We start from the raw sequence: 238,331 nt of genomic DNA, 5'->3' as shown, positions 1-238,331 counted from the left end.
GTGCTTTAGAAAATAATTTTTCAAAGAGTGGTTCCATTAAGTACTCTTGATGACAGACGGCTGGGACATGAGGCTAAACAAGAGCAACTGTATCCCACAAAGACTTGTGCAGGGTCACAGCATTAGGCCTTGGCAGAACTGGGCCTCCTAGTTTCTTGTTTTCCTTCCTGGAAGTCAGCCTTGCATAACCACTACGTGAGAAATCACAGACACTGAAGTGCACTTTTCCTTTTTGTTGCCTGGACAGCAGGACTGGTGTTGCTTTCACATTCTCTTGTCGACCGAAGAGGCCACAACTGGGTTTCATTTCTGTCCCAGTCAATTAAACATGTTCCCAGTGTTTTTTCTTTAGCATTAATTGTTGAGTTTGCTAAGGCCTTGCTCATTTCTCCTTAGCGACTATTTACTTCTACGTTGCTTGCTCCAAGACCCTAGAGACGAATAACTGTGATTCTTCCTACTAGGTCTTAAAGTTGAATAACCACAATAGTTCCCTAGGGAAATTAAGTCCCTAGGAGCCAAAGGAAGGGCCTGTCATCAGTAACCAAGCAATCTGTGATTGGAAACGTGGCACCAGGGACTCACATTTGTGTTTTCATCCAAGTCAGTTAGGAAATGGTTTCCACCTTTGAAACATTAGCCATCTGCAACAAACTTCGCCATTGACGTCAAGGTCGAAATCTTCAACAGGATTTCCCCTTAATGCTCAGAACTGCATTAGATGATGTGCTCTAGGCACCTAGGAGAGTTTGGTGTCCTGGTCGTTGGAAGAGGATGCAAGCTAATCGAGGCGGTTACCTCAGCCACAGGCCTTCCCCTGCTCCCCGTGCTGCTGCGCGAGCTCTGCCTTCCAGCCTTCACTGAAGACGCTGTTCACTGGGACTTTCTCGGACATGTACAGGCATCATAGATTTGGGGACTCGTTTTTCTCTGTCCTGTTTTAGGGACATGTCTCTCAGTCTGGAACCTGGGAGTCTGAATCCTTTCTTCTTCAGTAGCCCATGGTGATCAAGGCCTAATGTGGAACTTCATGTCAGCCCAGTGTTTCTTGCTTCTCTTGATCCCACAGTCCAGGCCTCCTCATCTCTTGCTTGCATTGCTGCGCAGCCTCTGGTCTGATGGACCTTGACTCAAGTTGGGCTGAAGTCATCCCCTCCTAATTAGCTGTGACCTTGCCAATGCTATCTGTACAGTGACAGCTTCTGGAACAAAAACTGATTTTGTCATTGCATGTGGCTTCAGGGGACCTCCTGACTTCTGCAGATAATTACAAAGGCTTATCAAGTGGTAGGCACTGTTCTGCATTTCAAGTGTATTAATTTGTTTAATCCCTGTAACAAGAAGTAGGCGTGATTATCTCCAATTTGCAGATGGAGAAACTGAGGCATAAAGAAATTAGTGAAATAAGAAGTGAAGTGGTGGAGCTGGGGACGGCTCCAGCCAGCAGGACCGAGCCCGCCAGGCTCTGCGGTCTCCAGTTCAGGAGTCTGTCGGTGTATTTTTGAGTCCACTGACATACTTTGAACTTGAGTCAGTGGTTCTCTACAGTGGAATTAAAAACCCTGGCCTGGAACATCATGTGCTCTACTGGCTAAAAGACTACGAGTGGAAGAACCTCCTTCAGTCCCTGCCTTCTTCTAGGAAGAGTGGAATTCAGTCACATTTACATTTAAGTAACATACATTACATGAAAAGTACATGCACATGTGATTAAAGATGAAAAAAACCACTGCCATCAGGAATGAAGGAAAAAAAAAAAACAAAACAAAAAACAACAAATCAAATTCTCTTTCCTGACCCACAGTGCTTGGAAAGTTAAGAGAGTTATTTAAAGTCAGTTTCTTGATAGTGAGCCTGGAAATAGGACTGATGTTCTGACATTTCAAATTGAACCTGTGCAAAACTTCCAAATCAGAATTTTTGTGATATAACATATAATCCAGTTAGTTTACCAAATAAGCAATGCCAAATTAAGTAGCAAAGATTTAAAAAAGAAAAACACTGTGTAATGTTGTTCCTAATGTAAAACCAATGTGGCCTGTTATAACATCTTACATATGGCTGAGGGTCTTTTTCTTTTTTGTTGTGGTGAGGATTGAACCCAGGGCCTTGTGCACGAGAGGCAAGCACTCTACAACTGAGCTACATCCCCAGCCACTAAGGCTGACCTTTAAGCAGTGCATTTGTAATCATGGTTAATCAGCTGTTGCCTACACTTGTCTGGCTAGTACTTCTAATTTCAGGATTATTACTGATAGAAAACAACTTCACGCCACAGATCTTTTCTCTCCTTTTCCCTCCCACTGTGATTCAGCCTCAAAGGGAGACCCTCCTTTTTCTCACCACTTTTGGCTGTGCTCCAGCTTCTCTGAATTGTTGGGAGTTCACTTGATCGCTCTCTTTTCTAAAATATCAAATGTATATGATGTTATCTTTGCCTCAACTATATCTTTCAAACACCATACTTTAAAATGCCATGCTTATTTTGATAAAAGAAATCATGTAATACAATGTCAACCACTTTACAATTACCCAACACAATGCAACTTTCTTAGGTAGAATAAAATTGATGAAACTCATCACTCAAGTTGGAGACCTTGAAAAGGAGGTAGCTGACCAATGATAACTTCCTTTGCTTAGATGTACATTTTCCATTAGTTACTTGACATGTGTAGGTTACAGCCAGTTTATTTTCTAGGTTTGGAAAAACAATCAAATCCTACTAGACAGGAGGATGCTTTTTCTAGGACATTTTCTATGATACATATACTTGGACAACCAAAAGGGCTTTCTGGGTTAGGATCAGATCAGAGTCAGGGCAAAACAAAACCAAAGAGGCTCACAACTCAGAATTCTGATAAGGTCTGTGTATGATGAAATGGAAGAACTTTTCAAATCCTATTTTGCATCTGTATTTTTCATCAAGAACTGTACAGGACAGAATGTGCGTGGTCAGTCACCTAAGGTCTATGAGAGCACCCAGTTGTTTGTGTGAGGTGAAGTCTCCTGACCCAGGAGTTTACATCCTGGGCCCTCGGAGATTTCTCAGGCTTCGGCTGAATGTGCCACCAAATGGGAGAGGCATCCAAAGTGTGGGCTCTACACTGCACAGAAGGAGAACATGTGGCTTGAAACTCAGCTGGTGCTGTTTTCCAGCTATGACCCAGGGCAAATAACTTGGTACTTTTTATCTTTGGAACAGAAATGACAATACCTACCTGGCACGGGTGTTGGATGATGGGCGATGATAAATGCAAATGCCTTGCACTTCACAGAGTCTCAAAAGACATTATTAAGTCCACAGTGTAGTTGTAGAAATGTGATTATAGCTTCTCAAATTCTCTTTTCTCTAGAGTAGTTTACATGAAAGGAGATGCTAGTCTCATATTTTTAATCTTCACAAATCTGAGTGCTAACAGATTTCCTTATACATCACATCATGCTCTGGTGGCTTTTTTTATTCTGTGAAAAAAGGACTCTGCTGACACTGGATGAGAATTTCCATGATGCCTTCTCCAGGGAACTCCAGGGCTTTAACAAGCATGAGAGGGGCAGGCGGTGATCTCAAGGCTGCTGCATGGAGTCACTGGGAAGACCAACCGCTTTCCTCTCGGACACCATTACTGGACTAGATGTGGGAAAGAGGACAAGGATGGCATATTTCATGTTTGTGAGGCAGACAAGGGGTCTTTCCTGATGTTCTCAGGACAGTCAAAGCAACAGTATATAATACTGAAAACAGGTTGAAGACCATCACTGATGGGTGCCGACTCTTCATTGTAAGGGAGCTGGTGGTTGGTGCAGTTTGTCGACTGTACTCATCTGACTGGTCTTTCTCATCTTTTCAATGATTTGCATGAAAATATGGGTAGCATGTTTATCAAATCTGTGGATGACTTTTATTATAAGTAAAAAACTGTCTGGGGTGCAAGAAATACAGCAGTAAAACAAAACTAAAACATAGTCATGGTCCCTGTGCTCAGTGCTAACAAACTAGCCGACAGAACCAGGAGCTAAAACGACCTTGGATGTATGGCCGATCCTGCTTCTGGGACAAAGACTTGGCATAGCAACAAAACCTTGGAAAAGGACTTAGGGTTTTAGTTGACAATATGCTCAATATCTGTCAAATAGCAACTTCCAAAAAAAGAAAAGAAAAGCTAAATGATTTTAAGCTACATTAATGGAAGTGTAGGCCCCAGAACGGTAACACTCTGCTCATCTGAACACTAAGAAACATTACATATGAACATTTCCATGAATCGCTACCGTGACTCTGGAAGCATGCTTTCTTAAGAATATGTCATCATTTTCTTGTGGTGGGGAAAGGCAAGGGCACAGAATTCAAGACCATGTTCATCCCCTGGAATTTCTGGTAATTGACACCCCCTACCCTCACTCTCCTGCAGACCTCTGTCAGAATCTAGAACAAGGGACTGACAGTTTACTCCCTTGCTTTGCGGGGCATGAGATGATGTATTCTAAGCACACCTGGTGTGAAGCTGAGGTTCAGTAAGGACTTATAGACTGAATGAGTGAAGAAGATTTGCAATTTATATATCCAATTGCTGGTCGGTAACTGGTCAGCACAGGGACTCAAAACCAAGTCCTACGAGAAAATAGAAATATTCACTGAGAGGAAAAAGAATTTGTTGTTAAAAGCTTGAGAACTGCGCGTGTGGAACAAGGTCTAGACTTTTTCCTGTTATATAAGGTGGAACGAAGGCAGGAGACACACTGCAGTCCACTGTAGGGAAGAACTTTCCAGAGGTCAAAGCCCTGGAGAAAGGACTGGGCCACCTGGGGGGGAGGTGAGCTGCCCCTCTGTGAACTTCAACAGCTGTGCACGCCATCAAAAGGTACTGCACTTCATCTGCGTCTCAAAATAAATGAGCCAGCAGATTCCAAGTTGCCTTCCCTCACTTGCTTACCTTCAGTTCTGAGTGGAAGACACAGAGGTGGCCTCAGTGCACACATCAGGAGTTTCAGAGGGAATGTGTGGCACATGGGGATTTTTTTGGTGAATTTTTGGGCTAGAGGCACTAGTTTTGTAAAAAAAAAAGAATTACTTTTGATGCCTTTTCATCCTGTGACTGTTATCTGAGTATACACATATTTATTTTTCTTCTCAATATAATCTAAGAGAACTAATATCATTGCAAAAGCTATACAATTTAAGGGCTGGTAAAAGGCAGATTTTATACGTAACCTCAGGGTATTGCAGTCAGTGTCTCTCTCTATTTCTACCTACTGATACATACATTTTTCGGTAAACTAAAGACATTTAATAATTTTTGATAAAATTTTTGCAAAAAAGCTCATTACAGACTTATTTTGGAACAAATGATAAAACACATTATGGTTAAAGAACAGATTTCTAGTAAAATGTTTAAAATGTTTTTTTTCTCTCTGATTTGTTTGAGAATTGCTTTGGCAAGATGGTGCGGCTATGAAATATTCAATATCTGCTGAATAAATGCATGGCTGAATTGTTGCTAATGTTCTCCCCACTCGGGCAGCTATGGTGCTCACACCAGAGGAGAAACCAGAAGATTACTGGCTGCCCCAATTTGCATACTTGTGTACAAAGGAAAGAAGAAGTAATCATATCTCCTTTCTTCCTTAGGGAGACACAATAAAGAAACATGAATAAATAAAATGAACTAGCTGTGCTGTCCTCGATTTCAGATTTATGTAATTTTCCCACTCTCAGTCTCTGTCTCCTAAAACACAGTTTACAGGATAAGTGATACTGTCTCTATAAATGAAGTTAAGACTTACTGATATGAGAAATGTTAAAATCACAACATTTTTACATCAGTAATTACTAACTAACAAACTTCTTTTTTCTGTCTTTTTTGTGGTACCAAGCATTAAACCCAAGGCTACCCTGCCAATCCTTTAAAAAAAATTTTCTTTTTTTTTTTTTTTTCCAATTTTTGAGACAGGGTCTCTAGTTGCCCAGGTTGGCCTTGAACTTGGTATCCTCCTGCCTGAGCCTCCCGAGTAGCTGAGGTTACAGGTGTATACCACCGTACGCACCCAGCACTAACAAACTTTTCTCAAAACAACAACACAAGACCCCATCATGCTCAGTATACCTTAAGTCTGTTCAAATTCACAGAGGTCAGAGTGGCATGCTGTTATAGCCCCTCCTCCCCGTCTTGGAGAATATCCAAGTACTGAAGAGGGGCACCAAATGGAAAGAAAACTGTTAATATCAGAATGCAGAGAGGAGTCGCCCTGAGCTCATTTAACATGCAGTCATTCCGTAAGGTCTTGTCCTTGAACACTCAGTATATGAACAGTTAGTGACACCCTCTGCATGCCAGGAGCTGTGCTGAGTGGGAGGATACTGTAATGACCCACAGCAGACATCATACTGCTCCCAGGGAGCTTGCAGTCTGCTAGGGAGGAAAGAAGTCCAATGAGTTAATTGCAGATTTTGATCTATACTAAGAAGGAAAACTACAGCACACTAGTAGGAGTGTCCTCACAAAAAGACTCAGGCTAACGTGGTGGCCAGTGAAGGCTCCTCTGAGGAAGGAATGTCTGAGTAGAGATCCAAAGGTTATGTAAATGGAGAAAGATATGCTAGGAGGGAGGGCCATATGTTGATGGAAGTAAAGGAAGGCCATCAAGTCTAGAGCACAAGAAATGGAAGGGAGGCCAGGCATGGTGGTGCATGCCTGTAATCCCTGTGGCTCGGGAGGCTGAGGCAGGAGGATCATGAGTTCAAAGACAGCCTCAACAATTAGCAAGGCCCTAAGCAACTTAGTGAAAACCCCTGTCTTGGTGTTCAACTGCTGGTACAAAAACAAAGAAATGGAGGGGAAGGGTGACGTGGGAAGAGAAGAGGTGGCTAGCTGCATCAGGTAAAGTCCGAGGCAAGCTCTGATGTTTCCATGGCTTTAATTTTCATCTCCAAGCCAGATTCCTGTGATTACCCATTTTTTTTTTTTTTAAGCACCATACCACTTTGGCTAAATATCTACACATGGATATTTTCATGTTACCCCCAACTCAAACTCTTTGTCTTTAACTGGACAACTGCAACAGTCTCCTAACTGCTTCTCCAGACGCACACCTATCCACCCTTGTCACCAGAAACCATCGTGCATCAAGCTCAGGCCAGAAGCAGAGAATGGATCAAAGAAGATCCACAGGACTGTAACAGCCCAAAGCTGTGCATTCTTAGAATCAAGGATTTCCATTTGATTAGTTCTGTTTTCAGTAATATTAAAAAAAACCCACCTTGAATCTTAAATATCTAATTGTGTAAATACTGGAAACCATGTAAGTTAAAAATGAATTACTATGATTATACATTAAAATACATGACAAGCATGATTTTGGAAAGTGCATAATTTATTCCACTGAAGAGTTCATAATAAAATTAATTCTTAGGAACTTTAAAAATGAATTAGAAGTAACAATTAGATATAAAATTCCCAAATTTTGGAACCTGAAATATTAAGCTCTGAAATTTTCTTAAAACCTCTTTCTCATAATTAGCATAGTTTAAAAAAATATCATGCTCTTCCAAGGGAAAAAGGGGCATTAAAAAATAGACACACTGATGAAGGCCATAAATTCTTCTTGGCTGGCTTTATTCTCCACTGAAGCTCAAATATAGGATCATATTTTCTTTACTTTCAGGACGCTGTCACTGTTCTGTTTTCCAAAACCCTTAAGACAGAATGGAAAATGCTTATGCAAAATGACACAAGCCTTAACCATTCTCTGCAGGATTCATCATTTCAAATATCTCTAGTCCAACAGCTTTCCCAACACTACAGTTCTGTGAGTGAACTATGAATATTTTTAAATATTTTCCAGATTCATCATGGAGGCTGCTTTTCTTCTCTGTACTGTAATCACACTGAGCTGCAATTAAAATAAACAATCAGTAAGTAGTTACTTTCTCTATGGAAAATCTTAGATTAATACAAAGCACAATGCATCACAACCTACAGTTCTTGAAAATAATATCATTGGAAGGGGTCTTGAAAGGTCATTTTTTTTGTTGTTATTCATTTCTGTTTTAGTCTTGTGTGTTCACAGTGTCTGTATTACATGAGAGAAACGCATGTCAAGTATGACATTCCCCGGCTCAGAGTGATGTACTCAGAACTCCCAAACATGTTCCAGATGGATGAAAATCACCTAAACCAAAGTTAATCAGAAAAATGTCTAAACCACACAGTGAATGTGAGCGAACACAACGCAGCTGGTAGTAAAAAGATGAGAGGATGTAGTAAGAAAAGTCTAATAGTAAAATAATCTTTAGCTACTAATTTGAATTGTAGAAAAGATCTATGAATACAAGAGAATACACAGCACCGGGGACATGACCTTCCCATCAAGGTCTTTCATTCCACAGACACAACCACTCCACTTACAACCACTCCTTCCAGCTTTTAGGTGTATTTTTAGAAATACTCTAAAAGAGAATATGCATATATACACATATGTATTTCTTCATTCCTATTTATTTAAAAATGATAAAGTCAATGTACTTTTCATTATGCCTTTTTTCTTCTAAATGATCTGAATTAGAAATAATTTCATATTAGATCTACGTTCTTCTTCTTCTTCTTTTTTTTTTTTTTTTGTTTGTTACTAGGGATTGAACTCAGGGCACTTGACCATTGAGCCACATCCCCTGCCTTATTTTTGTATTTTTTTTAGAGACAGGGTCTTGCTGAGTTGCTTAGTGCCTCGCCATGGCTGAGGCTGGCTTTGAACTCCTGTTTCAGCCTCCCAAGCTGCTGGAATTACATAGGTGTATCACGGCCCCTGGCTCTACTTTATTCTTTCAACATTTGCAGACTATTCCCTGTGTGGACATCCATGACTTAACCTGTCTCCTGTTGTTGGGTATGCACATGGCTGTTAGTCTGTTACAATTGGAGACATGCTTTCTTCCTTGCAAAGACTTTTCCAGGTATAAAAATGGGTCAAAGATTATGCACATTCAAAATTTTGGGGAGATACTGCTAACCAGTCTCCAAAGAGGCTGTGTCGGTACACACCTACATCAGTAATGCACACAAGTGCCAGCACAATGCATTATCAAGTTTCAGGATCTGACAGGTGAAAATAATATGTGATTAATATTTAAATTTATATTTGTCTTGTGGGTGAGGATGAGCATTGTTTTAAAAGATTAAAAGACATCTGTCTTTCCTTCTCTGTAAAAACTTTTTATCCACTGTCTATTGGACAATAACATTTCTTTCTCTTTTTAAATTATTTTTTTAGTCATACTTGGACACAATACCTGTATCTTATTTTATTTATTTTTATGTGGTGCTGAGAACGGAACCCAGTGCCTCACATGTGTCAGGCAAGTGCTCTACCGCTGAGCCCCACCCCGGCCCCAGTACTTCTTCCTTTTAAACTTAGGCACTTTTTCTGTGTACTCAGGAAACTAGCCTTTTGCTGGATGTGTTGCATATGTCTCTCTCAGTTTGTCACTCGCTCTATGAAGTTTTTTTTCCCAACAGGTCCTTGTGCATGGAAGGCAAGTTTTCTACCATTGAGCTACACTCCTAGCTTTATGACTTGACTTAGATGCAGACATCTGAAATTTTATATGGTTACATTTATTCAACCTTTTTTTTTTTTTTTTGTAGTTTCTAGCTTTTGTGTTCCTGCACAGAAAGGCTTTACCACACTGATTTTAAAAATGGTTCTGTTAAAAGAATGCAGTGTGGCATTCAACAGTTTAGAGTACTACACAGGACTGGACGAAGAACACACAGACAGAGGTGGTCAGAAGAGCACTCAGGGCTGCTCAGTACACTGCTCCTGCTGACCCCACACAGGAACCCGCAGCCCTTAACTCCTTTGTTTCAGTTAGTTTCTTGCCAATGTGGGACATTCTTTCTAAGAGCAATGTCCAGTTTTTAGAAGAAAAAAAATTAGAAAAAAAATGGGAAAATTGGAAAGCAGTCAGAGAAGGCAAAGATAAAGATGAAAAAATGAACATATGTCCTATAAGAGAAAATTTATCATTTGGTCTCATTTAAAATAAAAATAAAATCAACTCTAGAGCAGAAATTCTTTTTGTGTATGGGGAGAATGCTAAGTGGTTACTTCTTACCTTCCAATAAAACAGAATGGAAGGAGAAAAACTTTAAGTTTGTTACCAAAAAAATGTGAAGCGGTAATTGTCAAAACATAAAAGAGCTCTCAAAAAGAATGGTGGAAACTTTGCTACTAGTGAGTTTAAATGTCAGCAGGAACAAGTTTTGGACTGTTTAGGTTTAATTCTATCAGGAGGGAAACTTCATGAGATATCACATGGATTATATAATTAAGATTCTATAATTATACCCTTTTCACTGTTCAATGCAGGGTGGTTGGTTTTAAGTAGGCATTTTCTTTACCATATTTCTTTAAAAGGTAAATGTGTTAGCCAGGAATGGTGTTGTACACGTAGAGGCCCAGCTACCTGGGAGGCTGAGTAGGAGGATCACTTGAGCCCAGGAATTGGAGGCCAGACCGTGTAACATAGCAAAGCCCCATTTAAAAAAGGAACATAAGCTTTAAGTATTAATGATACAGAAATTAATTTAACATATAGCTGTCTAATTATTAAGCTCTATTTCATCTTTCAATAACTGTATGACGGAGGTGTTACTATCCCATATCAAACAGGAAACTGATTAGGAAGCTGAAATTGCCCAGTCACATGGCTTCTTAATGGCACTAGGCCACAGTCTTCCTATGTAAGAAAAATACTTATTTTGATAGAAACAGTATATTCATACTTAAATATAATTAATACTATGGAAGCTGCATTCTTTTTTGTTGCCTATTGCTCCATCCACCTGTCCATCAACTGCTTCTAGTCTCTTCGTTACCACTGAAGAGGTCTCACTTCATTCCAAATAGGAGGGAATATTGCTCCTACAAATGGCCCATTTTATGTATTTATTTATTTAGTGCGGGGTGAAACCCAGGGTCAGGTGCACATGACGAAGGTGCTCTACCACTGAGCTACCTCCCCGACCTCTGACCTCTGGCCCATTTCATTTATATGATGTTATAAGATGTATTATGAGAAATTATTTGATTCATGTTCCTATTCTATTTCCCATTTGACAATTTTCATATTGTATTTTAGATTTATTTGGTTATCCATAAATGTGCATTAAATACAGTTCACTTGTAAGTGAAATAATTTTTCCACTTAAAGCCAGTGCAATATGAAATATTTGGAGCAATCTTATCTATCTGGGGGCGAGCATCTGCCTAGGTTTAGACAGACTGTGAGTCTAGTGCAGTGCTGACTAGAAGGCCCTTTTGTGGTGGCAGGAATGTTCTGTATTCATACTGTCCACTACGGCTTCCCATAGTGATCCAGGCTACTGAGCTCTTGAAATCTGGCGACTGTGACTGAGAATCTCAATTCTTAATTTTAATTGATTTAAATTTAAACAGTTGCCTATGGCCAGCAGCTCTCATTGGATAGTGTAATTCGAGATACAGATGACAACTGGATGATATTAAGATTTATTTTTGTTTTTAAAGTTCACTTTTCAATCACGAGTATTAAAGGGACTAATTTTAAATACATTAATCAAGTGAAAATAAAACTACTAGCTCTAGGGAGGTCTGAGCATGTCCACTATGTCTTAATAGTGATCTACTCAAACTGTTTACTATTTGGGGATAATGAGCATGCTCCCTACCTGCTGGGAAGCTGAAGCCGCTCTCTCTTCTGCCTGAGTCAGACGCCTTTGAAGTCTGTTGGCTTTTTCTTGATGCTCTAGAATTAGCTTTTCATTCTATTAAGAGAAAATATAAAACAAATTAGAAAGCCATATGTGACATGGAAATGTTTTGTGTAGAAAAATCTGTGTTGAGAGCCACAGCCAAGTCGGGGCGGCACCTGGCATTTTGCCAGAGGGAGTGGTTGAGAGGTGATGCCAGCGAGCCATTGAGATGATGATGGTTAAGTTAAGCTGTGTATTCAGTTGTATATAGACCTTTGCTGTCTGGCAATAGGGCGGCTCCTGCTGCCTGGGCCGCTACTTTGGAGTTCTGGTTGAGTTCTCAAGGGGTTCCGAGAGAGTGGAGGGTGAGGGTGTTCCCGGGGAGCATGTGTGGAGAGTGCCGGTGAGAGTTTGGGAATAAAGAGTTGCTGTTTGAACCTACAAGTGCTTCTTGGCGGCTCGGTTATTTGTGCCCAGCCAGACTGCGACAATCTGGACATCATATTCCCACTTAAAAATAAAAGATAGTATTATCTCCAAATTTACATTTTCCAAGATATGTGCTTCAAAGTATAAAGCTGGTTTTACATTCTTTATAAATTGTTTTCTCCCCTTCTATACCACCAGAAAAAGCAAATTAAGAAATTCAAAAGCAAAGTGAATTAGAAGTTAAGAGCAAGACTTTCAGTTTTTGATTGGTTAACTTGAGATGCTAGATCACTGCTTCAGAACCACCTGGAGAGCCTGTGACCTAAGGACCCTTGGGCCTTAGCACCACAGCCATGGAACAGGGGTGCATCCCTAGAACACCTGGATTCTGCAGGGGCTCCTAGAGTCAACATGCTGAAGTCTGAACCCCCAGTCCCTGTGAATGTGACCTTATTTGGAAAGAGTCTTTGCAGATGATTAAGATCTGATCATTATGACAGGCCATAATCCATATAACTGATGTCACATTATAATGGGAAATGACACAAAGGCAGACATGCATGCACAAAGGGAAAACCATGGCAAGACACAGAGAACACGGCCCCCAAGCCAAGTAATGCCTGATGCTACAGGAGCTGGGGGAGAGGCATGTCCAGATCCTCCTTCAGAGCCCTCAGACGGGCGACATGCCGACACTGCCATTCTGGACTCCTGGCCTCCAGACCTGTGAGAAAATAACTTTCTGTTGTTTACACTCCCAGTTTGTAATACTTTGCTATGGCAGAACTACAAAGACAGCATCAATACCAAGCTGTCACTGATTTTAATGTCATGCAGACAAGTTCAACTAACCTATAATTAAAAATATGTTTGCTCTCAGGGCAGGGGCTGTAGCACAGCGGTAGAGCGCTTGCCTGGCATGTGTAAGGCACTGGGCTCAATCCTCAGCACCACCTAAAAATAAAGATATTTTGTGCCCATCTACAACTAAAACAATATTTTAAAAAATGTGTTTGCTCTCTTCATACTTACCTGCCTGGTCACAGTACATCTAAAAAATTGTTTTTTGTGCAACTAGAAATGCTAGACAGTTTTTCTGGCATTTATCTAAATTGAGAGAAAAATATAAGCCCAATCAGGAGTGGTTAGAAAATGCCTAACAAGTCCTAGCATACAAATGATCAGAGTGAATGCCATGCCTAGTAATAGAAAACACTGAAATAATGGATTATCCTGCTCAAATAAACTTACTTTATTTCTCATTATGCCCAAAAGCAAAATTAAATTTTATGGAGAACTTGGTTGAACCAATTTACCAAGATGTTGTGCCCAGCCAGACTGCGGCAAAATAGGTACTCTAAAATTTTAAGAGGTACATCATACATTAGAGAAAACTTGAGGAATAAAATCACATCATTTATAATAATCATTTTCATATTTCTAATTAGACTATATATCATGTACATTCATCTTTGCTGCTGTCATAATGGCTAAGAAACAGTTCAGACTGTAAATCACAATAAAAACAACTGTTCCCCCCCCCCCCCAATGGATACTTTTGGTTTCTTTTGATCTTTGAATATTATCAATATCACTATGTTGAAAATCTTCATTTTTTCCTTACTTCATTAAACAGATTTCTGGAAGCAGGAATTAAATTAAGGACATTTACTAACTCTTCCTAGTTTTCTAAGTTGCCGATAGCAGCTTATATTGCCACGATGCTTAAGAGCCATGATGTCACTGTGGCTCCTATAGTAAACTACAGAGGTGAACCACATCAACCATTAATGAAATTCTAACAAACACACTCAAAATTTGAACATCCAGTGAAGAACCAGAGCTCTGGAAAGTTTCAGTTATCATACAGAAATTGTTTAAGTTTTTAAAGCCTCAAGGAAAAAATAATGAACTTTTGTTATATTTAGTTTTAAGATATCAATCTAAATGTATATTAACACACTCCAGTAAACAAAAATATTTTCTGTGGGTCTTTTGTGATGGATTAAAACAAAATGAGGGAAATGGATTAAATAAAATAATCTTAGAAATGCATAGGAATAATGAGAATCCCAATAATCCTCTGAAACAATGAACAAATGACACTATGAAATGAGACTTCTACCTTTTATCATCTACAGGTGATGAATCACAGACTTTCAAAGCTTTTATCCACATTACATTATGGGTGGACTTTTAAGATTATGGATGATTTCTATGTGGCTATTTCCAGGTAGAGAATTAATTTGGATTTGGTGTAGATAAAATTCTTTAACACATGTATCAAGCTGCAGTAGAAAGTACTTCCCAAGGGAGTCATTATCTTACCTCAGCTACCTTTTCATTTGCCATTTCTAGCTGAGAAAGCAGCTCTTGGGTATGAAGTTTCTGTCGACTCAGCTCACTCCTATCAGAGAGAGAGAGAGAGAGAGAGAGAGAGAGAGAGAGAGAGAGAGAAACCCATTAAGTAATTTTTCCAAATCTAAAATTGAATCTTTATCAGTGAGACATATATTCATGTTTCGAACAAAAATATCATCTTGATGTGCAAAATAAAGTCACTAATAGACCACATCTGAAATTTTTAATTTCTTTATTATATATTCTAGAGATTAAATGCATGACAATGTAATATACTTAATACTACTAAATTGTACACTTAAAATAGTTAAGATGGCAAAGTTTTAGTGATACATATTTTGTCATAATTAAAAGTTTTATAATTAAAAACACAACTTATCACATGGACAATTTTGTTATATATATATTTTAGCATAATAAAAAAAGAGCAAAACAAAAATTATTTTAAAGGCATAGAAGCATTAAGCATTAAAATATTTATAAGACCTTAAGATAAATAAAAGCATACTCATTTAAACAGACATGATATTTGTTATTAGAAAATTTCATGAGTAATTGTGTTTCTTAGCTACGGTGTGCATTTTTTATGTTGGCGGAGGGAGGGCCTGGGGATTGAGCCCAGGGCCTCAAAAATACCAGGCAAGCACTCTAACACTGATCCACACTCCCAGGCCCAGTAAGCATGTTTGAGATTGCACATTCAGTGCTTGACAGGGGAGTTCAACTCTAGAAATTTAAAGTAACATGAACTTCTCCAATGTCACTTTGGTATAGTATATTCAAGACTGGTCTTGGTGGTGTATAGACTGTATTTTATTCATTCATATCCTTTATGCTTCATTAGCTGAAATCATCTGTGCACAGAACTGCTGTGGCCATCTTTTTTGTTTGTTTGTTTAAAGTATAAGAATTATATTGCTTTTGGTTAAAGATCATTTCAAGAGTCCCAGGTGAAGAGCAGATACAATGTATTCTTAAAAAGTAGTCAGAACAGGGCTGTGGCTCAGCAGTAGCACACTTGCCTGTCATGTGTGAGGCACTGGGTTTGATTCTCAGTACCAAATATAAATAAATAAAATAAAGGTCCAACAACAACTAAAAAAACATTTTTTAAAAAAGTAATCAGAACCAAGATCAAATCAACTTCTTAGTATTAAAAATGGTTAATTCAGAATTGGCTTCTGTCCCTTGACCTCATTTGTACTTCTCAAATCATCAAAAAATTTAACAATTCCAAAATAACTTGAGCTTTGATTTTTTTCAAATAAGCCACACAAGCAGCTTAAAACTTCAGTCTCTTAAGTGTCCGATATTTGAGTGAAAAGTTAAAATTAGAAAGCTATTTATGATAAATATGTAGGCTCGAGAGAAAGGTTATGTTGCTTACTAACCAATTATAGTAAGTTGCTGAACACCCCTTGCGGCTGGTGCAAGCAGGTGGCGGTAAACATGCATGTCGCCGTTACAGAACCAATGTATTAAAAAGGTGACTACTTATTCCAACTCAGTGGCACTGACTGAGGAGTGAGCGCCTATCACTGCCTCCATGCCAGCAAACTCAAATTTTATTTTAGCTTTATTTTGTGGTGATGACAAGACAGAATAAATTGTTGTGCTTTATTTATTTATTTATTTATTTATTTATTTATTTATTTATTTTTTGGGGGGAGGTTCCCGGGATTGAACTCAGGGGCACTAGACCACTGAGCACATCCCCATCCTTGTTTTGTATTTTATTTAGAGACAGGGTCTCACTGACTTGCTTAGCACCTCACTGTTGCTGAGGCTGGCTTTGAACTTGTGATCCTCCTGCCTCCGTCTCCCGAGCTGCTGGGATTATAGATGTGCACCACCGTGCCTGGCTATTGTGTTAAAAATTACTGCCTCCCAATGAAAGAAAAAAATAAAACAGAAAAACCAAAATGACTAAAGTGGCAGTCATCCATGCCAACTGTAACTAAAGGCAAAAACTAAACGCATTAGTCCCGATGGAAAACCACCTGTCAGCACAGCTGAGATCAGAGTGAAAAGTATGGCCCCTATAGAGCGTCAACCAACGTGCAGTTCACAGAAAACCGGAAAATGTCTCCTGCAAAATCTGATGCTTAAGCTATTTACTTATTACTCAAGACAACTGTCTCAACGATCCATAGCAATAAATTCCCACAAATCTTATAATCAAAAAGATCAAAATCATTAAATAAATATACACTTGACTTTTTGCCTTTATAAATATTCATCTCTTTGAATAATAAGCTGCTACCACTGGATGGTGAACCACCTTATTATTCATCTTCATATGTTTATAATTTAGTATTTAGCAGCAGAGCTTGGTGATGGGGATGGTAACATCCAACACATTCACAGAGCTTCCTATCTGCCAGGTACTGCTTCCGGTACATTCAAAGATTGAATTTTAGTGAGATCCCATTTTTACATATGAGAAAATGAATTAACAGAGAAATTTAAAAGTTAAGAAACAAGCAAAGGTCATAAAGCTTGTTAGTTGTGAGGATTCAAAAACTTGATACTTTGAATCTAAAGTCTGTGCTTTGAATAGTTTTTTTTTTTTTTTTGGTGCTGGAAATTGAAACTGGGCCTAGCACATTAAGCCTGCGCTTTACCGATGAGCTATAGACCCTACCCTGCAAAGCCTGTGCTTTCAACCACTGCCTGAATGGCAACATGGCAGGCAAGGACTAAGGGTTTGCTAAATGGGTAAGTAAGTGTGTGTGAGTGTGTGTGTGTGTGTGTGTGTGATTCTAGGAATATAATTATTTATATACTTACTTGGAAACCGAGTAAGTTAGATCCTTACTTCTAACTTCTTCCCTAAATTCTAGTCATATTCAAACTTACTGTGTCTAATAGTCAACTTTTCATTTTGTCTTGCAAACCTATTTCTCATCATGCTACTTAATTTTTATATTGTCATCTTTGCCCCAATGTCTACATTAAAAATTTTAAAAGTCAACTTGTATTTCTAATTTTGTCTTAAATGCAACATATCATTTGCCCTGAAGAAGATTCTCTCTTTGAAAAGTCTTTCACATCTACTTTCCATTGCTATTCAGTGCTCACATAACAATGCAAATTCTTAGAACTTAATTTTTAGATTTAATGCAATGGCTTGGATATAAAATGTTCCCTGAAAAGCTCATGTGTTAGTTTGGGAATGTTCAGAGATGAAATTACTAGATTATATAACTTAATCACTGAATTAATCCATACATGGATTAATAATTTGAATAGATTAGGCAGGGGGCATGGTTAGAGGAGGCAGGTAGTGGGGGCAGGCCACTGTGTCCCTGGCTCCTCACTTTCTCTGCTTTCCAGCTGCCATGAGTGGAGAAGATTTCCTTCTCTAGGCCCTTCTGCCACAATGACGATGTTCTGCCTCATCTTGGCCCTAGAGCAGGAGTTGGGCTGACTATGGACTGAGACTGCTGAAAGAGTGAGCCCAAAATAAATTTCCTCCTCTCGGTGATTACTGTCAGGCATTTTTGTTTTGACAATAAAAAGCAAACACACTTGGGATTTTCAATTTCAAGTGAAAAAATATATGCTAAGCAGGGTTGGGGATGTGGCTCAGTGGTTGAGTGTCCCTGAGTTCAATCTGCGGTACCAAAAACAAAAAAAAAGAAAGAAATTTTATTCTTTATTGCTCAACAAACATTTACTGAGGAGCTACCAGAAAAATATTTTAGATAAGATTATTTTTATTTATTTATATTCTACTTCTTTCTACAAAGAACTTGAAGTATTTAACCATTTCCATCAGTCTTAGGGCTGTCTTCTGACTGAAATCTTAGAAGGTATTAAAAGATGAAGAGAGGGGCTGGGACTGGGGCTCTGGTAGAGCACTTGCTTAGCATGTGTGAGGCACTGGGTTCGATTCTCAGCACTGCATATAAATAAATAAAATAAATGTCCATCAACAACTAATAAAAATATATATATAAAAAAAGATGAAGAGATAAGCAACTTCCCTAAGTCTGTCCCAGGACTTTCCTGGAGCCTGTCTGTAGGTACTAGTGACTCCCTCATTTCTGTCAGGAGATTTCATTGAAAGGATAAAGGAAAACCCCAGAGGGTGAATCAACTCTGTATGGAAGTTTCCTCTTCACTAGAGAACATAATTGAGAGTTCTTTGTATCATATGTGATGGAGGATAAACATTAAATACAACTTTCCAGAAATTTTCATAGTGGCATTATAGTTGAAATACTTGGCAAGTAAAGCTTTATATAACCTCTTCCGTGGAAATCTTTGAAAACAGAAACAGTCTTACCTATCAGGGATGATTTACGTGTAGCTTGCCAGAAGGAACAGAGATAGATGACATTTCCAATTTCTACGTGACATTATGGTACTTAAAGAATTTAATATGAATGTAAATGAAACTGTGCCCAATTTCTCTACATTTTCTGGCATAGTAAAATCTTCTACTAATTTAAAAGTACACTGGGAAGAATGAGGAGTCCCTTATGGTAATCACTAGAAATTGTCTAGCTCATTAGTGTCCCAAACATTTTTAGTTCACTTATAATGATTCATGTTTATGTGATACAAAATCCTAATCAGGTCTATAGAATATAATTTAGAAAAATAGTTGCAAAACACAATTTCTGGGTAAGTAAATGTTGGGGTTGAGTAAATAATTTGAAAACTATTATGCACTCACATTTATTAAAACAATAAATGCTTTCTAAAACACTAAAATCGACATTGATAAATGATCCCATCAGGCCATTTGTGGGTTGTCAGGATTGCAGAATGCACTCCAGAGAGGACCCCACTGTCCTGTTTGCAGTTTACTTCTTCAGTTTCACTGTGGCAATGCTCCACGCAGGTGCGGTAGGCAGAAGGCCAGAGTCCTAATCTGAGACCTGTGGATGGGCGTCAGGTACATTCACAAATACCCTGAAATCATGCAAGATTTCGTGTGCTTACTTACCTTTTCTGGGAAGAGGTCCACAGATTTAGTCAGATTTTCGAAGAATTCTGAGGCCTAAAGAAGGATAATGTCCAAGACTTTCCCCTGGATTTAGTATTTTTTTTTTAAGGTATAGATACACTGTTTCTTTGTTCCATGTCTTTCTTATACAAACTACATCCATTACTTACATTCTACAATTATTTCCACTTTTGGTTTCTTTAATGTGGTACAAGAATTTAAAAAGCACTTGGAAAATCACCTCAGTGCAAAAGTCTTCTAGATTTTTATAGTCTTCCTTTTATTCTGTTGGAGTTGGCTTGCCTATACCTAATTCAATTGCAAATCCTTCAAAATTTTCTACTTATTTGATCATTTTTTTCATTTTATATTCATATATATCACTGGTTCATTTAAAGTTTAAATTATGTGTTTCCAAAACAAGTACAACTAGCATAACCCGGTTTAGAAACAAACCCACTGATGCTTGTTGAATGAGAGGAAGACTAGAACACTACAGTGCAATGGATGAGGGAGGGGGTGTGGCAGGAGCTGGGGTGCAGGGGAGGCGGGAGGGGTGTGAGTTCTCTGAATAGGTAGAGGATGAGGCAGGGGCTTGGAGTGCAGGGGAGGAGAGAGGAGGTGGGTGCCCTGACCTAGGTAGAGGATAGGTAGGGGTGAGGATGGAGCAGGGAGAGAGCCGTGGGCACTGGTCAGCGTGCTACACGGAAACTAAGTTCACTGTTTAATGTTATCAGATGATTAAGTGGATACCAGCTCACAGTAACCCTTTTCTACTGGACTCAATCTTTACTTCAAGGCTGCAAACTATTATTAATCTCATGTCATAAGTAAAGGAACTGAGATCAAGTTATTGAATGTCCCTAAGGCCCAGGCAGTGATTAAAAGAAAAAAACAAAAACAAACAACAAACAAACAAACAAAAATGGGGTTCATACACTTTAAATCACAATGTTTTCCCAACTAAACCATACTGCTTTTCATCTTAAGTCCAATCAATGACAAGAGGTGTCAGTGAAGCATCACTCTGATGTGATATCAAGACCTAACAGGCAAAATGATTTTCTGAACAACAACAAATGTAACCCTAAAAAGTGACAAAAAGGGTAACCTTTAAAACTGATCTCAACTTTCTGTATGGCTTTAAAGGACCTGATGAGGAGAAAAGGAAATTCTCTGCAAGGTTTCCATTCTTTTTTCACTCCACTAGTAAACAATACCACAGGCTCAAGCAGGCGGGCCATCTTTAGGCATGTCAGAGTGCTTTAGGACACAGTCCCAGGCTCCTCTCTGTGCTTTCCCCCTATAGCAGCTTATCTAGCACATGCCTATAGAGAACCCCACAAATCTGCACCTGTAACCTGACCACTGAGCATCTCACTTGTATATCTGACAACCTACCTGACATGTCTGCTAGGAACACTGGTAAGTATCTGTCCCAAATGGAAACTACTGAACTGTTCTTTTACCAGTTCCTTCCATCCTAGTAAACAGCACTCACCCAGCTGCTCAAGCCACAAGCCCAGCGCCATCTTTAATTCTTCTTTTTTCCTCATCAGCTATATCTGTTTTATCAGCAAGTGCTGACCTACCCTCTCTAACATATTTCAAAACTCCCCACTTCTCTCCATCTTCATTGAAACAAGATTCCCCACCACTCTCACCTGCCGCCTGGGCTTCTGTGGTGCTCTGTGTACATTCTTCCTGGCTCCACTTCTGCCTCCTCTAGCCTACTGGTTAAAAGTGGTCTTTCAAAAACCTGAGGCTGTTCAAATGCTCCAGTGATTCCCCATTATAGCACTTTGGGTTAAAATAGTCTTAACTGAATATTTTATTCAAAGTAAATAGAAATATCTTACTAAAAATAGCCTACTCATGCTCTGACCTCTGCTTCTTAGCTCTCCCCCTTTACAGACTCTTTCTCCACTCACCGTCCTCTCCACACAGGTCTGCTGTGCCTTAACACTGGGCCTTTGTACCAACCCTTCTTCCACCTGCACAGATACTTTCTTGACTTTTTTTTTGTCTATTTGATTTCTTCTCATCTTTCAGGTCTTACTTTAAATGGTACTTTTTCAGACTACTTTTTCTAAAATCGTCCAGATTTTAGTCTCTCCCAGTCTTTCCCAGTTCCTCTAGATCACCCATTTACTTTCCTCACAGTACCTAAAACATAAAATTATTTTTTTTTACTCATTGATTTATCTTCTTACTCTTTACCTCTCCCTACTAGAATGAAAGCTCTGAGTCAGGCATGGTGGCGCGCGCCTATAATCCCAGAAGCTCAGGAGGCTGAGGCAGGAGGATCGTGAGTTCAAAGCTGGCCTCAGCAACTTAGCAAAGCTCCAGCAATTCATAAGACCCTGTCTCGTAATGTCTGGCAAATATAAGGGGGTTTTCAACCTGGGAAAATTTTTGTTTATTCTACAGAATCAGCTGACTTGTTCCTTCAACATTTCCAATTTCCCATGTCATGCTTTTCCAAAGTTTTTGTTAACTACATGTTCCCATGGCAGAACGAATGAGCTAATTCAGCGACTATAATTTTCAGAATAGCCATCAAATGGTGTAATAAATTTGGGAGACCACTGCTAGAAAAACCAATGCATTCTAAAGCTTTTTGGGTACAGATTATTCCTAAGAAGCTTATTTTTAAAAAGCTATTTGAAGAATAAACTCAAGGTTACAAAGTAACAGGTGACACAACACCACCAGTTTAAGTGCTTCTCTTAGACTGGGAGAACTACAAAGTTCCTTATGGAACACACTGAAACAAGTGCCTGTCACATGCCACATCCTGAGATGAGGGGGAACAAGATCTACCAGGAACACTGGACGATTACCAGGCCTGAAACACAGGCAGTGAACACTAGAGTCCATGGTGCACACATGGGACATACACGCAGGATTAGGGGATTAGAGCTGTCCATCAGGGGAAGGAGGTGTTTACACTAGGTATGGAAGATAAATAGATGTTAGGTGGACAAAGGCAGGGAAGGAAAAGAACAGTGCTGCAGACAATTGGATCCATGTGTGAAGCCCAGGAAATACGAAAGAATGATAAATGTAAGAGACGGAAAGAAATTCAGTGTGACTGGGACACAGTGTTACGGGGGAGGGGCAGAGGAAGAGCTGGAAATGAGGGATCACAAAGGATTTTGTATGTCAGGATAGGAAATAAGATTTATCCTAAATACAGCAGAGAGGCAGTGACTTGCTTTAAGAAGAATTGACGTGATTAGATTTGAACATCTGAACATCTTGCTGATTGCAGCAGGAAAAACAGGATGTAAGACAGTAGTCAAATCATGAAATTTTAGCAGTAATTCAGGTAAGTATTGTTGATAGCTCGAACTATAGTAATTGGAGAGAAATGGACAGATTCAGAGATATTTAGGAGGTGGAATTAGTAGCATGGGATTAGTAGCATGAGATGTGAGAGAAGGAGCTCAGGATGACACTCAGAATTCTGCTTGAGCAATGGGTAGATACTACCATGGAAGTGGGAAATAAGAGATGAAGGTCAAACTTGGGCTGGGTTGAACATATTGAGTTTAATGTACAGAGATGCCCAGTAGAGAGCTGTAAATATAGATTCCTTCAAAAAGGTTGGCATTAGAATGTTTTATGGCATAGTTAGGAGGGTAAGAGCAAGGCCTTCCCTACAATGTGGCAGTCTCTGGAAACACTGTGAATAGTTTAAGTAAAACAAGTCAGAGATGCTCCTTAACGCATGAGAGGAGAAGTTTCCATTTGGGCCAATGTCTGAGGCATTATAATTAATTACTATAATAGTTCAGATCATCCTGTTATAATTAAAGCACAGTTTTCAATAAAGGTGAGCCATGTAGATTTTGGTTGCTATAACATAAAGGAAAACTCCTTCAATACATGCAATCCTGTAGTGATGGCTAAAGATTAACTCACACAATGCATTATCCTATAGTATATGAGAGAATTTAAAACAAAAGGTGCACTATTCACTTCAGGGGGATGACAGATCTGCCAGCTGCAGCAAGCACTTCCTTCAAAACTCTCTTATGACAAATTAACATAGCATGTGCCAGATGTTTTTTTTTTCCTGCTGAATTATAGTATAATATGCTTCAGTTACTTTTAGTAATTATGCATTTTGTAATCTGCCAGTACCTGCAGCTGCCTCTCATCCTGTTAATTAAAAAAAAAAAGCCTTAAAAAAAGCAGTTATGGCAGCCAAACATTACAGATGTACAGCCGAGAAATTATGTTTTAGAGAGTGAAAGGAACTTCCTAGGCTCAAATGCTGTGTAAATAATTCAGTATGCATATACACGCATGCACGCACACAAACATCCACTGAGCATCACTAATCCAAAAAGTGGAAACTCAAAATGCTCCAAAACCCAAAACTTTGTAATGACACATACATGCATGTGCACACACATGCAAAGTTGGTTTTGAATAAAAGAAGCAAATGTTACATGTTGCAAAATCATTTGTTCAACTCTTTTATTCAATATAATCTTATTAAATAGCTTGTTTCAATTTTATGGAATATGTCACGTAAGATGTTAGCTCATAGTTTTGTAAAGACATAAATGATAGTTTCTATCATAATTCAGTTAGTGCTATAAAAAGGAATGAGCAGAATGGTATGGGTGTGTAAGAACATAAAAGACATAAATCTTTCAAGGGAAAGAAGAAAACCTCATAGAAAAAATGGCTTTTGAGGTGGGGGTCTGGAGAGAAGAAAACCTTTCCAGGTGGGAGCTGGGGAAGGACATCCACACAGAAGGCACAAACTAGCCCAGGTCGTCCCTCTCTCCTGTCTCAGCTCTCACTCCGTCTACATCTGATCCTTTTAGTCAGCACCTTTCATTAATACTAAAAATAAAAAAGGAAAACCCAATCAATCTACCTTTTTTAAAAAGTCATTTTATATGTGAAAAAAGTTTGAGAAATTCTAACCTTAAAAGAGTTTATTATTCCAATTCATTCTCTTTTAAATTGACACATAATAATTGTACACACTGATGGAATACAATGTGATACTTCAATTGTGTATGCAATGTGGAGTGATAAAAATCAGGGCAATTAGCAGTTTTCCTTAAACACATATTGATTTATTTGTTGTTATGGGGAAGCTTTGAACTTCTGTGTTCTAGTTCTTAATAAAGGATATAATAAATTGGAAACTACAGTGACCTTACTGTGCTTTAGGGCATTACAGCTTATTCCCCCTATGCAAATGTACTTTGGTCACCATAATCCAACCTCCCTCTATCCCCCACCCTCTGCTCTCCCTAGTTTCTAGTGACCACTATTCTAATATCTACTTAGATTGATCATCCCCCCTCCCCTACCCCCGTGCTGAGGATCCAGTGCGGGGCCTCGTGCATGCTAGGTAAGATGTACAGTCAAGAAATTACAGGGCTGGGCTGTAGCTTAGGGGTGGAGTGCCTGCCTCTCAGGTGTGAGGCCCTGGGTTCAATCCTCAGCCCCTCATAAAAATAAATAAATAAAACTATTGTGTCCATCTACAACTAAAACAATATTTTAGAAAAAGAAAAATTATAATGTTTTAGAGAGTGAAGGAAACTTCCTAGGCTCAGGTGCTGTGTAAATAATTCAACACACACACACACACACAGACACACACACACAAACACACACATTGAGCATCACTAATTCAGAAAGTGAAAATCCAAAATGCTCCAAAATCAGGAGTTGTCAAGTGGGCAGGGCTAACATCATATTTAATTTTTAGTAAGATAATTCTGAAAGCAGTACAAAACATGGAATAGAATGGGGAAAAACTGATGACAGAGAAATCAGAGTGAAGCACGTCCTTTAAGAGCCATAGTTAAAGATGTGGGAGACCTGACCAGCACAGGGACGGGAGTGTTACTGCTCTTAACGCGTATGGAGTACCTCTGGAGGTCCATCCTGGGAGCTATAAAAGGACCACACCATGGAGATTTCTGCCAGTTACTTTCCTGCCAGAACCCTCTGACGACTCCTGTTTACCAAGTACTTGCAGGCAATGGATGTTAACCACCTTTGACATTTTTGCTAACTTGATGAATAAAACTATTGCTTAAAATTGCTTCTAATACAAGTGAGGCTGAACTTGCTCTGACATGTTTAAAGGAGTTTTGCCTTTCTGCCTTTGTGAGCTGCCAGTTCATGCATTTTGTCCATCTTTCTATTGGTTGTTAACGTTTTTCTTAATTTGTGGAACTTGGTGAATTTTGCATATTCATCTTTTGTTTTATTTTTCTAGTATGCTATTTAAAATACAAATAGTATTTATGTTTAGTATCTTCCTTCATATAGAATATTCATTTTTTACTTTTACAGTTAGATCAATTAGTTACTCTTCCTCTTTTGGATTATGTTTTGATTAGAAACACTTCTCCATTCTGGGAGAATAAAAAAGTCTGACTTCTTCTGATGTCTCCTTTTTATATTTAGCTATTTAATATATGTGGAATTTAGTTTATGTACAGAGTAAGAAATATTCTTTTTTAAAAATTTTTTTAGTTATATATGGACACAATATTTTGTTTATTTATTTTTATGTGGTGCTGAGAATTGAACCCAGGGCCTCACATGCGCGAGGCAAGTACTCTGCCACTGAGCCACAACCTCAGCCCCCAGAGTAAGGAATATTCTAGATGATTTTCTAAAGGCATCTCTTTACCACTGGCTGTGTGTGTGTGTGTGTGTGGTGCTGGGGACGGAACCCAGGCCTTGTGCATGGGAAGAAAGCACTCCACCAATTGAGCTGAATCTCCAGCCTCTGGTCTCTGCTTTTCTGCATTCTGTTCCCACATCTGTGCTAATAACACCACACAGATTTATACTTTAATATTTGGTAGGGAAGATCACATATAATTTTTTCTGTAAAGTTTTAAAATTTAATATATAATATAGCAAAGATTTCATATTTCTGTAAATTTGTAGAGATATTAGTTATAGAAGTTACATATTAATAAGTTAATGATTAAAATCACTTCCTTTTGGAAGCTCAATATTCTGTTACATACACTTCAAGATAAAAGAGTAAGAGGGAATTATTAAAATTAAAATTTTACAAATTAAACTTCAAAGTGAAAGAAGATACCATAGAGCAGTTTGAATTTTTTATTTGTTCTTTTTAGCTATACACGACAGTAGAGTGTATTTTGATATATTATACATACATGGAGTATAAATTATTCTAATTGAGATCCCATTCTTGAAGTTGTACATGATGTAAAATTTCACTGGTCATGTATTCACACATGAACACAGGAAAGTTATGTCTGATTCATCCTACTGTCTTTCCTATTCCTATCTCTCACTCTTCTTTTCATTCCTTTTGGTCTAATCCAATGAACTTCTATTCTTTCCTCCTATCCCCCTTATTTTGTGTTAGTATCTGCATATCAGAGAGAGCATTCAGCTTTTGTTTTTTGGGGAATGGCTTATTTCATTTAGTCTGATAAAGTTCCAGTTCCATCCATTTACTGGTAAATGCCATAATTTCATTCTTCTTTATGATTAATATTCCATTGTGTATATATGCCATATTTTCTTTATTCATTCATGTTGAAGGGATGGTTGGTTCCATAGCTTAGCTATTGTGAACTGAGCTGCTATAAATATTAATGTGGCTGCATCACTGCAGTATGCTAATTTTAAATCTTTAGGTATATACTAAGGGGTGGGATAATTGGGCCAAATGGTGGCTCCATTACAAATTTTCTGAAGAATCTCCAAACTGATTTCCACAGTGGTTATACCAATTTTCAGTCCCACCATCAATGTATGAGTGAATGTTTTCCCCACATCCTCATCAACATTTATTGTTACCTGTATTCCTGATAATTGCCATTCTGATTGGAGTAAGATGGAATCTCAGTGTAGTTTTAATTTGCATTTTTCTAATTGCTAGAGATGTTGAACATTTTTTCATGTATTTATTGATTGAATCATCAACAAATTTGGAATGGAGCCACCATTTGACCCAGTTATCCCACCCCTCAGTATATACCTAAAGATTTAAAATCAGCATACTTCTGTGAAGTGCTTGTTCAGTTTCTTTGCCCATTTATTGATTGGGTTATTTATTTTATTTCTATTAAGTTTTTTGAGTTCTTTATATATCCCGGAGATTAATGCTCTAGCTGAGGTACATGTGGCAAAGATTTTCTCCCATTCTGTAGGCTCTCTCTTCACATCTTGATTGTTTCCTTTGCTTGATTTTACTTCTTGTGCTTTAGGAGTCTTGTTGAGGAAGTCAGTTCCTAAGCTCATATGATGGAGTGTTGTGCCTATGTTTTCTTCTTGTAGGCGCAAGGTCTCTGGTCTAATGCTTAGGTCCTTGATCCACTTTGAGAGATAGGGGATAAATTTCATTTTTCTACATAAGGATTTCCAGTTTTCCCAGAACCATCTGTTGAAGAGTCTAGTGGACTTCAAGCCAAAGGTAATCAGAAGGGACAAAGGAGGACATTTCATACTGCTCAAGGAAATTATACATCAACAAGACACAACAATCATAAATATTTGTGCCCCAAAGGAGCATCTACATACAACAAACAATCAAACAAACCCTTCTCAATTTCAGAAGTTAAATAGACCACAACATAATAATACTGGGTGATTTTAACACGCTTCTCTCATCACTGTTAGGATAGATCCTCCAAACAAAAACTAAATAAAGAAGATATAGAACTAAAAAATACAATCAATAATTTAGACTTAACAGATATAGAATATTTCATCCATCAATGACTGAATATACTTTCTTCTCAGTAGCACACAGATCCTTCTCTAAAATAGACCATGTCGTAGGCCACAAAGCAACTCTTAGCAAATACAAAAAAATAGAGGTAATACCTTGCATTCTAGCAGATTGTAATGAAATGAAATTAGAAATCAACGACAGAAGTAAAAATAGAAGCTACTCTTAACAGCTGGAGACTAAAGAATATACTATTGAATGACCACTGGGTTGCAGAAGAAATCAGGGCTGAAATGAAAAAATACTTAGAGGTAAATGAGAACAGTGACACAACCTATTGAGATCCTTGGGACACTACGAAGGTGGTTCTAAGATACATTGAGCTCATTCATTAAAAGGATAGAAAGTCATCAAATAAATAACCTAACATTACGTCTCAAAGCCCTAGGGGGAAAAAAAAAAAGAACAACTTCCTTTTCAAAACCAAAAGCAGAAGTTAGGAAATAATTAAAATCACAGCCAAAATCAATAAAATTAAATTTTTTAAAAAGCTTCTGATCCTAAGCTTTTTTATGTTGTCAGGAAAATTATTTCCCAGGTGAAAATTATTTTATTTTTATTGTATTTAATTATGGCTATAGTTACTTACAATAAGAAATTGCAGGTACCTTGTGATCATAATTGTCCATTGCCAGAAGTAACAGAGGTTTTCAAAGGAAGCTAAGAGGACTCCAGCATCTTAAGTATTTTTTTTTGGCTGTATTTATATTTGATTTTGTCTCAAATATTTTCCTAGCTATTGCAAATAAGTAGGCAAGCAGCAAGCCAGAAAATAGCAAACTTACAAGAATTTAATTGTTATAAAAGGGCAAAGGCAGATTGTCAAGTATTTTCAAGATTTGCTGAGTACAGCCTAACTGGGAAACCAAGAAGCACTAGCATTTGTTCAGGGGAAGCCTTTGATGCTGAAGATGGTACCACTAAGGTGTATCAGGAAGAAGCATGCTAGGGTCTATCTGAAGAGGCTCATTTCTGAAAGCTGCTAAAAACATATTTTATATGAATGACATGATATATGGGGAAAACACTATAAGGAGAGTCAAATGCATCAAATGAAACTTTGTTTTTTTAAATATATTGTTCTGTTGCCTATTTTTCAATTTATTATTAATGAAAGACCTAACTGGTTGAAGACTTGGGCTGTACTACTTAATCACTCTAAAAATAACACTACCTCTAAGGAGAGCAAAAGAATCCTTCCCCAGTGAGATGGAAGTACTGTGCAGCACTTGGAACCACCACTGGTACAAGGCAAGCACACATCAACTGCTAGTGCTCAGGAGGGCTGCTACCATGCGTATGTCCAGGATAGACCGTCACCTTTATAACATAGGTTTTCATTGGAATAAGTATAAAATTTTCTACATCAAAAATGATAAACTTATGATGACTGTCATGTGAATTTGCATTATGACTAGTAGGTGAGACAGGCCAGTTGAAAACACTTTGATAAATACACCTTATTGATTCGGTGTATGTTTGTTGGTATTATTTATGTTTCCTGTGGGCAGGAATATTATTCATGCATATAAATCTTACCTAAAATCCAGTGCTTTCTAGAACAAGTAATTTTTCACATATTTTTTTTTTATTGGTTGTTCAAAACATTACAAAGCTCTTGACATAATTAAAGGTGAAATATGTACAAAAGCTTCTCATACACATCTCATACACTGTATCATGGTTTAGTTTGAATGCAATAATCTCTTAGCACTTAATAAAAACTACTCCCTAAACCCAGAGTTCCCCGTTTCTAAATATTTAACACGCTGTGCGTGGAGTCAAAACCTCATATTTGTTATCATAAAAATGAAGTCTTATAATAGCATTTGGGGTTTACAGATAAGTATAAGGGATTGAAGCTATATGGGTTTCAAATTCAGGTCTGACTGACTCCTGAGTCAGTATTCTTATCTACAATGCTGTGCTGCCTCCTCATATGGTAAAATATTATACTGTTTTGTATTATTATCAAATACATAATCCTTTTACAAAGGGGAAGAGTCAATGCAACAATCTTGTGAAATGCTTTCTACTTTTAAAGTAAATGCTTTAGTAGCACTATGTCAGGGCACACCAACACAGTGGAGAACTGCTGGAAGGCATTCTTAGCATATTAGGAAGTGTTTCCATTTCTAATCCAGTGGTTTTAATAGCCAGCACAGGTACATTAGGCCAAGGCTAAATGTCCACAAAAAACGAGGTCTTCCTTTATGAAATCCTGAATATAAACAATGAAACCTTGTTCACAGTGCTTTGTCACATTTTCATAATCATATAAATCATGTAATGAAATATTTAAACACAATTATTCCTTGTTTAAAAAGATGTCTAAAGAAAATGATAATGTCCAGAAATTTCAAAGCATATAAAAAATGCAACCTATCTATTTTTGCTCACTACTTTCTCATTAGTTTCTGTGGAACTTGGGATTGAACCCTGGGCCTGTGCATGCTTAGCAAGTGCTCTCTCTATTCCTCAGCTACATCCCCAGTCTTTTTAAAATTTTATTTCATGACAGGCTCTTGCTAAGTTGTCCTGCTTGGTCTTCCAAGTAGCTGGGATTAGAGACTTGTGCAACCATTCCCGGCCCTTGTTATATTGCAGTGTGATTGAGCATCCTTAATTCAAACCTGAGATCTGAAGTGCTTAGGGAATGAGCATGATGCCGCGAGTGGGCAATTCCACACACAGCCTCGTGTGATGGGTCACAGTCAGCCTGCAGGTGCAATAAAAATGCTGTAAAAAGTCACCTTTAGGCTATATGTAGAAACTGCATGAAAAACAAAAATGAATTTCAGGAGGCTGGGGATGTGGCTTAGTGGTAGAGTGCTTGACTGACATGTAAGAGGCCCTGGGTTTAATCCTAGCGTGTGCACGCACATACACACACACACACACACACATACACAGTAAAGAATTGCATGTTTTGACTAGGGTCTCCTCCCCAAGATATGTGGAATATTTCCAAAAATTGAAAAAGCTCCAAATCCAAAACGCTTCTGTTCTCCAGCATTTCTGATAAGGAATACTCAACCTATAGTCCTCCTTAACCTACTTTACCCACCCCAAATGTCACATAATATGGTATTTTTCAAATACAATAAAAACAGGGGGCTGGAGGTGCAGCTCAGTGGTATAGTGTCAGCCTAGCATGCATAGACCCTGGGTTCAATGCCCCCCACCCCCAACAACAACAAAACCCGCAGCTGGCCTCTGATCCAAGAAACAGGAGAGGCAATGGCTGGAAAATTCTGGTTCACTATCCTCTGTCTTTAAAAAGAGAGTTCAAAGGAGGGAGGACTGTGATTTATTAAAAACTGTGTTACACTGAACTGACATAAGGAAAAGCAATGACAACAATTAATATCCCTTTGTTCTTAAAAGGATAGATGATAAAATAAAAAAGTTGAAAATATTTCAAGGATATTCAAGGACTAGCAATTAAGGGACAGTAATTTAATTCAAAAACCAAAAAAAAAAAAATCTGGATAAAGACTATTTCTAACTCATTAATATGTCATATTTGCATGATGCTTTACAGTCTAGATGCTTTGATATTTTGATATTTATACTATTTCATAAATAAGCCTGCCGTCTACTGTAGCTTTTAATCTTATCGAATATAAAACTGAAGTTTTGAAAAATCAAGTGATTTATATATAATCAGACATTTGTGGGGCAGAGCTTGGGTTTGAGTCTAATGTTCTGACTTTTTATAAACCACAAATGACTCCTTTACTAAGAGTTTAAGTCAGTCACTCACCTTTAAAAGAGGAAACTTCTATGTCTGTAAAACTAATATTTCAATGTTTAAGGCTGTTGTTAAACATGATTCTAAGTCTCATGATTTTCAATATCTAAATGGCTGTCAAAGTCAGTTAAGCATCCAGATGAGACACTTTGGAAAGAAAGGCTGTCCTAGAGGACTCTGCCTAGACTGGAGATGAAAGGAACAGGATGCTTTCAGTCGCTGGTGCAGAATAGTGTGAGACGTTCCCATTCATTTTTGAGCCATTACTTAATAAGCTTTGAGAGCAATGGCTGTCCTTAGCAATGACACACAAGTTGAGTTTGACATAAATTTAAATTTGTAGAAATAAGGAACTATTTTTCATTGCACACTTGTGCTTCTCACATCATAGAGGATATCTGTTTTCTGGAGGTATTTGGGCAGGGCTTAATTCATATCAATGTCTGAGTGAGAGAGACACAGATTCAAATCCTGCCTCTGTGAGGATGTAGAGAAAAAGGCACATTCATACATTGCTAGTGGGACTACAAATTGGTAGAACTACTCTGGAAAGCAGTATGGAGATTCTTTAGAAAACTTGCAATGGAACCCCCATTTGATCCAGTTATCCCACTCCTTGGTATATATCCAAAAGACTTAAAATCAGCATAATATAATGATGCAGCTACATCAATGTTTATAGCAACTCAATTCATAATAGCTAAACTATGGAACCAATCTAGATGTCTTTCAACAGATGAATGGATAAAAATAATGTGGCATATACACATAATGAAATATTACTTAGCCACAAAGAAGAATGAAATTATGGCATTTGCCAGTAAATGCATGAACTGCAGACTATCATGCTATGTGAAATAAGCCAGTCCCAAAAAACCAAAGGCCAAATGTTCTCTCTGATATTCGGATGCTAACACACAATAAGGGCGGGGAGAGGGGAAAAATAGAAGTTCATTGGATTAGACAAAAGGGGAATGAAGGGAGGGGAGGAGAAATGGGAATAGGAAAGACAGTAGAATGCATCCGACATAACTTTTCTATGTTCATATACGAATACACAACTGGTGTAACTCCACATCATGTACAACCATAAGAATGGGAAGTTTTACTCTGTGTAGGTACAATATGTCTGAATACACTTTACTGTCATTTATATCTCAAAAGAACAAATTAAAAAAATAGATTTTAATTTTTTTTTTAAATGAAGATCAAACTTGCCAAAAACTTGGTGTCAAAGTAAACCTGCAATACATTATTCTATTATAGCCTGACTCCCCAACTCAGAATGTAGTGTTTCTGGCCACAGGGACATGACTGCTTTCATGCTGATGTTAATACCTTTACTGTTTCTCTCTTTAAATTACGTAATAAAAGAAAAACAATAATCTTACCCAGTTTGATGTCATATGATGGTATTATTCTCTGGATTTTGAAGGAAATATTCCATTTCCTTTTTTCCTTTTATCTAAGAGGTAAAAAAAAATCACTAAATTACTAAAAATTTGATGGTTTTGACTTATTTAGTGCTTGGGAAGTCATTTAACCAAGACTTGGTTTTTAAGGCTGGGCAGTAAAAAGGGTAAGCTTTGAAATAGGGGGAAAAAAGATAGCAAACACCTAGTAATACTGAATTTAAGCACACAGCTGGATCGAGACACAGACTGCTATCTGGACTCTAGGCCAGGCCTGGCTGTCGCCGACTGGGGCCTGCTCGGCAGACCTGATTGTGGGGGCGAATATCCAGATGAATTTCCAAGCCAAGATTTCATTTGAGCAGGAATGCTCCTTAGAAAGTCAGCTGGTTGGCTTTAAATTGCTTATTCCATGGATTATTCCTGTTTGTTTCTGTCTGAGTGCAGTTACCCATGTCATGATGTGATGTTAGGCTTTCTATTTTTATGGGACGTTGCTGTCAAGAAAGATTCTTTATATTTAAATGAGAATCCAACAAGGAGGCAGTATAGCCAAGTAGAAATGGAAGCTAGGGACAAATGAAGAGTTTGGCCTTATACCCAAGAAAGGACAGATGATTGCTATACAGAGTAGATGGGGACAGATGTGCAGAAGAAGACCAACAGAGGGTCACAAACTGTGGAATTCTCTATGCTTTCTCTTTTCTCAGTGAAACAGGAACTGAGGTCCTGAGGTTATCATTTGAAAGTGATGATGAAAGAGTAGATGCCAAAGACTGAGGAGAATTAAAAGGGTATTGAATATCACCAAAGAGAACAGAATATACAGAATGACTGCCTGGCAGCATTTGGGGGAATGTGAATTTTTTTAATTTTAATTTTTTATTTTGGGGCTGGGGATGGAGCGCAGGCTGCTGCACATGCAAAGCAGTTGCTCTTCCACCCCGGCACCGGGTCATGGATTTAGAGACTACCCAGCAGGCTGTGCGGTTTTTTTCCAGCTACCTTCAGTTGTATATGGAGGACAATGAGCGGGATCTAATCAACTTTGTCCTGTTTTTGGACAATGAGAAAGAGAAGGAGGGGCAGAAGGGCAGAGAAAAGGGAAGATAAAGAAGAACAAAGATTCCTGTTGACCCTTTCTAAACTGTTTATGTCAAAAATAGACACACTGCCCATTTCCTTTTTCTGCTTTATTCTCCTCTTTAGTGCTGACCATTATCTACACAGAGTACATCTACTTTCTTTTGTTTACTGTCTGTCTCTCCTATTAGAATGAAAGCTTCTTGGGGACAGAGATTTTTGCCTGCCACGCCCCCCTCCCCGGACTTTTAAAAGGAATGATTCTTGGGCTGGGGTTTAGCTCAGGGGAAGAGCGCTTGCCCAGAATGTGTGAGGCACTGAGTTCATTTCTCAGCACCACATACAAATAAACAAAATAAAGGTCCATCATCAACAAAAAAAATATTTTAAAAAAAGTAGTCCCTTCTTTATAGAATTGTTGGAGGGTTAAAGTTTAAGAAAAAAAAAATGGAAGAATGATTCTTTCCTGGGTAATTGTCATTTAACAAAGAGAAGTATCTGGCTGGCTTATACCTAACAACTATTTTTAAAGCACTGGGCACTTAGGGTATTATTTTGATGTTTAAAACTGGTAATATTAATCTCTCATTATCATAAAGAGACCTCAAGGTGATGAAGGTCTCTCTAAAATCTTCTTATGGAGAGAAGAGTAATAAGTGAGAAGTTCTGATCAATGAGATTGGAAACACATAAGGGCCAGATGAGAAAATCCCCACAGCCAGCCTCTTCCCGAGGAAGGACAGAAGACAGGGAGTGAAATGGATCACCAGGATCCTACTGTAGAGGTCGTTTCCTGCAGAGGGAGAAGGGCTTGGAGGGGAGACAGCCTGGAGTCTCAGAGACCAGCCAGAAAGCTGCCGCAGCCACCTAGGTAAGAGACACCTTGAATCAAGGCAGCAGTAGTGGGGATGGAGGCAAATGAACTTGAAAATATTAATGAGGCAGAACCAGCCAGACTTGGTGACTGATGGTGGAGGTTCAGGGAAGGAGGCAGAGAGAGGAGCCCTTGGCAGTAGACTCTCCTAGTCATTCCACGGGCCACATCCAGGTGACTTTGAAGATCACAGCTACTGGAACTACAGGGCTTCTTGCAGAGTATCTGAATTTCAGCTAAAAACAACCCCAAACTCCCTGAAAAACAATTAATTTCCAGTGCTCAGATGGAATAACAAGAAGCAGACGGCCAAGGGTTTCTGACACGGGATGCACTCCCATGCACACCTCCAGGGCAGATGTCTGCCAGCTCTGCTGGCTCAAGATGCTGGTATTGCACCAAGAATTTGGCCTTGCACTGCTGGATAGCAAACTCCCCTTATCACACTCTAATAATTCCCCAATAAATCACCTTTAAACTTTTAAAGGACATTTACTAAGTACCTAGCACTATGCTATGGATGGCTATGTTTACACAAATATTCATGTTCATTATGTGCAAATCCATCAACAAGTACTCTGTCAGTAACCACCAGGGACAAGTGTCTGTGTTCTGTGATCAATGTGTACTTATATGTTAACACAGGAGTTCAAACATGATTGGAGAAATAATCTGAGCCACGTTTTTGTTTTATGTAATGTTTTCTCTGGAAGTAGGATCTTGACTATGAGCAGGACTGATTTTTTAAAACATTATTTCATCCAATTAATTCCAGTGCCTATATCCCAGACTATGTATTCCTTTATTAACAGTTTCCATAACAATTCTAGATCAGCGGTACTTTCAAAAGTTTATGAGAAACCAATTGCAGTATAAAGCAATGGCATCATTATGGGAATTCAAGTTTCTTAGTGATGTCTCTTAAATACTGGGGAACATTATACTTGATCATTTTTTCACAAAGTTCAGGTAGATTTTGGAAGCTAAAATTCTGCAAAAAAGAAACAATGATTGAAACAATCCCTTAGCTTTCATTCATTCCCTCAGCAATGGAGATTTTTAGACTGGAACTTGGTGGAGAACAAGAAGCAAGTGAGTTTATAGAGCTGACAGTCACACGCAGAAGGCAGAGAAGAAAACTGTAGAGAGACAAGTTTGAAATATGACCATTGATAATGTTGGGTGTTACAAGGAGAAACACGTGGGAAACTTCTTAAGGGCAAGCTTTACATTTCCCTCTTGTTTCTGGAATCTAGAAGAAGGCTTAGACTAAGAAGAACTGTCACTCACCTGTTTGTTATATAAATGAAAGAGATTTCAGGGATCTGTTTTTGTTTCTGGATGTATTTGTGTAAGTGTGCAAACTGAAGAATTAAGACATTTTAATTTGCAAGGTGTAATTCTGAGCTTAGTAGAGTGAAGAGAGGGCGAACCAATATGCCAGTAATCTCAATGAGGACTTGTAGAGGGTACTGGGACTCTGAATCAGAGCAGATTCAGGTATGTCCAGACAGGTTACTAATTCAATAAAGCAAGCAAGTAAAATATTAATCAGCTTCTATTCTTTCAGTTAATATGTATCATTTTAATAATTTACATGTTATTTTCAATACAAAGATAATGTCATATCATACTAGTTTCTTTTTCTTTTTTTTTTGAGAACTATGGAAAAATTAAATATAGTGGGACCCATCAAGGGGTGTCTCTTTTACTTAAACTTTACACAAAAAATATCTGCTGAGTGTCAAAAGCTTTCCTTGAGTTGGTCTGCAGTTTCTAATCATCAAAACATACTGACAGAGGGAAACCATTATGCTAGGGAGTGGGGTGCTAAGCCTTTCCAGGATACCCTTGCTCATCAAGAAGTAGATTAGTAGTAGTAATTAGTGTACACTCTCCCAGAATGTTTTTAAGATCTCAGCCAATGCCTCGGGCATTTTTCTTCTACCATTCCAACTCTGATAAGGTCACATACTTCCAGCTCATTAGATCCCTGTGTCCTTGTGTCCTAGGCTCAGGATTCTATATCAGAAGTTGCTTCAAGGAATAATCCAGCTGTTTTTAAATGCTGTCTTGATTTAGTTTGAGCTGTTGGCTAGCGGCTGTTCAGGTTCCCTTCCTGAGCAGCCTCTTCCCTAATTGGGTTCTCACACACTGGGCCACTCTGCACCTGTTCTAATGACCCAGGGCCAGGTACTAGATGACCAGGAACAGTCCCTGTGCCCCAGAGCACACAGAAATTATTCAAATCAGCCAATCCTATCAGTTCCCTCCCAAGAAGACCACACTAAAAGCACTTGCTCCATGTTCCTCCCTCTCCCTGAGCCTTGTGACCAACCTGGGTGCTCCCCTGCGTGCCCTGTGTGGTATACTGTGTTCATTTAGGGAACTGTGAGGATGACAAACCATAAAACTCTTTCCATTTTCTCTCTCTTGATTCTCATCTGGTCTTACCATATGTCACACAAGGTAACAGTTAAAATACAAGAGTATATAACATAGTCTTTTAGTTGAGAAATAATACTAAGATCAACTGTTAATGTTCCTTAATTAAAAAGTAATAAGTGCAACATTGGCTTTAATAACCCTAATGCTAATGCTCTGCAATAGTTCTTACTTATTTTGTAGCCACAGTTTATTTAAACTTCCTGGATACTGCAAATCACACAGTACATGTAAACTCTGTGTGAGTTTTTAGAGCCTGGCTTTTGCCAGGGTATATTGCACTATGCCAAGTGAGATAGAACACATGTACACACACACACACACACACACACCTGTTGCTGTTGCTATTTATCTATTTTTTTTTTGTGGTGCTAGGGATGGAACCCAGGATCTTATAAGTGTTCTACCATGGAATTCCAGCTAAAGGTAGAATATTTTTAAAGATCATCTATATGGATCCAATAAAGGCACACTAAATTACCCAGATTAATCAATCCATTGAAAACTCTACCACGACACTTTAAAAGCATTAAAGAGATGAAAATATACTAAAAAATTCCAAGACCATTTTTGAATGAAAGCTAATAACTATAAAAGCAAACAGAACACTGGAGCAAAAGCACTTCCTCCAACTCAAATGGTATTTTCAATATCTCACTCTTGGGATCTGGCCGTGTTACCACACACAGAAAGCAGTATGGCAGAGAGAACTTCTCTATCACTGATCTGGGATCCCAAAGGTAAGTTCCCTTAGGGTAAAGGTGAGGCTCATCCGAGTTCATGCTTATCTCTCAAAGTCATAAGACTACAGAGAAGTTACTTTGTTTGTGAGCAAAGCAGGAGGAGAAAAGAAAAAAAATAGACATAATGAGTGTGGCCACAAACCACAGATTTACCTCCAAGAACAAACATAGGGTATGGAAGAAATCCTACCCATGGCTGAAGAACTCACACCTCGTACTGTTCTCAGGCACCCAGAAGATGTGACATAACAAAAACCCTCAAGGGCATCACTAACAAGCAGATAGAGAAACCAGACCACATGCATGGAAATGAAAAACAAACAAAACAACAACCAGACATGTCCAATGGTAGACAGTGAAATTATCATACAAGACTTTGAAATGATGTTTGCAATAAATTGCATTTAAAGAAAAGTACATAGAAAAACCTGAAAATATCAGCCAAGGATCCAGAAGCAACAAGAATATAAAATAACAGTCTTAAAAAATAGATAAAACAAACTTCTAGACATTTAAAGATAAAAACTCAACATGCTGATATAGTAGCAGATTGAACACAGAAAAAAGATTTTTTTCTATTCATTTATTTTGCAGTGCAGGGAGTGGAACCCTGGGCCTCACGCATGCTAGGCAACCTGCCACTTAGCTGTATCCCCTGTCCACTGTACTGTTTTTTAAAACCCATCTTGGTGGGATATAACTGTGGAAAATGAAGTGTAGTCACTGGGAGCAGTTTGGTGAGGTTTGACAAATACACATATTCACAATTAAAACATGGAATATGTCTGTCACTTTAAAAATTTCCCTTGTATCCCTTTGTGGTCATTTCTGCTACCTCCCAATACTAGTCCTAAATATCCACCAAACTGCTTTGCCATTATCAATTTGAACTGCCTTTTCCAGAATTTCCTATGAATGGATCATACAAGATGCACTCTTTTATGTCTGGCTTTCTTTCCCATCTCTTTTTTGAAATTCATCTGTGATGTTCCACATTTCAAGTCATTTGCTCCATCATACGCTGAGCGTTCCTCCTTTCATTTGTAACTGGACGTTTGGGTTTCTCATTTTTGACATTATAAAGTACCTACAAATATTTGTGCACCTTTTTTGTGTGTGTGTGTGTGTGTGGATGTTTTCATTTTTCTTGGGTACATACATATCTATGAGTAAATTACATGGTTTATGCTAAGTATATGTTTAACTTTGCAGTAAACAGCCAAACAGTTATTAAACTGTAAAAGTTTAAAAATAATCTGAATATAGTCCTTTGCTGGATACACTAATTGCAAATCTTTTTGTTTTGTTTTCATTGTCTTTATGGTGGTTTCTGTAGAGTAGAAATATTTAAGTTAATGTAATCCAATTTATTAATCTTTCTTTCTGTCACTCTAGTATCCCACGTAAGAATTTTTTGCTTATCACAAATCTTCAATTTTCTTCCAGAGGTTTGATTATTTTCCCTTTCATGTCTGGGCCTATGAATCATTCCTAGCTACTTCTGTATATGGTGTGATGTAATGGTGTGGTAGCTGCTCCTACCAGAGACCCCAGTGATCTGCACCTTCTAACTGATGGAATACAGTCAAAGTGATGGTCAAGATTGGGTTAAAAAGAGACCTTGGCTTTTGTTCTCTCAACCCCTGTCCCTCCTGTCTCACTTCTTCCCCGTCTCTCCTCCCTATGAAGGAGGCAAGCTACCATGCTGTAGACTAGGAAGAGCCACAAGGCAAGCAGCTCCTGTCTCCTGCGGGCATCGGTGGAGGCAGGGCATCCCTCAGCTCCCCACTGGCTGGGCTCTGAGATGCCTGCAGCCTCACCGGAAGCTACCTCACAAGGATTCTGATCCAGGCAGGCCTGCACTTAAGATCCTGAGAAACACGAGATCAATGTTCTCACCAGTGGGATATGGAAAACAGGAATTAAGATCATAATAAGACATAGAGTAGTATCTTACAGTCAGTTATGAAATTAAATAAATATCAAGTAAGATATCAAGAAAGAAAAACAAATTTTTATTGTGCTTTTTCTTTTTTTAGTACTGGGGATTGAGCTTCAGGTACTCAGCCACTGAGCCACCTCCCTAGCTCTATTTTTGTATTTTATTTAGAGCAGGGTCTTCACTGAGTTGCTTAGCACCTTGCTTTTGCTGAGGCTGGCTTTGAACTTGAGATCTTCCTGTCTCAGCCCCCTGAACCACTAGGATTACAGGCGTGGCCACCGTGCCTGGCTATTGGTTCATTTTAGTTACACATAACATTAGGCTTCATTCTGACATAAATATTAAAGCATGGAGTATAACTTGCTATAATTCAGTCTCTAGCACATCCCCTTTCCCTTTCTCCTCCCTTCCCCTGTTTCTTTTCCTCCACTGATCTTTCTACTATTTACTTCTAGTTTTATTTTTTAATTAGTGTCTTGTGAATATTCATAAAGATGAGATTCACTGTGGTATATTCATATTTGTGCATAGGAAAGCTAGATAAGAGCTACCCCACTGTTCTTCCCTTATCCCATCCCTCCTCCCACCCCCTCACTCTCCTTCATCTACTCCACATCTTTCTTTTATTTTGATGGGATTCTACCCACCTTAGGAAAGCAATTTTTCTTTTTCTTTTTTTCCCCCAAAGCTTTACTGAGGTAAAATTGGAGTAAAATGCACATATTTGAAGTATGCAATTTGATCAGTTTTCACATGTATGTAACCAATACAACCAATTTTAAAAAAGCATTTCCATTACTTTTTTTAAAAATTTGAAATCATGCAGACTGTGCTCCCTGCATGATTTATTACATTAAAAGTCAATCACCTTAAGATATATAGAACCCCACCCCCACATGTCAACTATTTCAAAATTAAATGGCACACTTATAAATATCAAGGAAGAAGGCATAAGGAAAGTAAATTAAAAGTGCTTTTTTTTTTTTTTTTTTCTTTTTGTGGTGCTGGGGATTGAACCCAGGGCCTTGTCATGCAAGGCAAGAACTCCACCAACGGAGCTATATCCCCAGCCCAATTAAAAGTGCTTTGAATTGAGTGATAATAAAAGCTTAAAATATCAGGATCTCTGGGATGAAATAGTGTTCAGATGAACATTATAACTTAAGTATCAGAAAGAAGCTAGAGTAACAAATTATTTTCAAATTATGGAGTAGGAAGGAAAAAATATGAGTAGGAGCAGAAATATATGAAATAGGGAAGAAATAATACAGCTAAAATTTGATAAAAATCAAACAAGTCTAATAAAAAAATGAAAGAACATAAAAATTAATAGCAACGAAAAGGGAGCTATCAAAATAACCCTACTGATGCTAAAAATATATTAAGGCAATATTACAATTGTATGGCAACATATGTGATAGCTTTATTATTTCTAATATTGGCAGAGATACCTAAAATCCTATAAAGGAAGGAAGAAGGGTGAGAAAGAGGGTTAGAGGAGATGAAGGGAAAAACTAGTCAGTTTTTTTGGTGGGCAGAAATCATAAAATTTTCTCCCCAAATGGGGCAAAGTAAGAGTTTTAGGAGAAAAAGAATTGTACTTTCAGCAATAAAGCTGATAATGAAAGTCCTGTACAGTAAAGATCAAATCAAAAGAGTCTTTGTGGGAATAATTCCATAATATGACTAAAAAGGAATTCCCTATTGTAATATTTCTTTCTTAGATTTCAGCATTAACTATCTTTTATTTCAAGATTTGTTGCATATTAAAAATTGACAAATAGAGATATATTTCATTATGTAAACATTTGTTATTGCAGAAATTTAAGCCAAAAACCATCAGGGATGTCATTTACTATTAAATTTTGGTCACCAATGTCTTAATGTTCCAGTGAATATGTCCCTCCAAAACTTATTAACTAATGAGCTTTTTCCTATGGTAAACCTTCAAGGTGATCACTGTGTTTATTTCTAAAAATCTATAATGTTTATCAGTATTGAAAACTGAGTTTGCATAAGCAAGAAAGTCTATTTTGGGTCTCGATTTAGTTCTTTTAGAAGAATTTTACCAAAAGATAGAAGCCTTTCCAATCTAGGATCAACTTGTTCATATTATCAGTTGGCACTATAATTATTGGGTGAGTATACAAAGTAACTTCAGCTACCAGAGTTCCATGTTTTGCAATTTATTCTGCATATTTTCACTAATAGAATATTTTACCTGGTTTTGTAAAATGATCATAGCCTCTGTGGGTTGATATCATGGGTGGGCTCTCTGCCTTCCCTAAGTTGAGTCAAGGCCTCTCCGTTCTCAGAGTCACCACTGGTTTTGATTTTCTGCACGTGTCGAATGTGGCAACGCGAATCTGTTGAGCCACATACCCTAGACCTCTCCCTCAGCTTATGTTTTCATGAGTTCCACAGATTTATCTACTGTGGAAAACAAAGTGAAAACATTTTCCTTTCTAGTGAACCTAACTTTAGAGATTATTTTAAAAGTATAAACTATTTTAGAGCATTTTAAATAAGATTTCAGTTGTAAAGATTTAATTTACTGAATAAATTAAGGTGTTTATTAGTCAAATAATCTCATATATTAAAAATACACGTATAAATCTAAGATCTCAACTTAAATATCTCTATATGATTTATCAAAAATTTATAAAATCTCTGTAATTTTTGAAGTTATTCTTTGATTTCTCTAGATAAATTATTTCCACTGAAAATACGGCTGTACCTCAACATGATAAAAGGCACATATCTCAAACCCACAGCAAACATCATATTCAATTATGAAAAGCTAAAAGCTTTTCCCCTAAGATGGAGAACCCGGCAAAGATGCCCCTTTTTGCCACGTATATTCTACATAATACTAGAAATCCTAGTCTGAGCAAACAGGTATGAGACAGAAATAAAAGATATCCAAGCTGGAAAGGAAGAAGCTAGATTGTCCCTGTTTGTAGATGAAATGATCTTATGTTTAGAAAGCACTAAAGACACCACCAACACAGAATGAGTCAAAATAGAAACAACCTTAAAATTCACATGGAACCACAAGAGACCCCCAAATAGCCAAAGCAACTGTTATGGATTAGGTATGAGGTGTCCCCCAAAAGCTCACACGTGTGAGACAAACAAGAACACTCAGAGGTGAAATGACTGAGTTATGAGAGCCTTAACGTACTCAGTGAATCATCCCCTCTTGGGGATTAACAGAGCAGTAACTGAAGGCAGATCAGGTATGGCTGGAGAAGGTGCCTTTGGGTTCCACATGTTGTGAGCTGAGCTTAGTCTCTCTCTGATTCCTGATCACCATGTAAGCTGCTTTCCTTGGCCACACTCTTCTGCCATGATTTTCTGCTTCACCTTGAGCCCCAAGGAATGGAGCTGGCTGTCTATGGACTGAGACCTCTGGAACTGTGAGCCCCCAAATAAACTCCCTCCTTAAAATTGTTCTTGTCAGGTCTTTTAGTCAGAGCAACAAAAAAGCTGACTAAAACAGCAATCTTGAGCAAAAAGAACAAAGCTGGAATCATCAAACTATCTGACTTCAAAATATACTACAAAGCTACAGTAACCTGTTTTTGTACTAATACAAAAACAGACCACATGTTCCAATGAAACAGAGAGTCCATAAATACATTCATGCATTTGTGGTTCAGTGCTTTCAACAAGGGACCAATGGGGAAAGGGAAGAATTTCTTCAGTAAATGGTGCTAGGAAAACTGCATATACACATGCAGAAGAATAAAACTGACCTTTATCTCTACATACAGAAATAAACTAAAAATAGGTTAAAGACTTAAATTTCAAAACTACTAAAAGAAAACACAGGAGAAAAGTTGTACACCATTCAATGGCCTAGACTAAGTGTTTGGCTATGACCATTTTATGGTTTGGACCTAGAGTGCCCACCAAAGTCTCGTGTGTTGGAAGGTTTGGTCTTCAGCTTACGGCACTATTGGGAGGTAGTGGAAACGTTTAGGAGTTGAGGCACAGTTGTTGGAAGTTACGTTATTGAAGGTGTGCCCTTGAGGGGGACATTGGGCATTGGGATCCCAGCCCCTGCCCCTACTTTGGTTCCCAGCTACCATGAGATGAACAGTCTCCTATGTCACATGCTTCTGCCATGATATACTGTGCTGTCACAAGCCCACAGAAAGGTGGCCAAGTGACCACAGACTGAAACCTCTGAAACCAGAGCCCAAATATTCCTTTGCTCATTTTAAGTTGATTTTCTCAGGTATTTTGTTACAGAGACAGAAAGCTAAACAAAGAACCAAAGCAGAGGCAACAAAAAGTAGAAAGACAAATGTGGTATTCAACCTGCCCCCAAAAGGACTCAATCGACAGGGTCAAGAGACAACGCATGGAATGGGGGAAAATATTGTAAACCATGTATCTTGACATGGAGTTCACATTCAAAATAAACAAGGAACTCAATTCAATGGCAAGAAAATAAATAACCTGGTTAAAAAATGGACAAATGACCTGAATAGACATTTCTCAAAAGAACACATATAAATGGCTAACAGGTACATGAAAAAACACTCAACATCACTAATTGTGAGGAAAATGCAAATCAGTGAGATATTATCTTAAAATGACATATTACCTCACACCTGGCAGCACGGCTATTTTCAAGGGGATGAAAGATAATGAGAGCTGGCCAGGATGTGGAAGAAAAGCACCTGTGTACTGCTGTTGGTAAGAAGGCAAATTAGCACAGTCATTATGGAAAACAGTATGGAGGTTCCCCAAAATATAAAAAATAGAACTACTAGACGATCCAGCAATTGGGTATAAAACCAATGGAAATGAAATCAGTATATCAAAGAGACATCTGCACCCCCATGTTCATTGCAACATTATTCACAATACTCAAGACATGGAATTAACCCAGTGTCGATCACTGGATGAGTAGATAAAGAAATAGTGGGATATATACACACTGAACACTGTTAGCCTTAAAATAGAAGGAATCTTATCTTGTGACAAAATGAATGAACCTGGAAGACATTATGCTAAGTGAAATAAGCCAGGCACAGAAAGACAAATAACACATGAGCTCACTTATATGTGGAATATAAAAAAATTGAACTCACAGAAGTAGGGAAGAGAGTGTTGGTTATCAGGAAATGTGTGGGGGTGATGAGTTGGAGAGATTGTTCATAGGACACAGGTTTCAGTTAAATAGGAGAAATAAGTTCAAGAGATCTATATTGCAACAGTGTGATGACAGTTTGCATCAATGCACTGTACTTTCTTTGAAACTCCCTAAGAGAGTAAATTTTAAGTGTTCTCACCATAAAAAAATCATAAACATGTGAAATAATGCATACATAAATCAGCTAGCCTGAGCAATTCCATAATGTATACAAACTTCAACACATGTTGTATACAATGAATATGTACATATTTTTCAATTAAAATTAATTTTAAAAAGACAAGTAGGGAAGAAAGAAAATAGATTCCTCTTTAACCCATAAAGAGTATGTTCCAAAACCCCCAGTAGTTGCCTAAAACCTCAGATTAATACTGATCCCTAAATATACAGGTGGAACATGAAACCGATATGATGCAGTTTCAGAGTTTGGAGAGTTTTGAATTTTTTAGATTAGGGATGCTTGACTGGTAAAATCTGGGTAAACATTCCAAAATCCAAAAAAATTAAAAATTAGAAACACATTTCTGGACCCAAGCATTTTGATAAAGGATAGTAAGTCTATATATACTAAGTAAGTTTAATTTATAATTTATAAATTAGGCACAGTAAGAGATTAACAATGATAATTAATAATAAACATACATTTTATAAGAATTTTGGATTTTGGAATTGTAGAAAATAAACTGGACTTTATTAAACTATTATTTAAATTATCACTATAATCATATGCCTACAGAGGATAATGTTCTGGGTAAACTAGTAGTTGCTCACACATATAGAACACCTAAGTGAATAAGGGGTAGGATGAGGCTAAGTGCATTGCAGAACTTTGAGAATGAAAAGAAAGAGCTCAGTTTTAACTTCTAAGCTCAATTAATTACCCTAAAAGAAATCTTCATCTCTGCCTACAAAGCTGAGATTTTCAATAATAAGACCCAAAGTCTAATCATGTGGGTAGCTGAATTATATACAATACAAAATCAAATTCCCAAGCTTGCAAGGTATCCCTTCCATTGAAAATGGGATGGGGCTCGTATAGAGCTCCTGTGAAGCTCGGACCTTGGATCTCTGCATTCTGTCATGCCTCCTTTGCCAGGGGCAGCAGCACTTCCACCCTGTTTGGGAAGGTAAGTCTGCTTTTTGTGAAGTTTGTAAAGTCAGGGAATTGTTTTGCACACAAAAGGTGACTCTCATTGTTTCTATACTTGTAACCAGACAGGAGTCCACTTTGATATAAGAGAATGAGGGATAAGACATGACCTGTTAGGAGACAGAATTTAACAGAATAATTACTTGATTCTTTCAATTTTGTGTAGACAGAAATCTGGAGAATGGGTATGAGAATGGATTCTCAGGGCTGGATTACAGTGCAAGAAATAAAATTTTGATTAGTCCATAACAATTTGGGCTCACACTGAATATCAATTTTCTAGATTTAATGTGTTAGCTTCAGTGTACTGGTTAGTCTAGTTGGTTGAATAAAATCTGAACTCAAAGGTAGATGATGCTAAAACATTAGAATTTCCTTTATTATATCGTAGAACAGAATCCCTCCTCTTGGCATGTCTGATATTTGGGGTGGCAAAAGTCTTTGTTGCAGGAGGCTGTCCTATAGCACTGTAGGATGTTTAGCACCATCTCTGCCTTGAATATGTAGCAATCCTAGAATGTGTTCAGATAGTGTTGAGAGAAATATTCAGGGGAAGGGGAAGGGGAAGGCAACATTGTCTCTATTTGGAATAAAAGAAGTTAGCAAAGACTTGGGGGAAACCGTAAGATTAAGTGGGTTCTTAAATGTAAAACCAGCTCATCCATCCTTCAATTCTGTCCCTTAGGAGAATCCAGAGGACATTCCCTTCACCAAGTCTGTGACTCAGTATCCCTGCAGAGCTCTGTGGCAGTTATTCTTTGTGGCACAGAAATGACAGTGGGAACTGCTGTCATGGAATTGGGCTTCCAGAATTCAATGGAAATGCTAAGATTCTTAATGGCAAGAGCTACCCAGAGTCGTCACTGAAAATGATGGGGGCATGATAACTAGAAGGAACAGTAGAGCTGGAGCAGTAATCAGAAGAGTCTGATCTACAGAGATCTTTGGGGTTTGTATATTTACCTAATAATTTGTCTACCAATTATTTTGTAATTTCTATATATACAACTCTATTATATGCTAAGGATGCCTGATTTCTTTTTGCCCTTGTCAACCTTTCATTTCTTTGTCTTTTTTTAAAATATTTTTTTAGTTGTGGATGAACACAATAACTTTTATTTTTATGTGGTACTGGGGATTGAACCTAGTGCCCCATACGTGCCAGGCAAGTGCTGTATCACTGAGCTCCAACCCCAGCCCCTTCATTTCTTTTTCTTACTGCCATGTACTGATTTGGTTTCTAAGACAAAGATGAACAGAAGTGCTATTAGTGAACTTGTCTTTTTCTTAATCTTAAAAGAAATGTTATTAATGTTTTTTTGTCATTAAGAATAACTTTGCTATAGAACATGTACCTTTGTAAAATTCTATTCCTAGTTTCTAGGATTTTGAAAACAATATTTGATAAATACCAACCCATTATTGCTTATTCCATTTCTGAAAAGACTTTGCAGAGTTAGTTTCTTTCTTTTCTTTTCTATTTTGTTTTGACTCTTATTTTTCTGGATACTTTTTTTTTTTCAGTCTCTTTCAGTGGAACATTCAGCTCCCTAAAGTTTAAGTTTTGGAAACTAGTCCTCAACAATTTCATTTCTCTACTTATTACTTTTTTCCAACATGTTCTTATTCCATGACTTTAGAAATCATGTATATATACATGATTCCCACACATTTAGAGCTCCTGTTGCAATCTCTTTTCTGAATACTAAAGTTAAATACAACTGACTAGTCTTCTCAGCAGCTCTTACTTATCATGGCCCAGAGTAAACTTTTTATTTTTTTTTATTTTTTATTATTTTTTTTTAATCTCCAGCTCTTTAAAGCCTAGTACTAATTGCCATCATTTTATACTTGGACTATTATAGTGTGGGTCTCATTCTCCCTTCTTCTACCCTGGTCCCTTTACATTCTTTGTTTTCTTAAAATGTACTTTCTTTTCAGAGCAATTTCAGGTTAACTGAAGTTGATTCTTCATACAGCAAATTCAGCTGTTGAACATAATTGTGCCAGATTACATCACTTCAATCAAAGCCTTCCAATTGCATTCCTACTCAAAGTTCTTGAGCTTCCCATTTCTTTCAGCACAGAAATCTCAAGTTCTTTCTGAAAAAGGGCTGGAAAATTTTTCTTGAAGCGCCAGAGAGCAAGCATTTTAGGCTTTGTAGGTCAAATGGATTCTGTTGCAACTACTGAATATCATAAATGCTACACCTATATGCAAATAGCAGTAAGATCCTAAACTACCATGACCAACCAAAATCATTGTATTTTGTAAAATATACATGAAATTTACAAAAATATAACTATTTTAATTTATAATGCTTAATATTTTTAGTAGTTCAATAAGTAATTTGCTGATTAAGAAATGAGTATAAGGTCCAGAATTATACATTTTTACAAAAAGATTGTCAAGAACATTAAACTATAGTTTTAAATAATTTCTTCTGTAAAATGTGTCAAACAATTATTAATAGAGAACTTACTTTAGATTGCTGATTCTAATTTCTGCACTTTCAGTAAGTTTTTTTGTTTCTTCTTTCCACCGATCAGCTGCCTTCTGTTGAGTAGCTAAGAGATGCCTCAGTTCAATAGTGGAATTTCGATTACTGTCTTCCATTTCTCTCAACTGAACTTCAAAACCATGTTCCTTTATTAACAACTCATGTTCCATTGTACTGATCTAAGGAATAAAGTGAGCACAGTAACTTTTCTTCAAATCCTAAAAATGTCAGTAGGAAAAAAGTATATTATGTATCCTAAAACCATTTTCTTTAACTTACTCTTACTTTTGATGCCAGAATTCATAGAAAATGTTCATGCTTTTAGTAACTGAGAGCTAGGTTTTTAATGAAACAATTCTGGATTTATATATTGATTTTAAGATTATCTTTCAAAGAGCTTTGTAAAGTAGAAGAAAAGTATATACTGGAATTCCTTTACCATTTCAGTTGTAGTATAAATAATGTATTTTTAAAAGAAAACATAAATAATGGTCTTCAGAATCTCATGTGAAAATGTCATATATATATATATATATATATATATATATATATATTTAATTTTTTAATAAATTGTTGGATCTTTATTTGATTCATTTATTTATATGCAGTGCTGAGAATCGAACCCATTGCTTCACATATGGTAGGCAAGTGCTTGACCACTGAACCACAACCCAGCCCCTTAATTATATTCTGTGAATTTATGTTATTATAGTAAAAACATCCTAACACAGAATGAAAATACAAGTAAGTGCCCTTTGGATACCCTGGAAGCTTCTTCAAGAGGTTCAGAGAGAGGTAAGTTCTAATGGCTTCAAGGCATCCTATACGATGAACTGCCTTTTCTCATCTGCACCTACAATGCAACTAAGTGTCCTGTCCTCGAGGCAGCTGAGAAAGTGGTTACTGGGATAGTTCTTATATTCTGTGGTTCAAAAGAAAGACCAAGGTGGGGAAAAGCTGGGAGGTGACCCGACTCCTTTGGTGGAGTCTCAGGCCATTTTTACCTTGAAGAAATAGGGCAAGAAACCTGTCTTGTGATATTTTAAGGTAATGTATTTAAAAGTGGCCACAGATGGCTTGGCTTCTAGTAGTTCATTTAATAGAACTATTTTCAAACTGAAGATACAATGAACAACTCAACTTTACCGATTCAAAAACAACAAAGAAAAACCAAACAACAAAAATACCCAAGGCTCATGTGGGAAAGCTTCAAACTTCCTATCCTTAGCACCTCTGATAAATGTAACATACTTTCTGTAACTCTTAAATATGTTTTCTCAAGTAGTATACAAGTAGAATTTAAGATCATATCAGTTTGGACACTGGAAAACCACCTTGCACTTATCAATTGGCGTCCTGTTCCTGCCACGCAGTATTCCTGAGGCTCCTCGACACCTACTGCTGTCTTAATAACTTCTAAATGACTGGATTCTGCAAATTTAGATTTGAACACACTTTTCTTTCCTTCTCTGCCTTAATCTCCACTTCTTTTGGTTCCTTATGATTCTAACATCTTACTTGGAAAAAAAAACCTCCCAGTTTCTGTCAGTGTCTCCCTACCACACGTATTAAAAACTGATTTATGCATCTACATGCAGCAATAGGACTTCGCCTGCATAGCCGACTTCCTCTTGTCCCTTAGAAGTTCTATAGTGCAACAAGCCTTGCTCTAAGGTCCGTCTGATAACCTGGCCTCTGCCTATGTTTCCAAGCTTGTGTGTAGCCACTATTCCCTTCCCCCACCTCTACCACAATGTGTTCTCACTCTGGGTCTTTCTCACATCTTGTTCCCTTTGCCTGGAATAATCATTCCCTTCCACCTACTTTTGTTATAAGGAAAACACAGGGCCCTACGCTGGGAAAGAAAGAAGGGCTGGTAATTTGTAATTTTATGTTTAAAGTGTGCCCATCTCCATGCAGATTATAAGCTTAAGGATGGGTACAATATTTGCTTTGTTTACCATTGTATCTTTAGCACCTGGAACATAAGTTGTCAAAAAACATTTGCAAATTAAATGAAAGATGACTCTTTGGTGTCAAACTTCAGTCTTAAAACAAACCCCAGAGCCTTTAATCAGAGCAATTCCAACTGCTCAAGTGGGAGGTCTGCGTGATGTTGAAAGGCCAATGGCCACAACTGAATCTCTTTATGCAAAAATTTTATTTTTTACTAAGTTCAGAATGTTGGGTTGGAAAAAGGGATTTAATGGTCTTCTACCTTTACTACACTTACTTCTGCAGACAAATACCATGCAAACCGATAATAGGTTTGCTAAAAACTATTCCATTTCTTAATTTTAGATACTTATGAGGGATATTCAGACCACAAAGAAACTAAGAACCTTTACAGAAAAAAGGGAAGAACTGGAAAAGGGGAGAGTGGAGCTGAAAGGAATGCAGTGGCTCTAAAATCAAATGAAAATGTCATAATAAATTGTTAAGGTTTTCATCTAACTGACCTCCCAATATCTCCCTGTCTTTACCCCGTCAGCTCCTTTCAGTGTATCCACTAAATACCATACTCTCTTCCAAAGGGAAACAAAGAAGCAAAGAGTAGCACTAGATTTCTATGTTGTCAAAGAAATAATCAGCTGCAAAGGAGCTGAGGGCCCTCCTCCTCCATAAATAGAATTATCTCTACCTATTTTGGTTTCATCAAAGTATGGTGACCTTTTTTTTTTTTAATTATGGAAAATGTTTAGTATGGGAACTTTCAGCACATGTAAAGTGGATTACAGCGAATTCCTGTACGTCCATCATCCAGCTTCTATAACCACATGTATTAAGCTCATAGTCACCTTTGTGTTTTCTATATTCCTACTCACTTTCCTCTGCTAATATTTATCTTTCTTTCCCTTACAATGAAGCAATGTAAGTTATTTGTATGTTTTGTATGCATTTGAAGGACTATTTTCCACTTTCACTCTCTTAATGGTATCTTTGATGATTAAAAATCTTAATTATGAAATACAATTAATTTGTCATTTCATCAATTAGTGCTATTTGTGTTCTATTTCAGAAATATCTTCCTACGCAAGGAATGAAGATTTTCTCCTAGAATTCCATGGTTTTATGTTTTAAACCTCGTGATTCTTAAATCTGAGTTTGATTTTGTACCCTATTTTATGCCATTGATCAGTTTGATTTTTTTCAAACTTTATTCTGATGTCAATAACACTATCTTAATTTCTGTAGTTTTATCTCAAGTATGGTTCCTCTCCTTGATTTTCAAAGACTTCCCACAGCCTAAAGCATAAAGTACAAACTTCTTTGTATGATATATAAGACCGTCTTTTCATAGTCCATGTTGTTATAAATATATAGTGTTCTTAATATTTACAATAGGAGGCATTAAATATATGTTGATACTAATTAGGCTGGAACATGACTTCTTATGGGTTCTTTCAGCAACAACAAAGAAAAACACTAATTTATCACGTTATATCCTTACTATAAAACTGTAAGAGGTAGAGCTTTAAAATAAAGAGTCAGTGCCACTTTTTGCAAGAGTTTGTGGAATGGAGAAAGGTCAGTGAGATTCCAACGGGGATTCTGACTTTGTTTCTGGAAACTCCCTTTAACCAGGTTATCATGCTCCTGTTACCAAAGTGTGTCAGCAGAAAGTAAAGGGGAGAGAAAACAAAAGAAAGGCTTTTTGTTGTTGTTTTTATTTTATTTTTTCAAGATGAGACGTTTGCTCCTTGCCTTCTTCCTGTTGTGGAGTTTTGGGACTCACTGAGTGGTTTTCTCAGAGCACACTGATATAACATCCTCTTACAGTTAGTTTTAGAAAAGTTCAGTTCTTGAGAGGCTATAAGAGAGGGAGAAGGAAGGAGGGCATTCTGTAAAGTTATCTAATCTATAGTTTTGCTAGTGTTGCTTAAATTGCTTTGGCAAGAATATCAGTGTATTTCACGGTTGGAAAAGAATTGTGTGTGTGTGTGTGTAGATAGCGGAGGCAATCATTCTCAAGTGTGCTTGCCAAGTTCTATAATACTGCAATGACTGGTTGACACTCTGAATTATGATTTAGTGCTATCTGATCAGAAGTAAAAAAAAGGGGGGGGGGCTTAAAAATGATGTTTTACTTGGTTTTTCTCAATATTCTCTATACTTTGATTTTCCCAAGAACACATTTAATTCTAAGTAGTCTTTAAAATACCTTTAATTTGGCTTTTTTTTCAGCCTCTAGAGCAATCTTTCTTAAATTCTCAGTCTCCTTCAGTAACTCTTCATTTTCTTGCTGAAGTTTCAGCCTTTGTTCACTGACGAAGCCGCAATTCTCCCTCTCAGACTCCAATATATTTTGAAGTTTCTGAATCATTTCATGGGAACGTGATATCTCTTCTGAGGAGCTGATTTTTAAAAAAGGCAAAAAGAACTCTTAACTCTTAATGACCAATAGCAGAAATCAAAATGTCTACCCACCTTTTCTAGTACAGACTTCTGTTTCCTTTATTCAGAGCCATTTTTTTACTTTATATTTATGTGGTTTTAAAAATGCTATGTAATACATTTAACAATGAAGGCAAATATATTTAACAATCTTAACTAAGAACAGACAAACGACTGTTACCACTCATCTGGAAAATCGATGTGAAACTTATTTCAACTTTTTACTAACACTGAGAATCATTGTATAAGGACTTTTCAAGGAACAAACTGAAGACAATAAATAACATAATCATAATCAAAACTTTGCTTCATCAGTAAACTCCACGGGAAAACATAACAGTTGACTACACTATGAGATTATGATAAAATCTATTTTCATATTTTCTTGTTTCATGTTTTAGAAATGGTTTTACAAATTCTAGTTGTGTAAACTTGTTTTACCATAGGTATCAGGTTATATTTCTTGAACTTTCTCAGTCATGGATTATTAGGTGAGATAAACTCTCAACATGTATGGTTCAACATGTACTTCAATAAATACACTTCTAATTTTTATTCCTATTTTCTAAAATTTTCATCTTTTCCATCCCAGATAATCACCACTCCGAACATTCCTGGTCAATAGGTATCAGAGTAAACACCTATCAATATCAAACAATATCACTTCTATATTTATATTGTAATGGCTTAAGTTGAGGCAGACACGGTTACTTATTTTCTGACCTTTACTGCCTCCCTGCTGTATCTTTGCTTCCCCAGTTCCTCCCACATTCTTGTATGCTCTGATTTCTATATTAAATCTTTGATTCCACTAAACATGCTGCTCTTCTTCTTCTGTTTAAAGGTTGGTTGACAGAGTTGCTAATGAAAGGAGGTATCCAAGCAATGATAATAAAAGAATACTAATATCAGAAAAATGCTAAGATCAGAAACAACCACACGTTTCTGTGCCCTCTGTCAAAAGTCAAAAAGTCCACAATGGAACAGAAAAACCAAGTGAATGACAGCACATATATGTCTTGAGTAGAGGAAACTTTACAGTACAAAGAACTGTTTTTTAATCAAATTATTTGGTGAAAAAAATTGAAGAAGAAGGGAAACCTAGAGACAAATGAAGACTAAGAAAAAGCAGTCCTAGCATTCCTGAAACCAGAAATGGACAGGAAAATTCACAATTAAGAGAAAACCTTTGAACGAAGTGACTGTACGAAAACCTTTATCTCGTGCACCTCCAAGCGCATGTAAAAATTTACATTAGAGAAAAGTCCTTTGTGTGTAGGGAATGTGGGGTAGTCTTTGCTACTTTCTCATGTCCTAACAAACATGGAACAATTAATCCCAGAAAGAAGTATACTACTTGTACAGGGTGTTTGGAAGTCTTTAGCAACTCCCATTTCCTTAATGAAGCAAAAGAACTCAAGAAGCCTATAAATGGAGAGAAGCTTTTTGCATGTAAGGAACATGGGAAAGCATTTCATCTAATCTTCACACCTTATTCAATATATTCAAATGCATACTGGGAGAGACTTCTACAATTGAGGGTTGTGGGAAAGACTTCAAACATCTTATACCTTATGTAACCTATAAGACTTTATAGTGGAGAGAACTCATATGGAAGTAAGGAAAATAGGAAAGCCTTTAGATAGTACTAATCTTTCACTGAATATGTAAGAACTCACATGGGGGAAAAAGCATATGATGTAATAAATGTGGGTAAGTCTTTAAAATTTTCCATTGTGTTATGTTTACATTAGAAAAAATTCCCATGCAAGTCAAGAACATAGGAAAGACTATATATCTTACACACCTTAACAAACATGAATGAACTCACGGTAGAGGGAAGCAATATATGTCGATATATACATACAAACAAGGATATGTACGTGTGTACACACACATATATACACAAACAATACACACACACACACACACACATACAGATATCCTTGTGAGTAGGAAATATGGACCACCCTTAGTTGTTACTCAACCTTTAGGAAAGAAGTGGGAACCCATGCTGGAGTAAAACTCTGTTAAGAAGTGAAATAACCTTAAATTGTTAATCTTCTTTGAAGTAAATAAAAGCCCCAAGAGAAACTACATTAATGTGTGAACAATGTGGAAAAGTCTTAGATTTTTCCTTATATCTCAAAATTCATGAGGAATTTACAGTGGAATAAAATCTTACAAATGTATGAAATGTGGAAAAATATTTACTTTCTTTTCATTCCTGAAGAAAAATGTGAACATACAACTAAAAAGAAACCTCACAAATGTAAGGAAAGTAGGATAGCCTTCAGTTTTCCCTGGATAGTTGAGGAACATATGAAAATTCACACAAACATTATGAATGAAAGAAATGAGGAAGTAGTTTTTTGTGACTGTGTCCTGTAGAAAACACATGTGAATTCACCCTGAAGAAAAAATGTGAATATAAGGAACATGAAGAAGACTTCAGTGACTTCTCTTTTTACTCAGAAAAACACATAAATAGAGAGACACTGTGAATTAAAACAAATGCAGGATGTGAAGGGATGTGCAGTGGAGGGACTCCTATGAAAGAACACATGGTATTGAGAGAAACCTTTCTTAGTACATACAAGAATTTCTAGGAATATACTGGCTCCTTCTGCATGCTTCCTTTGGAAGTAATCACACAAGCAATTATCTAGATTACTGAAAATCACAATATGTTTATGAAACAAATATGCAGAATCTCCTTTTGAAAAAACACTTCAGGTATTAGTGTATGTATTTTAAGAAATAAAATTGTCTTCATTTAAAAAATATCTTTTGAATATATATAGAGATTAGAGTTTCAGGTAATTTAAATAAATCTTTACTATACTTAAGTAACATTCTGGTGAAAAAAAGTAAATTCAGAAGGGATATGGCATTTTATAGGTTTATCACTTTTATAGATAATGTAATAAACATGATGGTTCATTAAATAATATGCAATATCGCAAGAAACATACTAAAGATAATTACAAACTATTACAATAATTACATAGTATGAAAAAAATAAAATGGTATGCCACTGTTAAATCTTTTCCTTCTGAAGAAACTGGTTTTTTGAAATAGTCTTGAAAAAAACTGTATTTGGTCCTTTCAACACAAGATGTACGAGTCCTCTCTCTCTCTCTCTCTCACACACACACACACACACACACACCCAGGAATCTCAAAAATCATGGGAATTCTGAAGATGTCATCACAGAAAACCCAAAAGAAAACTTACTTAATTTCAAGTTGTTTTATTCTACTTTCTGCTTTCTTAAGTCTTAGCTGAAGATCGTCTTTTGAGCTCTCTGCAATCAGATATCTTTGGTGCATTTCTTCCAGTTTTCTGTAGTCACTTTCATTCCCTCTGCCTTCACGGTAAATCTGCAGAAGAGGCTTATATGTGTACTTCCTTATAGAAGGAAACCCTCTTAATAAATTATACAGTTTAGATACTGAAATCAATGATGACAAAAAGTCACAATCATGTATTCATCTGTTTCCACTATAATGTATTAAAACACATCAAAGATTAATTCTAATTGCTTCACATTTACAAAATAAATTGCTGAAAACTGAGATATAATCACTTATTTTTAAAAAATTACTCATGCTAATAATATGAAATGTAAAGCAGCCAAAGCTAAAAACAAAACCAAACATACTATAAATGTCAACTTAGAGATAACCACTGGCAATTCTTTGATAAACAACCTTTGAGACAATTTACCAAAATTGAAATACTGCAATGAGTAGAACTATCTGGCTCCAGAATCTCCCTCTGGCTTATCTGGACAGTGATGTAGCTATGGGAGTTCCCCTTCCCTAGCAGTGGCTGAACCCCAGCTTAGCTTCTCATGAGACTCTGGACTTGCACTTACAGCACAGGGGCTGACACACCCCAAGGGAAGCAAGGTCTTCAGATGGTAGTATTCTCCATTTTGATAAGTCCCACCCAGCTACCCCCCAGATCCAGACCACCTGGCCACACAACCTGTGTCTTCTCCACTGACTAGACTGCTGTCACACCTGCACTATGAAAAGGCAGAGCACCAGCATATCTGCATGGTGTTGCTAGCACAACTGCACTTCAGTCTCAGCAGGACTGTGACCAGGCAGGCTGGCCTGTGGGACAGGGAGAGAGCAGGGAGTGTGCCTTTGCTCTGCCTGCTGTCTTCAGCCTTGAAGGTGCTCCATTTCCCCAGTGGAGCCTATTCCTTGATCCAACCCAAGTAGTGATCAAGAATTCCTCAAACCCCAATGTACAGCAGCAGGTGGCAAGCTAAAGAGGACCCAACCTGACAGATGGAGACTCACAAGGATCTACCTTCCAGGAGCGTGGTAACCAGGAAGGTCTCACTTTGAACACACATATACATTTCTTTTCTTGAAAATCAGGCTGTATACCAAGTTCTGTTTTATAAATTATTATTTTACTATCTGGTGTCATGATTTTTGAGAACATGGATATATCACATGATTTTTTGTCTATGTAGCTCATCTTTGAAAGTCAAATGCTTACTATCATTTACTATTTCTTAATATTGGACAAGTTATTTACTACTCTAGGACAGTTCCTAATACAGCATCTAAAATATTGTATGTTCAAATTTGGTCTTTTCTTTTCCCAAGGCACTTTAAAAAAATGTGATATTTGTTGCTAATAAAAAAGTGTAAAGAGGTAAGCTATATGGCACATGCCTGTAATCCTAGCAACTCGGGAGGCTGAGGCAGAAGGATTGCGAGCTCAAAGTCAGCCTTTGCAACTTGGCGAGAAACTTTGCAACTCAGTGAGACCCTGTCTCTAAGCAAAATATAAAAAAAAGGGCTGGGGATGTGGCTCAGTGGTTGAGCACCCCTGGGTTCAATCCTCAGTACAAAAAAAAAAAAAAAAAGTGTAAGAAAGAAAGAAATTTTAAAGTTTTTCTCAAATTTAATTGAGGTCAATATTTTTCCTAATTATTATAATTTTAAAGGCAAAAATCATAGCAATGTTATAATTTTCTAGTTAATTATTTTGTTACTTTTGTAGATGGTCTAACCCCAGAGAGAGTTGACATAAAATTAAAAAATGAAACTTCCTATTGGGATACAGTTAAGCAAGGAGTTTTATGGTCAAAGAATATGATTGTTCTTGGAAAGAAATGTATGCAGGCAATACCAGAATTTAAATGAAGACTCTGAGTATATTCCAAGAAAATAAAAACACTCACCAGGAGAATACTTATAAATACAAGGGTTGCTAGTAGATAATGTGATGAAAGCAGACAAAATTGTTGGATATTTGTAGTTGTGTTTTAGGTAGGTATATTTCCTTTTTCTTTTTACCTTTTCTAGTTCTTCTTCCACAGCTTTTTTTTCCCTAATGGCTCGTTCAATTTGGCTTTGTTTTTCATCACACTCCTATAAATTCAAGTTATAGTGTAAATAAATATGTTTGGTGAAACCTTAAGGAAAATAGGAGGGAATGAAAAAGTAAAATGACTTGCTCATAACAGAAATATCATACTTAAACAACAAAGTAAGGTCATAGTGACTAGAAACAAACCAAAACTTAATTTTCAAGAGCTACTTATCCTAGGATTTCAGAAGTGACCTCTAGTTATAGACCGCCAAAGAATTGTACTTCAACCGACTAGGTGGGACATAGGTTGGGTGATGGGGAGGAAAAAATAATCAGGGTCCCTTTCTCACGGTACAGATTCTTTTATGTACTCTTATTAAACATTTTGGAAAGGGAACATTGAGCTAGATAGTAGTATAATGTCCTGGGGGATATCCTCAGGCTCAAAAGGTGGCAGGTGAGCAAATTCTAAAACAGTTAATTTCTCTTTGCAAAACTTACAAACAACCATGGGAATACTAAATACGTTTTATTAGCAGGAACATAAAACATTTTTGCTCAAAAATTTTATGCTCAAAAGATTTTAATCAGCAAACTTAGAAAGCATATCAATTAATCAATAAACTTTCATATTTTGCTAATAAAACAATAATCATTCTAATTACTGGTTTTCTTCACAATTATTTATTTTATACGTTAATGTGTTTTGGAGGATGAATATAGCTTTTTATTATTGTGAATCATGCTTCAGAGGAGTCTGCTTTGCTGACAGTATTCTGCTAAAGATATTTAATTATTTTTAATTATTTTAAATGTGACCCCAAATTAATCACTTTGGTTATAATGAAGACCTTTACCTGATGTTACAAATCAGATGAAAAATTTAAGTTTAGTATCTTTTATTAAGATAGTATATTCAGTGTAGACCAACTGCACCTTTAATATTTCATTTATGCTCCTGTATACTGGAAGTTGTTCGTCTATTAAAAGGTAATTTTGGGGGCTGGGGCTGTCGCTCAGCGGTAGACTGTTTGCCTAGCACATGCAAAGCCCTGGGTTCGATCCTTAGTATCACATAAAAATAAATAAAGTAATGGTATTGTGTCCAACTACAACTAAAAAAAATAAATATTAAAAAAAGGTAGGGGCTGGGGTTGTGGCTCCGTAGTAGAGTGCTCGCCTAGCATGCACAAGGCGCTGGGTTCGATCCTCAGCACCACATAAAAATAAAATAAAGACGTTGTGTCCACCAAAAACTGAAAAATAAATATTAAAAAATTCTCTCTCTCTCTCTTTTTTTTTAAAAAGATACTGTGTCCACCTAAAACTTAAGAATAAATATTTTTAAAAAAGGTAGTTTTGTGGTGCTGAATATGGTATTTCTTCTATTTTATAACTTTTCCCATGTGACTTTCAATATGTATGTTAATAACAAAGTCAGATTAAACTTTTGGGCCTGGCATGTGGGTAGAAAGACCAGCATGTTATAGGTATGTTACATATACATGGCCATAAAATTCACCATATCATATTGACAGGTTATATTAACTAAAAGAATATTTGATTAACCCAGTGTAACAAAGGTAAAATGAGACAAAATAGTTGAAGCCTTTATAGAAAATTTTCATATTAATTCTATTAAAAACACACTACAATACTAACACAAACATTAAAAATTAATTATTAAAAGGTTTTTAGAGTTATTAGCTAATCACCCCTGATAAACCTATGTTTGGGGAAAACAAGACAAAATGAAAACAGCTATTTTTCAAGCACTCATGGAGTATTTCTGAAATCATATCCCAGCATAAAGGAAGCCTCAGCAAATTTTAAGATGAATATCATATACACTGTGATCTGTGTCCCTTGTGTAACCAAATTAGAAATCAACAATAAAAAGACAGTCTAAATTTCTGTGTATTTAGAAACTAAAAAATAGGTTTTCAAAAAAAAATTCAAGATCTAAGAAAAGATCATAATGAATGCTTCATTTCACTCCTATATATGTATGCATTTATAACTGATCCTCTTCCTCATTTGCAAGAGATTCATAGCAGAATTAAAATCTTGAGTGTTCTTAAAAGAAACTCTGTCTTGCAGTAGAAGCTAAAAGCTGGGGGGTGGGTGTTGGTCTCTAAAGAGAACAGTAGCTTGGAGTGCACTACCTTTAGCTTTTTCTTAACCTATTTTAAAAAGGTGCATGCTAACCTAAATATATAAGTTTTTTTCTTCCTGCAAGCATAACTTAATTTTGGGCTAGTCAAAATATGTTAAACTTACTCTCAGACTTAACTGTTTTGGTAAAGATGGTTACATACAATTGCTTTTTTAAAAAAAATAATTTATTTTTTAGTTATAGATGGACACAATATCTTTATTTTATTTTTATGTGGTGCTTAAGATCAAACCCAGTGCCTCATGCTTGGTAGGCGAGCACTCTATCACTGAGCCACAACCCCAGCCCCATACAACTGCTTTTTAATAACAGAAAACAGGGTTGTTATGCCTGAGACTACAGCCTAGATTTTTCTGGGAATATATACTTTTTAAAAGTAAATGAAAATGTCTTGATTTGAACACATTTTATAACATATTTAATGTTCAAAAACTTTAAACAGTACAGTTTTTTTATACACAGAATCAACATGACATCAGATTATGTTTGATGTTTAGAAAAATAACTTAGCTAAGAGGAAGAATTGTAGTACCATAAGCATTAGAAACATGTTTAGTAATAAACTGAAGTTATCAATTTTTTAAACTTTAGAGTGAGTTTAATATAACTTTTGTTGTTACACAGATAATAATTATTTTAAAAATCCTTACTAGTCCTCATTCCTTTGGGAAAACAGAACTAATTTTCTTGCTCTTGCAGAGTGGACAGTCCACTGAATAATTCTAGACCGGGGTAAAGGCACTGTTATTCCTCCTCTTCTATAGAGAAGAGAGTCTTCTAACAGCTAATCAGCCCATGGAATAGAATAAGCAAGATAACAGGGTGAGGTAAAACTGTATAACAGTGAATGGCACATGACTAATTAGCCATATTGCATCCCATTAATTTTATACAATGTTCCTATATCACCAAAACAAGTGATATTTAAAAAATAAATAAAAAGTAACACTGTTTCTGATTCTATACATTCAGGACCTGTACATAATATACACTACAGTGTTTGTAGAAAGTGGGAAAGACCTGATTCCTCTTTCAGATGTATTTAAAGTCATTCAGTTAATAAATATTTATTTCAAAATATACTGTGTAAAAACACCATAGGAGGCAACAGGGGAAATGAAGGAAGACAAAAGACTTTCTACACCAAGGTGCTTCCAATCTAATTAAAGGAATAAGATTTCATGGAGAGAGCACCAGTTTGTGTGTGGGTGTGTGCTGACACACAAAAGTGCAGCATATTTATTAAAAGATAGCTCATTGCTCTGTCTTGTAACAGATGAAAAGTGATAACAGGGATTCAGAAAAGTTAAAAGAGTTTGTGAAGATGTAAATTCTTTCCATTTCCTGGAATTGCCTTTATTTTTATTCTCCTACAAGCAAAACTTTAAAATTTCATCTCCTTGAGGCTGGGGTTGTGGCTCAGTGGTATAGCACTCACCTAGCATGGGTGAGGCACTGGGTTCGATCCTCAGCATCACATAAAGATAAATAAATGAAGGTATTGTGTCCATCTACAACTGAAAAATGTTTAACAACAAAAAATTCATCTCCTCAAATTTTCAAGTTAAATTAATATCTCTAATGCAATCTCCACCACACAAGCTCTCTCTTCCTCTTCCCCTTTGCCTACTTGCTCTTCAGTACTCCTTTCTTCGGGAGCTTCCCGGGGTCTTTCTTCCCTCTCCCTTTCTGCCTGGCCTCCCAGATGAAGCTAACACGTGGGAGCAGCTGCAGCTGGGTGCTCAATGGCACTGTGTGTTCTGTCAAAGGCAAGTGATTACCAAGTACATGTGCTGAATGCCATCTATCTTTCCTGCTAGACCAAGGCACAAGACTGCAGAAAACATGTCTTTCTGGATTTTCACTTTGTCCTTAACACCTAGCATAGGTCATGGCTCAGTAAATATATTTTGAATGAATGAATGTCCAATACCATCTATAGTGGCTTTTAAGCAATTTTTCAAAGAAATTATCAATATAGTCTTCTCACATACCATTTGAAGGGCTGAAAGTTCTTCCGTTAATCGAGAAATCTGTACATGATATTGCTTTTTTGTATTTTCAACCTGTAAATTAAGACACTACAAATTATTTAGGTAAAGAGTAAAAATGATTAATATCTGATACAAATTTAGGATAATAAATGTTTTTTAGTACTGGAGATGGGAAATGATCTACAACTGAGCTATATCCCACTCCTTGGGATAACACTTTGTATAAAAAGTAAAATTATGACTTTTAGGGCATAAAAGATGAATAAACACACAATGTATTTAAGAGCCAAGAATCTGTCATAAGAATAAAAGGAACAGGATGATCCATCTAAAAGGAGAGTGGCTCTTGTTTATATGGTTTCTTTATCAATATTTTACTATTATTAGAAATAAAAGCTGGAAACATTTTATGAAACTTAATTATTAATTCCTTTAAAACAATAATTTAAATCATATCAATTAGTATAAATAATATATTTTTGTGAAAAATAAGTATATTCACTAAAACTAAACATTTTTGAGAAGAGTGGCGTTATTTTACATCTTTGTGAATCTCCTTAATGTCTTGCGGAATAGAAGTCAGCTAGATTCTCTGATCTGTTTCTGTATTCAGCCTGTTGTGTTGTTGCAGATCAGACAGCCTTTGGAAAACCATGCTACTGGCTTGTGATAAAATGGGTGTGAAAAGAGTAACAGTGTGGCAATGTCACTCTGAAAGTAGGTGTGGTTGCAGGATCTCTGAGCAACACTTTGGGAGCTGGTGCCCAGAGCAGGGTAAGAGAAAAACAGCATCACACACTGCAAATGCAACAAATAAACTTTAAGGAACTTGTATTTCACAAATGGAAGAACATTTTAGCTGCACATAAGATCACATCTTAGAGCAAGCAAATTACTTTTTAAGGAAATATGCATTTAAATTAACACAGAAATATCTTCAGAAACAGTACAATTTATGTGCTCGGAGTATTCTGAGGAATTAGTCACACCTTGTCAGGATGGTTCCTATGACAATAATTTTTTCTAATAGATATTCATGCTTTTTAAAAGGAGTGTGAAGAACACTGATGCCAATCGTATACTGTCAAGAAAACTTCCATGATCCAAAAGTCTTTGGGAATTTTCTAGAATTGTACTAAATGAACTATTTTTAAAACATAATGAAAACTTTCTTTGGAACATTTAGAAAAATGCCATGTACTTTATCTGGTTTATTAATATGAACTATATTTTTGAAGATCTGTCAACATTATATGTGGCCGTATTTTAGGTCATAATTAATGTTGACTTCCCTTATAAAATTAAGGGTTAGGACATTAAAGATCAATCTGTGTTGTTCATGGGTCAGTAATAAGAGTTGAGCCTTTTAAGGATTATATACGTTAGGCATATGAAATTGTTATTATCTCCAATCAGGTTAGGAAGACTGAGCACTTGGTTTGGATCTAGAATGTCTCCCAGGCCACAGGCAGAGGTCTGGTCCCAGTAAGGCACTGCTGGGAGATGTCGGAACCTTTAAGAGGTGGGGCCTGGTGGAGCCCTTCAGGTCACTGGAGACAGGCCCTAAAAGGGGAAACCAGGACCCTGACCCTTCTCATTCCTCCCATTCACTTCCCAACCATGCAGTGTGTGGGTTTTTTTCCCTTTGGTGCACTACTGTTGTACATAGTGATGAGATTCACGGTACATATTCATACATGCACACAATATAACAATAGGATTTGGTCAATATCATTCCCCAGAAGTCCCCTTGCCCCCTTTCTTCCTCCCTCCCCTGACCCCTTTCCTCTACTCTACTGATCTCCCTTGGATTTTCATGAAGGTGAGTGCTTTTGCTATTCCAATACACTCCTGCAGTGATTTGCAGACTCCCTATAGTCCTAAAAGTGATGGGGCCCAATGATCATGGACTGGAATTTCTGAAACCATCAGCCAAACCGAAACTTTTCCTCCTTATAAATTAGAACTGGCAAGCTGATTAATACATTGAGGCAAAAAGAAATTAAGTCATGGATGTTCCCATAACTTCATTAACTTCATTTCCCAGTTCTTTCCCTTTTCCCTCCCCTCCTCCCTCTTCCTTGGTTCCCTACTTCTACTCTCTCTAAGATGTCCCTTTTATTTTGATGTATATATTTTTGTTCCACATATGCCATAATTTTAATTAAATGAAAATTCAAAGGAAAAATTCTACGTATAGTGATTATTATTTTCTGAATACTGGGTTTGCAATCTTAATTTTCTTTTACACAATGTTATATATCTTCCATTTGTTTTAACCATGAACCTGTATTATTTTCAATAATAATTTTTAAGTTTATATATATTAAAAAAAAAAAAAACAAACACCAACAACCCAAATTGGCAGTAGTGTGAAATGCAAAGGAGTCAAGAGACGCAGAAAATGCTTGGCACATAGGAAGTGCTCAATAAAGACTTCCTGAGTGAATGACCAGAGCAGTAGTGAGGGGCTGGGTATTAAGGAAATCAACAAGAGCACAGGAGAAAGGAAAGATCTGAGAGGAAGAGAGCGAGTCCAGTTTTGACAATGAGCTTCTGCTGCCTGTAGGGTTCCTTATGGGGGAGTAACAGGAGGCATGGGAGGCAGAGTTAGTATTCATATTTGTGAAGGTATTTGGAATTAACACCATCACATCACCTTAGAAAAAATTCCCTGAGATTATCTAATGGTTAATGCAAAACACAACCTCCACCAACCTTAAAATCAAAGTGAATTCATTTTAGGATTAGAAAATACAAGTCGAGTGTTAATACCATGATAGAATACTTTGATAAAATGCTTTTGCTATAAAATACATACAACTTGTTAATTATCTATTTTAAAAATAAGTCTTCAAGAAAATGTTAGGCTCTGGCCTAAAGTTATAGTATCTCAATCTCATAAAGACAGCATGGTTCTAGTAGGAATGACACAGAAGATCAGAAATAAAAAGCCCAGGAATTAGTTTGGATTCTGCCTCAAACTGGAATTTTCATATTGGGATACTATCTAGTTTTAGTCAGTGACAAAGGACAGTCATGAATTGCTTAACAACAGGGTTTGTTCTGGAGAAGTATATTATTAGGTGATTTTGTTTTTGTGACAATATTTAACACAAACCTAGAAGGTACAGCTGACATACACATCTATGCTATTGCTCTTAGACCTGTAACGGCATGTTGCTGTATTGGACACTGTAGGCACAATGGTAGATATTTGTATATCTAAACATATTTCAACAAGAATAAAAACTTACTAGAATAAGAAATTACTAGGTGACAAGAATTTTTCATCATAACCTTATGGAACCACTGTCATATATACAGTCTGTTGTTGACCAAAATGTTGTTACGTGGCCCAGGACTGTAATAGATTCCTAAGAAATACTTTCGTGGCAAGAAACATTATAGAGTGGCTTTGTAAGAATGCAAACTTTACCACTTATTTGTCTGTGAGAAAGCAAATCAGTTAACTTTATTTTTATTTATTTATTTATTTGTGGTGCTGGGATTGGACCCACAGCCTTGCGCATGCAAGGCAAGCACTCTGTTAACTGAGCTATATCCCCAGCCCTAACTTTATTTTTTTTTAAACTGACAAGGCTATTAAAAACCAGTCTAAAATGGCTGTCCCTCTAGGAGTAATATTAAAGAAAAGGAACAGTTGTTTTTAACCATTTATACGAATAATTTCATAGGCAGTCTTCCTGAATGTTACTTTTCAATTTTGAAGTCTCTAAGTAACACTTAGTTTTATAGTTGGGACTTAGATTTGGAATTTTAAATATAATTAAAAACTCCTTACTTCTTTCTTGGTTCTTATAGAGGTATTTTGTATAAGCTGAGAAACTGCTTCACTCATTTTCTTTTTATCTTCTTCATTTTGCTTCTTTTCAAGCAGAGCCTACAAAAATAATCATTTCATGTTATAGATCACATAATTATTAGCAAAGAGAATTTATTGAAAACCTACTAATCACTCTCTTTATAATAACATCACCTCCTAAATTTCTGGGACATTTCCATTTGAAGATGTTGCCAGAGTCATGAATGATATCTGTTTTTCCAAACCTCATACATCCTTGTCCTAATTAAAAACTTACTCTGACATTTATTTCAGCCAGTGTTTCCATCCAATCTCTACAGATAGAAATCTTAAAGATTTTTAAATTTTTCTTCTCTTTCAAGTGCCTATACAAATTAAGTCATCATCCATTAGTATCATATTCTTGAAAAAAATCTCTGGATTTCTCCTTCTTTACATTATTTGATATTACTCAAATCATGTCCTTCATACCTAGATCACACTGTACCACCTCTGATGTGTTTTTATCCCTATCAATCATCGCCATCACCCACTAAAAATACTGTTAAAATTCTAGTTCTGTTTGTCAGTCACACTCCATTTCTTTCCTATGGGGTAAAACTCCTCTACTCATCTCCTTCCATTCTTTTTACACTCCCTCCAATCAAGTTTTTGTCACCATGGTCTTACCTTTTGATGGTACTGAGATAACTTATCGTTTCCCTTTTCTTTTGCTTTCTGGACTGCCTTCAGTTCACCCCACTGTGGGTGTTCCTTCCACCTCACTAATGTGTCTTCTCAGTCTCAAATGCTGCCTAGCCTTCTTCTTCTGCATCTTGTAATACTGAACCACCCAAAGCGCAGTTCTTGCTCCTTTTCTCTATGTCCTTTCCTTGGTGATCTAATAAAATCTTCTGATTTTTAAATACTTATATTTTGACAAAGTCTGAATTTACATCTCTAACCCAAACATCTTTCTGAGCTGGGAATTCCTCCAATTAGGTCAGATTGAATCAATCAATATCTCTTTTTAAAGTTTTCTTTTTCTTCTATTTCTTTCTTTTTTCTTTTTTTGGTGCTAGGGATGGAATCCAGGACCTTGCTCTAGGCAAGTGCTGGCCCTGTATTCTAACTTGACCATCTTCAAAATACACCATCAACATTTTCAAACAGGTTTCCTCCAGCGTAATGAGCTAAGCTAGTGAGACATAATAGCTGTCATGAACTAACAGTCTCCAGAAGGAGAGGGGATGATGAAGAAGGGGAACGATGCCAGGCTCTGCGGCCTACTTGTTTGTACGATTGGTTAACCCATCTTGTCCCAGTGTCTCAGATGCAGAACACCCACAACAACATAAATTGAGCAGTAAATACAGCACCTATGGTAACTTTGAAATAATTATCGTAGGTTTTTAGACATCTATTGAGAAAAGTAATAGGTGATTGACAAGGGTATTTGAAAATATTTTAAATTCAATGTGAGAATGGTATAAATTTTACTATAAAAATTACCCTACTTCATATGGAATTCCAGTTTTCCATATGTAGTAGAGTAACTTTTATAGTAACCCCTATCTCTCACCCTGTACAAAATTCAGCTCAAAGTGGATCAAGGACCTAGGTCATAGAACAGAAACCCTGCAAATACTTAAAGAAAAGGTAGGCCCAACACTCTAACATACCAGCACAGAAACTGACTTCCTTAATAAGAACACTACAGAGCAAGAAGTAAAATCAATAATCAATAAGCAGGATGGCATCAAACTAAAAATCTTCTTCACAGCAAAGGAAATAATCAAGAGCATGAAGAGAAAGCCTACAGAATGATAGAAAAATCTTTACCTGCACTTCAGATAGAGCTTAATCTCCGGCATATATAAAGAACTCAAAAAACACCAAAAGAAAACCAAATAACCTAATCAATAAATGAGCAAAGGAACTGAACAGAAACTTCACAGAAGAAATACCAATGGTCAATAAATATATGAAAAAAATGTTCAACATGTCTAGCAATTAGAGAAATGCAAATTAAAACTACACTGAGATTTCCATCTCACTCCAGTCAGAATGGTAATAATCAAGAATACAAGTAACAATAAGTGGTGGTGAGGATTCGAGGAAAAAGGTATACTCATACATTGCTGGTGGGACTGCAAATTGGTTTAACCACTCTGGAAAGCAGTATGGAGATTCCTCAGAAAACCTGGAATGGAATCACCATTTGACCCAGTTATCCCACTCCTTGGTATATATCCAAAGGAGTTAAAATCAGCATACTACAATGATGCAGCCACATTAATGTTTATAGCAACTCAATTAGCTAAGCTATGGAACTAACCCAAGTCCCCTTCAATAGATGAATGGATAAAGAAAATGTGGTAAATATACAAAGTGGAGTATTAGTAAGCCACAAAGAAGAATGACTTTATAACATTTGCCAGCAAATGGTTGAATGTGAAGACTATCATGCTAAGTGAAATAAGCCAATCCCCAAAAAAACTAAAGGTCAAATGTTTTCTCTGATAGGTGGAAGATAACCCACAAGAAGGGGTGGTGGTAAGAGAAAGAATAGAAGTGTAGTAGATTAGACTTTGGGGAGTGGAGGGAAAGGGGCAGTAAGCAAAAGAAGGACAGTGGACTGAGTCTGACATAGTTTTCCCATGTACATACATGAAAACAACACAGAGAATCCCACCACCACGGACAGCTGTAAGAATGGGACTCTAACTAGAATAAGATATAACTATACCAAAATGGATTCTGCTGTCATGTAAAACTAAAAAGAAACAATAAAAAACTGTAAAAAAGTTACTCTAGCTAAATGACCAACTGAAGAAAATATTTACATAATTGATAAGTAGTATAAAATATATTCACAAAAGTATTCTCTAGAAAGGGGATGCCATTCTATTTTGAGGAACATGCTGCATTTCAAATCATCGGTGTCCTAGGAGGAGGACGCTGGGACATGTGTGTGGTGCAGTGATGTGCAGGGCACCGCACTGCTGCCTGGCATGATGATGTGCTGCTTCTAGGGACACTTGCTGATGAGCTGTGACCCACGCTTTCATACTCCAGAGAATAGATGAGAGAAGACATTTATTCTGAAAGCTGTAGGAAAGTGGACATTGTGCTATCTTTGGAGAACATTTGGCAGTGGATGACATAATTATCAGATATTATGGACACAATTCACTAAAACAATTCATAAGAGGTAAGGTCATAAGATTTGGTTATAAATTCTGGGCACTGTGGGGAATAGTAAGATATTGCTATAACTTTTACTCATATTGTGGAAAAAGTACTTCAGAAGCACCTGACGGTGACCTTTTGCTTTGGGATCAAGTAGTTCTATAAATGCCTAAAGTGGTAGAGAATCCACAATCACTCTGCTTTTTTCTTTTTTTTTTTTCTCCAGTGATCTATTCACTGGCTATGATTTCTTGGTACACTTTGGCACTATGAGGAAAAACAGACTAAACAAGTGTCCTATGAGTCCAACAACACTGATGAAAAAATAATCAAGAGGTTTGTGTGATACAAATGATGAAATTCTCATTGTATAAAATGGTTACATAACAAATGTGTCATTACTGGAATGAACTGTAATATAGTAGAACCACTTGCCAAAGTTTGATGATTGAAAAAATTAAGAGCAGAGCCAATGTGCCTCAAGGAAAGGCAAAGAGACCAAACACATGATTAGTTGGTTGCCAAGTATTTCACTTCTATTAGAGGTACAAAATTATTTTGGCCTTTATTCATTCAGATAATTGATAAATGCATGGTTTACTCACAAATCTGGGAACAAAGACAAGAAAGCTCTCATAAATTTGCTCGATTTTTATAGACACTTGCTTAGTTACGTAAAATGATGCAATGAGAAACCTTCACAAAGAAGAAAGTGTGATATTCTCAGACCTACTACTCTCCAAAATGATATTAAGATTTGATGTGAGAAGCCATATCATTCTCTTTTTGGGGGGCAGGGTGTGTGTGTGCCAGGGATTTAACTCAGGGACACTCAACCACTGAGCCACATCTCCAGCCCTATTTTGTATTTTATTTAGAGACAGGGCCTCACTGAGTAGCTTAGTGCTTCACTTTTGCTGATCCTAGCTTTGAAGTCGCGATCGGATCGCCTTGCCTCAGCCTTAAGAATATTGACAACAAGTCATCTTATGTGAAACTGACAACATACTGTCAAATATGTAATGTAAGCCTTTGAAGAGTTTTGTCCTTTCCACCAAAACTAATTGATAAATAGGTCATGAGAGTCACTTCATTGTATGTAGTGTAATATATGAAAGGATATCACATTTGCCCAATGCCCTAATTACAGGACAGTTTATATGTATGTAAAAGATATTACATTGTCCAGTGTCCTATTTAGAGGGCAATCTTTGTTTTTATTCTTAATGATAATAAAGGATATATAAGCTCTAGATTATGATACCCAATCTGTTTCAATGAACCTGTGTCAATTTTGTCAAAATATTCACAGAATTAAACACTTCGGATTTAGTGGGTTTAGAGAGCTAGTGACTCTGAACATCAAACAAGTAACTGAAGATGGGATCCTCCAGCAGTTAAGCAAGGAGTCACATGGGTGGTGGACACTCTACCAACAGGAAGCCTCTGTGATCCTGGGGGAAAGGCAATGAGTGTCTACACACCTCCTCTGTCCATAGTATCCTACACAAGATCTTCATTTTTGTGACCTAATGGTAATTCAAAGTGCTCATACAATTAGGTTTCAGAAGATGGAGGTAAACAAATTTGTCCTGTCCTCAATATTTCTAGATAACTTGGATGCTTAAAACAATACTCAAACATATTATGTCTATTGTGTGCTTTCTTTGTATGTGGTGCTGGGAACTGAACCTGGGTCCCTGACACTCGAGGCAAGTACTGTACCACACTGAGCTACAACCCCAGCCTAATTGTGTTTATTTTAAGTAGTCTAAGAGACAGAACTCAGATCACACAGGGGAATACTACCTGAAAGGCAAGATAAGCACTTTAGTATTTAGCTTGTTCTGTTTTTAGTAGCTTTCTTGGAAAATTCTCCATCTTGTAAAAAATGAACCAATGCATTTCCTTTACATGCCTCACATTTCCTAGTAGAACATTCTGCATACAGTAGCTATTCAATAAATGTTGATAAATAAACTAGTGATAATATGAGCTCTACATAAAAAGACAGTGCCATTAAAGTATCTTTACCATTCATACAGAAACGGTACAAGGAAAAAAAAACATGGTATAAGATGGCACAGAAATCACAATGTTTAGAAGGTTAAAAAAGGAAAAGTGACAAAAAGAATCTAGTTAATAATCTTTAAAGTTAAAATTAACTCTGCCAATTAAACTTTTGCTCTATTAGAATAACTGTGTAGGAGCTGAAGAGGAAAGAGGGTGAATAAGACTCATCTGATCCAACTGAATAAAATATAGGGTATACAGTGGCAAAGCATTATAAGAGTTTTTAAGAAGTGTGACTATAGGAGAGGAAAATCAGTTACACGGGGAAGTCTGATATTTAAATATTAGCTTTGGAAAAGAAGTGACATTTTACCATATTTCATGATATTAAGTCTTACCATTCAAAAATATAGTATGTCTGAGAACAGAATAGTGTCATTCTCCTGCACTTATGCTGCAGCTGATGATTCATTTACTATTAGGCCACAGAGGAATTTTTGGCATTTTATTATTTATAAACATGTTTGTGAGTTTTTTCTCTCTCTCTTTTTCTTTTTTTTTTTGAGATTTCTTACCTGACTTTTTTGAAGATTAGCTTCTTCTAGGAGTTGCATGCTATCTCTGGCTCTTAGAATAGCCTCATATTTCTCATTTTCTAATTTGTTACACATTGCTTGAAGGTCTCTGGTTTGTTTTTCCTGATGTGTTTTTTCTGTTCTTAACTGGTTGGCTTCTTGGATTGCAACACATAATCTAGAAATTAATAATCACATTATGAAAGTTAAATATTTTTAAAGGCAGGGAGGGAAACAAAATTTAATGAGGCCATAGTACAGGGCAGGTATTATGCCAATAACTTTCTTATGTATTTTCTCATTTGATACATACTACAATTCTGTAGTGGGTTTTATTATCTCCATTTTAAAGAACAACAAACATACCCAGAGAGATTCAGCTTTTGACTAAGGTCATATGGCTAAAGAGCAGAGGGGCTGAGACTGAGCCTACATATTCTCTAATTAGGTTACATTTGCTGTGATACCACACTGTATAATATGACAATATTATGACAAAAACATTTAAAGATGGCTTTGTTCTTTATATTTATATGATCTTCCTTTTCTCTTTTTTTCCTCTTGGCCCCCTTCTCCTGCCTTCTGCTCAGGTAAGCCTGTTAACTTATTAATGAATACTTTGAATATTTTTCTCCTAGTTCATATAATCATATACATATATACACACACTTAGCATATACACATCCATAGGCTTCTGTACATATTTTTGTTAAAAGAATTAAAATCATCATATTATGCTCTTTTCTCATTCAATATATGAGAAAATTCCACTAAACAATACATCCAAAGCTTTCTTTTCCTAGTCTGATGGACATAACCTATTCATTTGAATTTTCCTGGGGAGTTTAAACACTTTTGTTTTCTAAGCCATGCGGAATTTGTTTTTTGAATTTCTTTTTCATCTTCTCCATCTGTTTTTTTTCTGATGAGCTGTTTACTTATTGCTTTATAAGAACCCTGAATAATATAGCTATTAATCCTCAGTATGTACTTTATGCTACAAATGTTTTGCACATCTACTTGGTTGTTGTCATCATTGTCTGTTGACTGTACTTAAGGAATCTTTAACTGAAAAATTTTTTATTTTATATATATATATATATATATATATATATATATATATCTGACAGTAGAATCTATTTTGATATATTTATAGAAACCTGGAATACAGTTTATTCTAATTAGGATCCCAGTCTTGTGGATGTACACAATGTTAAGATTCACTCATTTGTTAAGATTCACTCAATGCATTGAAAAAAATTTTTTAATTGCTTTTATTTTTTAAATGCACCACAGCGGAATGCATCCCAGTTCTTATTACACATATAGAACACAATTTTTCATATATCTGTTTGTATATAGAGTATGTTCACACAAATTCATGTCTTCATATATGTACTTTGGATAATGATGTCCACTGCTAACCTCCTGCCCCCTCCCTTTACATTGAAAATTTAATACAACTAAATTTGATGATTTTTTTCCCTTTTGAGATTTCAGCTTTTATAAAGATAGTCTTCCTCTGCCATACATATTTATTACCAAGAAACTTATTTTTCATTATAATCTTTGAGGTGCTATATGGCTTTTAAAAACTATCTCAATGTATTTTCCCTTGATTAAAAATAAAGTTAAAAAATGAATATAGCCAGTTCACAACTAGAACACATTAACACATATACGTACAAAAACTGCCCTATAGAGAAATGATATAAAAACTAACATAATATCATCTAGTCAATAGAAATATTTTTAAAACCTCAGGTTAATTTACAAACATTTAATAATAATATATTTAACAGAGTATACATAAATAAGACAAGTCTTTCTTAGAGAGACCTGCCATTCTCTAGATTCCTTAGTCATCTAGAGGGACTTGGAGGTTTTCAGGGAGAGATCTTTAGAAGAGGAAAGGAAATAACATGCTTTTAAAACATTTATGGCATTTGAAAAGAGCATAAACAATAATTTAAAACCCCAAATAATAAATACTTATTGATGCCAAAATGTCTTTGACTTTATGAAATAGCAACAATTTGATAACACTAAAAGATCAGTATAAAAATATCCTTTTCAGAAAAGGGTTCCTGAACATGTAAACTGGACTTTCAATAAAGTACCCTAAGATTTAATTTTCTTTTCTTTCTTTTAATACGCAGTGATCTCTTCTTAGGGTACACTTAGGTTATAATATTATAGTTTTACACCAAAAACAACATCACAAAACCCCCAAAGATAACTTAAAGCATTGTTGAATAAATAAACATGATTATAATTCAATACTAACAGAACCAAAAGCAAGTGAAATTCACTCATTCAGAGTGAACAGTCTGCCTGGTCACTATTTCACTGTTTCTAGTCATTAGCATAAACTAGCACAGAATGCTTCTAAAATAAAAGAAATAAAAATCTTCAAACAGTGGTTTTCTAAGTTTAACTCATAGAAGTTCAGGAAAGCAATAAAATAATCAAGTGTCGCTGGTGGGACTGCAAATTGGTGCAGTCAACATGGAAAGCAGTACGGAGATTTCCTGGAAAACTGGGAATGGAACCACCATTTGACTCAGCTGTCCCTCTCCTCGGTCTATATCCAAAGGACTTAAAAACAGCATACTATAGGGACACAGCCACATCAATGTAGTAGAACAATTCACAATAGCTAAACTGTGAAACCAACTTAGATGCCCTTCAATAGATGAATGGATAAAAAAAAATGTAGCATATATACACAATGGAATATTACTCAGCAATAAAAGAGAATAAAATCATGGCATTTGCAGGTAAATGGATGGAGTTAGAGAAGATAATAAATACTAAATGAAGTTTAGCCAATCCCAAAAAACCAAATACCAAATGTTTTCTTTGATATAAGGAGGCTGATTCATAGTGGGATAGGGAGAGGGAGCATGGGAGGAAAAGAGGAACTTTAGATACGGAAGAGGGGTTGGAGGGGAAGGGAGGGGGCATGGGGTAATTAATGATGGTGGAATGTGATAATCATTATTATCCAAAGTACGGGTATGAAGACACAAATTGGTGTGAATATACTATGTATACAACAAGAGATATGAAAAATTGTGCCCTATATATATGTAATAAAAACTATAATGCATTCTGCTGTCATATATAAATAAAAAAATCAATTTGTTCTCAATCTGCTGTGAGCAAAGTAATTACTTTTATTAACATTTTGGAGAAGAGAGATTCAAATACACATTTTTTTTCTGGACATAGAATAAATTAGTTATGCATCTGTGACTAGAACTAAGATATGAGTTCTTGATATGCTCAGGTCAGTAGACTATTTCTCTGTGTAACAGAGTCCAAAGGTACAGGATAAGTTTTTCAGATATAAACCATAATGTGAATCCACAGGCTGTGATCATTTTATCGTAATTGGATTACAAATGACAATTTTCAAGTTTCTTAAAAGAACAACCAATAAGCCTTAGGAAACAACAAAGACAAAAGATGCTAGAGTGATTTTTGTAATAAGATAGCAATTTATGACAAAACTGTAGAATATACTTAAAAAGCAATTCAAACCTTCAATGATAAATAAATATAATGCTCCAGAAAACTCCAGGGAAAGCATAATGATTTCTCATCTTGTATAACTATTTAGTAAAAAACAATTTTTTTTCTTTACAATTTTTACCCTTCATTATTATTATTTTTTTCCTGTCTTGAAATGGAAAGAACATTTTCATTTTGTGATGGATTAAACTGACTATGACTGCTTTGGGGAAAAGGTAAAGGTAGAAAATAATAACTTCCTTGCACATGAAAAAAATTCTCATTGCTTCCTTAATTATTCAACATGTGCTATATATTCTATATTCTATTACTTTATTACTTGAAGCTTTTTGGGGGTGAAGTGGGAGCTGCTTCTAAATCCTACCTTGTTTTCCTCCTGCCAGTCAAGTGGCTTAGTTTTTCTTGCATTTGGTAATTTTTGATAAACTCATTTTTGCCTGAATTTAATCTATGGGAATCTTTAGGAGCCTAAATTTAAAATGTTTCCCCTCAAAGAGATTTACTTTTGCATTTCCCATGCACCATGATTTGCTACCAACTTAACGCCACTTAAGTTTTTTGGCCTGAGTTTCCAATGAACACCCCAGGCTCCTCTGTTGCCAGGGCTGTCTACACATGTTTAGAGAAGACTATAATGGTTATCTTGTTTTGCTTTTTCTACCTGACAATATGGTAAACAGTCTCATGTCATCTGTCTTTGTTAAGAGGCAAATACTTTTCCTATCTACCTTTCAATGAGGCCGTAGTTCTTGAAGGGGTCCATTTAAAGCAGGCTCCCCTAGGTTGAGGCCCCTGCCACTTTATACAGCTCCAGGCCTGGCTTCCTTCTTTATTTACTACTCTGATTTAGCTCCCTGTCTTTGCTTGTTTATACTCTGGGGGATTTATTTCTCTTACATTCAAATGCTATAGATATAGATATATATACACACACACACATTAAAAAATGTGTGTGTGTATATATATCTATCTCTCTCTATATATATCTATATTTACTTTATCATCACAATGTTCACATGAAGAGCTTTTCCTATGTGAATGAGAATAGTCTGCCTATTGGTTGAGTCACTTTTGTTATCTTTGCTTTCTAACCTGTAGCAGTGGTCCACCCAAATATCTGCTTCAGACCTTGAGAGCAGATGCTGTGGCATGCTACACCCAATGTACCCGGCTTTTGTTCTTCCTTTGTACTGACAACATTGGACTACACTTGAGCCCTATGCTCCCCTGTTCTCTAAAATCTTCTATCCTTTGGTGTTCCAGCAAAGGGATGAATAAAAAGGATAACCTTGTACTTAGTATTCCAAGAACAGACCCACTTCTCCCTTCTCTTGACTCCCCAAAGACTCAAGCACCTCATCCTTGTTTACCTGCCTGTATGAAACTTCCAGCCCCTCCCTTTTTTTTGAAACAATCCTCATGAATGAATGTTCTCCCTTCTGCAACAATCTGAATAAAATCATCTCCTATGCTTGTCTGGTACATTTAGTCTTTTACAGTACTGAAGAGTCCCTATACTACCCAAACAAACCTCAAAAGGAAAGAAAATTTTAACTAAATTATATTTTTCAATCATTTCACATTACTTACTCTCAATCTCTTAAACATAAACCACACGTGTGCACGCACATACACACACACACACACACACACACACACACCTAGTTGGTAACCTAGTTTCTGAAATGTCTTCAATCTGGGTAATGAGGATTTGCTGAAGAAAGAAGGAAAAAAAAAGTAATTTGCATTCTGATTATGTAAAAATGTGTAAATTTGGATGTATTCTTTAGTAAATAAAAGTGAAATCTCAAACATCAATTTAGGTTGATAGTGGTAGCATGACCGTCTCAAAACAAAACAAAAGGACTGGGATGTAGCTCAGCTGTAGAGTGCCCCTCAGTTCAAATCCCAGTATCTCAAAAAATACAATAGAGTAAATAATTTTAAAAAATCCACAATATTCAACTCCTTGAGCTAATCATTCTTGCAGTGTTTATGGCCCTGATTACTAAAATATAGTTTAAAAATAACATTCTCCTTTTTTTTTTTTTTGGCAACACTGGTAACTGAAGGCAAGCCTCACACATCGCCAGGCCTTCTGCTTGCATGTCTTCTATTTCCATGGCTTACTTTGACTATGTAAGATGGAACTATGGGGGTGTCGAGGTAATATCAAGTTTCCTCTGATACTGTGATTTAGAAATTTTAATCAGTCATGAGAAGAAAGAAGGAATTTAGGTTTTTAAAGATCAACTAGGTTCACTTCAAATTCTGCAGAGTGACCTCAAGATAGAAGAAAATGAAGGCGTACTTTGTCATGCCGTACTAAAACAAAGGCCACAGCACTCAAAGAATTTCAGTTCTTCTTTAAAAAGTATTGAACTAAAATTGGTACGATTGTTCTCTTTAAAAATAATGATGGGCTGGGGTTGTAGCTCAGTGGCAGAGCGCTTGCCTCACACATGTGAGGCACTGGGTTCGACCCTCAGCCCCACATAAAAATAAATAAACAAAATATTGTGTCTATATATAACTAAAAAATTTTTTTTAAAAAAGTTATGATTACTATAGCACACTGTGTGAAAGGTATAGTCTCATTAAACAAAAGATTTTTGAACATATGTTCAAAGTGTAATAATTTTCTGAATGTGAATTTTAAAATAATGTCCAAAATATTGAATGACAATTATAGTTTTGATTTAGCACTTTATAATACATATTCTAACACCATAAATATAAATTCTACTTTAGCACATCTGTGGAAGTATACAGACAAAGCCACACATATTTAACAACTCACCGCACTTCTAATTGTTTTATACTTGTTTGTAACTGATGTAGGCGTTTATCTGATGCGTCTTCTCTTCCCTGGGCAGACAGCATATCCTCCTCCTAGAAAATAGAGAGACTGGAAGCTTATTTCAAGTACATGAAAACTTAATACACCACTTTAGAGCCTGAAGAAAACAGCTCACAGCACGAAGTTATGCTGCTATAATTCTAACTAAGTTTAAAGAAGCCATGTGACTTTGGAAAGGAATGACATATATAACACAGATAGGAGAGAACTTCACCATCAATACTATATTAGACAATCAATCAAAACAGTCATTGCATATAGATTTGTACAAACATAGATTTCTACAAAGGTTTCAAACTGATTCTATAGTGGGAATCTAACAGCAAGACAGGTATTTTCATTCAGACAGCTGGCCTTTAGGATATGGTCTTTTAAATATATGGTCTTTTAAATCATTATCTACCACAGTAACCTCAGGGTGTTTCTCCTCTGATATAATGATGCTCTGAAATATATTCATAGATTTTATTTTATCATCTTCCTAAAAAATTTTGTCTATTCTTCCCTGCCTTCTTTTATGTTAAATATTTGTATGATGCTATTTAAATTCCTCTTGCTTTTAACTGTGTTTCTGAATTACTTTTTGTTGTGGGGGGGTGCTGCTGTAGAGGTCATAATATGCTTCTTTAATTTATCCCTATGTAAAGTTAATATTAAATTAATTCAGAAATGACACTGGAACCTTGCAACAATATACCTCCATGTACTAGGTTAGTCCTTAGTGTCATCGTTGTCATTTATTATAACTGCATACTTGAATATGTTGAGAAAAGAGAAAATAGACATATCCTATTTCACATCTTCCTCTTGTTTTTAATTCTTCCTACATATGAGTTGCCATCAGTGCAAATTTCCTTTCAGCCTAAAAAACTTCCTTCAGAATTTTTTGAAATGTAGTTCTGTGTGTGTGTGGGGGGATTTTGTATTAGTTTACTTAAAAGTATTTTTATTTTGTCTTCATTTTAAAAATATAGCTGCTCTGGATACAGAACTCTGAGCGAGCATTTTTTTCTCTTCAGCACTTTGTGTCTATTATTCCAATACTTTCTGCATCCACGGCTTCTTCCCGAGAACTCGGCCATTGATCTTGTTGTGGTTTCCCCATGCAGGTCAGTGTTCTGTTGCTATTTTCAATTTTTTTTTTTCTTTTAAAATTAACTGTCAGTGCCATCATGGTGTGTCCAGGAGGGATTTGCTTTGTGTTTGGCTCAGGGAAATTCTTGGATCTGTTAGTTTCCCACCAAACTGAGGAAGTTTTGGTCATTATTTCTCTGTTTTTCTGTTCCTCTTCTCCTTTGTGCAGTTTCAATTATACTTACCGGCTCATATTGTTCCATTGATTACTTCAGTATTTTAAACATTTTTTTTTATTAGAAAAATTCTATTGTTCTGATTTTGACTTCATAAATCATTCTCCTTTCCAGTCTGTTTTTGGGTCCATCAAATGAATTATTTTTCATTTGCTATACTTTAAGCTCTAGAATTGCTGTACTAAAAATTATTTTCTAGTTCTCAATCAAATTTCTCTCTCTCTCCTTTCTCTGAGAACTTAATTTACTCTAATTTAAAAACAGATGTTTCAAAAAATTCCCTGAACATATTTATAATTCTTGATTTGAAGTTTGCCTACAAAACTCAACAGCAGCATCCACTGAGAGACTCTACTGATAGTCCCACTTCCATTCTCCAAACTCCTGTCCCTCGAGTATACATCCCACAATTCTGTCTGGTAATTTTTGGTTGAAAACTGGACATGGTAGATGATATACTTGAGCTACTCTGTATTCTGCGTTGTTCTTTTGAGGATTGCAGCTTTGCTATTGTTGTCCAGGGAGACAATCACCTTACTTGGACTTGAGTGCTGAAGTCTTTTTCCTAGTATGGAGCATCTGATGTCTCTCTGTGGTTAGTCCTTGCTGTTGCCTACGGTTATCTCTAGAGCTGAGTTTGTGGGAGTACCCTGTGCATGAGCTGAGCATCTGGCCAGATGTGGGCAGAGAGGGTTCACTCTCTGTGTGATTTCCTCGCTGCAGAGATTCCCCTGTGACTTCTAGCTTTGGGGTCTTCCCTTTGATATTTCAAAGAATAAAGCTTCAGCTTTCTGTTGCTCAGGTGTACACATAATTAGAATGTACTCAATTATAAAAAGTAGCAAACTCAAATACCTATTTTCATGTATTTCTGTCTTTCCAGAGCAGGTTTCTCTAGGACCTCTGCCTGCTTCTTCACTGGAATTGCTTCCTGGGGTCCCTCCCCTCTACCCATATGCATGATTTGGAATGTTACGTATAAATCTGGAAAGAATATAAACTCGGAAGCAGGGTCCTATTTTTTTTTATGACTCTTACTACCAATATTTTCTAAATTTCCAATAGCTTTTCTAGTTCTAAACTTTGGTCTTGAATACATGAAAGCAATTTAAAGGCCTTCAGAAGACCTTAAAATGATTTAACAATTCTTACTTCTTTTACTCTTTTTTGTATTGGGATAGTTTCTAGTGTTTTTAAAAAATTATCCATTCCTTCCCCTCCCCTACCCAGTACTAGGCAAGTGCTCTAGCACTGAGCTACATCCCCAGCCCTTTGTACCTTATCTAAGACAGGGTCTCAAAGTTGCCAAGGCTGGCCTCAAATTTGCAATCCTCTTGCCTTACTCTCACAAGTAGTTGGGACTCCAGATGTGTGCCATTTTGCCTGACTCAGTTTTTATTATGGATATTCATGGGAAAGTTCTTGTAACCCCTTCATAAATCTAACATTATTGGAGATTTGAAATTAGTTTTTTAGAGACCAGGGACTAAGGCTTAGAAAGTTATATAGCTAAAAAGTGTTAGAGGTAGAATTTTTAATAATTAAGTCTATCTAAATCTAACCCAATTGTTTTAGTCAGCTTTTTCACTGTTATGAACAAAAGACTTGACAACAGCAATTTTAGAGGAGTAACAGTTTATTTAGGGCTCACGGTTTCAGAAGTCTCGGTTCATAGACAGTCAGCTCCATTGCTCCAGGCCCAAGGTGCAGCAGAGCATCCTGGCAGAAGAGTGAGCAGGAGGAAAGCAGCCCAGGACATGGCCACCAGAAAGCAGAATGAGCTTTCTCTCACCAGGAGACAGGCCCCAGCGACCTACCTCCTCCTGCCACACCCTACCAGTCTACAGTTATCACCCATTTACTTGATTCAACTGGATTAATGCACTGATTGAGTTAAGGTGCTTATAATCCAATAATTTTACCTCTAAATGTTCTTGCATTGTCTCACATATTAGCTTCTGGGGGGACACCTCATGTCTAAACCACAACACCTATCTTTCCTTGATAAGCTGAAATTTCTCTAAAACATAACAAGAGTCAGTCTATTATACCAAAAAATATTTTAAGAAATAGAAAACACCTTCTTTTGCATTTGTTCCTGAAGATCTTCAGTCACTTTAGTTAACTCTTCTACTTTTGCTACTGCAACCCTCAGATCTAACTTCGTTTGCCTAAAAAAACAAAGTAAACAAATGAACTCTGTTATCATAGACAATAAAGAATAAAAAAATCAGGCAAGAAATCTAAGTTTGGGGAAACCATTACAAACTCATGTGCCTAAAAAAATGGATCTGAGGGGTAAATTTTGTTAGTGATAAAGATTCCTTTATCACTAACAAAATGCATGTGAAAATGTAAAGAAGAAAAAGTACAGTTGATTAGGGAGAGGTACAAAGTGTGAGTCATTAACATTTTATTTGGATAAAATATATTTAATGTACAAATAATTCAATGTATTTCATGAGAAAGAACTTGATCATTTTTATAAATTAAGGAGTTTCAGTACACAAAGTAGACTATGGTTATGTCTATAATTTCTTGAATCTATAATTAAAAAAACACTGCTGACTGGCCTTTCTATGAAAATGAACTCAATGAACTGGTGTCCCTTCTATTTTCATGAAATCTTTATCATTCCTTGAACATCACAATAAAAATTAAAACATTTGCCCTTGATAATATTTACTTTCTTCAGAGATAATAGTTGCAAAGGAAAAAACAGAGTATTCTAACAGAATCAAGTAAGTTTCAATATTTTCTTGATTCCCAATAGAAACAATTTTAGAACAATAATATGACTTTTTAAAACAGAAACATTTTAAATATTATACTAATTAAGTACTAAATGTACATACAAAACTCTTTGATTATTAAAAGAACATAAACTTTTAGGAAGAAAACTAGAGTATAAACTGTCATTTGTTTCCTTATTACATTTCACGAATATATTTAAATATAAATCATTACTGCTATTGAACTTATAGAAAGTATTAAATGCAAAATTCATAAATATATTCTAATTTATTAACCTTTGAATCTTAAACAGTATTTATAACTACTTTCTATATTAGCATAATATAATAGAAAATACAAATTTATAAATAGGTAATAATAACCCAGCTAGTTAGTAGGTACCAGGAATTGTTGTAAATACTTTATAATCATCTCACTTAAGACACAAGAATTGCAAATTGTGTATTATTGAAGTTGAGGAGAGTGAGGTTTATAGACGTTTGGGCTGCTTTTCCAATATGCCTAAGAATTCATAATAAATAATGAAATTGGTATTTAAACAGAGTCCTCTACGACATGCTGTCCACCAAAGAATGACCCTAATAATATCTAATAAGGTTAATCATTTTAGGAAAATGCTTTGCTGTTCAACATTCTTTGCCTTTAAATAAAAGCCCAAGGTGCTTTAAATAAAAGCCCATGTTGACAAAATAACAGATATTAACCATCTCAATGTCATAAGTAACCAAGCATTTTATTTTTGCTCCAAATGTTTTATTTTTCATTCTATATTGGTGAATTATAATTACATATAACAGTACGCTTCGTTGTGACACATTCATACCTACACATAGCATAATATGATCCCTTTCCCTCTTTTACTCTCTTGCCCTAATTCCCTTCTTCCACTCTACTGGTATCCCTTCTATTTTCATGAGATCTTTCTCCTGCTTTTTCTCCCTAGATTCCACATACGAGAGAAAACATATAACTATGATTTTCTGAGATTGGCTAATTTCATTTTGGATGATGTTCTTCAATTTTCCTGCAAATTTCATAATTTCATTCTTCTTTTTGGCTTAGTAAAACTGCACTATGTATACACACCACAATTTTTTTAATCTATTCATCTGATGGACACAAGGCTGGTTCCAAGTTTGGCTATTATGAATCATGCTGATCTAAACATGGGTATGCATGTATTACTATAGTATGCCGACTTTAATTCTTTAGGATAAATACAAAGGAGTGGGATAGCTGGGTCACCTAGTGGCTCCATTCCTACTCTTCAGAGAAACCTCTATACTGATTTCCATAGCAATTATAGTAGTTTACAATCACACCAACGGTGTATAAAGCTCCTTTTCCACATATCCTTGTCAGGATTTACTAATATTTGTGTTCTAAATGACTGCCATTCAAATAAATGTATATTTTTAAAATATTTTTTTTTAGTTATAGGTGACACAATATATTTTATTTTTATGTGGTGCTGAGAACAGAACCCAGTGCCTCATGCATGCTAAGCAAGTGCTCTACCTCTGAGCCATAACCTCCAGTCCTCAAATAAATATTTTTAGAAGTACATTATTTCATTTGGGGGTATGCTTCCTTATTAATCCATTTTAAATTACTGGGATTTTCATTAATGTAATTTTTTAATACTTAAAATAGTAAAGAGAATTGAATTAAATCTTTAAAAAACAAAATTTTGCTCTGCTAAGCAAAGTATAATCAAGTATAGCATAAAGGAAAGATTAATTATAGATTTAATTACAGCATCCACTTGGACAGAAATCAAAATACTTTAATTATCAATATATTTTTGAGACAACATCAAACACAATGAGCCTATTTTAAGATAAATTTACCGTTTTTTTTTTCTGTGTTCCTAAATTCTATCAAGGAAATCCTATAAATGTTTATAATATATTTTCACATAATTAAAAATGGTAAGATTCTAAGAGAAATAAAACCCAATTTTCATTGCCCCGTGGCAAGATAGGCCCGCCCCGTGCCTATACCACACGCTGGGGTTCCTTATTCACCAAAGCGTGACTCCACAGCCCAACATAAGGGTACATATAGGCTTGAGGCTGCTGCCGCCATGAAACTGGGATATCACTGCTTCTAACAAGGGACAATAAAGACCTGGTAAGACATCACCAAGGTCCTTGTGGGCCTGCCTGCACCAGAAGTTATCTCTACTACTGGTGTTAACAATTATCCTGTTGATGAGGTAACAGGGAGTCTTGCATGGGGATGCCTCTCTCTTGTTTCTCCTACTAACAGCCAACTTCTTATGATTACCTTCTCACTAGTCACATTATCTAATACTTCCATATTCTCACATCTTACCTCATAAACATCTCAGCCAACCCCCTAGATCCCCTTCTACCATTAGAAACTGTAAACCATTACGCAAACCTATAGACTATAAGGTAGTAGATAACCAAACTCATCATTTCTGATTATAGTGACAAACCTGTAAATGTAAAAATAGAAGCTAACTGATTTATGGCTGCACGTTTGGTACACTGAGTGCTGTAATACTGATCTCCCTCTTAAAGGTGAGATATTGGTAACCTGTAGACACACTGTAAGACAATAGGGCAGAGGCTGAAATACCTCGGATCTACACTGCAAGAGAGGAAGACACACAGACATCATGACAAAACAAGGGAGGAAAGTGCCCCAAACAATCTAAGATACTGTAACAATAGAATCCATTGATAGTGCCGTAGGTAAAATGTCAGAGAAAGAGTTCAGAATATACATAACTAAAATGATCTGGGAAATAAAGAATGACCTAAGTAAGCAGATACAGGCAAAAATCAACCACTCCAACAAAGAGATAAGAGAACAAATCAGGCAACCATCAATCACACCAACAAAGAGTTAAGAAAGTAAATACAGCTTGCAAGTGATTACTTCAGGAAAGAGAGATTCTGAAAAAAACAAACAAACAGAAACACTTGAAATGAAAGAAACAATAAGCCAAATTAAAAAAAAAAACTCAATAGAAAGCATCATCAACAGAGTAGATCACTTGGAAGATTGGACATCAGATAATGAAGACAAAATATACAATTTTGAAAATAAAGTTGACCTCACAGTGAAGATAGTAAGAAACCATGAAGAGAATATCCAAGAATTATGGGATACCATCAAAAGACCAAATTTAAGATTTATTGGGATAGAGGAAGGTTCAAAGATTCGAACCAAAGGAATGCACAATCTCTTCAATGAAATAATATCAGAAAATTTCCCAAGCCTGAAGAATGAATTGGAAAATCAAATACAAGTGGCCTATAGGACACCAAATGTACAAAATTACAACAGATCTACGCCAAGGCACATTATAATGAAAATGCCTAGCATACAGAATGAGGATAGAATTTTAAAGCCCATAAGAGAGAAAAATCAGATTATGTATAAGGGAAGACCAATTCCTATCTCAGCAGATTTTTCAACCCAGACCCTCAAAGCCAGGAGATCATGGAACAACATATACCAAGCTCTAAAAGATAATGGATGCCAACCAAGAATCTTATATCCAGCAAAATTAAGCTTCAGATTTGATGATGAAATAAAAACCTTACGTGATAAACAAAAGCTAAAACAACTTTATAGCAAGAAAGCCTATACTACAGAACATTCTAACAAAATATTCAAGGAAGAAATGAAAAACAACAATGAAAATCCGCAAAGGGAAGAACAACAATAAAGGAAAAGCTAACCAAAGAAGAAAACAAGTCAAGTTAAATATCAAAAATAAACAAAAATGACCAGAAATACAAATCATGTCTCAATAATAACCCTGAATGTTAATGGCCTAAACTCACCAATCAAAAGACGTAGGCTGGTAGATTGGATTTAAAAAAAAAAAAAAACCAACAATATGCTGCTTTCAAGAGACTCATAGGAAAAGACATCCACAGACTGAAGGTGAAAGGCTTGGATAAAATATACCATTCACATATTCTGCGTAAATAAGCAGGGGTTTCCATCCTCATATCAAATAAAGTAGACTTCAAGCCAAAGTTAATCAAAAGGGATAAAGATGGATATTTCGAACTGCTTAAGGGAACCATATACCAACAAGACATAACAGTTATAAATATATATTCCCCAAACAATGGAGCATCTATGTTCATCAATCAAACTCTTCTAAGTTTAAGAGTCAAATAGACCAAAACACAATAATTTTGGGTGACTTTAACACACCTCTTTCACCGCTGGATAGATCTTCCAAACAAAAGCTAAACAAAAAAACTACAGAACAATAATACAATTAATAACTTAGACTTAACTGACATATGTAGAATATTTCATCCTTCAATGAGTGAATACACTTTCTTCTCAGCAGCACATGGATCCTTCTCTAAAATAGACCATATATTATGCTACTAAGCAACTTTTAGCAAATACAAAAAAGTATAGATACTACCCTGCATTCTATCAGATCACAATGGAATGAAATTAGAAATCAATGATAAAAAACAGAAGCTACTACAACATCTGGAGACTAAATAATATGCTATTGAATGAACAATGGGCTGCAAAAGATATCAAGGACATTAAAAATTTCTTAAAGGTAAATGAGAACACTGACACAACATATAGAAATCTCTGGAACACTATAAGGCAATACTAAGAGGAATGTTCACGGCATGGAGTTCATTCCTTCAAAGAAGAAAAAGTCAACAAATAAATGACCTAACATTACATCTCAAAGTCCTAGAAAAAGAAGAACAAATCAACCCCCCAAACAGTAGAAGATAGGAAATAATTAAAATTAGAGCTGAAATAAATAAAATTGAAACAAAAGAAACAATTGAAAAAATTGACAAAACAAAAAGTTGGTATTTGAAAAATAAAATAAAATTGACAAACCATTAGCCATGCTAATGAAGAGAAGAAGAGAGAAAACTCAAATTACTAACATTTGTGATGAAAAAGGAAACATCACGATGGACACTACAGAAATACAAAAGATAATTAGGAATTATGTTGAAAACTTGTACTTCAATAAAATAGAAAATATAGAAGGCATCGAAAAATTTCTAAAGTCATGCCCAAAATAAATCAGGATGATATACACAATTTATACAGATCAATTTCAAGCAAGGAAATAGAGGACGCCATCAGAAGCCTACAATCCAAGAAAAGCCCAGGACCAGATAAATGCCCAGATAAGCTCACAGACCTTTAAAGAAGAACTAACACCAATATTCCTCAAATTATGTCATAAAATAGAAAAAGAGGGAACGCTTCCAAACACATATGGGGCCAATATCACCCTGAGTACAAAACCAAAGACACAGCAAAGAAAGAAGACTTCAGACCAATGTCTTTTATGAACATAGATATAAAAATTCTCAATAGAATTCTGGCAAATTGAATACAAAAACATATCAAAAAGATAGTGCGCCAAGATCAAGTGGGGTTCATCCCAGGGACGCAAGGTTGGTTCAATATACGGAAATCAATAAATGTAATTAATCACATCAATAGACTCAAAGATAAAAATCATATGATCATCTCAACAGATGCAGAGAAAACGTCTGACAAAATACAGCACCCAGTCATGTTCAAAACACTAGAAAAACTAGGGATATCAGGAACATATCTCAACATCATAAAAGCTATCTATGCTAAGCCCCAGGCCAACATCATTTTAAATGGAGAAAAAGTGAAAGCATTCCCTCCAAAACCTGGAATGAGACAGGGATGCCCTCTTTTACCACTTCTATTTAACATAGTTCTTAAAACTTTAGCCAGTGCAATTAGACAGAAAAAAGAAATTAAAGGGATACAGATAGGAAAAGAAGAACTCAAATTATCACTATTTGCTGACAATATGATTCTACACCTAGAAGACCCAAAAAATACCACCAGAAATCTTGTAGAACTAATAAGAAAATTCAGCAAAGTAGCAGGATACAAAATCAACACCCATAAATCAAAGGCATTTTTGAAGATAAGTGACAAATCCTCAGAAAGAGAAACTAGGAAAACCACCCCATTTACAATAGCCTAAAAACAAAAAACAAACAAACAAATAAAATACTTGGAAATCAACTTAACAAAAGAAGCGAAAGACCTCTACAATAAAAATTACGGAATGCTAAAGAAAGAAATTAAAGAAGACTTTAGAAGATGAAAAGATCTACCTTGTTCTTGGGTAGGCAGAATATTACTATATTATATATTACTAATTAATATTAATTAATATATATTATATTACTAATTAATATTACTAAATTACTATATTACCCAAAACACTATACAGATTCAATGCAATCCCATTCAAAATCCCAATAACATTCCTCATAGAAATGGAAAAAGCAATCATGAAATTCGTCTGGAAAAATAAGAGATCCAAAATAGCCAAAGATGTCCTTAGAAAGAAGAGTGAAGCTGGTGGCATCACTATTCCAGACCTTAAACTATACTACAGAGCAACAGTAACAAAACCAGCATGGTATTGACACCAAAATAGACCTGTAGACCAATGGTACAGAATAGAGGACACAGAGACAAACCCACATAATTACAGTTCTCTCATATTAGACAAAGGCACCAAAAACATACATTAAAGAAAAGAAGCCTCTTCAACAAATGGTGCTGGGAAAACTGGAAATCCATATGTAACAAAATGAAATTAAACCTCTTTCATCATGCACAAAACTCAAAGTGGATCAAGGACCTACAATTAAACCAGAGACCTTGTGCCTAATGGAAGAAAAAGTAGGCCCAAATCTCCATCGTGTCAGAGTAGGCCCCAACTTCCTTAATAAGAGTCCTTTGGTGCAAGAATTAAAACCAAGAATCAATAAATGAGATGGATTCAAACTAAAAAGCTCCTTTTCAGCAGAAGAAACAATCAGTGAGGTGAATAGAGGGCCTATAGAATGGGAGCAAATCTTTCCCACAAGCACGTCAGATAGAGCACGGATTTCTAGGGTATATAAAGCACTCAAAAACCTTGACACCAAAAACAAACAAACAAACAAACAAAAAACCAAAACAACCAAATAACCTAATCAATAAATGGGTCTAGGAACTGAACAGATACTTCTCAGAATAGGATATACAATCAATCAACAAATATATGAAAAAATGTTCAACATCTCTAGCAATTAGAGAAATTTCTCTAAGATTTCGTCTTGCTCCAGTCAGAATGGCAACTATTAAGAACACAAACAATAAAAAGTGTTGACAAGAATGCGTGGAAAAAGGCACACTCACACATTGTTGGTGGGACTGCAAGTTGGTGCAGCCAATATGGAAAGCAGTATGGAAATTCCTTGGAAAACTGGGAATGGAACCACCATTTGACCCAGCTATCCCTCTCCTCGGTCTATACCCAAAGGACTTAAAAACAGCATACTACAGGGACAGAGTCACATCAATGTTTATAGCAGCACAATTCACAATAGCTAAACTGTGTAACCAACCGAGATGCCCTTTAGTAGATGAATGGATAAAGAAAATGTGGTGTGTGTATGTATGTGTATACACACACACACATACACACACACAATGGAATATTACTCAGCAATAAAAGAGAATAAAATCATAGCATTTGCAGGAATGGATGAAGTTAGAAAATATAATGCTAAGTGAAATTAGCCAATCCCAAAAAACCAGATGTTTTCTCTGATATAAGGAGGCTGATTCGTAGTGGAATTGGGAGGGGGAGCATGGGAAGGTTAGATGAACTCTAGATAGGGCAAAGCGGTGGAAGGAGAAGGGAGAGGGATGGAGGTAGAAAAGATGGTGGTAATGAGATGGACATGATTATCCTAATACATGTATAAAGACACAAATGGTGTGAACATACTTTGTATACAACCAGGGATACTAAATATTGTGCTTTATATGTGTAATATGAATTAGAATACATTCTTCTGTCATATATAACAGATTAGAATAAAAAATAAATAAGTTAATTTGAAAAAAAACAGTTTTTATTGATTTGCTATATATTCTCAAAGATTTCCTCCTGAAATTACAGAGTGTAATGAAGTCAATCATTTATATTTAAAGACTTTAGAAAATTCTTAAACATATTTTTAGACAAAGTTCTAAAACTTTTAAAATCAGTAGGTCTTTAGGTAACTGACTTATTAGTCAAACTGAAAAATTTTATTTTCATTTTTTCCCTTTACCAATCTTCACTGGTAGTCTAATGGTTAAACCTATTTGATAGAGACTTATGAAGAAACTAAGCAATGGTTGGCTTGGTGGCACATGCCTGTAATTCCAGCAGCTCCGGAGGCTAAGGAAGGAGGATTGTGAGTTCAAAGCCAGGCTCAGCAATGGAGAGGTGCTAAGCAACTCAGTGAGACTCTGTCTCTAAATAAAATACAAAAAAGGGCTAAAGATGTTGCTCAGTGGTCGAGTGACCCTGAGTTCAATCCCTGGTACAAAACAAAAACAAAAACAAAAACCCTAAACAATGGATATGAATGATCTATATACTGAACTATTAAAAACTTTTAAAAACAGGAACTCTTCAGTCTTTAAGCAGTTTATCTGCACACAAGGTATACACAATTTAATTAATTAAAATCATACACTTAAAGGTAATTCACAATTAGACTTGTCTAATATGACTAGTGGTAGTTTCTCTCTACTCTCTGTGACTGGAAATGTACCTTTGACACTACATGTGCACAGGCATTTTGTAACTATCTCTGCACAGGCTCTCCTTGAAACTTGTTCATCCAGAAAGTCTGGTCATCTCTGTTATCCAGAACAGGTGGTTCTTTCATATAGGCATTATCTTGGAATTTACAAAATAATTACATAATTGACATGTTACTCTTTGTGTAAATAATGATTACAATATTTTAGTGTCATGTGGCAAAGTGGACAAAATATTAATTTGTATTCACTAACAAGCAGACAATTCAAATCTTTTATGTGATGAACATGCTTAAAACATGTTAACCGTGTGTCTGCGACATTTGAGACACTGTGGCAAAACACACAAAGGTTCAAATCACACAAAGATGGGTGAGATTCAGTAACCTTTAGGAGGCCCATAAAGCATGCTTCAAGCAACTCGAGAGATTAAAATAAAGTGTGGGCTTAAAGTAGGTAGTACATCTGCATTTAGCTGAGAGAATACTGAAGTAGGAGGTATTTAAAATTAAAAACTGGCAGAGGAATTATGTATCTCCCAAGGAGAGACCAAAAGAAATCTTTGGAAAGGAGGGAGATGAGTGCAAGAAGAAGGCAGAAAAGCGGGTAGGGGTGGGGCATACCTAGGGAAGATAGGGCCACCTCTGTGAAGGTCAAGGGGACAACAAGGCCAATGGCCTTCATGGATAAGTTACCTATTTTAATTTAAAGGCAAATGGGAAACTGCTCAAATAATGGAATCAGTGATGCACGTTACAAACTTAAAACTGACATTATGAAAAAAAAGGGGGGTTAGAATGATAGTTTTGTCTGTCTAACCAATATAGTTACCAAGCAAGAGTCAGGGAAGGTCCAAACTGTAATGATGTCACCAATACTTGGAGAGAGAACATAGATTTTACAAAAATGGAATTTTAGGAATTTTCTACATTCATTCTTTGAACATATTTTTATTGAATGATTATAATATACCAGGTACTGTGAATAGAGTCTGGACATGTTATTTCAAAGTGGTGGTCATTCATTCAGTCTATCAGTATTTTGTTTGTTTGAACTGTATTTCAGGCACTCCAGAGTTAATGATCAGTATGTGACCTTTACTAAGTGTTGTCCATTGAGCCCCTATCTGAACTATATCCTGACCACTGTCATCAATCTAATGATAGCAGTGGTAAATGTGATGGTAGGAGGAGGTGAGGCCTTTTGGGAGGTAATTAGGGTTAGGGTTAGGGTCCTGCAGAGTCCTCAAATATGAGACTAATGACCTTATAAAGGAGGCCCTAGGGGGTTTGTATGCCTCCCTTCCATTATGTAAAGACACAGCAAAAAGGTACTCCTGTGTATCAAGAAACAGACCCTCACTAACACTGCGTCTGTCAGGGTCTTCATCCTGGACTCCTCAGAACTGTAAAGAAACAAGTTTCTGTCCTTTATGGCCTACCAGTCTATGGCATTTTGTCACAGCAGCCAAAATGGACTAAGACAATGGCAGCCTAAGGAAACAAACAAACAAACAAACAAACAGAGCTAAAGTCAAAGCTCACACACTTTATACTTTCTATCACATAATAGCACAGTTTTAGGAAGGCATACAGATGCACAGTATTTGCAAAAGAAGTTACAAATATTAGTTAAAAATAGTTTTTGAAATAAAATGGTAATCTACTATTAGAGACACGCATTCTGAACAATGGTGTCATGAATTTGTTTTATTTTTGCCAAACCTCTGAACAAGAACAGATGGACAAAATACCTTTATTTTATTTATTTATTTTTATGTGGTGCTGAGAATTGAAGCCAGTGCCTCACACATGCCAGGAGAGTGCTCTAGAGCTGAGCTACAACAGCAGCCCCCAAACAAGAAATCTTAATATTAATTAGTTATAGTTGAATGGAGCTAAGACCCCGTGCTTGACCAATCTGTTCAAGAAGTAAAAATAAAAAAATTCTTTTCTGCCCTTTAAAGATTAAGAAAGACACAATTTTTGAATAAGAGGTGATACAAGTATCTCACATAACATAAAAGTAAAACAGTGTGAAGAGATAGGAAAATGACAGCAAAGCCCCATTTCTCTCATCTTAAAACCTGTTTTCTATGCTCAGAAAACTAGCTGCCAACACATAAGGAACTGTCTGGCAATTCTATGACTAAGCACATCTGCTCAGGGCCATTGCTCAGATGGGACAGTTTCCAAAGACACTATGAATCAAAACTAGTGATCCATGAATTCCAGATTTCCATGGCATTTTTATAATAGAAGACACAATATTATTCAAGTTGAAACATGAAACATCTGAGAAAAATCTGTTGTCTCAATAAACTATTACCTGGTATAAATACCTTAAGATGTATATAAAAATTATTGGCATATGAAACATTTTAGTGAAAAACAAAGAGCTAAATCTTTGTAAAAAAGATTTTAAAATGAATACCATGAGTATATATAAACTTGGATGTATACAATTTACCTCTTGCATTCAGTATAACAGAGTGATACCAAGAACTGTAATCCTATCATATCAGCATGTCTGCTCTTCAATACAATAGCTTACTTGTAAGTCATTTCACTCTCAATTTAAAATACTTCTTGGATTTTACTTTGAATTTACATACAGAGAACACTAAACATAAAGAAAATTAAATGCCTCTATCACTCATTGAAACTTTGAGATGACTGATAACAGAAACAAATCTAAAAGTACATAGCTTAAATGCTGGATCCACAATGAGAATTTTTTAATTTATTGTGAGAAGCTTCTATTAATTAAAAGTGATTTTTTTCAAGTGCACAATTTTAGAAATCAAATTAAGTGGTCACACATTCTTGTATAGTTGAAGGGCGTCAATTTGGAAGGTACTGTAGCAGCTCTGATGGGATGGACTGAGCAAAGGCAGAAACAATACAGTGATGGAAAAATGAAGGGTCTGAGAGACAGTTATATGGTAGAATTGGAAAATAGAAGTTATGATCCTTCCTAGTTTTTTGAATCAGGAATTTGATGGTGTCATTCACAAATACAAAGAAAAGATTCAGAAAATATGATAATAAGCTCCATTTAGAATCTGTGTATTTCAAGTGCCTCAGAGCCACCTGGGTGAATGAGATCTCATTAACCTAAAGAACTCTAAGCTAAAAAAATTTAATGAGATCTCACCCTCACAGAGACTTTCTAAGTCACAAAAGTGTGCATGAAATGAAATGGGGCAAGTTAATTTGGCTATCATGTCACACCCATACAGAAACTTATTAAAGACTCTTTTCTATCCTCAGAGGGCACAAATATATTTTTAAGTTCTCAGAAATTATAAATTGATTGACAAGTTACATATTCTTTAAATGAAGACAGTATCTATGTCCATTACTAAGAAGACCACTCCTCAGTGGCAAAGTTATTTTTAACCAACATTTGAATAAGAAATTAATATGCACCCCTATGCAAATACTTTAGTCTACCTTTAAGACACATTCTTTACAAGTTAGTGTTAAAAGATATACACAAATGACGATCCTTTCCTTTAAAGAATTTACAAGGCAAAGTAAAATTTTGAGTACGTATGACTTGGAAAATAATCATTTCACAACTCTGCTGGATATATGTTGTAAACAAATATACAGACCGAAAAGGGATCTAAAGAGAACCAGCAGTTCAATCTCAATTTAAATGACTAAGCACTGAGTAGATCCAAAAGAAGAGAAGAGTGAGTATCTGCTAAAAATGAATGAGATACGTCTTCATGAAGAAGGCAAGCTTTGGCCAGATTTAAAAAGACTAAGGATAAAAGGCAAAAAGGAAGGAAGCAAAAGATCTTCCCAGAGAAATAGCAAAGTGAGCAGTTTATACATAAATGGAAGCCGGGGAGGATCAGGTTAATGAAGGTTCTTAAGAAAATAGGCTGAAGAGTTTTATCTACTGACAGGTTATCACTAAATACTCTCAAAAGGAAAATCACAAAAGCTTCAATTAGAGATTCATAGGATTTTAATTTTTTACACATTATCAGGCAACAAATGAAACTAATATGTTTCAGTAAGTAAAAACTTGTGTTTAAAGAGTTCTAATTTAGTTATTCTTGGCATGGTGATATAGAGCATCTCAAAACCTAAATTCTGGTAATGTCAATATGCCCATCATTCAGAATCTGTCAAACTTGAAAGCAACACCCTTTTCCCTAAAAGAAGCATCTGCTTATCCTTCTGTTCCTTCAAATCTGTGGCAGGAAAAGCAAGCATAGTTTTATGTATACAACTATGAACTGCTTAATGTTAAGCTATGGAACGCTGCCAGTAAATATTATGGCAAAGTTGCTCATGGACAACTCAACACTGAGACCTTCTAGGTTTTAGAAAACCCCAAATAGCTTTATCAATCTCAGTTTATTTTATTTCAATTTGTAATCTTTAGTCTAAGGATCTACAAGCCAAAGGAATCTTCCACACAGATGTCAAAAATCAACATATCCGTTCTCTCTTCCCCAGTCCACTCTCATTCTTGACTTACTTATTGCTGTGAATACTGTCAGAGAGCCAGGCTTAGAAGCTCTCTAGATTAGCAGTTAAAAGATGTGGGTTCTAATCTGACTCTTCCATGAGCCCTGGACAAGAGAGCTTCTCAGCTTTTGGTTCAGTTTCACTTATTTTATAATTATTTTAAATATTATTTTATAATTTAACAGTGGAGTTAAATTAGATGATCATTAAGTTTCTGTCTTGCAACAAAATTCCAGGATATTTTCCCTTGACCTTAAGCCTAATAGCACCAAAGTTCCACCCATTTTCCTGTACAGAACCTTTCATATGCATTTTTATTTTCTATTTCCATTATCATTACATGATTACAAGTTTTTATGAGCCACTTTTCTTACTATCTTACTTTTAGGATCTCTACATTCTGATTTAGCCTAGATGTGCCACAAGTCTTGTGTCTTTGTTTTTCCTTCCATTCTTTTCTGTGCCTCAAATGTGGAATTGAGTTGATTACACAATTCCATGACCCATTATCATTATTAGCTATAAAAGACTATTATCGTTTATTCTTATTTTATAATCCTCTCAAATTTCTCTCCATTTGTTAAATTCCCATTAAATATATGGTAATATCCTTGCCTATATTACATGCCTGGGTAAAACACATGTTACATACGTGTTTTTATGAGACATATATCTCCACATATAAAATTACTTTTTATGTTGACATAACTATATTTTTACACATGAACACTTGTTTCTAAATAATTTTTTTCCAAAGAGATATTATTACACTTTCTTAACCATTCCTTTAGTGATGAATACCTAGGCTGCCTTCAATTTCCCGCTTCTACAGATAGCGTCATTCTGCAGAGACAATGACTAGCTTGAAGTTGTGGTACATAATTTCTGGAAATGTTTTTATTTTTTTCTTTTATAGATACAAGTATACACAAAATACACATTGCATTCTTTTACTATATATATATTGAAAATAAATCTCTCTATATATATTGTTAAAATATATATCCATAATCAATACACATAATTGTTTAAGCCATTTGAAATCTATATAAATCATATCATACTATATAGTCTTTTGCACTGTGTTTTTACACTCTATTTTATATTTTTGATACTGATTGTTGAATATGAAGAGTTACATGTTAAATATCCCTAATCCAAAAGTCTGACATTTGAAATGCTCCAAAATCTGAACCTGAGCACTAACATGATACCACAAATGGGAGATTTCACACCTGGCTTCATGTGACAGGCCACAGTAAAAATGCAAGTGAACTAAAAGTACTATATGAATTACCTTCAGGCTATGGGGATTAAAGTCTATATGAAACAAGTGAGTTTTTTGTTTAGACCTGGGGTCCAACCCCAAAATATCTCATAATACATATGCAAATTTTACAAAATTTGAAAAGAAATCCCAAATCTGTAATACTTCTAGTGCCATGCAGTATGGATGAGGGACACTCAACCTGTATCACATTGTTTCAACTTGCATTTTCCTGACTGCTGTGATTTTTGAAATGTTTGCTCACTTTCTCTGCTCAATGTTCTATGTGTTTTTATTTATTTTTACTGCTGCTTAATATGTCCACAATACTATTCTGTTGTCAGTTATGTGCATTATGAATGTCTTCTATCAGACTGTGGTTTGCCTTTTCATTTGATTGATACTATTCTTTGTAACAACTTTTACATTTTAACATAGTCAAATACATCAATCTTTTCCTCTTTGACTTGTATTTAAATTGTATTAAGACATACTTTCCTGGGCTGGGGTTGTAGCTCAGTGGTAGAGTGCTTGCCCTGCATGTGTGAGGCACTGGGTTTGATCCTCAGCACCACATAAAAATAAATAAGTAAAAATAAAAGTACTGTGTCCACCTACAACTAAAAAAAATTAAAAAAAAGAGAAATATTTTCCTATATGCAATGTATACCTACATTGAAACAAAAAACACCATGTTACTTCATTAATATGTATAAACTTTATGTTTATATGGACTGGTTCAAAAATAAACATAATTAAAAAGTTTTTTGTTTTGTCTTTAAAATAAATACTTCTCTAGCAAAATGTTAAAGAAAGATTCTTGGATATTTAAAAATAAAATCTGTGAAGTTTTGCTTCTCACATTTAGGTATTTATTCCACAAAATCAAATAAATACAAAATGTGAAAGGCAAGATTTTATCAATTTTTCTCATCAATAACAACCATTCCTAACATTATTCTTTCCCTACTGATTTACAATGCCAATGCTGTTATATACCAACCTTCTACATGTACTTTATATTTCATTATATTTGCAAAACTCACACTTAGAAATAACTTGCATTTTATTCCTCTACACAAGGATCCTGGTTAGGATTACATTATCAAACCTGCCTCTCTACACATACATAACTGACATAACTGCACATTTGAAAACACTAGATGATTACACTGATTTCAATCATAAGGATTTGAAAATACATTCTCATTAAAGAATTAAATTTTCTTACCCACGTACGGGAGTTCTACATTTTCTATTTAGTTCTTTGGCATATCTTCTATTTCTTTGTCAATATTTTTCATTTCTTCGTTGGGAATTTCTATTTTTTCCATTTGTTTTAACTTGTTTATAACTGCTCACTGATACATTTTCATTATGGCTGTTAAAAAATCTTTGTCAAATAGTTCTAGTATCTGTCATCTAGGAGTTGGTTCTAATAGATTATCTTTTTCATTCAAGTTGAGTTATTCTTGAATCGTTAAGAGATGAATAATTTTTAGTAGAAACTTAAGTATTTTTAGTGTTATGAGACTGAATATTACTTAAGCCTGTTTTGACTGACTTCCTGTGACTCTGTTCTTTTAGAGGGAAAGGAGGTGGCCTTGTTTCGGCCTCCCAACTACGCCTCCGCTGACATGGGTATATAGGTGGGTCCACAGTTTGCTCCTGTATCATCTGGCTGCTGTGGACAGTTATTTTCTAAAACTTGTCATGCTAGGTTGCCCCTCTCCAGCCTTTGGCTTGAGAGAGCAGGTCTCTGGGGGAGCTTTTATTTGGTCTGCACTTGGTATTGCCAGAGTTCTAGTTTCTTCAGTTCCAAGTCTTATGTATAGGAGGCAAAAAAGAAAAACAAAATAGGCATCATGCCTTGGCTCCTGAGGTACTTTCCTGACCTTTTTGTGTTGTTGTTCTTTCTCCATCTTTTAGTCTTGATTCCAAGGTTTTTAGTTGTACTTCCCAGAAGGAATAGGAAAAAGTACTGCTCCACCTTCCTTCCCACTGTTGTTTTGTTTTGGTTTGTTACTGGGGACTGAATCCAGGTGCACTCTGCCAGGAAGCTACATCCCAAGCCCTTACTATATATATATATATTTTTAGTTGTTGATAGTCCTTTATTTTATGTGGTGCTGAGAATCGAACCCAGTGCCTCACACATGCCAGGCAAGTGTGCTACCGCTGAGCCATAGCCACAGCCCCCCTATTTTTAATTTTTTTTTTTTAATTTTGATACTACTAACCTGCTGAGACTGACCTCAAACTTGTGATCCTCCTGCCTCAGTCTGCCAAGCTCCTGGGATTACAGGCATGTATCACCATGCCCAGCATACCCCAGCATATCTGGTATGCCCACAGTTTCTTAAATAAAATTCTGTACTATAATTAAAATTCTACTTAAATTGTATCTTCCTTCTTTAGTTGATGGGTATTGTTGCTCGTTCTACTCAGACCATGTATAAGCAAAATGTTATTCACATATTCCTTAGGTTGGTATCTTGCCTAAACATCCTGTCAGAAAATTAAGTACTTCTCCTAACCATGATACCTCTTAATGCCATAAAAGTCATCTTGCAAAGGTTGTAGATAGAGGTAGACAGGAGGACCGAAGCCACGTTTGGGAACTGCTACAGTTCCTATCAGTGTGGTTCTGCTTCTGGCCTCTCCAAGTCTGTCCAGTTTGTCCATCCTTACGCCAACAAAACTGTATTCCTTTTGCTTTATATTAAGTCTTGATATTTGGCTTTGGAAGTCCCCCTAACTTATTATTCCTCTTGAAAAGTATCTTGTCTATTTTTAACCTTTTACATAACTATATAAATTTTAAAATCAGCTTTCCAAATTCTACAGAAATCCTACTGTTTTTGACTGGAAATTCATTGAACACAGGAATAATATTAAGCTTGTGCACAAATGTGCTTTTGATTTCCAAACATATGGTAATTATCTACATTTTTTTTCTGTTATTGATTTATAACTTACTAGTATTGTCATAAGAAACTGTGGTTTATGTTAATTCCGTCCTTCAAAAATTGTTAAGAATTATGTTTACAGTCCAGAATGAGATCATTTTTTAAAAAAATGTTTTGTAGGGATATAAAAGGGAAGTGGGTTCTAAAGTGTCCTTGTCAAAATTACAGTGACCTCTGTACTGAGTTGAATAGTACCCTCTCCATGTGGCCCAAATACATGTTGACCTAAAAACTTATTTGGAAATACAGAGAAAGTTTATTTGGAGATATGATTAAAAGGGAAGCGGGTTCTAAAGTGTCCTTGTCAAAATCACAGTGACCTCTGTATTGAGTTGAATAGTGCCTTCTACAACTAGCCCAAATACATGTTGACCTAAAGCTTATTTGGAAATACAGAAAAAGCTTATTTGGGGATATGATTAAGTTAAGGATCATTTTGGATGTAAGTGGGTTCTAAAACAATGACTAGTGTCCTCACAAGAAGAGAAGACACACAAAGAGACACAGAAAATAAGCTCGCGTGAAGGAAAACTGGCAGAGATAGGTGCTGTGCTGCCATGAGCCAAGGAAGGCCGGGGCCTCAGAAAGCTGGCGAGGCACGGAAAGTTTCCCCCCGGGAGCACCTGGCTGCAGTGTCAAGGAAATGCTGCAAGCTCCAGCCAGGTGCTCCTCAGGAAGAACCTTCCCATGACTCGATGCTGCTGCCTCGATTTCACATTTGTAGTCTTCAGAATTAGAAGGTAGTCTGGGTGCATACTTTTCTATTATTTTTCGTCACTGTGTTTGTAGTAGTTTGCCTGGAATGCTGCTATAACCTCCATGTTGCTAACCTCCGTGGTCAGTGCGTAGACCTCATCCCTCTATCACCGGCTTGATTTAATTGATGGCCACTCCTTCCTCCTTCCCTTGGCTGTTAGGACACTGTACTTCCTACTTTTCCTCCTAACTCACTGTTTTTTCCTCAGCTTCTTTTGCTGATTCCTACTCTTTTCCCTTCTCAATATTAAGTATTTTTAAGTCAGAGTTCTCTTTATCATATTTATACCCTAGATGATCCATTCTAGATTTATGGCTTTAAACACTATTCTTATGTTCATCGTCAAAAATCCATATCTCCAGTCTGAAATGTTTACTTGAACGACTTACTTGCTCACTGGATATATTCACTGGAATCTCCAACAGTCACTGAAAACTCACTCTTGCCCAAACACCACCCCCACCTCACCAATTTGGCCCCTGCAGACTTCCCAGTCCATGGCATTATCATTTTTCCAGTTGCTCAAGAGAAAATCTTGGAGTCCTCTTTATCTGTCCCTGATGCCTCCAGACAAATTATCAAAGAAACTTCTTGAATCTTTAATACAAAACACTAAAAAACATAAAAACCAATCACATTTCCCACTAACCTCCCTCAGGGTCCTCCTGGTCAATAGGATCTTTTGCCTGGGTTACTGCAACAGCCTTCTCATTGCTCCTCTTGTTATCAATTTTACCTTTCTACAGTCTACTTTCAAAACGGCAGCCAGAGTGATATCTTACCAAAATAGAAGATCTGTCAACCCTCCTATTAAAAACCACTCTTATTTTTCCACAGCAAAACCCAAAGTCCTTATAATGGCCTACAGGGCTCCATATCATCTTGTGCCCTCTCTTCACAACCTGTGTGACTTCATCTTTTGTTATTCTCCTTGCTCACTCTGTTCCAGGTATACCAGGAAAGACTGTACAAGTGGCCACAAATTTTACTTCTCCACATTCCCAACTTTTCAATACGACACTGAAAATCCTCCTATCGAGAGGGGGATCTACTTGCCCATCCTTTAAATTGGTTAGTCAGGTGACCTTCTTTGCTATGTGGTATTAACAAACATAATTCAAGAGAGCCTTGAGAAGTATTTACATATTGTGATTTGTTCTCCTGCTTTTCTTGAGAACCTTGTCATGCCAAGAAAAGAAGGACTTTTCTCACGACCTCGGGGAAATCTGCCAATTGCAGACAGACTGACCATCACTATTGACTATCTGACCATCCTGCTAGAAGATAGCTGGAGACACACAGACAAATTCAGTAGATCTCGGCTGAGTAGGCTCAGACAAGAAAATCTGCTCTGATGGTCCCCAAAATAATATTCTAAATAAATCAATGTGTTGAGTCATAACAGTTTAAAATGGTTTGTTAATCAGCAACAGATAGCGGAGAGAGCTCACTTCCTTCCTGTTCTTCCTTGCTGTTCAATCCTGCCTTTGCAACGGCTTTGTCTTTACTTGGAACCCTGTCCCTATGTTATAAATCTGGTTTATCAACATCGTCACATCTTTGTTCAAATCAATCACAACCTCTCAGTAAGGACTACTCCAAATCTTTAAAATGCCACCCCACCATTATCCTAGCACTCCAGTAACCCCACCCTGATCTTTTATTTGTTTTCCGTATTCCTTTGGCCTTTTAGCTTATTTTACTTGAACACTGTATTTGTTCATTGTTTGCCTGCTCCTGCTAAAAGTAAGTTTCAAAAAGAGAAAGGTATTTATTATAAATTGATGTACCCAGGTATCAAGATCAAACCCTGTACATAGTCAATGCTTGCTAAATAATTATTGAGTAAATGAATGAATTCAATGTTCTAGAGATGCCTATTAGATCAATTTGTTGATCACATTCTATTCTTAATTGTTTTCTGTTTATTTTATTTATCAATGACATGGAGTTGAAATCTTTACAAGGATTATGTCCACTGCCTTGTATTTGTCAGTTTTTGCTTTAACATTAGTATTTTTACTATACAGCCATTTTGAAAGGAAGTTTAAAAAAATTATAACAAAACATTCAACCAAGATGACCTTTATTTTAAATGTCCTAAATAGGTTTCACTTTATAAATATTAGTAATCAAAATATTATTTAACAGTAGCATTAAAATAATAACCAAGACTAATTTTGGGTTGTTTATCATTTACTTAATATTCTAGTGCTGTACTAATCCTAAATATTAATAGAATAGAATAGAACAGACAGCTTCAAAAGTTATTCTAAGAATGATACAGAAATATCAGTGGATAGAAAATAAGAATTCAAGAAATAAATATAGCACATTCATTTAATATTATACTATATAACATTAAGAATGATAACATTATATCCAGCACTAAAAAAAGAATGATAATACTAATATGATCCTCATATATCAATAAGTGAAAAAGGCTATTCAACAGTGTTTATATTACCCTTTTACTAAATATTTAAGTACACACACAAACCTAAACTTAAAAAGTTAACAAGTTATTTTAAATAATAAAATCATGAGATTTTTATTTCTTTTTGTGTTATATCATAGTTGTATAACAGTGTATCTTGTTTTTGTCCCAGATTCTAGATCCCTGGTATTTCCTGAGCATCAGAATTATTTTTGTTATTTGTGCTGACCATATCTATGTTCATGCTAATGGGATAACTTGTGGCAGGCCCCCAGAACCAGACTGGTTGTGGTGGCAAAACTGACCACAGGAACAGAGGGTTAGGGCTTTGAGATCCAACCTCCTGATCTCCAGGGAGGGGAGTGGGGCTACAGAACTGATTCAATAATGCGATTAATGATCTAATCAGTGATATGCATGTAATAAACTTTAGTGAAAATTCTGAACACAGAGGCGTGGGTGAACTTCCTGTTTGGTGAACACACTGTCACATCGTGGTGCTAGTAGGATGACACATCTTGCTTCCATAAGCATAGGACATGGAAGTTCTACATTGGGGACCTTCTCAAATCTTACCCTATAGTTGTCTTCTTTGGGTGGGCCCAGTTTATATCCTTTATAATTAAAATGTAATCATAAGTATAATGCTGTTCTAAGTCCTGTGAGTCATTCCAGAGAGTTACTGAGCCAGAGCAGATGAGGGAAATGTCCACATTTGCAGCCTGTTGGTTTGAAGTGAGATGACCTGGGAGGTCCCCAAACTGGTGGTATCTGAATGAGGGTAACCCTAATGGGGACTACTGTGCCCTAAATCTGTGGAATCCATACTAACTCTGGGTAGTTAATGTGAGAATCACATTGTAATTTGACATAATCTACTATCTAGAGTATTTTATAATAATAGAGTTTATACTGGTTTCATAATTTTTAAAAAAAATTTTTTAGATATTGATAAACCTTTATTTTATTCATTTATTTATATGCAGTGCTGAGAATCAAACCCTGTGCCTCACACATGCTAGGCAAGTGCTCTGAGCCACAACTGAGCCACAACTCCAATCCATGGTTTCATAATTTAAAAAACAATTTCCATCTTGAAGACAGTAAGATCTTGTAATTAAATAAACCATTGTTATTTTAAGCTACAAAATCAGTAACAGCTAGAGAAATAAAGTGAATCATGTAAAAGCCACAAGTAAAATGTCTAGGGAAATAGAAAGTAAATATCTTATTTTGTGGGGTAAAACACATGCTTGTATTTTGAAAGCCATAATGAAATAGTTTATTTAACAAACCATAATTTATATTACATTATTAAAACATTAAAGATATTTTCAAATGAATATTCAAGAACAAATCTTACATGATTGTACTTCTGAATTTTAAGTATTAGGACTAGGAGAAATGAAAGTGAAATTATTTTTTTAGTTATTTGGAGATTTGCCCGTGAAAACTATTAAATGCAATGATTATTAAACAAATGAATACTAAATATACAAACAGTATTAAATTGTATAATTGGGGGGGATCCTGGGGATTGAACTCAGGGACCCCCAACCACTGAGCCACATCCCTAGCCCTGTTTTGTATTTTATTTAGAGGCAGGATCTCACTGAGTTGGTTAGCACCTTGCTATTGTTGAGGTTGGCTTTAAACCCACGATGCTCCTGCCTCAGCCTTTCATACCACTGGGATTACAGGCATATGCCATCATGCCTGGCTCTAAATTGTGCAATTTTAAAAAATCCCATACAGATGGCCCCTATTTATGATGGCTTGACATTATAAAGGTCTGAAACAGAGACATATTCATTAGAAACCGTACTTTGAATTTTCATCTTTTGGGGACTATTGACAGGTGTCTGGTACTCTTACGAGGCTGGGTGGCAGCACAGAGCTACAGCCCCAAGTCAGCCAAGTAATCACGGAAGATTAACAGTGGGCTCTCTATAATGTAGTGTGCTATGGTGTTGGTAGGCTGGTACGTTAAATGCATTACTGACTTACAGCATTTTCAACTTAAGGTGGTTTTATTGGGACACGACCCACCATAAGTCAAGGAGCATCTGTGCTGCCTGCCTTCTACTTCCCTTCCCTGGCGCACTCCCCACTCCTCTACTGGTGGTGCTCCTTGGTACTACCTACTAGAGAAACAGCAGATGTGGGAACTGCACAGGAGTCCACAGAAAGACAGGAAGTAGTGTTCTGTGTGTAAAAATATTTTCTTTTTATTTTTTTAAATTTTTTATTGTGGGTTGTTCAAAACATTACAAATTTCTTTACATATCATATTCCACACTTTGATTCAAGTGGGTTATGAACTCCCACCTTCACCCCGTATACAGATTGCAGAATCACATCAGTTACACATCCATTGATTTACAAATTGCCATACTAGTGTCTGTTGTGCTCCGCTGCCTTTCCCATCCTCCACCCTCCCCCCTCCCACCTCTCCCCTCCCCTCCCCTCCTCTCTCTCTACCCCCTCCACTGTATAACCCTGAGGGTCTCCTTCCATTACCGTGCAATTTCCCTTCTCTCTCCCTTTCCCTCCCACCTCTCATCCCTGTTAAATGTTAATCTTCTTCTCCTGCTCTTTGTCCCTACTCTGTTCTTAGTTACTCTCCTTATATCAAAGAAGACATTTGGCATTTGTTTTTTAGGGATTGGCTAGCTTCACTTAGCATAATCTGCTCTAATGCCATCCATTTCCCTGTAAATTTCTTAAAGGAACTAGTTTTCTTCTGTTATCACACCCCTTCACGTGTATGCTATAATTATTTCCTGACTAACCATCTTGATTTTAGTCTCTTCCTGTCCCACATGATCAGATATATAAGAAGCTACTGACAGATACTTAATAAAAGGAAAAAAAAGAACCCATAAGCAAATTATGGTATCACGAGCTCCTGTAAAAAAAAGTAATACTAATAAAATAACAAAATTCAGTTTGGAAGATACCTAAGTTGTGTTCGGAGTTGCTCAGTTTCCACACTTTGTTCGGATAATGCTTTCAGATAGTGTTGGTTACTCTGTCACAGGAAAAGAAGAAAGACAATCAGTATTAGAACATTTAAGAACTATTTTTAAAGATTAACCACAAGGCATATAAGTAGAAAAAAATGAAATGAGAATGATTATGTATTTTGAGGGTGAATCAGTTGTCTTTCCTCATCTTTACTTCAATGGACACCTGATTCGGTTCAGACAGCCTGATCTGCGTTTCTGTCTTCACTTGATCTGGAAACCTGGTCCTCTTTTGCTCATCTACCTGTGAAGCCTACACATGTAGAACCAGCGTTCCGCCTGACATGACTAAAGGTATTGGTGTATCAGTAACCCAAGTCCCCTTGGCCCACGGGTGGGAAACCTGAGCCTGTGTTCTTCACTGGCTTTCAGATTTCATTAGTGGTATTAAGTTTCAGCCACCGAGTTAACTCGCTCAATTTCCAAAGTCCTTTATTAGCTTCCTTCTCTTCCCCACTACGTTGCTGGTGTTATTTGGTATTATCTCCTAAATAAACAACATGATTTAGAACAAAAATGATCAAGTAAAAACTATAGCAAAATAAAAAGCTTCTGTATAGCAAAGGAAATACTAAGTAGGTTGAAAAGGCAACCCGTGGGCTGGGAAAAAATATCTGCAAATGGCACCTCAAACAAAGAAGTAATCTCTAAAATACTCTAGGAACTTTTATAATTCAATAGTAAAAAACAAACAACTTGATTTTAAAATGGGCTAAGTATTCTTTTTTCAGCCTATGTGTGTGTCCTTAAATATAATGTGAATTTCTTGTACATAGCATATAATTTTTTTTTTTAATCCATTGGGTCACTTTTCACTGAGGAGTTTAACCTATTTACATTTAAACTAGTTATTGATAGGAAAGGATTTAATACTGCCATTTTGTTGGCTGTTTTCAGTTAATCTTACAGTTCTTTTGTCTTTTTTATTATTATCTTCCTTTTTGATACTTTCTGTTAATATCCTGATTATTTTCTCTTTCTTATGAAACTACACAGGCCACCTGGCAGCGCTGAATACAACACTGCTGTATTCAGCTGGGACTACTGGTTGTATGTGTGGGGAGGTTGGAGGTGAGGGGGTACCTCATATTAATGCATTTTAAACTGATAACTAATTTCAATTGCATATAAAGACCATTAAATTTAGCTTCTCTTTCCCACATTTGTTATTTTTGTTACAATTCACATCTATTCGTATTATGTATCTTCTAACATATTTGTACTACTTTTGCCTTTTAACATTTATATCAGAATTAAAAATGATTTACTCACTACCACTAGAGTAAAACAGTTTTCTTTTTTTTTTTTTTGTATGTGGCCATATGCTTATTTTTTTTTTATTTTTAATTTTTTATTGTGGGTTGTTCAAAACATTACAAATTTCTTGACATATCATATTCCACACTTTGATTCAAGTGGGTTATGAACTCCCACCTTCACCCCATACACAGATTGCAGAATCACATCAGTTACACATCCATTGATTTACATATTGCCATACTAGTGTCTGTTGTGCTCCGCTGCCTTTCCCATCCTCCACACTCCCCCCTCCCCACCTCTCCCCTCCCCTCCCCACCTCTCCCCTCCCCTCCCCTCCTCTCTCTCTACCCCCTCCACTGTATAACCCTGAGGGTCTCCTTCCATTACCATGTAATTTCCCTTCTCTCTCCCTTTCCCTCCCACCTCTCATCCCTGTTAAATGTTAATCTTCTTCTCCTGCTCTTCGTCCCTACTCTGATCTTAGTTACTCTCCTTATATCAAAGAAGATATTTGGCATTTGTTTTTTAGGGATTGGCTAGCTTCACTTAGCATAATCTGCTCTAATGCCATCCATTTCCCTGTAAATTCTATGATTTTGTCATTTTTTAATGCAGAGTAATACTCCATTGTGTATAAATGCCACATTTTTTTTATCCATTCGTCTATTGAAGGGCATCTAGGTTGGTTCCACAGTCTTGCTATTGTGAACTGTGCTGCTATGAACATCGATGTAGCAGTGTCCCTGTAGCATGCTCTTTTTAGGTCTTTAGGGAATAGACCAAGAAGGGGAATAGCTGGGTCAAATGGTGGCTCCATTCCCAGCTTTCCAAGAAATCTCCATACTGCTTTCCAAATTGGCTGCACCAATCTGCAGTCCCACCAGCAATGTACAAGTGTACCCTTTTCCCCACATCCTCGCCAGCACTTGTTGTTGTTTGACTTCATAATGGCTGCCAATCTTACTGGAGTGAGATGGTATCTTAGGGTGGTTTTGATTTGCATTTCTCTGACAGCTAGAGATGTTGAGCATTTTTTCATGTACTTGTTGATTGACTGTATGTCCTCCTCTGAGAAGTGTCTGTTCAGGTCCTTGGCCCATTTGTTGATTGGGTTGTTTGTTCTCTTATTGTCTAATTTTTGGAGTTCTTTGTATACTCTGGATATTAGGGCTCTATCTGAAGTGTGAGGAGTAAAGATTTGTTCCCAGGGTGTAGGCTCCCTATTTACCTCTCTTATTGTTTCTTTTGCTGAGAAAAAACTTTTTAGTTTGAGTAAGTCCCATTTGTTGATTCTAGTTATTAACTTTTGTGCTATGGGTGTCCTATTGAGGAATTTGGAGCCCGACCCCACCGAATGTAGATCGTAGCCAACTTTTTCTTCTATCAGACGGCGTGTCTCTGATTTGATATCAAGCTCCTTGATCCAATTTGAATTCACTGTTGTGCATGGCGAGAGAAAGGGATTCAGTTTCATTTTGTTGCATATGGATTTCCAGTTTTCCCAGCACCATTTGTTGAAGATGCTATCCTTCCTCCATTGCATGCTTTTAGCCCCTTTATCAAATATAAGATAGTTGTAGTTTTGTGGATTGGTTTCTGTGTCCTCTATTCTGTACCATTGGTCCACCCGCCTGTTTTGGTACCAGTACCATGCTGTTTTTGTTACTATTGCTCTGTAGTATAGTTTGAAGTCTGGTATCGCTATACCGCCTGATTCACACTTCCTGCTTAGCATTGTTTTTGCTATTCTGGGTCTTTTATTTTTCCATATGAATTTCATGATTGCTTTCTCTATTTCTACAAGAAATGCCGTTGGGATTTTGATTGGCATTGCATTAAACCTATAGAGAACTTTTGGTAATATCGCCATTTTGATGATGTTAGTTCTGCCTATCCATGAACAGGGTATATTTTTCCATCTTCTAAGATCTTCTTCTATTTCTCTCTTTAGGGTTCTGTAGTTTTCATTGTATAAGTCTTTCACCTCTTTTGTTAGGTTGATTCCCAAGTATTTTATTTTTTTTGAAGATATTTTGAATGGAGTGGTTGTCCTCATTTCCATTTCAGAGGATTTGTCGCTGATATACAGGAATGCCTTTGATTTATGCGTGTTGATTTTATATCCTGCCACTTTGCTGAATTCATTTATTAGCTCTAATAGTTTCTTTGTAGAGCCTTTTGGGTCTGCTAGGTATAGAATCATATCATCTGCAAATAGTGATAATTTAAGTTCTTCTTTTCCTATTTTTATGCCTTTAATTTCTTTCGTCTGTCTAATTGCTCTGGCCAGTGTTTCGAGAACTATGTTGAACAGAAGTGGAGAGAGAGGGCATCCCTGTCTTGTTCCAGATTTTAGAGGGAATGCCTTCAGTTTTTCTCCATTCAGAATGATGCTAGCCTGAGGCTTAGCATAGATTGCTTTTACAATATTGAGGTATGTTCCTGTTATCCCTAGTTTTTCTAGAGTTTTGAACATAAAGGGATGCTGTACTTTGTCGAATGCTTTTTCCGCATCTATCGAGATGATCATATGGTTCTTATTTTTAAGTCTATTGATGTGGTGAATAACATTTATTGATTTCCGTATATTGAACCAGCCTTGCATCCCAGGGATGAATCCTACTTGATCATGGTGTACAATTTGTTTGATATGTTTTTGTATCCGATTTGCCAGTATTTTATTGAGGATTTCTGCATCTAGGTTCATTAGAGATATTGGTCTGTAGTTTTCTTTCTTTGAAGTGTCTTTGTCTGGTTTAGGTATCAGGGTGATGTTGGCCTCATAGAATGAATTTGGAAGTTCTCCCTCCTTTTCTATTTCCTGAAGTAGCTTGAAGAGTATTGGTATTAGTTCTTTAAAGGTTTTGTAAAATTCTGCTGTATACCCATCCGGTCCTGGGCTTTTCTTAGTTGGTAGTCTTTTGATGGTTTCTTCTATTTCCTCAATTGATATTGGTCTGTTTAGGTTTTCTATATCCTCCTGACTCAACCTGGGCAGATCATATGACTTAAGAAATTTAACTATGCCTTCACTATCTTCTAATTTATTGGAGTATAAGGATTCAAAATAGTTTTTGATTATCTTCTGTATTTCTGAAGTGTCTGTTGTGATATTGCCTTTTTCATCCCGTATGCTAGTAATTTGAGTTCTCTCTCTTCTTCTCTTCGCTAGCATCGCTAAGGGTCTGTCGATTTTGTTTATTTTTTCAAAGAACCAACTTTTAGTTTTGTCAATTTTTTCAATTGTTTCTTTTGTTTCGATTTCATTAATTTCAGCTCTGATTTTAATTATTTCTTGCCTTCTACTTCTTTTGCTGTTGTTTTGCTCTTCTTTTTCAAGGATTTTGAGATGAAGTATGAGATCATTTATTTGTTGGTTTTTTCTTTTTTTAAGGAATGAACTCCAAGCAATGAATTTTCCTCTTAGAACTGCTTTCAATGTGTCCCATTGATTCCGATATGTTGTGTCTGTGTTTTCATTTATCTCTAAGAATTTTTTAATTTCCTCCTTGATGTCTTCTATAATCCATTGATCATTCAGTAACCTATTTTTCATTCTCCAAGTGATGTATGCTTTTTCCTTCCTTCTTTTATCGTTGATTTTCAGTTTCATTCCATTATGATCAGATAAGATGCATGGTATTATCTCTACTCCTTTATATTGTCTAAGAGTTGCCCTGTGACATAATATATGATCTATTTTTGAGAAGGATCCATGTGCTGCTGAGAAAAAAGTGTAACTGCTTGATGTTGGGTAGTATATTCTATATATGTCAATTAAGTCTAGGTTATTAACAGTGTTATTGAGTTCTATAGTTTCCTTATTCAACTTTTGTTTGGAAGATCTGTCCAGTGGCGAGAGAGGTGTGTTGAAGTCTCCCATGATTATGGTATGGTGGTCTATTAGACTCTTGAACTTGAGAAGAGTTTGTTTGACGAACATAGCTGCACCATTGTTTGGGGCATAAATATTTATGATTGTTATGTCTTGTTGGTGTATGGTTCCCTTAAGCAGTATGTAGTGTCCCTCTTTATCCCTTTTGATTAACTTTGGCTTGAAATCTATTTTATTTGATATGAGTATGGACACTCCTGCTTGTTTCCGAAGTCCATATGAGTGATATGATTTTTCCCAACCTTTCACCTTCAGCCTATGTATGTCTTTTCCTATCAAATGCGTCTCCTGTAGGCAGCATATTGTTGGGTCTTGTTTTGTGATCCATTCTACTAGCCTGTGTCTCTTAATTGGTGAGTTTAAGCCATTAACATTTAGGGTTATTATTGAGATATGGGTTGTTCTTCCAGCCATATTTGTTTATTTCTGTTACTAAACATGGTTTGTTTTCCTCTTTGATTATTCCCCCCCACGTTAACTGTCCTACCTCCCACTGTTGGTTTTCATTGTTATTTTCCATTTCCTCTTCCTGTAATGCTTTGGCGAGGATGTTTTGAAGAGATGGTTTTCTAGCTGCGAATTCTTTAAACTTTTGTTTATCGTGGAAGGTTTTAATTTCATCCTCCATCCTGAAGCTTAATTTCGCTGGATACACAATTCTTGGTTGGAACCCATTTTCTTTCAGTGTTTGAAATATGTTATTCCAGGATCTTCTAGCTTTCAGAGTCTGTGTTGAAAGATCAGCTGTTATCCTGATTGGCTTACCCCTAAATGTAATCTGCTTCCTTTCTCTTGTAGCTTTTAAAATTCTCTCCTTATTCTGTATGTTGGGCATCTTCATTATAATGTGTCTAGGTGTGGATCTCTTATGATTTTGCACATTCAGCGTCCTGTAGGCTTCTAGGATTTGGGATTCTGTATCATTCTTCAAGTCTGGGAAGTTTTCTCGTATTATTTCATTGAATAGATTGCTCATTCCTTTGGTTTGGAGCTCTGTACCTTCCTGTATCCCAATGACTCTTAAGTTTGGTCTCTTAATGTTATCCCATATTTCTTGGATGTTCTGCTCATGGTTTCTTAATAGTCTTGCTGAGCTGTCTATGTTCTTTTCCAGTTGAAATACTTTGTCTTCATTGTCTGATGTTCTAAGTGTTCTACTCTGCTGGTAGTATTCTCCATTGAGTTTTTAAGTTGGTTTATTGCTTCCTGCATTTCTAGGATTTCTGTTTGTTTGTTTTTTATAACCTCTATCTCCCTGTATAGTTGATCCTTTGCTTCCTGGATTTGTTTGCGTAATTCATTGTCGAAGTGATCTTTCATTGTCTGATTTTGCTGTTTAATGTCTTCCTTGATACTCCAGATCATTTGAAGCATGTATATCCTGAATTCTTTATCTGACATTCCATCTGCTGCAGCTGTTACCTCTTCTAAAGTTGCGTTGACCTGCATTGCTTGTGGTCCTTTCTTTCCTTGTCTTTTCATACTGCTTGCGTATCTTTCCTGCAGGCGCGGGCGGCGGCTCTGCTCTCTCCTTATTCCAATTGGGGTGTCGTGGTTACCACGCCAGCAGGTCACTGGGCCTGTTCTGGGCGCTGGAGGCGGCTCTGTTCTGCCCCTACTCCAATTGGGGTGACGAGTGTACCACGCCGGCAGGCCACCGGGCCTGATCCGCCGGTCGGTTGCAGGTTTGCCTACCCTGCAGGCGCGGGCGGCGGCTCTACTCTGCCCCTACTCCAAATGGGGTGACGTGTCTGTCGTACCGGCAGGCCACTGGGCCTGTCCCGCTGGTCAGTCGCAGATCTGCCCACCTTTCGGGCATGGGTAGAGGCTCTGCTCTGCCCCTACTCCAATTGGGGTGTCGTGACTACCCCGCCTGCAGGACGCTGGGCCTGTTCCTGGCACGGGCGGCGACTCTGCTCTGCCCCTACTCCAATTAGGGTGGTGTCTGTACCACGCCGGCAGGCTCCTGGGCCTGATCCGCAGGTCTGTTGCAGGTCTGCCTACCTTGGAGGCGTGAGCGGCGGATCTCCCCTGCCCCTCCTACCATGCCTGCGGACCCCTGGGCCTGATCTGCAGGTTGGTCACAGGTCTGCTCACCCTGCGGGCACGGGTGGCAGTTCCGCTCCGCCCCCACTCCAATTGGGGTCACGTGACCACCACACCGGCAGGGCCTGATCCGGGCGTGGGAGAAGGATCTGCTCTGCCCCTACTCCAGTTGGGGTGATGTGTGTACCACACTGGCAGGCCACTGGGCCTGACCCGCCAGGCTGTCACAGGTCTGTTTACCTTGCAAGCGCGAACGGCGGCTCTGCCCTGCCCCTCCTACCACGCCCATGTACCACAGGGTCGCGGGTCTGCCCACCTTGCGGGTGCGGGTGGCGGCTCCGCTCCGCCCCCTCTCCAATTGGGGTCACGCGGTCACCACGCTGGCGAGCAGCTGGGCCTGCTCCGGGCGCTGGCGGCGACCCGGCTCCTCCCCTCTGGCTCGACGACAAATTGAGGAGACTCGGGTGTCTGTGCCTCACCCCCCCCTACCAGGAGACCAACTGTTTATGTCGCCGCTGGTATTGATGAAGTTCTCTTCTCCGCTGCTTTCTGATGACATCAGATCTCTGCCATGTTGGTATCCTATGCGAATGGCAGCATTTCGTTCCCCTTGCCGGGCAACCAAAGCAACGGGTGAGTCCTGACAAGCCCTCAGCAGGATCCGGACCGAGAAGCAGTTTCCGCGGGCTCCTAGCCCCAGGCCAGGGAAGTTCCGGGAGCCGGAACTTGGCCGCTCCGTGCTCGGTGTAAGCTCCTATAAGAGTAGGCTCCAAGAAGCAGTCCCCGCGGGCTCAGTTCCGGGAGCCGGAATTCGGCCGCTTAGTGCTTGGTGTATGCTCTGATAGGAGCAGGGTCCAAGAAGCAGCCTCCGCAGGCTCCGCAGCCCTGGGCCAGGGCGGTTCCGGGACGGTTCCGGGAGCCGGAACTCGGCCGCCCCGCGCTCGGTGTTCGCTCCGATAAGATCAGGTTCTAAGAAGCACCCAGGCACTGAACCCTAGCAATCTGTCTGCAAGCCGCAGGCGAATGGCAGCCTGAAATTACCTGTTCTATGGCTGAATGAGCTGCGGTCAGTCGAAAACAGGGATGGTGACGTCAGCTTTCCAACATGGTGGCTGCTGGCCTCCTCTGTGGTCTGACCGGTGTGGAGAACCGAGATGGACCGCTTCCTTCCCCCGTCTCGAACCCAGAATTCAGCCCTGAGTACGGTGCTTGCACGGCTGGCAGAAACTGCAGCGCTGTATCCCTGCGTCGCTATCTCCTCGTTTCCCAGCGCGCGCTGCAGACTCTAGCCGCGGGGCGGTTTGCTGAATAAGCAGTGTTACCCTCCGTGCGACAAACCTCTCGCGTTTGAGTCCCCGTAGCTGATCCTCGTGCGATGGAAATCCTTCCTCCAGGTTCCGGAGCACCCCACTATTGCTGGAAATTCCTAGCAAGATATCCTTTAGCCGTCCTGACTTGTCATACTCCCACACAGTGAAGCAGCACACGGGGGCAATGCACTCCCCTCGCCGCCATCTTCCTTCCCCGACTAAACAGTATTCTTTATATCCCTTTGCTAACACGTTTCACACTTTCTTATGTTATTGTGTAGCTGTTTAACATCCTTTCTTTTCAACTTAAAAGAATTCCCTTTGCCATTTCTTAATAAGATGGATCTAGTGGTGATAAACTCCCTGATTTTTTTTTTGTTTCTCTTTCATTTTGAAGAAGAGTTTAGCTGACTATAGAATTATTGTTTGGCAGTGATCTTCTTTCAGTACTCTGAAAATATCATCCCACTCCCTTCTGGTCTGCAAGGTTTCTGCTAAAAAATCTTCTATTTGTTATTTTGTGGGTTCCCTTATATGGCTAAGTTGCTTTTCTCTTGCAACTTTCAAAATATGCTGGCTTTCAAAATTTGACTATAATGTGTCTGGATGTAAATTTCTTTGGATTTGTCTTATGTAGTGTCCCCTGGATTTGTTGGACATAAATATCTGTTTCCTTATTATGACTTGGGATGTTTCCAGCCACTGTATCTTTGAATCACTTTCTGGTCCTTTTTTTTTTTCTTGTTTTTGAACTTCCATAACGTATATATTGGTCTACTTAATGGGATTCCTTAAATTTTTCTTCACTTTTTGTTGTTGTTGTTGCTGTTCTTGATTTCATTAATTTGTTTTTCAGTTCTCGCATTCCTTCTTCCTCTTGACTTAGCCTTCTATGGAAACTTAAGTGAAGTTTTCAAGTTCAGTGTACTGTGTTCTTTAGCTCTTTGATTTCTATTTAGTATTTTTATATATTTTCTCTTTGTTGAAATTCCCATATTGCTCATACTTTGTTCTCTTTAAGAGTTACTTTTAATCCTCTATCAGGTAAACCACAACCTTTTTTCAGCAAGACTGATTTCTGGAGATTTATCTGTTCCTTTATTTGAAACATCTTTGGTTGGTTATTTTTCTGACTCTATTTTGGTGTTTGTGTCTTAGAGAAAGCAGATAATCCTCATAGTATTTACAGAATTGCCTTTTATAATAGAAGACCACACCAATCAGTCAACCAGAGATTTGGGAGGCCTTTACCAATTCTTTTCCTTCCCAGGGAGATGGTGGGTGGCAGCTGTGATTTTGTTGTCCTTCTCTACGCTAAACTGGGAGTGTGCAGAGAGCTATGACCTATAAAATCCCAAGCCCCCTTCTCCACTCTTCCTTGCTTGGCTAGACTGTGGTGGACTGAACAGAGCCTAAGACTGGCAAGACAGACTAGCTCTCTGGAAAACCTTTGAGAAGCTGGGGAGTTAGACACACAAATCTCTTTCTTGCTTCAGGGGGAAGCTGAAAGCTGGTTTTCCATTCACTTGCTCTATAGTGAGCAAGGAATAGGATCATGGAAACTTGTCAGTCCCAGTCAGTGCCTGCATTCTCCTGTGGGAAGCTAGACTGCTGGATCTGTTAGAGCTCCAAAGGTGGGAGGATGAAAGGCTGTCTGGAGCCCCTTCAGAAAAGTTGGGGCTCTTAATGTGCATACCAAACTCTTACTTCCTCTGGATGCTGGTAGGAGTTAGGGGGTCCTTTTTAGATAAAGTGGTGCTTCATTTGAAGCAGAGTCTCCAGTAAGAGTCCAAATCCCCCTCCTGTGGTCCAGGAGTTTGGTTTCACATTTTCCTGGGATGCAAGAGCCTTTGAATTAATTTCTGTTTTCTCACAAAAGAAATTTGTCCATGAATAATTATTCAATCAGTGTTTGTGGGGAGAAAGAAGGGTCCAGTTTTCCCTCCTCTGCCATGCTGCCCCAGTTTTATTCACTACACACACATTAATTCATTATACATCTCTAGGAACCTACTCATTTTTAATGAGTTTATTCATGTAATCAGAAAACAATTTTTAATGGAAACGGCTTGATATTTATTTATTTATTGGCAGTGCTGGGGATTAAACTCAGGGCCTCACACATAGTAGGCAAGTACTTCACCACTGAGCCATATCCCCAACCCCTAAACTGCTTGATTTTTTAGAGGAAATTTTCTTCAAATTTGATCTTGACTCAAACTGGCTCCTCTGACTATGCTCTGAGTGCTCTCTGGGATATGCACCATCTTTACGGGCAATTAAGGCTGTTCCTTTTATACTTAGTAGTCTTGTTTGACATTTATATATATATATTAAAAAAAACTCATTTGAAAATTTCCCAACCATTTTCCTTTATTTTAACCAACTACAAAAGTTTTTCTTTCCTTTTTTTTCTGGTTTTAGTCCTGAGGATTGGACCCATGGAGTTGCATATGCTAAGCAGATTCTTTACCACTGAGGTTACAACCAGCCCCTACTTTGGTTTTTATAACACTTTCCTTTATCCATCTTGCCACTCCTTTATCATTATCACTTTATTTACTCAGAGCTTTGGCCTGACACCATGAATTCTTCTGCCTTAGATTTTAGGTATTCCTTATCTGTAATCAAACACCCATTCTCCATGGCTTCCTTTCATCAAAATCATTTTGGGCTATTTCTAATAAAGTAGGGTCTGTATGGTATATAAGGTACCAAAGGATTATATAATTCCCATGAGTCTAGGAGATACACCAAAAGAAATTACAAATAATTGTGAGTAGGTTAGAGTATTAATTTCCTACAGAAATATATTTTTAAAAATACTCTTTTTAGTTTCAAGAATCACTAATCATTTTGTTTAGAGTACATCATGAGCATTTTAAAACTCTAGACATATATTGTTAAAAGTTCTAAGTGACTAGAATTCTAATGTTAGTATAAGTAGAACAGGGAGATGTTTGTTGAATAAATTTTATATGTTTCAAGGAGAAAAAATTTTAAAGTAGAATAAAACTGGATAACTTACTTTTGATGATGCAACTCTACTCTTAAACAAGGACATTTTTATTGAATACTAACAAGAATCAGCAAAGTAAATAAGCAAGAGTGAAGAAAGGAAGGAGCGAGATGACCTGGCATGTCATTATTCTATTACTCAACAATAGAGACAAGTAAAATTCTGAGAAGAAAAGAAAACAAAAGGCAAGTAGGACAACAAAAAGGTAAAGAATGCAACTGGAAGAACTATTTATATTTGTTGTAGGAGACTGCAGGGAAACTTAGGTATATCCAAGTTAGTACTGATAATTAATTGACACATGGTTCTTGGTTTCCTATTTTTTTGAAGAAAATGAGCAATTCATTCATTCAACAAAGAAGTGTACTCTCCTTGTCATATACCTGGTGTTAGATGCACTACAATGCATAAAGTATACAGTCTACTCATGAAAGTTCAGGTCTAGATTACTAATCTTAGGAGATCTTACCAAGGACACTAAGAGGGTCTTCAGATTAGGAATATTTCAGATACTGTGAACTATGTCATATGATTGAAAGTATAAGAGAAAGATAAAAAAAATACTGTCTACCTATTTAATGTCATGAATGTTTTGTGGTTTTTTATTTAAATCAGCATAAATAAATATGAATATTTACATGACAATTTCTAGTTTATATCAACAAGTACAGTAAAATGGATCTTTCACTTACCATTTCTGCACTCTCTTTACCAACATTGAGTTGCGTAGTTAGCTGTTGAAATCTGGTCAGCTGATCCTAGTGGGAAGGTAGGAAGAGAATATGAATAACATTTTCTTTGCAACCCATATTTGAAATAAAACTAAAATTAAATCTAAAGTCATTATGCATAAATTTAGTGTTTCTTCTATTATTGTGTGAATATTCAAAGAAATAAAAAATTTAAATGACTAAATAATAAGGAAACAATGTTGATACTAATGTAGCTATTTATGTTTCATATAAAAATCATTATTTCTAGAAATCAATCCATTAGTAAATACTATTTTAAAACTTAAAGACATAAATTCCAAATGCTAGAGAAACCCTGTCAAGTATTGAAAAACCACATTCAAAACTATTTAAAAAATCTACAAAAGAAACCACAGCAGAGGAATTACTGCCCAATGCTTTTTTAAAAATTCTCATGTTCTACACGTATAAAGTTGTTTGATTAGCTGTTATGATCCTATTAAACACTATTTGTGTAGGTAACACAAAGTTGGGAGAGGCTGTTAATAAGTGGGAAGACAGAACCAAATCAATAGGCAAGCAGGGAAATAAAGATTAAGTGTTATTTAAAAAGTCACATATTTTAAAAAAATCTTAGTGCATAGGTATAGTATAAGAATGATCTTATTCAGGTGAAAAACCAAAAAAACCCCAAAAACTTCATGGGTTTCCCTGACCTAAATGAGGCAACAATCCTCAAGAATTTACTTTTATTAAAAAATGGTTTCTAGCCAGGCACAGTGGCACACTTCTGTAATCTCAGCAGCTCGGGAGGCTGAGGTAGGAGGATCATGAGTCCTAAGCCAGCCTCAGGAACAGCAAGGTGCTAAGTAACTCAGGGAGACCCTGTCTCTAAATAAAATACAACACAGTCTGGGGAGTGGTACCAAAAAAAAAAAAAAAATGGTTTCTAGACCTGAAAGGTAAAAGTTATGGCTCAAATTACATGTGGGTTTTTTAAAACCAGGGCATGTATAGAAAAAGTCATTTTTTAAACTGTAAAGCATCATGTGAGCATTGTTATATGACTTCTTCAGGTAGGAATTAACTATAATTATTATTATTGAAATATCCATAAATTAAAATTAAGAAAGTCTATAATGTGAGTTTAAAAAAGTATGAGAACCAACCTAAATAACTGCTTTTCAAGATACACAGAAAAGAGGTTAGAATTAGAATTTGTCCATAGTGTTCAATGTACTTGGCAGTCAAAAAACCAACAAAGGATTAAAGAAGGCAGATTTTCCAGTGGAATGGTCTCCTGAGGCAGCAAGTTCTTGTGATAGAGGTAAAGCAAAATCTAGCTGTACTCTTTGAAAGAATGTAAAATGACTTCGCTTTTGATAGGAAAAGTTAAAACAGTTATCTTAATAACTATTAAGATCTCTTTGTATTATATGATTTTGATTAATTTATGGTAGATAAACTTGACATCTACTTTTAATAGGCCACATTTAATGATAGAAACATTTTTATTCTACATAGCACTGTCACCATAACCTAAGGCATGGTTCTGTTTTGTTTCAAATTAGGTAGGAAATCAAGCAAAGAAAGCTTCAGAGTTCTATTTATATAAAATAATCTAATAGCTGCTTCTTAGAACTAAATACAGCTTTTATTGCTAATCCCATTATAAAAGCAAATGTGCACTGGGGCAGTGCTTTAATTATCTTATCTGTTTAAGGGATTTCTGAGCAGCAGAGATCCATTTATTGTTAACATAAAATCACAGTAAAGACTTTGGTACTCCTCTCTAATGCAGTTTCTTCAGAATGCAATTTCTTATAGATACACAAGGAAATCATGAAATCTAAGACTACCTTTTGCTTTTGGCTTTCAAATACTTGAATCTGGGCCTTGGTCATGTGCTCCTGGTAAATTTTCTGCAGTCTGTCCAATTCCTGGGCAACAGTCTGCCAGAGTTCTATAGCCTGAATTTTTTCCTATGGGGAAAAATTCATTAAATTATTAGCAGATTATTTACTGTATAGTGCAAATAGATCATTTCACAAATGAGTTCTTATCAAGTTAGAGACTGAAAATAGAACTTGCATGAAGAGGTAAAGACACGCATGGCTTAATGACAGGAATAGGTTCTGAGAAACTCAATTTTGCCATTGGTGAACATCATATATTTACACAAATGGCTACTTGGTGAGGAGGTGATGAAATCTTGTGGGACCATGATTGGACATGCAGTCCATCATAGACTGAATGTCATTCTGTAGTACATGACTATATCACAGTTGTATTATATACATATTTTCCTTTATAGTCTGAGGGATCAAACCCAGGCCCTCTCACAAAGTAGCAAGTACTCTACCTCTCAGCAACATCATCTCCAATCCAAGTTATAATTTTTGATGTTTTAAAATTGTATTAACGGAGACGACCGTTCCTCCCGGTGTCCCCGGGACTACCGACAACGACGGAACCCAGAGGAAACGGATGGAGACGGAGATGCGGACTTGAAAGAAGCCGCAGCCGAAGAAGGCGAGCTGAAGAGTCAGGACATTTCAGATTTAACAGCAGTTGAAAGGGAAGACTCATCATTACTTACTCCTACAGCCAAAAAATTGAAAATAGATACCAAAGAAAAGAAAGAGAAGAAGCAGAAAGTGGATGAAGATGAAATTCAAAAGATGCAGAGCAATGGCACAGACCTGTAATCTCAGCGATTTGGGAAGCTGAGACAGGAGGATCAAGAGTTCAAAGCCAGGGGGAAGGAAGATGGCGGCGAGGGGAGTGCATTACCCCCGTGTGCTGCTTCACTGTGTGGGAGTATGACAAGTCAGGACGGCTAAAGGATATCTTGTTAGGAATTTCCAGCAATAGTGGGGTGCGCCGGAACCTGGAGGAAGGATTTCCATCGCACGCGGATCGGCTACGGGGACTCAAACGCGAGAGGTTTGTCGCACGGAGGGTAAAACTGCTTATTCAGCAAATCGCCCCGCGGCTAGAGTCTGCAACGCGAGCTGGGATAGAGACGCAGGGTTACAGTGCTGCAGTTTCTGCCAGCCGCGCAAGCACCGCACTCAGGGCTGAATTCTGGGTTCGAGACGGGGGAAGGAAGCGGTCCATCTCGGATCTCCACACGGGTCAGACCACAGAGGAGGCCAGCAGCCACCATGTTGGTAAACTGACGTCACCACACCTGTTTTCGACTGACCGCAGCTCATTCAGCCATAGAACAGGTAATTTCAGGCTGCAATTCGCCTGCGGCTTGCAGACAGATTGCTAGGGTTCAGCGCCTGGGGGCTTCTTAAAATCTGATCTTATCGGAGTGAACACCGAGCGCGGGGCGGCCGAGTTCCGGCTCCCGGAACCGTCCCGGAACCGCCCTGGCTCAGGGCTGCGGAGCCTGCGGAGGCTGCTTCTTGGACCCTGCTACTATCAGAGCAAACACCAAGCACTAAGCGGCCGAATTCCGGCTCCCGGAACTGAGCCCGCGGGGGCTGCTTCTTAGAGCTTACACTTATAGGAGCTTACACCGAGCACGGAGCGGCCGAGTTCCGGCTCCCGGAACTTCCCTGGACCGGGGCTAGGAGCCCGCGGAAACTGTGTCTCGGTCCGGGTCCTGCTGAGGGCCGGTCAGGACTCACCCGTTGCTTGGGTTGCCCGGCAGGGGGAACGAAGTGCTGCCATTCGCATGGGATACCAACATGGCAGAGATCTGATGTCAGCAGAAAGCGGTGGAGGAGAGATCTTCATCAATACCAGCGGTGACATAAACAGTTGGTCTCCTGGTAAGGAGGGTGAGGCTCAGTCACCCGAGTCTCCTCAATTTGTCCTTGAGCCAGAGGGAAGGAGCCGGGCCGCCGCAAGAACCCGGAGCAGGCCCAGCGGCTCGCCAGCGTGGTGACTGCGTGACCCCAATTGGAGAGGGGGCGGAGCGGAGCCGCCACCCACACCCGCCAGGTGGGCAGACCCACGACCCAGTAGTACATGGGCAGGGTAGGAGGGGCAAGGCAGAGCCGCCGTTCGCGCTTGCAAGGTAAACAGACCTGTGACAGCCTGGCGGGTCAGGCCCAGTGGCCTGCCAGTGTGGTACACACGTCACCCCAACTCGAGTAGGGGCAGAGCAGATCCTTCTCCCATGCCCGGATCAGGCCCTGCCGGTGTGGTGGTCACGTGACCCCAATTGGAGTGGGGGCGGAGCGGAACCGCCACCCGTGCCCGCAGGGTGAGCAGACCAGTGATCAACCTGCAGATCAGGCCCAGGGGTCCGCAGGCGTGGTAGGAGGGGCAGGGCATATCCGCCGCCTGCGCCTTCAAGGTAGGCAGACCTACAACAGACCGGCGGATCAGGCCCAGGAGCCTGCCGGCGTGGTACAAACACCACCCTAATTGGAGTAGTGACAGAGCAGAGTCGCCTCCCTTGCCAGGAACAGGCCCAGCGTCCTGCAGGCGGGGTAGTCACGACACCCCAATTGGAGTAGGGGCAGAGCAGAGCCTCCACCCGTGCCCGAAAGGTGGGCAGATCTGCGACCGACCAGCGGGACAGGCCCAGTGGCCTGCCGGTACGACAGACACGTCACCCCATTTGGAGTAGGGGCAGAGTAGAGCTGCCGCCCGCGCCTGCAGGGTAGGCAAACCTGCAACCGACCGGCGGATCAGGCCCGGTGGCCTGCCGGCGTGGTACACTCGTCACCCCAACTGGAGTAGGGGCAGAACAGAGCCGCCACCAGCTCCCAGAACAGGCCCAGTGACCTGCTGGCGTGGTAGCCACGACACCCCAATTGGAATAAGGAGAGAGCAGAGCCGCCGCCCGCACCTGCAGGAAAGATACGCAAGCAGTATGAAAAGACAAGGAAAGAAAGGACCACAAGCAATGCAGGTCAACGCAACTTTAGAAGAGGTAACAGCTGTAGCAGATGGAATGTCAGATAAAGAATTCAGGATATACATGCTTCAGATTATCTGGAGTATCAAGGAAGACATTAAACAGCAAAATCAGACAATGAAAGATCACTTCGAGAACGAATTACGCAAACAAATCCAGGAAGCAAAGGATCAACTATACAGGGAGATAGAGGTTATAAAAAACAAGCAATCAGAAATCCTAGAAATGCAGGAAGCAATAAACCAACTTAAAAACTCAATGCAGAATACTATCAGCAGAGTAGAACACTTAGAAATAGAACATCAGACAATGAAGACAAAGTATTTCAACTGGAAAAGAACATAGACAGCTCAGGAAGACTGTTAAGAAACCATGAGCAGAACATCCAAGAAATATGGGATAACATTAAGAGACCAAACTTAAGAGTCATTGGGATACAGGAAGGTACAGAGCTCCAAACCAAAGGAATGAGCAGTCTATTCAATGAAATAATACAAGAAAACTTCCCAGACTTGAAGAATGAGACAGAATCCCAAATCCTAGAAGCCTACAGGACGCCGAATGTGCAAAATCATAAGAGATCCACACCTAGACACATTATAATGAAGATGCCCAACATACAGAATAAGGAGAGAATTTTAAAAGCTACAAGAGAAAGGAAGCAGATTACATTTAGGGGTAAGCCAATCAGGATAACAGCTGATCTTTCAACACAGACTCTGAAAGCTAGAAGATCCTGGAATAACATATTTCAAACACTGAAAGAAAATGGGTTCCAACCAAGAATTGTGTATCCAGCGAAATTAAGCTTCAGGATGGAGGATGAAATTAAAACCTTCCACGATAAACAAAAGTTTAAAGAATTCGCAGCTAGAAAACCATCTCTTCAAAACATCCTCGCCAAAGCATTACAGGAAGAGGAAATGGAAAATAACAATGAAAACCAACAGTGGGAGGTAGGACAGTTAACGTGGGGGGGAATAATCAAAGAGGAAAACAAACCATGTTTAGTAACAGAAATAAACAAATATGGCTGGAAGAACAACCCATATCTCAATAATAACCCTAAATGTTAATGGCTTAAACTCACCAATTAAGAGACACAGGCTAGTAGAATGGATCACAAAACAAGACCCAACAATATGCTGCCTACAGGAGACGCATTTGATAGGAAAAGACATACATAGGCTGAAGGTGAAAGGTTGGGAAAAATCATATCACTCATATGGACTTCGGAAACAAGCAGGAGTGTCCATACTCATATCAAATAAAATAGATTTCAAGCCAAAGTTAATCAAAAGGGATAAAGAGGGACACTACATACTGCTCAAGGGAACCATACACCAACAAGACATAACAATCATAAATATTTATGCCCCAAACAATGGTGCAGCTATGTTCGTCAAACAAACTCTTCTCAAGTTCAAGAGTCTAATAGACCACCACACCATAATCATGGGAGACTTCAACACACCTCTCTTGCCACTGGACAGATCTTCCAAACAAAAGTTGAATAAGGAAACTATAGAACTCAATAACACTATTAATAACCTAGACCTAATTGACATATATAGAGTATACCACCCAACATCAAGCAGTTACACTTTTTTCTCAGCACATGGATCCTTCTCAAAAATAGATCATATATTATGTCACAGGGCAACTCTTAGACAATATAAAGGAGTAGAGATAATACCATGCATCTTATCTGATCATAATGGAATGAAACTGAAAATCAACGATAAAAGAAGGAAGGAAAAAGCATACATCAATTGGAGAATGAACAATAGGTTACTGAATGATCAATGGGTTATAGAAGACATCAAGGAGGAAATTAAAAAATTCTTAGAGATAAATGAAAACACAGACACAACATATCGGAATCTATGGGACACATTGAAAGCAGTTCTAAGAGGAAAATTCATTGCTTGGAGTTCATTCCTTAAAAAAAGAAAAAACCAACAAATAAATGATCTCATACTTCATCTCAAAATCCTAGAAAAAGAAGAGCAAAACAACAGCAAAAGAAGTAGAAGGCAAGAAATAATTAAAATCAGAGCTGAAATTAATGAAATCGAAACAAAAGAAACAATTGAAAAAATTGACAAAACTAAAAGTTGGTTCTTTGAAAAAATAAACAAAATCGACAGACCCTTAGTGATGCTAGCGAAGAGAAGAAGAGAGAGAACTCAAATTACTAGCATACGGGATGAAAAAGGCAATATCACAACAGACACTTCAGAAATACAGAAGATAATCAAAAACTATTTTGAATCCTTATACTCCAATAAATTAGAAGATAGTGAAGGCATAGATAAATTTCTTAAGTCATATGATCTGCCCAGATTGAGTCAGGAGGATATAGAAAACCTAAACAGACCAATATCAATTGAGGAAATAGAAGAAACCATCAAAAGACTACCAACTAAGAAAAGCCCAGGACCGGATGGGTATACAGCAGAATTTTACAAAACCTTTAAAGAAGAACTAATACCAATACTTTTCAAGCTACTTCAGGAAATAGAAAAGGAGGGAGAACTTCCAAATTCATTCTATGAGGCCAACATCACCCTGATACCTAAACCAGACAAAGACACTTCAAAGAAAGAAAACTACAGACCAATATCTCTAATGAACCTAGATGCAAAAATCCTCAATAAAATTCTGGCGAATCGGATACAAAAACATATCAAAAAAATTGTACACCATGATCAAGTAGGATTCATCCCTGGGATGCAAGGCTGGTTCAATATACGGAAATCAATAAATGTTATTCACCACATCAATAGACTTAAAAATAAGAACCATATGATCATCTCGATAGATGCGGAAAAAGCATTCGACAAAGTACAGCATCCCTTTATGTTCAAAACTCTAGAAAAACTAGGGATAACAGGAACATACCTCAATATTGTAAAAGCAATCTATGCTAAGCCTCAGGCTAGCATCATTCTGAATGGAGAAAAACTGAAGGCATTCCCTCTAAAATCTGGAACAAGACAGGGATGCCCTCTCTCTCCACTTCTGTTCAACATAGTTCTCGAAACACTGGCCAGAGCAATTAGACAGACGAAAGAAATTAAAGGCATAAAAATAGGAAAAGAAGAACTTAAATTATCACTATTTGCAGATGATATGATTCTATACCTAGCAGACCCAAAAGGCTCTACAAAGAAACTATTAGAGCTAATAAATGAATTCAGCAAAGTGGCAGGATATAAAATCAACACGCATAAATCAAAGGCATTCCTGTATATCAGCGACAAATCCTCTGAAATGGAAATGAGGACAACCACTCCATTCAAAATATCTTCAAAAAAAATAAAATACTTGGGAATCAACCTAACAAAAGAGGTGAAAGACTTATACAATGAAAACTACAGAACCCTAAAGAGAGAAATAGAAGAAGATCTTAGAAGATGGAAAAATATACCCTGTTCATGGATAGGCAGAACTAACATCATCAAAATGGCGATATTACCAAAAGTTCTCTATAGGTTTAATGCAATGCCAATCAAAATCCCAACGGCATTTCTTGTAGAAATAGAGAAAGCAATCATGAAATTCATATGGAAAAATAAAAGACCCAGAATAGCAAAAACAATGCTAAGCAGGAAGTGTGAATCAGGCGGTATAGCGATACCAGACTTCAAACTATACTACAGAGCAATAGTAACAAAAACAGCATGGTACTGGTACCAAAACAGGCGGGTGGACCAATGGTACAGAATAGAGGACACAGAAACCAATCCACAAAACTACAACTATCTTATATTTGATAAAGGGGCTAAAAGCATGCAATGGAGGAAGGATAGCATCTTCAACAAATGGTGCTGGGAAAACTGGAAATCCATATGCAACAAAATGAAACTGAATCCCTTTCTCTCGCCATGCACAACAGTGAATTCAAATTGGATCAAGGAGCTTGATATCAAATCAGAGACACGCCGTCTGATAGAAGAAAAAGTTGGCTACGATCTACATTCGGTGGGGTCGGGCTCCAAATTCCTCAATAGGACACCCATAGCACAAAAGTTAATAACTAGAATCAACAAATGGGACTTACTCAAACTAAAAAGTTTTTTCTCAGCAAAAGAAACAATAAGAGAGGTAAATAGGGAGCCTACACCCTGGGAACAAATCTTTACTCCTCACACTTCAGATAGAGCCCTAATATCCAGAGTATACAAAGAACTCCAAAAATTAGACAATAAGAGAACAAACAACCCAATCAACAAATGGGCCAAGGACCTGAACAGACACTTCTCAGAGGAGGACATACAGTCAATCAACAAGTACATGAAAAAATGCTCAACATCTCTAGCTGTCAGAGAAATGCAAATCAAAACCACCCTAAGATACCATCTCACTCCAGTAAGATTGGCAGCCATTAGGAAGTCAAACAACAACAAGTGCTGGCGAGGATGTGGGGAAAAGGGTACACTTGTACATTGCTGGTGGGACTGCAGATTGGTGCAGCCAATTTGGAAAGCAGTATGGAGATTTCTTGGAAAGCTGGGAATGGAGCCACCATTTGACCCAGCTATTCCCCTTCTTGGTCTATTCCCTAAAGACCTAAAAAGAGCATGCTACAGGGACACTGCTACATCGATGTTCATAGCAGCACAGTTCACAATAGCAAGACTGTGGAACCAACCTAGATGCCCTTCAATAGACGAATGGATAAAAAAAATGTGGCATTTATACACAATGGAGTATTACTCTGCATTAAAAAATGACAAAATCATAGAATTTACAGGGAAATGGATGGCATTAGAGCAGATTATGCTAAGTGAAGCTAGCCAATCCCTAAAAAACAAATGCCAAATGTCTTCTTTGATATAAGGAGAGTAACTAAGAACAGAGTAGGGACGAAGAGCAGGAGAAGAAGATTAACATTTAACAGGGATGAGAGATGGGAGGGAAAGGGAGAGAGAAGGGAAATTGCACGGTAATGGAAGGAGACCCTCAGGGTTATACAGTGGAGGGGGTAGAGAGAGAGGAGGGGAGGGGAGGGGAGAGGTGGGGAGGGGGGAGGGTGGAGGATGGGAAAGGCAGCGGAGCACAACAGACACTAGTATGGCAATTTGTAAATCAATGGATGTGTAACTGATGTGAATCTGCAATCTGTGTATGGGGTGAAGGTGGGAGTTCATAACCCACTTGAATCAAAGTGTGGAATATGATATGTCAAGAAATTTGTAATGTTTTGAACAACCCACAATAAAAAATTAAAAAAAAAAATTGTATTAACAATAATTTAGGTAATAACCCCAAAGATAAAAATTTTCTTTCTCTGAAATTATCTTTGTACTCACATTTCACAGCCTTATCAGAGAGAAAGACTAAAACTATTCTACAGGAGGCTTACTTAAACTCATGAGTTTGAGACCAGCTTGGGCAACACAGCAAGACCCCTCTTAAAACAACAACAACAACAAGAACAACACAATAGTAATGAGAAGAAAATAAAGAAAAAGAAGGAAAAAAGTTAACAAAGAAAAAAATTAACTTATAAAAAGAAAACTGTTAGTTGTTTCACAGAAAGAATAAACCTTAGAAATTCTAAAGTAGGTTTTAATTTGTAATACAATTGATATTGATCGATATATAAAACACAAAACAAAAACAAAAGGGTCTTTAAGGTTCTAAATAATTTTTAAGTGTTCTGAAGAAGGATCCTGGAACCTAAAAGGTTGAGGAATGCTACTCTATTAGGTAGAGGCCATTACTGTCTACATAGAAGTAGAAACCAAGGTTCAGGTAACTTTCCTAAGGTCCCTCAGCAAGTTGTTGACTGAGTTTCTGGAAGAAATCTTCATCGCTTTGTCCATAAGTCCAACCTTTCAAATACCAGGTCAGAGCAAATCCACCCTCTTAGCTTCAGTAAGAAGGTGAAAGGGAACAGTATGCATTTTTAAAAAGAACACAGTGAGTAAATATAGGTTTCTGAGTTTCTACAAAACAATTAGTGAAGTATAACGTGCATTCAGAAAAGTTGGAAATCATGAACTTTCATAGTGAACACAGTCATAGAATCAGCATTCAGTTTGAGAGAGTGAGCATTATTACCATCACCTGAAAGTCAGGAATCCCACCAAAAAACCGTGGTCTGTCTTCTAATGCCATAGATTGGTTTTGCCTAAATATTACCATAGTTTTAAAAAGTGTAGACCTACACAGAATCTGAAGCCCGAAGACTTGGGTTGAAATCTTTAAATTATCTGCAGTTCACCTATGATACCTTAAAAATTTCGGCTGAATAATCCCAGACAATTCTCTTCATTTCCGTAAGACTTAGTTTTCATTTCATTTTCTTAATGACTCAAGTCATAGAAATGTCTCATATTTCAAAAGGTTCTATTTTTTTCCCCAATCTGCCTGATGACAAGCATCACTTGCATTAGTAGTTACAAAACCCATACTCTCCTAGAATTAGTGGGTTCTCAAAAGACTAACATGGAGGCAGGCTGGGGTTGTGGCTCAGTGGTAGAGTGCTCACCTAGCATGCATGAGGCACTGGGTTCGATCCTCAGCACCACATAAGTGTAAAAAAAAAAATAAAGATATCATGTCCACCTAAAATTTAAGAATAAATATTTTGTAAAAAAAAGACTACATCACCAGCCTCATCTCAGAACTGTTAGAAATGCAAACTATTGATATCTCAGATATTGTGGGTCACAAACTTGAGTGTGGCTAGGAGAGTAGTAATCTGTTTCAGCAACCTCTCAGATGATCATGGTGGATACTAAACTAAATCTTGAGTACCACATTATATACTAATATGTTATTTTTTAAGAGGGTGTGGTGGCACATGCCTGTAATCCCAGTAGCTCAGGAGAGTGAGGCAGGAGGATTGTAAGTTCAAAACCAGCCTCAGCAACTCAATGAGACTCTCTCAAAATAAAATACAACAAAGGACTGGTAATATGACTCAGTGGTTAAGTGCCCCTGGGTTCAATCCCTGGTACGAAACAAAAACAAAACAAAACCCTAAAACTAATATATTATTTTTTTTAAATAGTATGAATTTATCATTTGGACCAACCACAATTTAACTAATTTCACATCTTAGATTTTTAAACTATTTCCAAATTTTCACTGTTAGAAATATTATATAAACACATTTATTTATATGTTTTCACATGTAACTCTTCAGGAGAGATTCCTAGAATCTACTTGATATCATTATTTAATTAATTACTTGGTCAAAGGATACAAACATTTCTGAAGTTCTTAGTGTCAAGTTGCCTTCCACAAAGATTTTTTAAAATCACACTACTGTAACAAAACAACATACTCGAAACTAAAAATATTAAGTAAGTTACTTAATACTGTATTTTTGCTATCAGCTTCTAAGGCAATATATTTGCTCTACACTATATCTTTTGCACATAATTTTAATTCTTATTTGTCTATCTTGATGCTCAGTAATAATAAAAATACAGTAAATTAATTAACTACATATATGCTCAGCATTATAAAGTGCTTTATGGGAATTTTTAAAAACCTAATTGCCATAAGAACCCCATAAGATAAAAATTATTATAATCTCCATATATAAATGAGGAAGGTGAGACACACACAGTTTCCCAAGATCACAGTGTGTGAAAGTAAAATGGAACCAATGTGACTAGAATCAGCACCCACCATCTTGCCATAACTTAGCTTCTAAGTCTGTGTGCACCCAGAGCAGGAACCAGCACTCCCTATTGCATTGCCAGTACCTGGCTCAGCAGGTCTGTCTGCCATGGGACAGGGAGCTATAAATATGCATGGAATGAATGAAGATGTTTAGACTGGCAGTCCACCATGGCGTGCTTGTTACAGTCCTCCCTTTGTATCCACAGGGTGCCTGTTCCAGGGCCTCACCCCACTGCTGCCTCCCCAGATACCAAAACCTGTGTATGACAGTCCCTTACGTAAAATGTCTTAGTAATTGTATATAACCTAAGTGTATCACCTTGTATACTTTAAATTATCTTTTGTATATAACCTAAGTGTATATATAATTGTATATAACTTAAGTGTATCACCTTGTATACTTTAAATTATCTGCAGTTCACCTAATACAATATAAATGTTACATACTTTGATGACATATTGCTTAGGCAATAAATAACACAAAAGTCTGTATATGTTCAGTACAGAAAAAAAAAATTTCCCAGCTATTTTTTGGGGGGCAGGGGGAGGAGTACCAAGGATTGAACTTGGCCACACTCGACCACTGAGTCACATCCCCAGCCCTATTTTGTATTTTATTTAGAGACAGGGTCTCACTCAGTTGCTTAGCGCCTCAGCAGTGCTGAGGCTGGCTTAGAACTCTCAGGATCCTCTTGTCTCAGCCTCCCCCAAGCTGCTGGGATTAAAGGTGTGCACCACTGCACCCAGCTTTTCCAGCTATTTTTGATCCATAGTTGCTTCACTGATATATAATACAAAGATACAAAGGGCTGGCTGTACTTTGATGAAGTATAATGTTACTAAGAATTCTTTTTTTCTCCCAATATTTGACTTTAAATTATATTTAATTTTTATCTGATTAGTTTGGGTTCATGTAATTTTGATACATGACACAAGTTCTTTCAATTAGTAATGGATAAAAATGCAATTGTTTGTGTTTTATAAGACTTTCATAAATAAGTGCAAAAATAGGTCCTCTATAAGTAATAAGCATAAGTGACACTTTGACAATTCTGTTTAATGGGTTTCTTAATACTTCTGAAGTAGTAAGAAGTACACACTGTGCCACAGCTTTTGAAGGATAGATTTAATATTTGGTAAGAAGTCATTTAAGTATAAACTAATTTCCACTTACTTACTTACTTCGTAAAAACAACTGTAAATCCCTCCTAGTCTGGAACAAAGACTATGCTTTCCTCATCATTTTTTCCTAATTGATTTTTAAACTCCCTCAATTTACCTTTTTTTTTAAAAAAAAAAAATTCAATGTTAAATTCATGTTTCTTTTCAAGACTATAGCCTTTCTGACTTAACTAAAATATCACTTTCATAAGTAAAGAATTTCAAAACCAAACTCCCAAAGAATGTGACTTTTCACTGATAATTATAAAGTCAAATTGTGATCTATGATTCTAACCCCATTTATAAGTGAGGAAACTGAGGTCCAAAGAAGTTTTTCTATAATTACACAGCTAGAAAATAGCAGAATAGCAATTGAAAGATATGAGACACTTAGAATATGAAGGTGTAAAATAAATTCTCCTATGTATAAACTGACAAAAATTTATAGTGTTGAAAAACAGGATATGTAGAACACAGCTACAGCTTCCCATAGATTTTAATCACTATGAGGGAAGAAAAAAAGAGAAAAAGTATAATTCTAGGAGAACTATGACTTTAGAAAAATGTAATAGTATAATCTTTGAAAATTGAATAAAAGAATATCAGAAGAAAACACAGAAAAATGAAAAATGTAAACTTAGGGAGGTGGGATAAAATTATTTTCTGTTTTTTATTTATTTTATTTTATTATTTTTTTGTGTGTGGTACTAAGCACTAAATCCAGGGACACTCTGCCACTGATCTACACCCTGATCTACACTCTCAACCTTCTTTTTTTTTTTTTTTTATTTTTATTTTGAGACATGGTTTTGCTAAATTGTAGAGGCTGGCCTTGAACTTTTAATCCTCCTGCTTCAGTCTCCCAATTCATTGAGATTGCAGGTATGTAATACTATACCCAGCTAATGTGGTTTTCTTTTAAAAATTTCCTTTCACATTAAAATATTCTTATAGGGCAAAAAAAATTAATCATATCAAAAGCTTTATGATTCAGCTAAAAAGGATACTGGGGGGGATTGGGGTTGTGGCTCAGTGGTAGAGTGCTTGTCTGGCATGTGTGAGGCCCTGGGTTCGATCCTCAGCACCACATATAAACAAATAAAGTAAAAAAATCCATTGGCAACTAAAAAATATATATATTTCTTTAAAAAGTATACTGGACAAATACCAAATGGTATTTATACAAGTTTTTTTTTAAAGCAATTCTGACAAATTAAAGAAAATCATTAAGTGCTAACAATTTTGTTACTTTCTATCATTCATAAATAATAATAAACACAAACTTTTAAAAATCTCTGTAAAATCAGTCTAAAGCTTTAAAAAATACCATCACTTACTTGATTGGCTAGTTGCAATTGTTCTTGAAGGTTCTTGACTGTTTCTTCATCTGTATATATGTCATTTCCTATCTCTGAGCTAAAGGGAAGGGCCTCCAATTGCTTTTCAACAGCTTCTTTTAATTCACTGTGCAACCTTTGGGAAAAACAATTAATGTAGCAATAATTTCAATTTATTTTAATGCAGTAATTACTATTTGGGGATCAATTAAATAAACACATGGCTCCAAAATAATTCTTTGTATAATTTTTAAGTAGACTTCAAATAAAAAATTTAAAGTGCTTAATCACCATTAAATGCTGTGTTTTGTGAATAAAAAGATGAACAATTTCAAATGCATTAAATTGTAATAATTAACTGAAGCAGAACTCAGTTTGTCCTTGATTTTATTTTTTTCAAGAAAAAAAGGCAAAATTCAGATGTTATACCTTAGTAAATGATAAAAACAAGCCATTTTAGAAAGTAATATCAAGTGTTAGTATCATGTAGTCACATAAATGGCACCTTATATCTTGAAGAATTATTTGTTACTTTCTTCAATGTATTTTGAAAAACTCATTTGAATTAACTAGTTCAGTTAAAAAACAGAGCAGTGGAGCTGGGATTGTGGCTCAGCGGTAGAGTGCCCGCCTTGCATGGGCGGAACCAAGGTTCGATTCTCAGCACCACATAAAAAAAATAAAGGCATTGTGTTGTGTCCATCTAAAAAAAAAAAAAAAAAACCAGAGCAGAATAAAATGGTTGCTGGTTAGAAACGAAGCCTATTAGAAACTCTTCTTTCTAGCACATCTTTACATAAGCTTGATCATACTTCTGAGAGCCTTTAATCTTAATATTAAATTACAGATATTTCAAGCTTTAAAACAATTACCAGAAAAAAAAAAAAAAAGGATAGGGATAGGAAAGTACAACTTGAGACTTTAATTTTATGTAAAAGTATAACTTGAGAGACTTTTATATATATAGTTTTATATAATTTTTAATCATATAAAACTAAAAGGAATCAAATTTTATAATATTAAAAAATTTTGAAAATACATATTTAATATAATTGCTAGCATAAAATATTATTTATAGCAAATACATCTCAAGGTGAAAATGCAAGTCACATCCCATCCACTTAAAACTTTAAGAGAAGTATCTCATACTACAAATCTCCTCTGAAACTAGAAAAATTCAACCTTAATTTTCAGATCATACTTACCAAAAACAAACTTCTCAAATATAATAAAAAGAAGGAAATAATTACTTTAAAAATAATGAAAATTACTCTCTAAGGAAGGACAAGACTTGCTAATTATTTTATAATCAAAAAGTACTTAGAAGTATCAATAACAGGAATGTTTTTATTTTAAAATATCTAACAGTATTTTTAAAAGATTTGTCATATAGATATAAAATTATGTTTAATAGAGAAAAATGAACAGAAATATGGTAAGATTTCAGGAAAGACATGCTCAATTCCAGAGGAAAAACAATAATGCTGTATTTTCTAGCAGAATGTATTTTCTAGGAAAATTTTTACTGTTAAAAATAAACAAATAGATTTTTGTCATGCCGCTGATATAGTCTGCTTTGAAACTATTATTAAAATATTTACATTCTATTATGAAAGCCTTTCTATAAACATTTTAATGACATATATTTCTTCATCAAAAATTTACTGCATCATAATCTATCATAATCCTAATGATTTTAAATCAATAGCAAATGAAATGGACAAAATAATAAAACAAAGATCTAATTATGTATCATTACATGTGTTTTTATTTCTCTCAACTATAAATGGTGCCATGTATGGTCTCTGTAAGTTTTAATAAAATTTTACCGTTTATTTGCGTGGATTTTATGATAGTAAATGGTAAAATATACTCTTATCTACATATAGTTTATGCATCCATGACATACTTTTAAAAAATATTTCTAGGCCACATAGTTTGTTAATCTGCCAACTTTTTCAAATTGTTGGAAATCTACTCCATTTTTTAAAAAAAGTCTCTAAGTGGACCCACAGAGTTTGAACCCATGTTGTTTAAGGGTTAAATACTCATGAATTTTAGCTCTTTTCACTATTTTCCCTGCATCTCTTACCTTACTCTCATATTCTCTCCGCTTGTCTCTCTGATCTTGTAGCATTCCACTGATTCTCTCTTCAATTACATTTCATCTCTAATAATGTATGTTTTTTCAGTTTAGAATTTGTATTTGGTCCTTTTTTTAAAACTGGTTTTAGTTCTCCTATCAAAGTTCTCAATTTTGTATCTCATTTCATTGAAACTATTAAGCATATTTTGGAGACCAGCTTGTGGATCTGTTTCTATTTCCCATTATTATGATTTAGAACCTTGTTTTACCATGCTAACTCTAATCTTCCAGTCACTTGTTCTTTTTATGCCACATATAAGCTATATTATTACACATAAATAAGTTCAGTGATATTTTGTGGCCTAACAATTATGGTCATCTTCCTTTAAAATGATCTTCTTTCTTTTTCTCAAATCCTGATCATTTTATGCCAATATCAAAGAGTCAAGACACTTCAGAGCCATGTTTTTACATTAGTCCATTTGGAGTCACTCCTTTTTTTTTTTTTAAAGAGAGAGAGAGAGAATTTTTTAATATTTATTTTTTAGTTTTCGGCGGACACAACATCTTTGTTTGTATGTGGTGCTGAGGATCGAACCCGGGCCGCACGCATGCCAGGCAAGCATGCTACTGCTTGAGCCACATCCCCAGCCCCTGGAGTCACTCCTATTCCTAGGCTATCCCAACCCAACACCCAGAGGCTGTGAGACACTTAATTACAATTCCATGGACAGTGAAAGTCAATATTCACCTTTCTAGCCATGTAAATTTGTCTCAAGTTCATCCTAGTTTTTAAACCTCTTTCCACCTCTTTAGGGACAGTGTACCACCAGAGAAAAGAGTCCCAAATGCAGGTTTACATTTCTGTATTTCTTTCTTTTCCTGGTCTTAGTTCTATAATACCTCACTAATTCTCATTCCTTTAAACAGATTTGATTTATATTATTTTTTGTCCAGATTTGTAGTTTTTCTCAGAAGAAGACTAATTACCTATTCTGCCATTAATGGAAACAATACTATCTATTTTCAATTTATTAAAAATGACAAATTGTTATGAGAACTATTTTGGCTATATCTCATTAGTTTGATATTCTGTTCTTTTTTGGAGGCAAGATCTGGCTATATCACCCAGTTGGCCAGAACCCCTGGGCTTAAGGGATCTTCCTAACTCTGCCTCCCAAGTAGCTGGCATTATAGATGTGCACTGACATGCCTAGTCTGTCCATTTTCAGTAGTTTTTAATTTTAGTGTTTGATTCTTTTTATCTGAAGTTATTTGAAAATGTTGTAAAGAGAAATTCTTTGTGTTCATCTTTTGCTATTTTATTATAGGCGTGATTTATTTATTAATTTTTAATTTGTATGCGTGCATGTGGTGGGGAGGGCTTGCAATTTATAACTATGTTTGTAAATGTTTCAAGCATCTTTGAAAAATAAAGTATATTGTTGTTGGCTAATACATGAGTTTTTGCAAAAGATATATACATGCACATGTACTTGGAACTCGCTCCTTATATTCTCTATGTCCTTGCTTATTTTTGGCCTTGTTTTCTTTGAAACATACAAATACATATTTGTAAATACTGATTAGATAAATTTTATCTGATTCTACAAAGATATTAGCAATATAATTGAGAAAAACCACTAAAGTACCATAAAGGTTTAGGGAGTTAATCTATTTTAAGGTATTATTTATTTTTATGTATGTGTTATAGTTTGAATATGAGATGTACTCCTAAAGCTCCTATGTTAAAACAGGGATATTTAGAGGTGGAATGATTAGAATATGAGAGCTGTAACCTAGTTAGAATGGTCTAAATGGATTGTAACTGTAGACCAGCGGGGCATGGCTGGATGAGGTGGGTCATGGTGGGTGTGCCCTGGAGGGACTCTTCTTCCCTGGGGCACCTTCCCCTCCCTCTTTGCTTTTTGGCCACCATGAATGGAGCAGTTCTCCTCTATCATGCCTTTCTGCCATGCTGTTCTGCCTCACCTTGGCCCCAGAACCATGCACTCAGCTGACCATGGGCTAACCTCTGACACTGAGCCAAAATAGACTTTTGCTCCTCTATGTTGTTTTTGTCAGGTATTTTGGCCACAGCAATGAAAAAATGGCAATGCAGTATGGTTTAAAAAAATCCATAAAAGTCCATGATTTTAGTTCAACAAATATCTGAACAGATTATATACAGGTTAATAAGACAGTTATGGTTCTATTTATATTCATTCAAATACATGAGCAAATCAAAATGGAAGAGCCATAGGAAAATAGAAAGGAGAAAATTCTATCATACTTACTTGGCTTGATAGTAAGAAGAGAAATCATGTAAAGATTCCAGGAGGCAAATAGTGTTATCCTTGTTATTAATAACTCTAATAGTACCACACATCCAATAGTAACATGCATAGTTGCTTTTTTGGCTGTTACCATTAGTTAGTTGGTTTCTATAGTGCACTACAAATTCTGGGGGAAAAAGTCAATCTTACTGGTTTAGCTAACTGCAGAACTAGTTTGTTGAGGGAACTGCTACATTGGCCACTGTGAGAAAGCTGGACTATAGGGAAATAGTTATACCAATTAGTGGTTACAGGATCACACGTGTTTGGCTGAGATCCTGAGATCAGGAAGTTGCTGGCAGAGCTGTCATTCACAGGAACACCCTGTCACAGCTGTGAGAGCTGTGACTGCTAAAGCAGTGGGCTCAAGAGCCATACTACACTTGTTAGATCCTCACCCTCAAATACATGCCAGAGGCTCAGCCTCTCTTCCTATTTGAGTCTCAAAGTAGGTCTCTTCAAGTGCTTATCATCGGCAGCACCCAATTCATATCCTGGACTAGTTAACAGTTTTATAGCCTCTGAAGTATAGGAAAACATATTAAAAGGAGGTCGCAGCAGATCTTAAGTCAAGCTAAAATATCTGCCAAAATTTGTTATTATAACTGCATAATTGAATTAAATATGACACAAACTAATAAAAGTATAGAAGTTATTTTTTTCTGTAAAACCTAAGCCAAATGTGAAAATCTCAATAAATATAAATTGAATAATTGCTGTTAAAATGGAAGTAGTGAAAATAATTAATTATAAGAAGTCAGAAAAATTACAGTTACATAGGATTAAAAGGAAATAAAGAGGATCTCTGAGTTCTCATTCTTCTTCAAAGAAATTGAAAAGGAAATTATAAATGAAATACACTTATATGGTTTACACATGACAGACAACAAAAAAGTACAATTAATAGACTTAAAGTTAAGACCCTGGCATATCAAAAAATTAAGGAATGCACATTCCTTTATATTAACTCAAAGTCAAAATTTTTAAATTTTCTATTTTTTTTATTATCCACCATTTTTTTTGACTCTCAAACAAAAAAACCAACTAGTCTGTCAGAAGATAAAAGGGTGTCTACTATATCTGATGCCAGCTATAATGTGAATAATAAAGACAAAGAAGAATCAAACACAATTCCAGCCTATATGTCTTTGAACTGGATTTGTTCTTGATATTAAGATGTACTGTTCTTTTATGTACTAAGAAAAAGAAAAACTGCTGCCTACAACCTTTGACATGCCATGGACTCTGGCTACATCTCACTTTGGAGGTGTTACAATGGACAAAGGGGAGAAAGCACATCTTAGAATCAATTAAATGAGACGGAAGAGAGAGTTAGACAAATAAACGTAAATACAAAACATTCTAGACAACTGCTTTGTGTGACCTCTCCTTTCACTGGACAAACTTTCTTCATCCTCTAAATCCAAGCCTGCTCAGTGACAATGTCCACACCATGACTATGGGGCAGGCTTTATTTTGGGGGTTAATGCAGAATAGCCTGATAAGGCAAATTATTGATTCTCTTCTTAGGCCACTCCAAGGAAGGGTATTCTCCAGCTCTGAAGTATAACTGGAAACAATCCTTCTAAAGTGCACCCTCACCCTCTTCTATGTTTAAAATCCTTCAAGGGCTCACTGTACTGCTGCTATCTGTAGGAAAAGTTCAAACTCCTTAGCAAAATATGTAAAATCTTGTGTAATCTGGTCCCCACTCCTCATCCAAGTCTCATCATGAATAATTTCCCTAAATATGCTGAGATATAGCCATATTAATAGACCTGTAATTTATGGAACGTATATTTTATTTTCAGCTAATGAAATACCAGTCATTCTGAAAGAGTCATCTTGAATTTCACCCAGCAGTTTGAGCCTTATCTGATATCTCCAGTCAGAGAAAGGTCTTTCACAACTGCATCCTGATCTACAAGGATATGTTGTAGTTACTGTGTCTGCCATGCTGAGACTTAAGTCACCCCATCCATAGCCCATGACTCTAGGAAACTGCATGAGCTATACTGTGTACAGGGAAGTCAATGATTAAGTCAAGGGCAGCCCTATCAATCAAGGTCTACCATAAGCTGGCTGGTATGAAGAGCTCTGATGAATATAAGTGTTGGTAGTTGGTTAAACCAACAGGATTGGGTGTCTTGAATTTGAACTATAGAAGAGACAGAATTCTCCTTTTGGTTAGAAGAGTGGAAGGAGCTGCTACACAGAAGGCAGGGTGAGATCCTGTGAATTGGAAAGAGGATCATATCCTCAGAGATGATCCTGACGTTTTCCCAGTTCTAGTTACAGTACATATATTTCCTCATTATATATTCCAACTGCTTTAAAATAACATGAGCCTCTCTTTCTTGAAGCATCTAGATCTAAACAGGAATATATATGTAAATATGAATATATATAAATGTTTTATGTTAATACAACAAATATTAATTGAACATTTCTGACTAACATTGGCACTAAAGATATGATAATCAGGAAAAGTGAAGTCAAATTTTAAAACTTTATATATCAGAAAACAAAAACCAACAAACTTATTAAACAATAATGCAAAATAAGTCACTTTAATTTAATTTATTAAGTACTAACTTTATATTCTTTCTGTTTTCTGATTCTAAAAACAGAAAGCTTTTTAGAATTTCCTTATATTCCCAAATAAAGATCTTAAGGTAGTTTTTTCCACTATCTTAAGATTGAAAGAAAAAGAAAGTTCTGTTCCTCAAATCCTGTAACCTGGGAATAGATATTTTAAACATCTATGGTCTACTATGTTGTATGAATAATTGCCACTTATTATTCATTTCTGTTCATTTCCATATTTCTGCCTCTTATAAGAGTGGCCAAAAGCCTGAAACTATATTTCTCAGATATCTCTGAAGCTGGAGTTACAGATAAGATTAAAATTTTACCACTAGGAGGCATGTAAGGGAAATACAGACAACTTAATAAGAAAAAGATAAATAGAAAATTATGGGAAAGATGAATAAATATTTCATGAGAAAAGATAACCAAATGGGTAAACAAACATAAAAAGTGATTAGCCATATTAAGTATTTAGAAAACGTAAATTAAAACCACAATGAACAAAGTAACAAAATTTAAGAAGGTTGATAAGAGCTAGTGCTAGTAAAATGTATTGGTCAATATAAAGTTAGAAATATCACTGGTGAGAATGTAACTTTGAAAATTAAGTTGGTATTATATTGTAAGGTTAAACCGCTGTACAATCTGTGACATAGCAATTTCATCCCTGGAAACTCTCGTACTTGTGAATGATATTCAGTGAAAAAAGTAAGTACCAGACTACTAGATGACATGATGTTTATATAGTTTTTAAACATGAAAAACTAAACAACATATTGTTTGTGGATAGACACACCTATAAAATTTTTAAACAGAATGATAAACACAAAATTCATGGTAGTGTTTACTTCTGGCAAAGGGAAGAAGAATGGAAACAGGGATGAAAATATGGGTAGACATATCAGTACTGGCAACATTTTTAGTCCCTTTGAAGCAGGATGGGGGTTGACAAATTTCTGCTTTATCAGTATGTTTCCTAAAATATATAATACATGACACTCAATTGATTATATTTATAAGATACTTATTGTGTGCCCTATTTCAAGTCCTTGAAAAATGACTTTACCCTTACAGACAACCCTATGAAAAAGGTTCCGTTAATATTTCCAATTCATTGATGAGAAAACTAAGCAAAAAGAAGTTCGACAATTTACTTAAGGTCACAAGTATTGGAGCCAGGAGTAGAACAACAACAACAACTAAAAAAAATCAGATGCCAGAGCATAGTCCTTTAACCAGCAGATTTTATGTATCAAATAACAAAAACAGCAAAAAAAGAACCAAAAGCTAAATGATCTACCTTTCATTTTCCTTGATGACATTTTCAAGTTGTAGTTTCATCTCACCCATCTGTTGCTGAAAGAATAAGATATGGTGTAACGATACATTTTTCCAGATGATTAAATCTCCATCAACTAGTCTATTCACATGGAAGCAATCTGACTTAACGTTAGTCTACAGATAAACTTACTCATTACTTTCAATAATCAACTTTAAATGTGAATAGTTTGATAATTCACAGAACATAAGAAAACATTCATTTTGAATAGGCTATAAATAAGATAAAAATACTTTATGTAACACATTGAAAAATATTTGTACATATAATTCCTAGCATTTGTAGCCATGAAAAAAGGATGAAAGTTACCTCTCAGTATCACATTATAACAAACACCAGATGATTCCTGTATCTTGGATATATCTTAATTCAGCTTAGGTGAAGCCCCCTTAAGTGTGAGCATTTTGGTTTTCTTCAGCAGCCATTCAATTAGTCTCTGACTCAGCAGCTTCATTAACTATCTAAACCTTTGCCCTATGCAAGGCTGCTGTGGAAATTAGGCATGGTTACTGACTTATACTTAGCAGGAAAGAGAGTTTAAAAATAAAACACATTCTGGGGCTAGGGATGTGGCTCAAGCGGTAGCGTGCTCGCCTGGCATGCGTGCGGCCTGGGTTCGATCCTCAGCACCACATACAAAGATGTTGTGTCCGCCGAAAACTAAAAAAATAAATATTAAAAAATTCTCTCTCTCTCTCTAAAAAAAATAAATAAATAAAATAAAACACATTCTGAAGAATAAAACACATCCTGCACAGGGAACAAGTTGAAGTTTTGATGAACTTTCTCTGAGGGAATAAAGGGACTCCTAGGATTTCAAAACAAAAAGGAAGGAGAACTATAAGTGAAAGCATAAAGGCAAAGAATAACTAGTTGGCTCTCAATAAGAATAAATGGGTGAGTGGAAGAAGGAGGCCAGGTAAAAATCACACTTGAAAGTGCCATCAACTTGGACACGCCCACTGACCTTGATTGTGCACCCTGGTGAAGGACAGGAACCAGGCCTGGAGTGAGCCCTGGCAAAAGACACATAGGACAGACAATTCTCCAAGTCCTCCTCTCTCCCTTCCAATCAGAGAAGCTCAAGGTAGCTTGCTCTCAGAAAGCAGCAATACTCAATTCTAACTATAAAGCTGGCGTGAAAGGTGAATTTTTCCCAGAACCCTGCTCTGCCTGAATCACACTTAAACCAAAATGAATTAACTTACTACCAGATAACTGAGCACTGACCAGACATGGAGTAAGAAATAAAACTGGAAAAAGAAGATGTGGATCTTCAATGTGCTGCCGAAAAATCTGGGTTTTACTATAGCAATTATCCTTATTTAAATTTTTTTTTTAAAAATTGATCTTTAAAAAATTTTTAAATATAAGTGTATCTTGAAAAGTATTTCTTATTTGCAAAAACTTACAAAGGATACATATGCATCAGTTACATTTATATATGGATAATAATGGTTACATTAAAATTCTTTACTGTAAAATATTTCAAAACATTTAATATTTGAAAGGGAAGGAAATTGACACAGTAGTCTCACATCATCTAATTTCCCCCTACTATTTACATTTTTCTGGCAGAAAATCTTTCTATAGAGAATTACAACAATTCTTTTCCTGCTTTGAAGATAGAGTATTTTTGGATCAAGTCAGTAAGTCATAAGAATTAGTTCTACTAATTAATGATATCAATTTGAGCAGTGATTCTAGAAGAAGCTGTCAATATCTTTTTTTCCTCTCTAAAAGAAGTAACAACTATTTATCATCACAGATTCTGGACTTTCTTTTTTTTTTTTTTTTAATTTTTTATTGTTGGTTGTTCAAAACATTACAAATTTCTTAACATACCATATACAGATTCTGGACTTTCTAGTAATTAATTTAGTAATCACCCTTAGATGGTGAGAATGCTAAATGAAAATGAAACTAAACACTGTAGTAAAATAGCTGACTAAAGGGATGCATGAAACTTATAATAAAAAGTTTAAAAGACTAATTTCAAGATAATAAGTTATTCTATGCTATAACTATTAGAGCACATAATATGCCATTTCAGCAATTTATAGACAGCAGATTCAGAAAAACTTTAGATTCACTAAAGATAAAAGCAAAACATCATTTGTGCAAAAAAAAGAGCTTTCTGTTGTTCTTTAATTGTCAATTAGAAAGATGAAAAGGCATTATTGTGGTTAGCTTAAATTTAAATGACCACAGGCTAAAAAGTACATAATAAAGACTAGAAAATGAATTAAGAATTGGCTTATGATAAAATAGAAAATGCAATTTAAAGAAAAGCCTGTTTTTGAAACTTAGGTTCATTTTTTACCTTTATATATTAGAGGAATAATCTTTTGTAGATGGAAGTCTACGTATTTCCAAATGCAATAGAATAACCTAACTTTATGCTTAGGAATTGTAGGCATGTATTCTCTCGGTAAAGCTACATATCAATCCATTAATTGAAAAATAAGAGACTGTTAAACTAGCTCTAACCATCATGTTTCCATAAGCCTTGTCATTTAATCATTTATCAGATATTTAAAGACCTACTATGGGCTATACTTTAAAGCATAACACAGGATCTTATCCTACCAATGCATAAAGAGAAAAGTAATGAAGACAGCAAGTGCTTAGTGTCTGCCATGTCTAAAGTGCCATTCTGAGAAAAATCAGTCTCAAGGGTTGTTTTTATGTCAATTCATTATACTTTCTTCCATCTGCACTAAATTAAGTCAACCCTACTTGCCTTTCCACAACAAAACTGATCCAGGGATTGGTATCTTAGCCAAATACAATCATGAGTATATTCAAGCTCTAACAAAGAGAAGTCATTGCCAGCTGGTGGGCCTAGCTTCAGACGTGTAAATTCTAATTAAGAAATTCTTCTATTGTATTATTATCCCAGTATCAAAAAATTGGGGGAGAAAATGTAAAAGACATTCTCAGTTCAAAGAAACACATTATAAATATTAGTTATATTCTAAAAATGTAATGCACTGAAACTCAGATTGTACCCTGAACAATTCTGTGCTATTACTCTAATTTTCCATGATTCTAGTTTCAGAAGCCCTGGAACCCAGAATAATAATCTGTCTGAAGAGACAGCTTTCTCTGTTTCTTTTTTCTTCATTCCTAAAATAAGCGCTCATTGCTAAGAGGATTTCAGGAAAAAAACAAAAAACTGTTGCAGTTCAAGTCTATATTAGAAGTGGATTAATAAAAATATGTAAAAAATATAAACAAAAGCATCTGACTGAGACACTATTTCAAATTGAGGGGAAAGTCCATTATGCAAACAGTAAGAAAGACAGATAGAATGAAAATAAGAAGGGTCTTAAAGGATGAGTTAGTTTGAGAGAGAGAAAAGCATATAAGCAAGCAATAATGTGACCAAAAGATTCTACTAAGCATCTAAGATGTTCCTGCCAGACAAGAGCAAGGAAATACTGAATTAAAAAACAAAACTGAAGAGAAACTTTAAACACACATGCATGCTTACAGAGAGCCAAGAATTGAATGAATATAGCAAAATATTTTATTTCTGACAATTTTTTAAAGGAATGTGAATCTTTAATATTTTCAAAATAAAATATTACAAAAAGATTCATAATTAAGATTTCATACCTGATAATATTTCAGCTGGCCATTTAGCTCTTCTAGTTGTTTATCATACTCAGTAATAAGAGGAGCCAAAAAACTAAAGAAAAAAATGAATATGCTATATTTTAAATGCTACTTAGCTTAATAAGTATCTAACAAGTGAAATAAATTACACATTAACATTTAATAGGAATCAATACCTGGCCTTTTTTCCTAAATTAAGGGTTTTAAATCTTAGCACAATCAATATTTTGGACTGAAAGTTCTTTGTCATGTGTGGGATAGGGCATTAGGCATTTAGGCTATTTAATAGTGTCCCTGATCTTTATGTAGTAGATGCCAGTCGCATTGTCCCTGTCCTTGGGTTTTGCTTGTGGTAAGAAATAAAAGTGTTACCAGACATTGCTAAGCATCTCCTGGGGGACAGGGGCCAAATCACCCTCTGCTGTGAACCACTCTTACAGACTCTGTAACACTTGCATTTTTTATCAGTTCAATACAAGTCACTTAAAACGAACTTAGCAGACCATGACAAAACTTCCCTAATACTAAAAGAAACCTTTAAATGATAATTGATATAATTAAGAAAATCACATTTTTGTGGTAATACTTTACCTTTGGTTTACTGATACGTCATCTCCATCTCCTTTGACGAAAGTTTTCTATAATAAAAAATACGAATCTTTAAATATTTTCTCACATCATTCTAGCCCAAACTGACAGTTTAAATGAAATATAATTTAAAAATTTAAAATTTATAAAATCTATTGATGTAATTCAAAAAGAGAGAAAAAGGGGAAAAATCAATTTAACTGATATTGAAACTCATTTGGTAAATTTACCAGTCATATATGCCAAAACAAAATAAATCAGAACAGAACACTCTTGACAAATTAGAAATATAAGTAATTTTTCTTGATTTTAGAAACCGACATTAATGACCATTCTTCACGATGACCGAGCAGAGGCACCACATTACATTCAGCAGGGATACAAGGCTGCCCACTCTCACTGCTGACATTCGACATCATTGTTATGATTTGGATGTGAGGTGTCCCCAGAAGCACACGTGTAGGACAAGGCAAGAAGGTTCAAAGGAGAAATGACTGGGTTGTGAGAATCCTAAACAGATCAGTGAATTAATCCCCTGATAGGGATTAACTGAGTGGTAACTAAAGTGGTGGGTGTGGCTAGAGGAGGTGGGAAATGGGAGCGTGGCTTTGGGTATATATTTGTATCTGGCAGGTATATATTTGTAACCTCTCTCTCTGCTTCTGGATCACGTGAGCTGGTTCCCTCTGCCACACTCTTCCTCCATGATGTTCAGTCTCACTTTGAGCCCTGAGGAATGGAGCCTGCTGTTTATGGATTGAGAACTCTGAAACCATGAGCCCCTAAATAAACTTTTCCTCCTCTACAATTGTTCTGGTTGGTCTTCAAGTAGCAGCAGTGAAAAGCTGACTGAAACAATCATACTAAAAGTTTTCGTCAATACAACATGATGTGGGGGAGAATTAAAGGAAGAAAAGCAAAATAACAGTATTCTTATTTACAGACAAATTACCATTTACCTAGAAAATGCCATATAGACTGCTAATTATTAGGACTAATAAGAGAATACACCAAGTCCCAGATACAATATCAACATAAAAACACATCAGTAGATTCTTCAAAAATTAGTATTTTTCTTTTCCTGGATCTACCTTGAAAGAGATCCATAAATTTTATGATTCTATCAACCTTTTAAAACAATGAACATTTTTAGCTTTGTAGTTTTTCCCAGTCTTATGTTCCCCACCCCCTTGATTTCTACCTCTTTCTCCTTTTTTGAGGGGGGGGGGAGGTGTGCTAATTTGCTCTACTTTTTCTATCTTTTCTCCTTAAATACTCGTAAGGGAGGCTATGAACTTCCCTCTGAGCATGACTTTAGTTACATCTTATAAGTTTAAAAAAATGTTTAGATTTTAAATTTTGAGATGATTATAAAAGATTCACAAGAAACTGTAAGAAATAATAGAAAAAATGTCATATAGCTTTTGATCAGTTTTCTCCAATGGTCACACCTTATAAAACTACAGTGTAATATATTCCTCAACTTATGATAGGTTTATGTCCTGATACATACGTCGTAAGATGAAAGCATAATGTGAAAACATAATAAGTTGAAATATACAGTTAACTTACCAAACATCATAGCTCAGCAACACAGTATACAGAAAAGCACAGGTTTTGCACCCTTCTGATCATGTGGCTGACTGGGATTTGTGACTCACTGCTGCTACCCACCATGACAAAAGAGTGTTACATCACATACTGCTACCCCGCCCCAAAAGATGAAAATTCAAAGAATAGTTTTTCTATTGAATATGCATTGCTTTTCACCATCCCATAGTAAAAAAATATCTAAAAGCAAACCATGGTAGGTTGGGGACTACCTGTAGTACAATGTCACCACCAGGATACTGATGCTCTCAAGATACAGAAGAGTTCCATAACCCAAGGGTCCCTCATGCAGCCAATTTAGCCATACCTACTTACCTCTCACCCTCACTGCCCCTGAACATTGGCAACCACCGGTCTGGACTCCATTTATATTTGTCAGTTTTACAGTGTACATAAATGGAATCAAACAATATCTAATCTCCTGGGATTGGCTTCCCCCCACCACTCAGTACACTATCCTAGACACTTGTTGCCTGTGTCAATAATTATTCATTTTTATTGCTGAACAATATTATATTGTAAGCATGTACTACACTTCATTTAACCCTTCCCCCAGAAGGGTATCTTGGTTGTTCTTTGTTTGGGGATATATGAACAAAGCTATTATAAACATTTGTATACAGATTTTTTTGTGAATATAAAATGATCAAGAATACAAATGCTGGTTCTAATATTAGTTCCATGTTTCCGGTTTTAAAAAAACTACCAAACTGTTTCCCAGAGTAGCCATAACATTTTATATTCCCACCAACAATACATGATTATTATTATTCCATTTTATGTTGCTATAACAAAATAGCTGAGGCTGTGTAATATAGTAAAGAGGTTTACTTAGCTCACTCTTCTGGACCAAGAGCATGCTCTATTCTGGAAAGGACCTTTCCTGGCTCTACCACAAGGCACATGGCATCATGGTGAAAAGTATGGAAATGGGAGGGATCACCCAGCAAGACCAAAGGCCAGAAAGGGATTCTTAACAACTTGCTCTCATGAGAACAACTCACTCACTTTGAGATTGGCATTAACCCTTCTGAGAGCAGCTCCCCTAATGGCCTATAGGCCTCCCACTAGTTCCAACCTCTGAACACCACCACCCTGAACACCATGCCTCCAACAATGATCCCTGGGGAACAACCACATCCAAATCACAGCAATGATTGATCCATTTTTTTCACATACTCCTCAACATATGGTGTTGTCACTATATTTTATTGTAACCATCCTGGAAGGTACACAGTGACATTTCACCATGTTTTGTTTTAAATCTAGTGATTTAATTTAATTGTGGTAGGCTGAACAATGACCACCAAAAATGTTTACATCCTAAACTCTGAACCTGTGAATTTGCTATGGCATATGGCAAAAGGAATTTGGCAGATGTGATTAAGAATTCAAACATGGAAGAAAATTCTAGATTATCCAGATGGATAATCAATGTCATCATAAGGTCTTTATAAAGAAGGAGGTAGTTGGAATTAGAATCAAAATCTTGTTTTCCACACACTCTGCTACATGAAGAAGAAACCCACAGAGATGTGAAGATACGAGACTTCAGACAGAGCACAGCCTTGTGTACACTTTCAGTTTAGTGAACCCATTTCAGAATTCTGACCTCCAGAACTGTAAGATAAGAATTTGTGTTGTTTTAATTGTCTGTGTTTATGGCGATTTGTTCAGCAACACAAAAATGATGATGATGAACATCTTTTCCTGTGCTTATGAGACATTGTATCTCTTTTTCAGTGAAAACATTATCCATTTTCATGTCTTTAGCCATTAGGCTGTGCTGAGGTATAACTGACAAAAGAAAACTGTGTCTCTAAGGTGTACATGTGCTATCTGATACACACATATACATGGTGAGGTGACTGCCACAATCAAGGTAGTTAACACATCCATTTCTTCATAGTTACCCTTGTGTTTTGTTTTGTGGTGAGAAGCCATGAGATTTACTTTGTTAGCAAACTTCAAGTATATGACACATTTTTTTTTCGTTTTTTGTACCAGGGATTTAACCTAGAGGGGCTTTACCACTGAGCACATCCCAAGCCCTTTTTATTTTTATTTTTTGAGTTAGGATTTCACCAAATTGTTGAGGGCCTTGCTAAGTTGCTGAGATTGGCCTCAAACTTGCAATCCTCCTGCCTCAGCTTCTCTAGTTGCTGGGATTACAGGTGTGTGCTACCACAGCCAGCTATACTACATTATTCTTAACTTCATTCACCATGCTGTATATCAGATCTCTGGAACTTACTTTTGTTATAACTGATAGTTTACACCACCTGAACAAAATCTTGTTTTCTGCCACAATTTTACTCTTTGTTTTTATGAGTTTGATGTTTAAAAATTCTACATCTAAGTAATATCATAAAGTATTTGTCTGGTTTATTTCATGTACCATAATGTCTCCAAGTTACATCCATGTTGTCACAGATGGTAAAATTTCCTTCTTTCTTAAGACTGAGTAATGAAGAACTCACTCTCTCCATACATATGACAAAAAATCATTGCCAAGACCAATGTCAAGGAGTTCTCCTGTTTTCATGTAGTAATCTTATGGTTTCGGGTCCTGGATTTTTTTTTTTGAAGGAGGGTATGGCACAAAAATCTACTTTCGTTCTTTTGCATTTGGATATCTAGATTTCCCAGCACCATTTATTAAAGATAATTCTTTCCTCGTTGTACATTCTTGACACCTTTGTTGAAGATTAGTTGCCAACGTGTGAGTTGACTTCTGTGTTCTCTATCCTGCTCAACTGGTTTATGTGTCTTTTTTCATACTGTCTGATAAATACAGTAATATAGTTCTGAATGTAGCTTGAAATTAGGAAGTGAAATGCCTCCAGCCTTGTTCTTCCTCAAGATTTGGTTAGCAGTTTAGGGTCTTTGGTGGTCCCATACAATTTTTAGGATTCTTTTTCTACTTCTGTAAAAAATGCCCATGAGATTTTGATATAGATTGCACGGACTCTATACTGCTTTGGGTAGTATGGACACTTCCACATATTAAATCTTCCAATCCATGAACACAGGGTGTTTCACCATTTATTTTGGTCTTCTTTGCTTTCATCACTGCCTTAGTTTTCAATTTCTCAGTGTTTTTTTACTTCCTTGGCTAATTTTTCTGAAGTAGTTTATTCTTTTTGATTCTATTGTAAATAAGATTGTTTTAATTTCTTTTTCAGATAGTTTATTGTTAGTGCATAGAAATGCAAATGACTTTAATGTTACTTTTCCATCTTGTAACTTTACCAGTTTTTTAAAATTAAATTTAACACTTTTTGGTGGAATTTTTAACTTTTTCTGTATATAATATAATGTCACAGAAACAAATAAGTTTTCTTTCTTCCTTTCTGATATGGATCCAATTAATTTCTTTTTCTTGCCCGACTGCTACAACTTTCTTGCCGACTTTTGCTAGGACTTCCACTACTATGTTGACTAAAAGTGGCAAAAATGATCTATCCTTAAGAATATTCCAAGTATGCTTGAGAAAAATGTGCTGTTCCTGTTGGAATGTTCCATGTTAGGCCCTTTGCACAGTTCATGTGCAATGTTCCTGTAGACTTTCTGTCTGAATGATCTATCCACTGTTGAAAGTGAAGTCCCCTATTATTATTGTATTGTTGTTTACTTCTCCCTTCAGATATAATAATACTGCCTTATATATGTAGGTGCTTCAATTTTGAGTATATGTGTATTTACAATTGCTGTATTCTCTTAATGACTTGACTTCTCTCTTGTCTCTGACAATTTTTACTTAGTCTGTGTGCCTCACTGTAGCTCCCCCTGTGAGTGCGCACATCTTGCTCTCTGCCTGCCTTGTTTGCACCTTCATGGAGTATCTCTTCCTAATCCTTCATTTCCATCCTATGTGTGTTCTTTAAAGTTAAAAATCAATCTCTTATATGCAGCACATAGTTGCAGTTTATTTTAAATTCAGTCACTTTGTGTCTTTTAATTGGAAATTTAGTTCTTCTATATTTTAATTAATTACTGCCAATATTTACTAATGCCATTTTATTGTTTTATCGGTGTTTTGTAGTTCTCATGTTCTTCTCATCTTCTCTTGCTTTCTTCCACGGTGGTTTAATAATTTTACTATAACAGTTTGCTTTAATTTTCTTCTCTTCTTCTGTGTATCTACTACAGGATTTTGCTTTGTAGTTAGTTACCATGGCCTTACATAAAATATCCCATAATTACAATAGTCCACTTTAAGCCTATAATAAATTATCTTCAATTGCGTAAAAAATTTGTGCTTTTATTCCTTGATTTCTCACAATTTAAGTTTTTAAATCTCACAATTTACTTTTTTCATGAGTATCCTTTAGCAAATAGTTATAGCTACTTTAAAAATTTGTCATTTAACCTTTATACAACCACGGAAAGTGATTTATACACTATCATTACAGCATTAGAGTATTCTTAATTTGACCCAAACTTAACTTTTAGTTGATATTTTCATATTTCAACACACAACTTAAAGAATTCTCTATAATGAACCCCCTCACTTTTGTTTATCTAGAAAAGTATTTATCTCTTGTTTATGATGGATAGTTTTGTCAGGCAAAGTATTCATGATTGACAATCCATCCCCACCACCATACTTTAAATACATCATCCCATTCTTTCATGGCCTGTAAATTTTCTGCTAAGAAGTCCACTAACAGTTTTCTGGAAATTACCTTGTATGTGACGAGTCTTTCTATTGTTTCTTTCAACATTCTATCTTTGATTTTTTTTTGTGTGTGTGTGCCGAGGATTGAACCCAGGGCCTTGTGCACCAGGCAAGCACTCTACCAACTGAGCTATATCCCCAGTCCTACCTCTTGATTTTTTGACAATTTGATTATAACATCTTGGTAAAGTCATCTTTGGGTTGAATATGTAGTGAGATCATTGATTGTTATATACTTCAATGTCTAAATCTCTCTCTTAAGATCTCTCTTAAGATTTCAGACATTATTTTTAAAGTCTTGTGCCTTATTCCATTTTTCCCCCTAAGAGTGGTACACTGAAATGCTCAAGTTTGTGGTGTTTTCTCTCCTGAAGAATTCAGCCAGATGATCTTATGTGCTTAGAAGCCATCTACAAATGCTCATGCCCACCCTGAATGGGGGAGGGCAGTGCAAATATGGGGAGCCAGTCACAGGGCAGGGGAAGAATGAGGCACATGAAGCACTCACTGGAGTGACCTGTGGTCCAGCCAGTGGTGGTGGGATGTGTAGATGAGGGGTCCTAAGAGTTTTGTGAGCAGTCACACTGGTAGAGTCTGCAGAGCACTAAGTAGAATACACAGCACTTTGTTAAGTTGCTATGAGTCCTGGCCTATCCTCTGTGTTTCTAACCTCTCCTAGACATTCAGCTATGCTGATACCCTCAATATTCTGAGTGGTTCAAGAAAAAAGTGGGCCTCTTGGAAATACCTTGCACAGCTGGGAAGCCACAGCTCTCTTACTATGCCCACATGAAGACCTTCAGGCCAAGGGGGTCTCTCTTGTTACTAAGAAGTGCTACTTGGGGGAGAGGTAATATGGATAAAGTGACATTGTTTAGTCTCTTCAATGCATTGATTCTCTAAATTGTTTCGTTTTGTTTTTTGCCCCTCCAACAGAATGCTAGAACTTATCTGCTAGACCCTTGGATTCCTAAAAAGGTACTCTTATCTGTGGATGGTTGTCAAAATGTATGGACCGAAGGGATATGATGGTAGAAAACTCCTACCTTCTTGCTCTCTATTGCTCATTTTCTACTGGTTATTTTTTTAAAACTGTTAAGTTTTAAGACTATATTTTTCCCCCAAAAAAACTCTCTTAGATGTACATTTGGAGACATGTCCAATAATGTATTTAAACAATATGGCAAAAATTAAAGAATTGGACAAAATCTAAATTTTCTCAAAAAGACAACAGATAATAGATTTAGTCAAAATAGTTTAATTGAATGTAGTAGATAGCAGCAATAGTGTACAAATTGGTAATATATGTACCAAATAGCAAAAGCAGTTTTGCAGAAGGATATGTGTAATACAATACTGTCACTTATGTTAGGGTTTAAAAATGTGACAAATGGTAACATAAAGCTATCCAGACTTGATCATACATATTAAAAGTATTAAAGTATGTGGAGTATTGAAAAGCAGTAATTTCAGGACAGTGACTATCACTGGCAGAGGACAGAAAGAAATAAGCAAGGAAAAGGGTACACAGAGTGATTCAATCATTTATATAATACTTTTTTTCTTAACAAAAACAATACAATACAATAATTATGGCAAAAAGTTAAGAAATGACACAATCAGGTAGTGGGTACACAGGTGTTTATTTCTGTACTTGAAAGTATGCTTAAAAATGTATAAATTTAAAAAAATAAATAATAGTTATATAGAAAGTATTTAATGTAATTCCTAACACATGGCAGGCTCTTAACAAACCTTAGCTCTTTAATTTTTAATTTCTTTTCTGAATATGAAAAAAACAAAACCCCAAATGTAATGGCTAACCCAAAATACATAATTATAAGTATTCAATCCACATGGGAAGAATTAGCTCACAAAATGAAAAAATCTTCAAAATGACATGTTCACATGGTTCCAGGAGAAACATAATAAGAACTGGATAAAATAAAAAGGTAAGCTTAAAGAGTTAAAGAATGCCATCACTTGCTACATAACATTTAGTCAACAACAGACTGCATATATAATGGGGGTTCTATAAGTTAATACCACCTATTATTGACATCATAGTGTGTAGGTCTGCGTAATACTTTGTATGACGTCTGTATAATAAGAATGCATTTCTGAAAATGTGCCCCCTTTGTTAAGCGACACCACATGACTATAAATGCATCCAGTAGTTTATGTAATCTCAGAAGGTGATTTATCCTAGGTTATCAAGACTTACCATGAGACCAGGAAACATGGGGTCTGTAGGTAAGGTAGTGGACTAAGAATTGGCTCCTCCACCACACAAGTGGAACCCAAGGGAGATCCTGTGGGGCAGTCTTCCAGCATGGACTGGCAATTGCTGGGTCCTGGAGGTGCACTGATTTAGATTCTCCAGATCAAGTGGCATCCAGCGAAGAGCCTGGAGCATGCCTAAGCCTAAACCACCTCCCCTCCAGAAGTTCTGCCTAGGGTATTACCTTTCCCACACTAGCAAGATGACCCTGATGGTAGAGCAAGCATCACACTCCAAACATCCCCACCAACTACTGAGAAGAAAAGCTGAGCATCCTTTGAACTCCAAGGGAAACAACTCTTTAACTTTTCTTCGAGATCTTTTTTTTTTCTTTCCTGTTTCCTTTTCTCTGTGACCTTATTGTTCACGGACATTTACACATATTTATATTTATTTCATTTTTTCTTTTCTTCATTTCTAGCATTTTTGAAACTAGTTAGTTTTCATGGATCAGTTTTTTTGAGTATTAGGAAGTTTGACTAGTATATTTCATTTTATTTTGTATTCTTTTATTTTTAATTTTTAAAATTTTTAATTTACATATATATATTTTTTTGCTCTCACTTACCTTTTTCCCTTGAATCTTTTTTTCTCTTTTCTTCTTCTAATAGGCAATCTCTATTGTTCTTCCACTCTTCCTTTCATATTTTACTCTATGCTCTCTCCTCCCTCATAATCATCACATCCTGCATCACTTCTGTTCTCTCCCTGTCCACCATTCAAAAAAGTAAACCCTTTTGCAAACTCACTATTTTTATTGTAGGGAATAACTAATCAAATCATTTGTTTATTGTGACAATATTGTCACAAAAAAATCACAGCAGGAATTATTTAGTTTAATGCAGCATATTGCTTGTATTGGTTGTTGTTATTATTTGTTTCCCCCTAAACAGTGAGGTATTGGAAACCTTCAGGGACACTGTAAGTCTCTTGGGGAGAAACTCTTCTGCCTCACATCCATACTGTCAAATGAGAAATACACATGAAAAAACAAGGAAACAAATCACCCCAAACAAACTAAGATTCTTCAATAATAGAATCTATCACTACCACAGTGGAAGAAATGTCAGAGAAAGAGTTTAGAATGTTCATAGTTAGACTACTCTGCAAAGTAAAAGACAACGTAAGGAATATAGCAGAGAGAAAACACAGGAAGTGAGAGATCACTTCAATAGAGATAGAAATTTTGAAAAACTCAAGTAGAAATCCTCAAAATGAGGGAATCAACAAAAAGAATTAAAAACTGTATAGAAAGCATCACTAACAGATTAGACCACTTGGAACACAAAGTTTCAGGCAATGAAGACAAAATATCTAATCTTGAAAATCAAGTTGACCATGGAGAAAAGTTGTTAAGAGATCATGAACAGAACTTCCAAGAAATACAGAATAACCTGAAAAGATCAAATCTAAGATTTATTAGAATAGATGAAGGCTCAGAGACATAAACAAAAAGAATGCTTTTCAATGAAATAATATAAAAAAATTTCCTAAACCTAAAGACTGAAATGGAAAATCAGATACAGTAGACTTACAGGACCCCAAATATACAAAATTACAACAGTTCCACATCAAGACACGTTATTATGAAAATGCTTAACATACTGAATAAGGATAAAATATTAAAGTTGCAGAGAAGAATGTCAAGTTGCATTTAGAGGGAAACCAATCCAGATCTCAGCTGATTTTTCAACCCAGATCCTCAAAACTAGGAGGTCTGAGCTAGGCACAGTGGCGCATACCTGTAATCCCAGTGGCTCAGGAAGCTGAGGCAGGAGGATTCCTAGTTCAAAGCCAGCCTCAGCAAAAGTGACATGCTAAGCAACTCAGTGAGACCCCGTCTCTAAATAAAATACAAAATAGGGGCTGGAGATGTGGCTCAGTGGTTGAGTGCCCCAAGTTCAATCCCTGGTATCACTTGCCAAAAAAAAAAAAAAAAAAAAAAAAACCTAAACTAAGAGGTCTTAGAATAATATATACAAGCTCTGAAAGAAAATGGATGCCAGCCAAGAATACTATACCAGGAAAATTAAACTTCATAATTGATGATAAAATAAATACCTTCCATTATCAACAAAAGTTAAAGAATTCACTAGAAAGCCTGGTCTACCAAACATACTCAATAAAATATCTCATGAAGAAGAAATGAAAAATAAAAGAGAAAAGGAGGAAACTACATTAGACTACATTAGAAGAACAGTCAGAGGAGAAAATAATTTAAATTATAAACCAAAATGACAGGGAATATAAATCATATCTCAATAATAACACTGAATGTAAATGGACTAAATTCAACAATCAAAAGGAAAGACCAGCAGATTGGATTGAAAAAAAAAAAAAAACAAGACCCAACAATCTGCTGTCTCTAAGACACTTACCTCCTAGGCAAAGACATCCACAGACTGACAGTAAAAGGATGGGAAAAAGCATATCATTCACATGCATCTTGTAAACAGGCAGAGGTTTCCATCCTCATATCAGATAAAGTGGACTTCAAGCCCAAGTTAATCAGAAGTGACAAAGAAGGACATTTTAAAATTGCTTAAGGGAATCATATCTTAACAAGACATAACAATAATAAAATATTTATGCCCCACACAATAGAGCATCAAACAAACCCTTCTCAACTCCAAAAATCAAATATATCACAACACAATAATACTGGGTGATTTCAATACACTTCTGTCACCACTGGACAGACCCTCCAAACAAAAACTAAATAAAGAAGCTACAGAACTAAAAAAAATGCAATGAAGAATTTAGACTAAACAGACATATATAGAATATTTCACCCATCAATGACTGAATAACTGTCTTCTCAGCAACACACACATAACTTCTCTAAAACAGACCATATCATAGGCCACTAAGCAACTCTTAGCAAATACAAAAACAAAAACCTGAGATAATACCTTACATTCTAGCAGATCATAATGGAATAAAATTAGAAATCAATGATAAAATTAAAAATAGAAGCTACTCTAACACCTGGACACTTAATAATAAGCTATTGCATGACCACTGGATAGCAGAAGAAATCAGTGATGAAATTAAAAACACACGGAGGTAAATGAGAACAGTGATAGAACATATCAAGTCTCTTGGACACGATGAAGGCAGTACATGAGCTCATTCATTCAAAGAATATAAAGTCACCAAATAAATAACCTAACATTACATTTCAAAGCCCTTGAAAAAGAACGACAAATCGACACCAAGAGCAGAAGACAGGAAATAATTAAAATCAGAGCTGAAACCAATGAAATTGAAACAAAAAAATTCAAAAACCTGATAAAAAGTTGATTCTTTGAAAAAAAAAAAAACACAAAATTGATAAACCCTTAGCCAAGCTAATGATGAGAAGAAGAGACAAAACTCAAATTACTAAAATTCACAATGAAAAAGTGTATATCACAATGGACACTAATGAAATACAGATAATAATCAGAAACTATTTTGAAAATTTATACTCTAATAGAAAATCTTAAAGAAATCAATCAACAAATTTCTAGAACCATGTGACCTATCCAAATTTTAATCAGGAGGACATAGAAAATTTAAACGGATCAATTTTAAGCAATGAAATTGAAGATGCCATCAAAAGCCTACCAATAAAGAAAAGCCCAGGCCCAAATTCTCAGCCGAGTTCTACCAGATCTTCAAAGAAAAACATACACCAATTCTCCTCAAATTATTCCATGATATAGGAAAGAAAGGCACCCTTGCAAATTCATTCTATGAGGCTAGTATCATCCAGATACTAAAACCATACAAAGACACATCAAGGAAAGAAAATTTTAGACCATTATCCCTGATGAACATAGAAGCAAAAATTCTTAATAAAATTCTGGCTAATTCCATACAAAAACATATTTTAAAAGATATTTCACCATGATCAAGTGAGGTTCATTCCAAGGATGCAAGGCTGATTCAACATATGGAAATCAATAATGTAATTTATCATATTAATAGACTTAAAGAAAAAGCACTTGACAAAATACAGTACCCATTCATGTGCAAAACACTAGGAAAACATACCTCAATATTATAAAAGGTATATATGCTAAAAAGGCCAACATCATTATACATGGAAAAAAGTTGAAAGCATTCCCACTAAAAACTGAAACAAGACAGGGATGTTCTTTTTCACCACTTCTATTCTACATACTTCTGGGAACTCTAGCCAGAGCAATTAGACAGAAGAAAGAAATTAAAGGGATACAAATAGGAAAAGAAGAGCTCAAACTATCACTATTTGCTGAGGACATGACTATATATTTGGAAGGCTCAGAAAACTTCTAGAACTCATAAATTCAGCAAAGTAGATGGATATAAAATCAACACCCATAACTCAATTGTGTTCCTATGCATTGGTGATGAATCAACTGTAAGAGAAATTAGGAAAACTATCCTATTCACAATAGCCTCAAAAAGGGGTGGGAGGAATCAATCTAACAAAAGAGGTGAAAGACCTCTACGATGAAAACTACAGAATTCTTAAGAATAAAACTGAAGAAGACCTTAGAAGATGGAAAGATCTTCCATGTTCTTAAATAGACAGAATTAATAATGTTAAAATGACCATACTACCAAAAGTACTGTACAGATTTAATGCAATTCCTATTAAGATTCTGATGACATTCTTCATAGAAATAGAAAAGGCAGTCATTAAATTCATTTGGAAAAATAAGAGACCCAGAATAGTCAAAGCAAACCTCAGTGAGAAAAGTGAAGCAGGAGGCATCACAATACCAGACCTTAAATTACACTAAAGAGCTGTAGTAACAAAAACAGCATGGTATTGGCACCAAAATAGACATGAAGATCAATGGTACAAAATAGAGGACAGAGAGACAGTTATTTCATACTACACAAAGGCACCATAAGCATACACTGAAGAAAATTTAGCCTCTTCAACAAAGAGTTCTGGGAAAACTGGATATCCATATGTAACCTCATGAAACAGAGCCCTGTCTCTCACTCTGCACACAACTCAACTCAAAATGGATCAAGGACCTAAGCATTAGACCAGAGACCCTGTACCTACCAGAAGAAAAAGTAAGTTCAACTCTCCATCATGTCTGCTTAGGAACTGAAATCCTCAACAAGATTCCTAAAGCACAAGAAGGAAAATCAAGAATCAATAAATGGGATGGTATCAAATTAAAAAGCTTCTTCACAGCAAAGAAAACAATTAAGATGTGAAGAGAGAGCTTATAGAATGGGAGAAAATCTTTACCACCCACAACTCAGATAGAGCATTAATCTCCAGGATATATAAAGAACTCAAAAAACTTAACACCCAAAATAAAAATAATCCAATCAATAAATGGGTTAAGGAATTGAACAGACACGTCAGAGAATAAATATGTTCATTTAACAAATATATGAAAAAATGTTCAACATCTTTAGCAAGAGAAATGCAAATTAAAACTACACTGAGAATTCATCTCACTCTAATCAGAATGGCAATTATTACGAATGCAATAACGGAGAAGGAAGATGGCGGCGAGGGGAGTGCATTGCCCCCGTGTGCTGCTTCACTGTGTGGGAGTATGACAAGTCAGGACGGCTAAAGGATATCTTGTTAGGAATTTCCAGCAATAGTGGGGTGCTCCGGAACCTGGAGGAAGGATTTCCATCGCACGAGGATCGGCTACGGGGACTCAAACGCGAGAGGTTTGTCGCACGGAGGGTAACACTGCTTATTCAGCAAACCGCCCCGCGGCTAGAGGAGATAGCGAGGAGATAGGACGAGGAGATAGCGACGCAGGGATACAGCGCTGCAGTTTCTGCCAGCCGTGCAAGCACCGTACTCAGGGCTGAATTCTGGGTTCGAGACGGGGGAAGGAAGCGGTCCATCTCGGTTCTCCACACCTGTCAGACCAAAGAGGAGGCCAGCAGCCACCATGTTGGAAAGCTGACGTCACCATCCCTGTTTTCGACTGACCGCAGCGCATTCAGCCATAGAACAGGTAATTTCAGGCTGCCATTCGCCTGCGGCTTGCAGACAGATTGCTAGGGTTCAGTGCCTGGGTGCTTCTTAGAACCTGATCTTATCGGAGCGAACACCGAGCGCGGGGCGGCCGAGTTCCGGCTCCCGGAACCGTCCCGGAACCGTCCCGGAACCGTCCCGGAACCGCCCTGGCCCAGGGCTGCGGAGCCTGCGGAGGCTGCTTCTTGGACCCTGCTCCTATCAGAGCATACACCAAGCACTAAGCGGCCGAATTCCGGCTCCCGGAACTGAGCCCGCGGGGACTGCTTCTTGGAGCCTACACTTATAGGAGCTTACACCGAGCACAGAGCGGCCGAGTTCCGGCTCCCGGAACTTCCCTGGCCCGGGGCTAGGAGCCCGCGGAAACTGCTTCTCGGTCCGGATCCTGCTGAGGGCCGGTCAGGACTCACCCGTTGCTTTGGTTGCCCGGCAAGGGGAACGAAATGCTGCCATTCGCATAGGATACCAACATGGCAGAGATCTGATGTCATCAGAAAGCGGCGGAGGAGAGAACTTCATAAATACCAGCGGCGACATAAACAGTTGGTCTCCTGGTAGGGGGGGTGAGGCACAGACACCCGAGTCTCCTCAATTTGTCGTCGAGCCAGAGGGGAAGAGCCGGGCCGCCGCCAGCGCCCGGAGCAGGCCCAGCGGCTCGCCAGCGTGGTGACCGCGTGACCCCAATTGGAGAGGGGGCGGAGCGGAGCCGCCACCCGCACCCGCAAGGTGGGCAGACCCGCGACCCAGTGGTACATGGGCGTAGTAGGAGGGGCAGGGCAGAGCCGCCGTTCGCGCTTGCAAGGTAAACAGACCTGTGACAGCCTGGCGGTTCAGGCCCAGTGGCCTGCCAGTGTGGTACACACGTCACCCCAACTGGAGTAGGGGCAGAGCAGATCCTTCTCCCACGCCTGGATCAGGCCCTGCCGGTGTGGTGGTCACGTCACCCCAATTGGAGTCGGGGGCGGAGCGGAACCGCCACCCATGCCCGCAGGGTGAGCAGACCTGTGACCAACTTGCAGATAAGGCCCAGGGGTCCGCAGGCGTGGTAGGAGGGGCAGGGCAGATCCGCCGCTCGCGCCTCCAAGGTAGGCAGACCTGCAACAGACTGGTGGATCAGGCCCAGGAGCCTGCCGGCGTGGTACACACACCACCCTAATTGGAGTAGGGGCAGAGCAGAGTCGCCGCCCGTGCCAGGAACAGGCCCAGCGTCCTGCAGGCGGGGTAGTCACGACATCCCATTTGGAGTAGAGAAAGAGCAGAACCTCCACCCGTGCCCGAAAGGTGGGCAGATCTGCGACCGACCAGCGGGACAGGCCCAGTGGCCTCCCGGTACGACAGACACGTCACCCCATTTGGAGTAGGGGCAGAGTAGAGCCGCCGCCCGCGCCTGCAGGGTAGGCAAACCTGCAACCGACCGGCGGATCAGGCCCGGTGGCCTGCCGGCGTGGTACACTCGTCACCCCAATTGGAGTAGGGGCAGAACAGAGCCGCCGCCAGCGCCCAGAACAGGCCCAGTGACCTACCGGCGTGGTAGCCACGACACCCCAATTGGAATAAGGAGAGAGCAGAGCCGCCGCCCGCGCCTGCAGGAAAGATACGCAAGCAGTATGAAAAGACAAGGAAAGAAAGGACCACAAGCAATGCAGGTCAACGCAACTTTAGAAGAGGTAACAGCTGCAGCAGATGGAATGTCAGATAAAGAATTCAGGATATACATGCTTCAGATGATCTGGAGTATCAAGGAAGACATTAAACAGCAAAATCAGACAATGAAAGATCACTTCGACAAGGAATTACGCAAACAAATCCAGGAAGCAAAGGATCAACTATACAGGGAGATAGAGGTTATAAAAAACAAACAAACAGAAATCCTAGAAATGCAGGAAGCAATAAACCAACTTAAAAACTCAATGGAGAATACTACCAGCAGAGTAGAACACTTAGAAGATAGAACATCAGACAATGAAGACAAAGTATTTCAACTGGAAAAGAACATAGACAGCTCAGCAAGACTGTTAAGAAACCATGAGCAGAACATACAAGAAATATGGGATAACATTAAGAGACCAAACTTAAGAGTCATTGGGATACAGGAAGGTATAGAACTCCAAACCAAAGGAATGAGCAGTCTATTCAATGAAATAATACGAGAAAACTTCCCAGACTTGAAGAATGAGACAGAATCCCAAATCCTAGAAGCCTACAGGACGCCGAATGTGCAAAATCATAAGAGATCCACACCTAGACACATTATAATGAAGATGCCCAACATACAGAATAAGGAGAGAATTTTAAAAGCTACAAGAGAAAGGAAGCAGATTACATTTAGGGGTAAGCCAATCAGGATAACAGCTGATCTTTCAACACAGACTCTGAAAGCTAGAAGATCCTGGAATAACATATTTCAAACACTGAAAGAAAATGGGTTCCAACCAAGAATTGTGTATCCAGTGAAATTAAGCTTCAGGATGGAAGATGAAATTAATACCTTCCACGATAAACAAAAGTTTAAAGAATTCGCAGCTAGAAAACCATCTCTTCAAAACATCCTCGCCAAAGCATTACAGGAAGAGGAAATGGAAAATAACAATGAAAACCAACAGTGGGAGGTAGGACAGTAAAGGGGGGGGAAAATAATCAAAGAGGAAAACAAACCATGTTTAGTAACAGAAATAAACAAATATGGCTGGAAGAACAACCCATATCTCAATAATAACCCTAAATGTTAATGGCTTAAACTCACCAATTAAGAGACACAGGCTAGTAGAATGGATCACAAAACAAGACCCAACAATATGCTGCCTACAGGAGACGCATTTGATAGGAAAAGACATACATAGGCTGAAGGTGAAAGGTTGGGAAAAATCATATCACTCATATGGACTTCGGAAACAAGCAGGAGTGTCCATACTCATATCAAATATTTCAAGCCAGAGTTAATCAAAAGGGATAAAGAGGGACACTACATACTGCTTAAGGGAACCATACACCAACAAGACATAACAATCATAAATATTTATGCCCCAAACAATGGTGCAGCTATGTTCGTCAAACAAACTCTTCTCAAGTTCAAGAGTCTAATACACCACCATACCATAATCATGGGAGACTTCAACACACCTCTCTCGCCACTGGACAGATCTTCCAAACAAAAGTTGAATAAGGAAACTATAGAACTCAATAACACTATTAATAACCTAGACCTAATTGACATATATAGAGTATACCACCCAACATCAAGCAGTTACACTTTTTTCTCAGCAGCACATGGATCCTTCTCAAAAATAGATCATATATTATGTCACAGGGCAACTCTTAGACAATATAAAGGAGTAGAGATAATACCATGCATCTTATCTGATCATAATGGAAGGAAACTGAAAATCAACGATAAAAGAAGGAAGGAAAAAGCATACATCACTTGGAGAATGAACAATAGGTTACTGAATGATCAATGGGTATAGAAGACATCAAGGAGGAAATTAAAAAATTCTTAGAGATAAATGAAAACACAGACACAACATATCGGAATCAATGGGACACATTGAAAGCAGTTCTAAGAGGAAAATTCATTGCATGGAATTCATTCCTTAAAAAAAGAAAAAACCAACAAATAAATGATCTCATACTTCATCTCAAAATCCTAGAAAAAGAAGAGCAAAACAACAGCAAAAGAAGTAGAAGGCAAGAAATAATTAAAATCAGAGCTGAAATTAATGAAATCGAAACAAAAGAAACAATTGAAAAAATTGACAAAACTAAAAGTTGGTTCTTTGAAAAAATAAACAAAATCGACAGACCCTTAGCCATGCTAGCAAAGAGAAGAAGAGAGAGAACTCAAATTACTAGCATACGGGATGAAAAAGGCAATATCACAACAGACACTTCAGAAATACAGACGATAATCAAAAATTATTTTGAATCCTTATACTCCAATAAATTAGAAGATAGTGAAGGCATAGATAAATTTCTTAAGTCATATGATCTGCCCAGATTGAGTCAGGAAGATATAGACAACCTAAACAGACCAATATCAATTGAGGAAATAGAAGAAACCATCAAAAGACTACCAACTAAGAAAAGCCCAGGACCGGATGGGTATACAGCAGAGTTTTACAAAACCTTTAAAGAGGAACTAATACCAATACTTTTCAAGCTACTTCAGGAAATAGAAAAAGAGGGAGAACTTCCAAATTCATTCTACGAGGCCAACATCACCCTGATTCCTAAACCAGACAAAGACACTTCAAAGAAAGAAAACTACAGACCCATATCTCTAATGAACCTAGATGCAAAAATCCTCAATAAAATTCTGGCCACTCGGATACAAAAACATATCAAAAAAATTGTGCACCATGATCAAGTAGGATTCATCCCTGGGATGCAAGGCTGGTTCAATATACGGAAATCAATAAATGTTATTCACCACATCAATAGACTTAAAAATAAGAACCATATGATCATCTCGATAGATGCGGAAAAAGCATTCGACAAAGTACAGCATCCCTTTATGTTCAAAACTCTAGAAAAACTAGGGATAACAGGAACATACCTCAATATTGTAAAAGCAATCTATGCTAAGCCTCAGGCTAGCATCATTCTGAATGGAGAAAAACTGAAGGCATTCCCTCTAAAATCTGGAACAAGACAGGGATGCCCTCTCTCTCCACTTCTGTTCAACATAGTTCTCGAAACACTGGCCAGAGCAATTAGACGAAAGAAATTAAAGGCATAAAAATAGGAAAAGAAGAACTTAAATTATCACTATTTGCAGATGATATGATTCTATACCTAGCAGACCCAAAAGGCTCTACAAAGAAACTATTAGAGCTAATAAATGAATTCAGCAAAGTGGCAGGATATAAAATCAACACGCATAAATCAAAGGCATTCCTGTATATCAGCGACAAATCCTCTGAAATGGAAATGAGGACAACCACTCCATTCAAAATATCTTCAAAAAAAATAAAATACTTGGGAATCAACCTAACAAAAGAGGTGAAAGACTTATACAATGAAAACTACAGAACCCTAAAGAGAGAAATAGAAGAAGATCTTAGAAGATGGAAAAATGTACCCTGTTCATGGATAGGCAGAACTAACATCATCAAAATGGCGATATTACCAAAAGTTCTCTATAGGTTTAATGCAATGCCAATCAAAATCCCAACGGCGTTTCTTGTGGAAATAGAGAAAGCAATCATGAAATTCATATGGAAAAATAAAAGACCCAGAATAGCAAAAACAATGCTAAGCAGGAAGTGTGAATCAGGCGGTATAGCGATACCAGACTTCAAACTATACTACAGAGCAATAGTAACAAAAACAGCATGGTACTGGTACCAAAACAGGCGGGTGGACCAATGGTACAGAATAGAGGACACAGAAACCAATCCACAAAACTACAACTATCTTATATTTGATAAAGGGGCTAAAAGCATGCAATGGAGGAAGGATAGCATCTTCAACAAATGGTGCTGGGAAAACTGGAAATCCATATGCAACAAAATGAAACTGAATCCCTTTCTCTCGCCATGCACAAAAGTGAATTCAAAATGGATCAAGGAGCTTGATATCAAATCAGAGACGCGCCGTCTGATAGAAGAAAAAGTTGGCTCCGATCTACATTCGGTGGGGTCGGGCTCCAAATTCCTCAATAGGACACCCATAGCACAAAAGTTAATAACTAGAATCAACAAATGGGACTTACTCAAACTGAAAAGTTTTTTCTCAGCAAAAGAAACAATAAGAGAGGTAAATAGGGAGCCTACACCCTGGGAACAAATCTTTACTCCTCACACTTCAGATAGAGCCCTAATATCCAGAGTATACAAAGAACTCAAAAAATTAGACAATAAGAGAACAAACAACCCAATCAACAAATGGGCCAAGGACCTGAACAGACACTTCACAGAGGAGGACATACAGTCAATCAACAAGTACATGAAAAGAATGCTCACCATCTCTAGCTGTCAGAGAAATGCAAATCAAAACCACCCTAAGATACCATCTCACTCCAGTAAGATTGGCAGCCATTATGAAGTCAAACAACAACAAGTGCTGGCGAGGATGTGGGGAAAAGGGTACACTTGTACATTGCTGGTGGGACTGCAGATTGGTGCAGCCAATTTGGAAAGCAGTATGGAGATTTCTTGGAAAGCTGGGAATGGAGCCACCATTTGACCCAGCTATTCCCCTTCTTGGTCTATTCCCTAAAGACCTAAAAAGAGCATGCTACAGGGACACTGCTACATCGATGTTCATAGCAGCACAGTTCACAATAGCAAGACTGTGGAACCAACCTAGATGCCCTTCAATAGACGAATGGATAAAAAAAATGTGGCATTTATACACAATGGAGTATTACTCTGCATTAAAAAATGAGAAAATCATAGAATTTACAGGGAAATGGATGGCATTAGAGCAGATTATGCTAAGTGAAGCTAGCCAATCCCTAAAAAAACAAATGCCAAATGTCTTCTTTGATATAAGGAGAGTAACTAAGATCAGAGTAGGGACGAAGAGCAGGAGAAGAAGATTAACATTTAACAGGGATGAGAGGTGGGAGGGAAAGGGAGAGAGAAGGGAAATTGCATGGTAATGGAAGGAGACCCTCAGGGTTATACAGTGGAGGGGGTAGAGAGAGAGGAGGGGAGGGGAGGGGAGAGGTGGGGAGGGGGGAGGGTGGAGGATGGGAAAGGCAGCGGAGCACAACAGACACTAGTATGGCAATATGTAAATCAATGGATGTGTAACTGATGTGATTCTGCAATCTGTGTATGGGGTGAAGGTGGGAGTTCATAACCCACTTGAATCAAAGTGTGGAATATGATATGTCAAGAAATTTGTAATGTTTTGAACAACCCACAATAAAAAAAAAAAGAATGCAATAACAATAAATGTCGGCGAAGATGTGAAGAAAAAAGTACACTTTATACATTGCTGGAGGGACTGCAAATTGGTGCAACCACTATGGGAAGCAGAATGGAGATTCCTCAAAAAAAAAAAAAAATTGGAAATGGAACCACCATTTGACCCAGTTATCCCACTCCTTGGTATATACACAAATGACTTAAAATCAGCATACTCCAGTGATGCAGCCACATCAATGTTTTTAGCAGCTCAATTTAAAATAACTAAGCTATAGAACCAACCTAGGTACCCTCAACAGATGAATGGATAAAGAAATTGTGGTATACACATACAATGGAATATTACTCAGCCATAAAGAGGAATGAAATTATGGCATTTGCCAGTAATGGATGGAACTGGAGATTATCATGCGAAGTGAAATAAGCCAATTCCCAAAAACCAAAGGCCAAATGTTCTCTCTGATATGAGGATGCTGACTCACAATAGGTGGGAGTGAGGAGGTGTGCCAGATTGGACAGGGCAGAGTTGGGGGGACAGGAGGGAGGATGGAAATGGGAAAGACTGTAGACATAACTAGTTATATCATGAATCAGACATAACTTTCCTATGTTCATATATGAATACACCAGATTAGTGATAGCTAAATGAATAATGAGTAAATTCCTCTCAGATTATTCAGAAAGTAGTTGTTATTCTAAAAAATGTAGTAGTCTACTAATGCTTAACACATTAAGTCCAAACCCCTCGACTCAACCATTCACGACTCTCTACGACATACTGTTTTTAATGTTACTTTCCTTTACTTCTCTCGTGTATCCAAACACCACGTAAACTGAAGTCTATTTTATTCACTAAATACAGCTCTCAATTTCTTGCCTCCTTTGGCCTCTCAGTGGGTGCATCTAAAATGCTTCCATCACCCCCTCTTTTGGCCTCCAGTCAAGTTCTTTTGCAATGTTACCTACTCTTTATTGCCTAACAAATATGCTATATCCTTCAAACTGTTTCTTCAACTATATTTCTTTTGTGACATATTTGGTTTTAATGCTTTTAAGATATGATAACATACCCTTTTACCTAGTTATTTAATATTTGTAACCCCACATCTTATTCTTACGCTCCTTTGATATGGTCATTTTATTTTATTCACATCACTAAAGAACTTGGCATGGTTCCTTGCATAAATGTAGTACTCAATAAGTATTAATAAATTGAATTCTGTGAAAACAATGTTTAAAAATATTTTGTAGTAACAGTTGCTGAGGAATAAAAATGAATGACCCGATAATCCAAAGCAATTATAAAAGTTATAAGATTCCTAGAATAAACATGATACATTTACTTATATTTTTAAAAAGTCTTTGGAAGAATAAAAAATGTAGATTTAGCAATCCCTTCCCATTTGTTAGTGAAATTTTTAGAAAAAAAAGGTTCCATTACTTAATAATACAAGATGTAGTTGAAAAAAATCATGCTGGGCAGAATAAGACTAAAACTGACTATATAAACATTTGTAAATGACCTGTCTACACTCTCTAAAAAGAATTGAACAAACTATGCTAAATAAACAAAATATTTATAGAACTTTATATGTACTGAATCTTTAAAAAAACTGATCCTCATTAATTTCTATTAATCTTTGATTTCATGATGACTTTGTAACATGATGGTGATCGTGAAACACAGAAAAACAAAGTCAATAGATTGCAGTTAGGTAAGCACATTCTCTGGATATTTTTCTTCCTCTAACAAAATTATGCACTCATCAAACATTCTAATTACAATTCTGAGTTTTTAATTTTGCCTTTGATTCTAATCAGTATTGTCTATCAAATAAGTAAATGGCATACTCCCCATCCATTTATTCCCCAAATAAAGTACAGCCTAACTAGCATTTTGTGATGATGTTCTTGTACATTTTAGAGGATTTCAGCAAATCCTTTAAGCTTTTTATTCAGATCATAGGGAGAGTGATCTTCATCTTTTATCAGTACAGCATAAGATAAACAGCATAAGAAATTGCTAAACTCAGTTGGATCTTTGTTTAAAAAATGTGTTAAAATAATATCTTACTGTCACAGGATGATGAAAAATCAGTGCTTCCAGGGTTTACATGGATGATTCATCAGATTGGGAGTTTAAGCATACAAGACTAGCTAAACCTAATTTCATTAATTTAAAAGCCAAATTAAATTTAAAAATTCACTTTCTCATGTGTATTAGCCTAATTTCAAATGCTCAAAGTTTCATGAGACTAGTAGCTACCAAAATGGACAGTGCACAATTGTATATTTCTATCAGAGAAAGTTCTATCAGACAACAATGTCCTGAAAGCTCGGTATGTGACTCAAGTCAAAGAGTACAGATAGAGTGCTGTATTTAACCTGCCGAGTCTTATATCTGTTAACCCACAACGCCTCAGTGTCTGCTTCCATGCGATTTTCATACATCCACTATTTGATCTGAGTTGGGAACGACTCCTGCATACTGCATAAAACATGCCAAATCCTTTCCTTTCTCAGGGCCTCTTCTTGGTACAGTCTTTGGTTAGTTCTTTATTTTCTGTTCTATCTTGAGTTAGAAAGGCCTTCTCTGACCTTCCAAAAACCGGTCTCTGTTACCTGATGACCTACAAAGACTGTATCACAGTTCCCTATTTATTTTCTTTGTAGAATTTTGTGATTTTAATTATTTAATTAATTCATATCTCTTCCATGGGAGGAGGATCCTTCATCTATCTTTTTCATAGCTCTGGCTCCAGAGTTTACCTAGCACAGTGTTTGCTGAATAAGCCAATGTCCTTCCCCACCAGAACACACTCACACAGCTCTGGCACTGTGCTTTTAGGTTATTCCTTACATCCTTTTAATTGCAGCTTAATATGTCTTTTTTTTTCCTAGCAGACTATTCTTTTTAAATTTAAATTTTGTTTACAAGTGATAATGAGGAAAAAAGAGAATTCCCAAGATAGAGGAGGAAAATATTTTTAGGTTAGCTTTCAGAACAAGTAACTTATTTTTAATATTTCACCCTGTCTCCTCAGCATATCCAAAGAGAGCCAAAATATTAGCCTCGCCTCTCAGTACACACATACTGCCATGGCATAGGTTACAAAGAGGATTCAATTAGCCTGGGTGCAAGAAAAGGCAAGTATGCAGTAGAAACAAACAAACAAACAAAAACAAAAAACAAAAAACCCAGGAAGAAAGAATTAGGAAAAGACAGAAATTAATTTCCCACTCACTTCCTTAAATGAAATATTTTCTAATCTTTGCATATTTTTCATCTAGTGCCCATTATGACACTCTCAGAGTGCAATGCCACTGGAAATATTTTCTACTTATATAGAGAAATACAAAATAATTTAAAAAGAAACTAAATTTCATAAGAATCCTGAAGGGATCATTTAATAAACAGTTGCTATTTAAAATATCTTTTAAAAGTTACAAATAATTATAAATGCAGAAATAAGATTCTTTAAAAAGCTGATTATATTATGAATATATAATGAGCCAGATACTTAATATATTAAATATATAAGTTTTTCAACCTATTGAAAGACTCCAATATTCAGAGATGTTCAGAGAATTTAAGTATAGCTTGTTCTAAAGATAACATGTATTCCTCTAAGAACAATACTCTTCAAATGGTCATTTTAAAAAGCAATTCACAAAACTTACTTTGCTCCAATATAAGCTCACATGAACATTTTATACTAATACCACTAAAGGATTTTTCACCATTACACATCTAATTTTCACACATAAAAAAATATTTTTGAAGTTCAAACTAAAAATACAAGAAATATCAAATTCCTGCAACTTTATTTTTCCAATATTGGAAAACCATAAAATATGTTCATCTAACACAAGTCCTGGTAATTCTAGGGTACCTCATGTACCATCTTGAAAAATAAAATGACAAAATATGCACTTGTATTTCCTAAGCTGATCATAACATTTCACATCTCCCTGACTTTCACTACATGTGACAATTCAAATCATGTTGAAAGATCATCAGGTAGGGATGGAGGGGAAAGATCAAGAAATATTGATCAAGCACCTCCTGATAAGAACTGTTCTAGACATCTGGGACACATAGCTGTACAAAGGAGGCAAAAAATTCATGAAGGATTTCTACTGCTTGCAGTAGCAACCAGATGACAGTGATAAGAGATTTGAGCCCGCGCTTCTGGGTCCCCTGTGCTCCTTGATAATGATTTCCTGTGTACTTTTCCCCTTACTATAAAATGAACAGAAAACAAACAAACAAAATTCTCCTGAGGATTTTTTTCCAGAAATTCAATTAATGTTTCTGGAGTAAAGAACCTCAAAAGGAACACTCACTGCATAGGCCGAGACTATGGACATTATGGAGAAAGCAGACTAATCTCCCTCTCTGCTTTTGTATCACCTCCCTTCTCACGATCACAAACTATGTAGTAAACAGCAAGACCCATGGGGATGGGAGTTTTGAAACAGCAACATGTGCTAAAGATATGGGGGACTATAGAGGAATCTTAGGAAGGAACAAAATGCTACCACTAAAAATAAGAGACAGGAATCAGGATTTGACTGATGTATGTATAAGAGAACCTGCACCCTCAGAGAATTAAAAGAGGTATAATTGCTCTGAAAGGGTATACTTTTGGGTGAGTGCAGATTTGTCCCTCTTGGTCTGCTACCCTCAGGCTTCAACTAATTATAATCACAATGCATAATGCAGGTACATCTGAAGAGCTATCTGGATCACTGCTACACTATCTGGTAACACCATCTTTAATAATCAAGTCAGTCATAGCTTCAAGCAGATGCATTGCAATAACTTGCCCAGAGATCTTTTCAGGTCTATGCTACAAAATATTCAGCAGAGACACAACAAAACAGAACAAACAAAAACCCTAAGAAACTAATGAAATTAAAGGTTGTTGGATTATGAAAGATTTTCTATCATTTAAATGATTACAGTTCTTTGTTAAGAATCCATAAAAAAGTAATATATATAAAAAATAACATGATAATCACAGTGAATAGAGGATGGATAGCTTTAGGATTCTATGGACTCTTGAGTTCAATTTTTGGAAATAAAAACACAGAGCAGCAACCGAACATTGAGGATACATTAAAAAAATTATAACTATATTCAAGCCAACAATAAACTGGCCCTTTCTAATACCTCAAAAATGATTTCTTCATTTTTTATACATTAAAAACATTTCTGTTCCAATTATAAGATACACTTAGGCAAAACAAAACATTCATTGTTTCAGAAGAGAACCATTGCTAATCTAGGAGCCACCACTGTTCTTTTAATACTCTGTACATGGAGTTCAATAAGAAATCTTAATGGTTAAAAAATTTCTTTACACCCAACATTTTTATTAAAACATGATATTCAAGGAAATAAGTATTTTAAAAATTCTATATATTACTATTTGAGTTAATTTATACTTCTGTCACAATTTATGAGAATTGAGAGTTATAGCACACAACTAGATACATTTTTAGAAACAAATTTAGGATGTTTGAAAACCTGAATGAATTTTATTTTTGGAACTCACAAGACATTTTAACACCACGAATTCCTCCAACATTGAGGGAGAATAAACAATTCTTGTGGACAAAAAGTGTAATTTCATCAAGCAAAAACAAACTTTCCTCTTACAAAAATCGAAGTTGTAAGCAAAATTTGAAAGTGTTGTAGACAACTTCACATGAGAATAATTTTAAGTAGAACTTATACTATATGTATATTGATTTATGTAGATATATTTACAACTAAATATGAATCTGGCTCATTAGACCTTAATTAATTTACATACCTGTATAGATGAATGTTTGGAAAATTTTTCCATTTGATGTGTCCCAAAATCTTCACTTAGTCTTTGATCTGAAACAAAGGGAAAAACCAATTTAAGCTCATTGGGTAATGTTCAGCTTTTTAAAACTAGACAAATAGTAGTAGTTATTTGATATAACCTATGAAAAATGGCTAGAGTCCACTTCTACTGCTCCTCAACATAAGATGAACAATTAATTTCAACATACTATTTAAGAACTTAAAATGAGTCCCTTTTGTATACCTATACAACCTAACCACTGTAAATGGGGAAACAAAAGCTTTGGATTTGGGATTTTCAGATTAGAAATGCTCAATCTGTAATTGGGGGTGTGTGTGGGGGGAGCCTGAAGCTACAAATCCATTCCAAAAAAGCTAAAAAAAAAAAAAAAACAGCACATTAAACCTAAAGAAAGTTAAATGAGGGAAATAATAAAGATAAACCCAGAGGACAAATACAAAATAAACTTCAAAAAGAAGATCAAAACTACTAATCTCGGCCAGGCATGGTAGTGCACACCTACAATCCCAGAGTCTCAGGAAACTGACGCAGGAGGATCACAAGTTCAAAGCCAGCTTCAAAAACTTATGAGGACCTACGCAACTTAGAAAGACCTTGTTTCAAAATAAAAAGGGCTGGGGATGTGCAGTGGTTAAGCACCCCTGGGTTCAATCCCAGTATTAAAAAAAAAAAAAAAAGCAAGAATGTCAAAGAAGAATTGATGAAATTCAAGATAATTTTATGACAAAGTATTTCATAATATGATAATGAAAACTTACAAAAGCACAGAATAAATACCATAGTAAGGTAAAAAATGTTGAAAACTTTCTCTTGGAAATCAGGCTGACACAAGGATAAATTCTCATGATATTTACTCAACACTCTAGTGGAAGTGTAAGTTAATGCAATAAGGCAATAACTAAAAGAAACAAAAAGTATAAAGGCCATAAATAAAGAAAACCCTGTTATTTTTTATAATTAAAAGTGTGTATGCAGTTAATGCAAAAGAATACAAAGGGAAAAATCTTAAAATCAATAATCGAGTTTAATAAGGTTGTTAGACAAGAAATAAAAAAAATAATTATACAAAAAAATGACAGGTTATATAATACTAGAAAACAATAAAAGATGTCATTTGCAGTATCATCAAATAACATCAATGCCTAGGAATAAATATAACCACAGAAGTGTAAGACCCTTACACACACGTGCACACACACGTGCACACACACAAAAAACAAAACAAAACCCTGAAACACCCAGGAGAGAGAAATTACAGACCTAAATAAATGACTTAAGAGATATTCATGGTTTACCGTAAAACTGTCAATTCTCCCAACACTGATCTATAGATTCAGTGCAATTCCGATCATACTCAAAAAAATTATAGAAATTGAAAATCTGATTCTAAAATATAGATGGAAATGCAAAGAAAATAGCCAAGACTAATGAATATGAACAAATTATGTCTATGTACAATGATATGAATAAATCTGAAATCTCAGGTTGGAGAAAACAAGTCACACATAAAAGAACACACAGTTTATGATCTTGTATTTTAAACTTCAATCCAAGTAAAACTAAATTATAGTGTAAAATTAAAGACCCTGGTTACCTGTGACGATATTTGAAGAGAAGGAGTGGTTGTTCTGAGGTTCTAGCAATGTTCTATTTCTTGACCTTAGTTGTGGTTTCATAAGTATTGTACTTTGTAATACTTCACTAGGCTTTATATTCATATTTTCTGTTGTGTTATGTTACAGATAACCAAATACATACATATTAACCAGTTGCTTCTGTAACTGGTGTAGTCATTTATTGATGATGTCTTTTGTGATAACCAAGTTTTTATTTCTAATGTAGTCTATTCATATATTTTGTCCTTTCACTTAAAAAAAAAAAAACTCTATTGAGGAAATCTTCCCCATCCTGAAGACATAAAGATACCCTCTTATACTTTTTTCTGAAAGTTTAAAGAAAATTTATTCCTTCAATCAATCTGGAGATGATTTTTTTACATACTGTAGGAAAGATACTTTTATTTTTCTTTCCTGTTTGGATGGCCAATTATCCTAGTATCATTCACTTAGCAATTTGAACTCTTCCCACTGGTTTGTATATTGCTTTATCTTATAATAAGTATTTGTGAACATGTGAATCCATTTCTGAATTTTTATTTCACTGACCTATGATCTATCAATTTGCAAAGATTATATTGAGTGAATAATTGGATGCTTATAGTAAGTTTTAATACCTAGTAAAACGAAATTTCCCACCTGGCTTCTCTTTAAACTCTTGATTACTTGTTCACAAAGCTTTTAGAACTAGATTGTCAAAATGGATTGCATTGAATCTATCCATTAATTTGTGGGAGAACTGACATATTTACCATACTGAGTTCTCTAAGACATAATTTGATATTTCTTCGTGAATCTAAATATTCTTTTGTAAACTATATAATTTTATAATTGCAAGCTATCTTTTCATTGCTTGAATCAGCCCAGTAATTAAATGAATGTATGTATATGTACATAAACACACACACACACACACACACACACACAAATTCACTGCTGGATTTGTTAAAACTTTATTTTGGATTTTAGTTCCAATACACATAAGTAACATGAGTTTATAATTTTCCTTTCTTGCAAGTCTGTTTTTTAGGGAATAGTTAAAAACATGGACAACAAAACCAGACTACCTGGGTTCAATTCCCAGGTCAGCCACATACTGGTTATTAGTTAACCTTGAGTTTGAGGTGGTACTTATCCAGTTGAGATCTGTGGGTATGGGACAACAGGCTCTGAGCATAACAGTAAGGCAAAGTAAGCAGCTGATCCCTGGATAAGGTGTTACTGGGCATATACTATAGAGAAGTAGGGGAATAATCATACTAATAACTTACAAAAGAGTAGATGGACTAATGCACAGCAGTTATAGACTGTGCAAGAAAGTAATAAAAATGAATTGGGGAAAGCATTAGGAGAATGGAAGACAATAAAGAGTTCATAGAATAGAAATCTCGATGAGGTCAAAGAACAGTTGTAGCTGGAGTAAGATACTTGAGTTGAAAACATCAAAAGTGGGGCAACTTAAGAGTACTTTTGCTTATGCCCATAACGATACAAACAAAACCCAAATAAGTCGAGTGTGTAGGCCATCAGACATCAGATAATGGTGACTAGAGATATGACACAAATGAGATAATCTCTAGGACTGCCTCCGCTGAATGACTGGAGAGACTTTTCAGCTCATGGTACAGGGAGAGGACAGGAGGCAAACACCATCAGGCTGCAACAAAAAGATGGAGCAGAGATTTGGTGGAGACCAACTGAACTAGAACTGGCAGGAAACAATATAGGTAATCCAAAGTGCTTGGTACAGAAGTGTTTCAGATTTGGGAGTTCTTTGGATTTTGGAATATTTGCATAGACTTTAATAGTTAAGCATCCTAATCAAAAATCAGAAAAGCTCCAGAATCCATAAGTTTTCATGTCGATGCTCAAAAGTTTTGGATTTCCAAGCATTGCAAACTTCACATCTTTGAAATAGCAATGCTCAATCTATATAAGAGAGAAGGTTGCACAGAGGAAGAACTCTGGGAGTTTAAGATCTAAAGAGATTACTCTTTAAGTACACAACAAAGTAATGAATAGCTTTCTATTTAAGAAGTTGAATTTGTAGTTTAAGATCCTTCCACAAAGAAAACTCCAGGTCCACTTGGCTTCACTGGTGAATTCTACCAAACAATTAAAGGACAAAATATACCAATCCTACACAAACACTCACAAAAAATTCAAGAGGACAAAATGTTTCCTACGTAATTCTAAGAGGTCAGCATTACCTGATATCAAAAATAAGACAGACATTAGAAGAAAGCAAGTAAAAAAGAAAGGGGATGGTTGGTTTCATGAACATAGATATTAAAATTTTAAGCAAACTTGGATAAAATCAAATTCAACAATGTAGAAAAAGGTTTATATTACACAGTAGAGTTTATCTCAGAAAGGCTGGTGGATTTAACATCTGAAAATTAATCAGCATAATCAGCATAACTTTCCCTATTGAAGTAAAAATTGAAAAAAATATGATATCAGTGGATTCAGAAAAAGCATTTGAAAAAATACCTAGTATCTATTCCAATAAAATCTCTTGGCAAACTAGAAATGGAAATGAACATTCTCAACATCCTGATAAAGATACCTATAAAAAAAATAGGGGGACAAGCTTGTAGCCCAGTAGTAGAGCACTTGCCTAGCTTGTATGAGCACTGGGTTTGATCCTCAGCATCACATAAAAAATAAATAAATAGATGGTATTGTGCCCATCTACACCTATAAAAAAATCTTAAAAAGTCTTACACATATAAAAGATGTTTTCTCCCCAAGAACAGGAACAAGATAAGATAGGATGTCAATTCCCATCTTATCACTTCTGCTCAATTCTCTAGGAAATTCTAGTGAGAGCACTAAAGCAAGAAAAGGAAATGAAAGGCATCCAGATTAGAAAGAAGAGGCAAAATTGCATTTCATTCAGATAATAAGATTGTCTAAGTTAAAAATCCTACCTAAAATTTACTGTAATTAATGAGTTTAACAAGGTGGCATGCAAAAAAAATTTTCTATATATTAGCAATGAAAGAAGTAAAAAAAAAAAAAAAGAAGTGTGTCACATTAGATTGGGTAGAGAGAAGTGATGGGAGGGGAGGGGAGGAGAGGGGTGGGAGGAAAGGAAGGGCAGCAGAATAAAATAGACTTTATTATTGCTGTATGTATATACGTGACTGCATGACCAATGTGATTCTGCAACCTGTACACTCAGAAAAATGAGAAATTATACCCCATCTGATTCATATGTATGATATGTCAAGATCATTGTACTGTCATGTGTAACTAATTAAAACAAATTTAAAAAAAAGAAAAAAGTCAAACTGAAAGTAAAAGAATACCATTGATAACAGCATCAAAAACTTCAGTACATAGGGATAAATTTGACAAAAGATGACAAAACCTATATATTAAAACTATAAAATATTGCAGAGAAGTATGCATTTTCACTGGTCAGAGGACTGAATATCATTAAGTCATGAATTTACATAAATTGAACAATGAATTCAATACAATGCCTCTCAAAATTCCAGCACCTTTACTGAAAAAGAACAAACTTTTTTAAAAATTAAATTATTTATTTATTCTAATTTGTTATATATGATGGCAGAATGCAATTCATTTCATATTACACATATAGAGCACAATTTTTCAAGTAACTGGTTGTACACAAAGTATTCTGTACACAAAGACACCATTCGTGTCTTCATACATGTACTTAGGGTAATCATGTCTAACTCATTCCATCATCTTTCCTACTCCCATGCTCTCTTCCTTTTCTTCCTCCCCTTTGTCCTACCTGAAGTTCCTTCCTCCCCACCCCCTCCCTCGCCATTATGAGTCAGCATCCTCATATCAAAGAAAACATTGAGCCTTTGCTTTTGGGGGATTGGCTTACTTCACTTAGCAGTATATTCTCTAACTCCACCCATTTACCTGCCATGATTTTACTCTCTTTTAATGCTGAGTAATATTCCACTGTATATGTATACCAAAGTTTCCCTATCCATTCATCTACTGAAAAGCATCTGGGTTGGTTCTACAATTTAGCTATTGTGAATTGTGCTGCTATAAACATTGATGTGGCTGTGTCTCTTCAGTATGCTGTTTTTAAGTCCTCTGGGTATAGCTGGGTCAAATGGTGGTTCCATTCCCAGTTTTCCAAGGATCTCCACACTGCTTTCCAGATTGGCTGCACCAATTTGCAGTCCCACCAGCAACGTATGAGTGTGCCTTTTCCCCCACATCCTTGCCAACACTTATCATTGTTTGTGTTCTTAATAGTTGCCATTCTGACTGGAGTGAGAATGAAATCTTAGAGTAGTTTTGATTTGCATTTCTCTAATTGCTAAAGATGTTGAACATTTTTGCATATATTTGTTGATTGATTGTATATCCTCTTCTGAGAAGTATCTGTTCAGTTCCTTGGCCCATTTATTGATTGGGTTATTTGGTTTTTTTGGTGTCAAGGTTTTTGAGTGCTTTATATATCCTAGAGATTAGTGCTCTACCTGATGTGTTGTGGTACAGATTTGCTCCCATTCTGTAGGCTCTCTCACTGATTGAAGAAGCTTTTTAGTTTAAATCCATCCCATTTATTGATTCTTGATTTTAATTCTTGCGCCAAACGAGTCTTATTAAGGAAGTTGGGACCTAATCTGACGTGATGGAGATTTGGGCCTACTTTTTCTTCCATTAGGTGCAAGGTCTCTGGTTTAATTCTAGGTCCTTGATCCACTCTGAGTTGAGTTTTGTGCATGGTAAGTGATAGAGGTTTAATTTCATTTTGTTGCAGATGGATTTCCAGTTTTCCCAGCACTATTTGTTAAAGAGGCTATCTTTTCTCTAATATATGTTTTTGGCATATTTGTCTAATATGAGATAACTGTAATTATGTGGGTTTGTCTCTGTGTCCTCTAATCTGTGCCACTGGTCTACACAGGTCTATTTTGGTGCCAATACCATGATGTTTTTGTTACTATTGCTTGGTAGTATAGTTTAAGGTCTGGAATAGTGATGCCACCTGCTTCATTCTTCTTGCTAAGAACTGCTTTGGCTATTTTGGGTCTCTTATTTTTACAGATGAATTTCATGATTGCTTTTTCCATTTCTATGAGGAATGTCATTGGGATTTTGAATGGGATTGCATTGAATCTGTATAGTGCTTTTGGTAGTATGGTCATTTTTTTTTTGATGATATTAATTCTGCCTATCCAAGAACAAGGTAGATGAACAAGAACAAACTTAAACTTTGATTTCAAGAGTTATAGTAAAGCTGCAATAATCAAGATAGTGGGGTACTAGTATCCAGGTATACAAATAGATCAGTGGAACAGAGTTCAGAAATAAATCAACACACATTAGACAACTGATTTTTAGCAAAGGTACAAAAGTAATCTGGTAGAGAAATAATTGTCTTTTTGATTGAGCAATCACATACACAAAAAAAAGTGAACCTGGACTCTTACCTTATACCTTGGACAAAATTTTACTATTTAACAGTGGATTTAAACATAAAACCTAAAACTACAAAACTTCTTAAAGAAAATCTTGCAGCCCTGGACTAGGCAATGATTTCTTAGATATGACACCAAAAGCACAACTCATAAAAGAAACAAATTAAAAACTTCTGCTCTAATAAAGGCACAGTTAAGAGAATGAAAAGAAAAAAATGAGTACATCACTGACCATACCTACAGGAATGAAAACATTGTTCCTCAAACTGATTTTTAAAAAGTCCCTCTTTGAACAGGTCCCTTAAGGACTATCAGACCCCCCTTTCCAGATGGAGGTGGAAAATGGTACACTGCCAATATGCTAGAAGTTTACTCTACTAGAAGAATGACTGGATATAGAGTAGTCTGTGCTTATCACATGTAAAGATGAAAAAGTAATTCTTAGAGGTAATGTAATGTAGAGCTACCACATCAAAAATACCAAACCAAACCAAACCAAACCGTCTTGAATGAGACTACCAAATTCAAATGGAAAAAATGAAAAGAAGAAATCAAGATCCACAGACGTCAATGTAGAGAAGGTGAGAGGCAGGTGGGAAGACAGAACCCATCTACTCTATCTGAGCTTGTATATAGGTTGGTTTTCTTAGTGGGGTAACCTATCACCTTTAACTGGCATGTAAGGTATATTTAAAGGAAAAAGAAGAAGGGTCATAGACCCTCATTCTCATGTCTTCATGCAAACCCTACCATTCTATGCTCCACTTTCATGCATAAATAGTTATTTCAAGACTGTGAATCTTTTCTTCTTCTATTTGAGATTTCCTTCCTCACTCCACCTGTCTTCTGAACTAGCTCTCATTTTTCAAGAAGTAAATTACTATGCTTTGACTGTCTTATTTGGTTATTGGTCTAGTATTTAGATCTCAGTTTTATCTAAGAATAATGACTGGCTCATTCTTCTATAACTCATTCTTTCTAAAACTCAGGTATTCTCTCCACCCTAGCCAATCTCCTCACCATGCAATTCCTGTCCCACATCACTCAGATGGTGGCCCGTTAGTCATACTACAGAGCAGGGTTATTTCTAATGCTAATGTTACAGTATTGCAGTGATGTCAATTATGTTAGACACTGTGTGTGTACTGTATGTAATATAAACCAGAAATCAGGCTAAGGGCTTTATTTGCATCATCTAAGTCTCAGAACTCCATAAGGGTTGTTGTGTTTATATACTAATTTTACAAATGAGAAAACTCAGACTCAAAGAAGCTAAGAAACTTGCCCAAGGCCAAAGACTTGAAAAGAGGCAGAGTGAGGAATACTATGGACCCACACAGACTAAACTCAGAGGCTAAATTCTTAACCACTGGCTTATGATTCCAAAATGGAACTTACAGCCTTTTTTCTACCATCCCCATTGCTCAAGCCAAAAACTTAAGTTGCCCCCTTCCTCCTTCCAAATTCCTTGATCTTCAATCTATCTGCATCTGCCTTAATTCAGTTCTTACCTGAGTAATGACAACAGTTACTTGATGGCATTCTTCTAACAAGCAAGTCCTTCAAAACCGCCAGACTGGCCTTTCCAAATCACAACTCGATCATGTCAATTTCAACTGAATTCCTTGCAGTGTTATTATATATAACCTATGCAATGATCCAAATTCCTCAGCACATGGAAGACAAGGCCTTTGACCATCCAGTTCCATTCCTGCACTTCAATACCATTTACTATTTCTCTATACAAACCTCCATATTCCATTCATGCCAACCTTGTTGCAAATCTTTAAACAAACTGTATTCTTAATCCTTCAATACTGCAAATAGTGTACTATTTGGGATATCTATGTAGTTCTCACACAAAAAAATTATGCTGATACTTCGAGTTTCGGCCCAAGTAGCATTTCCTTGACAATAGTTTAATAATATTTTTTTAGCACAATGTATCTGACACTACTCTAAACCCTTTACGTATTTTGATGCCTATTTAATAATTCCAATTATCCTATGAGGAAACTGATAATTGGAGAGCCAGCAGTTGCTGCCACTTTGATGTATCTGTGGGATTCATATATTTCCCTCCAAGAATTTAACACTGTTCTCTACATCTCTGCTTGTATAGTGCCTGGCACATAATAGAAACAGTAGTTCAATGAACATCTTCTAAACAAATGGCGAGTGCTGTGCCTCTGGGTTCTCAGTTCTCAGCAGACTTGGAAACCCTTCCTGGCCATTAGCCCTCTCATTTCTTCAGAGCACAAGAGGCGCATAACAAACACGTTCAGCGTCCCAGTAAGCTTAAGTAAACCTTCAAGCACTGACCGAACGCTCTGCCCATCCTCGGGCACACGTCACCACGCTTTTTATGCAGCTAACTTCTTTTAACTTCTTACAAATGTCCACGCTGGGACCCAGCAGGCATTCAAAACACCCTGGTTCACGATGACGACATTCGGCATCATTTATGAATTCCCAATAAAGGAATGTGGAGCTTACTTTGGTCTCCCAGAGGGTCGACTTCTGTGGCCATTTCGACACAGTTTCAGCTGGGAGCTTCCAGCACCTTCCCCTTGCTCCGAGCTCGCGATGCGGGAAAACACAACTCCGGCCGCGCTCGCGAGGCTGTCAGGCGCCGGAGCTGGGCATTGGCATCCCACTCACGCAGCGCCCGCCGCCGGCCGCCGGCCGCGCGCCCGGCCCCGAGGCGCAGCAAGCCCCGCGCCCGGGCGGACACTTCAGATTTCAGAGCCGCTGCGGGCTCACCAAGTGGACTCGCTGCACGTTCGGCCGAATCCCACCGGGAGCGAGGGGGACCCGGGTGCGGAGGTGTCCCGCGGGTCTCTCGGGGTCCGGCGGGCCGCCTGCGCGTTCGCCGAAGGGGCGGGCGGGCGGTTCGGCGGCGGCGACCTTCGCGAAGCTAGGGGCAACTCTGGGACCTCCACGAAGCCCCGGGCCAGCAGCGGAAGTCCACTCGGCCCGCCCTGCGACTTTGAAACCGGTGCCCCGGACCGCTCCTTGGAGACGGCGACGCCTCCTCCGTCATCACGCGGGCGTCAGCGCTCACGTCACCGCGCTTCCTGCGGACCCGGCACACTATTGGCTGGCTGTCAAGAGGTGGGCGGGTCCGTGGGAACCTGGCTGACAGCAGGCTGAGCCACCCTAGTATCGCGGCCCGCGAGCGCGCGGGCGGGTGGCGCCAAGTGGTCAGCGTATTAGGCCCCTATTTTAAATTCCAAAAGGTAGGTGCCACCAAAGCTCTCAGATTCTTCATCTACAGTTGCGGATATTCTGAGCATTTCTGGACTGGGAAAGCCCGCTTTTCACCCACCTGCCAAAGGAGTTGAAAGCATGTAGGTTCCCACCGCTGCGGGGGAACCCGGACTGTCAGACTCCCTCATCAGGCTGCTCCTCTCGAGTATTTCGGGGCACGGACTTGCTCGTCTCCGGAAGACAGTACGGTCTGCTCCTCGTGGGTCTTTAGAGAAAGAACACAGCTGTTGTCTGAATATTTAACTCTGTGGTGATAAGGTATGCACTCAGAAGTACCCAGAAGATCCTGCACAGTTAGCAGTTATTTCTTCCAACATGTTTGTTTCCTCAGATAGAAGGAAAGAGAAAATTTACATTTTGTGCAAGAAAAAAAATAAGTAAAATTTACACTTGTGGATAGATTAGTGTCCAGTTTTAAAAAGTAATTCTGTCTGAGCTTGAACCATTTTTTTTTAACAAAACACATAACATTGGAAGAAATTATAACACTAGTAATAAAAACTTAACTTGAAATAGCCTCTAGTTTTAGTGCTTTTTAATAGATAGTATTTTTGTGGATTGAAATAAAGTTCCACTGAACCAACGTGTCATAAATGCACCTTGATTTGGTTTTCCGTTTAACAATTTAAGAAGTCTTTTTTCCCCTGCATTCACACTGTCATATAAACAAAATAATGTTAGCAAAATTTATCAAGACATTTTAAAAATATGTTCAAGTATGTCCAATTAGGTATTTGAGGATTGTTACAGGTTTTACTCCATCTGACTATTAAGAAAATGAGATTGTTTTTTCTTCCAAAGACTGTTAAATATGTGTGTGTAGGCAATAACCACAGAAAGATTTAATTGGTTTTGAGTCAGTTAAGATTGAAAGTGTTCTGGTTTTTAGTGGCCATGAAGTTAACACAAAAACTTATTAAAAGGGAAAATTGAATGTGCAAGCTCCAACTCTTTCTTAAAGTTCACTGACTCTTCATGAACTTCTCACTGACTGACCAAAGACTTGCTTATAACTTCTCCTACATTTGAACCTTGTATGTTGTCATATTGTGATTTAAGTTGATATTAAGCCAGTCCTTGCAGATTTAACTATATTTACACTCAAAGCTGGCAGATTAAAAAAAGTGTGAGTAAAAGCAGAGTTCCTTCTGGGTGTAAATGATGTGTTGTTTTCAAATAAACTGAATAATGAAATGGGAAATATTTTTGTCTACATTTTTAATTGTTTGGCTCATGTGATTGTGATGAAAGTGAACACAAACCATAGTTTTTGGTTTTTATTTATATTTTATGTTACAAGACTTAAGTGCTTGGATTCTAAGAGTATTTTCAAAATAACTTTCATCATTAGTAAACAAAATTGTAAAGATTCTATTTATCCTTAAAGTATCCTATGTAGTCTTTCTCCTTATTAAATCTTCTCCTGAGCGCCCTATACACTTTTCCCCAAGGTAGGTGCCATCAAAAGGTAGTTGCCACCAAAGCTCTCAAATTCTTCTTGCAATCTTCATCAAACGAATCCATGATTTGTTTCCAGGCTTTATCATAAGGTTTTTTTGTTTGTTTTTTTGTTCTTTTGTTTGTTTTTTTTTTTAATCTCATGAGTTAAAGAATTCAGTGAATGTGCATGGAAAGTAACTGTGAATGTAAAACTCTCTATGAATGAGAAGAGGAAAAGAAAATGACTTACTATATTTATTCTCAAACCACCATGTCATGGTTTTATATTACTTTTCTTCATTTAAAAAAAACCCTTGAAAATTATACAGATTGAAAATCAGTGACAGATTTCACTCTTATGAATTCATTCAATCAACTGACATCTAGTACTGTATGCAGGCCATTATGAAAAATATGACTATAAAGTGGCAAAGAACGCAAAGCTTGACGTTTAAGCAAGGTTCCAAGCTGATCACACAGTTAAAAAGCCTCCGGGCTGGGATCTGCGCCCAGGAGGTACAGTTCCATTGCGCAGTGTGCACCACTCCGTGGTCTCCCACGGTGCAGTACGAGTGCAGAAGCCTAACGTAACCAGCAGCTGGAGGTACGGGTCGGGGCCTTTAGCTGCAGGCCGTGAACGATTGCCTGGACGGCTGACAGCCGATTTTCGAATCGTTGCATAGTATTTATGCAGCCGAATTACCCTTCCTTCCCTTAGAAAACCGCTCGAACTTCAGCGGCATGACGAACAGTGCGCACGCGCTCCTCCACGGCCCCGGCACGCGTTTCTTCCCTAGCACCGCCTGGCGTCCGCGCCGGCCCTGCGAGCCCCGCCCCGGGACGTGCGCGCGGCGGGCGGGCAAGGCCACGCCCCCCGGGGGGCCGCCGCGCCGCGGGAGCCCGTCGGCCCGGGCGCTGCACGGCTTCCGGTCCGGGTGCTTGCGAGCCGCCGCTCCGCTGCTCCGAGTTCGCCCGTCGGGCCTCGGTCTTCTCCCTGGGAAATCCTGCGAGGTGCTTTACTCCGCTGCCGCCTCCCGCTGGCGTAGTCCACCCCTTCCTGGCTGCCTCCCTCCTTTCTCCGTTTCTCGTATGAGTGAGCGGGGCGGGAGGGTGCAAACTGAAAAGAAATAAGTATTGTTGAATGACCAGCGGACCGCTGCGAAGACAGGAATTTGGAAATCTCCTTGCAAAAAGTTTATTAAGGAAGCACCTTTCCCCTAACTTCTTTCTTTTAAACCTTCTGAAATATATATATATATATATATATATATATATATATATATATATATATATATTTTTTTTTTTTTTTTTTTTTGTTTGTTTGTTTCTTCCGCGCTCTTAACGGCCCAGAGTTTTGTCTGTTCGTCTTTTCCTGCTTTTCCTTTCAAGGGTCTTTCCTTATTAAGTGTAAAACAATGAAAATAATTGACAAGAGTATCTTTTTTACTTCTTTTGATGAATGAATAATATGAATAACGAAGTTTAAAAGCACAAAAGTTCAAATTAACAACACTATTTTAAGAAATTAAAATTACAGAGTAGGACCTGAATCACCTTGATAATATTAATTCTGGCTGTTTGGAAATGTTCGATCATCATACTTTTTAAGACACTTGACATTAAATTAGACTTTAAAAGTATTTTTAAATTATTTATTTTAAAATAGCAATGCATACTTACAGTATAAAATTCAAACAGGTTAAAGAAGAAAAAAGTGATAAAGTTGAAAGTAAGCCTTCCTTCATGTCTCCAGCAGATAATTCTTTCGAGAAAATCAATCAGCTCTACCACTGGTTTCTTAATATGCTTCCTGAAAACCACCACTAGCGTATATGCAGAAAAGCTTGCTTTTTTATTAAATAACTGCACAATTGTACACCTGCTTTTTTCACCTCACAATATTCTTTAGATGGACATATAGAACTGCCTCATTGATTCTGAAAACTATGTAGTATTTCATTTTATGATAGCATACTTTCTTTGCCTGTCCTCTACAGAAAGGTAAAGATGCTTCTAATATTTTGTTATTCTAAACACTGTTACCACAAAATACTTACACTGTTGTCATTTTGATTATGCCCAGGTATTACAACTCTTAGAACTAGAACTGCTGAGTCAAAAGGATATTTGCATTTTTATTTTGATAGATATTGATTTTTCTCTTCACAAGAGGCTGTACCAATTTTACTCCAACTGCAGTTATGTGGGGTTTTTTCCTGTCTTCATTAACACAGCATATTATCAAAGTTTCTGATCCTTGCCAATCTAAGTGAAAATTTACTGTTGTTTTGGTTTGCATTTCTTTCATTGTTAGTGATACTGAATATTTTGTGTTTTCTTTCTGTGAAATGGCTGTTCATATCTTTAATCCACTTTTCTGTTGGGATTTTGTTGGTTTTATTCTAGAAGCTCTTTATTCGTAAACAAATAGCTATTTGTTTGAAATATAAAACACATATACTTTTTCTAAGACTTCTTTTGGTTTTGTTAATGAGAGGTTCATTTTTGGTGGCGGGGGGAGGGAGGCTGCTGCTTTTATTTTTAAGGAGTCAAGTGTTTCGGTTTGGGAATATATTTTAAAAGGCTTCTCTACTAAAACAATCTTCTTTTAAACTCTTTTTGTTGTATTAGTAGGGATTAAGTTTTTCTGTGTTTATATAGGTTGATATTTTATGTTTAAATCTTCAATTCATCTAAGACTTAGTTTGATGAAGGGATCCTACTGTATTTCACTGGATTGCAGAGAGAAGCCGTTGATAGTGGAAGTGGTGACCTGGCTGATTGCTCTGAGAATCATCCCAAACTCCCCATAGAGTTCTTCCACATATTTCCCCAGCACCTGGCATGTATCCAAACAAAATGAGTGTTTGATAAGAGCTTAGTGAACTAAGGAAAGGGAATTTCTGGGTATGAGAAATCATCATTTTAGCTCTTGTACTGATGTGTACTGTTAAAGGGATGAGGTGCCACTAACAGGTTTCTCCTGGACGTAGCCTGACAGTCATAGAATTCCAGATGCAGAACCCAAAACAATATTCACTTAATGGATAAACGGTTAGCTCCTATTACTGACAGGTTTCCTAGATGTGGCCAGGGAGACAATAAACTAGCCAGTCAATCAGAGAAGTTCTCTGATTCAAAATGGAGCAGTGTACCCCTAATAGCAAATGACGTAAGGAGAATCCAGTAGAGAATGACCCAAGGGGAATGCGAGGCCAGGGGTGAAGGACAGTGGCTATCAAATCCTCTTGAATTAATGAGCATGTGGGCAGAGAAACTGAAGGGAGGGGTTAAGTAAGACTCAGGAATTGAGGGAGTTGTCAGTCATACCTAGATTGACATGAGTGTTCTTAAGCAATAATAAAGTTTTAAAAATTCATTTGTCATCCTAAAATTAAGTTATTTTTTACCATTAAAGTCAAACTTATTTTCTGCCCTTGGACTTACATTCTGCCATGGCATTACTCTGAACTGTTGAAAATCTAGTCACTATTTCTTGCAATAGTTTTCAAAAAAAAAAAAATGCAGAAAGAAACCTTAGGGGAAAAGGGAAACAAACAAAACAACACCCCAGTAGAAAGGTTTGGAGCTATCACTACCTCATTCACAGAAAGAAAATCTCTGCTTTTTTTCGTTCTTATCTTCCAGATTAAGATTAGGTTTTAAAGTAATTTGAAACCTACAAAGTATGTTTGCTCACTCTGTGTACATGGAAGTGACAGGCCACTTTTAGGAGCATATAAGTGAATTGGGTTTTATTCCATTTTGACATATAGACAATTGCCTGAGTATTGGGATTTGGATAGGGAATCCCTTTAATTTATGCAGCACTTTGGGGGATATGGTGGTTGTATGAAGAATGAGTGAGTCCATAAGAACTTCCCAGTTACTGAGCTATATTATAGTTTGTCAGAATTGTCAGGATGGTCATGCTCCAAATTAGGAAAAGAGCATACTCTGTCACCATTCTTGGTGCCAGAATCAAAGTTAATCCACACTTCTAACATCTTGATTAGTTGTATTTCTTTTTCTTCCTATGGCCTCAAGAGGATACTTATTCCAACCAAAATTTGGATGGGGAGTTATAGATTTATTTTTGTAGAATAGTCCCTGATGTTTCAACTAAAGAAGATAAATTTATCTTTGAGCTATTTTATTCCCTACAAACCAAGACTGCATTCCATATAAATCAGAGTCAGTTTATAGTCTTAGTGCTCTTTGAGCCTATTTCAGTAGTGAAGAATATGAATTACTGAACATTTCTTCTGAAGTGCTATCAGTTTTTTATGAATTGTAATAAAAGAACTATTAATTTTAGAGCTTATTAAAATTTGTTAGCAGAGATGAAAGTTAGCAGAACTACATACTTTAGAGAAAGGATTACAGAGATTTTGGATCCTTATGTGACACAGAGCTTAGCTATTTGGCCTCCCACTGCTTGGCACATAGTAGAACATGTATTGATTGAATTAAATTCATTCACATTTAATAACTTCATTCCTTGATGTAAAAATAACATGAATCAAGGGGATTCATTAAGAGATTGCAGATAAGGGAAGTTACAGTTTGGAAATATCATCAGATACTAAATCAGGATTATCTTCTGGGTAAGATATAGAAACCAGTAATAACTTGGAGAATCCACCACTTCTAAAATAAAGTTTTTGTCCTGCAGTATCTTTGGGAAAACATGGCTGACATTGGTCTGGTTGCTAATCATGCTAGTTATGTGATCTTGGACTAGTCTGTTTCTTCATTTGTAATGAGGATAATAATAGCTCCTCTGCAAGTTTGTAGTGACATTAAATGGCATAATGTTTACAAAGTGATGGACTCATGATGTTCAGCAAATGTAATTGTTCTGATATAATACTATGTCCTTACATTGGAAACTTGCAAAAATAATTAAAAATGCAAAGTCTGTTTGTTTCAGTCTATTTCAAAGTTTAAAAGACAGTATATTCTGTTCCCATTTTTCAGTTGTAGAGAAGTGATTAACCAAACAAGAGGTTATTTAGTAATTGAAGTGTCAGAAATTGAAAAGGCATAAAAATATGTGTGTGCGTATATATGTGTATGTATATATATATGTATATATATATATATATATACATATATATATATATATATATATGAAAAAAGGAAGACAAAATTCAGCTCTACCAATCTTCAAATTGTTGGAGTCCTCCCTGACCTCAAAGAAAAAGTTTTTAGCCAAAAGAATTGTCCAGCATCTACTGATTTATAATGATTTTTATCAAGTTGAATTTTTTATAATGATCTTGATTTCCAGAGGATATAGTAACTCAGAATTCTATGTACGTTACAGTGAAAAAAAAGACAGGAGAAAATATAAATTCATAGTGTTTATTGTTAAGTATATTAACAAGTTCTGCCATGGACTGAATTAGAACTTTTGAAAATGATTTTATCACATTCTTCATGAATAGACCATGATCTAGATCAAACAAGTCTCAAAGCTTTTAGGACCCTCCCTATAAGCTGTTTTAGAATAGAACTTGGATTTCATGACTTGCCAAAACACAGATGGCCTTTGGACTCCCAGGACCCTGTTCTTGTACTAAGTTGCCCTCCTATTATTTGGTAATAAAATTTTCATTTCATTTCTAACTAAAGGAAGCTTTTCTATTTTGTGAAAGAGTTTATTTTAATATGTTTCTTCCTTCACGGTCTCTAGATGGATTTTAAAATCGAACATACTTGGGATGGTTTTCCAGTGAAGCATGAGCCGGCATTTGTCAGGCTGAATCCAGGTGAGGGAGGGGTGATGGTGGAAGTCAGTGCCCCATTTTTCAACGATCCTCCAGCCCCACTTGGAGAACCAGGAAAGCCTTTCAATGGACTGTGGGATTATGAAGGTAAGTGGAAGTACTGTATTTTATTACAAACATAAATCTCTTTATAATAGCCTCTCACAGAAGTATTATTTTATCTTGCTGCTAGCAAGGGAGTGCAGTGCTCTGAGTGGCTGACTGTGCAGTGTCTGCTGTTTCCTACGCATCTCTCATTCTGACTCTTTCTCTATTACCTGTGTGACTTCAGCTATATAACTAGAACAGTGAAAAATGGCAATTACAAATTCATATTTTTAGATTGCTGCCATATTTCCTATTCTGAGAGGAGTTGAGAAATTGCTATTTTGCCTTTATCTTCAAATTATCACTGAAGCTTTATAAACCTTTATGGAAGTTTTGGGGTGTTTTACTTATTGTAGAAACAATGTCAACCCCAACATGAAATTTAATTTTTACTTCATACTGGCAAGTAATCTCACATATCAAATTAAGGCTAAAAAACATGTCACAAAAATACATGATTTTAGGTTTATTCTGTGATATCCTGTGCTTCATTGGTTTTAGTCAGCTTTTTTGGCACTGTAACTAAAAGACCTGACAGGAACATTATAGAGAAGGAAAAGTTGATTTGGTCCCCGGTTTCAAGGTATCAGTTCATAGACAGCCAGCTCCATTGCTCTGGACCTGAACATCATGGTGGAATGGTGTGGAGGAGGAAAACAGCTCAGGACATGACAATTAGGAAGCAGAGAGAGCTCTGCTCAGCAGGGAAAAATATAAATCGAAAAGGCATGCCCCCAGTGACCCATCTCTTCCAGCCACATCTGCCTACAGTTACCACCCAGTTAATCCATAAAGTGGATTAATCCACTGATTAAGGCTGTAATAACCCAGTCATTTCACCTCTGAAAATTCTTGTATTGTCTAACACACAAGGGGATACCTTATATCTAAACCATAATATCTTCCTAATCAAGTTACTGGATTAATCTTTCTGAAATGCTTAATGATGCCATTCTGCAGATCGTAAGTCATTATAAATATTTCTAGGATAAATTTCAAACCATTCCTGTAAGCTTTCTGTACACTCATGAATTGGGCCTTCATGTTCAACCAAAAGCTCTTAACTTCTGAAAGGTTAATGGTCTTATCGTCCAAACATATTCTCACCCACATATGGTCTCATTCTGCGCTCTCTGCCTCTAGTGCACGTAGTTCCAGGTGTAATTTAGATTCCATTTCTTCAGAGATGTTTTAATGAATCTTCTAGTTAATGCTAACATCTTTCTCTCACCTTTTGTATAGCATGCCTTTGTCAGTGTTAGTTTGTCATATTTTAAGCATTTACCTTCTTTTATTGATACAAAATTTGTATACTAGGTTTCTCATAGTAAACACACCAATATGACTTCTCTTTAGATACTTATAGGCACCAAACTCAACAGATCCTCATCTTAGCTTATCTACTTTTCTCATAAACCTATTTCTTTCCCTAATTGCCCAATCTCAATCAATGAAACTAACAATAACTCAAATCATCAAATATGAAAATTGTAAGATCTTTCCAAGATATTCCTCTCTCACGTATCCATACTTGGATTTATTCACTAAGGCCTGTCAGTTTCTCTAATTCAGAGCCTCCTTTTCATCCCTATCATCCTTGCTGTGGATTAGGCCTTTCTCATCTTCTATCTTTGGTTAGGGTATAGCTCTCTAGTCCTTTTCCCCTTCACTCAGAAGCAGAGTGATCTGTCTAAAGTGAAAATTTAAACTCATCCATCAGCTAAAACCTTTTTGTGCTCCCTATCCTCTCAAGATAAATTTTATCCTTCTTAATATGATCTCTGTGCAAGGTTTTCCTTGACCCAGCCCTTATTCTTTCTGTAGCATTACCAGTTTTTACTACATTTTGCCAAGTAAGACTGAATTGTTTGTAGTTCTTTAAATCCCAATTTTTCCTAATTGTGTGCCTTTGAGTCTATGGCCCTGTCCCACAGAATGCTGTTTTCACCATTCTTCACCCATTTCCAACTCAGTTTACAAGATGGAGTTTAGCTAGCATCATCTCTAGGAATTCTTTGCTAAATCAATCTTCCCCACCTCAGCTAATAGTCTATTTTCCTCTTTCCTATAACAACATATATGCTCCTCTATTTTTAAATTTTTTAAAATTTTCCAACTCAGTGTCAGACTGTATTGTGAACTAATCAAGGTACTTGTAGAATCTGATATTGTGTTTAGTACAGAGAAGCCACAAAAGTGTTTGAAAGGTGATGATGGATAATAGAAACAAGAAAGCGTCTGTTGGCAAGGGGAAGGCAATGGTTTGCTTTAAGGAATCGTCTCACACAGGTGTAGACATTGGCAAGTCCAATATCTGCAGGGCAGGGGCTTAGCGACCCAGGGAAGAGGTGATTTTGCAGTTCAAATTTGAAGGCTCTCTCAGAGAGAGCAGTTGGTCTTTTTTCTTCTATTAAGACTTTCAGCTGGTTGAATGAGGCCTACCCACACTGTAAGGATGATCTGTTTTATTAAAAGTCTGATGATCTAAATGCTAATCTTACAGAATACTATCAAGGAACATCTGGAATAATGTGTGACCTAATACCTGGGTACTGTGGATTAGTTGATAAATAAAAGTAACCACCATAGTAAACATTTTCTTTTCTTTTCTTTCTTTCTTTTTTTTTTTTTTTTTTTTTTTTTGTGCTTGGGATTGAACCCAGGGCAGGGCTTGTAGCGTGGTAAGGCAATCACCATACCACTGAACTATATCCCCAGTCCTCACGGTAGACATTTTAATTTGTTTAAGTAAAAGATTTAGAGAGGGATAATTCAATTCTCAGAATTATTAATGGAACTGTATCTTAGCTATTGTATTGTAAAAATAACATGAACCATTAGAAACAATTTAAATGTCTACTGATGAAGGATTAGATAAATTAATTATAATATTCTGTAGAAAAATAATGTGGTCATTAAAAGAATATATTCATATGCTGGAAAGATTTTTATGAAAACAAGTTCTAGGCAAATATGATTTTATTTTTATTTTTTAAAAATCTAAAAAGGTAAAATAGTTTGTAGAAAGACTAAAAAAGCCTGGTAGGTTTAAGATTAAAGGGGTAAAAAACACTTTGGCTTTTTACTTCATATGTGTTTGTATTGTCTTAATTATTTACAGGAAATATGTAGTATTTTCATAAGTAAATAATTTAAAAAAATATGCCAGGTGCGGTGACATATGCCTGTGATCCCAGTGGCTTTGGAGGCTGAGCAAGTCAAAGCCACCCTCAGCAAAAGTGAGGGGCTAAGCAACTCAGTGAGACCCTGTCTCTAAATAAAATACAAAAAATAGGGCTGGGTATGTGGCTCCATGGTTGAATGCCCCTGAGTTCAATCCTGTTATCCCCCCCCCCAAAAAAAAACCAAAAAACAAAAAACACATACCTAGGAAATTCCAGAAGATTATAATAATAATTTTTTAAAATCACTGACCCATATTCCACAATCACAGATAAAGAGTCTTTACATTTTTGTGCACATTTTGCAGACCTCTAGCCATAGGCACTCGTGCACATTTTAACTGCATGTACGTGCGACAGATGCTCTGCAGCTTACCTGTCAAATATCATGGATAGATTCCCATGCTGTTTTAGTCAGCTTTTTCACTGCTGGGTTTAAAAGACCTGACCAGGACAATTGTAGAGGAGGAAAAATTTATTTGAAAGATCATGGTTTTAGAGGTCTCAGTCCTTAGAAACTGGCTCCATTCCTTGGGGCTTGAAGTGAAGGAGGACATCTTGGAGGAAGAGTGTGGTGGAGGGAAGCAGCTCACATGAGGATCAGAAAGCAGAGAGACTCCCCTAACTAGATACAAAATATATACCCCAAAGGCATGCCCCCAGGGACACACCTCCTCCAGCCACACACTACCTACCTATAGTCATCACTAAATTAATCCCACCAGGAAATTAATCTATTTATTGGATTAAGACTCTCATAACTCAATCATTTCTCCTCTGAACCTCTTGTATCGTCTCACACTTGAGCTTTTAAGGGGTACCTAATGTCTAACCTATAACACATGCCAACAAATATTTAACTGTATCTTTGATTGTAATGGTTCCATTGTATTCCATTGCATAGCATACATAAATTTCATGATTCATTTATCAGCTCTTCTGTATGATAAGAGATTTATTTAGAAAAATAGGAGCTAATCCTACGTAAGAGGAGATAATAATTGTCATCATTTTTATTTTTCAAGTAATACTTTGATGTATAAAGCTGTACTTAACATCTTTTGCTAGTTGTCTGATTATTTCCTTAGGATAAATTCCTAAAAAGAGATAACTGCAACAAAGTCTGTGTGACAATGTTGACTTCTCTATGACCTCACCAACAGTAGGTTTAATAAATCTTTTTAATTTATGGCAATATGATATGGAAAAGAATTGATGATGATTTATTTCCTATGTATTTCTTCTTGCAGGCAGTGTCTATTTAACCCCTCTTCTTATTGAGGATAGTATAATAATTTTTAAAAATGTAATTAATTTTGTTCTAAAGGTATACAAAAGTATTGTTGAAGCAAAATTAATTTCTTCAATATGTCTTATCTCTGTTTTCAAAAGTCATGGAAGTATTTTTCTTGAATGATGTAACTGAACAGTATTTAGAAGTTGAGCTTTGTCCGTAAGTATAAAATATTTTTTCTTAATCATTACTACATAATTTGAACACATTATTTTAAAATTATAAATCATATGGTTATAGTAGAGCTCACTGATTCTAGCTATTAGAGACAATGCTAACTTGCATTTCTTTTATTGTCAAATACAAAGCTTATATTCAGAATATATATTTAAAATACATATTTCAAAGTGTTTGAATATATCATATCAATGTAACTTTTAATTCACTAATATTGTTAATTTTTGTGATCAATTTAAAGAAAATTTTTTTTTGCAAAATAAAAAATTATAAAACAAAAACTCATTCCCTCATAGTTTACTCTATACATTTGTTTTATTATATATCAAACACTCTAAATAAAGGGAGGCATGTAGATATAATGAATGTAACTCACGAAAATGTTTCTTTTAGGGGACTTTAAAATAAATATATTAAATTTTAATTTCATATATTGTATAATTGTATATTTATGTATTCCTTTCTTTATTCATCATTCTTTTTTCTAGTATGTACTATGACAATTTTTTATTCAGTGACATAGATTTTCCTAGACTCACAGAAAATATTAACATTGGAGTGTCTTTGTTGAAGTTTATTTCCCTGGGAAATTTCTTTACCTTGTTTACAAACTATATTTTTTTTTTATTCTTATATAGATGTGAAAAAGTAAAGTATGTTCACTTGCCATCTAAATTATAGCAAATTTTAAATTAGTAAAGTATTTAATGAACAAAATAGTCCTACGTATTGCTATTATTAATTTCAAATGCCATTTAGACGCCTCCCAGTATCAGTATCCAGTAGTTTTTATTCCTTAGTGGACTGTTCAGAGAGCTGCAAACAATTCTTCTAAATGAGGCTTTAGATATCTTTTTAAATTTTCTCTCCTCTTGATTTTTTACTAACTCTAGTGTGGAAAATTTTTTTAAAAAGAAGTACAATTATATGTCTCTGTGTGTCATCTCTTTATTAACACGACAAAATCTTTATTGGAAAATATGTTGAAGTCTTGTAAACTGTCATGGAAGGTAAGGTAATTTCAACTACTGTGTGATTGTTCTCACTCTGTACACGGAAAAGCTAAGGCACTTATCATTTGTCTATAAAGTAAAGAAATTGGAGCTGCCAGAACTCTCAAGTTCAATCCTTAGTTTTAATTTTATTAGATGATAATATTAGTTTATTTTGATAAAGTGATGACATAACACTGTAGTCTAATCAGATTTTTTTTTTTGTTAAGAAACAACACAGTGGACATTGCCTATAAAATTAATAAATTTTAAAAATTAAAATCCTTAGAATAGTTTGGTTTTATATACAACAGGAAAGCTAATCAAGAGTCATGGTTTTGGGGCTGGGGATGTGGCTCAAGTGGTAGCGCGCTCGCCTGGCGTGCGTGCGGCCCGGGTTCGATCCTCAGCACCACATACAAACAAGGATGTGTCCGCCAAGAACTAAAAAATAAATATTAAAAAAAAATTCTCTCTCTCTCTCTTTCTTTGAAAAAAAAAAAAAAAAAAAAAAGAGTCATGGTTTTGCCTCAGGCAACCAATTCCTATAATGGTTCATTAACTTCTAAGAAAATAACATGAAGAGTATCATTGTTTTCATTTGTAAGAAATTTTACACCTCATAGGATATTCCTTAGGCTGCATAAAAACAATAAAAATAATCAGAGAATTTTAAATACTTAAATTTAAGTATTCTGGTAGAATACTTAACTGAAGACAGGCATTGTGGTGCACAACAGTAATCCCAGTGACTGCAGAGACTGAGGCAGGAGGATCCTGAGTTCAAAGCCAGCCTCAGCAAATTAGCAAGGCCCTAAGCAATTTAGTGAGACCCTGACTCAAACAATAAAAAGGGCTAGGGACGTGGCTCAGTGGTAAAGTGCCCCTGAGTTTAATCCTTAATACCAAAAAAAGCGGGGGGATACTTAACTGAAGAAGCTCTTCCCTCACAGTATCACAAAAGACAATTCGTGTGGAAACGTTCGATAGTCTTCCAGAAACAATAAATTTGCTCCATGTAAATATGTGAAATCTTTTGATTCTTACTGACCTGCTAATCCCCATTATGCATTCTCATTAGAGTTTCCTTTTGAGGATATATTGGGTTATTTTTGAAAGTGACGTTGCTGTCTGAACTACAGGTAGATGCTGGAAGAAGCACAGGGCACATAGGTCAAGTGTAGTTGTATGAGAAAAATGAGACAGATTAAAATCTTTAGTGGGTTGGCTAGTGATTTAAATTAGTAAATTTAGTCGGTCTGTGATTTGCATTTTCTATCTTCCTAATGAGCATCAAAGTAGTTTTTTTGCAGAAATAACCTTTAGTAAAGTTGTTACATTTAGACTTAGAAATTGGTCCCAGTTCCCCTTAGGGCACTTCAGTTTTTGAAACTTATCTTATTATAAACCCCACAAAATGTGATATCCTTTACTCCTTTTTCATACTTTGTGTCATCAAACCAAATGAAATATTTTATATTATTTCTTATTAAAATATATAAAAAGCCATCTTAGAATGTGAAACTGCATTTCACAGAAGTTGTCTGGAAATGGAAACTCAAAGATATCATTTCTAAGTAGCTGAACAAACTGGCTCTCCCTGTAATGATGTAATATTTGTATTGCTTCTTTTATTTATTTACAAATTTATTTATAAGCACACATATTCCAGAAATGAAAGATGATTAGGAAAAGAATATTCATTTCATGTGATGTAAAGGCTTTCTTTTTCTGCATATTCTGTGTTTGGTCCCCTCATCTTGGATATCATTACCAATAAAACTTTTTCGTTAAAAGAATTAAAAAATAAAATTTGTTTCTTTCAAACACTTATGAGGAACCTTAATTTTGACAGCCATGGGCAGCATTTAGTGCTTCTACTCTCTGGAAGAAGAAATGTGTGGAAAGTAAGTTAATAAAATTATGAAACACAATCTTTAAGTGTGCAAGCAGTATGTGTGTGTTTAAGGTACAAGTCTGAATTTAACTTTTGTGTATCACATATTATTTCCATAGCAAGAACTTACTTTATCTTTCAAAGTGTCCAGAGGTGAGACAAAATGGGAAGGCAGAGCTTATCTTCCTTGGAGCTATTTTCCACCAAATGTGACAAAATTTAACGCATTTGCAATTCATGGATCAAAGGAAAAAAGAAGTTATGAAGCCCTTTATCCCGTACCTCAGCATGAACTGCAGCAAGGACAGAAACCTGACTTGTAAGTAGACCATCAATGTAGACATGTTACAACTATAGAGATTTTGGAGAATTAATTCTTGGTAGAGCATTAGTAACACTTTTTGGTCAACAAAGATGATGTGTACCAGCTCCTAGTGGGTCATGAATTCCGTGATGGTCTCAGTAGGTGCATTACAGGTTGCCTTTGGGCTGATAGTCTCTCTGCTGTAAGTGCAGCCCTTAGTTTTCTCTAACACTATGAGAAAAATTTTGTTTAGCAAGTGTTGCATCAACTGCTATAGAAATATGGCTTCAAATTCATTTATGAGCCCTTTTAGAGCTACAGGGCCAGAGGAATTAGGGTTCCTCGTGTGAACAAAGGACTAGTGAATCCTTTTTGTTCTGCAAAAGAATCTGTACTTCAGTTATCTCTGTAGTTCATCCTGGATGGCTGCAAGGACTACCCGCTTTGGGGAGGATGGCCAGATACTGTCCTTGGGGCAAACTGATTTCTGCTCTCTGTTGCCTCTGAGGGTGTACAGTGTGGTCAAGAGAGTCTGCGGGGAAGAGCTGATCAGAGACATCCCAGTGAGCATGATACCAGGGTAGACTGATATGCCCTTGGGATGTACAACACTGTCCTTCCTCTCCCTATTCATCACCTTCCTGCTGGCATGCTCCTGATTCACTCTACCTTGCCTTCATCTTTTTTTTTTTAATTTAACAATCCTAATTGGCTTCATTTTTAATTTTAAAATCAGGTAACACTTCATTCCATAAAACAGAATCAGTTTTCCTATGAGCCAAGCACTCATCAAAAATAATTTGATGAGGTAACATCAGATTATTTATTTTTCTTACACAAAATAAGGACAAGGGAACTTCACTGTTTCACCAGTTGAGAATGGCTGTTCTCCCTCCAATCCAGATTTCTCTTGGAGGACCAGATGTGTCAGCTTGGTTTGATTCACTCCATGTTGTTGTCTGCCGCACACCACCCCCCCACCCCCCGAATATTGTCTCTGTTCAAAAAACTGGCTTCACAAATAATGTGGCAGCAGGAAAATTTCAGAATCCAAAGCTTAAAAATAAGTCTTGGCAGTGTGGGGTTATTTTCTGTCTCTGGGGGGGGATCATCCGGTGTCCGAGGCCTGGGGACAGAGGCAAAGTACCCAGCCACCCATCTAGGAGATGTCACTCTCAGTAGCGTCTGGTGTCCTGACCTGTGCTCACCCAGGATGATGGTGGGTAAGGAACAGCAGGTCACAGGGGCCCCCTGACCCTCTAGGAGACAGAGCTCTCCCTGGGCAGACCCCAGGGCTGAGGGTCAGCAGCCAGGGGAGAATCAACGACTGTCCCCGCCTGTGGTCCCTGAGGTCCTGGGGCAGGGATGCAGGAGGCAGCCAGTGTCACAAGACGTCCCTGTCCCCAGCCAGGCCGGGCGCCTGGCTAAGCAAGGAGAAAGACCGTGTCCCTCCTCAGGGCCTGGCCCCTACGCCTGGTCTCACTTCCTCCCCGGCACTGCCTGGAAGGGGAGGAAGTGACACCCAGGGGAAGGCCGGGAAGTGAGGCCACCATCATCAAGTTCAGGGTACAACAGCTCAGTCTGCCGCCAACAGGCTCCATACTCTGCTTCTCTTCATGGACCACGTCCCTTCTGAGAGTCACGCCGTGCCCTTTATAGGCAAAAAGGCCCCAGAAGTTCCAGAGACACGTCCATGTTTAGGCCCCCGGATCTGGAAGTGCCTTAGGCGCACATCCATGTTTAGGCCCCCGAATCCAGAAGTTCCAAAGGTGCACGTCCATGTTTAGGCACCCGGATCCGGATGTGCCTCAGGCGCGCGTCCATGTTTAGGCCCCTAGATCCGGAAGTGCCACAGACATCCATTTTTAGGCCCCCGGATCCGGAAGTGCCTCATGTGCACGTCCATGTTTAGGCTCTAGGACCGGAAGTTCCTCGGGCGTCCATGTTTAGGCACCCGGATCCGGAAGTTCCTCAGGTACACGTCCATGTTTAGGCTCTAGGACCGGAAGTTCCTCAGTCCTCCATGTTTAGGCCGTAGCATCCGGAAGTTCCTCAGGTGCTCCTCCATGTTTAGGCCCCCGGATCTGGAAGTGCCACAGACATCCATGTTTAGGCCCCCGGATCCGGAAGTGCCTCATGTGCATGTCCATGTTTAGGCTCTAGGACCGGAAGTTCCTTGGGCATCCATGTTTAGGCCCCCGGATCCGGAAGTTCCTCAGGTGCACGTCCATGTTTAGGCTCTAGGACCGGAAGTTCCTCAGTCCTCCATGTTTAGGCCATAGCATCCGGAAGTTCCTCAGGTGCATGTCCATGTTTAGGCCCCCGGATCTGGAAGTTCCAAAGGTGTCCATATTTAGGCCCCCGGATCCGGAAGTTTCTCAGACACCATGTTTAGGCCTTAGCATCCGGAAGTTCCTCAGGTGCTCGTCCATGTTTAAGCTCTAGGATTGCCTTCTTCTTATATAGATTATTCTACCTGGCTCACTTTTGCCACTTACCTTTGCTTTTTTTCCAGTCCTGATCATTCCTACCTAGCCTCTTTCTCTTTTTCTCTCATCCTTCACTATTGTTTCTTTAACTACTTACTCTGGGATCATTGATTTTATTCTAAAACTGGTCCATCCTGGCCAGGTGGGCATAAAGGGATGGAAATCCAGGTGCAGCTGACTCTGGGCCTACATACCAAGGTGGCACATCACTCTGGCTCTTCACTAGCAAATACCTCCCTATGTTTGGTTCTTCTGGAAAGAAAAGAGAAAGATGAGCACTCTCACACGTTGGCCTCATTAGCTTCGGCAAAGAAGGGAATTAATCTGTCCTTCAACATGGAGTTGAAACTTTTTATTGCTTATATGACTGATATAAATTATATCCAAGTTTGCATTTCAGAACATATACAAGAGTATTTTATGTTTCGTTTAAAGCTAGATGAAATGAGTTAGATTTTTGAGGGCTGATTTTTATTTCTCCCTTTGACTCTGAGGGAGATATTTGTAGAATTGAAAGGAGAGTGCTTTGAAAAATAGGTGAATGCATTGAGAGCTGAATGTTTGATAGCTAGAATGAGAAAATTGTACATATAGAACATATATTACCTTGCATATTTCTTAAAATAGAATGTTGTCCTATCACAGATGTGACAAAATAAATAGCTTTTCAGGACTAATTTTTCACAAATGCATAATTCATTTCAACTCCCACCTTTTCTTTGCTTTTAGCCATCGTCTAGAATATTTCAAGCCTTTCACTTTTAACACACTGTTTGGAAAAGAATGGAGACAACCAGAATCAGACCTGTGGCTAATAGAGAAACCTGACGTACAGGCGTACAATCAATAATTATATCAGTCATTGTTCCTCTATACCTTTTAAGGTAAACCAATAAGTACAGTCTCTTTCAGACACCATGGACGCTTTTCAACAAAAAATATTTTCATAGTCGTCACCATAAATGTAGTATCTCTGTGGAAGATTGTGTATGATTAACAAAATAGAGAGTTTATAGATGATTTTATCTTTAGTTAAAATGTTTCTCAGAGTCATTTAGTCCAGTCATTCTACCTTCTGCCCTGTATCACCGTCACCCCAAAATCCCTATTCTGTCAACCAAAATCATTATTTGTCTCCCCATTTCTTTATATTTTAGCCAGCCTAAGACTAAGAAATCTTAACTGCAAATTTTTAAGCTCCAAGTAATATAGAGTATTTTTTTCCATGAATCTACTATCCATTCTTGAAGTTAGTAGAAAACATTGTCCTGGTTCAGTTGAACAAGAAGTCTACATCTGTTAAGATGTCACTAAGATACACGAGTTATGTAAACAGCTTTTTTTTTTCTGACTTGAGACTGTTTATGACTGTTCAGAAAGAAATGAAGTGGTCTTATATTCAGGCAGTGGACTCTACTTTCATTTACAAATAAATGACTTTTTTGCATATAAAGGGTTTATTTAAAATTTTTTAAGGATAAGATAGAGTTATATCATAATTATAAAAATTACAGAATTAACAGATTCATATTGACATTTTTTAGTACCATTAAACAAGATGTTAAAATGTATTTATTTTATTTTCAAAGTGGCAAATAATTCTATTACAGAATCTTAAAATTTTGTGTTGTAATGTTTCACAGTTCAAGGCTTCTAGTAACTTATCTGTGAGCATCTTCACCAAACTTAGTCCTTCTCAGCATTCTTAACTCAAAGACCAGCAGCTTTCCAAAAATGAAGCTTTGTTACTCGTGGAGACCCCTGGTTACCTACCCAACAGTGCACTGTCTCCTCTTCTTTACCAACAGAAATAGAGTATACTCTACTTAGAGACTACTTTTTTTACAAAACTGAGACAAGAAGCATGTTTGCCCCTGGCATCCAGGAAGCAAAGAGAAAAGAAGGAGCCAGGGTCCCAGTATCCTCTTTAAGGGCATGTCCACAATGATGTAACTTCCTTCCACTAGGCTCCACCTCCTAAAAGTTCTGTCACCTCCCAATGGTGTCACAGTTGGGGACCAAGCCTTCAATGAGTCATTAAAAATAAAAAAAGAATTTTCTTTATCCATTCATCTGTTGAAGGGCACCTAGGTTAATTCCATAGTTTAGTTATTGTGAGTTGAGCTGCTATAAACATTGATGTGGCTGCATCACTGTAGTTTGCTGATTTTAAAAGTCCTTTAGGTATTTATATAGAGGAGTGGGATCACTGGGTCAAATGGTGACTCCATTCCAAGTTTTCTGAGGAATCTTCATACTGGTTGTATGGAGATTCCATAATGGTTGTGCCAGTTTGCATTCCTACAGGCAATGTATGAGTGTACCTTTCCCCCCACATCCTTGCCAAGATTTACTATTTATTTTTTTTTTAGTTTTCGGTGGACACAACATCTTTGTTTGTATGTGGTGCTGAGGATCGAACCCGGGCCGCACGCACACCAGGCGAGCGCGCTACCGCTTGAGCCACATCCCCAGCCTTGCCAACATTTACTATTGTGTTCTTGATAATTGCCATTCTGACTAGGGTGAGATGAAATCATGGAGTAGTTTTAATTTGCATTTCTCTAATTGCTAAAGATGTTGAACATTTTTTCATGTACTTGTTGATCAATTGTGTTTCTTCTTCTTTGAAGTGTCTGTTCAGTTCCTTAGCCCATTTATTGATTGGGTTATTGGGTTTTTTTTTTTTTTAGTGTTACATTTTTTTAGTTCATTATATATCCTGGAGATTACTGCCCTGTCTGAGGTGCATGTGGCAAAGATTTCCTCCCATTCTGTAGGCTTTCTCTTCATATCTCAATTGTTTCCTTTGCAGAGAAGCAGCTTTTTAGTTTGAGGCCATTCCATTTATTGACTCTTGATTTTACTTCTTGCACTTTCGGAGTCTTGTGAAGGAAGTCAGCTCCTAAGCTGACATGGTGAAGAATTGGGCCTGTTTTTTCTTCTGTAAGGCACAGGATCTCTGTTCTAGTGCCTAAGTCTTTGATCCACTTAGAGTTGAGTTTTCTGCAGGGTGAAAATAGGGGTTTAATTTCATTCTGTCACGTGTGGCTTTCCAATTTTTCCAGCACCATTTGTTGAATAGGCTATCTTTTCTCCAGTAAATGTTTTGTACCATTGGCCTATGTGTCAGTTTTGGTGGCAATACTATGCCGTTTTTGTTACTATAGCTCTGTAGTATAGTTTAAGGTCTATTGTTGTGATTCCTCCTGCTTCACTCTTCTTGCTAAGGATTACTTTGGCTATTCTGGGTCTCTTATTTTTGAAAATGAATTTCATGATTGCTTTTATTCTGATTCTATGAAGAATGTCATTAGGATTTTAATAGGAATTGCGTTGAATCTGTATAATGCTTTTGGTAGTATGGCCATTTTGACAATATTAATTCTGCCTATCCAGGGGCATGGTAGGTATTACCATCTTCTCAGGTCTTATTTAATTTCTTTCTTTAGTGTTCTATAGTTTTCATTGTAGAGGTCTTTGCAGGTAAATGGATGGAGCTGGAGGATATCATGCTAAGCAAAATAAGCCAATTCCCAAAAACCAAAGGCCAAATGTTTTCTCTGATATGCAGATGCTAATTTACAATAGGTGGGGATGAAGAATAGAGGTACTTTGAACTAGGCAGAGGGAAGTGAAGGGAGGGGAGTGGATGTGGGGATAGGAAGAACAGTAAAATGAACTAGACATTATTATTCTATGTACATATATAAACATATGACTGGTGGGATTCTACATCATGTACAGTCAGAAGCATGAGAAATTATACTCCATCTCTGTATGATTTATCAAAGTACATTCTACTGTCATGTATAACTAATCAGAACAAATAAAAATAAATAAAGAAGTCCTGATACATGTAACAACCTAAATGAAGCTCAAAAGTTTTATAGAACAAAATAACCCAGAATAACATACTATATAATTTTTATTGTTAAGATCAATTATAGTAAAACTAGCATATGGTGATTGATATTAGAATGATGATTCCTGTGGGTGAGAGCAGGAATTCAGTTTGCCTGGAAGAGGAGTACAAGGGAATGATCTGGTATGATTGTGGTGTTTTACATAATTTTGTCAGCATATGGCTGCATAAATTTGTCAGCATTTCTTAGATGTATATTTAAATTTGTGATGTTTATTTAAAATATGCCTTAATAAAATAAAATAAGCTGGAAATTAAATAGTTAACGTTAGGTTTATTTGAGTTTATATTCATCCATTGAACAGTTACTGGTGCTAGTTAAATATGGTTCAGCAATTCCTTCTTTTCATTTATTAAATATGTTCTCTATCTGCAAAGAGAACTGGTGTGACATAAATGCTGACTTTTCCAAAAGGAATCTTTAAGTGTCTTTGTGACCACCTATCCTGGTGGCAGTGTTAGGCATCTTAGATGAATTCAGAAAATGATTTTAAAATCGATAATAGCAACTAAGGTGTTTGATATAGTAACTGTCTGCCAGTTTCGGATAGAAAAGGTCTATTTAAAATAATGTCAGTTGATTAATTTATAAATCACTGGAAATCATTTTATAAAGAATATAAAGCTATTGAAATGAAAAAAATAAGACAGTATCCTGATTTTAGAAGTGAATCCATCACTTTGAATCATAGCTTCAGATATTAAGCATAACTACTTATATATTTGGAAAAATAAAGCACAAATACAGATAGTCATACCCATACAAAGTATTGAATTTGAATATTATGGTTTGTGAGGTTTCTGAAGCTATTCACCTATTTCTTTTATCTAAGATGTTTTTAAAACATATGGATAAGAAATATTTTTCTTTTTCCAATACCAAGCAAGCAAAAAATATATATAAATATTTTCTTTTGTAAGGAACACTACATTCAACCACAGAATTTTGGAAAGTTTGTCCATTAGTCAGAAACAAATAATGTACTGTATAGAAACTCGATATTTGAAAATGGGTATTAGTAATAGCTGTTTCAAATTTGTTTTTCAATTTCAGGACCATGAAAGAATAATCATTCCTTTGTTTAAAATATGCACAAACGCATTTCCTTGCACTATTCTGAATTGTTCTCTGCAGCAGAAGCAGTCTCTCTTGTCACCACCTGAATAGATTACACAGTGTGTATTTATTCAGGTGCTTTCTTGTGCTTTTCCCCAACTCCAATAAAGTATAAGTCACAGTCCAGAGAGAAATATGCCTTTTTATTTTTAGTTTCAAACTACTTTTTTTTAACATTGTAATATTTTTGCCACAGAAAACCATTTGATCATTCCTCCTCCTCTTCTGCCCCTTCTCCTCTTTCTCTCCCCCTCCTCCTACTAGTACTCCAACTCCCCATCCCCCCTCCTCCTCCTTTGAATGTTAGGCTTTGTGGGAACAGAGGATAATGAATAAACTTAATCTGATATTCAAAAAGGAAAAGTAGCAGTAACTGGGTGGAGCAGTTGCAGTGAGCCCCCAGGACTTTGACTCACACCTTGAAGCCCAAGGATTGTCCCTTCTTTCCCATCTGAGTTCCCACAGTGTTTTACACGTTGCTCTACAGCACTTACCTGCCACGCATTGGAAGGCTCTTCCCGTCTTCTCAGCCTTTTCCTCCAGAAACCAATTGCACACTGTGAACGGACAGGCAGCTGCCTGGGCTGCCCAGTGCATCCCCTGCTTCCTGCCCCCAGGGCCTCTCTACTACATGGACCTCCTGCTGGAGTCCACTTGGCTATTCTCACACATGAGCTGCTCATGGCATACAAAAGAGCTTGCACCACAGGGCAACTCCTGACCAAGGATGAGAACGGACACATTCTTCTCTTTTTCCTTCCTCTGATTGACAACACTGAGGTCCCTTCCCACATCTAAAAGCACACCTTGCATTGTCTTTCCCTCATTTTTATCATTTCCCATTTTCTCTTCCCAGCCTCCCTCCTGTTTGGAATTACTTAGCCAAAATCAACATCTGTGCAAGCCATTGTCCCTGGTTTGTTTTATGGAGAATCCAGGCTAAGTTGATTGATACCTAAACTGACTCTCGAAAGCAGCCCATCAAGGTGGGAATCTGGGATGGTAGTACCCAGTGTACTTGGTGGGAAGGTCTCCATTTCTGGTGGTAATGAGCCTGGTGGGGTCACATGGCAGTTACTGAGACTCCCGTTGGGTAGAAGACTGGCTCGAGGTGCAGGCGAGGTGCCCATTGAGGTGAAACATGAGCGTCTGTGACAGGTAGCACTTGGCATAGAGGCAGTAGGAAGAGTAAGGACTGTGGAGTTGCCTGACTTCTGAAAAAGGCTTTAGAAGCCTTGAAAAAAAAGGCGCCAACGACAAGCTGCTGGCCCACTGTGAGAGCTGCATGGCGGCATTCAAAGGAACCCTGGTTTCTAGCAGCTGCAGGGCAGGCTAAGGGACACTGCTCTCCAGGTTTAATGGTAAAAGTAGCTACGATCGCTTAACCTTGGCAGGTTTCCTGCGTTGAAGTGGGGGCTTTATAAGCCTGAGACCTGGGATGGGATGTTTGTGTGAATGAGCCTGTTATAACGTATCTTGAATCCCAGACACTTGTGTGCTCTCTGCAGTAGCAGAGAAGCTCCATTAACTCTTTTTATTATTATTGTTATTATTTTTTGGAGGTGATTACCCTCAAACTTGATGGCGAGGGCCCTATTGATAGGTCATATATTGTTGTGAATTATCAAGTTATACTAAGATGTACCTAGAAGCACCACAAAAGTAACCTGAGGCGGGTTTTGCATAAATAATGCTCTTCTCTTCAAATATGGCTTCAACTCTCTCATTTCCTCAATTTGAATTCCCTGAATTATGGAAGAGCCTTTGTTAGCAGATCTGGGAGCCTACTTAATCCTTCACTTATACTCTAGAGAATTATCCTTAAGGACAAATATTTAAGAATTCCTGACGGATGGTTTCACTGGTTAGTTATGGGCAAAATCTGAAGTTGGGAGGCAAGGAAGTCTGGAAAAGAGACCTGTGGATGAACTTAAGGCAATGAGCAGAAATCACAGGTATTAATGTAATGTCTTACATTAATTCCCACTAAAGAAAATCCACTATAGAGGAGGCCCTCAACCAGGTAGACAAAGTGACTTAACCTCTGTCCTTGGCTACCATAAGTTTGCACAGTTAACTATGGTGACTGGGCTAGAATCTGTGAACAGGCCCAATAGTATATATTCCTGATTGCTGTGCTAGTTAGTGCTAGATGCTCGAATTCATGATAGCCCAGACTAATGCTGAGACATTGATATGATACTGACCCTTGAGGACACTTGCGAGGTACTTGGTTGCACATTGATTTTATCAGGCTTTTATTTGAGGAAGACATCAATTCATCTGCTCTGTGTCAACACCTACACCACACTTGGATTTTCTTTCCATGCCTACAATGCCTTTGCCAACACCACCAAGTCAAAGCTTAGAGACTGCTGATCTACTGGTGTGGGATCCTATTATAGCTTCGCCTCAGACCAATTGGCCTGTTGATGGCAGGTAAGAAAATAGGTGTATAAGAAGATCTACACATCTTACTATATTTGTGTCACCTGGAAACAGCTAACCCGATAGAGTGATGAAATGGCTTATTAAAGGCTAAGTACACACTTAAGGAAGTTCCCTGTAAAGGGGGCCACTGAGCCAAATATCCGGGAACCAGGAAATTGGTACTCCTCTACCTCACTCACAGTGACGCAGCCATTGGTTCTTCTGGATTAAAAGTAGGGTGGGAAGTAGCCCACTACAGGACCCAGGAAATGTTCCGCTGGATCAGAAACTATGAAAACCGCCTAGTCACAGTGACTCTTTGTGTCAACAACTCAGTAGGCAAATAGAGCCATGATATTGGGGGAGATTGCTGATGCTGTCTAGCATGAAGAACTAGAGTTATAGCTATTAATGTTGGCAGGATAGAATGTGCCCTTCGTAGGGGCTTTATTAGGGCATATCTGTGCCTCAGGATCAAGTCATAACATTAAATAGACAACTATAGCGACCAAAGCCAGACAAGGTAAAGCAACCAATGACTCTGACCCTGACCATGACGGTCTAGGTTTTACCTCTCCAAAAACTGGGACCCACTGAAGAGCTTGCAGTAGAACTTGTGGTAGGAAAGAGAGATGGTAAGTATCAGTGATAACCCTAAGAGCTACTTCCACTGCATTCATTGCATTGAGTCTTGAATGCAAGCTAGCCACCACCTTGAAGATTGTGACAGACTGGACTCAGTATGGAAGCTGTGTGACTCTGAATGCTGCACAGAGTGGATTATACTGGATACACCTCCTGTGTTCCACCTCATGTCCATCAGGCCATTTTTAAGTCCAGCAATTTCACATTCCCTCTCTTGTACCAAGTATCTCTTGTTTTCTCTCTCAGTGTTTTTCTGACACCCCCTGCCATATGGAACACCTGCAGAAATATTATAATTTATTTTGACAGGTTAAACCTGGAAGTTTGAGGAATTAATATTCTTGGGCAACGGGAACAGGGATCAGTGAATAAATACCTCCCTCTTCTACCCTTTGGGCAGATCATTCTGAGGTATGTTCCATACATTTCCCCATTAGTGCCTGGTGAACGGAGCTTTAGTTGTCTGCAGCAGTGACTTGCTTTAATTGTACAACCTTAGATGCCATATTTAATTTCTTTGAGGTTCAAATTCATATCTCTTAGAATCTCATTTCAAAATTAGTGAATTGCACATAGATTGGGGTATTTTTTTTTTTTTTTTGCTTAGAAAAAAACAACCCTGAAAGAATCCAACTTAAGTTTCTTTCAAGTCTAAGAGGTAGCATTTGCATTTGATAGGAATATGTTTGCCTTATGAATCTTTTAATTAAGATCAATCTCATATATAATGAATTATACATATATGCACACATGTGTATATATATATATATATATATATATATATATATATATATATACACACACACACACACATAATTTTGTTAACTCATCTTTTTTGTGCTCTACCCATTTTCTGATCACTTCTTGTCCTAATTCTACTTGGAAAGAGCAGAACTTATAAAATCGACTATCAAAACCATTTATTTTCACCAACTATCATTTATCATATAAGGAATAGTAAAAGGAGTTCCCCCAGGCTAGGATAAGAGATGCATGAGGCATATAGGAAACCAGAAGTCATGAATCTATGAGAAGTGAGGAAGCCAGGCACAGTGGTGCATGCTGTAATCCCAGCGACTCGGGAGCCTGAGGCAGGAGGATGGCAAGTTCAAACCCAGCCTCATCAACTTAGCGAGGCCCTAAACAATTCAGTGAGACTCTGTCTCTGATGAAATATAAACAAGGGCTGGAGATGTGGAAGTGGCTTGGTGGTAAGCTCCCCTGAGTTTAATCCCTGGTATCAAAATAAATAAATAAATAAATAAAAAACATGAAGAGTGTCTGTACAAATTTTATTTTATGATCTTGTGATAAACATCCAGTAATAAAAATTCTCTATGTAATGAGATCCAATCTAATAATAAAATGGAGAAAGGAAATATTGTGAAATGACGTTTCACTTAACCATTTGTTTGAATAATAATAAAGTAATATATAGTTATATCCTTGGCTCTTAAGAGAATTTTATTTCTGTTCACTTTTACTTTGTCTTCTTGGGAAGAGCTACAGGAGGTGGAAGATTTAGCGCAGGCTAATTTCCGCTGGCGCCCCGTCCCCAGGAGGTCTGTTAAGGAGTGGTGCACTGGGAAGCCATGTCGGTGGCAGTGCCCAGAAACATCAAATGACCAGAGTAGGTCTCTGAAGAGAAAGCTTTGATGAGATAGAAAACCAAGCTATGAATCAGTTTGAGCACTCCAAGAAGTAACGGTTGGTAGATATGAATGTATATTTTTGAATGAGATTTGAAAAAATTTCTAAAAAAAAGAATATTCCAGATAGTATGCTTTGGTATATACTGCAGAAACATCAAGTACCCTGCATTCCCAGGACAGTTCTGAGTTTTCTTCTAACTACCTAATGTTGTGCAAGTTGCCTCATGAAAATATGAAATACTTAAATATTTTAATATTATTTATACATATTATACATGTTGTTTATGTTAATAACCTTACATTTAATTTTGACTGCCACCTCAAAGAGAGACAGATAGCCTTGGAATGCTTATTTTTAGTTTAAGAAACTAAGACCTATAGAGATTGTGTCTTGCCTAAAATCACACAACTGAGGAGCAGCAGATTTGAACCCAGAGCCTTTGATTCTCAAGAGGAGGCCCTAGACTACTGGAAGCCCTGGACTATGGCTCTCTGAATCATAATGACTCTTCTACAAGATAACACCACTGGACCAGGAAGCCTTCCCCACCCCAACCCCAGTTCTCTAAACAGAAAACTACATGGGAGAAGAGAGAGGTTCATGATCCCTTCACTTGCTCGTGGGACACGGGGTGAGTGAGTATTCAAGGCACCCTTGTTATAATGCATGGGCTGAGGCAGACCTGTTTGTTCCAGGCCTCCTGGAGGGTCTCTGTTGCAGCCACATGTACGTGGAAATGATGCCCGCGGAAGCGATGCCCGCAGCAGATGTACTTTGGTGTCTGATCTGAATGTGGCTCTCTTAGGATTCTCCCTGCTAGGACAGGAATCCTTTTGTGGTCCTGTGTTAGAGAGGAGGGAATCCAGGCTTCATCCATACTAAATGCTTTTACTTGATTTTTGTTTTTTTCAAAGATCAAAAGACAAGCATCAGATGACTTGGAAATTGAGCAACCAAAAATGTCACCTGAGGGGCCTAGCAGGAACATCTTTAGGTCTTTGGGAGGCCTGCCCTAAGAAGGGAATGCTGTTCTTCTGGGAGAGTTCGTGGAAGAGCGAGTTGTTATAAAAGCCTGAACCTGCCCCCTGAATTGTTCTCCGCTTCCTACCTTGTGGTAGGCGCTCTCACTCCCATGTGCTGCCACTGTGCCGGCATCCACCCTTGAGCCCTTACCAGAGGCTGAACCAAGGGGCCATCTGGTCATGAACCTTCAGCCTCCAAAACAAAGCTACATAAGTCTTTTTTCTTTATAAATTTATACAGCTTTGGGTATTTTGTTATAGTAAAGAAAAATATTCTACTTTTTGCATGAAGACAATGAAACTTTTTTTTCTCTTGAAAGGAATGTCTTTCAAAACTAATGAAGTAGAGGGATTTATATTAGTGATATTTTAAAACTACACATTACAAACATTAGTGAATAGATTACAGAGCCTATAAAGTGGGTTGTAACAAGTAAATATAACAAAATATCAATGTATTATATGTTTGCATATGTCTGTAATTTGAAGACTTTTGTTCTTATTTTGAATTTAATCATAAAAATTAAAAATGCATTCATTTAGAATGTTTGTAAAAAATGTTTTAAATGCTCTGTTTGCTATAGTATCTCTTGGGTAACTAGTTAATATCCAAAAGAATCTCCAGGATCAGTCACTGGAAAAGATTTAAAGGTGTAGTTCACACCCAAATTTGTCTTTGATGCATCTTAAAAAGTGAAAGCAATTTTCAATTTAAATTTTATTTGAAAATTGAGAATATAAATAGATGGTTAATGATTTGCCTATATAGAGACCCTAAAGTTAAATCTACTCATTAAAAGTGGTTCCTTTTCACAATATGCAGCTCCTTCCCTATATGGTAGGATGATTCAGTTTACAAATAAAAATAAAGCTGACTTAAGCCAGCGTGAGCCATAACCAGAGGCAGGTGGACTTGCAGCAGTGTTGGGTCCAGAGATTGACAATCCTGTGGGTCCCTAGCTCCATGACTTTCTTGCTCTGCGTCCTTGAGGTCAAATACAGCTTTTCTTCATGAGGATAAAATATCTGTGGCTATTGCAGGTCTCACAGATTGTAAAATCTGGTGTAAGAGAAACTATTCAGTGATTTAGGATACTTTCCACACATTTTAGAAAACTGTAGAGTTTTCTACTGTCTGGGTTTGGGTAAATGTTATTTCCTGCTTTCAGATGTTCATATGCCTCCTATATTTTTTGTGAATTAAATCTAGAAGCTTGGCCATGTTCAAGTTTGATTTTTAGGAAGCTTATGTCTTGGGTGGTAGTGTGTTTTTCTATCAGGAGACCCGCATCTGGTTGGCTCCTGTTTTGTGGTGGCTGAAAGCATCGGTGAGCATCACCTGGATCCATGGTGTTCCATTGGTCTCCCACTTTTTCATTGCCTCCATATTTCTTAGTTGGAATGATTCTGAACGTAAATGCTTTCTTGATTCATCTATTGGGATAACATAAAGCACTGTTTTTAGAGGATAAATGTGGAATTCTTTCCCTTCATTTAGCAGTTTTCAGAATATCTATTTTTCTAGTGTCCTACAAAGACAACTAATGAAATTTTAAAACAGAATTTTGAGCTCATGGGTTAAAAATGCTCAGTGTGCACCAATCCATCACAGTTTCCTTACTGATGCTTCCATCTGTGGCCAGTGGAAGTCTAAATTGGTCCCTGAATCTTCTCACATGACTCTATTTTTTTCTATTTCTGCATTGCATCCTCTCTCTGACCTAGAGTAATAGATGGAATCTTTATATGATGTTTGTGGGTGACCTCACATGGCAAGGGGGGTTAAGTCATGAGCTGCTTTCACTTTGCATTCAGAGTGGCAAAGGACTTAGACGACATTTTCCTGGGAAACACACCCTGTGAATCCCAAGTCTAGGCAAAACCTGACTAAGAGCATTCCACAGATAAGGACAGTCCTGCTGGAAAATATCTGTAGCCCAAGGAAGTCAGTCAGCACCATGAAAGGTTAGAGTGGAACACCTGACTGTTTTCCTTTCCTGAACAGCGTCCCCTGGGAACCAGAGAGGAACAAGAGACAGGGGAGCAGCTTTCCTTGCTCTCTCCTTCTGACCTTTGCCATGGATTTCTCAGGTATTTTTTCATTATTTGTCTTTCACCATGTCTGTGGTGCTTTACACAAAGGATATACCAATTAACTAGGTCAACTGCCAAGATTTTAGTTTACTTATCGAGGAGTAAGAATTCCCTCTAAAAAAGCAACTTAATGATCACATTGCTTCATAGATCTTTGGTATTCTATTAGCTCAGTTACCCTCTTGTGTTCTTTATCCACATTTATTTGAAACATTTTATAATATGTTGATGGAGGCATTTGAACTTGAATATACATTTTCTCTAAAATTAAATTCACTTCCTTCTCTGACCAACAAAATTCCATACATAGTAATATCTATCAGGAGATTAATTCATTTTCCAAATATTTTCTCATCCTGGGGAATCAGTGTTTATAGAAATCTTGCTTTTTATTTTATGATATAAATAAATGTACCCATCACTTTTTATACCGTATAGATTGAACAGGGGTTAAAGTGATGTTCAATATAACATGTATCAGTTAATATTTCAGGATCATATTTCAGGATCCTTTCCATTAGAAACAGCTTCACCATATTCCCTATTATAGAGGTAGTATCTGGAGTCTATTGTCAATCAATCCTAGATCCCATCTGATGGGTTTCAGATATAGTAGAACAGGTTTTTACAGGTATCATTAGATAACATCTGCCCCCAGTAGGGATAATACAGTGTTGCTTCTATATCTGAAGCTGCTTACTGCTGATTTCAAGAATCCAGGAAGCTATCTCAGGAATCTGTTAGGGCATCTGCGTTAGCATTTTATCCTTCTTTCTGAGCATCTGCATGATCCACTTTAATTCCTAATTCCCACAGAGATCTCCTTGATTGGATATTCTCTATCATCCAGTCATCTAGAACCCATTTACCATTAGCAGTAGCCCGAAGTCTGTAAATATCCAAATGTTCCTCCAAGTCTGTAATTCCTCTCCCATCGTTAAACCAGCAGCTCTCAACTCTGCCAAATTCGCACAGTCGCCCATTCCTTCTCTCCTCAGCACTTTTTCTATCAGTAAAACACACGGATGCCAATTTCTAAACATAAGCCAGGAACTCCCATCAGGGAACCAAGCAGGGGCTGTCTCAACTGGGAAAGGATCCGAGAGCTTGGACCACGGACCAGCTCCTTGGGGGACTCCATCACTGGCTGTATGGGCAACTTGTTCAGCTGTGCCATGCACCCCCCTGAATTTCCTGCCTTACTCCACTTGTCCCTGTAGCATTTCCTCCTTGTCAGTGAGCTTTGCTGTGCTTCCCCCTCTCTATTCAATGTCTCTGAAACCATTCAAGGCAAACTTGGCATCTGTCTCAGAATTATTTGATGCCCTTCTGTGACGGACACAGTTTTGACCAAGTCCCAGTAATAAGCTGGCAGTTATCTTCCAAATGGGCATTAGTGAGCAACTGCTTCAGTTAGTTTTCAAGTTCAAAATCCATGAGGTCTTTGGTGGGCATCCCTAATGATTTCTTCCACAAGCTTCAAGTCTGCCTGTGTCCTAGCGGCAGATGGTCCAGTATAGTCGGAATGGCTGGGTCATATAATCTGAATTACTGGGACTCCCTGGGCCACCACCCCCTGTAAATCTCTTAATGCCTGTTTCTTCTCAGGACTCCACTTAAAATAACATTGATTTTTTATGACTTTGTGATAGGGTATAACAGTATTCTTTTAAGAGTAATGAGATTTTGCCAAAACTCAAATAGCCCTGTTAGCTCTGAGCTTCCTGCTCATTAGAAGTGTCTGTGGGAAGGAGTGACTTAGTTCTCACAGTTTGAGGAATATCTCTAGTTGCTTTAGGCATCTCAGATTCTGCTACACTTGACTTTTAGTCAGTGATTATGGTCTTTAACTCTTCTTGACTTTCTTCCTCTGAGGAGGCAATTAGTATGATAGCTTCAATGCAGTCCACCAACGTGTTCTCAATGGTTATTAAGTCCACTAGACTGACACACTGGTTTATGATAATATGCCAGGAAATTCACATATTGTGGTAATGTAGTAAATTTGCAAGATTTCCATTCCATGGAAATGCAAACTGTTCCTGGCAGGACTCTGAACTTGGAATTGAAAAGAGGCATACCAGATGTGCTTACTGCACGTCCTATGTATTCTTTGCATAGCTGAAGCAGCCAGAGGAACCCACCTTGTTTGGTCCTTGACAGTCTACTGTTTATTTCCAGGAGCCAGCTGTCTTAGGTAGTAGGTAGAAGGATGGTTACGAGTGGGAATCAGAACTCCTACTCTAGCCATTTCATTAATTAGAATGTTGCTAAGAGTCAGCCAAGTATATGATGCATGGCATTTTTGGTTGAAAGGTGACGCCAGCTAGCCATTGAGATGATATGATTATGTTAAGATTTGCATTCATATGGATATTGGGCTCCTGCTGTTCACCTCAGCCTGCTACGGGACTCCTGGAGAGTTCCCATTGGTTGGGGAAGTACAGTAGGAGGGAGTTCTGGGGGAGGAACTTCCTCTGGGGGTTCCGGGAGAACGCCGCGTGGGTGGATCGGTGATCTTCCCGGGGGCGTACCGAACATTGGGGGCAGTTTCAAAAAATAAAGTTTGTTCCTGCTTGAGTGGCTCGTGATTTTGTGCCTAGCCAGACTGCGGCAGAATGTGATCTGCTGATGCCCTTCTGGAATTCCATATTACTTAGTGTTTACTATGGAGAAGGATTCAGTCAATGCCAAGATTTATCATTTAGCATGGCAAATTAATACTGAAGAATGAGTAATGTAGGAAAGGTGAAGACAGTGTGATCCCTGTTTTCAGCTACTGGACTGAACATACAAAGTGCTATACCTTAGTCAGTAAACATGTCCATTCTATATCCACTTAATTATATTGCTTATGTAATAGTTTCTAAGAACTCATGCCCCTTAAGAAAACATTCAGTCTTTTTCATCATAAGCCATCTTAAACCAACCAAATATATCCTGCTAAAAAAGCAAACCATAGATAAGGACTTTTCTGGTAGCACACATCATTAGTTTGTTTGCCAAGAGTTTTGTCATTATCTGATTTCCAAGCAGATTTAACTGGTTTCTTTCTTTCCCAGTACATCCCATATAAAAGAGGAAAAACAAGTTGCTGTTCTGCTGTGTGCTAGTTAGCTTTCCATTACTATGACAAGGTACCTGAGATAATCAGTTTAAGAGGAGGAAAGGTTTACTTTTGGCGTGTAGTTTTGGAAGATTCAGTCTATAATCATTTGGCCCTGTTGTTTTGGGCTTGTGGCTGCTCCACAGTATTTCATGGGAGGAGTGTGTGACAGAAGAGGCCTGTTCATGGTGGCCAGGAAGGAAAGAGTGAGACATTTTGGAGGTATCAAAATCCACTTCAAGGGCATGCCCCCACTGACCTAGTGTCCTTCCTCTAGATCCCACCTCCTGAAGGTTCCACCACCTCTCAGTAGTGACTCACACTGAGGACCAAGCCGTCAACATGTGCACCATTGGGGACATTCACCATCCAAACTATAGCCTTCTGCCTAATTATTTATTTCACAAAGATTGTTGTACTTTTGCTGGTATATTGCTGGAATCTCTTCCTAAGAGTGATATATTTTAGGTAAAGGGCAAATGTATATACAATTTTGTAGGAGAGTACAAAATTACTCTCCAAAAGAAAATCTGTATTCCACCCATCAAAGTAGTTCCTCTTATATCAAAACTTCTTCAATGAGATTTTTGCTATTCTGATGGGTGAGAAATGTTATCTCAGAAAATTTGCATTTATTTATTATAAGCTACTCAGACACCATCTTGCTTAAATATTGGAAGAATTTGATAATGCTGATTATTCCTTCCTATCCACATTTCCTTAACTTTTCTCTGGGATATCACTTTTTCAGTTCTCATTCTTCTAATTCTTCTTCTTTTTTAAAAAAAATTTTGGGGGTTGTCAATGGACTCTTATTTTCATTTATTTATATGTGGTGCTGAGAATCTAACCAAGTGCCTCACACTTGCTAGGCAAGCGCTCTACCACTGAGCCATAACCCCAGCCCTTCTAATTCTTCTTGGCTAGTTCCTCTCTCCTCAAACTTTAAAAAATGCAATTCTTCAAAACTCAGTCCTTAGATTTCTACTTTCTATATATTCATTCATTTGGTCATTTTAGCTAATATTGTCATTTTAAATACAATGTGCATATTAATGATCCCAAATATGTACCTTCATCTTCTTAATGGGTGCCTGAACATTGAACCTCTTGATATTGCCTCTGACACCAAATGAACACCACAAATTCAGATGTCCCATACTGAACTCTTGGAAACTCCCAAACAAGTCTCTCCTATTTTGGTAAGTGACGAGTCTTCCTGTAGCTCAGGACAAAAATTTCCTTCTCATTCCATCACATCTGATTCCTTTGCAAATCTGGTAACTACCCTTTTGAATATGTCTGGAATCCCGCCACTTCTTAACCCCTTCACGGTAATTCCAGTCTAGCACAGGCCACTGTCGCTTCCCTGCATGAATGCAACCCTGAATAATCTTTGAATTGGTCTCTGCATCTGCCCTTTCCTTACTCAATCTTCTACCAAGTCTAGTCTACACAGAACCTGGAATCTAGCTTTTAAAAACAACATCATTGAAGTAAAATTTACGTAGAATACAATGTCCTATTTAAATGTATGTTTTAATCATTCTAAAATATCATTGTGTTTGTGTACAGCTAATTCCTGATATTATCCCTCAGCCCCACGCAATGCTAATCTATGTTTTGTTCTTAGTTTTGCCTTTTCTAGAAATGTTACACAAATATGGTCATATTCTCTGATTCCAGACTTTTGTGTCTGGAAACTGTCACTGGCATGATACATTTGAAGTTTCTCTACCTTGTTGCTTCTACCAGTAGATTAATCCTTTTTATTTCTCAGTAGTAATCTGTTGTATGGATGTACTACTCTTGACTGAGTGATTGATTCACTTGTTGATGGACTTTTGGGTTGCTTTCAGTTTCTGACTATTTTGCATATAACTATCAAAAACATTTGTATAAATTAATATTCTGTGAATGTAAGTTTTTGTTTTGTTTTGGTAAATATCTAAGGATCTAAGATCAAAATTACTTGATCATAAGCTAACTGTATGTTTAGCTTTAAAGAAAATGACAAACTACTTACAAAGTGTTTCTAACCATATTGTAATACCACCAAGGCATGAGAGTTAGAAATGTTCCACATTCCATCAACCCTGGCACTGTTGGTCCTTTAAATTCCTGGTCTTTGGATGACGGCATGCGGGTTTTCTTTCTTTCTTTCCTTCTTTCTTTCTTTTCTTTTTTTTTTTAGTTGTCAATGGACATTTATTTTACTTATTTATTTTTATGTGGTGCTGAGAATTGAACCCAGTGCCTCACACATGCTAGGCGAATGCTTTGCCACTGAGCCAGGATCCCAGCCCACATACTGGCTTCTTAATGAGGTTTTTGTTTGTATTTCTTGGTTGACCAATGATTTTGATTATTTATCTGTGTCCTTATTGGGCATTCATATTTTCCTTTTGAAGTTCTGTTCAGGTATTTTGCCATTTTTTGGTTTGTTTATAATTGACTGTGGATTTTTCCTTACATATTTAGAATACAAGTCCTTGTACAAATATATATGTCTGTGTGTGTGTGTGTATGTATGTGTGTGTGTGTTTCCTTTACAGCAAAGGAAACCAAGGATTTGTGTATGTGTGATGTGTATGTATCAAATTTTTTCTCCTGGTTTTCAGTTTGGTCTTTTCATTTTCTTAAATATCTCTTTCAAAGGCTAGATGTTTTGTGACTTTTTTCTACTCTTTGAATCCACAATACATCCTACTATTAGAATATATGTTTTCTTTTTAGTCCTAAAACATTATTATAATTTTTTTCCTTGAAATAATCAATTATATTTTTTTTAATTAATTAATTTATTTTTTATTGTTGGTTGTTCAAAACATTACATAGTTCTTGATATATCATATTTCACACTTTGATTCAAGTGGGTTATGAGCTCCCATTTTTACCCCATATACAGATTACAGAATCACATCAGTTACACATCCATTGATTTACATATTGCCATACTAGTGTCTGTTGTGTTCTGCTGCCTTTCCTATCCTCTACTATCCCCCCTCCCCTCCCCTCCCCTCTTCTCTCTCTACCCCCTCTACTGTCATTCATTTGTCCCCCTTGTATTATTTTTCCCTTTCCCCTCACTACCTCTTGTATGTACTTTTGTATAACCCTGAGGGTCTCCTTCCATTTCCATGCAATTTCCCTTCTCTCTCCCTTTCCCTCCCACCTCTCATCCCTGTTTAATGTTAATCTTCTTCTCATGCTCTTCGACCCTACTCTGTTCTTAGTTACTCTCCTTATATCAAAGAAGACATTTGGCATTTGTTTTTTAGGGATTGGCTAGCTTCACTTAGCATAATCTGCTCTAATGCCATCCATTTCCCTGCAAATTCTATGATTTTCTCATTTTTTAATGAAGAGTAATACTCCATTGTGTATAAATGCCACATTTTTTTTATCCATTCGTCTATTGAAGGGCATCTAGGTTGGTTCCACAGTCTTGCTATTGTGAACTGTGCTGCTATGAACATCGATGTAGCAGTGTCCCTGTAGCATGCTCTTTTTAGGTCTTTAGGGAATAGACCGAGAAGGGGAATAGCTGGGTCAAATGGTGGCTCCATTCCCAGCTTTCCAAGAAATCTCCATACTGCTTTCCAAATTGGCTGCACCAATCTGCAATCCCACCAGCAATGTACAAGTGTACCCTTTTCCCCACATCCTCGCCAGCACTTGTTGTTGTTTGACTTCCTAATGGCTGCCAATCTTACTGGAGTGAGATGGTATCTTAGGGTGGTTTTGATTTGCATTTCTCTGACTGCTAGAGATGGTGAGCATTTTTTCATGTACTTGTTGATTGATTGTATGTCCTCCTCTGAGAAGTGTGTGTTCAGGTCCTTGGCCCATTTGTTGATTGGGTTGTTTGTTCTCTTATTGTCTAATTTTTTGAGTTCTTTGTATACTCTGGATATTAGGGCTCTATCTGAAGTGTGAGGAGTAAAGATTTGTTCCCAGGATGTAGGCTCCCTATTTACCTCTCTTATTGTTTCTTTTGCTGAGAAAAAACTTTTTAGTTTGAGTAAGTCCCATTTGTTGATTCTAGTTATTAACTTTTGTGCTATGGGTGTCCTATTGAGGAATTTGGAGCCCGACCCCACCGACTGTAGATCGTAGCCAACTTTTTCTTCTATCAGACGGCGCGTCTCTGATTTGATATCAAGCTCCTTGATCCATTTTGAATTCACTTTTGTGCATGGCGAGAGAAAGGGATTCAGTTTCATTTTGTTGCATATGGATTTCCAGTTTTCCCAGCACCATTTGTTGAAGATGCTATCCTTCCTCCATTGCATGCTTTTAGCCCCTTTATCAAATATAAGATAGTTGTAGTTTTGTGGATTGGTTTCTGTGTCCTCTATTCTGTACCATTGGTCCACCCGCCTGTTTTGGTACCAGTACCATGCTGTTTTTGTTACTATTGCTCTGTAGTATAGTTTGAAGTCTGGTATCGCTATACCGCCTGATTCACACTTCCTGCTTAGCATTGTTTTTGCTATTCTGGGTCTTTTATTTTTCCATATGAATTTCATGATTGCTTTCTCTATTTCTACAAGAAACGCCGTTGGGATTTTGATTGGCATTGCATTAAACCTATAGAGAACTTTTGGTAATATCGCCATTTTGATGATGTTAGTTCTGCCTATCCATGAACAGGGTATATTTTTCCATCTTCTAAGATCTTCTTCTATTTCTCTCTTTAGGGTTCTGTAGTTTTCATTGTGTAAGTCTTTCACCTCTTTTGTTAGATTGATTCCCAAGTATTTTATTTTTTTTGAAGATATTTTGAATGGAGTGGTTGTCCTCATTTCCATTTCAGAGGATTTGTCGCTGATATACAGGAATGCCTTTGATTTATGCGTGTTGATTTTATATCCTGCCACTTTGCTGAATTCATTTATTAGCTCTAATAGTTTCTTTGTAGAGCCTTTTGGGTCTGCTAGGTATAGAATCATATCATCTGCAAATAGTGATAATTAAGCAGTATGTAGTGTCCCTCTTTATCCCTTTTGATTAACTTTGGCTTGAAATCTATTTTATTTGATATGAGTATGGACACTCCTGCTTGTTTCCAAAGTCCATATGAGTGATATGATTTTTCCCAACCTTTCACCTTCAGCCTATGTATGTCTTTTCCTATCAAATGCATCTCCTGTAGGCAGCATATTGTTGGGTCTTGTTTTGTGATCCATTCTACTAGCCTGTGTCTCTTAATTGGTGAGTTTAAGCCATTAACATTTAGGGTTATTATTGAGATATGGGTTGTTCTTCCAGCCATATTTGTTTATTTCTGTTACTAAACATGGTTTGTTTTCCTCTTTGATTATTTTCCCCCCTTTAGTGTCCTACCTCCCACTGTTGGTTTTCATTGTTATTTTCCATTTCCTCTTCCTGTAATGCTTTGACGAGGATGTTTTGAAGAGATGGTTTTCTAGCTGCGAATTCTTTAAACTTTTGTTTATCGTGGAAGGTTTTAATTTCATCTTCCATCCTGAAGCTTAATTTCGCTGGATACACAATTCTTGGTTGGAACCCATTTTCTTTCAGTGTTTGAAATATGTTATTCCAGGATCTTCTAGCTTTCAGAGTCTGTGTTGAAAGATCAGCTGTTATCCTGATTGGCTTACCCCTAAATGTAATCTGCTTCCTTTCTCTTGTAGCTTTTAAAATTCTCTCCTTATTCTGTATGTTGGGCATCTTCATTATAATGTGTCTAGGTGTGGATCTCTTATGATTTTGCACATTCGGCGTCCTGTAGGCTTCTAGGATTTGGGATTCTGTCTCATTCTTCAAGTCTGGGAAGTTTTCTCTTATTATTTCATTGAATAGATTGCTCATTCCTTTGGTTTGAAACTCTATCCCTTCCTGTATCCCAATGACTCTTAAATTTGGTCTCTTGATGTTATCCCATATTTCTTGTATGTTCTGCTCATGGTTTCTTAACAGTCTTGCTGCGCTGTCTATGTTCTTTTCAAGTTGAAATACTTTATCTTCATTGTCTGACGTTCTATCTTCTAAGTGTTCTACTCTGCTGGTAGTATTCTCAATTGAGTTTTTAAGTTGGTTTATTGCTTCCTGCCTTTCTAGGATTTCTGTTTGTTTTTTATAACCTCTATCTCCCTGTATAGTTGATCTTTTGCTTCTTGGATTTGTTTATGTAATTCATTGTTGAAGTGATCTTTCATTGTCTGATTTTGCTGCCTGATGTCTTCCTTGAGACTCCAGATCATCTGAAGCATGTATATCCTTAATTCTTTATCTGACATTCCATCTGCTGCAGCTATTACCTCTTCTAACGTTGAGTTGACCTGCATTGCTTGTGGTCCTTTCTTTCCTTGTCTCTTCATACTGTTCGCGTTCCTTTCTGCTTGGTGAAACTGTTGTGCTATTGAATTTTCCCCCTATATATTTATATTGCTCTTGTATAGTTGCAAAGTCTCCCTTGCAGGCATGGGCGGCGGCTCTGCCCCTCTGCGGGCCGCTAGGCTTGTTCTGTTGGTGGTCGCAGTTCTGCCTACTTTGCAGGCGCAGGCAGCGGCACTGCCCCTCTGCAGGGCTCTGGGCCTGTTCTGCCAGTGGGTCGCAGGTCCGCCTACCTTGCAGGCGCGGGGGGGGGGCGGCTCTACCCTTCCGCAGGCCGCTGGGCCTGTTCTGTCTGTCGGTTGCAGGTCTGGCCTGTTCTGTTGGTGGTCGCAGGTCCGCCTACCTTGCAGGCGCGTGGGGCAGCTCTGCCCCTCCGCGGAATTCTGGGTGTGTTCTACCGGTGGGTCACAGGTCCGCCTACCTTGCAGGCATGGTTGGCAGCTCTGCCTCTCCGCGGGCCACTGGGCCTTTTGTGTCGGTGGTCACAGTTCTGCCTACCTTGCAGGCGCAGGGGGGGTGGCTCTGCCCCTCAGCAGGCCGCTGGGCCTGTTCTGTGGGTGGTCTCTGTTCCCTCTACCTTGCAGGCGCAGGGGGAGGGGGCGGCTCTGCCCCTCAGCAGGCCGCTGCACCTGTTCTGTCGGTGGTCACAGCTCCGCCCACCTTGCAGGCTCAGGGGAGGGGGCGGCTCTGCCCCTCAGCAGGCCACTGCACCTGTTCTGCTGGTGGGGTGCAGGCCCGCCTACCTTGCAGGCGTGGTTGGCAGCTCTGCCCCTCTGCGGGCCACTGGGCCTTTTCGGTTGGTGGTCACAGTTCCCATCAATTATATTTTATAAAAACTTAACCATAAGAAAATAACTCTAATATATGCCATATATTTACTCTTCCTACTGCTCTTTATTTCTTTGGGATCCAAGTTTTTTTCATCTAATATCATTTTCTTGTGCCTCGATAACTTCCTTTAATATTTAATATAGTATAGGCCTTCTGGTAGAAGTTCTTTCAAAATTTGTTCTTTTGCCTGAAAAGTTATTTTAATTTTTGAAAGACAGTTTCACTGAGCATGGATTCTAGGTTGACTTTTTTTCTCTTTTATAGGCTCTCTGTTCATGTTCTTGATGGTTTCCTTTGCTGTAAAGAAGCTTTTTAGTTTGATGCCATCCCATTTATTGATTCTTAATTTTACTTCTTGTGCTTTAGGAATCTTATTGAGGAAGTCTATTCCTGAGCTGACATTATGGAGAGTTGGCCCTATTTTTTCTTCTAGTAGGTGCAGGGTCTCTGGTCTAATGCCAAGGTCCTTGATCCACTTTGAGTTGAGTTTTGTGCAGGGTGATATATAAGGATTCAGTTTTAATCTACTACATATGGATTTCCAGGGTATAAAAAAGAACTAAAAAAATTAATTTCAAAGAAACAAATAATCCAATTAATAAATGGGCAAAGGAACTGAATAGGCACTTGACAGAAGAAGAAATACAAATGGTCAGAAAATATATTAAAAAAATGTTCAACATCTCAGCAATTAGAGAAATGCAAATTAAAACTACACTGAGATTCCATCTTATTTCAGTCAAAATATCAATTGTCAAAAATACAAGGAACAATAAATATTGGCGAGGATGTGGGGAAAAGGTTTACTTACGCATTGCTGGTGCGACTACAATTGGTGCAACCACGCTGGAAAGCAGTATGGAGATTCCTTAGAAAACTTGGAGTGAACCCACCATTTGACCTTATTCCACTCCTCAGCTTATACCCAAAAGTGTTAAAATCAGCATACTACAGTGACACAGCCACATCAATGTTTATAGCAGCTCAATTCACAATAGCCAAGCTATGGAACCAAACTAGGTGCCCTTCAACAGATGAATGGATAAAGAAAATGCGGTGTATATATACAATGGAATATTACTCAGCCATAAAGAAAAATGAAATTATGGCATTTGCCAAAAAATGGATGAAACTGGAGACTATCATGCTAAGTGAAATAAGCCAATCCCTAAAATCCAAAGGCCAAATATTCTCTCTGATTTGTGGATGCTAACCTATACAAAGGGAGGGTAGGGAGGGGAAGTATAGAAGTCCATTGGTTTAGACAAATGGGAATGAAGCACAGGGAGAGAGGATGGGAATAAGAAAGACAGTAGAATGAATTGAACATGACTTTCCTATGCTTATATGTGAATACACGATCAGTGTGACTCCACATAATGTACGACCACAAGAATGGGATCAAAATTGGAATGGGTTGCACTCCATGTATGTATAATAAATCAAATACACCCTACTGTCATGTATATCTAAAAACAACCAATTAAAAAAAATTAAAAGATGAAGTTTTATTACCTTCTGGCTTACATAAATTCTGATGAAATACACTGTATTCTTGTTTTATTTTTTTTTAAATTTGTTTTTAGATATGCATGAAGTAGAGTGCATTCTGACATATTATATATATATATATATATATATATATATATATATATAGTTTTTAAAAGTTTGTAAAGTGTCTTTTTTTTTTCTTCTTTAACTTGGCTTCTCACTGTGGTGGTTTTCCTTTTGTCATTGGGTTTTGCCAATTTGTTTATAAGTACCGTGGTGTGCGTGTGTTAGTATTTATTCTAATTGGAGTTTGAGGTTCTTAAATACCTGAATTTATAGTCTTAATAAAATTTGGGAAGCTTTGGCCATTACTTTCTAAATTACTCTCTTTCTGTGTCCCCATTATCAGTCAAGACTTGGTCTCGTCACATGTGTCACTGAGTCTCTGCCCATGTTTTCCAGTCTCTATGATTTTTTTTTTTGAGAGTTAGTATTGCTACATATTCACAGTCACCTTGCTGTTTCTTTGCAAAGCTAATCTGCTAGCAATACTATAATGTTAATTTTAATCCCGTATATTGTACTAGTTACCTTTTGATGCATATAAAATGCTGTGTTTGAACTTGGACTTTGCTGCCTCCAGAGTAATGAGAAACAGATTGCTATGGTTTAAAATTGCCAGAGAAAGCCAAGGCCTGAGAGATTAGTTAAGTGGTCATGAGCAGAAAATTGATAGAAACATAAACATAAAAGACCACATTCTGATGTGGTCTTACCTGGAATGAGTTAAAGATAGAATTATAAAATAAAAAGAACAGAAGGAAGGTCAGTGGCATAGACAAAGGGGAATGAAGAGAAGGGAAGAAGGATGGGTTGGGGAAAGAGTAGAATGAATCTGACCTAACCTTCCTGTGTACATATGTGAATAAACCACAGTGAATCTCACATCATCCACATCCACGAGACACCAATTAAAAAAACAAAAACAAAAAACTGTAAGTAAGTAGCACAAAGATCAGTAGAGAAGAGGGAAGGGAACAGGGGAGGGAGCAGGGAAGGGGCAGGGGAGGTACTGGGGACTGAATTAGAGCAAATGATACTCCATGCTTTCATAATTATGCCAAAATGATTTCTGTTGTCATGTATGACTAAAAATGTATGTTCTTTGAAGAAAATGGTTCCTGAATATAAAGATTTTTGGAATATTCTCAGCCTGGGCCTGGTTCAGAGAGAAAGCAAAGGCCGACACCAGGCTACCCTTCAATAAGGAAATTGGTGTGAATAGAAGGAAGCCAGTTGCTTTTTAGCAAGACCCCAGGACAATGACCCCGAAGGCATCTGGAGGTCTTTGAGGCTCCCATTCCCATCACAGGCTCAGAGTGCCAGGGACAGGATGGTTTCCAGGGAGCAGCCCAGGGCACCTGGAGACTCAGGGCTTGCCCCCCAGGACCACCTCAAGTCTCTACTCCCCTCCTCTCGGTGCTGTGCTACTTAGCTGCCATGTTGCTCCCGTGGGCCCAGGAGTGGCTTGGGCTGCTGCGCTAGAGAGCAGAAGCTGTCGGCCTAGCAGTGTCCACGGGGTGCGGCCTCTCCAAGTGCACACATTGCAGAAGGTAGTTCCACCTAGATTTCAAAGGATGCTTTCAGAGAGCCTTGAGCCAGTAGAGAAATGCCACAGGAAGGGGTGCCACAGAGTGCTTGCGAGGACAAGTGCCTCTCAGAGCCAGGGGGTTGGGACCGTGGCAGAAAGTCCTCACCAGAGCAATACCTAGAGCTCTGGAGACAGGGCCACCGCAGAGGGTCCTTGCTAGGACAGTGTCTAATTGAGTTGGGAGAGAATGGTTGCCCTTTGGGCTCCGAAACTAGAGCCAGTAGAACGCCACCCACCTGGGAGACACCTGCAGGCATGGAACTCCAACTCCTGGGCACAGCTGTGGACCAGGGCTCCAGGGCCTTGGGGTCCAGACCCCAGTCCCCAGTGCATCTAGAAGGCAGGACATGGGGTCAAGATTATTCTCAAGCCTTAAGATTTAACCCTGTTCCTGTTGGGTTTTGGATTTGGAGGGACCTGTTAGCACCGTTTGCTTTTCTGTATGTCCCTTTGGAATATGAATATTTATATTATGTCTGTCAACATTGTAGGAGTTTTTTTGGTACCAGGGATTGAACTTAGGGGTGCTTAGCCCCTGAGCCACATTCCGAGCCCCCTTTTATTTTTATTTAGAAACAGGGTCTGGCTAATTTGCAGAGACTGGCTTTGAACTTGTGATCCTACTGCCTCAGCCTCCTGAGCTGCTGGGATTGCAGGCGTACCACCAGCCGCCATCCTATTTTTACAGCACAAAGTTGTCTGGTTTCACAGGCTCACATCTGTGGAGGAATTTGCCTCACAATGAACCATACATAGTCACCCATATCAGATTTACAGATAGTCAGATAAAATTTTGGACTTAGATTTTGAAGTTGATGCTGGAATAAGTGAAGACCTTTGGAAGCTCTTGGGATGCAGTGGATGTATTTTTTGTGTGTAGTGAGACCCTGTCTCTCTATATAAAAAATTAAAAGGGGTTGGGGATGTGGCTCAGTGGCTAAGCACCCCTGGGTTCAATCCCTGGTACCGACCCCCCAAATAAATAGTGGTGACAGAAAAAGAAAGAAGAAATTGCCAACATTTTCACACAACTGCATGTGGGTCAGGATGCCCACTTACCAATATGAATTGGGGGCGGAGAGGATGCTATTGTTCGAATAATGTTTTATAACCAGTGTGCCCTGGAAATAATTTTGAATAAATAAAAATGATTTAATTAATGAAGATCTCTTCCCAGTTTCAGTGCACAATGTATAACAAACGTCATATTGAAGGCCAGGGGATGTTTACAGAAGTTGATGAAAATGCTTTTTTAAACTTACACAGATTTTGAACAGGTAAGTAGTTTCTCTTCCTTAATAGTGCTCTCATGTTTTTAAAGAAGAAAGAACCGTAAAAGAAGAATGGTCCTCTTGGGTTGGGCTTGTGATATTGGTCTTGATACCTCAATCTGATGGTGTATTTGCCACACAGATCTGTCACCATTATCAATAAGTGAACAACCAAGGACAGTGAACATGATTAATCATAAGGTTTCTAGTAAATACTGAAACTTAATGCCTTCATCTTGATATAGATATTAAAGTATAAATAAGGTAGAAAATGATGTTCGTTTTGGCCTTTAAAAATGAAGGCCCTCGGATCCAGCTCTTACTGCTGCCTGCTGTGGAGGAACCCCAGGCTACTCTTTCCAAAGACGTATTTGACTCGTTTTTATCAATTTTCAATCCTTTGGCAAAATTACTATTTGTTAAGAAGGGTCATTTTTCTTGTCCTATGAAAATTCTGCTGTTTTTTTCCCTGTTTTCACCAGGTGTTTATAATAATAAAATTGGTTTAGTAAATATCCTATTACACATTATAGAGAAATGGAATCTATTGGTCATAAAGGCAAATACTTCTGATTATTGGACTTTTAGATAAACACTGTGTGTATGTGTTTGAGAGAGAGAGAGAGAGAGAGAGAGAGAGAGAGAGAGAGAGAGAGAGATAGGTGGGGGTTATATTTAAATTGTTGATGAGTTGGAGCATCTCAGGAGCATCTACAGAAATTTCTACAAGAATTTTATTTCAAAAGATGAGAGAGTTGAATGATAGAAGCCCTTTTACTAATGAAGAATTAGCAGAAACAATGAAAACTGTTGAAGAATATTCTGTACAAAATTTTGTCTTTCACTATGGATAAAATAGAGAGGCTTGATTTCTGTACAAAATTCTATGTAAGGCCCAGTAGTTTTAGTCAAGACTAAAACAAATTATTACTTCTGTTTTAATTTATAATTATTTGTAGAAAGAAAAAGCAAGAATAATGCAGAAAGTGAAAAATCTTTCATGTAGGGGATATAAAATGTTTAAAGTTCTCTTGTGTTTCTTCTGGTTTTGAAAGTACTCCAAAAATAATTTGTATGTTAAAGGTGAGCAATTTATAATGAAAAGTTGATTTCAGAAGAGAGAATGAGGGTGAATGGGCATTATAACCCAGAGGCAGTTGTATGAAAATTTTGGCAGTTTCTTCTTTCTTTCTCCTTAATTATAAAGAATAAACTTTCAAATCTTGAATAGGCACTTAGTATTGCTTTCATTCTATCCAGTGTGAAAACATGCCTCTTTTATTTAAGTATGCTTTTACAAAAATTTTAAAATCATATTACACCTTTATTCTAGCCCAGACTTACATGGGGACATAAAAATTTGTTGATTGCTTTGGAATACCTAGGTTTTGATGATTTGTTTGTTTGGTTTGGTTTTTGGTTTTATTTTTTATTATTCAATAAGCTCACAATGTGATTTAAAAAAACACAGGCTATAATACTTCTAGAAATTCACAGTAGTTTCTATTTTTCAGGGATTCAAAGTTTAAAATGATCATTTCATCTTTTTTATTCTTTTTAAAGTTTTTTAAAATTTTTTGAATTTATTTTTATTTCTTACATACTTGACAATAGTGGAATGCATTATAATCATAATTATCCATTCACAGCACAATTTTTCATATTTCTGTATATAAAGTGTGTTCACGCCAAATTATGCCATTATACATGAGCTCTCTTATTTTTTTTTGCATTACAATTCTTAATACACCTTTATACCACAATTTATCATCTCTCTGTTTGTATATAAGGTATATTAACACCAAATTCACATCTTCATACATGTATGTTGTATAATGATGAGGGTCTCCTTTCACCATCCATGCTATTCCCCTTCTCCCTCCCTTTCCCTCCCACCCCTCTTCCCTATTTAGAGATAATCTTTCAGATATGTTTTAAAAATTCACATGTTTGCTTCTTTTGTTTAAACTATATCTTTTTAAGATACCTCAATAATCTTGTAGTTTTCAGCTAATATTTTTCTAAGAAATTCCCAGACAGAAATATTAGTATTAACTGTAATTGATATTGGCTACCCAAACACTTGAAGGCAGCCTTGAAAATTACTTCTAAAAATCACCCCCTGTACAAAGGTAAGCAATGACAAGGAAATATTTGCACCAAAAAGAGCATCTTAAAATTTATTTTACAAACATATCTCAAACAAATATTAGATGCTATATGAAAGATAATGTACTATAAAATTCGTGGTATATATTAGTTATCCTGTAAATAATAACATTTCTTATATAGAGATAAGTACTTATAAGTACTTTATATGCATTTTCTCATTTAATTCATCCTAACAACATTATAAAGGTATGTTATCATTTTCTCTATTTTGCAGATGGAAAGAACATTCTCCAAGACTGCAAGCTTCCTCCCCTCCCTTATTTGAATGAACCAGTTTTGGGGAAACTGAGACTCAAAAGAAGTTGTGCGGCTTGCCCAAGCTCACAGAGCTGCTGAATGACAGCTGGGGCGCCAGCCCGGGAAGCCATTCCACAGTGTTCATTCCTGTGCCTCTCACTGCAGAACAGCTTCCCTTCTCCCTTGCTTGTTCTCCCAAAATTTGAATCAGATAGTCATGTCAGTGGTGAGGTAGGTAGTTTGCCTGACATTCATTACTGAGGAGCTTATGCAAAGCCTCTGGTTTGAGTAAAACCACATTATAACACACGTGGGGGACCCACACTTTTCAATAGCCTGTGATGTGGGGAGGGACAATGAAACCACCTCCGGCCTCTCTCTTTTCCCAGATGGAATTGCCCAGTGATCCTATCTTCTTTGGCTCACCCTGTCCTTCACATAGTCACTCCATTTCCTCTGTTTCCCACCACCTGCCAACTCATAGCAGAAGATAAAAAGTTTAGACTGCTTCCACTGGCGGGAAAGGAGAGAAACTCACAGACATTCCTCCTAATCTCAAATTGCTTTGAGAGACGAAGGTGTTTGGCAGGGTTTTTCTCTTCTTGAAAACAGGAAAAACAAATATACAAACTTGTATTCTTTTAATAAAAAGTATTAAGTTTGAAATAATAAAAATATTCATGAACACTTACTTTCTCCTTATAGCCTTAACATATTTTAAAAGTTTGACAGTTCTTAATTTATATTGCCATTACACATTGTTAACTTGTTCATTCAAACAGGGGAGGGGAAGAAGTTTGCTGTCTTGGAGGATGCTCTTTCCATTTTTGCAAAACCCACATTTAACTTCTAAAACATTAATTACATTTGCAATGAGGCAAAGAGAAAGTATTAGAAGGGCAGTCGAATCTCATGTATTAGGGATCAGCTGGTAGCCTTTGAGAGTGCCGAGTATGCACAATCATGCTATGTTGGACATATCATTTTTCATTAATGCCTTTGAGGCAGTCCTAACAATGCAGAGCAGCTGATTCTGCCTCCTTTCATCTTTGCCTCTTCCCCGCACTCCAATTTACCCCATGCCTCAGGTCATAAAAAAGTATTTTAACTAAAAATTTCATGGGGACAGTTCAATTCCAGTGGTTCTCAACTGAACCTCTTACATTTATACCATCACAATAGCCATATGCCCATAGCTGAGCGAAATTATGGAATTCTAACTAGATACCCAACAACTTGTTCCAGATATGTAACTGTATTCCCAAACAAATCCACCCTAGTGTAATGTGGGGTGACACATGGCTTTACATGTGTAGCTGAGGTATTTGTGAAAACATGCAAATACACATATGAATTAAACTGACTTTGAGATTTATCCCAGCTGGATGCTTCCAATTTGCTAAACTAATTTTTATAATTATTATGTATTTATAATTTAAACATTGGATGTTGAACCTTGCCATCAGTAGTATTTCCTGAAATGGCATCTAGAGATGCCATTTGATCACAGTGTTTTTTAAAGGACATTGTTTCTTACTGCCTTTTGCCACTAGATGGAAGAAGCAGGTTAACAAAATGATATTTTTGGTGCTTCATTCAACTCTACCCAGAAACAAACACAGACCTGTGCTTAAAATAAGGACAGTCTCAGCATTCTCTTATTTAGCCATCTTAACAGCAGTATTTATTTTCACGTGAATACTGAATCCAAGAACAGTAATTTTTATAGAGATTATTTCTTTTTATTATTTTGAAGAATTCAAAATTCCAAAAGTAAGCAAGAAACAAAACAAATGGTAGGTGGAAAAAGAGAGGTAAAATTACATCAGGATATTGGTAAATACATTGTGGTCTAAGGAAGTGCAGAGCAATAAAAAAAAAATATCAAGCCACATTCAGTTATTTCTTTGCGCCCAAATGCGTACAGAGTAATTGGCACATTGAAGATCAGGCAAGGTGGAGACACAGGGGATGGGGTACACCCCTGTTAGCAAGGCTTCTCGCGCTGTGAGAGAGCTAAGCAGGAGGCAAGCCCAATGCCCAAGCACTTTAGACTAAGAGAGAAAGGGAAAGAAACTAAGAGAGAAAGGGCAGAAACGCTGGTGCAATATTCTGGATGTACAAGGTGGGTGGGGAGGGCGGTTTGAAGTACTGTTTTCACCTGAGAACAGAATAACTTCAGGAAGAAACTGGAATTAAACTGTATGCACGAAGCCAGAGGAGCAGAGAGTGGCATTTCGTCAGTAGAGGAAAAATGGACAAAGGCCCAGATGCAGGAACTGCCAATTAAAAAAAAAAAAAAGTGTTTTGAGAGGAATGAACAGATTTAAACCAAGGCTTGGGGAGACAGGATGGAGGAGCAGAGAAGGGAAGGGCCTGCAGCTCCTCCGGCCGCACCCACGAAGCTGAGACCTCCGCGAGGTGAGTGGCGAAGCTCCCTGAGACGTGACGCTGAGCCGTCGGGGGTCCCAGAGCTGCAGGGAGAGGGCACGTTGAGCACCAGAAGGGGAACCCTCCCGCCCAGCTCCCGCAGCGGACCGAGAACGTGGGCGGCGGCCCTGGGGACAGGGAAAGGGTGACCCGTGGGCGGAGTCGGGGGAAGGCAGAGCCGCGGGGCAAGCCCCCCAGCCCCACGCAGGGCCCAGTCCCCGGCCGCCCCTGGGCGGGAAGCGCCCCCGCAGGGCTGCGCAGCTGTGGACAGAGCGGGGTGCAGACTGGGAGCCCAGAGGAGCCAGCAGCCATCAAAAGTATTCTCAGGGTGCACCCGAACCAGAGAGAACCACCGACGGAACCAGGCACCAGAGCGCGCCCTTCTTGGATCAGCCTCGGGACCCTGGGAAAAGAACCCCTCTTGGCCGGCGCCCTGAAAGCTGGAAGACGCCCGCTGCGCCAGGCACCCGGTAGTGCACCTGCTGTCCAGGGAGGCCACCTGCTCTCCAGGGTGGACACCTGCTCTCTAGGGCATACACCTGCTCTCTAGGGCATACACCTGCTGTCCAGGGAGGGCACCTGCTCTCCAGGGTGGACACCTGCTCTCTAGGGCATACACCTGCTGTCCAGGGAGGCCACCTGCTATCCAGGTGGACACCTGCTCTCTAGGGCAGCACCTGTTCTCCAGGGCGGGCACCTGCTGTCCAGGATGGACACCTGTTGTCCAGGGCAACCTGCTCTCCAGGGAGGGCACCTGCACTCCAGGGTGGACACCTGCTATCCAGAGTGGACACCTGCTGTCCAGCGCAGACACCTGCTTTCCAGGGCAGACACCTGCACTCCAGGGAGGGTACCTGCTGTCCAGGGATGGATCTCTACTCCAGGGAGGACTCCTGTGGTCACACCCATCACGGTGAAGTCGAAGCCTGTGGCGGCTCAGTCCCTAGGCCCTGAAAGTGGGTTTTCCTGATGGGGTTTCAGAGATCCAGAAGCCCAGCAGGCAGGAAGCGCCACACCAATAGGAGGAGTGGATCGAATCTCAAATACCCACCAACAGAGTTCCAAACCCACCCAAGTCCAAACCCAACCACTGGAAGCCCCAGTCTAGAACTCAGCGTCCCCCTCACCCCCAGGATTACTAAACACATGAGCACGCCCCAGTCTACCCACCCACTCCTGGAGGTTGGAAGCTGAGCTACTTCCCAGCTGGCAGACAGGTGAGGAACACCAGGAGGGCGGCCAAAAATACAGAGCCAAAAATAAAGACCGAAAATCCGTCCCCACCAACAGACTTGATCACCACGCAGAAACAAGTCCTCTATCTTTTTATTTTTCCTCTATATTCCTCTAATTCCACTTTCTTACTCTTTTTAAATTTTAATGTTTTTTCAATTTCTCAAACATCATTTTATCAATTGTATTACTCTTCATCTTTTTTTTCATTATGCATGATGTGTGTGTGTGTGTGTGTGTGTGCGCGCACGCTCTGACTGCATGAATAGGTTTGAAATATATAACTCCATACACTTGTAATGAAGCAAGGATTAAAGACAGGCAGTAAGGGTACATAGGTAATCTGGTTGGACTGAGAAAATGGAGGCCAGTTTGAGTTCAGGAAGTTGGAGGTGGCCCCTGGGAGATGGGAATGTTAATGTCTCCTGAGCTTTTTGATTACCAAGATTATCCACCTACACTGCCCCTCCCAGAAGGCTGTTAATGAAGCGCCCCCTAAACAGACAGGGAGCTGCTAATGAATGTCCCCTGGGCTGCTGCCTTGGCCCTCTCTCCACGTTGGCTCTTCCAGCCCACCTGCTTCTCACCTTTTGGCCATCCCACCAGCATCTCCTGGACCTAGTCACCTGTGCAGGAAGGAGAGAGATAAGGAGGAAAGAGGGCAGGAGAACAAAGGAAGTCTAAAATCTGCAAAAGGGGAGGACACTTCCACTTCTTGGGATACCAGGATATCAGATATGACCCCCTTCTCCCTCCCAGGAAAAGTCAGTATTGCTACTTTTTAAATAAAACCTGCTTTATGTGCTTGCCTCGGCACTTCCCTAATGTTCAAATTTCAACATTTGAGGAAGCAGAGATTGTCAGTGATAACCGGTGGTATCAGTACCTCTCTCCCGAATGAGTTCATTATTCAGCCTAGATTACACTTACGTGGGGTACAATTATGTGAGGGTTTGAATTGTTCCAATCTTGCATTTTCTGCTTCAGTCGTACTTTCGCTTGTTCTGGAACCTCCTATCTCACCTCTTCTCTCTTTCCCCCAGTAACACCCCAAATTTCCCGTTCCCTCCTCCTCTCTTTTTACTTTACTTTCAGTTATTCCTTCTTTACATCTGACACCAGCTCCCCACCTCCTGCCTCTCCTCTGATCACTTTTTCAAATACTTCAAACTTTCTCTTGCCTTCCTACCCTATTTTCTCTTACTTAGGAAATAGTAATTTCACTAAATAATAGAAACAATATATATTATGCAATTCCTACACCATTCAAATGGTTGTGATCATTAATACAGTGGACAAAATAGTAGAAACTGTTGTTGAATGCCTGACTAGTTTATTTTTTTTAATTGTTGGTACTGTTATTAAATGCTGACCCCACCATTCCTATGTAGGTGTCAATTAGTGTTACAGATGTGTAAGTAGACACCGGACATTTATCTTACAGTTGCACATCTGTTGCTGACATTTTTGCCATTCCTGAATCCCCCATCCAAGAGAGGCTGGAGATTGAGACACTTGAAGATCACAGAATAGAGATCCTCCTGCTAAGAAATGCATCTCAACCAAGCAACAGTGAATCTCACCTCAAACACAATTTAGCCCCACCTGAGCCTTTACATTTTTTCAACTCAAAAAACTGAGAGACCAAAAACTCCAACAAGAACCCAAGAAGGAATAATCAGAGAGTGACCTTAGGTTCCACCCCTTGATATCTGCTCATACATCAAAAACAAAGAGAAGTCCCAAAACAAATAAGACAATTATACACAAAAGGATACACATAAAAAAGAGGAAGGGGAACCCATATCAATTGATGTGCTAGTCCAAGATCTCTGAAAACATGAGGAAATGGGCAAAAAAATTTCTTCTCAAATTCACAATCCCCCAACAAAGGATCCCATGGATATTGAAGTGGATAAAATCTCAGAAAATGTTATAAAAAATGGTTATTAAGATGTCCAATGAACTAAAAGATCTAAGGAATGAATTTAGAGAGCAAATGCAGGAGATGAAAGACTGCTTCAATAAAGGAATAGAAACAGTGAAAAGAAACCATTTAGAACTCATAGAAATGAAAGACACAGTCAAATTAAAAATTCACTTGAGGGCTGGGAATGTGATTTCATGGTAGAATGTCTGCCCAGCATGCACGAGGCCCTGGGTTTGATCCCCAGCATGTGTAAATAAATAAAGAAATAAGTGAATGAATAAATGAATAAATGAATAAATATAAATTTCCCTTAGAAGCATCACTAATAGATTAGATTGCATAGAAAAACAGAACTTCAGCCTTTGAAGATAGAAGTTCAGGCCTTGGAGACAGGGTATATGAACTTGAGTACATAGAATACAATAAAGGAAAAAATTATAGAACATGATCAGAATATATCAGAATTCTGGAACAAAATCAAGAAACCAAACCTGAGAATCATTGGGATAAAAGAGAACATAAAGATACAAGTTAAAGGCATTAAGAACATTTTCAATGAGATATAGAAAACTTTTCTCATATTAGAAATGAGATAGACATTCACATAGAGGACACATACTAGACCCAAAAATAAACTTAATAAAATGTGAAGTTCTCCAAGAAATCATCATCAAAATGCCTAACATGGAAAATAAGGATAGAAAAAATATGCAAATGAACTCCAAAAACAAGCAGGAGTAGCTATCCTCATATCTGACAAAGTGGATTTCAAACAAAAAATAACCAGAAGAGACAAAGAAGGC

General features: G+C 37.2%; 2 protein-coding genes across 8 annotated transcripts; one reads left to right on the top strand and one right to left on the bottom strand.

Moving 5' to 3' along the window:
* Positions 1-7,350: 7,350 nt before the first annotated feature.
* Positions 7,351-183,738, bottom strand: Sclt1 (sodium channel and clathrin linker 1). Of its 4 annotated transcripts, none has more exons than XM_046459633.2 (21): positions 183,500-183,736; positions 173,920-173,987; positions 146,661-146,707; positions 146,070-146,142; positions 142,410-142,465; positions 134,099-134,234; positions 120,931-121,053; positions 119,072-119,137; positions 106,784-106,854; positions 82,596-82,686; positions 79,146-79,237; positions 72,809-72,986; positions 67,029-67,127; positions 63,224-63,295; positions 59,038-59,112; positions 56,948-57,093; positions 53,477-53,669; positions 49,297-49,493; positions 14,484-14,562; positions 11,703-11,798; positions 7,351-7,887 (listed from the first exon to the last, which is right to left on the bottom strand). In XM_046459633.2, exons 1-21 carry the CDS (start codon positions 183,531-183,533, stop codon positions 7,825-7,827), a joined length of 2,055 nt encoding a protein of 684 aa, XP_046315589.1. In that variant the 5' UTR covers positions 183,534-183,736; the 3' UTR covers positions 7,351-7,824. The 4 variants fall into 4 exon arrangements, 3 of the variants coding, with proteins under 3 accessions (XP_046315589.1, XP_058440045.1, XP_046315590.1); XM_058584062.1 differs by lacking the exon at positions 183,500-183,736 and adding an exon at positions 183,326-183,483; XR_006855097.2 differs by lacking the exon at positions 7,351-7,887 and adding an exon at positions 33,389-33,462 and having other exon boundaries at positions 11,739-11,798; positions 183,500-183,734.
* A 417-nt stretch (positions 183,739-184,155) lies between these two features.
* Positions 184,156-211,487, top strand: CUNH4orf33 (chromosome unknown C4orf33 homolog). Of its 4 annotated transcripts, XM_046459628.2 has the most exons (7): positions 186,598-186,724; positions 191,412-191,592; positions 196,167-196,227; positions 199,093-199,144; positions 199,254-199,453; positions 202,657-202,811; positions 204,300-211,487. In XM_046459628.2, exons 2-6 carry the CDS (start codon positions 191,412-191,414, stop codon positions 202,775-202,777), a joined length of 615 nt encoding a protein of 204 aa, XP_046315584.1. In that variant the 5' UTR covers positions 186,598-186,724; the 3' UTR covers positions 202,778-202,811; positions 204,300-211,487. The 4 variants fall into 4 exon arrangements, with proteins under 4 accessions (XP_046315586.1, XP_046315587.1, XP_046315584.1 ...); XM_046459630.2 differs by lacking the exons at positions 186,598-186,724; positions 204,300-211,487 and adding an exon at positions 184,156-184,242 and having other exon boundaries at positions 202,657-203,380; XM_046459631.2 differs by lacking the exons at positions 186,598-186,724; positions 204,300-211,487 and adding an exon at positions 184,269-184,531 and having other exon boundaries at positions 202,657-203,380.
* The last annotated feature ends 26,844 nt before the right edge of the window (positions 211,488-238,331 follow it).

This window comes from Marmota monax, unplaced genomic scaffold (genome assembly GCF_021218885.2).
Source record: "Marmota monax isolate L192 unplaced genomic scaffold, Marmota_monax_Labrador192_F-V1.1 WCK01_AAM20220418_F8-fsc00039, whole genome shotgun sequence".
Lineage (NCBI taxonomy): Eukaryota > Metazoa > Chordata > Mammalia > Rodentia > Sciuridae > Marmota > Marmota monax.
Note: the sequence above shows the minus strand (reverse complement) of the source record. Positions and strands in the feature narration are given on the sequence as shown.

Bases quoted from the DNA above. Each gene is read 5' to 3' on its own strand.
- Sclt1 (XM_046459633.2), bottom strand. From the start codon at position 183,533: ATGGCCACAGAAGTCGACCCTCTGGGAGACCAAA. The intron at 146,143-146,660 runs GTAAAGTATTAC...TTTTTTCTTTAG, and splicing joins GACGTATCAGTAAACCAAAG to TTTTTTGGCTCCTCTTATTA. The intron at 134,235-142,409 runs GTAGATCATTTA...TTTTTCCCAAAG, and splicing joins GTCATCAAGGAAAATGAAAG to GTTGCACAGTGAATTAAAAG.
- CUNH4orf33 (XM_046459628.2), top strand. From the start codon at position 191,412: ATGGATTTTAAAATCGAACATACTTGGGATGGTTTTCCAGTGAAGCAT. The intron at 196,228-199,092 runs GTAAGTATAAAA...TAATTTTGACAG, and splicing joins TTAGAAGTTGAGCTTTGTCC to CCATGGGCAGCATTTAGTGC. The intron at 199,145-199,253 runs GTAAGTTAATAA...TTATTTCCATAG, and splicing joins GAAGAAGAAATGTGTGGAAA to CAAGAACTTACTTTATCTTT.